Source organism: Sinohyriopsis cumingii, chromosome 9 (assembly GCF_028554795.1).
Source record: "Sinohyriopsis cumingii isolate HCF-2022 chromosome 9, ASM2855479v2, whole genome shotgun sequence".
Classification (NCBI taxonomy): domain Eukaryota; kingdom Metazoa; phylum Mollusca; class Bivalvia; order Unionida; family Unionidae; genus Sinohyriopsis; species Sinohyriopsis cumingii.
Window position 1 is genome coordinate 79,880,078 of NC_142969.1, and position 231,338 is coordinate 80,111,415.

A 231,338-nucleotide genomic window follows, 5' to 3' on the forward strand; every position below is an offset into this window, starting at 1 on the left:
GATTCAATATTTTTTCCATTCATGTAGATAGCACTATCAAAAAAGGCCATACTTCCGTTATTGACAAAACCGATTTTAACATTGGGTCCGTATTCTGTATCATCTGTTTTTATAATTTCTCCTTCTACTTCAATAAATGCTTCAGCGGGCAGGAAATATCTACTTGTATCTTGAACCTGAAGTTCAATTCGTCCTCGTTTATTTGGTTCTCGTGCGTCATAAGAATAATACTGATAATCACGCACTGATTCATTTTTAAGGACCGGTTCGTCTATGTCGAATGCTGGGTCGGATTCCCGTTTAAACATTTTATTATAAAAGTTATTGTCTAAAACGAAGACCACTTCCCGCCATCAAACTTGTGTTTGTTTGTTCAGGATTTATCCATTGATTTATCAAGGCTGTCAGTTTTTGATTTGCAGCTTCATTTATTACTTTACTAACATTTGCAGGCATGTCTGCGATGGCTGGTAATTTTACCGGCGAACCTCTTTGAGGTGGACCCCCTTGGGTTCTGCTTATTAATCGTGCTAGTCTGTCCTTGATTGCCAGGAATGCTTTACTGGCAGCGCTACCAACAGCGCCAGTAGCTTTATCTTTGATAACATCAATGGCTTTCATTGACAATTGTTTTGCGATCGGTATTGCTTTAGGTGCCATCCTCGCAAATAAACCACGATCAACATCGCCTAATCAGTTTCCATAAGTCATCTTGTATACGGGTACTCGTGAATTTACCACCCTGACCATGACTGGTCTACGATGAGAATTGTGTACGATCATTTTATTTAATTAGTTATTTATTTAACTAGTCGCTGTAGTAGTCACTGTCCGCGAGCTCATCAATAAGATCTCGGTAGATGTGAGCATCCATGATGCCGCCGCGAAATAATCGCTGACATATATCAGCTGCTTCATTAATTATTTCTGGTGAGTTATTTCCGGCACGCCTTCCTCCTAAGAGAACTTCTAACCGCGATACGTCATTGATAATATTGTTAGGACAGGGAATAAAATCACCTCCCAAACCACTGCCAGTTGCACTGGGACCAAGTAGTAAATCGAGAACATCATTATCTTTTTCATCTGGACACTCCTCCAATGGCGATGAATAAGGAGGTGGAAGTCCTCGTCGTCTACTTTTGTGAAGCTTTTTCATTATGCTTACAAGGGTTGGGTATTTTGAATCTTTATATTTAACCGTTTTCTTGCCGTAGTATACACGATAAGCCCATTTAACAAAATTGGTATCAGTCGTGGACTTATATTTCTCGTTTAAAATTTTATCTTTGTTATATAAACCCTCTAATATCAATCCAGGTAATTTTTCTTCTGGTGTGTTTTTAAGGAGTTTAATAAAACCCGGATCACATTTTGCAGTCAGTTCAACAATTTCTTTTACTGCTTTGGGCGCAGCAGTTTCGGCGACTTCAGTGCCTTCTTCAGCGGTGGGTGGAGGTTGAGCTGCAGCGGTGGGTGGAAGATGAGCTGCTGCTATATCAGTTGGAAGATCTCGTAAAAGTTTTTTTGTTTGTTTGGTTCTTTTTGCAATCTTTTCAGCCTGCGTAGCGGTTTGTTTTAGCACTGGAAGAATACCTAGTTTTGTTATATCATCCGGATCTCCCAGTAAAGCTCTTTCCGTGACCACCGCTGCTTTTTCAGTAGCTGTTGTAACGGATTTAAATAATTCTTCTGCACCTGTTGCAAATTCAACTTGTGCTTGCTGCCGTGCTTGTAATTTTTGTCTCACAGAATCTCGTACGGGAAGAAATTTTTCAATTGCGGCTAGTCGCTCTCGAGCTAGTCTGGCGGAATGTGCTTCTCTAATGTTGGCCATTATTGTTAACTTAAATTTTTAATTCACAGCAGCAGAAACGGCGACGACAAGCAAACTCTGCCAGGGACTTTCACAGAAACACTAGTGTTTCAGCAGCAGAGAAAGTGACGACGCCACCGAGTGTTTTCGCGAGATACCCCTGTGCTAACAGAAATAGTTGTATAGGTAGATATTTTCATGAGATAACATTCAAGTCAGCGGAGAAAGCCTATTTTGTCATGTTTTTCTGACTAGAAGGGTTTATTTTGTGAAAAATAATCTTTCTATCTAAAATGTTCTCGATAGAAGGCTCTGTTAAGCGAAATACTTTGTGGGATTCACTTTCTCTGCTCCTACACTCATCATTATCATCGTCATCGTCGCAGAGAGAGGGCCTTTCTTACACAAGGATTCGTCCAAATTTAGACTAGGAAACAATTATCTGTTATAAGATACATTCATGATATCGAGATAATTAGAACTAAATAAGTTAGTATACATAGACCGAGACATGTTATCAGGATTTAAGCAATGATGCGAGTGCACCTCACCCTGAATGTTGGACGTATGGAAGCGTAACAAACACTGTGTGATTAACGTGTAGGTTTAACATACCTTGTGTGACGGACCTGCCGAAATCATACATATCTGTGAAGGTAATGTTTAAGTGTACGATATCCTGTTAAACGATCCGATGAAATTTAACATATCTCATGTGAAGAACACGCGGAATTGTAGCTTAACCGATGTGTAGGACAAGTGGTAGATTAACATACAGTATTGTGAAGACTTGAGGACATGTAACATACCCTAAGGGAAGGACATCTTTCTGAAGGGTATGCCAAAATGTAACATATCATGTATGAAGGACATGTGCAAGCGTAACATTCCATGTGTGAAGGACGTGAGCCAAATTAACAAACCCTTTGTGACAGACATAAGAGAATGTAACCTAACCTCTGTGACGGACTCTGTGCCTCAACCAATGATAATATTTTGATGTCATTGGTATATGAGTCAGTTATAAGCATGGTATGTCATTTTGCTCAACAATTAGAACCCTGTCCATCTAGTACATGTCAAAAATAATACTAACTAGTTATTTAAAATGAATTCTCTATGCACCTTTATGATGTTGTCGATGTTGTTAATTTGGTTTTTTAATGGCATAGCAACCCAATTAGGCTATTTAATACTAAGGCAATTCGATTCAAGTACCTTGTCCACAAACACACCATTGTAGCTGGACCAGGCTGATCCGACGGTAGGCTTCGAATTTGCATCCTTTCGGTGTCGGGTCTAGCGCGCTAACCAATAAACCATCTCGCCTCCTCGTATCTTTACAAAATCTATATCGGCATTACTGTATGAATATGTGACCTAATTTAAAGACAATACTAATGCAAAGAAGAAGAAAAAGAAGAAGCAGGAGATGAATCGCCATCAGAATCATTATCATCATTATCAAAAACAACGATTTCTCTTTTCCATATCTGGATATAACGATTTGCACATATGGGCTCATTTGGTTGTAGACCTTCATAGAAGGGTACTTAAACACGTGGGAAATCTCCTATCACTGGACATCTCGTATAACGTATCTAAATATATGGTTTATGCACAAAAATTATTTCATTTTCTCAGCCCCGGTGAAAGCTTTTCACGATTTGGTCCACATTTAAAATAAACTTCACATGTCAGCTACATTTAAAATGTACTCCTTAAGAGACGGCTTCCCTTATGGACTGGTAGCGGACCTATGTGATGATCGATTATGAAATATTGAAAATCAAACGTGTAAAGAAATGTTTTATGAACTTTTTTAATGTGTTTTCGAGTTCAAAGATGACCACGACGTCACTAACTGATTTGGTTTTTGTGAGTACGTGAGAGGCTCGTTATGCCAATTTGCGTTCTGTGACACAGTGACAGACTTGACAGGTGATGACGCTTGGGTTTGATTATAGCATGAGAAGAATGGAGAAGAGAAGAAAATAAAACTTGGGGTACCAAATAATTTTACTTTCCATCCATCCATCTCCTTATATGTACGCTGGTGAACCTTCTGAGATTTATGGTGTTGACTATCTTCATCTCGTCCTGGTTTCACGACGATCAAGGATTATTTTCTCACACCCCTGTGAACATGTGTACGATCGTGCTTTTACAATGTAGACAACTGATGGACGATATATCGATCTTTCATCACGTGACTGATGTCGTCTGACGTATGGCCTTCTACTGCAAAGTGGTAAAATCTCCTAGATTTTCATCATTATTTCAACATTCTTTCACAATAATCAAGACAAACCTTTATTCCAACTTATTTACTTAATAAAATGCGCAACGGCTTTAGTTAGTTCAACGCAGACATGACGTTTTGCACTTATCGACTTTTGTTATATGTTCATGTTTTATAGTCCTATTGCATGGAAAACCCCTTGGTTTATGTACGTATTCTACAGTCCTATTGAACGGGGAACCCTTTGTTGTATGTACATGTTCCATAGTCCTACATAATGAAAAACCCCTTGGTGTATGTACATGTTCCATAGTCCTACAGAATAAAAAAACCCTTGGTGTATGTACATGTTTCATAGTCCTATTGAATGGAAAACCCCTTGGTGTATGCACATGTTCTATAGTCCTAAAGAATGGAAAACCCCTTGGTGTATGTACATGTTCCATAGTCCTATTGAATTAAAAACCCTTGGTTTATGTACATATTCTACAGTCCTATTGAACGGGGAACCCTTTGTTGTATGTACATGTTCCATAGTCCTACAGAATGAAAAACTCCTTGGTGTATGTACATGTTCCATAGTCCTACAGAATGAAAAAACACTTGGTGTATGTACGTTTCATAGTCCTATTGAATGGAAAACCCCTTGGTGTATGCACATGTTCTATAGTCCTAAAGAATGGAAAACCCCTTGGTGTATGTACATGTTCCATAGTCCTACAGAATGAAAAACCCCTTGGTGTATGTACATGTTCCATAGTCCTATTGAATGGAAAACCCCTTGGTGTATGTACATGTTATATAGTCCTACAGAATGGAATAATCCTTGATGTAATTGTCTTTATATTAAAATTTAAAATCTTATAAATTTTGAAGGGTAATTTAATTACAAATCAAATTTTAATCTCGGATTATATCATTCTGTTTGTCTGTATCGTTAATATTATGGATTAAAAGAGGGTCGTTTATTTTTCACCTCTTTGCATTTGTATCGATACGAACACTCTTCACATTTGTATCGATGTGAACACTCTTTGAATTTGTATCGATACGAACGTCCTTCATATTTGTATCGATACGAACACTTTTCACATTTGTATCGATACGAACTCTCTTCATATTTGTATCGATACGATCACTCTTCACATTTGTATCGATACGAACTCTGCCTGCAGCATACAACTTGGAGTCTCTCCATTGTCTCGGCTACTGCCTTTGAAGTGTACACTGATTTTCAATCCAAACATAACTTTTAACGTCGAATCTTAAGTTGAGGACATCTTTAAAGATTGGTTTACTGTATGTAAGTTACACATTGTTTAAAATACACCGTTTTGACTTCAAGTCTCATTTTTGTTCAGAAATAGAAGAAAGTGAACATGGGATGTTTTCCTATAAATACAGTTTACAAATAAAATGTTTTTATTTTTTTGGTTTTAGTCCTAGACAACTTTGGCAGGAGTTCCTATAAAAGGTTACAGTGGTTAAAACGTTCACCTCGGGGTTCGAACCCCGGTCTAATCATACCAAATGTTTATATAAATAGCACAGGATAATGTGACTGGGTGGGACATCATTCTACATGTCTGCGGCATGATGCCCAGTGCTAGACATCATTATAAACTGCCACACTGCAGACATCATAGCGATATGACTGAAAAATTGTTAAAGCTACGTTAAAAATCCAAATCACACACACACACACACACACACACACACACACCTAAAAAGGGTAGGGAAGCCTGTACTGGCCATAAGCACCATTTTATGATAGAGACAATGAAACAATTGTACATGTATTTTTGGTAATAATAATAATAATAATAATGACACAAATTTTCAATCAAATACATCAGGGTAATCCCCAAGATGAACTCTCTGGAATATTTTCATAGTTTCTGCTCGTAGAGTGAAAGGTAAATAAGCAAATAAGTCATTTCACAGTAAGTGTTTTAGGAACATTTAAAACATTTCTATGATTTTAATAGTACCGAGCATAACTGTGCTCTTTGTATTAAACTTTATAGTCATTGGGTTACAGGAATGCATGTAATATGACTGTCAGTCAAGGAACTGGGTAGACTAGAAAAAGATCAATATAGCAGTCCCATCACATTGCATCGTGATGTTCACTACATGCAGTATAAGCGAGGCTCAACACAGATGCAAAATTTAACGTTCGTTACATCTTGCTTAGTCTCAGTGTAACACAATAACTACAATGCAATAGATCAATTTTATCGCGATATTGTGATATATTGCACATAACCTGCAAACATGTATGTCTTAGCCCCTTATAAATATCTTTTCCGCTAAACAAATTGTACCTGCACATTTATATGGCTGCTTTGTAAGTTAGTAATTTATAATGTTCCATTTATTTTGTGATCTACGTGGCAGTTGACTATACCACACCAAATTATGTTAACTCTATTCGTATTACCAATATCCCTATCCCTAGATGATTCTTGCCTACCACGTGTTACTGACACACATTATTGTCATCGACCCTTTGTGAATAACATGAATTAGTGTTATTTACCTTTTGTTATGGAAACGTTATTTCTCCTGAGTAAGGACACAAATGCATCGTATCTACCCTGTGTGATGGAGAAATATTAGCTTAACTTATACTGTCTGAAGGTTTCTCCAGCGTGGCTGAGGACGAAGACACGGATGAAACAGATAGCTATATTGACCCTCATTGTTGCTGTCTCGTTTGGGACAGAGGTACGAATAAGTATTGATATGTCTTCATACGCTTTCACGTTTCTAAATCATTGTGATAACGTCGTTGTATTCGTCCACTTGAAATATGTTAACTTTTAAAAAATGAAAACCCTGTCCATCTATTGTTTGGGAACAATATCAGGATATGTAATTTGGTGTTTTCATTTCCTGCAGCCCGTAAGGAGACATCACATAGCTACGGATACAATATAATATGTTCAGTAGTTTCCTTCCGAGTCGGAATATATATGTTTCGCGTGTCATACATGAACAAAAACATCTAGGCAAGTAGATTCAGGAAATTAAAGCCACATTGTTTAATAACTAGTCATATTTACCTGCTGTTATTATCATTAGAAAGAATGTATGATAATCGACATACTTCAAATTTTTCCTACCTGGCCAGCTCCAATTATCCGATGACTTAGATAAATATTTGCCTCTAATGAGTTCAATACGAAATAAAAAATATACCATACAAGTGGAGGATAATTTACAATGTTTAGTCTTGTACTAATATCATATCTTAGACATCAGTTTTGTAAGTAGGATGTGGGGGTGAATCGTGGTCGTTGGGACTTCGATGTTAAAAGAGTGGTTTGCGCTATGGGTCCATGGGAATGTCACCTGGGGGTCAATGGTAATTGAATATTGTGGACGTCATGGGGTTTATAGGGTCAAAACTATTTATAGAGTGAAATGTATTTATAGGGACAAAGGGTTGATAGTGACAAACATAGACATACAGAAACAAACAAATGCACATCCAAACAAAGAAGATCTAAACACACGGAAAAGAGGACAAGGATGTTCCAAAGAAAGACTCACAGACAGAATAGAGACTCCAGAAAGAAAAGTCTACTGTATGGGTACAAAACATTTATTCAAATATATACATGGGCTTTATTGCCAGTGCTTTGGTCAAAGTACTATCCACTTAATACTTACAAATTTGGACATGGAACAAACCTATTTAAAAGTTAACTATTTCTTGGTTCTAGAAAACTATTTTTAAAAATTAAAGTTCATGCCTTCAAGAAAACCATATACAACGTATATACATTTCATAAAAGAATGACATTTTTCATACAACAATTAATGTCCTTTTTGAAGAAAACGCTAAAACAAGAAACAAACGTTTGGTGTTTGTAGTCACAATGACGTATCGGTCTTGCATGTTTTCCCCTTTATATGCTGGCCAATATTTGCGTGTCCGTATAGTAAAGTGAAGTGGTTGGAAAGCCGTACTTGCTTCTGGTACACGATTTGATACAGTGTTTCCAAGGGCCGTCTGACGATTTGGTGTGTGGCTAAGGTTTTCATCTTCTCTAGATTGCAACTTTTCTTTGCACGCTAAATTCACCACTTGACTCGTGCGATGATTTAGAGTCAATCCTTTTACTTTACACTTGGTATGCACTTCTCCTTGTTTGTCCCGGTATTCGTAGCTGTAATTTGTAAGACCGCCATTAGCAAAACTTAGAATCTTGTCGTCGGGGTGTTCGTCCATCCAGGCCCCTAAACCGTCTCCTTCGATTTTAGGGTAACGATGATCATCAGGCACAGAAAAACACGTCTGATCTTGTCACTGTGCTTAGAGATACTGAATTCAATTCGAAGCGAACGCTGTAAGAAAATAAGTCTAGGGAACATACCTAAAGACTAATAAAGGGTGGAACAAAGAAGATACACATAAAAGCTTTGCTATTTCGCCAATAATAAGGCAATATTCCTAAAGTTCTTAATCAGCTCTATATGCTGGGATGGGTCTGTGTAATATCCAAAATGAAGAAGTACAGATTTTCGGTCACGTTGCAAATGTGTGCGTGTTTTTGAAAATGGTAAATATTGGATATATATTTTTCTCGTGACACTTGCAAAGTGGGGAGTCTGTGCAAGTGTCAAAAACTAAAGTCACATAACATTGTACGGATTGTAAACATTTCTACTTTAGATAATGTGACGTATACCAAGTCATTGTCACAATAAGATGTAGAACATAGAGGTTTCGACAGTTGTTGTGTAGATACATCCAGTCAACTTCACAACGCACCTGCCTATCTTGTAATTTGGTCTTAGGAAAGATCACCTTTGTAGGTGCAACAAAAGTGGTAAGAGCAATTAGGAGACGTCATCGCTGCTGTCGAAAATGAGTAGTTCTGTTAAAAATGGACTTAGTATTTAAAAAAAGATATATAAAATGAGGAAACAGGAGTGTTAAATCAAGGTTGTTAGAAATGACAGACAGAAGAAGACATCGTTGCCGAGCAGCGTGCTTTTCTGGAGTACGTACGTGTCCGAACGGCACAGTACCGTCTCTAGTTCTCTTGATGACATCAACTGTCTGATTTTTTTTTGTCTTGCAACTTTTTTCTTTCGTGACATGGTCTGAATCGAAGGGTCGTCAAGATGCATGAGGCTTTTAAGACGCATTATTGTGGATTGCATAAGCTTCCTAGGGGTACCTATCTGTGAGGCGTTCACTTGTCTTTACGAAATATAACAAGTCATTGTCACAATATGAGTTAGAGAGGTGTATATATAGAGGGAGATAACTAACTTGGTTAAATCATTTCTGAATCAGGCAGCGACGTGACTTATCGCCTCACACAAGAAAAGCATTGTTCGCTCAAATCGAAGACATGAGCGAACCTGAACCAATACCTTCAACGTCTGCGACTAGACCGAGAGAGTCTATTCCAACAAAGTCCACCAGTATCACCCGAAAAGTATTACCACATTCGAGAGGCGGACAAACACTCCTTTAGAATATTTAGAATTACGGCCTACACGTAGACGGCGAAGTCTAAAGATTTCAAGTCAGACGTACCGCTGAAGAAAACAGAATGGTTCATCACCGATTTGTGGATTCTTTGTTAACCACACTGCAGCGACGATGCCAATGCAAAGAAGATGATGCCTTGAGACTCTCCATTTATCACGATGGTTTGAAATCACCCGTTCGGATCGAGTTTAGCAGCCCAGCTTAATTGACATCTTCAAAAGTCATCGACAACATTCAACGCGTTCAGCAATCCAACAACAAGTTTTACCTCACCGATATTAAAGCTACATTGTACATGACCCACGTTTCTCTTTCCAAAGGGACTGGACAACGCAGAAAAATGTTATTGGTGGACAAACGTCGCAGGATCAAGTGCAGCATCGTTCAAATTAAAAACACTCAAAACAAGATGTGTTTATCCCGTGCCATCGTCGTGGGACGAACGACACGGCAGAATAGAAAGGAATGGAAAGGAGCCTGAGAGAACATTCGACAATCGGACCGAGCCAAACAACGAAGTGAAGCAGAACTCCTGTCACAGCAAGCGGGGCTATCCAAAGACGTACGCTGTGACATTCCTGAAATGACAAAATTGCAAGACATCTTGTTTCCACGCTACACATTGAAAGTGCACCATCAATAAGTGCGTGGAAAACTGTTGTTTCGAGGCAACTATTTCAAAGACGGAAAATGCATTCATGTCTATCATCACCGGATTCCTCGGATACAGTTATGACTGTGAGAAATGTGACTATCGTTATACAATCGAGAGCAACACAAACATCTTGGATCGAAATGTGAGGCAAGTTTAACCCCTAAACTCTGTCTTGACAAAGGACAAGAATGAGTGCATTCCTCTGTTTGTCAGCGAACATTTGTCAGCCCTATCTGTTACCAGCAACAGCTGAAGACGCAAGGTTCACAGTGGAAAAGTGCTTGTCAACTGCTGATATTTTGCCCTACTTTTGGATAAGTCATATGTACCAATAGTGCCAAGGCGCCCATATGTTCAGGAAAAAATGATTTCACATTTGTCGCTAAATCATGGACTTGAAACATGAATGCTACATTCAAAAATGCCAACCCAAACAGGAAGAGGAGGAAAATGACAAAACGAAAGGGAATTGCATCTTTTTAGATTTTGAATGCCTGCAAGAGACCAGCATTCACATTCCTAATTTCTGCGTGGTTCATCGATCAAGCGAGAAGTTCATCCATTAACCTATCTTTAGTCATTGCCCTCACTGTAGCAAGATTCCTGGAGGACCTAACAACATCTTTTTGGGACCTAACACGCTGGCAGACTATGAATCTTAGACCCTATCAACGAGATATGGAGTCATGAGGACATCGAACGTTACGCAGATTGTCATCGCTATGCCACGGTGATGGCTCACAATTTCTCGAGGTACGATGGACAATTTCGTCTAATATACTATACGAAACAAATCACCGAACGTTCTAAAGTCACTTTAAATGGAGCCAAACTTATTTCCATGCAAGTGGGACAAGTGCAGTTTAAAGATTCGATGAGTTACTTGGCCATGCCCTTGAACCGAATGCCTAAAATGTTTGGAATGATAGAAATAGCCAAAGGCTATTTTCCACACTTTTTCAATACCGAAACCAATCAACACGCTGTCCTGCCAAATTTGCCTGATACTCACTACTACGACCCCGACAACATGCGTTCCGAGCAACGAGAAGCTTTCTACGTTTGGTACCAAACTCACGCCTCGGACCCCTTTGACTTTCAGGAAGAAATGTTAAAGTATTGTCGATCCGACGTGGACATCTTGCAGCGATGCTGTGGAAAATTTCGATAATTATTCATGGAGCCCGGAGGGATCGACCCCTTGAAAAAGCCTGCACTATTGCCAAAGTGTATTAATAAATACACCTCAAGCGATTCATGCTCGAGAAGACTCTGGCTGTCATCCGCCCTCAAACGAACAACTTTGTCAAACGCTGTTACTTGGTCAAATTAGGTATGCGCTGGTTGCATTACTTGTGCGACAAGGAAAACAAATGAATCAATCATGCTCGAAACGCAGGAGGTGAACAAACCAGTGAATTATATTAGGTGGATGGCTGAGACTTATGAAACCCTAAGATCGTGCACTAGTTTAACGGATGCTTATTTCACGGATGTCCGATCTGCTACCCCCGACGTCACACTAAAAATAGGTTTTTACTACGTACAATGGAAGACTTGTACGAAGCTACTTGTCAACGGCGCTTGAAGTTAGAGCAGGAAGGATACCAAGTTATTGAAATGTGAAAACGCGAGTACGATCACCGTTTGATCACGAGTTTAAACCCATCGTGACAAGTTACAAGATGGTGGATCCTCTGGACCCACGGGACAGTTTGTATAGAGGGTGAACGAATTCCACCTGTTTGCTGTACCACGCCGACGAGGAGAAAGGAGAAGAAATCAATTACCTGGACTTATGTTCGCTGAATCCTTACGTGTGCAAATATTTTCACTACCAAGACCAACCTTGTCATTACACTCTGGAAGAACGCGCATTGACGAAAACGTGGGTTAGCGTAGAATTGTTTAAAGCTCTGAATCTGAGATACCAATTGCCATAAGTGTGTACCACTTTCCCAAGACAGAACAGTACCTCATGGGTGACGGAACTAAAACAAGAAGCTAGCGGTTATCATTCCTGGTGCCCAACTCCCGAAGACCAAGATAAATTCAAAGATAAATACTTTGAATAGGAAAGTATCACTTTAGACCACATCGAGAAAAACGAAAGAAGGCGATCGTTTGCTAAAGTGATGTTGAATTGCTTGTGGGGGAAAAATGGCACAACGACATTGTTTACCCAAGATGGAGTATTTGACAGAACATTCCCGTTACTTCCAGATGATTTACGACAAAACCAAATACATGAAACACGTGGACGTCGTTCGCGACGGCTTGATCCTGGTCAGTAGAGGCTGGTGAATTTGGAAATGTCACCATTGCGGCCTACGTGACAGCTCATGCTCGTTTAAAACTGTACGAAGCCTTACACCAATTAGAATATTGCGTCCTGTACATTGACCCGGACAGTTGAATTTCGATTAAATGTCCTGATGATCATCGTTATCCTAAAATCGAAGGAGACCGTTTAGGAGTCTGGACGGACGAGCACCCCGACGACAAGATTAGACGTTTTTGCTAATACCGGAACAAACAAGGAGAAGTGCATAACGAGTGTAAAGTGAAAGGTTTGACTCTAAATCATAGCACGAGTCAAGTGGTGAACTTTAGCGTGCTGAAAGATGCATTGCAATCTGGAGAAGATGAAAACGTTAGAGGGACCACCTACGAACCGCACAGAACGGTACCTTTACCATCAGTCTGTCCTTGGAAACACTATCCAATTGTGTACCATAAGCAAGTACGGCTTCCCAACCACTTCACTTCACCGTACGGACACGCCAATATTGGCCAGTATATAAGGGGGAAAACGTCCAAGACCGTTCCTTCATTGTGACTACAAACGCCAAGAGAGAAAGATGAATCCTTTCACACAGCAAGTATTAAGCGAGAGAAAACTCAAGTGCGATGCGATGCTTCATGATCACATCGCCAATGCAATATCAAATCTTAGTTGTTTATATTTAAACGCCATGAGACTTCCAGACTACAAGCCTTTATCTTATGGACACGCTGATATCACCCAGTATAAAGAGGCACGACTTCTAAGAACGACACTTCACTGCGAGGACAAACGCCGAGAAAGATGAAACACTCTACGCAGATGAACAAAGAGGAGGAACAAACATCATTGACATCTTTCACCACCATACCGTCACAGCGAAGTGAGTCCAAGAAGGAAAAGGATTAAAAAAACCTAAAGGAATATTTTAGCACCCAAACGACCCAGACAGCAATTTCGAGAAAATTTGGACAACAATTTACACTTCCACAGTGAAATTGAAAGACAAGGATAAGTGCATACTGAGTGCAAGGTAAACGGATTGACTAAATCATCGGACGAGTCAAGTGGTTAACTTTAGTGTGCTGAAAGAAGCGTTGCAATCTAGAGAAGATGAAAACTTTAGCCACACACCAAATCGTCAGGCAGCCCTTGGAAAAACTGTATCAAATCGTGTACCAGAAGCAAGTACGGCTTCCCAACCACCTCATTTTATCGTACGGACACACAAATATTGGCCAGAATATAAAGGGGAAAACGTCCAAGACCGATACTTCATTGTGACCACAAACGCCAAACGTTTGTTTCTTGTTTTAGCGTTCCATGTCCAAAAGTATTAAATGTATAGTGCTTACAACAAAGCACTGGCCATAAAGTCCATATATATATATATATATATATATATATATATATATATATATATATATATATATATATATATATATATATATATATATATATATATGTGTGTGTGTGTGAATAAATGTTTTGTACCCATACAATAGACCTTTCTTGAGTCTCTATTCTGTCTGTGAGTCTTTCTTTGGAACATCACTGTCCTCATTTTTGTGTGTTTGCATCTTCTTTGCTTGGATGTGCATTTGTTTGTTTCTGTATGTCTATGTTTGTCCCTATTAACCCTTTTTAACTATAAATACATTTCACCCTTTAAATAGTTTTGACCCTATAATCCCATGACGTCATCAACGTTGAATTCCCATTGACACCTAGGTGACATTCCCATGTTAATTGACCCTATAGTGCAAACCACCTCTTTTAACATAGATCTCCCATAGACCCCCAAGCGCCTCCATATACTCCTTTTATATCAACGTGTACATCTTAGTATGATGTCTTACATATTTCTGGATACAAGAGGCAAATAAATATATACTTTTACTTTAAATTTAAAAACTACATAGAGTGTTAGAATGTTCTTTTGAATCCGACCGTTTAGATAAATTAAACTTTTGTATCGTCTCCTAAGGAAAATAAAATCTTGCATGTCATTTCAATGAAATATCGGAGCAAATTTTGCCATATTGTACAGTCATATAATGTAATAAACGTATTACATGTATATAGGAAACAATTCATCAATACATCAAAAGACTGTTATTAATGTAATTTAAAAACGAATGAAATTCTTTAACGTATGTTTCTAAGGTTTATATTGACAGTTTCGTATTCAACGATCGAGAACTTCCAACACAAGATAGGAGTGAGACTCTAGCAATAGCATTTGCAAAACATGTATAATGTAGGAGTGAGACTCTAACGATATCACTTGCATAGCATGTATAATGTAGGAGTGAGACTCTAACGATATCACTTGCATAGCATGTATAATGTAGGAGTGAGACTCTAACGATATCACTTCCATAGCATGTATAATGTAGGAGTGAGACTCTAACGATATCACTGGCATAGCATGTATAATGTAGGAGTGAGACTCTAACGATATCACTTCCATAGCATGTATAATGTAGGAGTGAGACTCTAACGTTATCACTCCCATAGCATGTATAATGTAGGAGTGAGTAAGAGTAAGAGTCTAGCAAAAGCACTTGCAAAGCATAATAGTCAGGAGGTCCTAAATTAGAAAGGCAAATTCGTCGATACTTCTAATTTTCTTATTTATTTCATTAAATGCAAAGGAAATGTGTATGTTGAACTTAACCGTGTCCAAAATCATATTCATTTTCTATATGACTTGAATCATTCATAATTTTGTTCTGTATACTACTAATACAAAACGAACGGGTTAACCATTAAGATTATTATCCTTGTCTGAGTAAAGGACATTGAGTTTACCACATTTTATATTGTAATTATAACTAAGATTGTATTTTGTAAACATTAGGAACCTTCTAGAAGGTTATTTTCCATTAGATAATAGTTTAGTTTTAGAAAATGCTAATTGTTGCCTGAGGTCAAGTAGAGGACTACACATCGTGTTTCCTAGAAATTATTCATTCGTGAGTTACGACCTGAGCAGAATCAATTGTACCATTGTTGCGACGATAGTTCATTTGACCTTAAATTTCATTTATTCAAATTATTTATTCACTGGCACTACAACGAGCCCATCAAAAATAACATTCTTCGAAATAGAGACTTGAATTTATAATGACATATCAAATAAGGATATCTACTTGGGTTGTATTATTGTGCTCCAAAAAAAATAATGTGGGCACATCACCATTACACGGGCCACAACAAACACATCAACACTTCCAGCGCTGGATTTAATTTGGATTTCCTTTAACGTTTGTTCAGAACTTGAATCATTTGGACTTGTATCTATAATTCAAGGACTTTTTGGGGATTTAATTCGCAATACCGTACGGTTGTTTTACATTTTCACTTTGTATTCTGGAGAAATAAATTATTTGTTGTATTTTACAAAGCTTGTTGCTTCTCACTCCTTTATATTGCTCGGTTTAAGACCATAGAACCGTAAAAGAAAATTGGGAGTACATCCATGGGATACAAATTTCTCTAAAATGTTTCAGAAAACTTTGAAATTTCAACTCACGTGGTTTAGGAATTTTCTAAGTCGCGATTATTATTTCCCATTTTGGAAATCTGTAGTGAAACAAACAGTCTTTCATAATATTATCTAAAGTAGAAAATTTTCTTTCGAATTCTTCCTAGGAGGGTTTGTTTATTTCAAAATGGAATTACAGCTAAAAATGTTGGAATTAGCGTTAAGACACGTTCATTTTCAAATATAAATCATGCAGGTGCAAGGAAAGAGAGAGCAAGACAACGGCAGAAAGATAAAGAAGATAGGTTAATACAAATGAAAATGCAAAGAGAAAAGGAGGAAAGAGAATATCAATTTAGATTAAAAGAATTAGAGATGACAAGCGGAAAGCGCTCCCCACTTTGCATGCAAATTCAGGCTTTGATTTTATCAGAAATATCAAGTTAGTACCCCCTTTCAATATTTTCTTTGTTTCTAAATTTAGAAATGATCAAGAATGCACTGGACTTTATTATTACAAAATGTATTTATTGGTAAAGTTCGTGATATCTATATTTCACTATCACTATAACAGAGTGCTGTTTACGATGTGTTTACGTATTACGAAGGTTTATGAGTTGGTACTTGTGGTATATCCGTAAGGGTCTATGAATTAGAGAAGTCAGCTGACCTGACCTATGGTCGAATTTGCATGGGAAAAGAGCTAAACAAATTGATTGGATTGGAGGTGCTTAGCCAAGAAAGTTGGTCAAGATTACGAAAGCTTCTGACAAATCATATTAGTTGAAGAGTTTAGGAAATATGTCCATAATGACGTTATGACTTACCTTAATGAGCCTTATGTCAAAACTTTAGAAACGTACGCTTGTATTCCTTAGCTCATAAAGTTTATGTTCTCAGTAGGTCGTCCACTCAGCAATCTTCTGGTGAAAAAAAACTATATGAGTCTTATATGAGCACTTCCAAATCTTAAAATGCTCAACTTTTAAGAATGAAGATTCTGATTAGATTGATCAGATATTCTAATATTTTCCTACTTGCACCTATTGCAAGAAGAAATGACACATTATTTCTGATTGCTACAAATAGAAAAAGTAACAGAATTAAGACAGAGCTATTCCAAATGTTCTTATTCCTAACGGGTCAAAGTCACGGTCATGTAAGAAACAATAAATTTGTTTGGTTAAACAAACCCTATTCTGATTTCATTCTGGATAATATTGAACAATTCATTTCCATATCACTCATGACTGATTCTGCCAGTCCTATCCCTATTGAAATGTTTAGGGACGCATGAGATTATCAGAGTTGTATTATTATCAGGTACAGTGCCTTTTTCTTCTTCTAATGAGCTGAGCTGAGTTCGGCTTTGTGAATGTTCCTCTCCATTGTGTACATTTTTCAAAAGACTTAATCTCAGGACCCATGAGAGTCGGAACAGTGTCACCTTCATCATCGAGTGTATTCATTTATTACCAGGCAACAACCTAGCTAGAGTTAAGGTTGTGATTAATTCACTGTAACTAACAATGCAATTTTGGATCAGAAGGGCGATTCTATCGAAAAGAAATCCCTGATTTATACCAAGCTTGTGCAGTTAACTGAGCTATGGCAAAGAGAGCTCTAGAAAATGATGTTGTTCTTTTAGCGGACGCAGGTATTGGTCAGGCTCTTGGTGATGTCACTGTTGCTACTATCGAGTTGTAGGTTCAAAGTCGTATAGACAGGGCATTCATTTTGCCGTGACCATGAAACCCCTTTGGCTGGTCATTTAGGAATCTATAAGACGTATACTAAGATCTTGAATCACTTTTATTGGCCAATATTAACTGTGATGTTTGTGCATACTGTTGACCTAATCACAGCTGGCAAATAGTAGGAAACCCATATCACAAGATACTTAAGGTTCATCTGCAACCTCATGCTGCATTTGATGAACTATTTAATAGAATAATGGTAGATTGTGTAGGTCCATTACCTAAGACCAAGTCACGCAACCAATACTTGTTGAGCATAATGTGTGCGTCTACAAGATTCACAGTGGCAATTAATTTGAGGATTATGAAGCTAAAACAATAGTAAAATATTTCACATATCAGTTTTACAAAAGTGTGCCTGACAAATTTTATGTCTGGAATGTTCCAGCAAATTTTGTATGAATTAGTCATCCAGCAATTAAAGTCTTCTGCCCGTCACACTGAAAACCAAGTGGCTTTCATCAAACTTTGAAAAATATGATTCGGTCATATCACTTTTGATGCTGGAAACGAATGGGTTGAATGTACTCATTTACTGTCGTTTGCTCTTAGGGAATCAGTTTCGCCTTGTATTATAGGGAAATACATTATTTGTTGAATTGTACAAAGAGTGTTGCTTCGCACTCCTTCCTATGACTTGTTTATAACACGTACGTACTCTCTCGTTATACTAACAACACGGTACATACATTACACTACATAATGAAAAAAAGCATACAGTAGATTCCTAAATAATGTAAAGTTTAGTAAAGTTCAAGTATGGTGGCTTTACATGTTCCTATATCTTTATAATTAGTAATCATGGTCGGTGTATAGATTGGTAGAACCATTTTGTTTCATATCGAATCTTCAGCGGTTCCAACTCATTACATGCATAACATAAAAAGCTTGACACAGTATGTTGAAGACTCAAAAAAAAAACAGAGAGCGAAGTCCAAGAGGGTGGTTTAAAAGAAAAGTCGCCCTCCCCATCCCGCCCTTGGGGGAGGACGCAGAAGGAATTGTGCTGCAGTTCCGATTATTCGCAATACGGTCAGAAGGATGAGAGACATAAATTTGCAAAAGTTAATGACATTTTTAAAATATGAATGAGATTAGACAAATATTTAAATTATCATACTTGCTTGTGTTACTAAAACATTATTAGTTGTTGATGTTTTTGTAGGGTTTTACGCCATTTGTCAGAACACAATAGGTTATACATGGCGGCCAGTATTAATGGTGGAGGAAGAACCCGGGAAAACCCCAGAAAGAACCACCAACCCACGAGAAGCTACTGGCAGGCTTTCTCACATACCCACATTGGCTGAATCCGAGACTCAAACCCACGCAGACAGAGGTAAGATGGCAGTGATCCGTAACGGAGAGCGCTTTAGACCACTCGGCTATGCAACAGATGGACAAGTTAAATGGGTAGAAAGCTATATCTAACGTAGACTTTTGGAGGTACCAAAATCATAATTTCAACAACTGCTTGTTACCTTGAGAGAAATTTAACATTAACTTGGTAAGCACACTGAAAATAAGAACAAGTATGTCATTCACTATTGAACATAAAACCTAATGTGTATTGACGTGGGAAAATGTTCAAGATCCATAGATTAATCATGCTTGACCAATTGATTAATCATGCTTGACTAATAAATTTATCATGCTTGACCAAAAATCTTGGTGCCAAAACAAGGAAAGTAATTATACATTGAGCTAATTATCAAAGGTTGAAATTATTTGCGCAACTGGCATTTTGAAATTAATGAATGAGGCGCTTGGAAAGCAAATTGTATACCCTAGAGAGAAGACAATGTTACAATATATGCAAGTGACAACACATTGAAAACGTAGAGAGCAGACAATGTTACAATATGTGCAAGTGACAATACATTGAAAACCGTCGTGAGAAGACAGTGTTACAATATATGCAAGTGACAATGCATTGAAAACAGTCGTGAGAAGACAATGTTACAATATTTGCAAGTGACAATACATTGAAAACAGTCGTGAGAAGACAATGTTACAATATATGCAAGTGACAATACATTGAAAACCGTCGTGAGAAGACAATGTTACAATATATGCAAGTGACAATACATTGAAAACCGTAGAGAGCAGACAATGTTATAATATATGCAAATGACAATACATTGAAAACAGTAGAGAGAGAGTATAATGTTACATATATGTAAATGACAATACAATGAAAACCGTCGAGAGAACACATTGTTACAATATATGTAAATGACGGTATATTGAGCACCGTAGAGAGAAGACAATGTTACAGTATATGTAAATGACAATACAATGAAACCCGTACAGTGAAGACAGTGTTACAATATATGCGAATGACAATACATCGAACACCGTAGAGTAAAGACAATGTAACAGTGTATGCAAATGACAATACATTGAAAACCATAGAGTGAAGACAATGTTACAATATATGCAAGTGACAATACATTGAAAACCATAGAACGAGGACAATGTTACAATATATGCAAGTGACAATACATTGAAAACCATAGAGAGAAGACAATGTTACAATATATGCAAGTGACAATACATTGAAAACCAAAGAACGAAGACAATGTTACAATATATGCAAGTGACAATACATTGAAAACCATAGAGAGAAGACAATGTTATAATATATGCAACTGACAATATATTGAAAACCATAGAACGAAGACAATGTTACAATATATGCAAGTGACAATAAATTGAATAGCATAGAGAGCAGAGAATGTAACAGTATCTGCAAATGACAATACTTTGAAAACCATAGAGAGAAGACAATGAAACAATATATGCAAATGACAATACATTGCAAACCACAGAGAGAAGACAATGTTATAATATATGCAAGTGACAATACATTGAAAACCATAGAACGAAGACAATGTTACAATATATGTAAATGACAATAAATTGAATAGCATAGAGAGCAGAGAATGTAACAGTATCTGCAAATGACAATACATTGAAAACCATAGAGAGAAGACAATGAAATAATATATGCAAATGACAATACATTGCAAACCATAGAGAGAAGACAATGTTATAATATATGCAAGTGACAATACATTGAAAACCATAGAACGAGGACAAAGTTACAATATATGCAAGTGTCAATACATTAAAAACCATAGAGAGAAGACAATGTTACAATATATGCAAGTGACAATACTTTGAAAACCATAGAGAGAAGACAATGAAACAATATATGCAAATGACAATACATTGAAAACCATAGAGGGAAGACAATGTTACAATATATGCAAGTGACAATACATTGAAAACCGTCGTGAGAAGACAATGTTGCATATATGCAAATGACAATACATTGAAATCCGGAGAACACATTGTTACAATATATGTAAATGACAGTATATTGAACACCGTAGAGAAAAGACAACGATACAGTATATGGGAACGACAATACAATCAAAACCGTACAGTGAAGACAATGTTAAAATATATGTAAATGACAATAAATTGAATACCATAGAGAGCAGAGAATGTAACAGTATCTGCAAATGACAATACATTAAACACCGTAGAGTGAAGACAATGTAACAATATATGCAAATGACAATACATTGAAAACCGTAGAGAGAAGACAATGTTACAATATATGCAAGTGACAATACTTTGAAAACCATAGAACGAAGACAATGTTACAATATATGCAAGTAACAATACATTGAAAACCATAGAACGAAGACAATGTTACAATATATGCAAGTGACAATACATTGAAAACCATAGAACGAAGACAATGTTACAATATATCCAAGTGACAATACATTGAAAACCATAGAGAGAAGACAATGTTATAATATATGCAAGTGACAATATATTGAAAACCATAGAACGAGGACAAAGTTACAATATATGCAAGTGACAATTCATTGAAAACCATAGAGAGAAGACAATGTTACAATATATGCAAGTGACAATGCATTGAAAACCATAGAACGAAGACAATGTTACAATATATGCAAGTGACAATACATTGAAAACCATAGAGAGAAGACAATGTTACAATATATGCAAGTGACAATACATCGAAAACCGTCGTGAGAAGACAATGTTGCATATATGCAAATGACAATACATTGAAATCCAGAGAACACATTGTTACAATATATGTAAATGACAGTATATTGAACACCGTAGAGAAAAGACAATGATACAGTATATGGGAACGACAATACAATCAAAACCGTACAGTGAAGACAATGTTACAATATATATAAATGACAATAAATTGAATACCATAGAGAGCAGAGAATGTAACAGTATCTGCAAATGACAATACATTAAACACAGTAGAGTGAAGACAATGTAACAATATATGCAAATGACAATACATTGCAAACCATAGAGAGAAGACAATGTTATAATATATGCAAGTGACAATACATTGAAAACCATAGAACGAAGACAATGTTACAATATATGTAAATGACAATAAATTGAATAGCATAGAGAGCAGAGAATGTAACAGTATCTGCAAATGACAATACATTGAAAACCATAGAGAGAAGACAATGAAACAATATATGCAAATGACAATACATTGCAAACCATAGAGAGAAGACAATGTTATAATATATGCAAGTGGCAATACATTGAAAACCATAGAACGAAGACAATGTTACAATATATGCAAGTGACAATACATTGAAAACCATAGAACGAAGACAATGTTACAATATATGCAAGTGACAATACATTGAAAACCATAGAACGAAGACAATGTTACAATATATCCAAGTGACAATACATTGAAAACCATAGAGAGAAGACAATGAAACAATATATGCAAATGACAATACATTGAAAACCATAGAGAGAAGACAATGTTACAATATATGCAAGTGACAATACATTGAAAACCGTCGTGAGAAGACAATGTTGCATATATGCAAATGACAATACATTGAAATCCAGAGAACACATTGTTACAATATATGTAAATGACAGTATATTGAACACCGTAGAGAAAAGACAATGATACAGTATATGGGAACGACAATACAATCAAAACCGTACAGTGAAGACAATGTTACAATATATGTAAATGACAATAAATTGAATACCATAGAGAGAAGACAAAGTTACAGTATATGCAAATGACAATACATTGAAATCTGTCGTAAGAATATAATTTTACAAATGACAACACATTTTTCAAATGCTATAAACATCTGACATTGTCAGGAAAGATTTAAACATTTTAGCTACTCACATATTTACAAAGATTTCTTATTTCCTAATGATTTGTTTCTCCCCCAATTGTTCCAACCCATGTCAAACTTTTACCAGTCATCTATTTATCCTGGACAAATTTTAATTCTCTTTCAAGCAGTGATTGAATTTTTTCCTCTATGTTGGAATAAGAAACAACGGCTGAAGATTTTAAAGCGTACGAAACTTCTGAAGGTTACAGCAGAGATCACAGAGCAAATCCAAATCGACGTATGGTGATTTGCGTTAAGGCGACTGTTATAAATGCTATCTGTTTGTTAGAGGAAATTGGTGTGTCGCAAGAGCGAGCTGCAATAATCTTCATTACCACAAAAGAATAAAGAACTATTGTTCTCCGTACGGATAGTTCATATCGTCGCAGATCACCGCACATAGGAAAATATTTTAAAATAAAAATTTGCAGAAAATATAATGTAGTTTCCAAATTTTAATCTGATTTTTAAAACCTTTCTATTCTTCTTCTTCTTCTTCTTCTTCTTCTTATTATTATTATTATTATTATTATTATTACTATTATTTATCTTATTTTAAATATATTTTCCCTTTCTTCAGATATGGTATATGTTCTCTCTCAGCTTTCCCATCACTTGTTTTTTCTTGTTGATTCTGTTGTTTTTTTAATTCGTTTTTTTTTAAAAGTTGTTTCTTCACCTGATAGCTTGATTAGGACAAACCTTTGGGAGACTGATTTGTAATTGTAGCGTTACCAGTTTTTGTGTAAGTATAGGTTCCGTCACTTTAGTCACTTCTGTTTCTTGCTGCATTTATTCAGACATGACAAATGATATCAAAACATGAGAGAGAGAGAGAGAGAGAAATAGCAAGGTCATTCTATAAGTTCATAAATGTTGTCCTGACTGTTACTGATATTTTGTTTATTGGCAGGTGTTTCGCAAACGCCTTTAGTTACGTGATCATATGATTTATCTTGTATAGCCGTAGCTTGTGCCACCACATTGGTTTTGTCATATTCATCATCAGGACATATTGTCACGTGATCATATGTTTCATTTGCATCTTGCCTTTCATGCATCTTCAAATTTGTTGCATCGTATTCTTCAATGAACTGTGTTGGCATGTGATCATATGTACCATCAAAGTGAGGCTTTGTTTCATCACAAGTGTCGTACGTATCATCTGTCCAATGTACGGGCGTTGTTGATGTGAAAGCAGAGGCATATTCGTAATTTTCATTGTCAATTTCGACATTAATCATTTCCGTATTACCGCGGCGAGAGGCATTTGAACTGTTTGTATAGCCTGGGTTAATAGAATGCGCTGCAAATGAATAATCTTCTCTTTCATCCTCTATTCTTGAAAGTTTAGACGAGATGGGTTGCAGCTCAATGGTTTCTATTTTCTTGCTGTGTCGACGCCGTTTTCTGAATCAGATATGAAAGACGATGACTTCTTACAAAAATGTCAAAACTTGCTTGATTGGCATGAACTATACATGGATCTAAGTTGCAATATTACTCTGCATGAAACACTGGGTTAAGTTTAATGTACCCGCCAAATTTTAAACTTCCTAGTCAGCATTGAATATTTTCCAACACGCCTGAGGCTGATATACAGTTTTAAGGAACTATTTTTGTGATTCAGTTGTTTTTAGTACACTTCTATCTTTCCCTACCGAAAGTATCTCTGATACCTTGGCGTAATGCATCATCACAGTAATGAATACAGCCATATTTCAAATGTTACAGCATTATGGCCATATGTGAACTAAATTACTGTGCATGCCATATATCAAATAAGTTACATGTGTATGGCCATATATCAAATAAGTTACATGTGTATGGCCATATATCAAATAAGTTACATGTGTATGGCCAGATATCAAATAAGTTACATGTGTATGGCCATATATCAAATAAGTTACAGCATTATGGCCATATATCAACTAAATTACTGTGTATGCCATATATCAAATAAGTTACATGTGTATGGCCATATATCAAATAAGTTACATGTGTATAGTCATATATCAAATAAGTTACACGTTCCAGTTAGAAACAACATCATTTCTTTATATCATTTGTTTAACTCAGTGAGCATCATTCTGCTAAACCCATTGAACTTGATACGCACGAGTCTAATGCCAGATTCATTCTACGTTTAATATATTATAAGTGAACATCTCATTCACTAAATTGCTTTCGCTGTCTTCGCTAAAATTTAATCCCAACCCGGCTTCTTCCTTTTACACGTATCATTTTCATAATCACATAGTACTTTTGCAACCTTTCAGCTAGAACTCTTTCCAATATGAGTTGAATTCTTCCACTTTCAATTTTTCCGTTGTATTCGTCTATTACAGTATGGGCTTCTCTTACTAATTTAGTACTTGACTTATTATCGTCTAACGTACTTTTATTGGTTGCCTCGTGGTAACTGTTGGTCGTTGTGGAATTTTAGGTTGCATACCCTCCTTAGTAGATAACAATGATTTAACTTGTCGTTTTGTACAGCCGAATTTATCCAAGTCTGTACAGTCTGACACGTAACAGTGTTTGGCTCTAGCGCTATATACATGGTGCAATTTTCCAATATATTAGGACAGTCGTTCCATCAGGCTTTTAATAGAGTATCTTGTTTGTACATTTAGATATTTTTCACCAAATGGTATTGAAATTTATGTCCCCCTTGTACAAGTGAGTCGATAATTTGGCTTGAGAGTCTGAAACTTGACTAGGTGTAACACAACAATATAGCATTTTTATTTGTTGTTTATCTACTATATATTATTGCATCAAATTATTGTATATGTTGTGTATCAACTGTATAGTATTGTATTTGTTGTGTATCAACTATATATTATTGTGTTTGTTGTGTATCAACTATATAATATTGTGTTTGTTGTGTATCAACTATTTATTATTGTATTTGTTGTGTATCAACTATATAGCATTGTCACCTTTTTGTATCAACTATAATTGTGTACTTGTAATAAAACGTTTTGGATTATTTGCGATTTAGATCACAACACTGTAAGTTCCTTTTGAATATTGTTTTCAAGGTATGTAAATTGCTTTTTGACTTTTACGAAAATATGGTATTCCATTTGATTCTTGCACAAGTATACTTTTAAAGAACAATGAACTTAGTTCAGAGTTTAAGCAGATGCCGTTTTCTATTGAGTTGTATCTGCATAGTTATCTACATTGTTATCTAGTGTTCTGATAACGTTTTCGATTACATCGAAAGCAGTAAGATGGGTTTTGCAAATATATTTATGTCAATGAACTATTTTGATGTGTAATAAAACTAATTTTGAGAACTGTTTTATTCTAACGTAAAGGCATCTTCCAACTTTGTAGTTATTTGTACCGACACATTTAAATATGATCAACATGTCGATATATTTTTCTATCTGAACTAGTCTAGCATGGTTTTTGTTTGCTTTGCGTTCTGCAACGTGGATGTCCATACATTCCAGTGACGTTATCAATGTCACCTATTTTCAATATTTTTATATCTTTTTCTGGCAATAATTTATATCCTCAGCTTGCTGTACCTTCATAATCTGACTATTCGTGAGACATATATCTAGCTGCATGTTTAGAGATTTTAATAACGAAAACTGATTATCTTCAAATACAAATACAAACAGTAACTATTTACCTGGTATTAGACGATATTCCCTAAACGAGATTTAAATACAAGACATGAGCGGTTCAGCATATCAAGGTATCCTACTGCTCTTGTGTAGGGATATACGATTTAAAATTGTAAAACATATGATTGGTCCACCATATCAATTTAGAAGGTGACACTATTGTATACCATTGTCAAACAACGTGGGAGTGATAAAAAATATGAGTGGACTGAAACATTTCCGTAGAGCTTTACACGATTCAACATTGCGAGAAATGATTACTCCAAATCTCCGGTTCTGTAGCTCACTGAGTAAAATGCGATGATAATGTTTATTCATATGCCGAGTCATGTCGGTGTTTAACAAAAAGAACATTTGTGGTCACGACATGTTCTCTTCATACATTTGTACTTGTAATATAACTTTTATAACTATCTTGGATTTAGTTCACAGTACTGTAACTTTCTAAATGTTCATTTTTTATTCTTGAGAAATAAATCATTTGATGAATTTTACAAAACATGTTTGTGTTCTCGGTTACTTGGTTAGGACTATTGAGTCGTAACTACATAGATAGATAGATAGATAGATAGATAGATAGATAGATAGACAGACAGATAGATAGATAGATAGATAGATAGATAGATAGATAGATAGATAGATAGATATATAGATAGATGTGTGTGTGTGTGTGTGTGTGTGTGTGTGTGAATGAATGCATATATATCAGTATCATCTCCAAATCGTGTTTACTAAGAAAACGTGCAGTATAGGTGGAAGACTGAACGGTTCATAGTTATGAAGCATGGGTACATCTGTGTATATCCTCGTTATTAGGTGGAGAGTGAAATAAATGTGTCAATTATTGTATATACTGTTTATCTGGCATGCAACACTAAAATATGTAGTAATGATTTTTTCACTCATAATTGAAGGCTTCAAGCAGTAACTCTGTTGGAGTATATGCATGATAGTACTCATGCACGTACACACGCTCACACTCATTGATTGAAACTATGGGGGGAACAACACGAGTTGTACATTTTGATGCTCGATGTTTTAAAAGAAAACTGAAAGAAAAAAATTCTTCTATATCGGCTGATCGAAACAAATGACTCCACAGTAAAACATATATTGAAGATCTGTGTATGAAAACATTGGGTTTGAATGCTCACCAATTTGTGTATGTACACACACTGGGTTAAAATTCTTATAAATTTGTGTATGTAAGTATTGGGTTTGAATGCCAATCAATTTGCATATGTAGGCATTGGGTTTGAATGCCAATCAATTTACATATGTAGGCATTGGGTTTGAATGCCAATCAATTTGCATATGTAGGCATTGGGTTTGAATACCAATCAATTTGCATATGTAGGCAATGGGTTTGATTGCCAATTAATTTACATATGTAGGCAATGGGTTTGAATGGCAATCAATTTACATATGTAGACATTGGGGTTGAATGCCAATCAATTTGCATATGTAGGCATTGGGTTTGAATGCCAATCAATTTACATATGTAGGCATTGGGTTTGAATGCCAATTAATTTGCATATGGAGGCAATGGGTTTGAATGCTCATCAGTTAGTGTATGTAGGCATATACCTGTACATTTTATGACGTCAAACTAGAGGTAAAAGAAAATATGTTTGATTCGCATTCAAGGGGATAAACAGGCCTTTATACATGGATTATAAACAATAAAAACTTTGAACATAAACAAGCCTCTCTGATATTTACTCTTGGTCTGACACATGTGTGCGATGTATACATAGTATCAATAACTACAGACGCATCGTTATAGATCTACAAAAAAGAGAATTTTGTTGCATAAGAAATAAAGTTATCAAACCAGCCATCTTTAAAAGATATAACCGCCACACAAGTTAGACCCCATCATAATATATTTCAACAAAATAAACATCTAATTATTCGAGCACAATCGGAGCAGTGTGTATAGATATTTCATCTCAAAGTTACTATTTATTTTAACAGTCTGTCACACTTAACTAGATAATAGTGGAACAACGACATTGGGAATTAGCTAACAGCCCGTATGTTTATTATATTCAGATAACAAAATAGTGCGGAAAGTTGAATGTTGGACCAGATAATTATATTGGTTGTGGGATGTTTCGTGCTAAATATGAAGTTGGTTACCTGCATGTCCAGACTCCAACAAACAAACTGACTGCAACAAACACCACTGCTCCACCCACTGAACCCATAACTGTAATGTACAAATAACATATCACCTAGTGTAGATATAGTTATATTAGTGTACATTATAATAGCCTTATTGAATATTATCTTGTCATTGTGTAGTATAATACCGTGTTTAGATATGCTCACTTTATGTAGTATAACAGTAGTGCAGATATTGTCATGTAACAGAAGAGTGTGAAACCGTGTGTCGATATTGTCATGTCTCTGTATGGTCTAATATCGTGTGTCGATACTGTCATGTTTCTGTGTGTTCTAATACCGTGTGTCAATGTTGTCATGTCTCTGTATGGTCTAATATCGTGTGTCGATATTGTCATGTTACTGTACAGTATAATACTTTGTACATACGGTGTCATGATATTGTATCTTATAGTAGAATTGTGTTTCACTTCGGCATCAATGGGATATGTGGATAACCATGCGGCTGTCATTGCAGAAATGTCACTTGTGCGTCAATTGGGATTTAACATTAGGCCCCCATTATAGAAATGACGCTTGCGCATCAGTGGGTTTATGCATGCACACACACACACACACACACACACACACACACACACACACACACACACACACATATATATATATATATATATATATATATATATATATATATATATATATATATATATATATATATATATATATATATATATATATATATATATATATATGATGTAACTATTCACTTTGTGTTACAATATCGCATAATGTCCTGTGTTGATTGATTGATTGATTGATTGATTGATTGTATTTTTACGGCGCATCAGCACTGTTATGCTATTTAGCGCCGTGCAAAGGTTATATGTAGGATTAATTCAAAGTGATAACACGTATCTTATCGACTAGCGATAAAAAGAAAAAAATATTATAAAAACAAAACGATAAGACGGTAAAGGTAATATATAAAACTTCCCAATCAACGGGGAATGTAAATGGTGTATGTTAATGAAGATTTAGATAAACAAAAAAGGTATTGAAAGGACGGTATATACGATACATAAAAAAGCTCAAGGTGATAGCGTAAAAATTAGAGTTTAGAATAAATGTTTATTTCCTTCAGGAATTTTATAATACAAGGCACGTTTATTGTATCAAAAGGTTTCTTCATGTCATGCACCGCGTAGGTTGCAGATCGAAATACTCTATCATAAAGTGCTTAATGTTGCTTAATAGAGAATGGTTCATTGCAAGAAACGCACTCTAGTGGGTCTTCGCCTTTTAATATGTGGGAGTGGGTTATATAAGTATGACCAATTATACTTCTTGCAATGACTATCTCCTTCCTACGGATGGTTCTTTAGGAAGGACTCCGTTATCTTAGGGTTGGCTTCATTGCATGAAGTTTGTTAATCACTGCATCATTCCATGATGCCTGCCATTTCTGACCTAAAGACTCTTTGATACTAAGTTTAAAGTCAGTATAAGGTATTTTAAAATCAGATGGTTAGAAGGATAGGGACAGTTATCAGCGCGATCTGCTTTTTCATTACCTTTAATACCAATATGGCTGGGTAGCCAACAGTATATTATATTGTGGGAGGTATTCAGCTCAGTATATTTGATGAGAATATTCGTTAATAATGGGTTTTCCAGTCTTCTGTTGTGTAGTGACTGAATTACTGATAACCTTATCCTCATCCTCTGATCCATTGGTATAAACGTTTGTGCAGTTTTCAAATTCGGTATGGAGTTCATGATAAGATTTGTGGAAGATGGAAGGGTTTGTCTCCGATTTTTTTCCATCGTGTAGAGTAAAAAGTACTTTTGGTTGCTTAAGTAGCCAGGAGGTGTTTCGGAGAAGGATGTTTTCGAATTTTAGAAAGCTCAGTTTTTATACTGTCAAGGCTGGGTGATATTCTAATGCCAAAGGAGGGTATGGCGTTTGGTTTATTTTCGTATCAGGTTTTGTATTTGGGTTGCAAAGCAGCCAAAACGTTAGGGTTCTGAGGTTTTAATCTTGATTTGAGAGCATATTGTATTAAAAGCATTTCTCCACGATGTGATAAAGATGGCTCGTTCGCTTCAGCGAGAATGCTTTCACATGGGGATGTCTTAAATGCTCCAAGAGCAAGTCTTATTCCTTTATGATGAATTGGGTCAAGCATCTTCAAGTATGATGTCCTATCTGAACCATAAACACCCCAACCATAGTTCAGTTTGGGGAGAATAAACGTTTTATATAAATTGAGGATGACTTTTTTACCAGCACCCCAGTCAGTGTGCGCTACTATTTTTGAGTAGATCTAGATATTTCAAGCATTTTCCTTTCATGTTCTTTAGATGTGGAATAAAAGTCAGATTTCTGTCCAAGATAATACCTAAAAACTTTGTTTCCTCAACAACTGGAATAGGTGTTCAGTCCAGCGTGAGTTTAGGTTCATCATGATGTCTTCGTAACTTACAGAAATGCATACATACCGTTTGTTCTTTTGAGAATTTAAAATCGTTATTATTGGCTCAATTTTGAAACTTGTTTTTTCAGCAGTAGTTGTCTTTCAATTGTATGCATGTGCTTTGATCGAAAACATATTAGAAAATCATCAACGTATAAGGTGCAATCACACGAGGAGCCAAACACTTGGTGATGTTATTAATTTTGATGTTGAAAAGCATCACACATAAAATACTGCCCTTGGGCACGGCCATACCTTGCTCGTGCATATCTGAGATGGTATAGCCCACTCGTACCTTGAATTTTCTGTCTGAGAGAAAGTTCGATATGAAAGAGAGCAGACAGCCTTTTAGACCAGATTGTCCAGGTCATTCAGTATCCCGTACTTCCATGTCGTGTCAAAGACCGTTTCTAAATCAAAGAAAACCACTGCCAAATGTTCCATCTTGATAAATACGTCGCGAATAAATGTTTCCAGTTTAACCAGATGTTCATTGGTGCTACGGCCATATCGAAAGCCACAGTAGAAAGGAGATATTAAATTGTTAGTTTCCAAGTACCATACAAGCTGAGAATCGATCATTCGTTCCATTGTTTTGCACACACAGCTCGTCAGAGCAATGGGTTGATAGTTGGTAGGATCTGAGCTATCTTTACCTGGTTTGGGAATGGGCATTTCGGTTTCTTCTTTCCAAATTTTTGGTACATTACCAGTAATCAATAAATCATTGAAGATTTCCAGAAGAACTGTTAATGATGGTTCTGGTAGGTGTTTCAAAAACTGGTAATGTATATCATCAGGCCCAATAGCTGTATCATGGGCCTTATTCAAAGATTCCGTAAGCTCCAACAGTGAAAACGGTTGATTATAACTTTCTGAACTATTCGATGTGAATTTCAACCGTGTCTTTTCTTTTTGAGTTTTTAATCTTCGGAAGGATTCTGAATAATTAGAAGATGAGGAATTTTTAGAGAAACTATCAGCAAGTATATTAACTATGTCATGTTTGGAATTGAAATTCTTGTTGTTTATTTTCAGATGTCGAAAGGAATTGTATTTTCCCTTTCCATTTATTTTGCGGATTGTGTCCCAAACTTTCTTTATAGAAGAACGAGAATTTAAAGTTGAAACATATTTTTCTATAATGCTATTTTACTTTCTTTAATCGTGCGGCGAGCTTTGGCCCGAAAAATACGTTACTTAATTAAATTTTCGGGCGTTGGACGATTATTGAATTTTTTCAGTGCTTCTCGGCGTTGTCTAAAGGCTGCTTTACATTCTTTGGTGCACCACGGTTTTTGGGGTTCTTTTACAGGAATTGGGAATGGATTTTTCTGATATCTCGATTAAGACAGAAGTAAAATACTGAATAGGGTCATTGTCGTTTAAAACGGTATCCCTGTTAAGCCTAGCTTTACAAAGTGTTTCAAACTTGGACCAGTCGGCCTTCTTTAAATTCCGTTGTGGAATTGCATCATCTATTGTAACGTTGGTGTTCTTAAGAGAGATTGTAAGTGGTCACTGCTGTAAAGGTCATCAGCGACCTTCCAATTATAATCCGAAAGTAGCGAAGGAGAACAAATTGTCAAATCGATGTACTTGTAGGTACCCGTTCCTGGGTGTACATATGTCGGTGATTTGGTGTTTTATAAAAACAAGTGGTGTCTAGAAATGAAATCTTCTACCGTTTTGCCCCAGTCGCTTATGTAGTTTGATCTCAATAAATTGTTATGGGCATTAAAATCCCCAAGTAAAACAAACGGCGCTGGCAGTTGTTGAACAAGGTCATCCAATTCATTTGATTGTAGGTTGGTGTTTGGTGGCGTGTAAATAGATCAAAAAGTAATCACTCGATGTAGATTGACGCTTATAGCAATGGCTTGCAAATTTGAGTTTAAATGGATAACGCTATGGGGGGGGGCTCTATTTCTCACAACAACAGGAACTCCTCCTGAGGCCCTGTTAACATTTTGAAACTAGATGTTAAACAGGGAGTAGTTTTTAAGTGTGATGTTGTCCGTGTCTTTTTAGAATGTTTCATGAAGGCATAATACTGCAGGATCGTGTTCTTTTAAAAGCAGAATAATATCATTGTAGCTGATTTTAAGTCCTCGGCAGTACCATTGTATGATAGTGTTCTTCATTATAAGTTTAAAGTGAAGAATTTGGAGCTAGGTTAGACCTTTCGCGTGGGATATCTGTGTTGTTATTTCTCTGGAGAAAATACAGGGATGAATGTTTTGGAGGTAGGTCTGGAGCCACATTGAACGCATGGAGCAGTTTCTTCTGCATCCATGTTCTCAATGTCACCAAACCTGTTATAGAGTTTAATGGGGTCATCTGACCCCTTTTGCTGCCTATTTCCTTGAGATTTATTTTTAGTCTTTGGTGGTTTGAGTGAAGGGCTATTATTGAAAGTTGTTTGGGGAGATGCCGTGTTTATCTGTGCTTCATAATGGTAGGTGTTAGAGCTTGATGGTGAATCGGGTGGATCTGTCTGAGTTTGAGCGTCCTTCGTTGTGTTGGGATTGTTTTTCACTACAGCGAGGAAGGCTGGGCCAGGAAATGATGTTTTAGTCTGTACAAGCTTTCTGGCCTCTGGATAGGGAATATTAGAACTGTATTTTGCCCTCTGTATCTCCTTCTCCTGTTTCCAGGTATCACAATCTTTGGAATTGGAGTGGTGCTCCTTTCCACAGTTAACGCAATGAGTAGTTGCTCTGCACTCAGATTCCTGACATAATGCCCTGTGTAGATATTGTCATGTTAATATGTAGTATACTGTCATATTGTGTCACTGTAGAGTACAATACCACTTGTAAATATCATATCTGTGTATAGTACAATACCAATTTTAGATATCGTAATGTTATTTTATAGTACAATACCACTTATAGGTATTATGTTGCTGTATAGTAGAATACCGTCTGTAGGTATTGCCATGTTACTGTGTAATAGAATACCGTGTGCAGGTATTGTCATGTTACTGTGTAGTATAATACCTTGTGTAGGTATTGTCATGTTACTGTGTAGTAGAATACCGTGTGTGGGTATTGTCATGTTACTGTGTAGTAGAATACCGTGTGTAGGTATATCATGATATTGTGAATATTGTCACGTTATTGCATGGTACAATGCCCTGTGTGAATCCCGTTATGTTACTGTATAGTAAAAAAATCCATTGAATATATTGTCCTGCTAGTCTATAGTATAATTCCATGTGTAGATATCAACACGCTACTCTACAGTATTATATATATATATATATATATATATATATATATATATATATATATATATATATATATATATATATATATATATATATATATATATATATATGTATATATATATGGGAAATATGTAATGTTGTTGTATAGTATATCAACATGTGTAAACAGTGTGTGTGTATGTGTGTTGATTTTGAACGTAAGTTTTACAAATTGTCAGTCATATCGTTACGATGTCTGCATTGTGGCAACTTAGTGATGTCAAACACTGGGGCATCATGCCGCAGACATGTAGCATCATGGCCCGTCCAGTCACATTATTCTGACACCTGGCCAACCATTTCTAACACTAACCTCTTAATGCTAAGCACCTAGCAAGGCAGCTGCTAGTACCATTTGTATAAGTCTTTCGTGTGACTCGGCCGGGGTTCGATCCCGCAACCTACCGCATCCGAGGCGGACGCTCAAACCACTTAGGCCACCGACGAGATCGAACTAAGATGTTTGGGTATTGTAATATTCCATTCTTATTAAGTACACCTTCTCGCGCATTTGACACAAACAACTGATTTACAAATTTATTCTAAATTTACATTCTAACGATGACACATATCTTTAGCCAAAAAAATTGCATAAATGTAGCAACAAAAGAGCGGAGAAAGAAAGTTTATTAACTATGAGAAGAATATGCACTAGGATCCAATAAGCTAATAAATAATCCACAATACAAATATTTTAAATGAAATTAACAATTTTGTGAAGCTGTACAGTTGCTATTAACACTACAGCGCTGTTGATTATTTATTGAAGAACTTCTTCAATCTATGTAACTTCTCCTCACCTGCGGCTATTGAGTTGTGTCCAATAGTCCTTGTTTGACTTCCAGAGGTACTCGTGTGTGAGTTGGTAACACTGCTTTCAATTAGCGTTTTTGTGTTTAGCTCTGTCTCGTTTCTATCAACGTCGACAGAGAACTCCGTCAAATCCCTTGCGGTTGATGTGGCACCTGTACCTGTTTCCAAATCAGTAGAGGAAATACATAAATCAAGGTAAATTAGTAACCACTTTTGTGTGTATGTAGGTATATGTTTATGTTAAACAAAAGTTACCATTTTATAGCAAACCTACAAGGAGAAAAGTGCAAAAGTTTTTTGATTGATCTGAAAAGCTTTGTCATGCACGTGATACAATTATCATCGTTCACAGTCAGACGCCATTTTCTTTTTTTTAAAAATGCATTAAACTTTATGCAATGGATTCCAAAAACATTACAACTATCTTCTCGGATGGTCAGTTTCGATAAAATAAGTTTTAGAAAGTGTGTCAATCAAACAATAAAGGTCATATAGCATTTTGTCTTAATATAGCGAAAACAGAATCCACTCGTAATCATTAATCAACGCTGCGCTATAGAATGGATGTCTTAAGGCTTATTTATGATTGACTAGAAATAATAGCGATGATTCAGAGGAACAATATAAAGCAGGAATCGTTCTCTTCGTACGTTCTTAATACAACAGACAGATTAGAGAGAACAAGTATCTCCATAAAATCGCGCTGACACTCACTGCACTACATGTAAATAACGTCACACAAGAACAGACAGCTGTAGAACACTCAAGGAATATTTACGGTACTTTCTGGACGTTCTCTCCGCTATTGATGTTTCGTCTCTTTAACGATCCTAAGGTTGTCACAACCGTGTGTGAAACTTTCTTGTGATATTTGTAAGGAAATAAACACACGGATTCAGCCAAATATTTAACTAATTTTTTAAATATTACTACAAATTTGGGCTTATGTTTAATTGTCATGCATCGGAAAGAGTACAAACTCTTTCATTAACCTCTGATGCCAAGTTTGTGTTCTGAGGAACATAACGGTTAGCCGATCCCAAACCAATCTCTGAATTTGACTCGCAACAGAAGAGCATTGTAAGTGGAACATCTTTAGAATTAGTTTGACACCATTCCTCGATTACAATGCATATTTGATAAATAAAATGATTATAAATACAATCACTTAAATTCGTATTAAACTGGTGTAATTAAATTGTTAACATTTTGTTCCTGTCTGGACATTGCTAATTTTTTTCCTAACTGCCATCAGTAAAGTGACCAGATGGTCAGTAAACCTATAATCAAATTAATAACGTGCGGCGAGGGCATCTTTCTTCAGCGAAAGACGCAAGTAGCCGAACAAAGGACATAACTCTCGTACTCCCCACCCCCCAGCTAACGTGCTATAAAAATATAAAGAAGAGACTTCATTCATTTAAATCATTTAAAGACTTTATATTTATGTATATAGGTAGATGCTGCTGGTATTCCTTTTTCTTTAGAGCTATCAGATGGTATACCAACTGAGAGGATCCAGTGGCATTTCTGACTGGTTTAGTTTCATTTAGTGTTACGGTATCTATCGTCTAGTAACTGTAACTAATTCAGTAAATAAAATGTCTTTGTACTTAAACACGTTGATTGTGACAGTCAAATTAACTTCCTTATCTGGCTATATGTATTAACTTGTTTATAAATCTGATGAGAAAGGTAATTGTGTGTAATGGTAGTATTTACATTAATTATTTCATTAACATCCTCCACTTTTAAATTGCCAAAGGTAATCTGCCTTAATTACGTTCTTTTTCTTTCTTTAGGAATATTCATACAGTGGGTACTTTAAAAATCTTAGTAGCGTTTTCATGATGATTGGACAAATTAAAAATGAAATGTTTGAATTTGTATAAAGCCGTATGTATATAAATCATCATTTTACATGGAAGTAATTGTCTTGGACATTGGCTAACCAAATTTAACACTTACCAACTGATTCCTTTTTGCGAGTGAAGGAAATATTCCTTTAAATAATAATAACTTGGTGCATTATGTCAACTGTTTTCAACCTTTAATTGAGAAATCTTGACGCTGAAGTTTGGAATTATTTTTGAATAATTCTTACAATAAGTTAAAATAACTGCCATGACGCGCTGTTGTGGATGTAGACCAAATCTGTCATAAGTAAAACATTTTTGTCTATTTTGTTTCGTCTGGGATGCACAAACATTATTTGCATCGTTTTTTCTATTAATTATTTCCAAAGATTTTTTTTAATGACCGATTTCAGAATCATTATCTTTCCTCCACCTAGGTACATAGAACATTAAACAAAAAAGTATAAGTGTGTAGGACAAAATTATTTCTTAAACTGAAACCAAAAATATATAATAAAGAGCTAAAAAGCGTCAAGGATGGCACTTATTTTTACTGATAAAAGCTACAGGTGGAACTACGTTCCAAGAAATTCAGAATATATGGCAACTCACGTTGGTTTTTCCGTTTTGTTTAAATAAACTGTTTTTCGATTCACCGTCTACTTGTGTACACGGTCTTTGTTAGTCAAGAACATTTACAATAACCCGCTGTTACTTTTATGTTATTAAGCAGTTATGCAGTGCAATAAAAAAAAGGCTCAATCACAAATTTTTTAATTAATCGGTATTTATGATTCACTGGGTTTGTTAATCCTCTTTCTCGTAATAAGTATCACACTGTATGCACGTTCTTATAAGCAAATGAATAGGAAGAAGTAAAAGGAAGCAATAGCAGATATTTGCAGAGGGCATTTGAACGTAATGAATGGAAGGTTCACACAATTACAAATACTGGCCTACCATGAAGAAAGTTTTGTTTTGATGTCAGATCTTATATATATATATATATATATATATATATATATATATATATATATATATATATATATATATATATATATATATATATATATATATATATATATATATATATATATATATATATATATATATATATATGTGTGTGTGTGTGTGTGTGTGTGTGTGTGTGTGTGTGTGTTACCGTTGCAATTTCCATTGATCAGTGAAATATCGTCTAAAGCTATATCACCACGACCACCATTTCCTCTGATTGCCTCAAATTCAACTCTTACGTTTGGACCAACGTCTACGTCTACAGCTGCTGATGTCCATTTATTGCCCTGGTCTCCAGTTTTAAACCACACCGGAGTTGTTGAATTGTCATTTCTTTTAGTGTACAGATTTAGTTTCCCCATGTGTTCTCCATACATATGATACCAGAATGAAAGACAGGATGGCCCTGGACGATAAAGTCCTGCATGATGTAGAATGGCATTGTCGCTCTCATTCCCTAATGATGCGTCGATGTGCATGTAGTAATCGTCTGCTGCAACAAGGGAAGAAATTATAGCAAAGTATTAAAACAACCATTTTAATGCTTGTCTCAAATTCAGATCGGCTGGTAATAAGTAACCAAAATACCTATAAAATAAAAATAATTTATTCATATTGGCAACAACCTTAAACTTCTTCAGATATTTTTGCGGCGAAATTTCATCTCTATAACTCAGATTTTCAAATCACAGAATGTGCTCATTTTTGCATCCTTATAAATTCATAGAAGATGCGGCATTTCTCAGATTTCCTCAGGTCTTGTCACACAATTCTTGGTCAATAAATCAATCAGAAAAAAAAGATTTGGTTTAGTCCATCTCTGTTTCCGCCAGCTGAACATCTACAATTAAAAGTGTCAAACATTCAACAATAAATCATCAATCTGGAAACAGGAGTTCAGCTTGTATGATAATTGAACGTAATTGGAGGCCTACTGCATTTGCTTTACCCGACGATAAGGGCAGCTTAGCTTACATAATCAAAGTAAAGTATGAGCTACCGTTTTCCATTTCTTTCAGGTTCATCTTGACAGACATATGTAAAACAATACATTATCATTTCTCAAAATGAAGTAAACAGGTATCAAATTTTATATAGCATAATAAAATCTACCAGTCCCGTTTGTATGGCCACCCTGCGGGCCAGTTTTCTTGGAGGATGCAGCTCCTGATGTGCGATTCCAACGAAAACCATCAGATTGCCTTTGCATCCAGTTGCAGTACCCAACGTCAAAGTTACATATATCTGGAATTAACGACAGAAAATTTTGACACATGTGTATTAAATTTTATTACATTGGAATAGAAGAGTCATGACCATAGTTTAATTTAAAAGAGCGAAGAAATGTTTAGCGAGTTCAATCAACCTATATTTATACTACATAAAACTAAAAAGAACACCAGACCACTTCTTAGCCACTACATCAAAAACACACACAAAATAATACCAACCACCTTTTCAAACACTATATATGCACAATAACTAGCAGACCACTTTCTTAAATACTGCATAAACAAATGTCTACGATCTCAGCTACTGTAAAAATAATAAACTACATCATGTTACTTCGTCAAATACTGCATATAAACAAGACAAATACACACTGTTATTAATATTTAATTTATATTGTTTGCCTGTTAGATTTTTCATTTTTTTTTATTTCATTATATGTATGGATAGTGTGTTATGTATATTTGATTAAATTTATATTTGATTTAATTTAATTGTTTGTTTGTTAGTTTTAAAAACATTTGTTTCTTTAAATCATATAGTAATGTAATTTTATTTAATGGATTTGACATTTTCCAGAAATGCATTTTCCAGAAATTCAGTTCTTTTTGACCTGACTGTTTTTTCGCAAACAACTAAGAATATAAACTTTGTATCTACTGCTGATCTAGTTCTTGACCTTGATTCAGAAATCAGTGAGTTGAAGTAATCCACTTTTTTATAATTCTTTTTTTATTATTATTTCCCAGAGTAAAAATCATTCATTTTAGTCAAGGCCATACTGGGAGTACGTGATGTTGGTCATGTAAACAGCTTCTATTTTGTTCAAGAGCCATGATCATCTGACCCTCACACGGAAATCTGTTTTGCATCTTAAATTAGTGTATGACCTTTTTCTATTGAGAATTTAGTCAGTTGGGCTCAAAACCATTTACACTTAAAGGTATTTTGGTTGTGACCATTCTGAGTTGAAATTCTATTTTATGGAATTATTAATTCTTTCCCTTGGAAATATTTAAGTGCTCATACATAATTCTTGGACAAAGATATTTATTTTAATTTTATTCGGAATTCAAACCTGAATGATTACTTTCTGTTGTTCAACAAAGAATTGTTGACACATCAGGACAACACTGACAATTGCATACGTCATCGTCCTCCATCTTGGATTTTTATTCAGGACTCCAACCCAAATTCATCTAGGACTTTTATTTCTAGGACTTCTATTTTGTAATTCTTGGATTATTTTTGGATTTGATTCGATGAACGGTAAGTTCTTTTTCTCATTGTTACCTTGTTTTCTAGGTAAACAAATTATTTGCTAAATTTTACAAAGCTTGTTGTCTTCACTCCTTTCTTACTACTGTTTAAAAGACCCTAAACGTAACAAAGAAAAGTGGGTCGCTCGTCCTTGGGATATATGAATTTTCCCTAAAATATTTCAGAAAACTTTGTTTTTGAAATTTGAATTACCCTTAGTGTTCGAAATATTTTAAATCCCAAGTATTATTTTACATTCTCGAAATCTTAAGTGAAATCAGCGAGATTTTTATAATGTCATCAAAGGTGGAAATCTTTCTTTCAAATCCTACCCAGGAGCAATTAGACCTTTTGAAAAAAAAGATGAATTGATTCAACTTGCCAGAAAATATGATCTCTCTGAGGCAAAAATTTCCATAATGAAGCAAGAAATAAAAAATATTTTGGTCCAATAATTGGGGGAAAAGAATGTTTTTTTATAAAATTGTTTTGGTTTCGATCAGTGGGTATGTATCAGACTCTGACATAAAAGTAATGGAATTAAAATTAAAATGCAAGATGGAATTAGAGTTAAGAAAGCTGGAACTTCAGAAAAATAAAGAAGAAAAGCAAATGCAGTTGGAATTGGACAAAGAGAAAGAACAAATGCAATTGGAGAAAGAGAAAGAACAAATGTTATTACGGAAAGAACAAATGCAAATGCAATTAGATAAGGAAGAAGGAGACAAAGAAAGAAAAATGCAGTTAGAAAAAGAACAAATGCAGTTACAAAAGGAACAAATGCAGTTTCAGAAAGAGGAGAAACAAGTGCAATTGCAATTAGATCAGGAAGAAAGAAAGAGACAGATGCAAATACAAAGAGAGAAGAAAGAGAGGGAATTTCAATTTAGAATAAAAGAAATGGATAGAAAAAGAAGAAGACAAATATTTCCTAGTTTTGAAAAAATAGCGGAAAATTTAAAATGGCCAATTGAACATCTGACTCCATTATTACAATGTGTAATTACTTGTAAAGCTAGTGATATGTACCGTTTACTGTCACTACAGCAAATTGCTGACTATGATGTGGTTAAGAAATGCATCTTAAAGGGGTATGAGTTAGTCAACAATTCAGAAACTATAAAAAGAAGCTGGACGAACTCATGTCGAAATTACAAGAGAAGAAGAACAGTCATTTGATAGATTGTGCTTAGCGAAGAAAGTTTATTAAGATTATGAAAGTCTCAAATAACTTGTATTACTTTAAACATTTAAGAACTGTATCAATAGTGACATCAAAACTTATCTTGATGAGCATAAGGTCGAAACCTTGGAAAATGCTGCTCGTGCTGCTGACAAGTAATCGTTAGCTCATATTGTTCTTTTTGTAGGCATGTCTTCCACTCAGAATTCTTCTGGCAGAAAAGTATTTCAGCCTAATACAAGCCATTCTAAATCTCAATGTAGCACAACTTTTAAAACTCAAGCTTCGGATAAGCTTGATCAAAGATCCTGTCTCTTCCTACGTGTGCCTATTGTAAGAAGAAAAGACACGTTATTTCTGATAGCTACAAATTGAAATTTAAGCATGAAAATTAAGCAGACCTATTCTAAATGCTCTTATTTCTAAGAGGTCAAGGTCACGGTCATGTATTGAATGCAATAAGGTTTCCGGAGGCAATTCCTTTGAGGACTATTAAATCTAAAACAAAAGCAAAAGCTTTAAGTTTTTTACTCAGTTTGGCCTTCCCAAATCTGTCAAATCTGATTGTTACGAAATGCCCGATATGGCTCATTTAGTCTTCCATACTTTTCATTTAAATCAGGTTGTCTTATTTCACGCGCCGTAATATTTCTGTAACTGTAATTTTTCGTCGTCTCGAGCGACGCTTTTATTGCTCGCGCGGCACGTGAGAAATAATGTATTATTGCGCACTACTATATATATCGGGTAGAGATATTGAAGGGCACAGCCAATATAGAGGGAAGCTCTTAAACATATTCAGCTGTCGGTCAGGTGCCATTGTAATTTCGTTAAAGCCAAACAGTTGGGTGAGTCGAATGTTTTTTTTTTTAGTCAACTCTTTTTATTATTTACAATAATTATTCAGTTTCGTAAAAGCACGTTCATTGTTGTATTATGTGGTCACATCGTTTATCGTATTTGCAATTCAGTTTATTAAGATATAACCTAATCAATGTAGTAACGAGTTAATTTCATCTAGTCGCTATCACGACTAATTTCGAAAACATATTATGTATGTATTAATGTCATAGCATTACGTATATTTGTTTTTATTGCATAGCATTTCTATGTCATACTTCGTGCCTATCGTATATTCTTAAAGTAGTTGCAACAAAACCCATTCCAATTAAATTAGACTATTGGAAAGGTGTGTTTATTTTCCATATTCAGCTCGCCGGTTATGAGCAGCCGGATGGGCTTGTGAATACCATGACGTCTGGTGTACCATTAGTATAACCCACCAATTCAGTGCCAGCGTACGGGTACAAGTGCGGAGGGGAGAAGTGACCATGTCAGAGAGAAGGCCGTGTCAACGTATATCTTCCAATCAAGTAGTGTTTTGACTACAAGTAAAGGACAATAACAAGTAGTGTTTTGACTACAAGTAAAAGAACAATAGCAAGTAGTGGTTTGACTACATGTGAATTACGACAGTAGTGTCTGACTACATAAATGTTTGCAACCAGTAGTTGATTATATGGGTTTGCAACAAGTATTTGTTTATATGAAAGTTTGCTAGAGATATTTGTGTACATGAATTTTACATGGAGTTTCTAGAACTTTTGACTACTTGAATGTGACATAGTAGTCAATTTATATTTCGTATGTGTTTATATTCATTTTATATGCTTTTCTGTGTTATTTTCATATCATTAGTACCAGTGTTTAATATATTGTCATTAGTCATCCACGAACGTGTTTATTGTTTCTTTAAAACCATGCCCGGTCTCAAAGGGTCAGCTCGACTACGTTACACTGATCAAGGGTCAAATTTTAGCTCTAGAATTTTCCAGTTAATTATGCTTGAATTTGGCATTCAGCAATTCAATTCAAAAGCGAAATTTTGGTTTGACAGAACTACAACGGAGAGAACTTTTGAGTCTGGCAATGGAGTTCAGTCTCTCTTGCTCATTCTTCAGAATTTTTTTCCTATTATATAGTACGGCCCTTACAAAGTTCAGAATAGAATGAATGAGTTAAATTATAATGTTAGTCCTCCTGGGATCTAAATAAATTATAGGAGTACCAGTATATTCAGAGAGATAGCCAGGTTATACACGCAATTTAGTTGTACCTGTCCCACTCCGTGAAAATTGAAGTGGAGGAATACTATCGGACTTTACTGATTCTGGAGTGAAAAACCTTCGGAATTCAGAAATTATGAATGATCTGGACCAGATACTTTCACATTTGCAACAGCAAGAAAACAATGAACTTAAACAGTTATTATTTGATTATAAGCACTTATTTCCAGATGCTCCTACAAGAACAAAATTTTCGATGACGTTGCAATTGTAAACTCCATACCTGTGAAACAATGCACGTACAGGATAAACCCTCTCAAACAGGAATACTTGAAGAAAGAAATTCAGTATTTGATGGAGCATGATTTTGTAAAGCCCAGTAAAAGTTACTGGATTTTACCATGTATACTTGTTCCGAAACAAGATAAAACCTTCCGAGTGTGTACTGATTATAGGAAGGTGAACAGTGTGACACAGATTCATTTCCATTACCAAGAATCGATGACTGCATTGATAAAATCGAAATGCCAAGTATGTCACCAAATTTGACCGTCTGAAAGGATTTTTGCAAATTCTACTGATGGAAAGAGCAAAGGAAATTTCAGCATTCCTGACCCCAGATGGACTTTATCAATATAAAGTGATGCTGTTTGGGATGAAAGGATCGCCAAGTACTTTTCAACGTCTGATGAATATGATTACCTCTGGTCTAGATAATTGTGACGCCTTCATCGATGATGTCATCATATACATAGACACCTTGAAAGGACATTTAGCAACAATTCGGAAATTCTTTCACAGACTCACTGATGCAAGTTTGATCGTTAATTTATCCAAAGTTGAGTTTTGCCGTGCTAGTGTAACTTTTCTAGGACATATCGAGGGCATGAACAAGTTAAACCTATAGATGCTAAGACCAAGGCTATATTTGAATTCCCTGTGCATGTTAGTAAAAAGCAACTGATGCAATTTTTAGTTATGGCTGGATATTTTCGGAAATTATTTCAATTTTTCCATAATTGCAGGACCCTTGACAAATTTATTGAACAAGTAAAACAGGTTTATTTGGACTGAAAAATGTAAGGAGGCAATTAGTAAGTTAAAAGCCATACTTGAAAGACCGCCAGTTATTACAGCTCCAAATTTCAGCCAATCGTTTAAACTGTATGTTGATGCAAGTGATATTGGGATTGAAGTAGTATTAATTCAAGAAGATTAAAATGGAGTGATCATCCAGTGGGCCATTTTTCTAAGAAATTAAAAATGCACCAACAAAATTATTCAACAATCAAGAAGGAATTTTTGGCTTTGATATTGATATTACAACATTTTGATGTTTACATTAGTTCTTCGATTATTGTGTTCAGTGATCACAGCAGACATACTTTCATCGGCAAGATGAAATATAAATATCAAAGACAAATAAGGTTCAGTTTGTTGTCACACGAATATAATATTGACATCTGGCACATCAGGGGAAAAGATAATTTAATAGCGGATGCATTTTCCAGTGTATAGAAATTTACTATTCTATGTACGCTTTGTATAATTCATAACAGTTCTTCTTATATTTTTTAAACCTCTTAAATAACTAATATATGGTAAAAAGAAAGCTTTATTATATAATCTTTCTTTTTCTTTATGGCGGACCTGTTATGTATATTTGATTAAATTTATATCGGATTTCATTTAATTGTTTCTTTGTTAGTTTTAAATTTCTTTTATTTTATTACATGCTATTATAAAGTAATTTTATTTACTGGATTTGACATTTTCCAGAAGTTCAATTTCCAGAAATTCAGTTCTATTAGACCTGACCTTCGTAATCACTAATAATAGAAACCTTCTATCTAATGATCACTTAGTTCTTGGCCTTGTTTCAGAAATCAGTGAGTTGAAGTAACCAACTTTTTAAAATTCTTTTCCAGAGTAAAATTCATTGGCTTTAGTCGAGTCTATAGATGTTAAAATCTTATATTGTGTTCAAGAAACATGATGATGTGACCCTCATACGGGAATCTGTTTTGCGTTTTAAATTTGTTTATAACCTTTTTCTATAGAGAATTTAGTCAGTTGGTTAATAAACCATTGACACTTAAGGGTGCTTTTTGTGACCAGTTTCAGTTGAAATTCTATTTTATGGAATTATTAATTCTTTCCCTGGAAATATTTAAGTTCTCCTACATAAATCTTGGACAAAGACAATTATTGAAATTTTATTCGGAATTAAAAACTGGATGATTATTTTCTGTAGTTCAACAAGGAATTACTGACACATCAGGACAACATTGACTATTGCATGCGTCATCGTTCTCCATCTTGGATTTTTCAGGACTCCAACTGAGATTCATTTAGGACTTTTTATTTCTAGGATTTCAATTTTTTAATTCTTGGATTATTCTTGATTATTTTTGGATTACATTCGTTGAACCGCAAGATTTGTTCTCATTGTTATCTTGTTTTTCTAGCTAAAGAATTTATGTGTTACATTTAACAGAGTTTCTTGTCTTCACTCTTATGTTGTTACTGTTTAAAAGAGCCTAAACGTAACAAGTGTAACATTCTATTTGGACTTTACCTTGTCCAAACTCAAGTTCATTTTCTATCTGACCTGGGACATTGACTTGCTTTGTAGTAAACATATTTATCTGAATCTAGAGCTTTCAAAATCCCATAAAATGCCAGGTCTACCTGGTGTTTACTATACATTTTATATCACAATGTTAGTAATAGACTTAAGTTATAACCAGACTTTCATTTTGTAACATTCTGTACTTTACAGAAGGAAACATTACATTAGGTAATAGTTTCTTTTTTAGAAAATGTTAATTGTGTTTTGAGGTCGAGTAGAGGATCATAAAACATTTTTTCTACAAATTAATTATTCCTGTTGTAAAATCTTTAGGCAGAATCAATTATATTGTTTCTGTGTTCATTATTTCATTTGGGTTTTAATTTTGTTGAAATTATTTATTCACGGGAAATAAAAATGCTCTTCAAAAATATCATTCTTGGAATTAATGACTTGAATTTCTAATGAAATTTCAAATAAGGATTTAAATGAGGATTTAATTGTTGGATTGTATTATTGTGATCCAAAAAGGACTGTTGATAAATGGCCACTACACGGGCAACAACAGGCACGTCAACACTTCCAGCGTTTGATTCAATTTTCGCCTCCACTAAAGTTTTTTAAGGACTTTAAATCAATATCACTTGTGTCTATACTTCAAGGATTATTTGGGATATAATTCGCAATTCAATAAGTTCCTTTTTTATATTTTCATTTTATACTGTAGGGAAATAAATTATTTGTTCAGTTTTATTTGTTGCTTCTCACTCATTTATATTATTTGTTTAAAAGCATACAGTCGTAATAACACACAAAAGATAAAATAACAAAAGACAAAACGGGTTCACTTTTTGAACTACATCATCAAACCAAATATTACAATACAACATTTTCAACTACTGCAAAAAAACAAAACATTATCCTGAAATATTGGAAAGAAACAAACAAAACCAGACAACTTTCTCCACTGCTTTATCAAAATAAAAAACACAGCCGAAATGTAAACAACAACAACCGTACACTTAAAAACACAAAACAAGAACAAAGGCAAGATTAGCAAAGTACTAAACAAAACATTAAAACCAGTTAATCAGTTTCCGCTATCTATTCGAAATAACCTAAGAAACACGTTATGCGATACAAGATATATTAATCTATACATATATAATGATGTAGTCTGAAGATAACAATGAGCACATTGGTATGAATAATTTAAATGTGAAAATATTATCAAATTGAAACTGAACACAAAAGGCTGATACCATTTCAAATGTTAAAATAGTAATAAATATTTTGACGTAAACAACCTTAATATATAAACGTAAGATACAGAAAGACGAGCAGGATGATGGTCGCAAGTTAATTTCCAGAACATTCTAGGTAATAGACATTATCAGGTATGTCACAAAAACGTTAGCAAAGAACATGGGAAACATGATTGTACACAAGGAAACATGGATAAAGATTAGCTATATAATGTGTTATTCACAAAACATACACTAGTCATGTTGTCCTAGACTACTACTCTCAATTATAAACAAACGTTATATACGTTGCAACGAACCTCACAATTCACCGTGAGTAAGTACGATTATTTGTATCCCTGAGGGTAGCCAGCATCCCCGACTGCCCACTCTCATAACCTAAGTCTCGCAGTAAGTTTATTTCGTAAAGTGTTTGACGTTTTAATTGCATGTTCTCCTCCATTTGAGCGAGGTAGCATCTCATTTCGTAGGTTTGAATCCTGCCGTATACGATGTGAGCGTACATGTTTCACAATCAAAAAGAAAAATGGAAATGATAATAAAGCTCATCAGCTTTATTTGGAACCAAGAGCAATGTTGGTGTTCTTCCATATTGGTCTTATTATTGCTGTTGTTGTCTAGGCAATCCTGCAAAATTACACTGGTTTGCAGCCTTCATCTCCGATAACTCATCAAAGTACTTGAAGATAGTGACTGTTTACAGCTTCTGGCCAAATGACCTTTTTCTACACTGATGCCATTGGTGTTGTTTGTCATCAGTTTGTATATTTCTGTGCTAATTTTAATACCGTATGCTGAGTAGGTTGCGTCGAGGCCCTCAACTAAGTCAGCAAGTACTTTTTCATATCCACTTAAACCATCAATATCATCTGCGAAGCGAATGTTGGTGATTGTTTTTCTTCTGATGCTGACAGTACTCTTGTGGAATTCCAAGGCATCTTCCATTATTCTTCCCCGGAAAATGTTGAAGGGCGTAGGTAACAGTATACATCCATGTCTGACTCCAACTGTTGATCGGAATCAATCTCCTCAGTCGGCAATAAGAACACCATTGGTGGATTTGTTATAAAGTGCTCAACAACCTGCACCACATTCGAGCTGATATCAAACTTCCTCATAGTTACCCATAATCCCGCATGTCATACCCTGCCAAAGGCCTTCTTTAAATATATAAAGACATGGTGCATATTTTGCTGATGCTGAAGTTATATCTCGGAAAAGAGTCTGAGATTGAAGATTTGTTCTTTGGTGCTCTTTCCTGTGGGCAGTGACAGATGCTTTATCTGCTCGGGAAATGGACGCATCCGCCCATCCACGAGTCTCCTGCTGCCTTGCTGGTCGGCTTTGCGCTGCATGACTTTGGACTGTATATTGTTTAGGTGCTATACAAAGTCCTCATAAGGGACCTATAAAACGTCATTTTAAGAATAGACCCCTATTAATTTTCCCACTTGAACTGTAAAAATGTACGTCCTTGACTATGCACCTCTATTATGTCCACTGTGCGTGTACAATTTATTTGTTGATATCTCATTATCTTATTAATTTTGAAAGGATTATTGTCGCTCTGAAATAATTACTCTAGTCAACAATGGAAACAGTTCAATTATTTGTTTCTGAACTAATAATTAAATATTTGTAAGTTGAAATCTCCTTTTGGAGGATATAAAGACAGGTTGATCATTACTATGTTCACAATTAAGTGACAAACAATATTTTGAACAAGGTTTCCTATGTGAAATAAAAAAACCACCTAAATCACTAACACTACAAATGTGTCGAAATAAACTAAGCACCTCCCATCCTATCTTCAATCACATTATGCTGGAAAGACTATGAAGAATCATGGACTTTTATGACTAAATACACAAAAAGAGACGTACACCACAATCACTCAATATATAACGCAAAATACTTGGCCATAAACCTATTTCCAAGTTTTATTTTTCCAAATACTTAAAATAAAAATTCTCAGCAGTGTATTATAATGTTATTGGTCACCTTAACCTTAAACGTGTTGGACAATACAGATCACAAAGCTTTATAATGCTCATAAATAGCATTCAGTCTTATGCAGTCTCGTGTGCCACCCGGAATTTTAGGAATATTCATAGATCACTAACCTTGACTTTTAAAGAAATTGCACCTTGGTATATTGTTCAAATTATAATTCGTCTAATGTGAACTTGGTCATAACATTATTTAGTCGAAAGCAATGTTTCTAATTTAAAGAAAATGTCTTGAATAATTTCAGTAAATATATGGAAATCAGATTTGTAAAAATAAGAAAACGCACTTTACTATTCTTCTCTAACGCAACTAAATGCGGTAAAATAACAACTTATGATGTTTATAATGAAGGACCAGGTAAAGCTTATTAACATCGCTAGGAATTTGATGAACTGAGTACATCTAGGAATGGATCTTTAGAACATTCATCATCGTAAATGTCGTTGACTAGTTAGGGTAACACCTGTCTTCCCGTACGAGATAGTAAAACAAGCTATAAATGAAGCATTTCCCCACATTCACTGAAAATTAAATCGGATATAATCTTTTAGACATGTTTCTTTTGTTTTCTCTTCTTCTCCTATGTCACCTCTGTAATACACAACCTACCACGCTCGTAGCACTTTTGGAAGAGTAGAGTTCAAACAGAATTATTTCGAACCCGTTAAAAATTCCCACAAAAGGCAGTGAGCATTCAAAACATTCAATATTTAATACAATGTCTTAGGAACGCTACAAAGTTTTAGTTCGCAAATCCGTATGCTACATTTGCACAGCAAGGGAATGTCAATATTAATTACTATTTACAGATAGTACTTGTTATCATACGTCCACAAAATGAATAATGTCAAAATTTAAAAAAGGATTATGATATTTACGGACCTGAACTTGACGTGATTTATTATGTTTCTTGTAAGCACTATCCAACATATCAATAACGGACATTAATGAAAAAGTTACGTTCAGGATTTTCACGATGCTTGGTTTGTATGTCTGTAAATATTCATAGAAAACACTCCTTGTTGGACATTTTGAACTGTTTACACAAGGCATATAATCATCGTTAGAGAAAACATGGAGAATTGACTTATAGGTGCGAGTTAGAATTGACGTGTTCAATCAAAAAGTTGATATATTGTTATAATAGTTCAATCAAACCAAATAAAAGTCCGTGAATCTTGTAAAATAACATACAGATATGTAATGCCCTCTGTCATTTTCTGTATCTTTTCAGGATCATGCCTTATACTGAATCTCTTAAACATTATGTTATTTCTGTTTGCCTAGAAATAAAGTCAGTCAGCCATCTGTACACACACAAACGCACACACACAAACACACGCACATATATACATACATATACAAATAAGTACATACGTACATACATACATACTTACATACATGCATGCCTGAATGCATATATACATACATACTTCGCTTTTTTTGTTACATCTTCACCGTCCTAAACAGTACAGCATTTAATTCTCTTTTTCTCTATCATTATCATTTTTGTTTTTGTTACAGCTTTGATTGGATGCTTATGTGTTACAGATTTGACTTGATGCACATGTGTTATAGATTTCATTTGATCCGCGTGTTGCATGTTTGATTTGATGCATGTGTTACATAATTGATTTGATGCATATGTGTTACAGATTTGACTTGATGCATATGTGTTACAGATTTCATTTGATCCATGTGTTACATATTTGATTTGATGCATGTGTTACATATTTGATTTAATGGATATGTGTTACAGATTCGATTTGATGCATATGTGTTACAGCTTTGATTAGATGCACGTGTTACATATTTGATTTAATGCATATGTGTTACAGATTCGATTCGATGCATATGTGTTACAGATTTGATTGCAAAATGAAGACACTGCCATAAAATATTTAGCATGTACTTTACGGTTGCTAAGCAACACTACCACTGAGCAGCATCAACAACTGTAAGTTACATAATAACTAAAGGTTTAGAGAATAACATTATATTCGACAATACAATAATTTAGTAAGCATTAAACACTGTTGTAATTGAATGACTGTCACGTTTACATTGCATGGGATATTTTCCATAAATTCAAGATCACGAGTAAATAAACCATTGTAAATAAATTAAAACGGTCCACCACTTATTCCATTTATTTACATTCCATATTCAACCTTCTGTAAAGACTACATTAAATCTACTTATTTTTGCCAAGACGAGCAGGATCCTTTCCGCCTAATGCAAAGGCTGACTAGCCGTGGAACAACTTCATTATATAGCATCGAAATTACGTGACTGGTAGGACTTGAATTTCCATATCGGTTGTTTTACACGTTGATCATAGTAAAATAAATGACTCAACCGTATAAGGCCAAAGTAAGAACTGAAGTAGTCGTCCTTGTCTCCTCATTTATATGGTTTGTCCAGTTTCTTATATGCCACATTCCGCCATCATAGGGAGTGACCGTATACACTAGGTTAGCTAATATATCATGTACATAGCATAACCAAAGTGTGACATTTGTAATTAAATTCCTTTATTCGTCTGTGACGATCATTATGCACTTTCTGTGAACGATGCAGAACGTCTGACAAAGAAAACTTTCATTTAATCCAATAAGTGATTTTATTATTACAAATTATATATAGAAAATCTTATACATCAGTATTTTTTGATCATGGCTGTGTGCTATATAAGCGAAATAAAGGGATTTAAAAAGGACGGAAATGAATACTGACAATGCGAACAATCGTGCAAATTATTAACATTATTCATTTTGCTGATATACTGCGAATGCAAATTACGCAAATTTTATAAGACAAGATATTATATTAAATATTGAATATGCTTCGTTTGCTTCGTTACGTATTCAATGGAAGATTTGGGAAATTTTAAAAGGCACTAAATAAATACGTTAATGTCGTCTTAATGTAGTTCGAGCATTATTGTGTCTACAATAAACACGTGAAAAACATGAAGGAAGGACAAAATACGTTTAAAAATTAATTTCGATTTGATTTTCAATGAATATGAGGAAATTGGGCTTTTATAACTTGTTTTAATATATCCTTAGGGGAAATACATGTTGCCTTAATTTACAAATGCTATTTAGTTGATCAATGTTACAAAGTTCCCAGCGAGATTAAATTTATGCTGGTCACTGGAGAAATATTATCAAAGTTACATTAATCACATTTCATTCCTGAAAGCCAAAACTACATATGTCTGAATAATAATGAATGAAATTCACGCCTTGAATTAAAAATCAATTAAATTGTAACCATCAAAAATAGATGTACACTTAGATTTACAAGACGAACGATAGAGGGATGGGCTCCGCCAGACGACTGTTACCCAAGACACACTGATAATGCTGGACAAATCTGAGCTTACAATACCGGATCAGTCGTCGCCCGGGTCAACAAGAACCGCGCCTGCCGTTGTCCACCAGGACGGATGTGACAAGTGTGCTACTTGTACTATGCATAAAATCAGAGCGAGAGACAGTATTGCCTTCGCCACCTAGAACATTAGAACTCTGGCGCAAATTGGAAGACTCCAACAGTTGACTCATGAGCTGGAACACTACACATGGCACATTCTGGGACTCTGTGAAGTTAGATTGAAATCCCTAGGAGAACACCAAACCGAAGATGGGCATAGAATATACTATAGTGGAGAGTGTGAGCAGTCCATAAATGGAGTAGGGTTCCATGTAAACAAAGCCATCAAGGGATTTGTGCTCGAATGCTGCCTCATATCTAGCAGAATCATTTCCATTCGTCTGAAAACATCTCCCTTTAACATTACAACTATCCAAGTCTATGCTCCAACTACCGATCATGATGATGAAGAAATAGGAGTTTCACAACAAATTACAGGATATTATAAACATGGCAAGTAAAAAAGACATCCTCATCGTCCAAGGAGACTGGAATGCCAAAGTTGGCAAAGATGCTCTAAAAGACTGGGAAGTACAGTATGGACCTTCTTGCAATGACCTTACCAATGAAAGAGGGAGACGGCTGCTCGAGTTCCCAAGCTACAACAACTTGGTACTAGCCAACACCCTGGGACAACATAAAGCTTCACGATGCTGGACATGGCACTCACCAAATGGAACCCATCACAACCAGATAGACTACATACTGGTTTAAAACCGTTACTGATCTGGCATCAGTAGAGCAACAACAAGGACATTTCCAGGTGCCGATGTTGCGAGTCATCACGACTTCGTGATTATGAACTTCCGAGTGAGGCTGAAGAAAATTAACAAGCCAAAGAACATCAAGCTCAAATTCAACCTTGAACAACTGAAGGACCCTAACATCTGCAAGTCATTCCAAGCCACAATTGGAGGAAAATTTGCTCCACTCCTTGTGATGGATGGTGATGTCAATGAGATGACAGACACCTTCAACACAGACATGACAGCAGCTGCCAAAGACATCATTGGCCTCCATCGCCCGAAGAAAAAACCCTGGGTTACAGAAGAGATTCTGAAGTTGTGTGATGCCCGAAGAGAACTCAAAAAATCCAGACACACAACAGGAGCAATGGAGTACCGAGAAATAAACAAGAATATCAGAAGAAACATGAGCAAAGCAATAGAAAATGGATTGGTAAAAGGTGCACAGAAATGGAGAACAGTCTGATAAAGAATAACAGCAAAAAGGCATTCCAAATTGTGAAAGACCTCACCAGACAGAAACAACCAAGAGTCAGTACCATTCAAGACAAAAATGGAAAATGCCTCACAGAAGCGAGTGGCATTGCAGAAAGATGGACTGAGTATTGCAAAGAACTCTACAACTATCAGTCCACAGGAGACCCAGAGGTGCTTGAAGTTCCAAACTCCTCAAATGATGATGACTTCCCCATTCTCAAAAAAGAGGTGGAGTCAGCAATAAGAGCACTGAAGAATGGGAAGGCAGCTGGAGTAGACAACATCCCAGCTGAACTTATCAAGAATGGGGGAGAATCAGTGAAAGAGCTACTAGCAAAATTCTGCAACAAGAATTGACAGACAGGTGAATGGCCAACACAATGGACCCAGTCACTGATTATAACACTTCCCAAAAAAGGCAATCTCCAGCTGTGCCAAAATTACAGAAATATCAGTTTGATCAGCCATGCCAGTAAGGTAATGCTGAAGATCATCTTGAATAAACTGAAACCACAAGCAGAAGAAATAACCGCTGAAGAACAGTCCGGGTTCCGGAGTGGAAGAAGCGCAATAGAACAAATATTCAATCTAAAGGTTCTGTGCGAAAAGTACTCACAACACCAACAAGACATATATCATGTGTTCATAGATTTCAAAATGGCCTTTGACAGAGTGTGGCATGAGGCATTGTGGGCCACAATGAAGAAGTATAGCATGGGTCAAAAGTTAACCAATACCATCAAGCAGTATTACGCCAAGGCTGCCAGTGCAGTAATCGCCCAAGGTTCTGTCTGGGACTGGTTCCAGACAACAGTGGGAGTGGGTCAAGGCTGTCTCCTGTCATCCACGCTATTCAACATCTACTTAGAGCGCATCATGAGCGAAGCCCTGGAAAACCACTGTGGGACGGTCAGCATTGGATGGCGTAACATCACCAACCTCCGCTTTGCAGACGACATTGATTGCCTGGCGGGCAGTGAAGACGAGCTTGCCACCATAGCGAAGGACCATTGATGAAACATCTTCCAGATTTGACATGGAGATAAGCGCTGAGAAGACAAAGCTGATGACAAATAGTGGCAAACAAACCTCAGCCAAGATGAAAGTCAGAGGACATGAACTGGAAACAGTGAGCCAGTTCTCATATCTTGGTTCCATGAGCACCGAAGAGGGATCAAGAGCAGAAATTGTGTCAAGAGCAGCACAAACAATGGCTGCTATGTTAAAGCTAAGACCCATCCGGAGAGACAAGAATATTTGTCTGAAAACTAAATTCAGACTATTGCTAGCTCTAGTCATCTCAGTCTTTTTGTACTCATGTGAGGCATGGACTCTGACAGAAGAATTACAACGAAGAATCCAGTCCCTTGAAATGCGATGCTACAGAACCATCCTTGGCATCTCTTACATAAACCACATCACAAATGAAGAAGTGCGTAACACAATGAGGAGTGAAGTATGCCAATATGAGGACCACCTCACCACCGTCAAAAAGAGAAAGTGAAATGGTATGGCCATGTCACTAGAGCCAACCGTCTATCCACAACAGTCCTGCAGGGCAAAGTCCAGGGTGGCAGAAGGAGAGGTAGACAGACAAAAAGTTGGACTGACAACATCACAGAATGGACCAGAAAAAGTTTTGCGGAGACACAGGCATTGGCACATGATTGAGATAAGTGGAGGGAACTGGTCAGATGTTCAGAAGCACAGTGCCTCGACGACCACACTAGGTCATGAGACTGATGATGATGATGATGATTGTTGTTGTTGTTGTTGTTCTTGTAGGGTTTAACGACATTTTTCAGCACACGATAGGCTATACATGGCGACCAGTATTAATGGTGGAGGAAGAACCCGGGAAAACTCCGGAAAGAGAAGCTACTGGCAAGCTTTCTCATATACCCACATTAGCCCAATCCGAGACTCGAACCCACGCAAACAGAGGGGAGATGGCAGTGATCCGTAACGAAGAGCGCTTTAGACAACTCGGCCACTCGGGGCCCCGATGATGATGATGATGATGATGATGATGATGATGATGATGATGAAGATGCTTTTATCTACTTGGAAAGCTCTCTGCTCTTCAATAATAATTTTCTCTGATTGAGCATTTAGTCTCTTGAGAATTATTTATTTCATGACTTTCCTCGGGTGGGTGATCAGACTAATGACTCTGTGGTTTTGGCATAGCGGTAGGTTTCCTAGCTTAGGGAGCACGATGACCAAAGACTGAGTCCATGTGGTGGGCTATTCTAGTGTCTGCAATATCTTTTTGCAGAATAAACAACAGTCTGCATACTTAGATACATAGATAAATACATCCATCCATCCATCCATCCATCCATCCATCCATTAATGCATGCATGCATACAAACATACATACATACATACATACATACATACATACATGCATACATACATACATACATACACCTATACAGCAGAATATAATGTATAACGTGAACGGTCTTTTATAAATACAGGCTGATCAAGTGCTATGTTGTAGGTTATTTCCTGTCATGTATATAGTAATTGCAAAGTGCTCTGGTATTAACTGTCGTTTTATATAAATATATTGGAAGGTAATTTTTAAAGTTCGATCGAAGCACGGCGCACATAATTACCTAAATTCTTTAAATAAATGCACTTTAATTGAAACTATATTGCAAATTCCTTTCTGAAATCTATCCGATGTACAGAAATTTGCATTTTGTAACTGAACACTCAAGTATCTGTTCGGAAAATGCATCTTGTTTTGAATGAGTCGAATAGTAACCTTGCAAGTAATTGTTGGACTAGTTCAAAATGAAATTTAATGAAAACAATGAAAATTTAAATAAAAAATGATTGAATGTATGAAATGAAATATTTTTATCCCAGTTATGCTAACCTTCACAGGAATATTCAGAAAGTCTTATGTCATCGACCGCTATTGCTCCGCTCGGTCCTTTGGTCGTCCCCTCCAGAAGGACTCTGAAATCCTCCTGAATCTGAATAGTTACCTCAGTCTGGTACCACTGATCATCCAACTCTCCCTCTTGACTCCAAAGAATCGTCCTGGTTCCAGGATGTGTTCCAGTGGGACTGTTCACTGTCGTGGTAACGTTTGTTTCTAAGGAAATCGTCAGATTGCCGATGTCATAGCCGCGCATGTGAAACCACAAAGAGAAACAACAGTCATTCCAGTGAACAAGGGGGCTCCGTAGTATCTGCGACTGCGTCGCGTTTACTGATTTTGAATCTAGATATAGGTAGCTTCCGTTCGCTAAAAGAGAAAAAGAAGGAAAAAAAAACGTGCATGTATCGAGAGATCAAGTGCATATTTTCATGGTTTAACTTCAAATGTTTTTTTTTTGAGACCATTGCATTTGTCAGTAAAACAAATTATTATAGGCATGGCAAGATATGATATTTAAACTCATGGCCAAATTATAGACTTAGTGTACTTTTTGTTTTGTTTACGACATCTGTGAGGACTTTATCCACAACGAATTACAAATTGTGCATTCAATCAAATGAATGTGTGGTTGTTATTGTTTATTCATTATATATATATATATATATATATATATATATATATATATATATATATATATATATATATGTATATATATATATATATATATATATATATATATATATATATATATATATATATATATATATATATATATATATATATATATATATCTTTCTAAGAATGTTATTTTTGCACACTTTGTATTTCCAGAAATTTATAACTTGAATTAAAAAATCTGGATAAATAAATTCAAACCCACATGAAACCACGGGCACAACAATAATACGATTGATTCTGCGCACATCTTACACCACGAATAAATATTTTTTTAGTAATAAGATTTTATACTACTCGACCTGACCAAAGTCGAAATAGGCATTTAATATTAAAATAAAAATTAATGTGAATTTCATTCTGGAAGATTCAATATGTTTACAACATATAACGTTATTTATAATTATAAGGTCCGATACTACAACTAAAATAAAGAACATGGTAATCACAATCTCCTTGAATCAGACCAAGATAAATATGTTTACTTCGATTAATAATGATCCTAATATTAAAACCATATTTGAAGTGAAAATATTAGCTGTGTACTAGTTATTTACAGAACGAAAATAAATCAATGATTTAGGTCAGGTAGATTTTGGACAAGGCAAGTCCAAGATACAAGTATCCTTAGCATATAATGAATAAAGAAAACAATAAAAAACAATGCAAATTAAATACTCTTAACACCAGAATAATATTATAGTCCAAATAATGAGCAACATTCGTTTCCACTGAAAGGTCCAAATAAACTTCCCTTCGAACACAACATAAAATGTGTCTGAAGACCTACAACAGAATAATAAAAAAATAATATCGCTCCAAAATTGTCACGAATCTCATTGCTCACTTCTCCCCTTTTATTCACCATCTTTTACGAGTAGATTTCACAACACATCACGTGTCATATCTTACGACTCAATTTGCCTCCAAATCGCCTATTCACGTGAACTAGCAAAACCAGTTAGAAGTTACTTAATTTTTTTAGAACCGTCTAAACCGCATCAGCCTATGAGAAATAAACACAAAGTCGGCATTAAGTCGTATTATTAAGATTATTATTAGTAACTATCAACACATACGTAAGCATGCATTTATAGATTCCATGTAATTTTACGCTCTCAACAGACCCAAGTCACATAAGCCAAAATTCTAACAAAACATAATCTGTACAATTTGCAGGCATGAATAAAAGTTATAAAAGTTAGGTACAAATCACGTACCAGGATTTAGCGAAATATAGATATACCTACCTACCGTTGTGTATTCAGTTTTGTCGCAATGAGACCTGTGTCGAGCAAAATATTTTCAGACATGCCAGGCGATAAGTACTACTAGCACTACTACAACTATTACTACTACTAATTCAAATACCAGTAGAGAACTGGAAGTTGCACAATAATTAAATATGATCTTTGCTGCAAAACTATTAATAATTTCGTTAAAACAGTGTTGATATCATGTTCCAACCTTTCCTGAAGGTATGGTCCTGCACTGGGCCAGTCCCACTGGTAAATTGTGATCCCTGTCCGATTTTCCAGCCAGCGGAAATATTGTTCCAGTCACACATACCGTCCTCGAAACTACAGTTGACTAATGGCGCTAATGGCGGGTTGTCTGCAAGGTCAAAGGCGTAAAGAATTTAAATTATTTAAACTAAACATCTATTCTGTATCTCGTTTTCAAAGGTTATTTTACTGGTTTCAAATCTTTGAAACTTTAACACTTCATAGCACGAAATTGTATTCTAAATGAAAACTTTTATTTTATTACTGCCTTATACTAAAATGACATTTTCTTGACGATTACATTACACATGTCTCTAAAATCATGACATTAATTCACTCGTAATCAGCTGAGATGGGCAATATGTGAATCTCTATACAACGTTTCCGAGATATTTCTGCACGCTGTTCATCATATAGACTCAGAAGTGACAAAGGCAGAAATCTGGTTTACGAGAAGCCTCATTCTCGATCCATGTGAGAATATTCCAATATCGCACTGTATTCATTACAGTAAAGTCGGATTGAATTGCTAGAGCTGCAGTTACATGCTCTGGTGACTTGTGCATAGAGCATATATAGACTTTTAGTACAGCTATACATTCATTAAAGGGATGTACAATGCAACCAGATGGTACGTTTAAACGCTCATATTGAAATCAAGAACATCAACCCATTAAAATCTTCAAACCATCAGCTAAATCAAACATTAGGAAGCACCGTATTTTGGAGTTGCTCATGTCTGGTTGTGTGTGTGTGTGTGTGTGGGTGGGTGGGTGGGTGGGTGGGGGTGTGCGTGTCAGAGTCGGTGTGCTGTGTGTTTTTGTCTGTATATTGTAAGGAAAGCATACCTAACCAGAGAAACAGGAAGAATATTTTATGCTATTACCCGAAGAAATTAGCAGCTGAAATTTTGAACAAAATGAGCATAGACAATACCTATAATATGTATCATTTTTCACTGCGTCCTTGAATATTTGGCAAAATTTTATATTAAATGAAATAAGACCAATGCCAATTAAGATTCACGTGGATGTTATACGTGTTATGCATACTTAATTTTATTGTGTCTTGACTTTTGTTCATATTTGAAGGTCGACCTTTAACTTTCATGACTAGTGTCATTGTTAGAGATGTTTACTTGGATTTAAATAAAAGATTGGGGTATTTCCTGTGAAGTTATATTGTCTGCCTAATTAGTGTCATGTTGTTTATAAACTTTAAGTACAAGACCTCATATTGTTTGCAACTTAGAATGTTCTTGAATGAACTGTGACCCACATACTGGTGACTTAAGATTTCATATACGCTTTTTGTAAACAAAATTATTCATTTCGTTAAGTTTACTTGTGTTCCCATATAATTTTGAGAGGAATCATTTATTAAAATTATTCACTGGAATTGCAAAGTACTCATTGACTATTTGGACTAAAATAGTGTTTTGAGACTATTTGTATAGCAGTCGAATGAAGAGCGTTGGTACATCAGTACATTAAAGATCAGAATTCTTCGGAGAACTCTAATGTTTTCGACATGTGATTTAATGTTTCGGATAATTTGGAATTTAATTTACAATAAAACTCCTTTTAAATTTTCACTTTGTATTCAAAGTAATTTTACTCATGTAGGTTTTGGTTAATTCTGTTACTTAGGTTAAGACATAGAGTCGTAACACATACAATCTGAAAGTGATTGACACATGGTTAATTAACAAAAATATCAGAAATGATTTGCAATGCATCCTTATTTTACAACAGCGGAAGAAGAAGACCTTGATGCGGTGGGGGGCGATGATTATTTTGCTTAGAGAAAACACCAGTCCATGAATACAGAAAACGAACATTTGTCTCAAATATTAGTACAAACTGTCAGGTAGATATGTACATTTTCTGAGAACCCTAGGGTGGACCAAATATGTCGTTTATTTATCATTATTGCCAAATATAAATTGATCGCAATAATTAAAATTAAAACCGAAATCGCCACTTGATGCTCCATATATTTTCGACCTGGTAAGCATCAAGTTTGTTAAAGTTAGTTGTCCTAATCATCTTGGATGTTTTCTGCTTTACTAGTCACCTGAATTATTGAAAGGATTTCTATTCTCGACATATTTTATCAATCTGTCCCATGAGGCAACTTTCTTATCAAGGAAACCAGATCATATTTGTTGTCTAGAAAAGGAAGCATATTTGTTGTCTCTATCGTCATCGTTGACATGAGATACAGTTTTGATATGGAGATATGGAGTATGGGAAATATAAGATCCGAGTGCCACTAATCTTGCCTGTACGATAATGTTATTTATCAGTGTTTCAACTTTTTATTGATATTGTCATGCATTGCCCTGTAGGATTAAGAGATATTACTTTTTGCTCTGCTTAGTGTACAATTGCATTTCTCTTTAACAGAAAGAAATCGAAAAGCAACAAGTTTTGTAATATTTAACAGATAAATTATTTCCCAGGAACACAAAGTGAATAAGTACAAGGACTTAACACAACGTCCAAACGTATTATGTATTCCGAATGAATTCCAGTCTAGAATAGTTTGAGGTACTAACAGTTTTGATTAATCCTTTAGATATATACCATAACGTCTTTGAAAAATTCACCACAATCCCAAAATAATCTTTTAGTCAATGAGCATTTATTAAATTCCAATACATACTATAGATAAATTATTCAGCACAAATTACATCTGAACAAAACTGCACTTAAACTAGAAATGAATTATTTACGTTTACTTCATCCTGTTAAAGGAAAATAAGACACAACAATATGGTACAGTGTGGGTTAAAACTTCATATCTAGAACACGGTAAGCTAGTTCAGGTCTTTTACTAAAATTATTGTAAACAACGTGCCAAAACCAGGGAAAAATCAAGGTCTTTGAACTCAAATCCATATAAACATATTCTTAAAAAGGGACATCAATCAGGTCGGTCCAAAATCGATCTTCCAGGCAAACAATACAAATTCAATATACATCACAATATATATATATATATATATATATATATATATATATATATATATATATATATATATATATATATATATATATATATATATATATATATATATATATATATATATATATATATATGTGTGTGTGTGTGTGTGTGTGTGTGTGTGTCTAATATGTTCGCTGAATCAATAATATACCACGAAATTTATGAATGTGTCATTAAAAGGAAACGAGACATGCCGAGTTTCATTTTAATGAAACATTTATACAACGAGTGGTATATTATTCATACAGTGTACATACTATACATATATTTTATTTATACCACATACAAGTTTTCATTTTATATGGGAGATAAAACTGAATGCCATAAACAGTGCACTTTAAGGAAGTGAACTCTTCACAACCCCTCGCATTTATGTACGTTCAAACAAGAAGTTCTGTAGTGATTCATAATTTCGTGTGCACTTCGTTAAAATTAATTGCTGTATGTTTCCTTTCACCAATATTAAATGAAATGAAATTACGAGGCTGATAGTTCACATTCAAAAAATGTTGAATAATATGCATGCAAACATTGGATTTTCCAGCGTTCGTTGTCATGTAACAGAGCGCCCATTTGCATCTATAGCACCACTACGATTCGAGCCAGGAACATCAAAAGAATGAAGGAACAAGAGATAATTAAACAATTTAACGTTTACAACATTTTATAAATATTGTTTCTGTCCATATTTCGCTCTTCTACTGACTGTCAGTGTCACCTTCTATGATTCTCCTGCGTTTTTGCTGTGTGGGCCTGTTTGATAATTCGTCTGTTGAAAGAAAATGGCCCAGTTAGGGATCTCGTTCACGTTTCACGGGAGGTTCATAACAAACATATTTTGTACGGTGATGCTTGATCCGTAAAATAGTTTGCTGATAATCTGATTATCTTGAATAGTACACGTTTGGGAACGTGATATACTACAGTCTGTTGTTGTGGAGTTTAAAATTTCTTTGTTGTTGGGGTTGGGGTTGACAGCATCATTACTTGTGTGGCCGGTGTTAATCAGGTAATTGGAGTACGTCTGTTGTTGTTTGTCACTAACGTTTAAGTATCTGTTTATAGATTGTAAATTTTTGTGGCCTGAAATTTGCATGATATCGGTTGGGGAGTACTATTGTATCTTAACTTGTGAATTAGGTATTTTCGGCTACTAGTGTTTGCTTATTTCTTTTTTTCTGTAATATTTGCTTTTTATTTCATTTTTCATGATGCATCCAAGTTTGTTAATTCCAACGACTTGTTTCCTGAATCATTTTGGGTTTGTCTCTGAGATTGGCATATTGTTATGCGCAATATATAAATTATCTTCACTTTGACAAAGGTCTGCAGGTCTTAGCTCAGGATAACACTTGTAGATAAGATGTGGATCTCTCTCTCTCTCTCTCTCTCTCTCTCTCTCTCTCTCTCTCTCTCTGTTGCTTCTGTTTTCATACATCTTAGGATCAATATCCCTGATGTCCTTGAACTCGTTTCCCGTTCTTGTTTTTGTCTGCCTTTCATTGATTTTAAGATACTCGAGGCCATTCACATCTTTTAAATGTAACATTCCCCTTTTTCAGATTGTAATGTTCAGTCGCTCCCCTCAAACCAAAATGCACAGAGTTGTTAAACCACAATTTCTAAACAATGGCTTCAGGTATTTCCATCCCCATTAAATGTTTGATACACAAGGCATTTATTTCTTCGTCTGTGATCGGTTGACTCCGATTGGGTTTATTACCTTGTCCTTTAGCGTTTAAGTCTTTTTTATTAGACCGAAGAGCTTCCCTTGTTAATGCAAAATTTGTGACTGTTCCTCTCATGATTGTATTTGCATAATTCTTGATTTTAAGGGGTCAATCAATGGAACTGAAAATACTTCTTAATCTGTTTGTTTCAAACTCAGGTCCATCTTTTCTCCTAACAGTATCAAACTAGCCAGGTGCTGATCATCTTCAAGTGGGTGTATTTCGTGTACATCTCTGAATTCAATTTTTACTGCAAGAATTATGTCACAAACCTTACATCAAAAAGTGTCTTTTTTAAAGTGTTTGCATTCTGCTTACTTTCTATAAATTTCAGAATATCATCAGGCTCCTGGTGTACAAGTCTGTCTCCCCTAACACAATGACTATTTTCATTGCAAATGTCTGAGCCATGTCTCTATCAAACTCTTCAATTAACTCACAGTTTAGTAGATTAAATATTATTTCATCATCTTGCTCCTTATCTGATGTCATTGTTTTCTTTTTCCCACAGAGTTGCAGTGTTTGATTTTTGACAGAGAGAGAGACTTGATACAGCAGTGTTGACAGAGATGAAAGTATACGACACTGGGTGGAGCCCAAAAATATGTATTTCCTGGACTGAGTATGGTTGTTGTTTGTTTGTTTTGTTTAGTTATTTTTGGTATTAAAATGTTAGTTTCTATAAAAATATTTTACATGAAAATCATTTTCTTGTTATTTTCTCATTTTTAAAAGTAATCTTCCAAGAAATTCATATTCATGAATAGAGAGTATAATGGCTATAAAAACTTGATCATTATGTGTAATCATACGCCATGGGCAAACCACAATTTGATATACCAATAGTATTGGCATATCATGTTGCTTTATACCTACACTTCAACTTCAAAGGCCATGTTATGTTTAATATATATATATATATATATATATATATATATATATATATATATATATATATATATATATATATATATATATATATATATATATATAAAGAGAGAGAGAGAGAGAGAGAGAGAGAGAGAGAGAGAGAGAGGGAGGGAGGGAGAGAGAGAGACGTATAGATAAATAGATAGATAAATGCAAAAACTGACAACGAACGGTGTAAAACTAGTTTCTAGCTATTCTAGCCATCCTAAGCGCTTTCCACTCTAAGTGTGTCTTATTCAAAGGTAACCACATAACAGAAAGAAGACAAAAGAGACCCAGAAAAATCGTTGAAAGTAATAAACTTTTACATAACTATTTCTACAGGAGTGAAAAGCTGAAATTCTGTATGGTTCTCAGGGATAAATAAAACATGTGGGAGGAGCCTACAGTATAATGAAGTGAATACAAATTAGTCTTTATAAAGGCGTATGAAAGTCCAAAACGAATTCAAAGTTCCTTATAATTTTCAATACCGAAAATGAACTGGTCCCTCAAGAATGGTGACGTTGTCAAGATGACGTTGTCCAGAATTCTTTCGAATAAATCATCAGTTCCAGAATAACAGGATTGTCCTAATAATGAGCACTGAACAGTCCCAACAAACGGTTTTCCTCTCGAAATCTGTCTAAGTACAACATAAAATACGTCTGCAGACTTACATGTGGAACGCAAAATGTGTAAAGGACTGCAGAAAATTGGAATGAAACTGAAGACTTAATTTTCTCCTTATATACACTGTATATTGCGACTGTATTTCGCAAAAGACCCAATGGGACAACATACACTATTGATTTACTACGAAAAAAGTACATTCACATGACCTCACACAACCAATGGGAATCCACAGAATTCTTCTCGAAACTTCTATATCACATCAGTCATTCAGAAACTATGCTATAGTTGCCATTTTAAGTCTTACTATTATGATCATTATTTCTAATTGTGTTCACGTACATAAACATCTATTTATAGATCTACGCAATATGCGTTTTTAACAGAGCCAAATTACGTACACAATTTATAATAAAAGATATTCTATACATTTTACAACCATGAACAAAAATTACAAAATTTGGAACAATCACATACCAGAAGTTATAAAAATATAGTTCTGCATAATATATATATTCGTATCACCATCTAAAATGGAAATGACTAGCTTCATCTCGTCATGGCCTTACGTCAAAAATGGGATCTATTGTCAGATTCCAATATTTACGCAATTGTGTTTTTCGTTGTGGACTATCGATGGTGGAGTATATCTCTATCGTTCATTATGTTACTACTGTCTTTCGTGGCGAGACCTTGTACTGAAAGAATAATGTGCACAGCATGGTCAGACCTGCCCAGTGTTCATCATCACGTGAGTATTCTTTCACATGTATCAAAATAAACGTTAATTTGGACGTATTTGCGCACTAAAACAAGCAACGGTTGAATTTTTCCTCCAGCAATCAGGACATATCTTATTGATCTACCTTGTTACATGTTTTGCTTCCCTGTAGTCCTTTTTAGAATGGCATAACTCATAAGCATTTTTGAAGGGTAAATAAACACCAAAAAGCTTGAATCTAGTACTTTATCATTATTGTTTTGTCTGTCTAGATTAAACTTATGCATAAGCGGACAGGAATCTATCTGCAGTACATACTTCGTAAGCTGCATAATATGATTGCCTATGCGGTCTGAACAACTGTTCTTCAAACGTTGATATTTTCAAAGAGTAGTTTGCTCTTTTAAAGTTGCATCACTATTCCCAATACGTTATGTTGACTTGGAGCCTCATTTTTCATACAGAAACGTTTTTAAAAAAATGCTGCTTTGAATAGAAAAATTCCAACTTCGGAGACAGAAACTCGTACCTAATGCAGAATTATGACACGCGGTTGGAAATTTCATATCTTACACCGACTTATGTCGATTATTCTACAGAGCAGTGAATTATTCCAGTTGAACGCCAGTAAATATTGGGGTTTCTGCCATTTATTAGTAAGCCTTTCTTAAATTGACATTTCTATATTTCATATCTTGTAAAATTGGAAATGGGGTAAGAACATCAAGATTTATAAATTAGATATTTTGCAATTAAAAATTTTTAAAAAATAATTAGATCAAACAACGTTTCACTCTTAAAAAACCCATTTATTTTCGAAATATAATTACCATATCTGGGAAGTTTCTGTCAGCTTCTGAATTGGTGTCAAATAAAAGGGGCTGTCGGCATCCATCATTTCCAAGAGCCTTCGTTTCAAATATTGCATGTAAAGATGAACTGGATCTCGCTCCGGTGTTGTTTCAGTAGAACAAATGCGACGTATTGTTGATCTGTAGTCATCCTTCCCAGTACCGTCAAAGGTTTTGCTATCCCTCTCAGCATATTGAAGATATTTTGTACCGGTTGAATCGGTGAAAACTGATACATCTCCAAACTTTAATTATCTATGCTAGTCTCGGCCTCTAAATCCAAACATTTTTCCAAAAAAGTAGAATAGTGAAAATTGCAATTCAGCTGGCGTGAGAGAGCCCATTTCACCGGCTGAAAATAAAGCTTCTTCGTCATTTTGGCTTATCGGCTCTGATGCTCTTGCTTTTCTTCCAAAACCAGCTTTTTTCAGCTGCATTTTTTTTAGAATTTATTGTTTCGGTTGATTTCTGAAATTGACTGTCTGTAAGAGAGACTTGATACCCTTTAGCCTTAAGATGTCGTTCTATGATGTTTCTTATGGAATCTAAAAAGCATGGCTCATACACAGAACTATTGTCTTTGCGAATCGTTATAAACATTTCGGCTAAATACGTGTTTAAATGATCCGGAATGATATTTTCAATGCAGCGTGTCTCACGTTTGTTTTCATACAGCCATCGCTGCACATTTCTGATATGACGCTCAGTAGCCTGCTTTGTTGAAATTTTCTTTTGGGATTCTATGAATTCATCCACATTTTCAATTTTGACATCTCTACCCTCAAATGGCTGAAACAACTCGTTTACTTCATCCGCGGACAAATTAAATAAATCAAAAGTGCTGGCGTCTGCGTCCATTGTTTGTTTACAGTAGAAAGTAGTTCTTTCTTCACGTAAATGCTATATGTGTATTGTCGCGCTCGTTCAGTATCGGGGAATATTGAACGATTCTGACAATGTAAAGTTAACCGGGAAAAAAATGAGCATATAATAATATCTGGTACATAATTTGTTATCCATGCATCAAAGTATTTCCAAAGGTCTTCCACTGGTGGACAATCATACAATTGGTGTTCGATATTTTCAAATGTGCTTTTTACAAAAAAGTACGTGTAATATTAGCAATGAATTTAGTTTTCAAAAATTGATTTCTTACAATAATTCTGTACATGAATTTAGAATGAAGACCAACAAGTTATTTATCTTAAATGCACGTCTTTGCTAAAATTCGTAATGAGTAATTCTTTTTACTCAGCTTTCATTACTACGAGTGTTCCCCTTCTTACGACTCAATGGTCATCAATTAAGTAACCGAAAAAAGCAAGATCAACAAGTTTTGTAAAACGTAGCAAATAATTTAGTTATCAATGTTCCAAATGAAAATGTGAGAGGAACTTTCCGGATTATGAAGTGAATCGAAAATAATCCCGATAAAGTTATATGAACGTCCAAAAGAATTAAAAGTTCCGTGGGAATTTCAAAACCGGAAATATGCTGGTCCGCCAAGAATCGTGACGTTGTAAAAATGGCTTTGTCCAGGAATCTTTTCAATAATTCACAATAGTTTCAGAATAATATTATAGTTAAAATAATGACCACTTTCTCTTTCCATTAAACAGTCCAAACAATTGGTTTTCCTCTCGAATAATTGGTTTTCCTCTCGAATAATGTATAAGTACACCCTAAAATACGTCTGTAGACTTACAACAGGAAAACAATAAAAATAATGGCTCCAAAATAGAAATGAGTCTCATTGTTCAGGTCTCTCTTCATATACTCCTTCTATTACGAATTAATTTCAAATCATACTCCCACGTGACAGATCACACTACTCAGTTTATTTCTAGAATGCCTGTTCATGTGATCTAACCCAAACAATGAGAAATTACATTAGATCTGTCCAAACTCCACGAGCCAAAGCGAAATTAACCCAACGTCGTCAACAAATCTTATTATCAGTAATAGTAAACACATACGTAAGCATCTATGTAGAGATCCTATGCAACTTTACGCTCTTAATATTGGTAAAACAGGTCCTTGTCACGTAAACAATATAAATAAATATGATGAGAAATTACTGAAATTTACAACTATGAATAAAAATTACAAATATTAGCTCAATTATGTACCAATATAACATCCGTACTAGATAATCATTTATTTATCTTTTCCAGTGACCGGCTAATTTTTTTAATTATTTAGAAATAATTATTGTTGATTATCAAAAATGTTTTATGACACATGTTACTCCATTGGAATGCTGTTTTGTATAGGAATGAAATCCGTTAATATCAACAAGGTTTCAGACAAGACAACTTTAGGCCAGGAATATATGTCGCCCAAAATGTATTACGAATAAATTTACCAATCTCTGCTAAATTTCTCTCATTTGATTTTAATATCCTGATTCCTCCCAATTTTCCAATAACTTGTTTCCTTATGATATTCTACCAAGTCTTAATTCATTTGCAATAAAACGTTTAATCCAAGTGATATTCATGAACAGAATAAAAGAGTCAACATAAAAAATGCCTAGACCACCGTCTGTAGATGAGGTGACATGTATATATCTATCAGTATTTGATAATAACCTGTTTGCTTTAATCACTATTGTTGAAATATGGCATGATATTTTAGCTTAACATTGAATATAAATACGGCAGGATAATGCTTCTACAACGAAACATTCCGCCTGTATAGTCTCAAAAGTGGCTTTTAAACTGGGACATATTTTTCCATGAATAAATTTTCCTTGACTTGTGAACAAAACTATATTGGTATTCTTATATCAAGCGACCAAGAAAGCAAATGGAATAGTTTCAAAATTTAAGCTTAATATGCTGTCATAAAAAAAATATAAGTATCAAAGACCTTTGGCAGAGAAAAATAGGAAATTGATTTTATAGGCGTCATAATCGAAACATATCAAAATACCAAGTGTCAGAAGGAGTTCTTGAAATAGATTAGATATGTCAGTATTTCATACTTGACCTTGTCTAAAATCAATTTAACTGTTTACCTGACCAGGAACAATTATTTTTGAAACAACAGAATACATTGCTAAACTTGTTCTATGAGTGTGGATTAAATATTCACATTATCAATAACGTAAACATGTTTACCTGAATTCGAGCTAAAAATACAGTCTTGGGTCTCACCCAAGGAACTTCTAGAATGTAAGTTTCCATTCAGTGACAGAGTATTTTCAGAAAACAGAAATTGCGACCTAGGTCAATCAGAGGGGTATATAATCTTGCTTATCTAAATAATTACTCGTGCTTGAACATATCATCCGAAGCAGCATCAGCCTTATTGTGGTCTTCAGTTTCTGATGGGGGTAGATTTATTTATTCTAATTATTATTCACTGGAAATACAAGGTACTTATTAATAATACTCTTAGACTGGAACATTAATTTGGAATCATAGTGAATTTGGACACGAATATTTTTGGATTATGCTATTGTGATTCATCAAATGACTGTTATCATATCACCAAAATTCAGGTACATTAGCACGTTCAATACTACAGGCACATCAACATATTCAGAATGTAACTGGATTAGAATGTCACTGCTACTCAACTAAAACTTTATTCCCTTTGTCTTGTGATAGAACGTTTAGGACTATCTTGAATTAGTTCATAATGTTGTACGTCCCTTTTAAATTTTTACATTGTTATTGAATTTTACAAAACTTGTTAGACCGCTCCGATGACATAGTGGTTTAGCATCTGCCTAGTTAGTGGGATGTCGCGGTTCGAACCATAGCTGGCAAAAATAAGACTTGTAAAATGGTACTAGCAGAAGCATCAATTGTGTTAGGACTGGTCGGACTGGTGTCAGAATAATATGGCTCGGTGGGACATCATGCTACATGTCTGCGGCATGATGTCCCAGAGCTACACATCAAATAAACTGTCACACTGTTAACAATACAAATTTTAAAGATACGTTAAAAATATAAAAAATGCACACATACAAAACCTGTTGGCTTTCTGTTGCTAAGTGTAAGACCATGGAGTCGTAACAATATATGCGAAGTGATTCTATACGTTGCAGTGCAAAATAGAACAGTAAAAACGGAAAACTAAGTAAACATCTGCGATCAAAGCAGCATTATATTTTTGAGGATGTTTGGCCTATGATAAGCATATTAAGCCTATGAGATAAAATATCTTAGCATGTTACACTAACAGTACTTTGTGTTATGTTCCCTTATGACACGCGCAAATGGGTGTTATCAACCCTTTGTGATCTAAACAAATATTATCTCTATCGAGTAAGGACAACATTGAATGTTAACTATCCTGTGGGATGTCAACGAATAAGTATAACCTACCCTGTGTGACGATTGCTTCCGCATGGCTGTAGACGATGACAACTAACATGGATAACACAGCTGCATTTTTGACCTTCATTGTTGCCTCAGCTCATTCAATCGCGCACATCAACAAAGCGTTATGATATCGTCGTTGCATGCGTCCATTTGGAACATGTCAGTGTCATAATAATAAAATCCCGTCCATCAACTGCTTTAAAACAATATCAGGATATGTTATTGAATGTTTTCACTTCCGGAAGCCAAAACAGAGACATCGCTTATTTGAACAAACAATATACACATTTAGATATATCTGTTGAATAGTTTTCTTCCTGGTTAGATGAAATACGTTTTCTATGTCATACATGAAACAAACTTGTACATAAACAGATATAGAAAAGTGAAATTGCATTGTTTAGCAAGCAACATATGGTTAGCTTTTTGTTGCCTAAATAAAAGTATATGTGAAAATATATTCTATGAATTTTACTGAGTTAAGAAGCTGGCAGTACTGAGATAAATGTACTCGCTCTTCAGGTCAAAATATAATACAAATAAAAATAGTGGTAATGCTTGTCAAAAATTACAATGTACTTGTTTTGAAAATACTTATCTCAAGTATGTGGATTCTTATTGTTATCTTGTATTACTAATTTCATCAAATATCAAAAGGACATGTTATATTGATAGCATTTTCAAAATAGTATCAACTTCAATCTTCGAAACCTAAAATTCAATATTAGCAGGCGAAGTTTATCAAAACTATACAGACCGTACCGGTGGCCCAGTGGCTAGAGCGTCCGCCTCGGATGCGGGAGGTCCTGGGTTTGATTCCCGGCCGAGTCACACCAAAGACTTATACAAATAGTGCTAACAACTGCCTCGCTTGGTGCTCAGCATTAAGACGTTTGTGTTAGGACTGGTCGGCCTGGTGTCAGGATAATGTGACTGGATGGTACATCGTGCTAGGGCATGATATCCCGGTGCTAGACATCACTATAGACTAAAAAGGATGTTGGATGATTGACTCATGAAACACTTCAGCTTGAAGCGGCAGGAATAGATACAGGACTTTTAAATACAATAGTGAGTAATTTGTCTATTTTAAGAGACGGACGTATGCAATCTAGACGAAGGAAACAACAATTATTAACACTCTATAACATTAACAATCTTGAACATCATACACATTTTAACATGTCTTGCAGTTGTCACTGAATGGTATGTATTTAACTGTATATGAATGAAATTTATTCATGTTTCTTTGTCCCGTACAGCTTTACCCGAGGGTGATTTATTTTTTGCCTTGGTTATCTAATAATGCTGCATTCGGTTTACCCACTGCTGCATACGCAAAGTGACTGCTGCGAGAAATCGGATTACCTCAAGTTTTCTGGACACGGATTTGACCACAAGAAGGTTACTGAGAGAGGAAATTATTGATGTATTATCACAATACAAGTTTTGTCAGGAAGCTGACTACTTTTGGCACGCAATCTTTAGCTGTAGATGGATGTGAAATATGTCTTCCTATCTATATTATCCGACATAATTATTCTGTATGTTGGATGTTTCAGAAAGCACTGTGAATTTTACAGAGGGTCAGACCTACATCACACAATGCCATGGTATCGGATGGACTGAAGTCGATTTCAAGTTGGCCATTTGTATGGCATTCAGACAAGTTGAATTCAATTATATGCTGAATGCATTAAATGATAAGCAATATTCGAGTTCTTATAATCCAGTGAGAATATTCTTGTCGGACACAATTTCATGTACAACGTAGTTATTTTAATAATAATCTTGTACAGTAGTTCTGATAAAACAATTTAATGTGGTACGGAGCCAATCCAGGTGCGTGTTCGTATTATTTGTATATAACCGTAATTACTGAACTCAATCATTATCTTTAATCTGCCACACGGAGACTTGTGGGGTTTCGTGTAACCGGATGTTGATACTGACATTCACCCGGATGACTGTATTTGTTTCTTGCAGTGAGGGGCCAAAGCTTTGGTGCCAAATGGTCTGCAAGACCTCGGGACGCTCCAGACGGATCCTTCGGCAGACCGGGAGAATTGAATCACGCGTGGTTGCTCCATTACATTTCGGCGAGAATCGTGGAACCAGAAATAAACCGTGATCGTCGACTGGGACTGGACACAATGATATACAGGTATGTTCCACTTTTTAATAAGTATTATTCAATATCACTATATGGGTGAAGCTGTAATTCAATATCACTCTGAGAGTGAAAATGAATTATACATTCATTTAACTTGCTGATGAACCTTACGTTATTAATATCTGTGTATCAATTCTATATACTGAGCATCCATAGTGTTAGATCCATGTATGAATCATATTTGTCAATAAATGCTTTGCATTGATCCTCCCTAGATACATGTATCAGTCATATTTGTAAACGAGTCTCGTAAGTCGATTCTAGTCTGACTACTCGTTGAAGCTACGTGATGCTATTAGTTCCATTTAGAATATATATTTTTCTTATTTTCATTGTCGATCTCTGTGTGCATCATTCTGTAAATCCATCGTTGGATTTTAAACACTCACTTATGCTGGCAGATTCAATAATCTTTCAATTACGTTATAAATAAACACCTCATTCACGACCTTGTTTTCGATCTCATCGCAGGATCGAAGCCCATCCTCGCCTGATCCTGAGATGATCAGAAATTACTCTCAGTGCCGTTTCCAACTGTTATCTTAGATTTACTGTTTTGAGGAAAGAGTGATGCAATTCAAAAAGACAGAATTCTACAAAATGTATGCTAAATGCCTACCACACACTGAACCATTTCAAAAACATACTCAAATCGCGAATGCTTTCATTGTGCGCCTTCCCTCTCTCTCTCTCTCTCTCTCTCTCTCTCTCTCTCTCCGCCTCACTGCTCAAAACAAGCATTTAAAAATCTTTGCTTTATTGAGGATAAGTAGATGCAGTAAACATATTTTTGTAATTCTGCCTTTCACGATTCTATTAATAATGGGTACTCTCCTTGCGTGTTTAAAAAGGTGTGAAATTAAGGACAATCCATATTGCTCACTCTTATCAATATTTAAGTCATTTTTAATATACTTTCATTCACTTTGGTTTCCAGTGTTTCATACATTGGGTATGTTGAACGTTAGACATATGTGCCTTAGTAGCATATCAAACATTGAAAACTGGGTGTCGGCGACCTATATTACTGCTAATAACTGTCATCTACATTTCGAGATAGATTAGTGCACACACTTAAACGGAGAGTTAAAGAAATCCGACCAGACGGGTAAATGCCAATTAAGATAAAGAGATGACAAATATCTCTTGGGTTAGCTAATCCCAATTCATTAAATAATTCATTAGCTAATCCCAGGACACTACAGATTCCAATAGTTAATCTCAACTCATTATAGACATTATAAAAGCCTACGTCATTATACAATCCATTAGTTAATATCAAGTTATTGCATAGTCTATTAGCTATTTGCAAATCATTAAAATATCCAGGAGATAATACCAAGCGATTTTACAGTCTATTAGCTAATCCTACATAACTGCACAATCCATTATTCACAGGTCATTGCAAATACCAACAGTTTACCCAGTCATCTCACAACCCCTTAGTGAATAATAGTCATTACTCAATCCATGAGTTAATCCCAAGTCAGAGTACAATCCATTACTTAATCACAGTCATTACACAATCTATTAGTTAATCAGAATTCGTTTTACATATTAGTAGTTAATCCCAAGTCAGAACATAGTCATAACATAATTCATTATTTAGTACAATATCAATACACAATCTATTGGTTAATTACAAGTCATAACAAAATTCAATAGTTCATCCCAGTCATTACATAATCATTTAGTCAATCATGCTTCTTGCCCTTTCCATTAGCTATTGTCTGTGATCACACAGTTCAATAGTTAGTCACAAGTTATAGAATAGTTCATTATTTAATGCCATGTCATTACCGAATCCATTAGTTAATCACAAGTGATTATGCAATCCTTTAATTAATACTAGGTCATTGCAGATTCCATTAGTTAATCAGAAGTCACTACAAAATCCAATATTTAATCACAAGTCATAGCATAATGTATTAGTTAATCGCATGTCATTACAAAGTCCAATAGTAAATCCTTCTCTTTTAACAATCCACCAGACATTCCTAGCATTGCACGATTCATTATTTAATTCCTGTCACTACACAATACATTTTTGTCCCATGTCATCGAAAAATCCAATAGTTAATAAGACGTCATTTCATAATTCATTAGTTTATAGCGAGTCGTTACGCAGTCCAATAGCAATCTCAAGGCACTGCACAATCCATTAGTTAAATAACAAGTCATTACAAAATCCAATAGTTAATCACAACCCATTACAAAATCCAATAGGTAATCACAAGTCATTACAATATCCAATAGGTAATCACAAGTCATTACAAAATCCAAAAGGTAATCACAAGCCATTACAAAATCCAAAAGGTAATCATAAGTCATTTCAAAATCCAATAGGCAATCACAAGCCATTACAAAATCCAATAGGTAATCACAATTCGTTACAAAATCCAATAGTTAATCACAAGTGGTTACAAAATCCAAAAGGTAATCATAAGTCATTTCAAAATCCAATAGGCAATCACAAGTCATTACAAAATTCAATAGGTAATCACAATTCGTTACAAAATCCAATAGGTAATCACAAGCCATTACAAAATGCAATAGGTAATCACAAGCCGTTACAAAATCCAATATGTAATCTAAAGATGTATTCCACTATCCATTACTTTATCCCAAGTCATGACATGGTACATACAGTAATCCTATACATTGCACAATCGAATTAACCATTTGATTAGTTATATAGAAAATACAAAGGTTATTCACTTCATTCTTTTGAATTTGAATTACTTTATTCACGATATTTATAGGAAAATGAGCCAAGCGAGATGTGTCATCGTGTAAAAGTACCAACAGAGAAATAAACACAAACAATATGTCACCTTGAAAATAATATTTGATCTTTAAACTTCAGAAGAAGATAATAAGGTCAAGTTTATAAAATAGAATTATGTCAATAGATTTCTCTCTTACGAACATCTATCGAACGACTTTTTTTTCAAAGCTAATACATGCAAACCAAATGTTCGATTTCATGTAATATAAAAAAATAGAGTTTTCTTATATACGGTTTTATAATTTCCTATTTACAACAACTTTATACAATGGCTTAAATACCAAAATATCCAAGAAAAATGTATTCAGAATATTACACTAAATTATAATTGACAAATGTAATGACAGTGAACATGTAGAATAGATACAAATGTGTGCAATATTATCTAAGATCCAATAAATGTAATACTTTTAATGAATGTTTTAAAATGCGTAGAGTTATATAATCTACAGCATCAGCATCATCACAGATGACTTAGCAGCCAATTCTCTCCATTTTTCCATGTTCTCTACTGCCCTTTGGCAATCTCCAAATTCCATGCCTGTCCACTTTTTAATGTTGTTTTCCCACCTCATCTCATTTCGAAGGTTGGAATCATTCTTTGTAGATATGATGTGAGTGTCCATGTTTCACAAACATACCGAAAAATGGAGTAAAAACACTTGTTATAAATGTCTTACTATATCTCCATTCAGTAAATCAGGTGAGCTCAGACACAATTTAGTATTGATATCATTTAGATAATGGGCAAATAATACAGAAAAACAGATGTTTGCATCGCCTAACTACTTGATTGCAAGTAAATAGCCACGATATTTATATATTTTTAATGTGATAGATACAAGACTTAATATAGATATAAACACGTTAATTATCCACTTCAGTATTTCCCCTTTTGTCGCAGAGTTAATATATTTTCTCTATAAGCCAGCTCTCCATATCCAGTCGAAAGCCTCAAAACAATGTTTTCTCTTTAGTAATTGTATTAAGGAATAGAAGGTAAAACTATTATCAGTTGTGGAGATTGCTTTACGAAAACCCGTCTGTGACTCAGATACCAACCGTTTACTTCTAGTAGAGAGCAAGTCCTGTTGTTAAAAGAAGCAGTAAAGACGTTCCTAAGGCAACTCAAGAAAGTAATAGGCCTATAACTGTTAGGATCTAATTTATATCATTTTTTTGTAGTGGTTCAATGAACCATGCAGCCCATGTTTCAGGAATAACATGTATTTTTAGCAAGTTTACAGGAAGAGGAAGGTAAACTTATCATGTACATTTATAATATTCATTAATAATGGAATCTGCTCTAGGTGTCTTATTTGATTTCAAATATCTCAGTACATTCTGTATCTCCTTGGAAGAGATTGGATAATTTAGTACTGTCTAACGCTTAATATGTAATGGTTCCTCATTGTCATTTCTCTCCTCGTTATTCTCATGGGATGAGTGTGTACTCCTAAAATGATCATTAATGCCGTTCAATTCGATAGATATGAAATCATTTGCTGGAATCTAATTACTTATAATTACCCATTATTGAGCTACACTTGTTTTAAACTTTCTAACTTTAACTTCACTTTGCTTCCTATGAAAGTTGACAAATTTTCTGATTGTTTTCTATCATTGTTACTAGCAAAAATTATGTGATTCTAACTTTGGGAGGTTCTTAGTCTTGGGTGAAATTTTAGCAGTATGATATTTATTTATAGTGTTATGTACATCTATATTTTTGGTAACTTCTGGCATATGATTTTATGTTATTGTTATAATTCTTATCCATGATTGTGATTTCTATAGATTACTTTTATTATAAATTGTGTACGTGATTCGCATCTGTTAAGAACGCACATTGCATAGAATTTATACATAGATGTTTACGTCCGTGTTGACAGTTAGCAATTATAATCGTAATAATAGGACATTAAACAAAGTCGCCAATGGCGCAGTTTTCAGTCACTAGTGAGATATGGAAGTTTCGAGAATAATTATGTGGTCTTCCATTTGTTGCACGAAATTGTATGCAATCACATGAGGTCTATTGCGAAATACAGTCGCAAAATAAGGTGTATCAAAGAGAAAATTAAGCATTTAGTTTCATTCCGATTTCTCGAGTCATCCATACTTTTTCTGTTCCTGATGTCCGCAGACGTGTTTTACGTTGTACTTAGATATTTTTCCAGAGGAAAAACATTTGTTTAGACTGCTCAGTGGTGAATGAAAGTGCACATTATTTGGACATAAATAACAGTTATAAATTATTCCAAAGAATTCTGGACAACGCCATCGTCACAACGTCATGGTTATTGAAGCACCAGTACATATCCTGTAATGGAAATTATAAGGGACTTTTCACTCGTTTAGGATTTTCATAGACCTTAGTAAGGACTAACTTGGATTCACTTCAATATACCGTAATTTCCTATCACATTTTACATTTATCAATTTAATAATCAAATAGTTGGTTAAGCTTCACAAAACTTTTTTTTTCTTCTTTTCTGTTACTTAATTGTGTGACCATAGATTGGTAACACTAGCTAACTTATATGTCTCCTCCTCCCCCACCCTCCCAACAATTTCTGCTATGTACTTTATTATCATATATTTCTTTATTGTTCCATTTGAAAATATTTGATTAGAACTATCTAAAAGATCTTTTGCAATTTAATCAGAAAAAGCATTTAATTCAGTTGAATGACTAATCCATAATACGGATCGTTGCATAGAAAAGTACGAGAAAAGTCATCTAACAATAATTGTCCAAACAACATCAGTTGACAGAATATTTACAAATTCATCCAATGTGCACGGTTTCAAGATAATAGACCTTTCTAATCAAAAGCATAAATAGTGTGTATGTTGTTGAGTTAGTTGTTTCAATATTGCACACCTAGGGAGATTACATAAATTCTCTGTTGGCAAAAGTCTGTGAGGCTGATTTACGCCATTCAAAATTATGTCAGGCCAATTTACGGCAGGACTCTAAAGATTTAGTCACGTTCCTTATGCTTTTGTTGGCTTTGTAATTTTCTTTTATACAACCTTAACTGTGTCCAATAAAATTGTATAAGCATTTTGTCTCAGTACATAATGAAACAGTCGTAGCAATCAAAGCGCATTCTCTTTAATTTCTTCCCAATGTTTGCAGCGTTACGTTACACCAAGCTCAGACGTAATGCCATGTAGATGACGGCGTAACGTAATAATCATATATCAATCCACATTAGATCAATATTTAGCAATAAATATATCATTTTACAGCAACAATGTAAGCTATAATTCTTCTACAAAATCAATCCTTTTCTGGTATTCTTCTTAGTCTATTGAACCAAAAGTATCAAATGATAATTAAAATCAATGAAATGTCTTTATTGTCAATCCAAATCTTTGAAAAATTCACTTTTTATATCAACAAGAAAACATTGTACACGACCAAATACATTCAAGACTATATCAAAAATATGTATTACAGAAATATTGAAATCTACATATATATGCCATAAGCAATGACTATGTAAAATCGGCAAGAACTATTGGTTAAACTCTTCTTATAATAGTGCCTTTGTTAACGAAGTGAAATCAGTATACATTAACAAGATTTTAAGCATGCCAGAATATTTCTTGGAGTGAGTGGGACTTTTTTGGTGAATGTTGTTGGACAAAAATAACAATACACCGTAAATCAATAAAAAGTAAAAGAAATAACAAAGCAATCCTATGTTACATGCCGCGAAGACCTTTGTAATACAAAAAAGCAAGTAACATCCATTTCCACATTTTAATTTTTCAACTACAAATATAACAAAAGAGGGCAAAACAGTGTATACATGTCCTCCCTAAAATATGATCATATCTTTTCTCACGTTAGTATTTATCATCAAACCTGTTAATAGCGTGACGTAATGGTAGCTGTAAGAGTAATAAGCGCATGATTCACTCCATGACGTCATCATGTTTGTTGATAATGTAATATACTGGTAGCAGTACCAATATTTTATAGCATGATTATAGAGATCGGATCAGTAACTCATTTCTCATGAAACATAATGTTTATATATATATATATATATATATATATATATATATATATATATATATATATATATATATATATATATATATATATATATATATATATATATATATATATATATATATAATGACATTAAGTTCTTCTTTAGTTTGGCATATAAACTACAAATGTTTCCATTCAAAAGAGACGAAGGCACTTTTAAGCTTAGAACAAGAGATGAATCGCAGCATCTTCTTACCCCTAGTGCTGCTAAACAGGGGACTACCTGGTCTTCACAAAATCAAATAGCCACGCACCAATAGTGCATATATTTTGCCAGTGTGAAATTAAATACATGATAATAAAATGAAAGCAAACATATTTTGTTCTTAATTATGGTACATAGATTGAAGTATGTTCAATTTATAATGAAGACAATGTGAATCCATTTAGAAGGCAGTGAGTAAATCTCAAAATATTGAATACTCTGATTTTTTATACACCTCCAGTGGACTGGTCCATGGCTGCAAAATAATTATTGGTCCGATAATATAATATGTGCAGGAACGGTTTGCATCGTTACATAAAACATATTATCCCAATCAATCATCAAAATGTTTCGTCAGTAATCATATGTACTATATGAATGATATTAATTCTCATCCTTCAACATTAGTCTGCATCAAGAAAGAAGACTCAAACACTTGTGCGTTTCTTGCGAAAGGGATGCCTATTTGTTGCCTAGGAAACGTAATCATATTCGTTATCATTATTGCTCCTTATGTTGTGTGGGTAAGGAATATTAGGGTTTTGTGTAGTGCTAGGATTGGAACTATAAACTACGTGCAAGTAGTCCTCTGTATTTCCTCCGTATTCAAGCCTGGCATTTGCAGCATTTCTTTCTTCAGAGCATTGATTTCTCCTGAAAAAATGTATATATATATATATATATATATATATATATATATATATATATATATATATATATATATATATATATATATATATATATATATATATATATATATATATATATATATATATATATATATATATATATATATATATATATATATATATATATATATATATATACATATACATATACATACATATACATATATATATATATATATATATATATATATATATATATATATATATATATATATATATATATATATATATATATATATATATATATATATATATATATATATATATATATATATATTTATATATATATATATATATATATACTGGTTGATTGTCTTGCGTCATTAACTTTTGTCCAACACAACGATGAACAATCAGTTATTTTTAGTTCTTTGATATGTACTTTTTCTCTCTCCTTTGAAAATAACTGGCATCAAATTAAATTCTTATTTCAGAATCATTGTATAATTTCTTTTATTAACACAACCCGTTTGTGTCTGTATGAATAATATTCGCTGCATATGACCCTTTTTACATTTTTTATTACGATTATATTGACATCGACTGTTTTTAAACTGTAAAAGGTGGAAGTGTTAGAAACTAAAAACGATACCAATGTTAATTTCGTTTTCATAGAGATATTATCATGTGTTACACTATGTGCAAGCAGTTGAGAAGAGAAACAGTGGTGGACAGGAAAACAATGTAATCAGAGATATTCTTTATCGTGACAATTCTTCGCATGATTAATATCGTCATTAAGGTAAACTCATGGCGAGTGGGCATGACCTTTGCAATGTAAATTTCTCTTTTGCAAATGATCTTGCCTTTACAAAGAATGCACTTAACATATACAATTGGAGACTGGCACCAAAATAATATTCCTATCTAAAACAAATAGTAAATTGTTTGGATTCATGAATATAAAAGTTGAGTTGAGTCTGTAATATTGGAAACCTGACAATAAATCTGACAAGAACTGCACAGAAGGTTGTGTATACAAAATAGCATGAGCATAAAAGCATACAAATGTATCGTAGCACTGAATCTACGGTGAATCTGCATAGTCATTGACCTTATATAGGTCCTTCACCACTGCAACTCCGATTGTACCGTCTAGGAACATGTTGTGCGTATAACACACTCCCCACGCTTTCCACAAAAAAGCATGAAAACAAGAGACGGTACTCTAATTCTCTCTCTCTCTCTCTCTCTCTCTCTCTCTCTCTCTCTCTCTCTCTCTCTCTTACCTCAATATCCAAACTTTTGCAAATAGGACAACAGCTACTAACAAAATGGCCCCGGCTACTGACCCAATTATAACACATTCTGAAAATAATTACAAAACCTTGAAACACTTTTGTCTAGAGCAATTACGCTTAATACTTGAATCAGCAAGCTCACGACTTGAATAAGCAATCTTAAGACTTGAATCAGCAAGCTCACGAATTGAATAAGCAATCTTAAGACTTGAATCAGCAAGCTCACGACTTGAATAAGCAATCTTAAGACTTCAATCAGCAAACTTAATATTCTTTCGTGCTGTGATGTTACCAATTCAACGTGTTATACTTCCATATTGTCAGACTGTAGATTTTAAATTGTATGTTGAGATTTTGGGCACTGCATACCAATAAGACAATTTCTAATTACAATTATGAGCTTAACGAAGCACAATACATAGAACGATCAAGAAACATAACAACATTGAATTTTTGTATGATAATGAGTTTGTATAATGTGATAGAATTAAAACAACAAACAAACAAAACACAGCGGATATGAAAATGAAGGAGTTAAACATACATAATATGTGGATTTGCTTTGATCTATAAAAGCAACAGATGATAAATGGATTATATACAAAATGTTCCACAAGTAAATAAAATAATACACAAAAATTTTATTATGGGAATATAGTTTAGGCAATGTCCCATCGGGATAGTAAATGGCATTACAAATAAAACTGAAAAGTGATAACATTTAAAAATATGAAGGTCATTCTAATTTTGTTCTTTCTTACAGAAAATATATCCCAATTGTACATTTTATTTGTTGTTGGAAAGTGTAAATCGTGTAACAATAAAACGCGAACGTAACAATACCATGGGATCAATTCCAGTTACATTTCTCTAGCTAACACATTTTTCAAATAAGAGGCAGACTTTGTTCACCCATTTTATTAAGACATTAGGTTGATGCATATATGTGGATTCTATAACATTTCGTTATGCATGATAAACATCTTGTGTAAATATTATCTTAATGTATCGTATAGTACCATGTGCAGGTATCGTCATGTTACTGTATTGTATAATACCCTGTGTACATATTTTCCTGATACTGTATAATACAATAATAATAATAATGTGCAGATACTCTCTTATCAACGTATAGTACAATACCATGTGTAAATATTTTCAAGTTAGTGTATTGTTATGTATAATTAATTTAATTATTTGTCTGTTTTCATTTTTTTCTTCCATTACATGCTATTGTAAAATATTGGTGACTTGATTTGATACTGTCCAGAACAAAGTTCAGTTCTAACTGATGTTTTTTTTATTTATTTATTTATTTTCGACGTAATTAACTTATAAATGAAACATTGTGTATAGTTATTGCTCTTGTATCACAATCAGTGACAGTTTTGGTAAACAACGTTTTTTACTTTTCTCATTCTCAGAGTAAGAATCATTAAGCTGAGTCAAAATCACAGCTCATCGACTGGATATTTATCATGTATCAAACTTCCATTTCTTCTGGAAGGTTGAAGTCTTGACCCCCATCCGGGAATCTGTTTGGGTTGTAGTTAGTTTTATAGCTGATGTTACGATAAGAATTCTAGCAGCTAGTAGAAGTGCGTTAACACTTGAGACGTCAAGTTGTTTTATATTGTGTCCAGTTTGGCCTGTGGTTTTATTTTCTTCAAATTATTGAAATTCAATTGATTCTTTTCCCTGGAAATACATATGTGCTCTCATCATTCTTGGACAAAGGCATTACTTGGAAATTATACAGAATTCAAAAACTGGAATAACATTTTCTCTGATTCAACAAGATACTGTTGACACATAAGTACAACGCTTACTATTACAGACGTTATCGCCTTCCACCTTAGATTTGATAGGGATTTGAACTCTGATTCACTTAGAACTTTTCATTGATAGGACTTGCGTTTTTTAATTCTTGGATTTTTTTTCCTGATTTAATTCGCAATACCGTGAGTTCCTTATTTTATTTTTCACTTAGTATTTTATGGAAATAAATTATTTGTTTAATTTTACAAAACGCGTTTTCTTCACTCTTTTCTATTATTTATATCATGAGCATAGACTCTAACAGTATAATATAATACCATGTGCAAATATTGTCCCCCCCAATATATAGTCTAACACCATGTGTAAATATTAACATGTTACGGTATTGTACAATACCATGTGTAGATATTTTCCTGTTACTCTATAGCAGAACACAGTTTGCAATTATTGTCATGTTACTGTATAGTATACTAGTCGCCAGTTCATGATGTCATAGTCGCAGGAAAAAAGACCATTTGGGTAATATTTAGTCCTGTGGTCTGGGCATATTAACAGTCAATGTTTATGAAGTACCCCTTCTAGCACACATGACACAAACAATTGCATTTCAAACTTATTCTAAATTTACATTCTAAATTTACATTCTAACAAAGATACATATCAGTTCATTAATTGGATGCTCTAAATCATAAACCTGAACTTCCTTAACCAAAGATTGCATAAATGTAGAAGTTAAAGAGAGGAGAAAGAAAGATAATTAACTATAATAATATACTCAGCTCCAGTAAACTAATAAATACTCAAAAAGACAAGTATTTTAAATAAAATTAGCACTTTGTAGAGCTTTACAGTTACTGTTGATACTACAGTGTTCGTTGATTATTTAATAAGGAACGTGTCCAATACATCTAACCTCTCTTTACCTCTGGCCCATGAGTTGTGTCCAATAGTCGATGTTTGACTTCCAATGGTAGTCGTGTGTGAGTCTACATATAATATTGCTGTTTTGAACAAAACTCGCTGTAGATATTGTCCTGCCAGTCTATAGCATAATTCCATGTGTAGATATCGACACGCTACTCTATATTATAAAATACATAAATGAGACATATGTAATGCTGCTGTGTAGTATACTACAATGAGTAAACTGTGTGTGTATTTTTTGGATTTTTGAACGTAAGTTTAAAAAATTGTCAGTCATATCGCTATGATTTCTGCACTGTGCAGTTTATAATGCTATCTAGCGCTGGGGCATCATGACGCAGACACGTAGCATCATGTCCATCTCAGTCACGTTATCCTGACATATGACAGACCAGTCCTAACATTAACCTCTTAATGCTGAGCACCTAGCAAGGCAGCTGCTATTACCATTTGCATAAGTCTTGGTATCACTCGGCCGGAGATCGACGCTCTAACCACTCAGGCCACCGCAGCTATCGAACTCTGATGACTGGGTATTATAAAATTCCATGTGTATAAAGTATCCCTTCTCATGCATATGACAATTAGTTTTCAGACTTGTTCTAAATTTACATTCTAACAATGAAACATATCTTTGACCAAAAAATTTGCATAAATGTAGCAAACGAAAGAGCGCAGAAAGAAAGACTATTAACTATGAGAATAATATACACTCGGGTCCAAAAGGCTAATAAATAATCCACAATGCAAATATTTTAAATGAAGTTAGCTCTTTTGTGAAGCTGTACAGTTGCTGTTGATACTACAGCGTCGTTCAATATTTATTGAAGAACTTCTCCAATCTGTGTAACCTCTCCTCACCTGTGGCTATTGAGTTGTGTCCAATAGTCCTTGTTTGATTTCCATAGGTAGTCGCGTCTGAGTTTATAACACTGATTTCAATCAGCGTGGTTGTGTTTAGCTTTTTCTCTTTCCCATCAATGTCGACAAAGAACTCCGTCAAATCCCTTGTGGTTGATGTGGCCCCTGTATCAATTTCCAAACCAGTAGAGGAAATACATAAATCAAGGTAAATTAGTAACCACTTTTGTGTGTATGTAGGTATATGTTTATGTTAAACAAAAGTTACCATTTTATAGCAAACCTACAAGGAGAAAAGAGCAAATGTCTTTTGATTGATCTGAAAAGCTTTGTCATGCACGTGATATAATTATCATCGTTCACAGTCAAACGCCATTTTCTTTTTTTAAAAATGAATTAAACTTTATGAAGTGGATTAAAAAAAACATTACAACTATCTTCTCGGATGGTCAGTTTCGATAAAATAAGTTTTAGAAAGTGTGTCAATCAAACAAAAAAGGTCATATAGCATTTTGTCTTATTATAGCGAAAACAGAATCCACTCGTAATCATTAATCAACGCTGCGCTATAGAATGGATGTCTTAAGGCTTATTTATGATTGACTAGAAATAATAGCGATGATTCAGAGGAACAATATAAAGCAGGAATCGTTCTCTTCGTACGTTCTTAATACAACAGACAGATTAGAGAGAACAAGTATCTCCATAAAATCGCGCTGACATTCATTGCACTACATGTAAATAACGTCACACAAGAACAGACAGCTGTAGAACACTCAAGGAATATTTACGGTACTTTCTGGACGTTCTCTCCGCTATTGATGTTTCGTCTCTTTAACGATCCTAAGGTTGTCACAACCGTGTGTGAAACTTTCTTGCGATATTTGTAAAGAAATAAACACACGGATTCAGCCAAATATTTAACTAATTTTTAAATATTACTACAAATTTGGGCTTATGTTTAATTTTCATGCATCGGAAAGAGTACAAACTCTTTCATTAACCTCTGCTGCCAAGTTTGTGTTCTGAGGAACATAACGGTTAGCCGATCCCAAACCAATCTCTGAATTTGACTCGCAACAGAAGAGCATTGTAAGTGGAACATCTTTAGAATTAGTTTGACACCATTCCTCGATTACAATGCATATTTGATAAATAAAATGATTATAAATACAATCACTTAAATTCGTATTAAACTGGTGTAATTAAATTGTTAACATTTTGTTCCTGTCTGGACATTGCTAATTTTTTTCCTAATTGCCATCAGTAAAGTGACCAAATGGTCAGTAAACCTATAATCAAATTAATAACGTGCAGCGAGGGCATCTTTCTTCAGCGAAAGATGCAAGTAACCGAACAAAGGTCATAACTCTCGTACCTCCCCCCGCCCCAGCTAACGTGCTATAAAAATATAAAGAAGAGACTTCATTCATTTAAATCATTTAAAGACTTTATATTTATGTATATAGGTAGATGCTGCTGGTATTCCTTTTTCTTTAGAGCTATCAGATGGTATACCAACTGAGAGGATCCAGTGGCATTTCTGACTGGTTTAGTTTCATTTAGTCTTACGGTATCAATCGTCTAGTAACTGTAACTAATTCAGTAAGTAAAATGTCTTTGTACTTAAACACGTTGATTGTGACAATCAAATTAACTTCCTTATCTGCCTATATGTATTAACTTGTTTATAAATCTGATGAGAAAGGTAATTGTGTGTAATGGTAGTATTTACATTAATTATTTCATTAACATCCTCCACTTTTAAATTGCCAAAGGTAATCTGCCTTAATTACGTTCTTTTTCTTTCTTTAGGAATATTCATACAGTGGGTACTTTAAAAATCTTAGTAGCGTTTTCATGATGATTGGACAAATTAAAAATGAAATGTTTGAATTTGTATAAAGCCGTATGTATATAAATCATTATTTTACATGGAAGTAATTGTCTTGGACATTGGCTAACCAAATTTAACACTTACCAACTGATTCCTTTTTGCGAGTGAAGGAAATATTCCTTTAATAATAATAACTTGGTGCATTATGTCAACTGTTTTCAACCTTTAATTGAGAAATCTTGACGCTGAAGTTTGGAATTATTTTTGAATAATTCTTACAATAAGTTAAAATAACTGCCATGACGCGCTGTTGTGGATGTAGACCAAATCTGTCATAAGTAAAACATTTTTGTCTATTTTGTTTCGTCTGGGATGCACAAACATTATTTGCATCGTTTTTTCTATTAATTATTTCCAAAGATTTTTTTTAATGACCGATTTCAGAATCATTATCTTTCCTCTACCTAGGTACATAGAACATTAAACAAAAAAGTATAAGCGTGTAGGACAAAATTATTTCTTAAACTGAAACCGAAAATATATAATAAAGAGCTAAAAGCGTCAAGGATGGCACTTATTTTTACTGATAAAAGCTACAGGTGGAACTACGTTACAAGAAATTCAGAATATATGGCAACTCACGTTGGTTTTTCCGTTTTGTTTAAATAAACTGTTTTTCGAGTCACCGTCTACTTGTGTACACGGTCTTTGTTAGTCAAGAACATTTACAATAACCCGCTGTTACTTTTATGTTAATAAGCAGTTATGCAGTGCAATAAAAAAAGGCCCAATCACAAATTTTTTAATTAATCGGTATTTATGATTCACTGGGTTTGTTAATCCTCTTTCTCGTAATAAGTATCACACTGTATGCACGTTCTTATAAGCAAATGAATAGGAAGAAGTAAAAGGAAGCAATAGCAGATATTTGCAGAGGGCATTTGAACGTAATGAATGGAAGGTTCACACAATTACAAATACTGGCCTACCATGAAGTACGTTTTGTTTTGATGTCAGATCTTATATATATATATATATATATATATATATATATATATATATATATATATATATATATATATATATATATATATATATATATATATATATATATATATATATATATATATATATATATATATATATATATATATATATATATATATATATATATGCGTGTGTGTGTGTGTGTGTGTGTGTGTTACCGTTGCAATTTCCATTGATCAGTGAAATATCGTCTAAAGCTATATCACCATGACCACCATTTCCTCTGATTGCCTCAAATTCAACTCTTACGTTTGGACCAACGTCTACGTCTACAGCTGCTGATGTCCATTTATTGCCCTGGTCTCCAGTTTTAAACCACACCGGAGTTGTTGAATTGTCATTTCTTTTAGTGTACAGATTTAGTTTCCCCATGTGTTCTCCATACATATGATACCAGAATGAAAGACAGGATGGCCCTGGGCGATAAAGTCCTGCATGATGTAGAATGGCATTGTCGCTCTCATTCCCTAATGATGCGTCGATGTGCATGTAGTAATCGTCTGCTGCAACAAGGGAAGAAATTATAGCAAAGTATTAAAACAACCATTTTAATGCTTGTCTCAAATTCAGATCGGCTGGTAATAAGTAACCAAAATACCTATAAAATAAAAATAATTTATTCATATTGGCAACAACCTTAAACTTCTTCAGATATTTTTGCGGCGAAATTTCATCTCTATAACTCAGATTTTCAAATCACAGAATGTGCTCATTTTTGCATCCTTATAAATTCATAGAAGATGCGGCATTTCTCAGATTTCCTCAGGTCTTGTCACACAATTCTTGGTCAAGAAATCAATCAGAAAAAAAAGATTTGGTTTAGTCCATCTCTGTTTCCGCCAGCTGAACATCTACAATTAAAAGTGTCAAACATTCAACAATAAATCATCAATCTGGAAACAGGAGTTCAGCTTGTATGATAATTGAACGTAATTGGAGGCCTACTGCATTTGCTTTACCCGACGATAAGGGCAGCTTAGCTTACATAATCAAAGTAAAGTATGAGCTACCGTTTTCCATTTCTTTCAGGTTCACCTTAACAGACATATGAAAAACAATACATTATTATTTCTCACAATGAAGTAAAACAGGTATCACATTTTATATAGTATAATAAAACCTACCATTCCCGTTTGTATGGCCACCCTGCGGGCCAGTTTTCTTGGAGGATGCAGCTCCTGATGTGCGATTCCAACGAAAACCATCAGATTGCCTTTGCATCCAGTTGCAGTACCCAACGTCAAAGTTACATATATCTGGAATTAACGACAGAAAATTTTGACACATGTGTATTAAATTTTATTACATTGGAATAGAAGAGTCATGACCATAGCTTAATTTAAAAGAGCGAAGAAATGTTTAGCGAGTTCAATCAACCTATATTTATACTACATAAAACTAAAAAGAACACCAGACCACTTCTTAGCCACTACATCAAAAACACACACAAAATAATACCAACCACCTTTTCAAACACTATATATGCACAATAACTAGCAGACCACTTTCTTAAATACTGCATAAACAAATGTCTACGATCTCAACTACTGTAAAAATAATAAACTACATCATGTTACTTCGTCAAAAACTGCATATAAACAAGACAAAAAACACACTGTTATTAATATTTAATTTATATTGTTTGCCTGTTAGATTTTTCATTTTATTTATTTCATTATATGTATGGATAGTGTGTTATGTATATTTGATTAAATTTATATTTGATTTAATTTAATTGTTTTTTTGTTAGTTTTAAAAACATTTGTTTCATTACACGCTATAGTAATGTAATTTTATTTAATGGATTTGACATTTTCCAGAAATGCATTTTCCAGAAATTCAGTTCTATTTGACCTGACTGTTTTTTTGTAAACAACTAAGAATATCAACTTTGTATCTAATGCTGACCTAGTTCTTGACCTTGATTCAGAAATCAGTGAGTTGAAGTAATCCACTTTTTTAAATTCTTTTTTTATTATTATTTCCCAGAGTAAAAATCATTCATTTTAGTCAAGGGCATACTGGGAGTACGTGATGTTGGTCATGTAAACAGCTTCTATTTTGTTCAAGAGCCATGATCATCTGACCCTCACACGGAAATCTGTTTTGCATCTTAAATTAGTGTATGACCTTTTTCTATTGAGAATTTAGTCAGTTGGGCTCAAAACCATTTACACTTAAAGGTATTTTGGTTGTGACCATTTTGAGTTGAAATTCTATTTTATGGAATTATTAATTCTTTCCCTTGGAAATATTTAAGTGCTCATACATAATTCTTGGACAAAGATATTTATTTTAATTTTATTCGGAATTCAAACCTGAATGATTACTTTCTGTTGTTCAACAAGGAATTGTTGACACATCAGGACAACACTGACAATTGCATACGTCATCGTCCTCCATCTTGGATTTTTATTCAGGACTCCAACACAAATTCATCTAGGACTTTTATTTCTAGGACTTCTATTTTTTAATTCTTGGATTATTTTGGATTTGATTCGATGAACGGTAAGTTCTTTTTCTCATTGTTACCTTGTTTTCTAGGTAAACAAATTATTTGCTAAATTTTACAAAGCTTGTTGTCTTCACTCCTTTCTTACTACTGTTTAAAAGACCCTAAACGTAACAAAGAAAAGTGGGTCGCTCGTCCTTGGGATATATGAATTTTCCCTAAAATATTTCAGAAAACTTTGTTTTTGAAATTTGAATTACCCTTAGTGTTCGAAATATTTTAAATCCCAAGTATTATTTTACATTCTCGAAATCTTAAGTGAAATCAGCGAGATTTTTATAATGTCATCAAAGGTGGAAATCTTTCTTTCAAATCCTACCCAGGAGCAATTAGACCTTTTGAAAAAAAAGATGAATTGATTCAACTTGCCAGAAAATATGATCTCTCTGAGGCAAAAATTTCCATAATGAAGCAAGAAATAAAAAATATTTTGGTCCAATAATTGGGGGAAAAGAATGTTTTTTTATAAAATTGTTTTGGTTTCGATCAGTGGGTATGTATCAGACTCTGACATAAAAGTAATGGAATTAAAATTAAAATGCAAGATGGAATTAGAGTTAAGAAAGCTGGAACTTCAGAAAAATAAAGAAGAAAAGCAAATGCAGTTGGAATTGGACAAAGAGAAAGAACAAATGCAATTGGAGAAAGAGAAAGAACAAATGTTATTACGGAAAGAACAAATGCAAATGCAATTAGATAAGGAAGAAGGAGACAAAGAAAGAAAAATGCAGTTAGAAAAAGAACAAATGCAGTTACAAAAGGAACAAATGCAGTTTCAGAAAGAGGAGAAACAAGTGCAATTGCAATTAGATCAGGAAGAAAGAAAGAGACAGATGCAAATACAAAGAGAGAAGAAAGAGAGGGAATTTCAATTTAGAATAAAAGAAATGGATAGAAAAAGAAGAAGACAAATATTTCCTAGTTTTGAAAAAATAGCGGAAAATTTAAAATGGCCAATTGAACATCTGTCTCCATTATTACAATGTGTAATTACTTCTAAAGCTAGTGATATGTACCGTTTACTGTCACTACAGCAAATTGCTGACTATGATGTGGTTAAGAAATGCATCTTAAAGGGGTATGAGTTAGTCCCTGACGCTTATCGGCAACAATTCAGAAACTATAAAAAGAAGCTGGACGAACTCATGTCGAAATTACAAGAGAAGAAGAACAGTCATTTGATAGATTGTGCTTAGCGAAGAAAGTTTATTAAGATTATGAAAGTCTCAAATAACTTGTATTACTTTAAACATTTAAGAACTGTATCAATAGTGACATCAAAACTTATCTTGATGAGCATAAGGTCGAAACCTTGGAAAATGCTGCTCGTGCTGCTGACAAGTAATCGTTAGCTCATATTGTTCTTTTTGTAGGCATGTCTTCCACTCAGAATTCTTCTGGCAGAAAAGTATTTCAGCCTAATACAAGCCATTCTAAATCTCAATGTAGCACAACTTTTAAAACTCAAGCTTCGGATAAGCTTGATCAAAGATCCTGTCTCTTCCTACGTGTGCCTATTGTAAGAAGAAAAGACACGTTATTTCTGATAGCTACAAATTGAAATTTAAGCATGAAAATTAAGCAGACCTATTCTAAATGCTCTTATTTCTAAGAGGTCAAGGTCACGGTCATGTATTGAATGCAATAAGGTTTCCGGAGGCAATTCCTTTGAGGACTATTAAATCTAAAACAAAAGCAAAAGCTTTAAGTTTTTTACTCAGTTTGGCCTTCCCAAATCTGTCAAATCTGATTGTTACGAAATGCCCGATATGGCTCATTTAGTCTTCCATACTTTTCATTTAAATCAGGTTGTCTTATTTCACGCGCCGTAATATTTCTGTAACTGTAATTTTTCGTCGTCTCGAGCGACGCTTTTATTGCTCGCGCGGCACGTGAGAAATAATGTATTATTGCGCACTACTATATATATCGGGTAGAGATATTGAAGGGCACAGCCAATATAGAGGGAAGCTCTTAAACATATTCAGCTGTCGGTCAGGTGCCATTGTAATTTCGTTAAAGCCAAACAGTTGGGTGAGTCGAATGTTTTTTTTTTAGTCAACTCTTTTTATTATTTACAATAATTATTCAGTTTCGTAAAAGCACGTTCATTGTTGTATTATGTGGTCACATCGTTTATCGTATTTGCAATTCAGTTTATTAAGATATAACCTAATCAATGTAGTAACGAGTTAATTTCATCTAGTCGCTATCACGACTAATTTCGAAAACATATTATGTATGTATTAATGTCATAGCATTACGTATATTTGTTTTTATTGCATAGCATTTCTATGTCATACTTCGTGCCTATCGTATATTCTTAAAGTAGTTGCAACAAAACCCATTCCAATTAAATTAGACTATTGGAAAGGTGTGTTTATTTTCCATATTCAGCTCGCCGGTTATGAGCAGCCGGATGGGCTTGTGAATACCATGACGTCTGGTGTACCATTAGTATAACCCACCAATTCAGTGCCAGCGTACGGGTACAAGTGCGGAGGGGAGAAGTGACCATGTCAGAGAGAAGGCCGTGTCAACGTATATCTTCCAATCAAGTAGTGTTTTGACTACAAGTAAAGGACAATAACAAGTAGTGTTTTGACTACAAGTAAAAGAACAATAGCAAGTAGTGGTTTGACTACATGTGAATTACGACAGTAGTGTCTGACTACATAAATGTTTGCAACCAGTAGTTGATTATATGGGTTTGCAACAAGTATTTGTTTATATGAAAGTTTGCTAGAGATATTTGTGTACATGAATTTTACATGGAGTTTCTAGAACTTTTGACTACTTGAATGTGACATAGTAGTCAATTTATATTTCGTATGTGTTTATATTCATTTTATATGCTTTTCTGTGTTATTTTCATATCATTAGTACCAGTGTTTAATATATTGTCATTAGTCATCCACGAACGTGTTTATTGTTTCTTTAAAACCATGCCCGGTCTCAAAGGGTCAGCTCGACTACGTTACACTGATCAAGGGTCAAATTTTAGCTCTAGAATTTTCCAGTTAATTATGCTTGAATTTGGCATTCAGCAATTCAATTCAAAAGCGAAATTTTGGTTTGACAGAACTACAACGGAGAGAACTTTTGAGTCTGGCAATGGAGTTCAGTCTCTCTTGCTCATTCTTCAGAATTTTTTTCCTATTATATAGTACGGCCCTTACAAAGTTCAGAATAGAATGAATGAGTTAAATTATAATGTTAGTCCTCCTGGGATCTAAATAAATTATAGGAGTACCAGTATATTCAGAGAGATAGCCAGGTTATACACGCAATTTAGTTGTACCTGTCCCACTCCGTGAAAATTGAAGTGGAGGAATACTATCGGACTTTACTGATTCTGGAGTGAAAAACCTTCGGAATTCAGAAATTATGAATGATCTGGACCAGATACTTTCACATTTGCAACAGCAAGAAAACAATGAACTTAAACAGTTATTATTTGATTATAAGCACTTATTTCCAGATGCTCCTACAAGAACAAAATTTTCGATGACGTTGCAATTGTAAACTCCATACCTGTGAAACAATGCACGTACAGGATAAACCCTCTCAAACAGGAATACTTGAAGAAAGAAATTCAGTATTTGATGGAGCATGATTTTGTAAAGCTCAGTAAAAGTTACTGGATTTTACCATGTATACTTGTTCCGAAACAAGATAAAACCTTCCGAGTGTGTACTGATTATAGGAAGGTGAACAGTGTGACACAGATTCATTTCCATTACCAAGAATCGATGACTGCATTGATAAAATCGAAATGCCAAGTATGTCACCAAATTTGACCGTCTGAAAGGATTTTTGCAAATTCTACTGATGGAAAGAGCAAAGGAAATTTCAGCATTCCTGACCCCAGATGGACTTTATCAATATAAAGTGATGCTGTTTGGGATGAAAGGATCGCCAAGTACTTTTCAACGTCTGATGAATATGATTACCTCTGGTCTAGATAATTGTGACGCCTTCATCGATGATGTCATCATATACATAGACACCTTGAAAGGACATTTAGCAACAATTCGGAAATTCTTTCACAGACTCACTGATGCAAGTTTGATCGTTAATTTATCCAAAGTTGAGTTTTGCCGTGCTAGTGTAACTTTTCTAGGACATATCGAGGGCATGAACAAGTTAAACCTATAGATGCTAAGACCAAGGCTATATTTGAATTCCCTGTGCATGTTAGTAAAAAGCAACTGATGCAATTTTTAGTTATGGCTGGATATTTTCGGAAATTATTTCAATTTTTCCATAATTGCAGGACCCTTGACAAATTTATTGAACAAGTAAAACAGGTTTATTTGGACTGAAAAATGTAAGGAGGCAATTAGTAAGTTAAAAGCCATACTTGAAAGACCGCCAGTTATTACAGCTCCAAATTTCAGCCAATCGTTTAAACTGTATGTTGATGCAAGTGATATTGGGATTGAAGTAGTATTAATTCAAGAAGATTAAAATGGAGTGATCATCCAGTGGGCCATTTTTCTAAGAAATTAAAAATGCACCAACAAAATTATTCAACAATCAAGAAGGAATTTTTGGCTTTGATATTGATATTACAACATTTTGATGTTTACATTAGTTCTTCGATTATTGTGTTCAGTGATCACAGCAGACATACTTTCATCGGCAAGATGAAATATAAATATCAAAGACAAATAAGGTTCAGTTTGTTGTCACACGAATATAATATTGACATCTGGCACATCAGGGGAAAAGATAATTTAATAGCGGATGCATTTTCCAGTGTATAGAAATTTACTATTCTATGTACGCTTTGTATAATTCATAACAGTTCTTCTTATATTTTTTAAACCTCTTAAATAACTAATATATGGTAAAAAGAAAGCTTTATTATATAATCTTTCTTTTTCTTTATGGCGGACCTGTTATGTATATTTGATTAAATTTATATCGGATTTCATTTAATTGTTTCTTTGTTAGTTTTAAATTTCTTTTATTTTATTACATGCTATTATAAAGTAATTTTATTTACTGGATTTGACATTTTCCAGAAGTTCAATTTCCAGAAATTCAGTTCTATTAGACCTGACCTTCGTAATCACTAATAATAGAAACCTTCTATCTAATGATCACTTAGTTCTTGGCCTTGTCTCAGAAATCAGTGAGTTGAAGTAACCAACTTTTTTAAATTCTTTTCCAGAGTAAAATTCATTGGCTTTAGTCGAGTCTATAGATGTTAAAATCTTATATTGTGTTCAAGAAACATGATGATGTGACCCTCATACGGGAATCTGTTTTGCGTTTTAAATTTGTTTATAACCTTTTTCTATAGAGAATTTAGTCAGTTGGTTAATAAACCATTGACACTTAAGGGTGCTTTTTGTGACCAGTTTCAGTTGAAATTCTATTTTATGGAATTATTAATTCTTTCCCTGGAAATATTTAAGTTCTCCTACATAAATCTTGGACAAAGACAATTATTGAAATTTTATTCGGAATTAAAAACTGGATGATTATTTTCTGTAGTTCAACAAGGAATTACTGACACATCAGGACAACATTGACTATTGCATGCGTCATCGTTCTCCATCTTGGATTTTTCAGGACTCCAACTGAGATTCATTTAGGACTTTTTATTTCTAGGATTTCAATTTTTTAATTCTTGGATTATTCTTGATTATTTTTGGATTACATTCGTTGAACCGCAAGATTTGTTCTCATTGTTATCTTGTTTTTCTAGCTAAAGAATTTATGTGTTACATTTAACAGAGTTTCTTGTCTTCACTCTTATGTTGTTACTGTTTAAAAGAGCCTAAACGTAACAAGTGTAACATTCTATTTGGACTTTACCTTGTCCAAACTCAAGTTCATTTTCTATCTGACCTGGGACATTGACTTGCTTTGTAGTAAACATATTTATCTGAATCTAGAGCTTTCAAAATCCCATAAAATGCCAGGTCTACCTGGTGTTTACTATACATTTTATATCACAATGTTAGTAATAGACTTAAGTTATAACCAGACTTTCATTTTGTAACATTCTGTACTTTACAGAAGGAAACATTACATTAGGTAATAGTTTCTTTTTTAGAAAATGTTAATTGTGTTTTGAGGTCGAGTAGAGGATCATAAAACATTTTTTCTACAAATTAATTATTCCTGTTGTAAAATCTTTAGGCAGAATCAATTATATTGTTTCTGTGTTCATTATTTCATTTGGGTTTTAATTTTGTTGAAATTATTTATTCACGGGAAATAAAAATGCTCTTCAAAAATATCATTCTTGGAATTAATGACTTGAATTTCTAATGAAATTTCAAATAAGGATTTAAATGAGGATTTAATTGTTGGATTGTATTATTGTGATCCAAAAAGGACTGTTGATAAATGGCCACTACACGGGCAACAACAGGCACGTCAACACTTCCAGCGTTTGATTCAATTTTCGCCTCCACTAAAGTTTTTTAAGGACTTTAAATCAATATCACTTGTGTCTATACTTCAAGGATTATTTGGGATATAATTCGCAATTCAATAAGTTCCTTTTTTATATTTTCATTTTATACTGTAGGGAAATAAATTATTTGTTCAGTTTTATTTGTTGCTTCTCACTCATTTATATTATTTGTTTAAAAGCATACAGTCGTAATAACACACAAAAGATAAAATAACAAAAGACAAAACGAGTTCACTTTTTGAACTACATCATCAAACCAAATATTACAATACAACATTTTCAACTACTGCAAAAAAACAAAACATTATCCTGAAATATTGGAAAGAAACAAACAAAACCAGACAACTTTCTCCACTGCTTTATCAAAATAAAAAACACAGCCGAAATGTAAACAACAACAACCGTACACTTAAAAACACAAAACAAGAACAAAGGCAAGATTAGCAAAGTACTAAACAAAACATTAAAACCAGTTAATCAGTTTCCGCTATCTATTCGAAATAACCTAAGAAACACGTTATGCGATACAAGATATATTAATCTATACATATATAATGATGTAGTCTGAAGATAACAATGAGCACATTGGTATGAATAATTTAAATGTGAAAATATTATCAAATTGAAACTGAACACAAAAGGCTGATACCATTTCAAATGTTAAAATAGTAATAAATATTTTGACGTAAACAACCTTAATATATAAACGTAAGATACAGAAAGACGAGCAGGATGATGGTCGCAAGTTAATTTCCAGAACATTCTAGGTAATAGACATTATCAGGTATGTCACAAAAACGTTAGCAAAGAACATGGGAAACATGATTGTACACAAGGAAACATGGATAAAGATTAGCTATATAATGTGTTATTCACAAAACATACACTAGTCATGTTGTCCTAGACTACTACTCTCAATTATAAACAAACGTTATATACGTTGCAACGAACCTCACAATTCACCGTGAGTAAGTACGATTATTTGTATCCCTGAGGGTAGCCAGCATCCCCGACTGCCCACTCTCATAACCTAAGTCTCGCAGTAAGTTTATTTCGTAAAGTGTTTGACGTTTTAATTGCATGTTCTCCTCCATTTGAGCGAGGTAGCATCTCATTTCGTAGGTTTGAATCCTGCCGTATACGATGTGAGCGTACATGTTTCACAATCAAAAAGAAAAATGGAAATGATAATAAAGCTCATCAGCTTTATTTGGAACCAAGAGCAATGTTGGTGTTCTTCCATATTGGTCTTATTATTGCTGTTGTTGTCTAGGCAATCCTGCAAAATTACACTGGTTTGCAGCCTTCATCTCCGATAACTCATCAAAGTACTTGAAGATAGTGACTGTTTACAGCTTCTGGCCAAATGACCTTTTTCTACACTGATGCCATTGGTGTTGTTTGTCATCAGTTTGTATATTTCGGTGCTAATTTTAATACCGTATGCTGAGTAGGTTGCGTCGAGGCCCTCAACTAAGTCAGCAAGTACTTTTTCATATCCACTTAAACCATCAATATCATCTGCGAAGCGAATGTTGGTGATTGTTTTTCTTCTGATGCTGACAGTACTCTTGTGGAATTCCAATGCATCTTCCATTATTCTTCCCCGGAAAATGTTGAAGGGCGTAGGTAACAGTATACATCCATGTCTGACTCCAACTGTTGATCGGAATCAATCTCCTCAGTCGGCAATAAGAACACCATTGGTGGATTTGTTATAAAGTGCTCAACAACCTGCACCACATTCGAGCTGATATCAAACTTCCTCATAGTTACCCATAATCCCGCATGTCATACCCTGCCAAAGGCCTTCTTTAAATATATAAAGACATGGTGCATATTTTGCTGATGCTGAAGTTATATCTCGGAAAAGAGTCTGAGATTGAAGATTTGTTCTTTGGTGCTCTTTCCTGTGGGCAGTGACAGATGCTTTATCTGCTCGGGAAATGGACGCATCCGCCCATCCACGAGTCTCCTGCTGCCTTGCTGGTCGGCTTTGCGCTGCATGACTTTGGACTGTATATTGTTTAGGTGCTATACAAAGTCCTCATAAGGGACCTATAAAACGTCATTTTAAGAATAGACCCCTATTAATTTTCCCACTTGAACTGTAAAAATGTACGTCCTTGACTATGCACCTCTATTATGTCCACTGTGAGTGTACAATTTATTTGTTGATATCTCATTATCTTATTAATTTTGAAAGGATTATTGTCGCTCTGAAATAATTACTCTAGTCAACAATGGAAACAGTTCAATTATTTGTTTCTGAACTAATAATTAAATATTTGTAAGATGAAATCTCCTTTTGGAGGATATAAAGACAGGTTGATCATTACTATGTTCACAATTAAGTGACAAACAATATTTTGAACAAGGTTTCCTATGTGAAATAAAAAAACCACCTAAATCACTAACACTACAAATGTGTCGAAATAAACTAAGCACCTCCCATCCTATCTTCAATCACATTATGCTGGAAAGACTATGAAGAATCATGGACTTTTATGACTAAATACACAAAAAGAGACGTACACCACAATCACTCAATATATAACGCAAAATACTTGGCCATAAACCTATTTCCAAGTTTTATTTTTCCAAATACTTAAAATAAAAATTCTCAGCAGTGTATTATAATGTTATTGGTCACCTTAACCTTAAACGTGTTGGACAATACAGATCACAAAGCTTTATAATGCTCATAAATAGCATTCAGTCTTATGCAGTCTCGTGTGCCACCCGGAATTTTAGGAATATTCATAGATCACTAACCTTGACTTTTAAAGAAATTGCACCGTGGTATATTGTTCAAATTATAATTCGTCTAATGTGAACTTGGTCATAACATTATTTAGTCGAAAGCAATGTTTCTAATTTAAAGAAAATGTCTTGAATAATTTCAGTAAATATATGGAAATCAGATTTGTAAAAATAAGAAAACGCACTTTACTATTCTTCTCTAACGCAACTAAATGCGGTAAAATAACAACTTATGATGTTTATAATGAAGGACCAGGTAAAGCTTATTAACATCGCTAGGAATTTGATGAACTGAGTACATCTAGGAATGGATCTTTAGAACATTCATCATCGTAAATGTCGTTGACTAGTTAGGGTAACACCTGTCTTCCCGTACGAGATAGTAAAACAAGCTATAAATGAAGCATTTCCCCACATTCACTGAAAATTAAATCGGATATAATCTTTTAGACATGTTTCTTTTGTTTTCTCTTCTTCTCCTATGTCACCTCTGTAATACACAACCTACCACGCTCGTAGCACTTTTGGAAGAGTAGAGTTCAAACAGAATTATTTCGAACCCGTTAAAAATTCCCACAAAAGGCAGTGAGCATTCAAAACATTCAATATTTAATACAATGTCTTAGGAACGCTACAAAGTTTTAGTTCGCAAATCCGTATGCTACATTTGCACAGCAAGGGAATGTCAATATTAATTACTATTTACAGATAGTACTTGTTATCATACGTCCACAAAATGAATAATGTCAAAATTTAAAAAAGGATTATGATATTTACGGACCTGAACTTGACGTGATTTATTATGTTTCTTGTAAGCACTATCCAACATATCAATAACGGACATTAATGAAAAAGTTACGTTCAGGATTTTCACGATGCTTGGTTTGTATGTCTGTAAATATTCATAGAAAACACTCCTTGTTGGACATTTTGAACTGTTTACACAAGGCATATAATCATCGTTAGAGAAAACATTGAGAATTGACTTATAGGTGCGAGTTAGAATTGACGTGTTCAATCAAAAAGTTGATATATTGTTATAATAGTTCAATCAAACCAAATAAAAGTCCGTGAATCTTGTAAAATAACATACAGATATGTAATGCCCTCTGTCATTTTCTGTATCTTTTCAGGATCATGCCTTATACTGAATCTCTTAAACATTATGTTATTTCTGTTTGCCTAGAAATAAAGTCAGTCAGCCATCTGTACACACACAAACGCACACACACAAACACACGCACATATATACATACATGTACAAATAAGTACATACGTACATACATACATACTTACATACATGCATGCCTGAATGCATATATACAAACATACTTCGCTTTTTTTGTTACATCTTCACCGTCCTAAACAGTACAGCATTTAATTCTCTTTTTCTCTATCATTATCATTTTTGTTTTTGTTACAGCTTTGATTGGATGCTTATGTGTTACAGATTTGACTTGATGCACATGTGTTATAGATTTCATTTGATCCGCGTGTTGCATGTTTGATTTGATGCATGTGTTACATAATTGATTTGATGCATATGTGTTACAGATTTGACTTGATGCATATGTGTTACAGATTTCATTTGATCCATGTGTTACATATTTGATTTGATGCATGTGTTACATATTTGATTTAATGGATATGTGTTACAGATTCGATTTGATGCATATGTGTTACAGCTTTGATTAGATGCACGTGTTACATATTTGATTTAATGCATATGTGTTACAGATTCGATTCGATGCATATGTGTTACAGATTTGATTGCAAAATGAAGACACTGCCATAAAATATTTAGCATGTACTTTACGGTTGCTAAGCAACACTACCACTGAGCAGCATCAACAACTGTAAGTTACATAATAACTAAAGGTTTAGAGAATAACATTATATTCGACAATACAATAATTTAGTAAGCATTAAACACTGTTGTAATTGAATGACTGTCACGTTTACATTGCATGGGATATTTTCCATAAATTCAAGATCACGAGTAAATAAACCATTGTAAATAAATTAAAACGGTCCACCACTTATTCCATTTATTTACATTCCATATTCAACCTTCTGTAAAGACTACATTAAATCTACTTATTTTTGCCAAGACGAGCAGGATCCTTTCCGCCTAATGCAAAGGCTGACTAGCCGTGGAACAACTTCATTATATAGCATCGAAATTACGTGACTGGTAGGACTTGAATTTCCATATCGGTTGTTTTACACGTTGATCATAGTAAAATAAATGACTCAACCGTATAAGGCCAAAGTAAGAACTGAAGTAGTCGTCCTTGTCTCCTCATTTATATGGTTTGTCCAGTTTCTTATATGCCACATTCCGCCATCATAGGGAGTGACCGTATACACTAGGTTAGCTAATATATCATGTACATAGCATAACCAAAGTGTGACATTTGTAATTAAATTCCTTTATTCGTCTGTGACGATCATTATGCACTTTCTGTGAACGATGCAGAACGTCTGACAAAGAAAACTTTCATTTAATCCAATAAGTGATTTTATTATTACAAATTATATATAGAAAATCTTATACATCAGTATTTTTTGATCATGGCTGTGTGCTATATAAGCGAAATAAAGGGATTTAAAAAGGACGGAAATGAATACTGACAATGCGAACAATCGTGCAAATTATTAACATTATTCATTTTGCTGATATACTGCGAATGCAAATTACGCAAATTTTATAAGACAAGATATTATATTAAATATTGAATATGCTTCGTTTGCTTCGTTACGTATTCAATGGAAGATTTGGGAAATTTTAAAAGGCACTAAATAAATACGTTAATGTCGTCTTAATGTAGTTCGAGCATTATTGTGTCTACAATAAACACGTGAAAAACATGAAGGAAGGACAAAATACGTTTAAAAATTAATTTCGATTTGATTTTCAATGAATATGAGGAAATTGGGCTTTTATAACTTGTTTTAATATATCCTTAGGGGAAATACATGTTGCCTTAATTTACAAATGCTATTTAGTTGATCAATGTTACAAAGTTCCCAGCGAGATTAAATTTATGCTGGTCACTGGAGAAATATTATCAAAGTTACATTAATCACATTTCATTCCTGAAAGCCAAAACTACATATGTCTGAATAATAATGAATGAAATTCACGCCTTGAATTAAAAATCAATTAAATTGTAACCATCAAAAATAGATGTACACTTAGATTTACAAGACGAACGATAGAGGGATGGGCTCCGCCAGACGACTGTTACCCAAGACACACTGATAATGCTGGACAAATCTGAGCTTACAATACCGGATCAGTCGTCGCCCGGGTCAACAAGAACCGCGCCTGCCGTTGTCCACCAGGACGGATGTGACAAGTGTGCTACTTGTACTATGCATAAAATCAGAGCGAGAGACAGTATTGCCTTCGCCACCTAGAACATTAGAACTCTGGCGCAAATTGGAAGACTCCAACAGTTAACTCATGAGCTGGAACACTACACATGGCACATTCTGGGACTCTGTGAAGTTAGATTGAAATCCCTAGGAGAACACCAAACCGAAGATGGGCATATAATATACTATAGTGGAGAGTGTGAGCAGTCCATAAATGGAGTAGGGTTCCATGTAAACAAAGCCATCAAGGGATTTGTGCTCGAATGCTGCCTCATATCTAGCAGAATCATTTCCATTCGTCTGAAAACATCTCCCTTTAACATTACAACTATCCAAGTCTATGCTCCAACTACCGATCATGATGATGAAGAAATAGGAGTTTCACAACAAATTACAGGATATTATAAACATGGCAAGTAAAAAAGACATCCTCATCGTCCAAGGAGACTGGAATGCCAAAGTTGGCAAAGATGCTCTAAAAGACTGGGAAGTACAGTATGGACCTTCTTGCAATGACCTTACCAATGAAAGAGGGAGACGGCTGCTCGAGTTCCCAAGCTACAACAACTTGGTACTAGCCAACACCCTGGGACAACATAAATCTTCACGATGCTGGACATGGCACTCACCAAATGGAACCCATCACAACCAGATAGACTACATACTTGTTTAAAACCGTTACTGATCTGGCATCAGTAGAGCAACAACAAGGACATTTCCAGGTGCCGATGTTGCGAGTCATCACGACTTCGTGATTATGAACTTCCGAGTGAGGCTGAAGAAAATTAACAAGCCAAAGAACATCAAGCTCAAATTCAACCTTGAACAACTGAAGGACCCTAACATCTGCAAGTCATTCCAAGCCACAATTGGAGGAAAATTTGCTCCACTCCTTGTGATGGATGGTGATGTCAATGAGATGACAGACACCTTCAACACAGACATGACAGCAGCTGCCAAAGACATCATTGGCCTCCATCGCCCGAAGAAAAAACCCTGGGTTACAGAAGAGATTCTGAAGTTGTGTGATGCCCGAAGAGAACTCAAAAAATCCAGACACACAACAGGAGCAATGGAGTACCGAGAAATAAACAAGAATATCAGAAGAAACATGAGCAAAGCAATAGAAAATGGATTGGTAAAAGGTGCACAGAAATGGAGAACAGTCTGATAAAGAATAACAGCAAAAAGGCATTCCAAATTGTGAAAGACCTCACCAGACAGAAACAACCAAGAGTCAGTACCATTCAAGACAAAAATGGAAAATGCCTCACAGAAGCGAGTGGCATTGCAGAAAGATGGACTGAGTATTGCAAAGAACTCTACAACTATCAGTCCACAGGAGACCCAGAGGTGCTTGAAGTTCCAAACTCCTCAAATGATGATGACTTCCCCATTCTCAAAAAAGAGGTGGAGTCAGCAATAAGAGCACTGAAGAATGGGAAGGCAGCTGGAGTAGACAACATCCCAGCTGAACTTATCAAGAATGGGGGAGAATCAGTGAAAGAGCTACTAGCAAAATTCTGCAACAAGAATTGACAGACAGGTGAATGGCCAACACAATGGACCCAGTCACTGATTATAACACTTCCCAAAAAAGGCAATCTCCAGCTGTGCCAAAATTACAGAAATATCAGTTTGATCAGCCATGCCAGTAAGGTAATGCTGAAGATCATCTTGAATAAACTGAAACCACAAGCAGAAGAAATAACCGCTGAAGAACAGTCCGGGTTCCGGAGTGGAAGAAGCGCAATAGAACAAATATTCAATCTAAAGGTTCTGTGCGAAAAGTACTCACAACACCAACAAGACATATATCATGTGTTCATAGATTTCAAAATGGCCTTTGACAGAGTGTGGCATGAGGCATTGTGGGCCACAATGAAGAAGTATAACATGGGTCAAAAGTTCACCAATACCATCAAGCAGTATTACGCCAAGGCTGCCAGTGCAGTAATCGCCCAAGGTTCTGTCTGGGACTGGTTCCAGACAACAGTGGGAGTGGGTCAAGGCTGTCTCCTGTCATCCACGCTATTCAACATCTACTTAGAGCGCATCATGAGCGAAGCCCTGGAAAACCACTGTGGGACGGTCAGCATTGGATGGCGTAACATCACCAACCTCCGCTTTGCAGACGACATTGATTGCCTGGCGGGCAGTGAAGACGAGCTTGCCACCATAGCGAAGGACCATTGATGAAACATCTTCCAGATTTGACATGGAGATAAGCGCTGAGAAGACAAAGCTGATGACAAATAGTGGCAAACAAACCTCAGCCAAGATGAAAGTCAGAGGACATGAACTGGAAACAGTGAGCCAGTTCACATATCTTGGTTCCATGAGCACCGAAGAGGGATCAAGAGCAGAAATTGTGTCAAGAGCAGCACAAACAATGGCTGCTATGTCAAAGCTAAGACCCATCCGGAGAGACAAGAATATTTGTCTGAAAACTAAATTCAGACTATTGCTAGCTCTAGTCATCTCAGTCTTTTTGTACTCATGTGAGGCATGGACTCTGACAGAAGAATTACAACGAAGAATCCAGTCCCTTGAAATGCGATGCTACAGAACCATCCTTGGCATCTCTTACATAAACCACATCACAAATGAAGAAGTGCGTAACACAATGAGGAGTGAAGTATGCCAATATGAGGACCACCTCACCACCGTCAAAAAGAGAAAGTGAAATGGTATGGCCATGTCACTAGAGCCAACCGTCTATCCACAACAGTCCTGCAGGGCAAAGTCCAGGGTGGCAGAAGGAGAGGTAGACAGACAAAAAGTTGGACTGACAACATAACAGAATGGACCAGAAAAAGTTTTGCGGAGACACAGGCATTGGCACATGATTGAGATAAGTGGAGGGAACTGGTCAGATGTTCAGAAGCACAGTGCCTCGACGACCACACTAGGTCATGAGACTGATGATGATGATGATGATTGTTGTTGTTGTTGTTGTTCTTGTAGGGTTTAACGACATTTTTCAGCACACGATAGGCTATACATGGCGACCAGTATTAATGGTGGAGGAAGAACCCGGGAAAACTCCGGAAAGAGAAGCTACTGGCAAGCTTTCTCATATACCCACATTAGCCCAATCCGAGACTCGAACCCACGCAAACAGAGGGGAGATGGCAGTGATCCGTAACGAAGAGCGCTTTAGACAACTCGGCCACTCGGGGCCCCGATGATGATGATGATGATGATGATGATGATGATGATGATGATGATGATGATGATGATGATGATGATGATGCTTTTATCTACTTGGAAAGCTCTCTGCTCTTCAATAATAATTTTCTCTGATTGAGCATTTAGTCTCTTGAGAATTATTTATTTCATGACTTTCCTCGGGTGGGTGATCAGACTAATGACTCTGTGGTTTTGGCATAGCGGTAGGTTTCCTAGCTTAGGGAGCACGATGACCAAAGACTGAGTCCATGTGGTGGGCTATTCTAGTGTCTGCAATATCTTTTTGCAGAATAAACAACAGTCTGCATACTTAGATACATAGATAAATACATCCATCCATCCATCCATCCATCCATTAATGCATGCATGCATACAAACATACATACATACATACATACATACATACATACATACATACATGCATACATACATACATACATACACCTATACAGCAGAATATAATGTATAACGTGAACGGTCTTTTATAAATACAGGCTGATCAAGTGCTATGTTGTAGGTTATTTCCTGTCATGTATATAGTAATTGCAAAGTGCTCTGGTATTAACTGTCGTTTTATATAAATATATTGGAAGGTAATTTTTAAAGTTCGATCGAAGCACGGCGCACATAATTACCTAAATTCTTTAAATAAATGCACTTTAATTGAAACTATATTGCAAATTCCTTTCTGAAATCTATCCGATGTACAGAAATTTGCATTTTGTAACTGAACACTCAAGTATCTGTTCGGAAAATGCATCTTGTTTTGAATGAGTCGAATAGTAACCTTGCAAGTAATTGTTGGACTAGTTCAAAATGAAATTTAATGAAAACAATGAAAATTTAAATAAAAAATGATTGAATGTATGAAATGAAATATTTTTATCCCAGTTATGCTAACCTTCACAGGAATATTCAGAAAGTCTTATGTCATCGACCGCTATTGCTCCGCTCGGTCCTTTGGTCGTCCCCTCCAGAAGGACTCTGAAATCCTCCTGAATCTGAATAGTTACCTCAGTCTGGTACCACTGATCATCCAACTCTCCCTCTTGACTCCAAAGAATCGTCCTGGTTCCAGGATGTGTTCCAGTGGGACTGTTCACTGTCGTGGTAACGTTTGTTTCTAAGGAAATCGTCAGATTGCCGATGTCATAGCCGCGCATGTGAAACCACAAAGAGAAACAACAGTCATTCCAGTGAACAAGGGGGCTCCGTAGTATCTGCGACTGCGTCGCGTTTACTGATTTTGAATCTAGATATAGGTAGCTTCCGTTCGCTAAAAGAGAAAAAGAAGGAAAAAAAAACGTGCATGTATCGAGAGATCAAGTGCATATTTTCATGGTTTAACTTCAAATGTTTTTTTTTTGAGACCATTGCATTTGTCAGTAAAACAAATTATTATAGGCATGGCAAGATATGATATTTAAACTCATGGCCAAATTATAGACTTAGTGTACTTTTTGTTTTGTTTACGACATCTGTGAGGACTTTATCCACAACGAATTACAAATTGTGCATTCAATCAAATGAATGTGTGGTTGTTATTGTTTATTCATTATATATATATATATATATATATATATATATATATATATATATATATATATATATATATATATATATATATATATATATATATATATATATATATGTATATATATATATATATATATATATATATATATATATATATATATATATATATTATATATATCTTTCTAAGAATGTTATTTTTGCACACTTTGTATTTCCAGAAATTTATAACTTGAATTAAAAAATCTGGATAAATAAATTCAAACCCACATGAAACCACGGGCACAACAATAATACGATTGATTCTGCGCACATCTTACACCACGAATAAATATTTTTTTAGTAATAAGATTTTATACTACTCGACCTGACCAAAGTCGAAATAGGCATTTAATATTAAAAGAAAAATTAATGTGAATTTCATTCTGGAAGATTCAATATGTTTACAACATATAACGTTATTTATAATTATAAGGTCCGATACTACAACTAAAATAAAGAACATGGTAATCACAATCTCCTTGAATCAGACCAAGATAAATATGTTTACTTCGATTAATAATGATCCTAATATTAAAACCATATTTGAAGTGAAAATATTAGCTGTGTACTAGTTATTTACAGAACGAAAATAAATCAATGATTTAGGTCAGGTAGATTTTGGACAAGGCAAGTCCAAGATACAATTATCCTTAGCATATAATGAATAAAGAAAACAATAAAAAACAATGCAAATTAAATACTCTTAACACCAGAATAATATTATAGTCCAAATAATGAGCAACATTCGTTTCCACTGAAAGGTCCAAATAAACTTCCCTTCGAACACAACATAAAATGTGTCTGAAGACCTACAACAGAATGATAAAAAAATAATATCGCTCCAAAATTGTCACGAATCTCATTGCTCACTTCTCCCCTTTTATTCACCATCTTTTACGAGTAGATTTCACAACACATCACGTGTCATATCTTACGACTCAATTTGCCTCCAAATCGCCTATTCACGTGAACTAGCAAAACCAGTTAGAAGTTACTTAATTTTTTTAGAACCGTCTAAACCGCATCAGCCTATGAGAAATAAACACAAAGTCGGCATTAAGTCGTATTATTAAGATTATTATTAGTAACTATCAACACATACGTAAGCATGCATTTATAGATTCCATGTAATTTTACGCTCTCAACAGACCCAAGTCACATAAGCCAAAATTCTAACAAAACATAATCTGTACAATTTGCAGGCATGAATAAAAGTTATAAAAGTTAGGTACAAATCACGTACCAGGATTTAGCGAAATATAGATATACCTACCTACCGTTGTGTATTCAGTTTTGTCGCAATGAGACCTGTGTCGAGCAAAATATTTTCAGACATGCCAGGCGATAAGTACTACTAGCACTACTACAACTATTACTACTACTAATTCAAATACCAGTAGAGAACTGGAAGTTGCACAATAATTAAATATGATCTTTGCTGCAAAACTATTAATAATTTCGTTAAAACAGTTTAGATATCATGTTCCAACCTTTCCTGAAGGTATGGTCCTGCACTGGGCCAGTCCCACTGGTAAATTGTGATCCCTGTCCGATTTTCCAGCCAGCGGAAATATTGTTCCAGTCACACATACCGTCCTCGAAACTACAGTTGACTAATGGCGCTAATGGCGGGTTGTCTGCAAGGTCAAAGGCGTAAAGAATTTAAATTATTTAAACTAAACATCTATTCTGTATCTCGTTTTCAAAGGTTATTTTACTGGTTTCAAATCTTTGAAACTTTAACACTTCATAGCACGAAATTGTATTCTAAATGAAAACTTTTATTTTATTACTGCCTTATACTAAAATGACATTTTCTTGACGATTACATTACACATGTCTCTAAAATCATGACATTAATTCACTCGTAATCAGCTGAGATGGGCAATATGTGAATCTCTATACAACGTTTCCGAGATATTTCTGCACGCTGTTCATCATATAGACTCAGAAGTGACAAAGGCAGAAATCTGGTTTACGAGAAGCCTCATTCTCGATCCATGTGAGAATATTCCAATATCGCACTGTATTCATTACAGTAAAGTCGGATTGAATTGCTAGAGCTGCAGTTACATGCTCTGGTGACTTGTGCATAGAGCATATATAGACTTTTAGTACAGCTATACATTCATTAAAGGGATGTACAATGCAACCAGATGGTACGTTTAAACGCTCATATTGAAATCAAGAACATCAACCCATTAAAATCTTCAAACCATCAGCTAAATCAAACATTAGGAAGCACCGTATTTTGGAGTTGCTCATGTCTGGTTGTGTGTGTGTGGGTGGGTGGGTGGGTGGGTGGGTGGGGGTGTGCGTGTCAGAGTCGGTGTGCTGTGTGTTTTTGTCTGTATATTGTAAGGAAAGCATACCTAACCAGAGAAACAGGAAGAATATTTTATGCTATTACCCGAAGAAATTAGCAGCTGAAATTTTGAACAAAATGAGCATAGACAATACCTATAATATGTATCATTTTTCACTGCGTCCTTGAATATTTGGCAAAATTTTATATTAAATGAAATAAGACCAATGCCAATTAAGATTCACGTGGATGTTATACGTGTTATGCATACTTAATTTTATTGTGTCTTGACTTTTGTTCATATTTGAAGGTCGACCTTTAACTTTCATGACTAGTGTCATTGTTAGAGATGTTTACTTGGATTTAAATAAAAGATTGGGGTATTTCCTGTGAAGTTATATTGTCTGCCTAATTAGTGTCATGTTGTTTATAAACTTTAAGTACAAGACCTCATATTGTTTGCAACTTAGAATGTTCTTGAATGAACTGTGACCCACATACTGGTGACTTAAGATTTCATATACGCTTTTTGTAAACAAAATTATTCATTTCGTTAAGTTTACTTGTGTTCCCATATAATTTTGAGAGGAATCATTTATTAAAATTATTCACTGGAATTACAAAGTACTCATTGACTATTTGGACTAAAATAGTGTTTTGAGACTATTTGTATAGCAGTCGAATGAAGAGCGTTGGTACATCAGTACATTAAAGATCAGAATTCTTCGGAGAACTCTAATGTTTTCGACATGTGATTTAATGTTTCGGATAATTTGGAATTTAATTTACAATAAAACTCCTTTTAAATTTTCACTTTGTATTCAAAGTAATTTTACTCATGTAGGTTTTGGTTAATTCTGTTACTTAGGTTAAGACATAGAGTCGTAACACATACAATCTGAAAGTGATTGACACATGGTTAATTAACAAAAATATCAGAAATGATTTGCAATGCATCCTTATTTTACAACAGCGGAAGAAGAAGAACTTGATGCGGTGGGGGGCGATGATTATTTTGCTTAGAGAAAACACCAGTCCATGAATACAGAAAACGAACATTTGTCTCAAATATTAGTACAAACTGTCAGGTAGATATGTACATTTTCTGAGAACCCTAGGGTGGACCAAATATGTCGTTTATTTATCATTATTGCCAAATATAAATTGATCGCAATAATTAAAATTAAAACCGAAATCGCCACTTGATGCTCCATATATTTTCGACCTGGTAAGCATCAAGTTTGTTAAAGTTAGTTGTCCTAATCATCTTGGATGTTTTCTGCTTTACTAGTCACCTGAATTATTGACATTTTATCAATCTGTCCCATGAGGCAACTTTCTTATCAAGGAAACCAGATCATATTTGTTGTCTAGAAAAGGAAGCATATTTGTTGTCTCTATCGTCATCGTTGACATGAGATACAGTTTTGATATGGAGATATGGAGTATGGGAAATATAAGATCCGAGTGCCACTAATCTTGCCTGTACGATAATGTTATTTATCAGTGTTTCAACTTTTTATTGATATTGTCATGCATTGCCCTGTAGGATTAAGAGATATTACTTTTTGCTCTGCTTAGTGTACAATTGCATTTCTCTTTGACAGAAAGAAATCGAAAAGCAACAAGTTTTGTAATATTTAACAGATAAATTATTTCCCAGGAACACAAAGTGAATAAGTACAAGGACTTAACACAACGTCCAAACGTATTATGTATTCCGAATGAATTCCAGTCTAGAATAGTTTGAGGTACTAACAGTTTTAATTAATCCTTTAGATATATACCATAACGTCTTTGAAAAATTCACCACAATCCCAAAATAATCTTTTAGTCAATGAGCATTTATTAAATTCCAATACATACTATAGATAAATTATTCAGCACAAATTACATCTGAACAAAACTGCACTTAAACTAGAAATGAATTATTTACGTTTACTTCATCCTGTTAAAGGAAAATAAGACACAACAATATGGTACAGTGTGGGTTAAAACTTCATATCTAGAACACGGTAAGCTAGTTCAGGTCTTTTACTAAAATTATTGTAAACAACGTGCCAAAACCAGGGAAAAATCAAGGTCTTTGAACTCAAATCCATATAAACATATTCTTAAAAAGGGACATCAATCAGGTCGGTCCAAAATCGATCTTCCAGGCAAACAATACAAATTCAATATACATCACAATATATATATATATATATATATATATATATATATATATATATATATATATATATATATATATATATATATATATATATATATATATGTGTGTGTGTGTGTGTGTGTGTGTGTGTGTGTGTGTGTGTGTGTGTGTGTGTCTAATATGTTCGCTGAATCAATAATATACCACGAAATTTATGAATGTGTCATTAAAAGGAAACGAGACATGCCGAGTTTCATTTTAATGAAACATTTATACAACGAGTGGTATATTATTCATACAGTGTACATACTATACATATATTTTATTTATACCACATACAAGTTTTCATTTTATATGGGAGATAAAACTGAATGCCATAAACAGTGCACTTTAAGGAAGTGAACTCTTCACAACCCCTCGCATTTATGTACGTTCAAACAAGAAGTTCTGTAGTGATTCATAATTTCGTGTGCACTTCGTTAAAATTAATTGCTGTATGTTTCCTTTCACCAATATTAAATGAAATGAAATTACGAGGCTGATAGTTCACATTCAAAAAATGTTGAATAATATGCATGCAAACATTGGATTTTCCAGCGTTCGTTGTCATGTAACAGAGCGCCCATTTGCATCTATAGCACCACTACGATTCGAGCCAGGAACATCAAAAGAATGAAGGAACAAGAGATAATTAAACAATTTAACGTTTACAACATTTTATAAATATTGTTTCTGTCCATATTTCGCTCTTCTACTGACTGTCAGTGTCACCTTCTATGATTCTCCTGCGTTTTTGCTGTGTGGGCCTGTTTGATAATTCGTCTGTTGAAAGAAAATGGCCCAGTTAGGGATCTCGTTCACGTTTCACGGGAGGTTCATAACAAACATATTTTGTACGGTGATGCTTGATCCGTAAAATAGTTTGCTGATAATCTGATTATCTTGAATAGTACACGTTTGGGAACGTGATATACTACAGTCTGTTGTTGTGGAGTTTAAAATTTCTTTGTTGTTGGGGTTGGGGTTGACAGCATCATTACTTGTGTGGCCGGTGTTAATCAGGTAATTGGAGTACGTCTGTTGTTGTTTGTCACTAACGTTTAAGTATCTGTTTATAGATTGTAAATTTTTGTGGCCTGAAATTTGCATGATATCGGTTGGGGAGTACTATTGTATCTTAACTTGTGAATTAGGTATTTTCGGCTACTAGTGTTTGCTTATTTCTTTTTTTCTGTAATATTTGCTTTTTATTTCATTTTTCATGATGCATCCAAGTTTGTTAATTCCAACGACTTGTTTCCTGAATCATTTTGGGTTTGTCGCTGAGATTGGCATATTGTTATGCGCAATATATAAATTATCTTCACTTTGACAAAGGTCTGCAGGTCTTAGCTCAGGATAACACTTGTAGATAAGATGTGGATCTCTCTCTCTCTCTCTCTCTCTCTCTCTCTCTCTCTGTGTTGCTTCTGTTTTCATACATCTTAGGATCAATATCCCTGATGTCCTTGAACTCGTTTCCCGTTCTTGTTTTTGTCTGCCTTTCATTGATTTTAAGATACTCGAGGCCATTCACATCTTTTAAATGTAACATTCCCCTTTTTCAGATTGTAATGTTCAGTCGCTCCCCTCAAACCAAAATGCACAGAGTTGTTAAACCACAATTTCTAAACAATGGCTTCAGGTATTTCCATCCCCATTAAATGTTTGATACACAAGGCATTTATTTCTTCGTCTGTGATCGGTTGACTCCGATTGGGTTTATTACCTTGTCCTTTAGCGTTTAAGTCTTTTTTATTAGACCGAAGAGCTTCCCTTGTTAATGCAAAATTTGTGACTGTTCCTCTCATGATTGTATTTGCATAATTCTTGATTTTAAGGGGTCAATCAATGGAACTGAAAATACTTCTTAATCTGTTTGTTTCAAACTCAGGTCCATCTTTTCTCCTAACAGTATCAAACTAGCCAGGTGCTGATCATCTTCAAGTGGGTGTATTTCGTGTACATCTCTGAATTCAATTTTTACTGCAAGAATTATGTCACAAACCTTACATCAAAAAGTGTCTTTTTTAAAGTGTTTGCATTCTGCTTACTTTCTATAAATTTCAGAATATCATCAGGCTCCTGGTGTACAAGTCTGTCTCCCCTAACACAATGACTATTTTCATTGCAAATGTCTGAGCCATGTCTCTATCAAACTCTTCAATTAACTCACAGTTTAGTAGATTAAATATTATTTCATCATCTTGCTCCTTATCTGATGTCATTGTTTTCTTTTTCCCACAGAGTTGCAGTGTTTGATTTTTGACAGAGAGAGAGACTTGATACAGCAGTGTTGACAGAGATGAAAGTATACGACACTGGGTGGAGCCCAAAAATATGTATTTCCTGGACTGAGTATGGTTGTTGTTTGTTTGTTTTGTTTAGTTATTTTTGGTATTAAAATGTTAGTTTCTATAAAAATATTTTACATGAAAATCATTTTCTTGTTATTTTCTCATTTTTAAAAGTAATCTTCCAAGAAATTCATATTCATGAATAGAGAGTATAATGGCTATAAAAACTTGATCATTATGTGTAATCATACGCCATGGGCAAACCACAATTTGATATACCAGTAGTATTGGCATATCATGTTGCTTTATACCTACACTTCAACTTCAAAGGCCATGTTATGTTTAATATATATATATATATATATATATATATATATATATATATATATATATATATATATATATATATATATATATATATATATATATATATATATATATATATATATATATATATAAAGAGAGAGAGAGAGAGAGAGAGAGAGAGAGAGAGAGGGAGGGAGGGAGAGAGAGAGACGTATAGATAAATAGATAGATAAATGCAAAAACTGACAACGAACGGTGTAAAACTAGTTTCTAGCTATTCTAGCCATCCTAAGCGCTTTCCACTCTAAGTGTGTCTTATTCAAAGGTAACCACATAACAGAAAGAAGACAAAAGAGACCCAGAAAAATCGTTGAAAGTAATAAACTTTTACATAACTATTTCTACAGGAGTGAAAAGCTGAAATTCTGTATGGTTCTCAGGGATAAATAAAACATGTGGGAGGAGCCTACAGTATAATGAAGTGAATACAAATTAGTCTTTATAAAGGCGTATGAAAGTCCAAAACGAATTCAAAGTTCCTTATAATTTTCAATACCGAAAATGAACTGGTCCCTCAAGAATGGTGACGTTGTCAAGATGACGTTGTCCAGAATTCTTTCGAATAAATCATCAGTTCCAGAATAACAGGATTGTCCTAATAATGAGCACTGAACAGTCCCAACAAACGGTTTTCCTCTCGAAATCTGTCTAAGTACAACATAAAATACGTCTGCAGACTTACATGTGGAACGCAAAATGTGTAAAGGACTGCAGAAAATTGGAATGAAACTGAAGACTTAATTTTCTCCTTATATACACTGTATATTGCGACTGTATTTCGCAAAAGACCCAATGGGACAACATACACTATTGATTTACTACGAAAAAAGTACATTCACATGACCTCACACAACCAATGGGAATCCACAGAATTCTTCTCGAAACTTCTATATCACATCAGTCATTCAGAAACTATGCTATAGTTGCCATTTTAAGTCTTACTATTATGATCATTATTTCTAATTGTGTTCACGTACATAAACATCTATTTATAGATCTACGCAATATGCGTTTTTAACAGAGCCAAATTACGTACACAATTTATAATAAAAGATATTCTATACATTTTACAACCATGAACAAAAATTACAAAATTTGGAACAATCACATACCAGAAGTTATAAAAATATAGTTCTGCATAATATATATATTCGTATCACCATCTAAAATGGAAATGACTAGCTTCATCTCGTCATGGCCTTACGTCAAAAATGGGATCTATTGTCAGATTCCAATATTTACGCAATTGTGTTTTTCGTTGTGGACTATCGATGGTGGAGTATATCTCTATCGTTCATTATGTTACTACTGTCTTTCGTGGCGAGACCTTGTACTGAAAGAATAATGTGCACAGCATGGTCAGACCTGCCCAGTGTTCATCATCACGTGAGTATTCTTTCACATGTATCAAAATAAACGTTAATTTGGACGTATTTGCGCACTAAAACAAGCAACGGTTGAATTTTTCCTCCAGCAATCAGGACATATCTTATTGATCTACCTTGTTACATGTTTTGCTTCCCTGTAGTCCTTTTTAGAATGGCATAACTCATAAGCATTTTTGAAGGGTAAATAAACACCAAAAAGCTTGAATCTAGTACTTTATCATTATTGTTTTGTCTGTCTAGATTAAACTTATGCATAAGCGGACAGGAATCTATCTGCAGTACATACTTCGTAAGCTGCATAATACGATTGCCTATGCGGTCTGAACAACTGTTCTTCAAACGTTGATATTTTCAAAGAGTAGTTTGCTCTTTTAAAGTTGCATCACTATTCCCAATACGTTATGTTGACTTGGAGCCTCATTTTTCATACAGAAACGTTTTTAAAAAAATGCTGCTTTGAATAGAAAAATTCCAACTTCGGAGACAGAAACTCGTACCTAATGCAGAATTATGACACGCGGTTGGAAATTTCATATCTTACACCGACTTATGTCGATTATTCTACAGAGCAGTGAATTATTCCAGTTGAACGCCAGTAAATATTGGGGTTTCTGCCATTTATTAGTAAGCCTTTCTTAAATTGACATTTCTATATTTCATATCTTGTAAAATTGGAAATGGGGTAAGAACATCAAGATTTATAAATTAGATATTTTGCAATTAAAAATTTTTAAAAAATAATTAGATCAAACAACGTTTCACTCTTAAAAAACCCATTTATTTTCGAAATATAATTACCATATCTGGGAAGTTTCTGTCAGCTTCTGAATTGGTGTCAAATAAAAGGGGCTGTCGGCATCCATCATTTCCAAGAGCCTTCGTTTCAAATATTGCATGTAAAGATGAACTGGATCTCGCTCCGGTGTTGTTTCAGTAGAACAAATGCGACGTATTGTTGATCTGTAGTCATCCTTCCCAGTACCGTCAAAGGTTTTGCTATCCCTCTCAGCATATTGAAGATATTTTGTACCGGTTGAATCGGTGAAAACTGATACATCTCCAAACTTTAATTATCTATGCTAGTCTCGGCCTCTAAATCCAAACATTTTTCCAAAAAAGTAGAATAGTGAAAATTGCAATTCAGCTGGCGTGAGAGAGCCCATTTCACCGGCTGAAAATAAAGCTTCTTCGTCATTTTGGCTTATCGGCTCTGATGCTCTTGCTTTTCTTCCAAAACCAGCTTTTTTCAGCTGCATTTTTTTTAGAATTTATTGTTTCGGTTGATTTCTGAAATTGACTGTCTGTAAGAGAGACTTGATACCCTTTAGCCTTAAGATGTCGTTCTATGATGTTTCTTATGGAATCTAAAAAGCATGGCTCATACACAGAACTATTGTCTTTGCGAATCGTTATAAACATTTCGGCTAAATACGTGTTTAAATGATCCGGAATGATATTTTCAATGCAGCGTGTCTCACGTTTGTTTTCATACAGCCATTGCTGCACATTTCTGATATGACGCTCAGTAGCCTGCTTTGTTGAAATTTTCTTTTGGGATTCTATGAATTCATCCACATTTTCAATTTTGACATCTCTACCCTCAAATGGCTGAAACAACTCGTTTACTTCATCCGCGGACAAATTAAATAAATCAAAAGTGCTGGCGTCTGCGTCCATTGTTTGTTTACAGTAGAAAGTAGTTCTTTCTTCACGTAAATGCTATATGTGTATTGTCGCGCTCGTTCAGTATCGGGGAATATTGAACGATTCTGACAATGTAAAGTTAACCGGGAAAAAAATGAGCATATAATAATATCTGGTACATAATTTGTTATCCATGCATCAAAGTATTTCCAAAGGTCTTCCACTGGTGGACAATCATACAATTGGTGTTCGATATTTTCAAATGTGCTTTTTACAAAAAAGTACGTGTAATATTAGCAATGAATTTAGTTTTCAAAAATTGATTTCTTACAATAATTCTGTACATGAATTTAGAATGAAGACCAACAAGTTATTTATCTTAAATGCACGTCTTTGCTAAAATTCGTAATGAGTAATTCTTTTTACTCAGCTTTCATTACTACGAGTGTTCCCCTTCTTACGACTCAATGGTCATCAATTAAGTAACCGAAAAAAGCAAGATCAACAAGTTTTGTAAAACGTAGCAAATAATTTAGTTATCAATGTTCCAAATGAAAATGTGAGAGGAACTTTCCGGATTATGAAGTGAATCGAAAATAATCCCGATAAAGTTATATGAACGTCCAAAAGAATTAAAAGTTCCGTGGGAATTTCAAAACCGGAAATATGCTGGTCCGCCAAGAATCGTGACGTTGTAAAAATGGCTTTGTCCAGGAATCTTTTCAATAATTCACAATAGTTTCAGAATAATATTATAGTTAAAATAATGACCACTTTCTCTTTCCATTAAACAGTCCAAACAATTGGTTTTCCTCTCGAATAATTGGTTTTCCTCTCGAATAATGTATAAGTACACCCTAAAATACGTCTGTAGACTTACAACAGGAAAACAATAAAAATAATGGCTCCAAAATAGAAATGAGTCTCATTGTTCAGGTCTCTCTTCATATACTCCTTCTATTACGAATTAATTTCAAATCATACTCCCACGTGACAGATCACACTACTCAGTTTATTTCTAGAATGCCTGTTCATGTGATCTAACCCAAACAATGAGAAATTACATTAGATCTGTCCAAACTCCACGAGCCAAAGCGAAATTAACCCAACGTCGTCAACAAATCTTATTATCAGTAATAGTAAACACATACGTAAGCATCTATGTAGAGATCCTATGCAACTTTACGCTCTTAATATTGGTAAAACAGGTCCTTGTCACGTAAACAATATAAATAAATATGATGAGAAATTACTGAAATTTACAACTATGAATAAAAATTACAAATATTAGCTCAATTATGTACCAATATAACATCCGTACTAGATAATCATTTATTTATTTTTTCCAGTGACCGGCTAATTTTTTTAATTATTTAGAAATAATTATTGTTGATTATCAAAAATGTTTTATGACACATGTCACTCCATTGGAATGCTGTTTTGTATAGGAATGAAATCCGTTAATATCAACAAGGTTTCAGACAAGACAACTTTAGGCCAGGAATATATGTCGCCCAAAATGTATTACGAATAAATTTACCAATCTCTGCTAAATTTCTCTCATTTGATTTTAATATCCTGATTCCTCCCAATTTTCCAATAACTTGTTTCCTTATGATATTCTACCAAGTCTTAATTCATTTGCAATAAAACGTTTAATCCAAGTGATATTCATGAACAGAATAAAAGAGTCAACATAAAAAATGCCTAGACCACCGTCTGTAGATGAGGTGACATGTATATATCTATCAGTATTTGATAATAACCTGTTTGCTTTAATCACTATTGTTGAAATATGGCATGATATTTTAGCTTAACATTGAATATAAATACGGCAGGATAATGCTTCTACAACGAAACATTCCGCCTGTATAGTCTCAAAAGTGGCTTTTAAACTGGGACATATTTTTCCATGAATAAATTTTCCTTGACTTGTGAACAAAACTATATTGGTATTCTTATATCAAGCGACCAAGAAAGCAAATGGAATAGTTTCAAAATTTAAGCTTAATATGCTGTCATAAAAAAAATATAAGTATCAAAGACCTTTGGCAGAGAAAAATAGGAAATTGATTTTATAGGCGTCATAATCGAAACATATCAAAATACCAAGTGTCAGAAGGAGTTCTTGAAATAGATTAGATATGTCAGTATTTCATACTTGACCTTGTCTAAAATCAATTTAACTGTTTACCTGACCAGGAACAATTATTTTTGAAACAACAGAATACATTGCTAAACTTGTTCTATGAGTGTGGATTAAATATTCACATTATCAATAACGTAAACATGTTTACCTGAATTCGAGCTAAAAATACAGTCTTGGGTCTCACCCAAGGAACTTCTAGAATGTAAGTTTCCATTCAGTGACAGAGTATTTTCAGAAAACAGAAATTGCGACCTAGGTCAATCAGAGGGGTATATAATCTTGCTTATCTAAATAATTACTCGTGCTTGAACATATCATCCGAAGCAGCATCAGCCTTATTGTGGTCTTCAGTTTCTGATGGGGGTAGATTTATTTATTCTAATTATTATTCACTGGAAATACAAGGTACTTATTAATAATACTCTTAGACTGGAACATTAATTTGGAATCATAGTGAATTTGGACACGAATATTTTTGGATTATGCTATTGTGATTCATCAAATGACTGTTATCATATCACCAAAATTCAGGTACATTAGCACGTTCAATACTACAGGCACATCAACATATTCAGAATGTAACTGGATTAGAATGTCACTGCTACTCAACTAAAACTTTATTCCCTTTGTCTTGTGATAGAACGTTTAGGACTATCTTGAATTAGTTCATAATGTTGTACGTCCCTTTTAAATTTTTACATTGTTATTGAATTTTACAAAACTTGTTAGACCGCTCCGATGACATAGTGGTTTAGCATCTGCCTAGTTAGTGGGATGTCGCGGTTCGAACCATAGCTGGCAAAAATAAGACTTGTAAAATGGTACTAGCAGAAGCATCACTTGTGTTAGGACTGGTCGGACTGGTGTCAGAATAATATGGCTCGGTGGGACATCATGCTACATGTCTGCGGCATGATGTCCCAGAGCTACACATCAAATAAACTGTCACACTGTTAACAATACAAATTTTAAAGATACGTTAAAAATATAAAAAATGCACACATACAAAACCTGTTGGCTTTCTGTTGCTAAGTGTAAGACCATGGAGTCGTAACAATATATGCGAAGTGATTCTATACGTTGCAGTGCAAAATAGAACAGTAAAAACGGAAAACTAAGTAAACATCTGCGATCAAAGCAGCATTATATTTTTGAGGATGTTTGGCCTATGATAAGCATATTAAGCCTATGAGATAAAATATCTTAGCATGTTACACTAACAGTACTTTGTGTTATGTTCCCTTATGACACGCGCAAATGGGTGTTATCAACCCTTTGTGATCTAAACAAATATTATCTCTATCGAGTAAGGACAACATTGAATGTTAACTATCCTGTGGGATGTCAACGAATAAGTATAACCTACCCTGTGTGACGATTGCTTCCGCATGGCTGTAGACGATGACAACTAACATGGATAACACAGCTGCATTTTTGACCTTCATTGTTGCCTCAGCTCATTCAATCGCGCACATCAACAAAGCGTTATGATATCGTCGTTGCATGCGTCCATTTGGAACATGTCAGTGTCATAATAATAAAATCCCGTCCATCAACTGCTTTAAAACAATATCAGGATATGTTATTGAATGTTTTCACTTCCGGAAGCCAAAACAGAGACATCGCTTATTTGTGCAAACAATATACACATTTAAATATATCTGTTGAATAGTTTTCTTCCTGGTTAGATGAAATACGTTTTCTATGTCATACATGAAACAAACTTGTACATAAACAGATATAGAAAAGTGAAATTGCATTGTTTAGTAAGCAACATATGGTTAGCTTTTTGTTGCCTAAATAAAAGTATATGTGAAAATATATTCTATGAATTAAGTTAAGAAGCTGGCAGTACTGAGATAAATGTACTCGCTCTTCAGGTCAAAATATAATACAAATAAAAATAGTGGTAATGCTTGTCAAAAATTACAATGTACTTGTTTTGAAAATACTTATCTCAAGTATGTGGATTCTTATTGTTATCTTGTATTACTAATTTCATCAAATATCAAAAGGACATGTTATATTGATAGCATTTTCAAAATAGTATCAACTTCAATCTTCGAAACCTAAAATTCAATATTAGCAGGCGAAGTTTATCAAAACTATACAGACCGTACCGGTGGCCCAGTGGCTAGAGCGTCCGCCTCGGATGCGGGAGGTCCTGGGTTCGATTCCCGGCCGAGTCACACCAAAGACTTATACAAATAGTGCTAACAACTGCCTCGCTTGGTGCTCAGCATTAAGACGTTTGTGTTAGGACTGGTCGGCCTGGTGTCAGGATAATGTGACTGGATGGTACATCGTGCTAGGGCATGATATCCCGGTGCTAGACATCACTATAGACTAAAAAGGATGTTGGATGATTGACTCATGAAACACTTCAGCTTGAAGCGGCAGGAATAGATACAGGACTTTTAAATACAATAGTGAGTAATTTGTCTATTTTAAGAGACGGACGTATGCAATCTAGACGAAGGAAACAACAATTATTAACACTCTATAACATTAACAATCTTGAACATCATACACATTTTAACATGTCTTGCAGTTGTCACTGAATGGTATGTATTTAACTGTATATGAATGAAATTTATTCATGTTTCTTTGTCCCGTACAGCTTTACCCGAGGGTGATTTATTTTTTGCCTTGGTTATCTAATAATGCTGCATTCGGTTTACCCACTGCTGCATACGCAAAGTGACTGCTGCGAGAAATCGGATTACCTCAAGTTTTCTGGACACGGATTTGACCACAAGAAGGTTACTGAGAGAGGAAATTATTGATGTATTATCACAATACAAGTTTTGTCAGGAAGCTGACTACTTTTGGCACGCAATCTTTAGCTGTAGATGGATGTGAAATATGTCTTCCTATCTATATTATCCGACATAATTATTCTGTATGTTGGATGTTTCAGAAAGCACTGTGAATTTTACAGAGGGTCAGACCTACATCACACAATGCCATGGTATCGGATGGACTGAAGTCGATTTCAAGTTGGCCATTTGTATGGCATTCAGACAAGTTGAATTCAATTATATGCTGAATGCATTAAATGATAAGCAATATTCGAGTTCTTATAATCCAGTGAGAATATTCTTGTCGGACACAATTTCATGTACAACGTAGTTATTTTAATAATAATCTTGTACAGTAGTTCTGATAAAACAATTTAATGTGGTACGGAGCCAATCCATGTGCGTGTTCGTATTATTTGTATATAACCGTAATTACTGAACTCAATCATTATCTTTAATCTGCCACACGGAGACTTGTGGGGTTTCGTGTAACCGGATGTTGATACTGACATTCACCCGGATGACTGTATTTGTTTCTTGCAGTGAGGGGCCAAAGCTTTGGTGCCAAATGGTCTGCAAGACCTCGGGACGCTCCAGACGGATCCTTCGGCAGACCGGGAGAATTGAATCACGCGTGGTTGCTCCATTACATTTCGGCGAGAATCGTGGAACCAGAAATAAACCGTGATCGTCGACTGGGACTGGACACAATGATATACAGGTATGTTCCACTTTTTAATAAGTATTATTCAATATCACTATATGGGTGAAGCTGTAATTCAATATCACTCTGAGAGTGAAAATGAATTATACATTCATTTAACTTGCTGATGAACCTTACGTTATTAATATCTGTGTATCAATTCTATATACTGAGCATCCATAGTGTTAGATCCATGTATGAATCATATTTGTCAATAAATGCTTTGCATTGATCCTCCCTAGATACATGTATCAGTCATATTTGTAAACGAGTCTCGTAAGTCGATTCTAGTCTGACTACTCGTTGAAGCTACGTGATGCTATTAGTTCCATTTAGAATATATATTTTTCTTATTTTCATTGTCGATCTCTGTGTGCATCATTCTGTAAATCCATCGTTGGATTTTAAACACTCACTTATGCTGGCAGATTCAATAATCTTTCAATTACGTTATAAATAAACACCTCATTCACGACCTTGTTTTCGATCTCATCGCAGGATCGAAGCCCATCCTCGCCTGATCCTGAGATGATCAGAAATTACTCTCAGTGCCGTTTCCAACTGTTATCTTAGATTTACTGTTTTGAGGAAAGAGTGATGCAATTCAAAAAGACAGAATTCTACAAAATGTATGCTAAATGCCTACCACACACTGAACCATTTCAAAAACATACTCAAATCGCGAATGCTTTCATTGTGCGCCTTCCCTCTCTCTCTCTCTCTCTCTCTCTCTCTCTCTCTCTCCGCCTCACTGCTCAAAACAAGCATTTAAAAATCTTTGCTTTATTGAGGATAAGTAGATGCAGTAAACATATTTTTGTAATTCTGCCTTTCACGATTCTATTAATAATGGGTACTCTCCTTGCGTGTTTAAAAAGGTGTGAAATTAAGGACAATCCATATTGCTCACTCTTATCAATATTTAAGTCATTTTTAATATACTTTCATTCACTTTGGTTTCCAGTGTTTCATACATTGGGTATGTTGAACGTTAGACATATGTGCCTTAGTAGCATATCAAACATTGAAAACTGGGTGTCGGCGACCTATATTACTGCTAATAACTGTCATCTACATTTCGAGATAGATTAGTGCACACACTTAAACGGAGAGTTAAAGAAATCCGACCAGACGGGTAAATGCCAATTAAGATAAAGAGATGACAAATATCTCTTGGGTTAGCTAATCCCAATTCATTAAATAATTCATTAGCTAATCCCAGGACACTACAGATTCCAATAGTTAATCTCAACTCATTATAGACATTATAAAAGCCTACGTCATTATACAATCCATTAGTTAATATCAAGTTATTGCATAGTCTATTAGCTATTTGCAAATCATTAAAATATCCAGGAGATAATACCAAGCGATTTTACAGTCTATTAGCTAATCCTACATAACTGCACAATCCATTATTCACAGGTCATTGCAAATACCAACAGTTTACCCAGTCATCTCACAACCCCTTAGTGAATAATAGTCATTACTCAATCCATGAGTTAATCCCAAGTCAGAGTACAATCCATTACTTAATCACAGTCATTACACAATCTATTAGTTAATCAGAATTCGTTTTACATATTAGTAGTTAATCCCAAGTCAGAACATAGTCATAACATAATTCATTATTTAGTACAATATCAATACACAATCTATTGGTTAATTACAAGTCATAACAAAATTCAATAGTTCATCCCAGTCATTACATAATCATTTAGTCAATCATGCTTCTTGCCCTTTCCATTAGCTATTGTCTGTGATCACACAGTTCAATAGTTAGTCACAAGTTATAGAATAGTTCATTATTTAATGCCATGTCATTACCGAATCCATTAGTTAATCACAAGTGATTATGCAATCCTTTAATTAATACTAGGTCATTGCAGATTCCATTAGTTAATCAGAAGTCACTACAAAATCCAATATTTAATCACAAGTCATAGCATAATGTATTAGTTAATCGCATGTCATTACAAAGTCCAATAGTAAATCCTTCTCTTTTAACAATCCACCAGACATTCCTAGCATTGCACGATTCATTATTTAATTCCTGTCACTACACAATACATTTTTGTCCCATGTCATCGAAAAATCCAATAGTTAATAAGACATCATTTCATAATTCATTAGTTTATAGCGAGTCGTTACGCAGTCCAATAGCAATCTCAAGGCACTGCACAATCCATTAGTTAAATAACAAGTCATTACAAAATCCAATAGTTAATCACAACCCATTACAAAATCCAATAGGTAATCACAAGTCATTACAATATCCAATAGGTAATCACAAGTCATTACAAAATCCAAAAGGTAATCACAAGCCATTACAAAATCCAAAAGGTAATCATAAGTCATTTCAAAATCCAATAGGCAATCACAAGCCATTACAAAATCCAATAGGTAATCACAATTCGTTACAAAATCCAATAGTTAATCACAAGTGGTTACAAAATCCAAAAGGTAATCATAAGTCATTTCAAAATCCAATAGGCAATCACAAGTCATTACAAAATTCAATAGGTAATCACAATTCGTTACAAAATCCAATAGGTAATCACAAGCCATTACAAAATGCAATAGGTAATCACAAGCCGTTACAAAATCCAATATGTAATCTAAAGATGTATTCCACTATCCATTACTTTATCCCAAGTCATGACATGGTACATACAGTAATCCTATACATTGCACAATCGAATTAACCATTTGATTAGTTATATAGAAAATACAAAGGTTATTCACTTCATTCTTTTGAATTTGAATTACTTTATTCACGATATTTATAGGAAAATGAGCCAAGCGAGATGTGTCATCGTGTAAAAGTACCAACAGAGAAATAAACACAAACAATATGTCACCTTGAAAATAATATTTGATCTTTAAACTTCAGAAGAAGATAATAAGGTCAAGTTTATAAAATAGAATTATGTCAATAGATTTCTCTCTTACGAACATCTATCGAACGACTTTTTTTTCAAAGCTAATACATGCAAACCAAATGTTCGATTTCATGTAATATAAAAAAATAGAGTTTTCTTATATACGGTTTTATAATTTCCTATTTACAACAACTTTATACAATGGCTTAAATACCAAAATATCCAAGAAAAATGTATTCAGAATATTACACTAAATTATAATTGACAAATGTAATGACAGTGAACATGTAGAATAGATACAAATGTGTGCAATATTATCTAAGATCCAATAAATGTAATACTTTTAATGAATGTTTTAAAATGCGTAGAGTTATATAATCTACAGCATCAGCATCATCACAGATGACTTAGCAGCCAATTCTCTCCATTTTTCCATGTTCTCTACTGCCCTTTGGCAATCTCCAAATTCCATGCCTGTCCACTTTTTAATGTTGTTTTCCCACCTCATCTCATTTCGAAGGTTGGAATCATTCTTTGTAGATATGATGTGAGTGTCCATGTTTCACAAACATACCGAAAAATGGAGTAAAAACACTTGTTATAAATGTCTTACTATATCTCCATTCAGTAAATCAGGTGAGCTCAGACACAATTTAGTATTGATATCATTTAGATAATGGGCAAATAATACAGAAAAACAGATGTTTGCATCGCCTAACTACTTGATTGCAAGTAAATAGCCACGATATTTATATATTTTTAATGTGATAGATACAAGACTTAATATAGATATAAACACGTTAATTATCCACTTCAGTATTTCCCCTTTTGTCGCAGAGTTAATATATTTTCTCTATAAGCCAGCTCTCCATATCCAGTCGAAAGCCTCAAAACAATGTTTTCTCTTTAGTAATTGTATTAAGGAATAGAAGGTAAAACTATTATCAGTTGTGGAGATTGCTTTACGAAAACCCGTCTGTGACTCAGATACCAACCGTTTACTTCTAGTAGAGAGCAAGTCCTGTTGTTAAAAGAAGCAGTAAAGACGTTCCTAAGGCAACTCAAAAAAGTAATAGGCCTATAACTGTTAGGATCTAATTTATATCATTTTTTTGTAGTGGTTCAATGAACCATGCAGCCCATGTTTCAGGAATAACATCTATTTTTAGCAAGTTTACAGGAAGAGGAAGGTAAACTTATCATGTACATTTATAATATTCATTAATAATGGAATCTGCTCTAGGTGTCTTATTTGATTTCAAATATCTCAGTACATTCTGTATCTCCTTGGAAGAGATTGGATAATTTAGTACTGTCTAACGCTTAATATGTAATGGTTCCTCATTGTCATTTCTCTCCTCGTTATTCTCATGGGATGAGTGTGTACTCCTAAAATGATCATTAATGCCGTTCAATTCGATAAATATGAAATCATTTGCTGGAATCTAATTACTTATAATTACCCATTATTGAGCTACACTTGTTTTAAACTTTCTAACTTTAACTTCACTTTGCTTCCTATGAAAGTTGACAAATTTTCTGATTGTTTTCTATCATTGTTACTAGCAAAAATTATGTGATTCTAACTTTGGGAGGTTCTTAGTCTTGGGTGAAATTTTAGCAGTATGATATTTATTTATAGTGTTATGTACATCTATATTTTTGGTAACTTCTGGCATATGATTTTATGTTATTGTTATAATTCTTATCCATGATTGTGATTTCTATAGATTACTTTTATTATAAATTGTGTACGTGATTCGCATCTGTTAAGAACGCACATTGCATAGAATTTATACATAGATGTTTACGTCCGTGTTGACAGTTAGCAATTATAATCGTAATAATAGGACATTAAACAAAGTCGCCAATGGCGCAGTTTTCAGTCACTAGTGAGATATGGAAGTTTCGAGAATAATTATGTGGTCTTCCATTTGTTGCACGAAATTGTATGCAATCACATGAGGTCTATTGCGAAATACAGTCGCAAAATAAGGTGTATCAAAGAGAAAATTAAGCATTTAGTTTCATTCCGATTTCTCGAGTCATCCATACTTTTTCTGTTCCTGATGTCCGCAGACGTGTTTTACGTTGTACTTAGATATTTTTCCAGAGGAAAAACATTTGTTTAGACTGCTCAGTGGTGAATGAAAGTGCACATTATTTGGACATAAATAACAGTTATAAATTATTCCAAAGAATTCTGGAAAACGCCTTCGTCACAACGTCATGCTTATTGAAGCACCAGTACATATCCTGTAATGGAAATTATAAGGGACTTTTCACTCGTTTAGGATTTTCATAGACCTTAGTAAGGACTAACTTGGATTCACTTCAATATACCGTAATTTCCTATCACATTTTACATTTATCAATTTAATAATCAAATAGTTGGTTAAGCTTCACAAAACTTTTTTTTTCTTCTTTTCTGTTACTTAATTGTGTGACCATAGATTGGTAACACTAGCTAACTTATATGTCTCCTCCTCCCCCACCCTCCCAACAATTTCTGCTATGTACTTTATTATCATATATTTCTTTATTGTTCCATTTGAAAATATTTGATTAGAACTATCTAAAAGATCTTTTGCAATTTAATCAGAAAAAGCATTTAATTCAGTTGAATGACTAATCCATAATACGGATCGTTGCATAGAAAAGTACGAGAAAAGTCATCTAACAATAATTGTCCAAACAACATCAGTTGACAGAATATTTACAAATTCATCCAATGTGCACGGTTTCAAGATAATAGACCTTTCTAATCAAAAGCATAAATAGTGTGTATGTTGTTGAGTTAGTTGTTTCAATATTGCACACCTAGGGAGATTACATAAATTCTCTGTTGGCAAAAGTCTGTGAGGCTGATTTACGCCATTCAAAATTATGTCAGGCCAATTTACGGCAGGACTCTAAAGATTTAGTCACGTTCCTTATGCTTTTGTTGGCTTTGTAATTTTCTTTTATACAACCTTAACTGCGTCCAATAAAATTGTATAAGCATTTTGTCTCAGTACATAATGAAACAGTCGTAGCAATCAAAGCGCATTCTCTTTAATTTCTTCCCAATGTTTGCAGCGTTACGTTACACCAAGCTCAGACGTAATGCCATGTAGATGACGGCGTAACGTAATAATCATATATCAATCCACATTAGATCAATATTTAGCAATAAATATATCATTTTACAGCAACAATGTAAGCTATAATTCTTCTACAAAATCAATCCTTTTCTGGTATTCTTCTTAGTCTATTGAACCAAAAGTATCAAATGATAATTAAAATCAATGAAATGTCTTTATTGTCAATCCAAATCTTTGAAAAATTCACTTTTTATATCAACAAGAAAACATTGTACACGACCAAATACATTCAAGACTATATCAAAAATATGTATTACAGAAATATTGAAATCTACATATATATGCCATAAGCAATGACTATGTAAAATCGGCAAGAACTATTGGTTAAACTCTTCTTATAATAGTGCCTTTGTTAACGAAGTGAAATCAGTATACATTAACAAGATTTTAAGCATGCCAGAATATTTCTTGGAGTGAGTGGGACATTTTTGGTTAATGTTGTTGGACAAAAATAACAATACACCGTAAATCAATAAAAAGTAAAAGAAATAACAAAGCAATCCTATGTTACATGCCGCGAAGACCTTTGTAATACAAAAAAGCAAGTAACATCCATTTCCACATTTTAATTTTTCAACTACAAATATAACAAAAGAGGGCAAAACAGTGTATACATGTCCTCCCTAAAATATGATCATATCTTTTCTCACGTTAGTATTTATCATCAAACCTGTTAATAGCGTGACGTAATGGTAGCTGTAAGAGTAATAAGCGCATGATTCACTCCATGACGTCATCATGTTTGTTGATAATGTAATATACTGGTAGCAGTACCAATATTTTATAGCATAATTATAGAGATCGGATCAGTAACTCATTTCTCATGAAACATAATGTTTATATATATATATATATATATATATATATATATATATATATATATATATATATATATATATATATATATATATATATATATATATATAATGACATTAAGTTCTTCTTTAGTTTGGCATATAAACTACAAATGTTTCCATTCAAAAGAGACGAAGGCACTTTTAAGCTTAGAACAAGAGATGAATCGCAGCATCTTCTTACCCCTAGTGCTGCTAAACAGGGGACTACCTGGTCTTCACAAAATCAAATAGCCACGCACCAATAGTGCATATATTTTGCCAGTGTGAAATTAAATACATGATAATAAAATGAAAGCAAACATATTTTGTTCTTAATTATGGTACATAGATTGAAGTATGTTCAATTTATAATGAAGACAATGTGAATCCATTTAGAAGGCAGTGAGTAAATCTCAAAATATTGAATACTCTGATTTTTTATACACCTCCAGTGGACTGGTCCATGGCTGCAAAATAATTATTGGTCCGATAATATAATATGTGCAGGAACGGTTTGCATCGTTACATAAAACATATTATCCCAATCAATCATCAAAATGTTTCGTCAGTAATCATATGTACTATATGAATGATATTAATTCTCATCCTTCAACATTAGTCTGCATCAAGAAAGAAGACTCAAACACTTGTGCGTTTCTTGCGAAAGGGATGCCTATTTGTTGCCTAGGAAACGTAATCATATTCGTTATCATTATTGCTCCTTATATTGTGTGGGTAAGGAATATTAGGGTTTTGTGTAGTGCTAGGATTGGAACTATAAACTACGTGCAAGTAGTCCTCTGTATTTCCTCCGTATTCAAGCCTGGCATTTGCAGCATTTCTTTCTTCAGAGCATTGATTTCTCCTGAAAAAATGTATATATATATATATATATATATATATATATATATATATATATATATATATATATATATATATATATATATATATATATATATATATATATATATATATATATATATATATATATATACATATATATAGATATACATATATATAAATATATATATATATATATATATATATATATATATATATATATATATATATATATATATATATATATATATATATATATATATATATATATATATATATATATATATATATATATATATATATATATATATATATATATATACTGGTTGATTGTCTTGCGTCATTAACTTTTGTCCAACACAACGATGAACAATCAGTTATTTTTAGTTCTTTGATATGTACTTTTTCTCTCTCCTTTGAAAATAACTGGCATCAAATTAAATTCTTATGTCAGAATCATTGTATAATTTCTTTTATTAACACAACCCGTTTGTGTCTGTATGAATAATATTCGCTGCATATGACCCTTTTTACATTTTTTATTACGATTATATTGACATCGACTGTTTTTAAACTGTAAAAGGTGGAAGTGTTAGAAACTAAAAACGATACCAATGTTAATTTCGTTTTCATAGAGATATTATCATGTGTTACACTATGTGCAAGCAGTTGAGAAGAGAAACAGTGGTGGACAGGAAAACAATGTAATCAGAGATATTCTTTATCGTGACAATTCTTCGCATGATTAATATCGTCATTAAGGTAAACTCATGGCGAGTGGGCATGACCTTTGCAATGTAAATTTCTCTTTTGCAAATGATCTTGCCTTTACAAAGAATGCACTTAACATATACAATTGGAGACTGGCACCAAAATAATATTCCTATCTAAAAAAAATAGTAAATTGTTTGGATTCATGAATATAAAAGTTGAGTTGAGTCTGTAATATTGGAAACCTGACAATAAATCTGACAAGAACTGCACAGAAGGTTGTGTATACAAAATAGCATGAGCATAAAAGCATACAAATGTATCGTAGCACTGAATCTACGGTGAATCTGCATAGTCATTGACCTTATATAGGTCCTTCACCACTGCAACTCCGATTGTACCGTCTAGGAACATGTTGTGCGTATAACACACTCCCCACGCTTTCCACAAAAAAGCATGAAAACAAGAGACGGTACTCTAATTCTCTCTCTCTCTCTCTCTCTCTCTCTCTCTCTCTCTCTCTCTCTCTCTTACCTCAATATCCAAACTTTTGCAAATAGGACAACAGCTACTAACAAAATGGCCCCGGCTACTGACCCAATTATAACACATTCTGAAAATAATTACAAAACCTTGAAACACTTTTGTCTAGAGCAATTACGCTTAATACTTGAATCAGCAAGCTCACGACTTGAATAAGCAATCTTAAGACTTGAATCAGCAAGCTCACGAATTGAATAAGCAATCTTAAGACTTGAATCAGCAAGCTCACGACTTGAATAAGCAATCTTAAGACTTCAATCAGCAAACTTAATATTCTTTCGTGCTGTGATGTTACCAATTCAACGTGTTATACTTCCATATTGTCAGACTGTAGATTTTAAATTGTATGTTGAGATTTTGGGCACTGCATACCAATAAGACAATTTCTAATTACAATTATGAGCTTAACGAAGCACAATACATAGAACGATCAAGAAACATAACAACATTGAATTTTTGTATGATAATGAGTTTGTATAATGTGATAGAATTAAAACAACAAACAAACAAAACACAGCGGATATGAAAATGAAGGAGTTAAACATACATAATATGTGGATTTGCTTTGATCTATAAAAGCAACAGATGATAAATGGATTATATACAAAATGTTCCACAAGTAAATAAAATAATACACAAAAATTTTATTATGGGAATATAGTTTAGGCAATGTCCCATCGGGCTAGTAAATGGCATTACAAATAAAACTGAAAAGTGATAACATTTAAAAATATGAAGGTCATTCTAATTTTGTTCTTTCTTACAGAAAATATATCCCAATTGTACATTTTATTTGTTGTTGGAAAGTGTAAATCGTGTAACAATAAAACGCGAACGTAACAATACCATGGGATCAATTCCAGTTACATTTCTCTAGCTAACACATTTTTTAAATAAGAGGCAGACTTTGTTCACCCATTTTATTAAGACATTAGGTTGATGCATATATGTGGATTCTATAACATTTCGTTATGCATGATAAACATCTTGTGTAAATATTATCTTAATGTATCGTATAGTACCATGTGCAGGTATCGTCATGTTACTGTATTGTATAATACCCTGTGTACATATTTTCCTGATACTGTATAATGCAATAATAATAATAATGTGCAGATACTCTCTTATCAACGTATAGTACAATACCATGTGTAAATATTGTCAAGTTAGTGTATTGTTATGTATAATTAATTTAATTATTTGTCTGTTTTCATTTTTTTCTTCCATTACATGCTATTGTAAAATATTGGTGACTTGATTTGATACTGTCCAGAACAAAGTTCAGTTCTAACTGATGTTTTTTTTATTTATTTATTTATTTTCGACGTAATTAACTTATAAATGAAACATTGTGTATAGTTATTGCTCTTGTATCACAATCAGTGACAGTTTTGGTAAACAACGTTTTTTACTTTTCTCATTCTCAGAGTAAGAATCATTAAGCTGAGTCAAAATCACAGCTCATCGACTGGATATTTATCATGTATCAAACTTCCATTTCTTCTGGAAGGTTGAAGTCTTGACCCCCATCCGGGAATCTGTTTGGGTTGTAGTTAGTTTTATAGCTGATGTTACGATAAGAATTCTAGCAGCTAGTAGAAGTGCGTTAACACTTGAGACGTCAAGTTGTTTTATATTGTGTCCAGTTTGGCCTGTGGTTTTATTTTCTTCAAATTATTGAAATTCAATTGATTCTTTTCCCTGGAAATACATATGTGCTCTCATCATTCTTGGACAAAGGCATTACTTGGAAATTATACAGAATTCAAAAACTGGAATAACATTTTCTCTGATTCAACAAGATACTGTTGACACATAAGTACAACGCTTACTATTACAGACGTTATCGCCTTCCACCTTAGATTTGATAGGGATTTGAACTCTGATTCACTTAGAACTTTTCATTGATAGGACTTGCGTTTTTTAATTCTTGGATTTTTTTTCCTGATTTAATTCGCAATACCGTGAGTTCCTTATTTTATTTTTCACTTAGTATTTTATGGAAATAAATTATTTGTTTAATTTTACAAAACGCGTTTTCTTCACTCTTTTCTATTATTTATATCATGAGCATAGACTCTAACAGTATAATATAATACCATGTGCAAATATTGTCCCCCCCCAATATATAGTCTAACACCATGTGTAAATATTAACATGTTACGGTATTGTACAATACCATGTGTAGATATTTTCCTGTTACTCTATAGCAGAACACAGTTTGCAATTATTGTCATGTTACTGTATAGTATACTAGTCGCCAGTTCATGATGTCATAGTCGCAGGAAAAAAGACCATTTGGGTAATATTTAGTCCTGTGGTCTGGGCATATTAACAGTCAATGTTTATGAAGTACCCCTTCTAGCACACATGACACAAACAATTGCATTTCAAACTTATTCTAAATTTACATTCTAAATTTACATTCTAACAAAGATACATATCAGTTCATTAATTGGATGCTCTAAATCATAAACCTGAACTTCCTTAACCAAAGATTGCATAAATGTAGAAGTTAAAGAGAGGAGAAAGAAAGATAATTAACTATAATAATATACTCAGCTCCAGTAAACTAATAAATACTCAAAAAGACAAGTATTTTAAATAAAATTAGCACTTTGTAGAGCTTTACAGTTACTGTTGATACTACAGTGTTCGTTGATTATTTAATAAGGAACGTGTCCAATACATCTAACCTCTCTTTACCTCTGGCCCATGAGTTGTGTCCAATAGTCGATGTTTGACTTCCAATGGTAGTCGTGTGTGAGTCTACATATAATATTGCTGTTTTGAACAAAACTCGCTGTAGATATTGTCCTGCCAGTCTATAGCATAATTCCATGTGTAGATATCGACACGCTACTCTATATTATAAAATACATAAATGAGACATATGTAATGCTGCTGTGTAGTATACTACAATGAGTAAACTGTGTGTGTATTTTTTGGATTTTTGAACGTAAGTTTAAAAAATTGTCAGTCATATCGCTATGATTTCTGCACTGTGCAGTTTATAATGCTATCTAGCGCTGGGGCATCATGACGCAGACACGTAGCATCATGTCCATCTCAGTCACGTTATCCTGACATATGACAGACCAGTCCTAACATTAACCTCTTAATGCTGAGCACCTAGCAAGGCAGCTGCTATTACCATTTGCATAAGTCTTGGTATCACTCGGCCGGAGATCGACGCTCTAACCACTCAGGCCACCGCAGCTATCGAACTCTGATGACTGGGTATTATAAAATTCCATGTGTATAAAGTATCCCTTCTCATGCATATGACAATTAGTTTTCAGACTTGTTCTAAATTTACATTCTAACAATGAAACATATCTTTGACCAAATAATTTGCATAAATGTAGCAAACGAAAGAGCGCAGAGAGAAAGACTATTAACTATGAGAATAATATACACTCGGGTCCAAAAGGCTAATAAATAATCCACAATGCAAATATTTTAAATGAAGTTAGCTCTTTTGTGAAGCTGTACAGTTGCTGTTGATACTACAGCGTCGTTCAATATTTATTGAAGAACTTCTCCAATCTGTGTAACCTCTCCTCACCTGTGGCTATTGAGTTGTGTCCAATAGTCCTTGTTTGATTTCCATAGGTAGTCGCGTCTGAGTTTATAACACTGATTTCAATCAGCGTGGTTGTGTTTAGCTTTTTCTCTTTCCCATCAATGTCGACAAAGAACTCCGTCAAATCCCTTGTGGTTGATGTGGCCCCTGTATCAATTTCCAAACCAGTAGAGGAAATACATAAATCAAGGTAAATTAGTAACCACTTTTGTGTGTATGTAGGTATATGTTTATGTTAAACAAAAGTTACCATTTTATAGCAAACCTACAAGGAGAAAAGAGCAAATGTTTTTTGATTGATCTGAAAAGCTTTGTCATGCACGTGATATAATTATCATCGTTCACAGTCAAACGCCATTTTCTTTTTTTAAAAATGAATTAAACTTTATGAAGTGGATTAAAAAAACATTACAACTATCTTCTCGGATGGTCAGTTTCGATAAAATAAGTTTTAGAAAGTGTGTCAATCAAACAAAAAAGGTCATATAGCATTTTGTCTTATTATAGCGAAAACAGAATCCACTCGTAATCATTAATCAACGCTGCGCTATAGAATGGATGTCTTAAGGCTTATTTATGATTGACTAGAAATAATAGCGATGATTCAGAGGAACAATATAAAGCAGGAATCGTTCTCTTCGTACGTTCTTAATACAACAGACAGATTAGAGAGAACAAGTATCTCCATAGAATCGCGCTGACATTCATTGCACTACATGTAAATAACGTCACACAAGAACAGACAGCTGTAGAACACTCAAGGAATATTTACGGTACTTTCTGGACGTTCTCTCCGCTATTGATGTTTCGTCTCTTTAACGATCCTAAGGTTGTCACAACCGTGTGTGAAACTTTCTTGCGATATTTGTAAAGAAATAAACACACGGATTCAGCCAAATATTTAAATAATTTTTAAATATTACTACAAATTTGGGCTTATGTTTAATTTTCATGCATCGGAAAGAGTACAAACTCTTTCATTAACCTCTGCTGCCAAGTTTGTGTTCTGAGGAACATAACGGTTAGCCGATCCCAAACCAATCTCTGAATTTGACTCGCAACAGAAGAGCATTGTAAGTGGAACATCTTTAGAATTAGTTTGACACCATTCCTCGATTACAATGCATATTTGATAAATAAAATGATTATAAATACAATCACTTAAATTCGTATTAAACTGGTGTAATTAAATTGTTAACATTTTGTTCCTGTCTGGACATTGCTAATTTTTTTCCTAATTGCCATCAGTAAAGTGACCAAATGGTCAGTAAACCTATAATCAAATTAATAACGTGCAGCGAGGGCATCTTTCTTCAGCGAAAGATGCAAGTAACCGAACAAAGGTCATAACTCTCGTACCTCCCCCCGCCCCAGCTAACGTGCTATAAAAATATAAAGAAGAGACTTCATTCATTTAAATCATTTAAAGACTTTATATTTATGTATATAGGTAGATGCTGCTGGTATTCCTTTTTCTTTAGAGCTATCAGATGGTATACCAACTGAGAGGATCCAGTGGCATTTCTGACTGGTTTAGTTTCATTTAGTCTTACGGTATCAATCGTCTAGTAACTGTAACTAATTCAGTAAGTAAAATGTCTTTGTACTTAAACACGTTGATTGTGACAATCAAATTAACTTCCTTATCTGGCTATATGTATTAACTTGTTTATAAATCTGATGAGAAAGGTAATTGTGTGTAATGGTAGTATTTACATTAATTATTTCATTAACATCCTCCACTTTTAAATTGCCAAAGGTAATCTGCCTTAATTACGTTCTTTTTCTTTCTTTAGGAATATTCATACAGTGGGTACTTTAAAAATCTTAGTAGCGTTTTCATGATGATTGGACAAATTAAAAATGAAATGTTTGAATTTGTATAAAGCCGTATGTATATAAATCATTATTTTACATGGAAGTAATTGTCTTGGACATTGGCTAACCAAATTTAACACTTACCAACTGATTCCTTTTTGCGAGTGAAGGAAATATTCCTTTAATAATAATAACTTGGTGCATTATGTCAACTGTTTTCAACCTTTAATTGAGAAATCTTGACGCTGAAGTTTGGAATTATTTTTGAATAATTCTTACAATAAGTTAAAATAACTGCCATGACGCGCTGTTGTGGATGTAGACCAAATCTGTCATAAGTAAAACATTTTTGTCTATTTTGTTTCGTCTGGGATGCACAAACATTATTTGCATCGTTTTTTCTATTAATTATTTCCAAAGATTTTTTTTAATGACCGATTTCAGAATCATTATCTTTCCTCTACCTAGGTACATAGAACATTAAACAAAAAAGTATAAGCGTGTAGGACAAAATTATTTCTTAAACTGAAACCGAAAATATATAATAAAGAGCTAAAAGCGTCAAGGATGGCACTTATTTTTACTGATAAAAGCTACAGGTGGAACTACGTTACAAGAAATTCAGAATATATGGCAACTCACGTTGGTTTTTCCGTTTTGTTTAAATAAACTGTTTTTCGAGTCACCGTCTACTTGTGTACACGGTCTTTGTTAGTCAAGAACATTTACAATAACCCGCTGTTACTTTTATGTTAATAAGCAGTTATGCAGTGCAATAAAAAAGGCCCAATCACAAATTTTTTAATTAATCGGTATTTATGATTCACTGGGTTTGTTAATCCTCTTTCTCGTAATAAGTATCACACTGTATGCACGTTCTTATAAGCAAATGAATAGGAAGAAGTAAAAGGAAGCAATAGCAGATATTTGCAGAGGGCATTTGAACGTAATGAATGGAAGGTTCACACAATTACAAATACTGGCCTACCATGAAGTACGTTTTGTTTTGATGTCAGATCTTATATATATATATATATATATATATATATATATATATATATATATATATATATATATATATATATATATATATATATATATATATATATATATATATATATATATATATATATATATATATATATGCGTGTGTGTGTGTGTGTGTGTGTGTGTGTGTGTTACCGTTGCAATTTCCATTGATCAGTGAAATATCGTCTAAAGCTATATCACCATGACCACCATTTCCTCTGATTGCCTCAAATTCAACTCTTACGTTTGGACCAACGTCTACGTCTACAGCTGCTGATGTCCATTTATTGCCCTGGTCTCCAGTTTTAAACCACACCGGAGTTGTTGAATTGTCATTTCTTTTAGTGTACAGATTTAGTTTCCCCATGTGTTCTCCATACATATGATACCAGAATGAAACACAGGATGGCCCTGGGCGATAAAGTCCTGCATGATGTAGAATGGCATTGTCGCTCTCATTCCCTAATGATGCGTCGATGTGCATGTAGTAATCGTCTGCTGCAACAAGGGAAGAAATTATAGCAAAGTATTAAAACAACCATTTTAATGCTTGTCTCAAATTCAGATCGGCTGGTAATAAGTAACCAAAATACCTATAAAATAAAAATAATTTATTCATATTGGCAACAACCTTAAACTTCTTCAGATATTTTTGCGGCGAAATTTCATCTCTATAACTCAGATTTTCAAATCACAGAATGTGCTCATTTTTGCATCCTTATAAATTCATAGAAGATGCGGCATTTCTCAGATTTCCTCAGGTCTTGTCACACAATTCTTGGTCAAGAAATCAATCAGAAAAAAAAGATTTGGTTTAGTCCATCTCTGTTTCCGCCAGCTGAACATCTACAATTAAAAGTGTCAAACATTCAACAATAAATCATCAATCTGGAAACAGGAGTTCAGCTTGTATGATAATTGAACGTAATTGGAGGCCTACTGCATTTGCTTTACCCGACGATAAGGGCAGCTTAGCTTACATAATCAAAGTAAAGTATGAGCTACCGTTTTCCATTTCTTTCAGGTTCACCTTAACAGACATATGAAAAACAATACATTATTATTTCTCACAATGAAGTAAAACAGGTATCACATTTTATATAGTATAATAAAACCTACCATTCCCGTTTGTATGGCCACCCTGCGGGCCAGTTTTCTTGGAGGATGCAGCTCCTGATGTGCGATTCCAACGAAAACCATCAGATTGCCTTTGCATCCAGTTGCAGTACCCAACGTCAAAGTTACATATATCTGGAATTAACGACAGAAAATTTTGACACATGTGTATTAAATTTTATTACATTGGAATAGAAGAGTCATGACCATAGCTTAATTTAAAAGAGCGAAGAAATGTTTAGCGAGTTCAATCAACCTATATTTATACTACATAAAACTAAAAAGAACACCAGACCACTTCTTAGCCACTACATCAAAAACACACACAAAATAATACCAACCACCTTTTCAAACACTATATATGCACAATAACTAGCAGACCACTTTCTTAAATACTGCATAAACAAATGTCTACGATCTCAACTACTGTAAAAATAATAAACTACATCATGTTACTTCGTCAAAAACTGCATATAAACAAGACAAAAAACACACTGTTATTAATATTTAATTTATATTGTTTGCCTGTTAGATTTTTCATTTTATTTATTTCATTATATGTATGGATAGTGTGTTATGTATATTTGATTAAATTTATATTTGATTTAATTTAATTGTTTGTTTGTTAGTTTTAAAAACATTTGTTTCATTACACGCTATAGTAATGTAATTTTATTTAATGGATTTGACATTTTCCAGAAATGCATTTTCCAGAAATTCAGTTCTATTTGACCTGACTGTTTTTTTGTAAACAACTAAGAATATCAACTTTGTATCTAATGCTGACCTAGTTCTTGACCTTGATTCAGAAATCAGTGAGTTGAAGTAATCCACTTTTTTATAATTCTTTTTTTATTATTATTTCCCAGAGTAAAAATCATTCATTTTAGTCAAGGGCATACTGGGAGTACGTGATGTTGGTCATGTAAACAGCTTCTATTTTGTTCAAGAGCCATGATCATCTGACCCTCACACGGAAATCTGTTTTGCATCTTAAATTAGTGTATGACCTTTTTCTATTGAGAATTTAGTCAGTTGGGCTCAAAACCATTTACACTTAAAGGTATTTTGGTTGTGACCATTTTGAGTTGAAATTCTATTTTATGGAATTATTAATTCTTTCCCTTGGAAATATTTAAGTGCTCATACATAATTCTTGGACAAAGATATTTATTTTAATTTTATTCGGAATTCAAACCTGAATGATTACTTTCTGTTGTTCAACAAGGAATTGTTGACACATCAGGACAACACTGACAATTGCATACGTCATCGTCCTCCATCTTGGACTTTTATTCAGGACTCCAACACAAATTCATCTAGGACTTTTATTTCTAGGACTTCTATTTTTTAATTCTTGGATTATTTTGGATTTGATTCGATGAACGGTAAGTTCTTTTTCTCATTGTTACCTTGTTTTCTAGGTAAACAAATTATTTGCTAAATTTTACAAAGCTTGTTGTCTTCACTCCTTTCTTACTACTGTTTAAAAGACCCTAAACGTAACAAAGAAAAGTGGGTCGCTCGTCCTTGGGATATATGAATTTTCCCTAAAATATTTCAGAAAACTTTGTTTTTGAAATTTGAATTACCCTTAGTGTTCGAAATATTTTAAATCCCAAGTATTATTTTACATTCTCGAAATCTTAAGTGAAATCAGCGAGATTTTTATAATGTCATCAAAGGTGGAAATCTTTCTTTCAAATCCTACCCAGGAGCAATTAGACCTTTTGAAAAAGAAGATGAATTGATTCAACTTGCCAGAAAATATGATCTCTCTGAGGCAAAAGTTTCCATAATGAAGCAAGAAATAAAAAATATTTTGGTCCAATAATTGGGGGAAAAGAATGTTTTTTTTATAAAATTGTTTTGATTTCGATCAGTGGGTATGTATCAGACTCTGACATAAAAGTAATGGAATTAAAATTAAAATGCAAGATGGAATTAGAGTTAAGAAAGCTGGAACTTCAGAAAAATAAAGAAGAAAAGCAAATGCAGTTGGAATTGGACAAAGAGAAAGAACAAATGCAATTGGAGAAAGAGAAAGAACAAATGTTATTACGGAAAGAACAAATGCAAATGCAATTAGATAAGGAAGAAGGAGACAAAGAAAGAAAAATGCAGTTAGAAAAAGAACAAATGCAGTTACAAAAGGAACAAATGCAGTTTCAGAAAGAGGAGAAACAAGTGCAATTGCAATTAGATCAGGAAGAAAGAAAGAGACAGATGCAAATACAAAGAGAGAAGAAAGAGAGGGAATTTCAATTTAGAATAAAAGAAATGGATAGAAAAAGAAGAAGACAAATATTTCCTAGTTTTGAAAAAATAGCGGAAAATTTAAAATGGCCAATTGAACATCTGACTCCATTATTACAATGTGTAATTACTTGTAAAGCTAGTGATATGTACCGTTTACTGTCACTACAGCAAATTGCTGACTATGATGTGGTTAAGAAATGCATCTTAAAGGGGTATGAGTTAGTCAACAATTCAGAAACTATAAAAAGAAGCTGGACGAACTCATGTCGAAATTACAAGAGAAGAAGAACAGTCATTTGATAGATTGTGCTTAGCGAAGAAAGTTTATTAAGATTATGAAAGTCTCAAATAACTTGTATTACTTTAAACATTTAAGAACTGTATCAATAGTGACATCAAAACTTATCTTGATGAGCATAAGGTCGAAACCTTGGAAAATGCTGCTCGTGCTGCTGACAAGTAATCGTTAGCTCATATTGTTCTTTTTGTAGGCATGTCTTCCACTCAGAATTCTTCTGGCAGAAAAGTATTTCAGCCTAATACAAGCCATTCTAAATCTCAATGTAGCACAACTTTTAAAACTCAAGCTTCGGATAAGCTTGATCAAAGATCCTGTCTCTTCCTACGTGTGCCTATTGTAAGAAGAAAAGACACGTTATTTCTGATAGCTACAAATTGAAATTTAAGCATGAAAATTAAGCAGACCTATTCTAAATGCTCTTATTTCTAAGAGGTCAAAGTCACGGTCATGTATTGAATGCAATAAGGTTTCCGGAGGCAATTCCTTTGAGGACTATTAAATCTAAAACAAAAGCAAAAGCTTTAAGTTTTTTACTCAGTTTGGCCTTCCCAAATCTGTCAAATCTGATTGTTACGAAATGCCCGATATGGCTCATTTAGTCTTCCATACTTTTCATTTAAATCAGATTGTCTTATTTCACGCGCCGTAATATTTCTGTAACTGTAATTTTTCGTCGTCTCGCGCGACGCTTTTATTGCTCGCGCGGCACGTGAGAAATAATGTATTATTGCGCACTACTATATATATCGGGTAGAGATATTGAAGGGCACAGCCAATATAGAGGGAAGCTCTTAAACATATTCAGCTGTCGGTCAGGTGCCATTGTAATTTCGTTAAAGCCAAACAGTTGGGTGAGTCGAATGTTTTTTTTTTAGTCAACTCTTTTTATTATTTACAATAATTATTCAGTTTCGTAAAAGCACGTTCATTGTTGTATTATGTGGTCACATCGTTTATCGTATTTGCAATTCAGTTTATTAAGATATAACCTAATCAATGTAGTAACGAGTTAATTTCATCTAGTCGCTATCACGACTAATTTCGAAAACATATTATGTATGTATTAATGTCATAGCATTACGTATATTTGTTTTTATTGCATAGCATTTCTATGTCATACTTCGTGCCTATCGTATATTCTTAAAGTAGTTGCAACAAAACCCATTCCAATTAAATTAGACTATTGGAAAGGTGTGTTTATTTTCCATATTCAGCTCGCCGGTTATGAGCAGCCGGATGGGCTTGTGAATACCATGACGTCTGGTGTACCATTAGTATAACCCACCAATTCAGTGCCAGCGTACGGGTACAAGTGCGGAGGGGAGAAGTGACCATGTCAGAGAGAAGGCCGTGTCAACGTATATCTTCCAATCAAGTAGTGTTTTGACTACAAGTAAAGGACAATAACAAGTAGTGTTTTGACTACAAGTAAAAGAACAATAGCAAGTAGTGGTTTGACTACATGTGAATTACGACAGTAGTGTCTGACTACATAAATGTTTGCAACCAGTAGTTGATTATATGGGTTTGCAACAAGTATTTGTTTATATGAAAGTTTGCTAGAGATATTTGTGTACATGAATTTTACATGGAGTTTCTAGAACTTTTGACTACTTGAATGTGACATAGTAGTCAATTTATATTTCGTATGTGTTTATATTCATTTTATATGCTTTTCTGTGTTATTTTCATATCATTAGTACCAGTGTTTAATATATTGTCATTAGTCATCCACGAACGTGTTTATTGTTTCTTTAAAACCATGCCCGGTCTCAAAGGGTCAGCTCGACTACGTTACACTGATCAAGGGTCAAATTTTAGCTCTAGAATTTTCCAGTTAATTATGCTTGAATTTGGCATTCAGCAATTCAATTCAAAAGCGAAATTTTGGTTTGACAGAACTACAACGGAGAGAACTTTTGAGTCTGGCAATGGAGTTCAGTCTCTCTTGCTCATTCTTCAGAATTTTTTTCCTATTATATAGTACGGCCCTTACAAAGTTCAGAAGAGAATGAATGAGTTAAATTATAATGTTAGTCCTCCTGGGATCTAAATCTATTATAGGAGTACTAGTATATTCAGAGAGATAGCCAGGTTATACACGCAATTTAGTTGTACCTGTCCCACTCAGTGAAGATTGAAGTGGAGGAATACTATCGGACTTTACTGATTCTGGAGTGAAAAACCTTCGGAATTCAGAAATTATGAATGATCTGGACCAGATACTTTCACATTTGCAACAGCAAGAAAACAATGAACTTAAACAGTTATTATTTGATTATAAGCACTTATTTCCAGATGCTCCTACAAGAACAAAATTTTCGATGACGTTGCAATTGTAAACTCCATACCTGTGAAACAATGCACGTACAGGATAAACCCTCTCAAACAGGAATACTTGAAGAAAGAAATTCAGTATTTGATGGAGCATGATTTTGTAAAGCCCAGTAAAAGTTACTGGATTTTACCATGTATACTTGTTCCGAAACAAGATAAAACCTTCCGAGTGTGTACTGATTATAGGAAGGTGAACAGTGTGACACAGATTCATTTCCATTACCAAGAATCGATGACTGCATTGATAAAATCGAAATGCCAAGTATGTCACCAAATTTGACCGTCTGAAAGGATTTTTGCAAATTCTACTGATGGAAAGAGCAAAGGAAATTTCAGCATTCCTGACCCCAGATGGACTTTATCAATATAAAGTGATGCTGTTTGGGATGAAAGGATCGCCAAGTACTTTTCAACGTCTGATGAATATGATTACCTCTGGTCTAGATAATTGTGACGCCTTCATCGATGATGTCTTCATATACATAGACACCTTGAAAGGACATTTAGCAACAATTCGGAAATTCTTTCACAGACTCACTGATGCAAGTTTGATCGTTAATTTATCCAAAGTTGAGTTTTGCCGTGCTAGTGTAACTTTTCTAGGACATATCGAGGGCATGAACAAGTTAAACCTATAGATGCTAAGACCAAGGCTATATTTGAATTCCCTGTGCATGTTAGTAAAAAGCAACTGATGCAATTTTTAGTTATGGCTGGATATTTTCGGAAATTATTTCAATTTTTCCATAATTGCAGAACCCTTGACAAATTTATTGAACAAGTAAAACAGGTTTATTTGGACTGAAAAATGTAAGGAGGCAATTAGTAAGTTAAAAGCCATACTGAAAGACCGCCAGTTATTACAGCTCCAAATTTCAGCCAATCGTTTAAACTGTATGTTGATGCAAGTGATATTGGGATTGAAGTAGTATTAATTCAAGAAGATTAAAATGGAGTGATCATCCAGTGGGCCATTTTTCTAAGAAATTAAAAATGCACCAACAAAATTACTCAACAATCAAGAAGGAATTTTTGGCTTTGATATTGATATTACAACATTTTGATGTTTACATTAGTTCTTCGATTATTGTGTTCAGTGATCACAGCAGACATACTTTCATCGGCAAGATGAAATATAAATATCAAAGACAAATAAGGTTCAGTTTATTGTCACACGAATATAATATTGACATCTGGCACATCAGGGGAAAAGATAATTTAATAGCGGATGCATTTTCCAGTGTATAGAAATTTACTATTCTATGTACGCTTTGTATAATTCATAACAGTTCTTCTTATATTTTTTAAACCTCTTAAATAACTAATATATGGTAAAAAGAAAGCTTTATTATATAATCTTTCTTTTTCTTTATGGCGGACCTGTTATGTATATTTGATTAAATTTATATCGGATTTCATTTAATTGTTTCTTTGTTAGTTTTAAATTTCTTTTATTTAATTACATGCTATTATAAAGTAATTTTATTTACTGGATTTGACATTTTCCAGAAGTTCAATTTCCAGAAATTCAGTTCTATTAGACCTGACCTTCGTAATCACTAATAATAGAAACCTTCTATCTAATGATCACTTAGTTCTTGGCCTTGTTTCAGAAATCAGTGAGTTGAAGTAACCAAGTTTTTAAAATTCTTTTCCAGAGTAAAATTCATTGGCTTTAGTCGAGTCTATAGATGTTAAAATCTTATATTGTGTTCAAGAAACATGATGATGTGACCCTCATACGGGAATCTGTTTTGTGTTTTAAATTAGTTTATAACCTTTTTCTATAGAGAATTTAGTCAGTTGGTTAATAAACCATTGACACTTAAGGGTGCTTTTTGTGACCAGTTTCAGTTGAAATTCTATTTTATGGAATTATTAATTCTTTCCCTGGAAATATTTAAGTTCTCCTACATAAATCTTGGACAAAGACAATTATTGAAATTTTATTCGGAATTAAAAACTGGATGATTATTTTCTGTAGTTCAACAAGGAATTACTGACACATCAGGACAACATTGACTATTGCATGCGTCATCGTTCTCCATCTTGGATTTTTCAGGACTCCAACTGAGATTCATTTAGGACTTTTTATTTCTAGGATTTCAATTTTTTAATTCTTGGATTATTCTTGATTATTTTTGGATTACATTCGTTGAACCGCAAGATTTGTTCTCATTGTTATCTTGTTTTTCTAGCTAAAGAATTTATGTGTTACATTTAACAGAGTTTCTTGTCTTCACTCTTATGTTGTTACTGTTTAAAAGAGCCTAAACGTAACAAGTGTAACATTCTATTTGGACTTTACCTTGTCCAAACTCAAGTTCATTTTCTATCTGACCTGGGACATTGACTTGCTTTGTAGTAAACATATTTATCTGAATCTAGAGCTTTCAAAATTCCTATAAAATGCCAGGTCTACCTGGTGTTTACTATACATTTTATATTATAATGTTAGTAATAGACTTAAGTTATAACCAGACTTTCATTTTGTAACATTCTGTACTTTACAGAAGGAAATATTACATTAGGTAATAGTTTCTTTTTTAGAAAATGTTAATTGTGTTTTGAGGTCGAGTAGAGGATCATAAAACATTTTTTCTACAAATTAATTATTCCTGTTGTGAAATCTTTAGGCAGAATCAATTATATTGTTGCTGTGTTCATTATTTCATTTGGGTTTTAATTTTGTTGAAATTATTTATTCACCGGAAATAAAAATGCTCTTCAAAAATATCATTCTTGGAATTAGTGACTTGAATTTCTAATGAAATTTCAAATAAGGATTTAAATGAGGATTTAATTGTTGGATTGTATTATTGTGATCCAAAAAGGACTGTTGATAAATGACCACTACACGGGCAACCACAGGCACGTCAACACTTCCAGCGTTTGATTCAATTTTCGCCTCCACTAAAGTTTTTTAAGGACTTTAAATCAATATCACTTGTGTCTATACTTCAAGGATTATTTGGGATATAATTCGCAATTCAATAAGTTCCTTTTTTACATTTTCATTTTATACTGTAGGGAAATAAATTATTTGTTCAGTTTTAATTGTTGCTTCTCACTCATTTATATTATTTGTTTAAAAGCATACAGTCGTAATAACACACAAAAGATAAAATAACAAAAGACAAAACGAGTTCACTTTTTGAACTACATCATCAAACCAAATATTACAATACAACATTTTCAACTACTGCAAAAAAACAAAACATTATCCTGAAATATTGGAAAGAAACAAACAAAACCAGACAACTTTCTCCACTGCTTTATCAAAATAAAAAACACAGCCGAAATGTAAACAACAACAACCGTACACTTAAAAACACAAAACAAGAACAAAAGCAAGATTAGTAAAGTACTAAACAAAACATTAAAACCAGTTAATCAGTTTCCGCTATCTATTCGAAATAACCTAAGAAACACGTTATGCGATACAAGATATATTAATCTATACACATATAATGATGTAGTCTGAAGATAACAATGAGCACATTGGTATGAATAATTTAAATGTGAAAATATTATCAAATTGAAACTGAACACAAAAGGCTGATACCATTTCAAATGTTAAAATAGTAATAAATATTCTGACGTAAACAACCTTAATATATAAACGTAAGATACAGAAAGACGAGCAGGATGATGGTCGCAAGTTAATTTCCAGAACATTCTAGGTAATAGACATTATCAGGTATGTCACAAAAACGTTAGCAAAGAACATGGGAAACATGATTGTACACAAGGAAACATGGATAAAGATTAGCTATATAATGTGTTATTCACAAAACATACACTAGTCATGTTGTCCTAGACTACTACTCTCAATTATAAACAAACGTTATATACGTTGCAACGAACCTCACAATTCACCGTGAGTAAGTACGATTATTTGTATCCCTGAGGGTAGCTAGCATCCCCGACTGCCCACTCTCATAACCTAAGTCTCGCAGTAAGTTTATTTCGTAAAGTGTTTGACGTTTTAATTGCATGTTCTCCTCCATTTGAGCGAGGTAGCATCTCATTTCGTAGGTTTGAATCCTGCCGTATACGATGTGAGCGTACATGTTTCACAATCAAAAAGAAAAATGGAAATGATAATAAAGCTCATCAGCTTTATTTGGAACCAAGAGCAATGTTGGTGTTCTTCCATATTGGTCTTATTATTGCTGTTGTTGTCTAGGCAATCCTGCAAAATTACACTGGTTTGCAGCCTTCATCTCCGATAACTCATCAAAGTACTTGAAGATAGTGACTGTTTCCAGCTTCTGGCCAAATGACCTTTTTCTACACTGATGCCATTGGTGTTGTTTGTCATCAGTTTGTATATTTCTGTGCTAATTTTAATACCGTATGCTGAGTAGGTTGCGTCGAGGCCCTCAACTAAGTCAGCAAGTACTTTTTCATATCCACCTAAACCATCAATATCATCTGCGAAGCGAATGTTGGTGATTGTTTTTCTTCTGATGCTGACAGTACTCTTGTGGAATTCCAAGGCATCTTCCATTATTCTTCCCCGGAAAATGTTGAAGGGCGTAGGTAACAGTATACATCCATGTCTGACTCCAACTGTTGATCGGAATCAATCTCCTCAGTTGGCAATGAGAACACCATTGGTGGATTTGTTATAAAGTGCTCAACAACCTGCACCACATTTGAGCTGATATCAAACTTCCTCATAGTTACCCATAATCCCGCATGTCATACCCTGCCAAAGGCCTTCTTTAAATATATAAAGATATGGTGCATATTTTGCTGATGCTGTAGTTATATCTCTGAAAAGAGTCTGAGATTGAAGATTTGTTCTTTGGTGCTCTTTCCTGTGGGCAGTGACAGATGCTTTATCTGCTCGGGAAATGGACGCATCCGCCCATCCACGAGTCTCCTGCTGCCTTGCTGGTCGGCTTTGCGCTGCATGACTTTGGACTGTATATTGTTTAGGTGCTATACAAAGTCCTCATAAGGGACCTATAAAACGTCATTTTAAGAATAGACCCCTATTAATTTTCCCACTTGAACTGTAAAAATGTACGTCCTTGACTATGCACCTCTATTATGCCACTGTGAGTGTACAATTTATTTGTTGATATCTCATTATCTTATTAATTTTGAAAGGATTATTGTCGCTCTGAAATAATTACTCTAGTCAACAATGGAAACAGTTCAATTATTTGTTTCTGAACTAATAATTAAATATTTGTAAGTTGAAATCTCCTTTTGGAGGATATAAAGACAGGTTGATCATTACTATGTTCACAATTAAGTGACAACCAATATTTTGAACAACGTTTCCAATGTGAAATAAAAAAACCCACCTAAATCACTAACACTACAAATGTGTCGAAATAAACTAAGCACCTCCCATCCTATCTTCAATCACATTATGCTGGAAAGACTATGAAGAATCATGGACTTTTATGACTAAATACACAAAAAGAGACGTACGCCACAATCACTCAATATATAACGCAAAATACTTGGCCATAAACCTATTTCCAAGTTTTATTTTTCCAAATACTTAAAATAAAAATTCTCAGCAGTGTATTATAATGTTATTGGTCACCTTAACCTTAAACGTGTTGGACGACACAAATCACACAGCTTTATAATGCTCATAAATAGCATTCAGTCTTATGCAGTCTCGTATGCCACCCGGAATTTTACGAATATTCATAGATCACTAACCTTGACTTTTAAAGAAATTGCACCGTGGTATATTGTTCAAATTATAATTCGTCTAATTTTGAACTTGGTCATAACATTATTTAGTCGAAAGCAATGTTTCTAATTTAAAGAAAATGTCTTGAATAATTTCAGTAAATATATGGAAATCAGATTTGTAAAAATAAGAAAACGCACTTTACTATTCTTCTCTAACGCAACTAAATGCGGTAAAATAACAACTTATGATGTTTATAATGAAGGACCAGGTAAAGCTTATTAACATCGCTAGGAATTTGATGAACTGAGTACATCTAGGAATGGATCTTTAGAACATTCATCATCGTAAATGTCGTTAACTAGTTAGGGTAGCACCTGTCTTCCCGTACGAGATAGTAAAACAAGCTATAAATGAAGCATTTCCCCACATTCACTGAAAATTAAATCGGATATAACCTTTTAGACATGTTTCTTTTGTTTTCTCTTCTTCTCCTATGTCACCTCTGTAATACACAACCTACCACGCTCGTAGCACTTTTGGAAGAGTAGAGTTCAAACAGAATTATTTCGAACCTTATAAAAATTCCCATAAAAGGCAGTGAGCATTCAAAACATTCAATATTTAATACAATGTCTTAGGAACACTACAAAGTTTTAGTTCGCAAATCCGTATGCTACATTTGCACAGCAAGGGAATGTCAATATTAATTACTATTTACAGATAGTACTTGTTATCATACGTCCACAAAATGAATAATGTCAAAATTTAAAAAAGGATTATGATATTTACGGACCTGAACTTAACGTGATTTATTATGTTTCTTGTAAGCACTATCCAACATATCAATAACGGACATTAATGAAAAAGTAACGTTCAGGATTTTCACGATGCTTGATTTGTATGTCTGTAAATATTCATAGAAAACACTCCTTGTTGGACATTTTGAACTGTTTACACAAGGCATATAATCATCGTTAGAGAAAACATTGAGAATTGACTTATAGGTGCGAGTTAGAATTGACGTGTTCAATCAAAAAGTTGATATATTGTTATAATAGTTCAATCAAACCAAATAAAAGTCCGTGAATCTTGTAAAATAACCTACAGATATGTAATGCCCTCTGTCATTTTCTGTATCTTTTCAGGATCATGACTTATACTGAATCTCTTAAACATTATGTTATTTCTGTTTGCCTAGAAATAAAGTCAGTCAGCCATCAATACACACACAAACGCACACACACAAACACACGCACATATATACATACATATACAAATAAGTACATACGTACATACATACATACTTACATACATGCATGCCTGAATGCATATATACATACATACTTCGCTTTTTTTGTTACATCTTCACCGTCCTAAACAGTACAGCATTTAATTGTCTTTTTCTCTATCATTATCATTTTTGTTTTTGTTACAGCTTTGATTGGATGCTTATGTGTTACAGATTTGACTTGATGCACATGTGTTACAGATTTCATTTGATCCGCGTGTTGCATGTTTGATTTGATGCATGTGTTACATAATTGATTTGATGCATATGTGTTACAGATTTGACTTGATGCATATGTGTTACAGATTTCATTTGATCCATGTGTTACATATTTGATTTGATGCATGTGTTACATATTTGATTTAATGGATATGTGTTACAGATTCGATTTGATGCATATGTGTTACAGCTTTGATTAGATGCACGTGTTACATATTTGATTTAATGCATATGTGTTACAGATTCGATTCGATGCATATGTGTTACAGATTTGATTCCAAAATGAAGACACTGCCATAAAATATTCAGCATGTACTTTACGGTTGCTAAGCAACACTACCACTGAGTAGCATCAACAACTGTAAGTTACATAATAACTAAAGGTTTAGAGAATAACATTATATTCGACAATACAATAATTTAGTAAGCATTAAACACTGTTGTAATTTAATGACTGTCACGTTTACATTGCATGGGATATTTTCCATAAATTCAAGATCACGAGTAAATAAACCATTGTAAATAAATTGAAACGGTCCATCACTTATTCCATTTATTTACTTTCCATATTCAACCTTATGTAAAGACTACATAAAATCTATTTATTTTTGCCAAGACGAGCAGGATCCTTTCCGCCTAATGCAAAGGCTGACTAGCCGTGGAACAACTTCATTATATAGGCATCGAAATTACGTGACTGGTAGGACTTGTTTTACACGTTGATCATAGTAAGATAAATGACTCAACCGTATAAGGCCCACAGTAAGAACTGAAGTAGTCGTCCTTGTCTCGTCATTTATCTGGTTTGTCCAGTTTCTTATATGCCACATTCCGCCATCATAGGGAGTGACTGTATACACTAGGTTAGCTAATATATCATGTACATAGCATAACCAAAGTGTGACATTTTTAATTAAATTCCTTTAGTCGTCTGTGACGATCATTATGCACTTTTTGTGAACGATGCAGAACTTCTGACAAAGAAAACTTTCATTTAATCCATTAAGTGATTTTATTATTACAAATTATATATATAAAATCTTATACATCAGTATCTTTTGATCATGGCTGTGTGCTATATAAGCGAAATAAAGGGATTTAAAAAGGACGGAAGTGAATACTGACAATGCGAACAATCGTGCAAATTATTAACATTATTCATTTTGCTGAAATACTGCGAATGCAAATTACGCAAATTTTATAAGACAAGATATTATATTAAATATTGAATATGCTTCGTTTGCTTCGTTACGTATTCAATGGAAGATTTTGGAAATTTTAAAAGGCACTAAATAAATACGTTAATGGCGTCTTAATGTAGTTCGAGCATTATTGTGTCTGCAATAAACACGTGAAAAACATGAAGGAAGGACAAAATACGTTTAAAAATTAATTTCGATTTGATTTTCAATGAATATGAGGAAATTGGGCTTTTATAACTTGTTTTAATATATCCTTAGGGGAAATACGTGTTGCCTTAATTTACAAATGCTATTTACGTTGATCAATGTTACAAAGTTCCCAGCGAGATTAAATGTATGCTGGTCACTGGAGAAATATTATCAAAGTTACATTAATCACATTTCATTCCTGAAAGCCAAAACTACATATGTCTGAATAATAATGAATCAAATTCACGCCTTGAATTAAAAATCAATTAAATTGTAACCATCAAAAATAGATGTACACTTAGATTTACAAGACGAACGTGTAATAGAGGGATGGGCTCCGCCAGACGACCTTTACCCAAGACACATTGATAATGCTGGACAAATCTGAGCTTGCAATACCGGATCGGTCGTCGCCCGGGTCAACAAGAACCGCGCCTGCCGTTGTCCACCAGGACGGAGGTGACAAGTGTGCTACTGGTACTATGCACAAAATGCTAGAGACAATATTGCCATCGCCACCTGGAACATCAGAACTCTGGCGCAAATTGGAAGACTCCAACAGTTGACACATGAGCTGGAACACTACACATGGCACATTCTGGGACTCTGTGAAGTTAGATGGAAATCCCTAGGAGAACACCAAACCGAAGATGCGCGTATATTATACTATAGTGGAGAGTGTGACAATTACATAAATGGAGTAGGCTTCCTTGTAAACAAAGCCATCAAGGGATTTGTGCTTGAATGCTGACCCATATCTAGCAGAATCATTTCCATTCGTCTGAAAGCATCTCCCTTTAACATTACAATTATCCAAGTCTATGCTCCAACTACCAATCATGATGTTGAAGAAATAGAGTTTTACAACAAACTACAGGATATTATAAACATGGTAAGCAAACAAGACATCCTCATCGTCCAAGGAGACTGGAATGCCAAAGTTGGCAAAGATGTTCTAAAAGACTGGGAAGTACTGTGTGGACCTTCTTGCAATGAACTTACCAACGAAAGAGGGAGACGGCTGCTCGAGTTCGCAAGCTACAACAACTTGGTACTAGCCAACACCCTGGAACAACATAAATCTTCACGATGCTGGACATGGCACTCACCAAATGGAACCCATCACAACCAGATAGACTACATACTGGCTTAAAACCGTTACTGATCTGGCATCAGTAGAGCAACAACAAGGACTTTCCCAGGTGCCGATGTTGGGAGTCATCACGACTTCGTGATTATGAACTTCCGAGTGAGGCTGAAGAAAATTAACAAGCCAAAGAACATCAAGCTCAAATTCAACCTTGAACAACTGAAGGACCCTAACATCTGCAAGTCATTCCAAGCCACAATTGGAGGAAAATTTGCTCCACTCCTTGTGATGGATGGTGATGTCAATGAGATGACAGACACCTTCAACACAGACATGACAGCAGCTGCCAAGGACATCATTGGCCTCCATCGCCCGAAGAAAAACCCTGGGTTACAGAAGAGATTCTGAAGTTGTGTGATGCCCGAAGAGAACTCAAAAAAACCAGACACACAACAGGAGCAATGGAGTACCGAGAAATAAACAAGAATATCAGAAGAAACATGAGCAAAGCAATAGAAAATGGATTGGAGAAAGGTGCACAGAAATGGAGAACAGTCTGATAAAGAATAACAGCAAAAAGGCATTCCAAATTGTGAAAGACCTCACCAGACAGAAACAACCAAGAGTCAGTACCATTCAAGACAAAAATGGAAAATGCCTCACAGAAGCGAGTGGCATTGCAGAAAGATGGACTGAGTATTGCAAAGAACTCTACAACTATCAGTCCACAGGAGACCCAGAGGTGCTAGAAGTTCCAAACTCCTCAAATGATGATGACTTCCCCATTCTCAAAAAAGAGGTGGAGTCAGCAATAAGAGCACTGAAGAATGGGAAGGCAGCTCGAGTAGACAACATCCCAGCTGAACTTATCAAGAATGGGGGAGAATCAGTGAAAGAGCTACTAGCAAAATTCTGCAACAAGAATTGACAGAATGGCCAACACAATGGACCCAGTCACTGATTATAACACTTCCCAAAAAAGGCAATCTCCAGCTGTGCCAAAATTACAGAAATATCAGTTTGATCAGCCATGCCAGTAAGGTAATGCTGAAGATCATCTTGAATAAACTGAAACCACAAGCAGAAGAAATAACCGCTGAAGAACAGTCTGTGTTCCGGAGTGGAAGAAGCGCAATAGAACAAATATTCAATCCAAAGGTTCTGTGCGAAAAGTACTCACAACACCAACAAGACATATATCATGTGTTCATAGATTTCAAAATGGCCTTTGACAGAGTGTGGCATGAGGCATTGTGGGCCACAATGAAGAAGTATAACATGGGTCAAAAGTTAACCATTACCATCAAGCAGTATTACGCCAAGGCTGCCAGTGCAGTAATCGCCCAAGGTTCTGTCTGGGACTGGTTCCAGACAACAGTGGGAGTGGGTCAAGGCTGTCTCCTGTCATCCACGCTATTCAACATCTACTTAGAGCGCATCATGAGCGAAGCCCTGGAAAACCACTGTGGGACGGTCAGCATTGGATGGCGTAACATCACCAACCTCCGCTTTGCAGACGACATTGATGGCCTGGCAGGCAGTGAAGACGAGCTTGCCACCTTAGTGAAGGACCATTGATGAAACATCTTCCAGACTTGACATGGAGATAAGCGCTGAGAAGACAAAACTGATGACAAATAGTGGCAAACAAATCTCAGCCAAGATTAAAGTCAGAGGACATGAACTGGAAACAGTGAGCCAGTTCACATATCTTGGTTAAATGAGCACTGAAGAGGGATCAAGAGCAGAAATTTTGTCAAGAGCAGCACAAACAATGGCTGCTATGTCAAAGCTAAGACCCATCCGGAGAGACAAGAATATCTGTCTGAAAACTAAATTCAGACTATTGCTAGCTCTGGTCATCTCAGTCTTTTTGTACTCATGTGAGGCATGGACTCTGACAGAAGAATTACAACGAAGAATCCAGTCCCTTGAAATGAGATGCTACAGAACCATCCTTGGCATCTCTTACATGAACCACATCACAAATGAAGAAGTGCGTAACACAATGAGGAGTGAAGTAGGCCAATATAAGGACCACCTCACCACCGTCAAAAAGAGAAAGTGAAATGGTATGGCCATGTCACTAGAGCCAACCGTCTATCCACAACAGTCCTGCAGGGCAAAGTCCAGGGTGGCAGAAGGAGAGGTAGACAGAGAAAACGTTGGACTGACAACATCACAGAATGGACCAGAAAAAGTTTTGCGGAGACACAGGCATTGGCACATGATTGAGATAAGTGGAGGGAACTGGTCAGATGTTCAGAAGCACAGTGCCTCGACGACCACACTAGGTCATGAGACTGATGATGATGATGATGATTGTTGTTGTTGTTGTTGTTCTTGTAGGGTTTAACGCCATTTTTCAGCACACGATAGGCTATACATGGCGGCCAGTATTAATGGTGGAGGAAGAACCCGGGAAAACCCCGGAAAGAACCACCGACCCACGAGAAGCTACTGGCAACCTTTCTCACATACCCACATTAGCCCAATCCGAGACTCGAACCCACGCAAACAGAGGGGAGATGGCAGTGATCCGTAACGAAGAGCGCTTTAGACCACTCGGCCACTCGGGGTCCCTATGATGATGATGATGATGATGAAGATGCTTTATCTACTTGGAAAGCTCTCTGCTCTTCAATAATAATTTTCTCTGACTGAGCATTTAGTCTCTTGAGAATTATTTATTTCATGACTTTCCTCGGGTGGGTGATCAGACTAATGACTGTGTTGTTTTGGCATAGCGGTAGGTTTCCTAGCTTGGGGAGCACGATGACCAAAGACTGAGTCCATGTGGTGGGCTATTCTAGTGTCTGCAATATCTTTTTGCAGAATGAACAACAGTCTGCATACATAGATACATAGATAAATACATCCATCCATCCATCCATCCATCCATCCATTAATGCATGCATGCATACATACATACATACATACATACATACATACATACATACATACATACACCTATACTGCAGAATATAATGTATAACTTGAACGGTCTTTTATAAATACAGGCTGATCAAGTGCTATGTTGTGGGTTATTTCCTGTCATGTATATAGTAATTGCAAAGTGCTCTGGTATTAACTGTCGTTTTATATGAATATATTGGAAGGTAATTTTTAAAGTTCGATCGAAGCACCGCGCATATAATTACCTAAATTCTTTAAATAAATGCACTTTAATTGAAACTATATTGCAAATTCCTTTCTGAAATCTATCCGATGTACAGAAATTTGCATTTTGTAACTGAACACTCAAGTACCTGTTAGGAAAATGCATCTTGTTTTGAATGAGTCGAATAGTAACCTTGCAAGTAATTGTTGGACTAGTTTAAAACGAAATTTAATGAAAACAATGAAAATTTAAATAAAAAATGATTGAATGTATGAAATGAAACAATTTTATCCCAATCATGCTGACCTTTACAGGAAAACTCAGAAAGTCTTATGTCATCGACCGCTATCGCTCCTCTTGGTCCTTTGGTCGTCCCCTCCAGAAGGACTCTGAAATCCTCCTGAGTCTGTATAGTTACCTCAGTCTGGTACCATTGATCATCCAACTCTCCCTCTTGACTCCAAAGAATCGTCCTGGTTCCAGGATGTGTTCCAGTGGGACTGTTCACTGTCGTGGTAACGTTTGTTTCTACGGAAATCGTCAGATTGCCGATGTCTTCGCCGCGCATGTGAAACCACAAAGAGAAACAACAGTCATTCCAGTGAACAAGGGGGCTCCGTAGTATCTGCGACTGCGTCGCGTTTACTGATTTTGAATCTAGATATAGGTAGCTTCCGTTCGCTAAAAGAGAAAAAGAAGGGAACAAAACGTGCACGTATCGAGAGATCAAGTGCATATTTTCTTGGTTTAACTTCAAATGTTGTTTTTTTTTGTTGAGACCATTGCATTTGTCAGTAAAACAGATTATTATAGGCATGGCAAGATATGATATTCAAACTCATGGCCAAATTATAGACTTAGTGTACTTTTTGTTCTGTTTACGACATCTGTGAGGACTTTATCCACAACGAATTACAAATTGTGTTCAATCAAATGAATGTGTGGTTGTTATTGTTTATTCATGATATATATATATATATATATATATATATATATATATATATATATATATATATATATATATATATATATATATATATATATATATATATATATATATATATATATATATCTAAGAATGTTATTTTTGAACACTTTGTATTTCCAGAAATTTATAACTTGAATTAAAAAATCTGGATAAATAAATTCAAACTCACATGAAATCACGGGCACAACAATAATACGATTGATTCTACGCACATCTTACACCACGAATAAATATTTTTTTTAGTAATAAGATTTTATACTACTCGACCTGACCAAAGTCGAAATAGGCATTTAATATTAAAATAAAAATTAATGTGAATTTCATTCTGGAAGATTCAATATGTTTACAACATATAGCCTTATTTATAATTATAAGGTCTGATACTACAACTAAAATAAAGAACATGGTAATCACAATCTCCTTGAATCAGACCAAGATAAATATGTTTACTTCGATTAATAATGATCCTAATATTAAAACCATATTCAAAGTGAAAATATTAGCTGTGTACTAGTTATTTACAGAACGAAAATAAATCAATGATTTAGGTCAGGTAGATTTTGGACAAGGGCAAGTCCAAGATACAATTATCCTTAGCATATAATGAATAAAGAAAACAATACAAAAACAATGCAAATTAAATACTCTTAACACCAGAATAATATTATAGTCCAAATAATGAGCAACATTCGTTTCCACTGAAAGGTCCAAATAAACTTCCCTTCGAACACTATGTACAACATAAAATGTGTCTGAAGACCTACAACAGAATAATAAAAAATAATATCGCTCCAAAATTGTCACGAATCTCATTGCTCACTTCTCCCCTTTTATTCACCATCTTTTAGGAGTAGATTTCACAACACATCACGTGTCATATCTTACGACTCAATTTGCCTCCAAATCGCCTATTCACGTGAACTAGCAAAACCAGTTAGAAGTTACTTAATTCTTTTAGAACCGTCTAAACCGCATCAGCCTATGAGAAATAAACACAAAGTCGGCATTAAGTCGTATTATTAAGATTATTATTAGTAACTATCAACACATACGTAAGCATGTATTTATAGATTCCATGTAATTTTACGCTCTCAACAGACCCAAGTCACATAAGCCAAAATTCTAACAAAACATAATCTGTACAATTTGCAGGCATGAATAAAAGTTATAAAAGTTAGGTACAAATCACGTACCAGGATTTAGCGAAATATAGGTATACCTACCTACCGTTGTGTATTCAGTTTTGTCGCAATGAGACCTGTATCGAGCAAAATATTTTCAGACATGCCAGGCGATAAGTACTACTAGCACTACTACAACTATTACTACTACTAATTCAAATACCAGTAGAGAACTGGAAGTTGCACAATGATTAAATATGATCTTTGCTGCAAAACTATTAATAATTTCATTAAAACAGTTTAGAGGTCATATTCCAACCTTTCCTGAAGGTATGGTCCTGCATTGGGCCAGTCCCACTGGTAAATTGTGATCCCTGTCCGATTTTCCAGCCAGCGGAAATATTGTTCCAGTCACACATACCGTCCTCGAAACTACAGTTGACTAATGGCGCTAATGGCGGGTTGTCTGCAAGGTCAAAGGCGTAAAGAATTTAAATTATTTAAACTAAACATCTATTCTGTATCTCGTTTTCAAAGGTTATTTTACTGGTTTCAAATCTTTGAAACTTTAACACTTCATAGCACGAAATTGTATTCTAAATGAAAACTTTTATTTTATTACTGCCTTATACTAAAATGACATTTTCTTGACAATTACATTACACATGTCTCTAAAATCATGACATTAATTCACTCGTATTCAGCTGAGATGGGCAATATGTGAATCTCTATACAACGTTTCCGAGATATTTCTGCACGCTGTTCATCATATAGACTCAGAAGTGACAAAGGCAGAAATCTGGTTTACGAGAAGCCTCATTCTCGATCCATGTGAGAACATTCCAATATCGCACTGTATTCATTACAGTAAAGTCGGATTGAATTGCTAGAGCTGCAGTTACATGCTCTGGTGACTTGTGCATAGAGCATATATAGACTTTTAGTACAGCTATACATTCATTAAAGGGATGTACAATGCAACCAGATGGTACGTTTAAACGCTCAGATTGAAATCAAGAACATCAACCCATTAAAATCTTCAAACCATCAGCTAAATCAAACATTAGGAAGCACCGTATTTTGGAGTTGCTCATGTCTGGTTGTGTGTGGGGGGGGGGGTGCGTGTCAGAGTCGGTGTGCTGTGTGTTTTTGTCTGTATATTGTAAGGAAAGCATACCTAACCAGAGAAACAGGAAGAATATTTTATGCTATTACCCGAAGAAATTAGCAGCTGAAATTTTGAACAAAATGAGCATAGACAATACCTATAATATGTATTATTTTTCACTGTATCCTTGAATATTTGGCAAAACTTTATATTAAATGAAATAAGACCAATGCCAATGGATTATGCTATTGTGATTCATCAAATGACTGTTATCATATCACCAAAATTCAGGTACATTAGCACGTTCAATACTACAGGCACATCAACATATTCAGAATGTAACTGGATTAGAATGACACTGCTAATCAACTAAAACTTTATTCCCTTTGTCTTGTGATAGAACGTTTAGGACTATCTTGAATTAGTTCATAATGTTGTACGTCCCTTTTAAATTTTTACATTGGTGTTGAATTTTACAAAACTTGTTAGACCGCTCCAATGACATAGTGGTTTAGCATCTGCCTAGTTAGTGGGATGTCGCGGTTCGAACCATAGCTGGCAAAAATAAGACTTGTAAAATGGTACTAGCAGAAGCATCACTTGTGTTAGGACTGGTCGGACTGGTGTCAGAATAATATGGCTCGGTGGGACATCATGCTACATGTCTGCGGCATGATGTCCCAGAGCTACACATCAAATAAACTGTCACACTGTTAACAATACAAATTTTAAAGATACGTTAAAAATATAAAAAATGCACACATACAAAACCTGTTGGCTTTCTGTTACTAAGTGTAAGACCATGGAGTCGTAACAATATATGCGAAGTGATTCTATACGTTGCAGTGCAAAATAGAACAGTAAAAACGGAAAACTAAGTAAACATCTGCGATCAAAGCAGCATTATATTTTTGAGGACGTTTGGCCTATGATAAGCATATTAAGCCTATGAGATAAAATATCTTAGCATGTTATACTAACAGTACTTTGTGTTATGTTCCCTTATGACACGCGCAAATGGGTGTTATCAACCCTTTGTGATCTAAACAAATATTATCTCTATCGAGTAAGGACAACATTGAATGTTAACTATCCTGTGGGATGTCAACGAATAAGTATAACCTACCCTGTGTGACGATTGCTTCCGCATGGCTGTAGACGATGACAACTAACATGGATAACACAGCTGCATTTTTGACCTTCATTGTTGCCTCAGCTCATTCAATCGCGCACATCAACAAAGCGTTATGATATCGTCGTTGCATGCGTCCATTTGGAACATGTCAGTGTCATAATAATAAAATCCCGTCCATCAACTGCTTTAAAACAATATCAGGATATGTTATTGAATGTTTTCACTTCCGGAAGCCAAAACAGAGACATCGCTTATTTGAACAAACAATATACACATTTAGATATATCTGTTGAATAGTTTTCTTCCTGGTTAGATGAAATACGTTTCCTGTGTCATACATGAAACAAACTTGTACATAAATAGATATAGAAAAGTGAAATTGCATTGTTTAATAAGCAACATATGGTTAGCTTTTTGTTGCCTAAATAAAAGTATATGTGAAAATATATTCTATGAATTTTACTGAGTTAAGAAGCTGGCAGTACTGAGATAAATGTACACGCTCTTCAGGTCAAAATTCAGTACAAATAAAAATAGTGGTAATGCTTGTCAAAAATTACAATGTACTTGTTTTGAAAATACTTATCTCAAGTATGTGGATTCTTATTGTTATCTTGTATTACTAATTTCATCAAATATCAAAAGGACATGTTATATTGATAGCATTTTCAAAATAGTATCAACTTCAATCTTCGAAACCTAAAATTCAATATTAGCAGGCGAAGTTTATCAAAACTATACAGACCGTACCGGTGGCCCAGTGGCTAGAGCGTCCGCCTCGGATGCGGGAGGTCCTGGGTTCGATTCCCGGCCGAGTCACACCAAAGACTTATACAAATAGTACTAACAACTGCCTCGCTTGGTGCTCAGCATTAAGACGTTTGTGTTAGGACTGGTCGGCCTGGTGTCAGGATAATGTGACTGGATGGTACATCGTGCTAGGGCATGATATCCCGGTGCTAGACATCACTATAGACTAAAAAGGATGTTGGATGATTGACTCATGAAACACTTCAGCTTGAAGCGGCAGGAATAGATACAGGACTTTTAAATACAATAGTGAGTAATTTGTCTATTTTAAGAGACGGACGTATGCAATCTAGACGAAGGAAACAACAATTATTAACACTCTATAACATTAACAATCTTGAACATCATACACATTTTAACATGTCTTGCAGTTGTCACTGAATGGTATGTATTTAACTGTATATGAATGAAATTTATTCATGTTTCTTTGTCCCGTACAGCTTTACCCGAGGGTGATTTATTTTTTGCCTTGGTTATCTAATAATGCTGCATTCGGTTTACCCACTGCTGCATACGCAAAGTGACTGCTGCGAGAAATCGGATTACCTCAAGTTTTCTGGACACGGATTTGACCACAAGAAGGTTACTGAGAGAGGAAATTATTGATGTATTATCACAATACAAGTTTTGTCAGGAAGCTGACTACTTTTGGCACGCAATCTTTAGCTGTAGATGGATGTGAAATATGTCTTCCTATCTATATTATCCGACATAATTATTCTGTATGTTGGATGTTTCAGAAAGCACTGTGAATTTTACAGAGGGTCAGACCTACATCACACAATGCCATGGTATCGGATGGACTGAAGTCGATTTCAAGTTGGCCATTTGTATAGCATTCAGACAAGTTGAATTCAATTATATGCTGAATGCATTAAATGATAAGCAATATTCGAGTTCTTATAATCCAGTGAGAATATTCTTGTCGGACACAATTTCATGTACAACGTAGTTATTTTAATAATAATCTTGTACAGTAGTTCTGATAAAACAATTTAATGTGGTACGGAGCCAATCCATGTGCGTGTTCGTATTATTTGTATATAACCGTAATTACTGAACTCAATCATTATCTTTAATCTGCCACACGGAGACTTGTGGGGTTTCGTGTAACCGGATGTTGATACTGACATTCACCCGGATGACTGTATTTGTTTCTTGCAGTGAGGGGCCAAAGCTTTGGTGCCAAATGGTCTGCAAGACCTCGGGACGCTCCAGACGGATCCTTCGGCAGACCGGGAGAATTGAATCACGCGTGGTTGCTCCATTACATTTCGGCGAGAATCGTGGAACCAGAAATAAACCGTGATCGTCGACTGGGACTGGACACAATGATATACAGGTATGTTCCACTTTTTAATAAGTATTATTCAATATCACTATATGGGTGAAGCTGTAATTCAATATCACTCTGAGAGTGAAAATGAATTATACATTCATTTAACTTGCTGATGAACCTTACGTTATTAATATCTGTGTATCAATTCTATATACTGAGCATCCATAGTGTTAGATCCATGTATGAATCATATGTGTCAATAAATGCTTTGCATTGATCCTCCCTAGTTATATGTATCAGTCATATTTGTAAACGAGTCTCGTAAGTCGATTCTAGTCTGACTACTCGTTGAAGCTACGTGATGCTATTAGTTCCATTTAGAATATATATTTTTCTTATTTTCATTGTCGATCTCTGTGTGCATCATTCTGTAAATCCATCGTTGGATTTTAAACACTCACTTATGCTGGCAGATTCAATAATCTTTCAATTACGTTATAAATAAACACCTCATTCACGACCTTGTTTTCGATCTCATCGCAGGATCGAAGCCCATCCTCGCCTGATCCTGAGATGATCAGAAATTACTCTCAGTGCCGTTTCCAACTGTTATCTTAGATTTACTGTTTTGAGGAAAGAGTGATGCAATTCAAAAAGACAGAATTCTACAAAATGTATGCTAAATGCCTACCACACACTGAACCATTTCAAAAACATACTCAAATCGCGAATGCTTTCATTGTGCGCCTTCCCTCTCTCTCTCTCTCTCTCTCTCTCTCTCTCTCTCTCTCTCTCTCTCTCTCCGCCTCACTGCTCAAAACAAGCATTTAAAAATCTTTGCTTTATTGAGGATAAGTAGATGCAGTAAACATATTTTTGTAATTCTGCCTTTCACGATTCTATTAATAATGGGTACTCTCCTTGCGTGTTTAAAAAGGTGTGAAATTAAGGACAATCCATATTGCTCACTCTTATCAATATTTAAGTCATTTTTAATATACTTTCATTCACTTTGGTTTCCAGTGTTTCATACATTGGGTATGTTGAACGTTAGACATATGTGCCTTAGTAGCATATCAAACATTGAAAACTGGGTGTCGGCGACCTATATTACTGCTAATAACTGTCATCTACATTTCGAGATAGATTAGTGCACACACTTAAACGGAGAGTTAAAGAAATCCGACCAGACGGGTAAATGCCAATTAAGATAAAGAGATGACAAATATCTCTTGGGTTAGCTAATCCCAATTCATTAAATAATTCATTAGCTAATCCCAGGACACTACAGATTCCAATAGTTAATCTCAACTCATTATAGACATTAGAAAAGCCTACGTCATTATACAATCCATTAGTTAATATCAAGTTATTGCATAGTCTATTAGCTATTTGCAAGTCATTAAAATATCCAGGAGATAATACCAAGCGATTTTACAGTCTATTAGCTAATCCTACATAAATGCACAATCCATTATTCACAGGTCATTGCAAATACCAACAGTTTACCCAGTCATCTCACAACCCCTTAGTGAATAATAGTCATTACTCAATCCATGAGTTAATCCCAAGTCAGAGTACAATCCATTACTTAATCACAGTCATTATACAATCTATTAGTTAATCAGAATTCGTTTTACATATTAGTAGTTGATCCCAAGTCAGAACATAGTCATAACATAATTCATTATTTAGTACAATATCAATACACAATCTATTGGTTAATTACAAGTCATAACAAAATTCAATAGTTCATCCCAGTCATTACATAATCATTTAGTCAATCATGCTTCTTGCCCTTTCCATTAGCTATTGTCTGTGATCACACAGTTCAATAGTTAATCACAAGTTATAACATAGTTCATTATTTAATGCCATGTCATTACCGAATCCATTAGTTAATCACAAATGATTATGCAATCCTTTAATTAATACTAGGTCATTACAGATTCCATTAGTTAATCAGAAGTCACTACAAAATCCAATATTTAATCACAAGTCATAGCAAAATGTATTAGTTAATCGCATGTCATTACAAAATCCAATAGTAAATCCTTCTCTTTTAACAATCCACCAGACATTCCTAGCATTGCACGATTCATTATTTAATTCATGTCACTACACAATACATTTTTGTCCCATGTCATTGAAAAATTCAATAGTTAATACCACGTCATTTCATAATTCATTAGTTTATCGCGAGTCGTTACGCAGACCAATAGCAATCTCAAGGCACTGCACAATTCGTTAGTTAAATAACAAGTCATCACAAAATCCAATAGGTAATCACAACCCATTACAAAATCCAATAGGTAATCACAAGTCATTACAATATCCAATAGGTAATCACAAGTCATTACAAAATCCAAAAGGTAACCACAAGTCATTACAAAATCCAATAGGTAATCAGAAGCCATTACAAAATCCAATAGGTAATCACAAGCCATTACAAAATCCAAAAGGTAATCATAAGTCATTTCAAAATCCAATAGGCAATCACAAGCCATTACAAAATCCAATAGGTAATCACAATTCGTTACAAAATCCAATAGTTAATCACAAGTGGTTACAAAATCCAAAAGGTAGTCATAAGTCATTTCAAAATCCAATGGGCAATCACAAGTCATTAAAAAAATTGAATAGGTAATCACAATTCGTTACAAAATCCAATAGGTAATCACAAGCCGTTACAAAATCCAATATGTAATCCAAAGATGTATTCCACTATCCATTACTTTATCCCAAGTCATGACATGGTACATACAGTAATCCTATACATTGCACAATCGAATTAACCATTTGATTAGTTATATAGAAAATACAAAGGTTATTCACTTCATTCCTTTGAATTTGAATTACTTTATTCACGATATTTATAGGAAAATGAACCAAGCGACATGTGTCATTGTGTAAAATTATCTGCAGAGAAATAAACACAAACAATATGTCACCTTGAAAATAATAGTTGATCTTTAAACTTCAGAAGAAGATAATAAGGTCAAGTTTATAAAATAGAATTATGTTAATAGATTTCTCTCTTACGAACATCTATCGGACGACTTTTTTTCAAAAATAATACATGCAAACCAAAATGTTCGGTTTCATGTAATATAAAAAAATAGAGTTTTCTTATATACGGTTTTAAAATTTCCTACTTACAACAACTTTATACAATGACTTAAATACCTAAATATCCAAGAAAATGTATTCAGAATATTACACTAAATTATAATTGACAAATGTAATGACAGTGAACATGTAGAATAGATACAAATGTGTACAATATTATATAAGATCCAATAAATGTAATACTTTTAATGAATGTTTTAAAATGCGTAGAGTTATATAATCTACAGCATCAGCATCATCACAGATGACTTAGCAGTCAATTCTCTCCATTTTTCCATGTTCTCTACTGCACTTTGGCAATCTCCAAATTCCATGCCTGTCCACTTTTTAATGTTGTTTTCCCACCTCATCTCATTTCGAAGGTTGGAATCATTCTTTGTAGATATGATGTGAGTGTCCATGTTTCACAAACATACCGAAAAATGGAGTAAAAACACTTGTCATAAATGTCTTACTATATCTCCATTCAGTAAATCAGGTGAGCTCAGACACAATTTAGTATTGATATCATTTAGATAATGGGCAAATAATACAGAAAAACAGATGTTTGCATCGCCTAACTACTTGATTGCAAGTAAATAGCCACGATATTTATATATGTTTAATGTGATAGATACAAGACTTAATATAGATATAAACACGTTAATTATCCACTTCAGTATTTCCCCTTTTGTCGCAGAGTTAATATATTTTCTCTATAAGCCAGCTCTCCATACCCAGTCGAAAGCCTCAAAACAATGTTTTCTCTTTAGTAATTGTATTAAGGAATAGAAGGTAAAACTATTATCAGTTGTGGAGATTGCTTTACGAAAACCCGTCTGTGACTCAGATACCAACCGTTTACTTCTAGTAGAGAGCAAGTCCTGTTGTTAAAAGAAGCAGTAAAGACGTTCCTAAGGCAACTCAAGAAAGTAATAGGCCTATAACTGTTAGGATCTAATTTATATCATTTTTTTGTAGTGGTTCAATGAACCATGCAGCCCATGTTTCAGGAATAACATCTATTTTTAGCAAGTTTACAGGAAGAGGAAGGTAAACTTATCATGTACATTTATAATATTCATTAATAACGGAATCTGCTCTAGGTGTCTTATTTGATTTCAAATATCTCAGTACATTCTGTATCTCCTTGGAAGAGATTGGATAATTTAGTACTGTCTAACGCTTAATATGTAATGGTTCCTCATTTTCATTTCTCTCCTCGTTATTCTCATGGGATGAGTGTGTACTCCTAAAATAATCATTAATGCCGTTCAATTCGATAGATATGAAATCATTTGCTGGAATCTAATTACTTATAATTACCCATTATTGAGCTACACTTGTTTTAAACTTTCTAACTTTAACTTCAATTTGCTTCCTATGAAAGTTGACAAATTTTCTGATTGTTTTCTATCATTGTTACTAGCAAAAATTATGTGATTCTAACTTTGGGAGGTTCTTAGTCTTGGGTGAAATTTTAGCAGTATGATATTTATTTATAGTGTTATGTACATCTATATTTTTGGTAACTTCTGGCATATGATTTTATGTTATTGTTATAATTCTTATCCATGATTGTGATTTCTATAGATTACTTTTATTATAAATTGTGTACGTGATTCGCATCTGTTAAGAACGCACATTGCATAGAATTTATACATAGATGTTTACGTCCGTGTTGACAGTTAGCAATTATAATCGTAATAATAGGACATTAAACAAAGTCGCCAATGGCGCAGTTTTCAGTCACTAGTGACATATGGAAGTTTCGAGAATAATTATGTGGTCTTCCATTTGTTGCACGATATTGTATGCAATCACATGAGGTCTATTGCGAAATACAGTCGCAAAATAAGGTGTATCAAAGAGAAAATTAAGCATTTAGTTTCATTCCGATTTCTCGAGTCATCCATACTTTTTCTGTTCCTGATGTCCGCAGACGTGTTTTACGTTGTACTTAGATATTTTTCCAGAGGAAAAACATTTGTTTAGACTGTTCAGTGGTGAATGAAAGTGCACATTATTTGGACATAAATAACAGTTATAAATTATTCCAAAGAATTCTGGACAACGCCATCGTCACAACGTCATGGTTATTGAAGCACCAGTACATATCCTGTAATGGAAATTATAAGGGACTTTTCACTCGTTTAGGATTTTCATAGACCTTAGTAAGGACTAACTTGGATTCACTTCAATATACCGTAATTTCCTATCACATTTTACATTTATCAATTTAATAATCAAATAGTTGGTTAAGCTTCACAAAACTTTTTTTTTCTTCTTTTCTGTTACTTAATTGTGTGACCATAGATTGGTAATACTAGCTAACTTATATGTCTCCTCCTCCCCCACCCTCCCAACAATTTCTGCTATGTACTTTATTGACATATATTTCTTTATTGTTCCATTTGAAAATATTTGATTAGAACTATCTAAAAGATCTTTTGCAATTTAATCAGAAAAAGCATTTAATTCAGTTGAATGACTAATCCATAATACGGATCGTTGCATAGAAAAGTACGAGAAAAGTCATCTAACAATAATTGTCCAAACAACATCAGTTGACAGAATATTTACAAATTCATCCAATGTGCACGGTTTCAAGATAATAGACCTTTCTAATCAAAAGCATAAATAGTGTGTATGTTGTTGAGTTAGTTGTTTCAATATTGCACACCTAGGGAGATTATATGAATTCTCTGTTGGCAAAAGTCTGTGAGGCTGATTTACGCCATTCAAAATTATGTCAGGCCAATTCACGGCAGGACTCTAAAGATTTAGTCACGTTCCTTATGCTTTTGTTGGCTTTGTAATTTTCTTTTATACAACCTTAACTGCGTCCAATAAAATTGTATAAGCATTTTGTCTCAGTACATAATGAAACAGTCGTAGCAATCAAAGCGCATTCTCTTTAATTTCTCCCCAATGTTTGCAGCGTTACGTTACACCAAGCTAAGACGTAATGCCATGTAGATGACGGCGTAACGTAATAATCATATATCAATCCACATTAGATCAATATTTAGCAATAAATATATCATTTTACAGCAACAATGTAAGCTATAATTCTTCTACAAAATCAATCCTTTTCTGGTATTCTTCTTAGTCTATTGAACCAAAAGTATCAAATGATAATTAAAATCAATGAAATGTCTTTATTGTCAATCCAAATCTTTGAAAAATTGACTTTTTATATCAACAAGAAAACATTGTACACGACCAAATACATTCAAGACTATATCAAAAATATGTATTACAGAAATATTGAAATCTACATATATATGCCATAAGCAATGACTATGTAAAATCGGCAAGAACTATTGGTTAAACTCTTCTTATAATAGTGCCTTTGTTAACGAAGTGACATTTATGAAATCAGTATACATTAACAAATTTCTAAGCATACCAGAATATTTCTTGGAGTGAGTGGGACTTTTTTGGTTAATGTTGTTGGAAAAAATAACAATACACCATAAATCAATAAAAAGTAAAAGAAATAACAAAGCTATCCTATGATACATGCCGTGGAGACCTTTTTAATACAAAGAAGCAAGTAACGTCCATTTCAACATTTTAATTTTTCAACTACAAATATAACAAAAGAGGGCAAAACGGTGTATACATGTCCTCCCCAAAATATGATCATATCTTTTCTCACGTTAGTATTTATCATCAAACCTGTTAATAGCGTGACGTACTGGTAGCTGTAAGAGTAATAAGCGTATGATTCACCCCATGACGTCATCATGTTTGTTGATGATGTAATGTACTGGTAACAGTACCGGTAACACCCGTGCTTTTCATTTTATAGCATGATTATAGAGATCAGATCAGTAACTCATTTCTCATGGAACATAATGCTTATATATATATATATATATATATATATATATATATATATATATATATATATATATATATATATATATATATATATATATATATATATATATATATATATATATATATATATATATATATATATATATATATATATAATGACATTAATTTCTTCTTTAGTTTGGCATATAAACTACAAATGCTTCCATTCAACAAAGATGAAGACACTTTTAAGCCTAGAAAAAGAGATGAATCACAGCATCTTCTTACCCCTAGTGCTCCTAAACAGGGGACTACCTGGTCTTCACCAAATAAAATAGCCACGCACCAAGAGTCCTTATATTTTGTCATTGTGAAATTAAATAGATGATAATAAAATGAAAGCAAACACATTTTGTTCTTAACTATAGTACATAGGTTGAAGTCTTTCAACGTATAATTAAGACAATGTGAATCCATTTACAAGGCAGTGAGTAAATCTCAAAATATTTAGTACTCTGTCTTTTTATACACCTCCACCGGACTGGTCCTTGGCTGCAAGATAATTATTGGTCCGATAATATAATATGTACAGGAACTGGTTTGCATCGTTACATAAAACGTATTATCCCAATCAATCATCAAAATGTTTCGTCTGTAATCATATGTACTATATTAATGATATTAATTCTCATCCTACAACATTAGTCTGCATCAAGAAAGAAGACTCAAACACTTGTACGTTTTTTGCGAAAGGGATGCCTATTAGTTGCCTAGGAAACGTAATCATATTCGTTACCACTATTGCTCCTTATGTTGTGTGGGTAAGGAATATTAGGGTTTTGTGTAGTGCTAGGATTGGAACTATAAACTACGTGCAAGTAGTCCTCTGTATTTCCTCCGTGTTCAAGTCTGGCGTTTGAGTCATTTTTTTTCTTCAGAGCATTGCTTTCTCCTGAAACAATGTATATATATATATATATATATATATATATATATATATATATATATATATATATATATATATATATATATATATATATATATATATATATATATCATTGTGTGTGTGTGTAAACTGGTTGATTGTCTTGGCCTCATTAACTTTTGTCCAACACAACGATGAACAATCATTCATTTTTAGTCCTTTGATACGTGCTTTCTATATTTAGAAAATAACTGATATCAAATTAAATTATTATTTCAGAATCACTTGTTCAATTTGCTTTTATTAATACAACTCGTTTGTGTCTGTATAAATAATATTCGCTGCATATGACCCTTTTTACAAATTTTATTACAATTATATTAACAGCGACTGTTTTTAAACTGTAAAAAGTGGAAGTGTTAGAAACTAAAAACGATACCAATGTTAATTTCGTTTTCATAGAGATATTATCATGTGTTACAATATGTGCAAGCAGTTGAGAAGAGAAACAGTGGTGGACAGGAAAACAATGTAATCAGAGATATTCTTTATCGTGACAATTCTTCGCATGATTAAAATCGTCATTAAGGTAAATTCATGGCGAGTGGGCATGACCTTTGCAATGTAAATTTCTCTTTTGCAAAAGATCTTGCCTTTGCAAAGAATGCCCTTAACATATACAATTGGAGACTGGCACCAAAATAATATTCCTATCTAAAAAAATAGTAAATTATTTGGATTCATGAATATAAAAGTTGAGTTGAGTCTGTAATATTGGAAACCTGACAATAAATCTGACAAGAACTGCACATAAGTTTATGTATACAAATTAGCATGAGCATAAAAGCATACAAATGTACCGTATCACTGAATCTACGGTGAATCTACATAGCCATTGACCTGATCTCCGTCCTTTACGACTGCATCTCCGATTGTACCGTCTAGACACATATTGTGCATATAACATACTGCCCACGCTTTCCACAAAAAGCATGAAAACAAGAGACGGTACTCTCTCTCTCTCTCTCTCTCTCTCTCTCTCTCTTCATTACCTCACTCTCTTCATTACCTCAATATCCAAGCTTTTGCAAATAGGACAACAGCTACAAACACAATGGCCCCGGATACAGACCCAATTATAACACATTCTGAAAAAAATTACAGAAGTGATACACTTTTGTCTAGAGCAATTACGCTTAATACTTGAATAAGCAAGCTCACGACTTGAATAAGCACTCTTAAGACTTGAATCAGCAAGCTCACGACTTGAATAAGCAATCTTAAGACTTGAATCAGCAAGCTCACGACTTGAATAAGCAATCTTAAGACTTGAATCAGCAAACTTAATATTATCTCGTGCTGTAATGTTACCAATTCAACGTGTTATACTTCCATATTATCAAACTGTAGATTTTAAATTGTATGTTGAGATTTTGGGCACTGCATACCATTAAGACACTTTCTAATTACAATTATGAGCTTAACGAAGCACAATACATAGAACGATCAAGAAGCATAACAGCATTGAATTTTTGTATGATAATGAGTTTGTATAATCTGATACAATTAAAACAACAAACAAACAAAACACAGCGGATATGAAAATGAAGGAGTTAAACATACATAATATGTGGATTTGCTTTCATCTATAAAAACAATAGAAGATAAATGGAGTATATACAAAATGTTCCACAGGTAAATAAAATAGTACACAAAAATCGTGTTATGGGAATAGAGTTTAGGCAATGACCCATCGGGATAGTAAATGGCATTACAAAATACTGAAAAGAGATAACATTTAAAAATATGAAGTTCATCCTAATTTGGTTCTTTCTTACTGAAAATATATCCCAAATGTACATTTTATTTGTTGTTTGAAAGTGTAAATCGTGTAACAATAAAACGCGAACGTAACAATACTATGGGATCAATTCCAGTTACTTTTCTCTAGCTAACACATTTTTTAAATACGAGGCAGACTTTGTTCACCCAATTTATTAAGATATAAGGTTGATGTATATATGTGGATTTATGCATAATAAACATCTTGTGTAAATATTATCTTAATGTATCGTAAATTACCATGTGCAGATATCGTCAGGTTACTGTGTACATATTTTCCTGACACTGTATAATATAATACTAATAATGTGCAGATATTCTCTTATCAATGTACAGTACAATACCATGTGTAAATATTGTCAAGTTAGTGTATTGTTATGTATAATTAATTTAATTTTTTGTCTGTTTTAATTTTTTTATTCCATTACATGCTATTGTAATGTAATATCGTTTACTTGATTTGATATTGCCCAGAACAGAGTTAAGTTCTGACTGATGTTTTGTTTATTTATTTTTTTATTTTCGACGTAATTAACTAATAAATGAAATATTGTGTATATTTACTGAACTTGTATCACAATCAGTGACAGTTTTGGTAAACAACGTTTTTTACTTTTCTCATTCTCAGAGTAAGAATCATTAAGCTGAGCCAACGTCACAGCTCATCGATTGGATATTTATCATGTATCATACTTCCATTTCTTCTGGAAGGTTGAAGTCTTGACCCCTATCCGGGAATCTGTTTGGCATTGTAGTTAGTTTTATAGCTGATGTTATGATAAGAATTCTAGCAGTTAGCAGCTGTGCCTTAACACTTGAGACGTCAAGTTGTTTTATTTTGTGTCCAGTTTAGCCTGAGGTTTTAATTTTCTTCAAATTACTGAAATTCAAGTGATTCTTTTCCCTGGAAATACATGTGTGCTCTTATCATTCTTGGACTAAGGCATTCCTTGGAAATTATACAGAATTCAAAAACTGGAATAATATTTTTTCTGATTCAACAAGATAATGTTGACAAATCAGAACAACGCTTCCTATTATAGACGTCATCGCCTTCAATCTTGGATTCGATCGGGATTTGAACTCTGATTCACTTAGAACTTTTCATTGATAGGACTTGTGTTTTTAATTGGATTTTTTAGTGATTTAATTCGCAATACCGTAAGTTCCTTATTTTAGTTTTCACTTAATATTTAGGGAAATAAATTATTTGTTTAATTTTACTAAACGTGTTGTCTTCACTCTTTTAGGTTACTTATATCATGAGCATAGACTTGTAACAGTATAATATAATACCATGTGTAAATATTGTCCCCCCAATGTATAGTCTAACACCATGTGTAAATATTAACGTTACTGTATTGTACAATACCATGTGTAGATATTTTCCAGTTACTCAATAGCAGAACACAGTGTGCAGTTATTGTCTTGTTACTGTATAGTATACTAGTCGCCGATTGATGATGTCATAGTCGCACGAAAAAAAACCATTTCGTTAATATTTAGTCCTGGGGTCTGGGCATGGTAACAGTTAATGCTTATGAAGTACCCCTTCTCGCGCACATGACACAAACAATTGCATTTCAAACTTATTCTAAATTTACATTCTAACAAAGATACATATCAGTGCATTAATTGGATGCTCTAAATCATAAACCTGAACTTCTTTAACCAAATTTTGAATAAATTTAGAAGTTAAAGAGAGGAGAAAGAAATATAATTAACTATAATAATATACACTCAGCTCCAGTAAAGTAATAAATACTCAAAAAGACAAGTATGTAAATTAAATTAGCACTTTGTAGAACTTTACAGTTACTGTTGATACTACAGCGTTCGTTGATTATTTAATTAAGAACGTGCCCAAGTCGATGTTTGACTTCCAATGGTAATCATGTGTGAGTCGTCTACATATTATATACTGTTTTGTACAAAACTCATTGTAGATATTGTCCTGCTAGTCTATAGTATAATTCCATCTGGAGATATCGACACGCTACTCTATAGTATAAAATACATAAATGTGACATAAAATGCTGCTGTATAGTATACTACAATGTGTAAACAGTGTGTGTTTTGGATTTCTGAACGTAAGTTTAACAAATTGTCAGTCATATCGCTATGATTTCTGCATTGTAACAGTTTATAATGATGTCTAGCACTGGGGCATCATGACTCAGACATGTAGCATCATGTCCCACCCAGTCACATTATCCTAATATCTGGCAGTCCAGTCCTAACATTAACCTCTTAATGCTGAGCACCTAGCAAGGCAGCTGCTATTACCATTTGTATAAGTCTTTGGGGTCACTCGGCCGGGGATCGACGCTCTAACCACTCAGGCCACCGCAGCGGTCGAACTCTGATGTCTGGGTATTGTAACATTCCGTGTTTATAAAGTACCCTTTCTCGTGCACATGACAACTGGTTTTCAAACTTGTTCTAAATTTACATTCTAACAATGACATATCTTTAGCCAAACAAATTGCATAAATGTAGCAAAGATTATTAACTATGAGAAGAATATGCACTCAGATGCGATAAGCTAATAAATAATCCACAATACAACTATTTCAAATGAAATTAGCACTTTTGTGAAGCTGTACAGTTGCTGTTGATACTACAGCGTTGTTGATTTTTTATTGAGGAACTCCTCCAATCTATGTAACCTCTCCTCACCTGTGGCTATTGAGTTGTGTCCAATAGTCCTTGTTTGACTTCCAGAGGTAGTCGTGTGTGAGTTTGTAACACTGCTTTGAATCAGCGTGGCCGTGTTTAGCTTTGTCTCTTTCCCATCAACGTCGACAGAGAACTCCTTCAAATCTCTTGCGGTTGATGTGACCCCTGCACCTATTTCCAAACCAGTAGAGGAAATACATAAATCAAGGTAAATTAGTAACCACTTTTGTGTGTATGTAAGTATATGTTTATGTTAAACAAAAGTTGTAATTACCATTTTATAGCAAACCTACAAGGAGAAAAGTGCAACATTTATTGATTGATCTGAAAAGCTTTGTCATGCACGCGATACAATTATCATCGTTCACAGTCAGACGCCATTTTCTTTTTAAAAAATGCATTACACTTTATGCAATGGATATCAAAATCATTACAACTCTCTTTTCGGATGGTCAGTTTCGATAAAATAAGTTTTAGAAAGTGTGTCAATCAAACAAAAAAGGTCATATAGCATTTTGTCTTAATATAGCGAAAACAGAATCCACTCGTAATCATTAATCAGCGCTGCAGTATACAATGGATGTCTTAAGGCTTATTTATGATTAACTAGAAACAATAGCGATGATTCAGAGGAACAATATAAAGCAGGAATCGTTCTCTTCGCACGTTCTTAATATAACAGATGGATTAGAGAGCAAAATTATCTGCATAATATCGCGCTGACACTCATTGCACTACAGGTAAATAACGTCACACAAGAAAAGACAGCTGTACAACACTCAAGGAATATTTACGGTACTTTCTAAACGTTCTTTACGCTATTGATGTTTCGTCTCTTTAACGATCCTAAGATTGTCACAACCGTGTTGAAACTTTCTTGTGATATTTGTAAAGAAATAAACACACGGATTCAGCCAAATATTTAACTAAATTTTTTAATATTACTACAAATTTGGGCTTATGTTTTATTGTCATGCATCGGAAAGAGAACAAACTCTTTCATTAACCTCTGCTGCAAGTTTGTGTTCTTTGAACGTTCAGGATTCTGGGGAACATAACGGTTAGCCGATCCCTAACCAATCTCTGAATCTGACTCGCAACAGAAGAGCATTGTAAGTGGAATATCTGTAGAATTAGTTTGACACCATTCCTCGATTACAATACATATTTGATAAATAAAATGATTATAAATACAATCACTTAAATTCGTATTAAACTGGTGTAATTAAATTGTTAACATTTTGTTCCTGTCTAGACATTACTATTTTTTTTTTCCTTATTGATATCAGTAAAGTGACCAAATGGTCAGTAAACCTATAGTCAGATTAATAACGTGCAGCGAGGGCATCTTTCTTCAGCGAAAGAAGCAAGTAGCCGAACAAAGGGCATAACTCTCGTACTCCCTCCCCCCCCCCCCCAGCTAACGTGCTATAAAAATATAAAGAAGAAACTTCATTCATTTAAATCATTATAAGATTTTATATTCATGTATATAGCTAGATGCTGCTGGTATTCCTTTTTCTTTAATGCTATCAGATGGGGTACCTATTGAGAAGATCCAGTGGAATTTCTGACTGGTTTCGTTTCATTTACTGTTACGGTATCAATATTCTAGTAGCTGTAACTAATTCAGTAAATAAAATGTCTTTGTACTTAAACACATTGATTGTGACAGTCAAATTAACTTCCTTATCTGGTTACATGTATTAACTTGTTTATAAATCTGATGAGAAAGGTAATTGTGTGTAATGGTAGTATTCACATTAATTATTTCATTAACATCCTCCACTTACAAATTGCCGACGGTAATCAGCCTTCATTACGTTATTTTTCTTTCTTTAGGAATATTCATACAGTGGGTACTTTAAAATGTTGGTAGAGTTTTCATGGTGATAGGGCAAATTTAAAATGAAATGATTGAATTTATACAAAGCCGTATGTATATAAATCATTATTTTACATGGAAGTAATTGTCATTAACATTGGCTTACCATAATTAACACTTGCCAACTGATTCCTTTTTGTGAGTGAAGGAAATATTTCTTTAAATAATAGTACCTTTCTGCATTCTGTCAGCGTTTTTCAACTTTTAATTGAGAAATCTTGACGCTAAGGTTTGGAATTATTTCTGAATAATTCTTACAATAAATTAAAATTACTGCCTTGACGCGCTGATGTTGACGTAGATCAAATCTGTCATAAGTAAAACATTTTTGTTTATTTTGTTTTCCCTGGGATACACAAATCTTATTTGTATCGTTTTTTCTATTAATTGTTTCCAAACATTTTTGTAATGACCGATTTCAAACTCATTATCCCTACTCAACCTATGTACACCGAACATAAAACAAAAACGTATAAGCGTGTAGGACAAAACTATTTCTTAAACTGAAACCGAAAATATATAATAAAGAGCTAAAAAGCGTCAAGGATGGCACTCAATTTTACTAATAAAAGTTACAGGTGGAACTACGTTCCAAAAAATTCAGAATATATGGTTGGTTTTTCTATATTGTTTAAATAAACTGTTTTTCGATTCACCGTCTACTTGTGTACACGGTCTTTGTTAGTCAAGCACATTTACAATAATCCGATGATACTTTTATGTTATTAAGCAGTTATGCAATGCAATAAAAAAGCTCAATCACTTTTCTTTAATGAATCGGTATTTATGATTCACTGGGTTTTTTAATCCTCTTTCCCGTAATAAGTATCACACTGTATGCACGTTCTTCTAAGCGAAATAATAGGAAGAAGTAAAAGGAAGCAATAGCAGACATTTGCAGAGGGCATTGGAACATAATGAATGGAAGGTTCAAACAATTACAAATACTGGCCTACCATGAAGGACGTTTTGTTTTGATGTCAGATCTTATATGTGTGTGTGTGTGTGTGTGTGTGTGTGTGTGTGTGTTACCGAGGCAATATCCATTGGTCAGTGAAATATCGTCTAACGCTATATCACCACGACCACCATTTCCTCTGATTGCCTCAAATTCAACTCTTACGTTTGGACCAACGTCTACGTCTACAGCTGCTGATGTCCATTTATTGCCCTGGTCTCCAGTTTTAAACCACACTGGAGTTGTAGAATCGCCATTTCTTGTAGCGTACAGATTTAGTTTCCCTATGTGTTCCCCATACATATGATACCAGAATGAAAGACAGGATGGCCCTGGACGATGAAGTCCTGCATGACGTAGAATGGCATTGTTGCTCACGTTCCCTAATGATGCGTCGATGTGCATGTAGTAATCGTCTACGACAACAGGGAAATAAATTGTAGCAAAGTATTAAAACAACCATTTTAATGCTTGTCTCAAATTCAGATCCCATAATATTAAGTACCCTAAATACATATAAAATAAAAAAAATTGTATTCATATTGGCAACAACCTTAACCTTCTTCGGAAATTCTGTGGCGAAATTTCATCTCGATAACTAAGATTTTGAAATCACAGAATGTGCTCATTTTTGCATCCTTATATATTCATAGAACATGCAGCATTACTCGTATTTCCTCAGGTCTTGTCACACAATTCTTGGTCAAGAAATCAATCAGAAAAAAAGGTTTCGTTTAGTCCATCTCTGTTTCCGACAGCTGAACATCTGCAATTGAAAGTGTCAAACATTCAGCAATAAAACATTAATATGGAAACAGGAGTTCAAATTTTGTGACAGTTGAACGTACCTGGTGGCTAATTGCATTTGCTTTACCCGACGATAAGGGCAGCTTAGCTTCTATAATCAAAGTAAAGTATGAGCTACCGTTTTCCATTTCTTTCAGGTTCACCTTAACAGACATATGTAAAACAATACATTATTATTTCTCAAAATGAAGCAAAACAGGTATCACATTTTATATAGTATAATTAAACCTACCAGTCCCGTTTGTATGGCCACCCTGTGGGCCAGTTCTTTCTGAGGATGCAGCTCCTGATATGCGATTCCAACGAAAACCATCAGACTCCCTTTGCATCCAGTTGCAGTACCCAACGTCAAAGTTACATATATCTGGAATTAACGACAGAAACGTTTTACATATGTGTATTAAATTTTATTATATGTTTAGCGAGTTCTATCAACCTATATTTCTACTGCATAAAACTAAAAAAAACACCAGACCACTTCTTAGCCACTACATCAAAAACACACCCAAAATAATATCAACCACCGTTTCAAACACTGTATATGAACAATAACAAAGGACCGCTTTCTTAAATACTGTATAAACAAACGTCTACCTTCTCAATTATTGTAAAAATAATAAACTACATCAGGTTACGTCGTCAAATACTGGCCATAAACAAGACAAAAACACATTGTTATTAATATTTAATTTATATTGTTTGCTTGTTATATTTTTCATTTTTTATGTTTCATTATATGTATTGATAGTGTGTTATGTATATTTGATTAAATTTATATTTGATTTAATTGAATTGTTTGTTTGTCAGTTTTTTTAAAAAAAATTATTCCATTACACGCTATTGTAATGTAATTTTATTTAATGTATTTGACATTTCCCAGAAATTGATTTTCCAGAAATTCAGTTCAATTTGACTTGACTGTTTTTTTCGTAAACACTAATAATAGAAATTGTGTATCTAATGCTGACCTTGATTCAGAAATCAGTGAGTTGAAGTAAACAATTTTGTAAATTTTTTATTCTTTCCCAGAGTGAAAATCGTTGGTTTTAGTTGAGGCTATACTGGGAGTACGTCATGTTGGTCATGCAAAATGCTTCTATTTTGTTCAAGAAACATGATCATCTGACCCTCATACGGGAATCTGTTTTGCATCTTAAATTAGTGTATAACCTTTTTCTATTGAGAATTTAGTCAGTTGGGCTATAAACCATTGACACTTAAAGGCATTTTGTTGTGACCAGTTTGAGGTGAAATTCTATTTTATGGAATCTTTAATTATCTTCCCTGAAAATATTTAAGTGCTCATGCAGAATTCTTGGACAAAGACATTTATTAAAATTTTATTTCGAATTCAAAACTGGAGGATTACTTTCTGTGGTTCAACAAGGAACTGTTCACACATAAGGACAATACGGACTATTCCATCCGTCATCGTCCTCCGTCTTGGACTTTTATTCGTGACTCTAACTCAGATTTATTCTTGAATTATTCTTGGAGAATTGTTTGGATTTGATTCGTAGAACAGTACGTTTTATTTCTTATCATTGTTACCTTGTTTTTCGAGGTAAATAAATTATTTGTTACATTTAACAAAGCTTGTTGTCTTCACTATTTTCACTATTTTCTTGTTACTGTTTAAAAGAGCCTAAACGTAACAAGTGTAACATTCTATTTGGACTTTACCTTGTCCAAAATCAAGTTTATTTTCTATCTAACCTGGGACATTGACTTGGTTTTGTGGCAAACATATTTATGTGAATCGAGAGCTTTGGAAATTCCCCATAAATTGCCAGGTCTACCTGGTTTTTACTACACATTTTGCATTATAATGTTAGTAATTGACTTCTAGTTATAACCAGACTTTTATTTTGTACCATTCTGAACATTCATGAAGGAAACATTACATTAGGTAATAGTTTCTTTTTTTAATGTTAATTGTGATTTTTTCTACAAATTAATTATTCCTGTTGTAAATTCTTTAGGCACAATCAGTTATATTGTTACTGTTTTCAGTAGTTCATTTGGGTTGACATTTTATCGAAATTATGTATTCACCGGAAATACAAATGCTCTTCTAAAATATCATTCTTGGAAATAGTGACTTGAATTTCTACTGAAATTTCAAATAAGGATTTCATCAAGGATTTAATTCTTGGCTTTTATTATTGTGATCCAAAAAAGACTGTTGGTACATTACCACTACACGGGCCATCACAGGCACATCAGCACTTCCAGCATTTGAATTAATTTGCGTCTCCACTAAAGTTTTTTAAGGATTTAAATCATTACCACTTGTGTCTGTACTTCAAGGATTATTTGGGATATAATTCGCAATTCAATAAGTTCCTTTTTTACATTTTCATTGTATACTGTAGGGAAATAAATTCTTTGTTCAATTTTACTTAACCTGCTGCTTCTCACTCCTTTCAATGGCTTGTTTTAATAGCATACAGTCGTATTAACACTCAAAACATAAACATAACAAAAGACAATTCGAGATCACTTTCTGAACTACATCATCAAACCAAAATATTATAAGACAACATTTTCAACTACTGCATACAAACACAACATTATCCTGAAATATTAGAAAGAAGCAAACAATATCAGACCACTGTCTGACTCCAACTGTTGATCGGAACCAATCTCCTCTGGTGCCAATGATGAGGACATCACTGGTGACTTTGTTATAAAGTGATCAACAATCTGCACCACGTTTGAGCTGATATCTAACTTTCTCATAGTTGCCCATAATTCCGCATGTCATACCCTGCCAAAGGCCTTATTAAATATATAAAGACATGGTGCATATTTTGCTGATGCTAAAGTTATATTTCGGAAAGGAGTCTGAGATTGAAGATTTGTGTTTTGGTGCTCTTTCCTACTTGGAAAGCTCTCTGCTCTTCAATAATAATTTTCTCTGATTGTGCCTTTAGTCTCTTGAGAATTATTTATTTCATGACTTTCCTGGGGAGGCTGATCAGACTAATGGCTCTGTGGTTCTGGCATAGCGGTAGGCTTCCTAGCTTGGGGAGCACGATGACCAAAGACTGAGTCCATGTCGTGGACTATTCTAGTGTCTGCAATATCTTGTTGCTGAATGAACAACAATCTGTCTACATACATACATACATACATACATACATACATACATACATACACCTATACTGCAGAATATAATGTATATCGTGAAAGCTCTTTCATAAATATAGGCTGAACAAGTGTTATGTTGTTGGTTATTTCCTGTCATGTATGCAGTAGTTGCAAAGTGATCTGTTTTATATAAATATATTGGAAGGTAGTTTCTAAAGTTCCATCGACGCACGGCGCATATTTGTACCTAAAGTCTCTAAATAAATGCACTTTATTTGAAATTGTATTACAAATTCCTTTCTGAAACCTATACGATATGCAAAAAATTGCATTTTGTAACTCAACAATCAAGTACCTGTTCGGGAAATGCATTTGGTTTTAAATGAGTCGAATAGTAACCTTACAAGTATTTGTTGGACTAGTATAAAATTAAATTTAATTTAGAAAAATAAAAATTTAAATAAAAAATGTATGAATGTATGAAATGAAACATTTTTATCCAATCATGCTAACCTTTACAGGAATGCTCAGAAAGTCTTACGTCATCGACCGCTATCGCTCCTTTTGGTCCTTTGGTCGTCCCCTCCAGAAGGACTCTGAAATCCTCCTGAGTCTGTATAGTTACCTCAGTCTGGTACCATTGATCATCCAACTCTCCCTCCTGACTCCAAAGAATCATCCTGGTTCCAGGATGTGTTCCAGTGTGACTGTTTACTGTCGTGGTAACGTTTGTTTCTACGGAAATCGTCAGATTGCCGATGTCATCTCCGCGCATGTGAAACCACAAAGAGAAACAACTGTCATTCCAGTGAACAAAGGGGCTCCGTATTATCTGCGACTGCGTCGCGTTTACCGATTTTGAATCCAGATATAGGAAGCTCGCGTTCGCTGGAAGAAAAGGTTTCTTTGTGACAATTGCATTTGTCCTTTTTGGTTATATCAGCAAAACAGATTATTTTATTCATGTATGATATTTAAACTCATAGCCAAATTATACACTGAGTGTAATTTTATATTAGTTTACGACATCTGTGAGGACTTTATTCACAACGAATTATAAAGTGTGCATTCAATCAAACAAATGTGTGGTTGTTATAGTTTATTCATTTTATATATATTTCTAAGAATGTTATTTTTGAACACTTTGTATTTCCAGAAATTAATAACTTGAATTAAATAATCTGGATAAATAAATTCCAACCCACATGAAATCATGGGCACAACAATAATACAATTGATTCTGCGCAGATCTTACACCACGAATAAATAAATCTTTCAGTAATAAGATTTTATACTACTCAACCTGACCTAAGTCGAAATAGGCGTTTACTATTAAAATCAAAATTTATGTGAATTTCATTCTGGAAGATTCTATTTGTTTACAAGATAGAACCTTAGTTATAATTATAAGGTATGATACTACAACTAAAATACAGAACATGATAAACACAATCTCCTTGAATCAGACCAAGATAAATATGTTTACTTCTATTAATAATGATCTTAATATTAAACCGAAATGAATAGTGAAATTATTACCTTTCTACTAGCTATTTACAGAACAAAAATATATCTATGATTTAGGTCAGGTTGATTTTGGACAAGGGCAAGTCCAAGATACAAATAACCTTAGCATATAATAGTCCAAATAACGAGCACCATCCGTTTCCACTGTGTCAGAGTCGGTGTGCTGTGTGTTTTTGTGTGTATATTGAAGACCTACCACAGAACAATAAAAAAATTAATGACTCCAAAATTGTGACACATCTGATTGCTCACTTCTCCCCTTTTATTCACCATCTGTTACGAGTAGATTTCACAACACACCACGTGTCATATCTTACTACTCAATTTGCCTCCAAATCGCCTATTCACGTGACCTAGCCCAACCAGTCCGAAGTTACTTAATTGTTTTAGAACCGTCTAAACCCCATCAGCCTATGAGAAATAAACACAAAGTCGGCATTAATTCTTAATATTAAGATTATTATTAGTAACTATCAACACATACGAAAGCATGTATTTATAGATTCCATGTAATTTTACGCTCTCAACAGACCCAAATCACATAAGCCAAAAATCTAACAAAAGATAATCTGTACAATTTGCAGGCATCAATAAAAGTTATAAAAGTTAGGTACAAATCACGTACCAGGATTTAGCGAAATATAGATATAAATACCTACCGTTGTGTATTCAGTTTTGTCGCAATGAGATCTGCGTCGAGCAAAATATTTTCAGACATGCCAGGCGATAAGTACTATTAGCACTACTACTACTATTACTACTACTCATTCAAATACCAGTAGATAGCTGGAAGTTGCACAATAATAAAATATGATTTTTGCTGCAAAATCTAATAATAATTTTATTACAACAGTTTAGCCGATCATATTCCAACCTTTCCTGAAGGTATGGTCCTGCGTCGGACCAGTCCCACTGATACCATGTGATCCCTGTCCGATTTTCCAGCCAGCGGAAACATTGTTCCAGTCACACATACCGTCCTCGAAACTACAGTTGACAAATGGCGCTAATGGCGGGATGTCTGCAAGGTCAAAGGCGTAAAGAATTTAAATTATTTAAACTAAACATCTATTCTGAAAATCGTTTTCAAAAGCTATTTTACTCGTTTTCAAAACTTTGAAACTTTAACACTTTAAAGCACGAATTTGCATTCGAAATGAAAATTTTATTTCATTACTGCCTTATAATAAAATGACATTTTCCTGACGATTACATTACACAAATCTCTAAAATCATGACATTAATTAACTCGTAATCAGCTGAGATGGGCAATATGTGAATCTCTATACAACGTTTCCGAGATATTTTTGCACGCTGTTTATCATATAGACTCAGAAGTGACAAAAGCAGAAATCTGGTTTACGAGAAGTCTCATTCTAGACCCATGTGAGAATATTCCATAATCACACTGCATTCACTACAGAATATTCGGATTGAATTGCTAGAGCTGCAGTTACATGCTCTGGTGACTTGTGCATAGAGCAAATATATACTTTTAGTACAGTTATGCATTCATTAAAGGGATGTACAATACAACCAGATGTTACGTTTAAACACTCAGATTGAAATCAAGGATATCAACCCATGAACATTTTCAAACCATCATCTAAATCAAACATTAGGAAACACCGTATTTTGGAGTTGCTCATGTGTGTGTGTGTAAGGAAAGCATACCTAACCAGAGAAACAAGAAGAAAAAGACACGTTTCCCTGTGATATTTCTCAGTACTTGAAACGTTTCACAGAATTTTACACTACTTTACGGTCTCTTTTCTAGAGTTCCATCTCGCCCAGAATAACGATATTTTATGCTATTATTTGAAGAAATTGGCAGCTGAAATTTTGAACAAAATAAGCATAGACCATACCTACAATATGTTTTATTTTTCATTACATGCTTGAATATTTGACAAAGCTTTATATTAAATGAAATAAGACCAATACCAGTTAAGATTCACGTGGATTTTACACGTGTTATGCATACTTAATTTGTATTGTGTGCTTGACTTTTGTTCATATTTGAGGGTCGACCTTTAACTTTCATGACTAGTGTCATTGTTAGAGATGTTTACTTGGATTTATATAAATGATCTGGGCATTTCCTGTGAAGTTATGTTTTCTACCTAATTAGTGTCATGTTTTTTATAAACTTTTAGTACAAGACCTCATCTTTTTGGCAAATTTGAATGTTCTTGAATGAAATGTGACCCACATCCTGGTGACTTAAGATTTCATATACTCTTTTTGTAAACAAAATTATTAATTCCGTTTAGCTGTGTTCCCATATTATTTTGAGAGGAATCATTTATTAATATTATGCACTGGAATTACAAAGTACTCATTGACTATTTGGACTAAAACAGTATTTTTAGACTATTGCTATGTCAAACGAATGAAAAGCGTTGGTACATCAGCACATTCAAGATGAGAATTCTTCGGCGAACTCTATTGTTTTTGACATGTGATTTTACGGTTCGGATAATTTGGAATTTAATTTACAATAAAACTTCTTTTAAATTTTCACTTTGTATTCAATGTAATTTTACTCACCTTGTAGGTTTTGGTTAATTCTGTTACTTAGTTTAAGACCATAGAGTCGTAACACATACAATCTGAAAGTGACTGACACATGGTTAATTAACAAAAATATCATAAATGCTTTGCAAAGTATCCTTATTTTACAACAGCGGAAGAAGAAGCACTTGATGGGGTGGGGGTCGATGATCATTTTGCTCAGAGAAAACACCAGTCCATGAATACAGAAAACCAACATTATTGGTATGTCAAGCGAATGAAGAGCGTTGGTACATCAGCACATTAAAGATCATATATCTTCGGAGAACTATAATGTTATTGACATGTGATTTAAGGTCTCTGATAATTTGGAATTTAATTTACAATAAAACTTCTTTTAAATTTTAACTTTGTATTCAAGGTAATTTTACCCAATTTTACTCAACTTGGTTAGTTCGGTTACTTAGTTTAAGACCACAGAGTCGTAACACATACAATCTGAAAGTGATTGACACATGGTTAATTAACAAAAATATCATAAATGCTTTGCAATGCACTTGATAGGGTGGGGGTCGGTGATCATTTTGCTTAGAGAAAACACCGGTCCATGAATACAGAAAACCAACATTTGTCTCAACTATTAGCACAAACGGTGTCAGGTAGATATGTGCATTTTCTGAGACCCTAGGGTAGACCAAATATGTCGCTTTTTTATCATTATTGCCAAATACAAATTTATCGCAATAATTAAAATTAAAACCGAAATCGCCACTTGATGCTCCATATATATTGGACCTGGTACGCATCAAGTTTGTTAAAGTTTGTTGTCCTAATAATCTTGAATGGATTTTGCTTTACTTATCACATGAATAATTGAAAGGATTTCTATTCTCGACATATTTTATCAATCTGTTCCATGAGGCAACTTTCTTATCAAGGAAACGAGATCATATTTGTTTTCTTGAAAAGAAAGCATATTTGTTGTCTCTATCGTCATCGTTGGCATGAGATACAGTTTTGATATGGAGATATGGGCTATTTGATCTCAATGTACTGACAGAGTCATAGTTGTAATCCCTTGTGTTTGCCTCCTGTTGTGAAGTTCAAGATAACTTCATATTAGGGCATATCATTTTTCTCCTAGTCAGTGTGAACGTCGCATTTTCTAAGTTTACTATTGCATTCTTTTCCGACAATAGTGTAATAACAACAGTGCATCCGACCATGAGTATTTGCAATGTAATCACAAAAGCAGAACTGGATTCTGCTGTGTAGCCACAATGTATACGTGCTTTTTTGGGTCATTAAGTGACACAATTCCAGTCTGGAGTTTTCAAAACAACAGCTGATTGATTGGTCGGTTTGTTTGGATATATCATGCTGATAAAATCGGAGTTACGTGCTCTTCCCTATTCGTAATTGTTTGACTTGAGTTTAATGGAACTTGAAGCACTTTCTTTGGATATATCTTGAGGAACTGCGTGCCTTACAAAGGACACACTAAGACATCTTACCATGGGTTTATCTCATTACAATATATATATATATATATATATATATATATATATATATATATATATATATATATATATATATATATATATATATATCTATATATATGCATATATATATATATATATATATATATATATATATATATATATATATATATATATATATATATATATATATATATATATATATATATATATATATATATATATATATGGCAAACGTAAGATCCGAGTGCCACCACTAATATTGCCTGTATGAAAATGTTATTTATTAGTGTTTCATATTTTTGTTGATATTGTCATGCAATGCCCTGTAGGATTCAGAGATATCACTTTCTGATCTGCTTAGTGTACATTTGCATTTCTCTTTGACAGAAAGAAATCGAAAAGCAACAAGTTTTGTAATATTTAACAGATGAATTATTTCCCAGGAACACAAAGTGAACATGTACAAGGACCTAACACAAAGTCCAAACGTACTGTGTATTCCGAATGAATACCAGTCTTGAATAGTTTGAAGTACTAACAATTTTTATTTATCCAATAGATATAATCAATAACGTATTTTTAAAAAAATTCACCACAATCGCAAAATAAAGTTTAAGTCAATGAGCATGTTATAATTCCAATCCATGCTATAGATAAATTATTCAGCACAAATTACATCTGAACACAACAGCACTGAAACTAGAAATCAATAATTTACGTTTACTCCATCCTTTTAAAGGAAAATGAGACACAACAATATGTTACAGTGTGGGTTAAAAGTTCATCTCGAGAACCGAGTAAGCTAGTTCAGATTTTGCTAAAATTATTGTGAACAACGTGACAAAACCAGGGAAAAATCAAAGTCTTTGAACTCAAATCCATAAACATATCGTTAAAAAAGAACATTAGTCAGGTAGATCCAAATTCGCACTTTCAGGCACACAATACAAATTAAATATGCATCACAATATACATATATATACAAATCTGTATTCTCTAACAAGCTCACATTTGGACACAGAGTGATCGTTTTCATTGCAAATATCTCAGCCATGTCTCTATCTAACTATTCAATTAAGTCACAGTTTAATAGATTATATGTCGTTTCATCATGTTGCTCCTTATCTGATGTCATTGTTTTCTATTTTCCACAGAGTTGTATTGTTTGATTTATGACAGAGGGAGACACAGGATACAGCAGTGTTGACAGAGATGAATGCAGACGACACCGGGTGGAGCTCAATAATATTTATATCCTGGATTGAGTATGGCTGTTGTTTGTTTGTTTTGTTTTTTATATAAAAATGTTAGTTTCTTTAAAAATAGTTTACACGAAAATCATTTTCCTGTAATTTTCTCATTTTTAAAAGAAATATTATAAGAAATTCATATCCATGTATAGAGAGTATAATGGCTATAAACACATGATCATTATGCGTATTAATAAGCCATGGGTAAACCACAATTTGATATACCAACAGTAACCGAAAGAAGCAAAACCAACAAGTTTTGTAAAACGTAGCAAATAATTTAAGTATCAATGTTACAAATGAAAATGTGAGAGGAACTTTCCGGATTATGAAGTGAATCCAAAAAAATCCATATAAATCCGTAGGAATTTCAAAACCGGAAATATACTGGTTTGCCAAGAATCGTGACGTTGTCTTTTGACCAGGAATCTTTTGAATAATTAACAATAGTTTCATAATAATATTATAGTTCAAATAATGAGCACTTTCTCTTTCCATTAAACAGTCCAAACAAGTGGTTTTCCTCTCGAATAATAAATAAGTACACCCTAAAATACGTCTGCAGACTTACAACAGGAAAACAAGAAAAATATTGACTCCAAAATAGGAATGAGTCTCATTGTTCAGGTCTTTCTTGATATACACATTCTATTACGAATTTATTTCAAATCATACCCCCACGTGACAGATCATACTACTCAGTTTATTTTTAGAATGCCTGTTCATGTGATCTAACTCAAACAATGAGAAATAACATTAGAACTATCCAAACTCCACGAGCCAAACCGAAATTAACCCAACGTCATCAACAACTCTTATTATCAGTAATCGTCAACACATACATAAGCATATATGTAGAGATCCTATGCAACTTTACGCTCTTAATATTGGTATAACAGGTCCTTGTCACGTAAGCAATATAACTAAATATAATGTGAAATTACTGCAATTTACAACTACGAGTAAAATTACAAATATTAGTTCAGTTATGTACCAATATAACATCCGTGTTAGATAATTATTTATTTATCTTTTCCAGTGACCGATTAATTGTTTTAATTATTTAGAAAAATCAGTGTAATTGTTAGTACGAGCCTATTGAGGTAAACTGCTTCGAAACTTTATAATTATTGTTGATTACAAAAATTGTTTTATGACACATGTTACTCCAGTGGAATGCTGTTTTGTATAGGAATGAAATCCGTTAATATCAACAAGGTTTCAGACAAGACAACTTAAGGCAAGAAATATATGTCGCCCAAAATTTATTACTAATAAATTTACAAATCTCTGTTAAATTTCTCTCATATGATTTTATATTTTATGGATATTCCCAATTTTCCAATAACTTGTTTCCTTATGATATTCTACCAAGTCTTAATTCATTTGCAATAAAACGTTTAATCCAAGTGACATTCATGAATTGAATAAAAGAGTCAACATAAAAAATGGCTAGACCACCGTCTGTAGATCAGGTGGCATGTATATATATATTAGTATTTGATACTAACCTGTTTGCTTTAATCACTATAGTTGCAATATGGCATGATATTTTAGCTTCACATTCAAGATAAATACGGCAGGATAATACTTCTACAAAGAAACATTTCACCTGTATAGTCTCAAAAGTGGCTTTTAAACTGGGACATAATTTTTCATGAATAAACTTTACCTTGACGTGTGAACAAAACTATATTGGTATTCTTATATCAAGCGACAAAGAGAGCAAATGGAAAAGTTCCCATGATAAATATAAGTATCAAAGACCCTTGGCAGTGAAAAATAGGAAATTGATTTTATAGGCGTCATAATCGAATCATATCAAGTGTCAGGAGGAGTTCTTGAAATATATTAGACATGTCAGTATTTCTTACTTGACCTTGTCTAAAATCAAGTTCACTGTTTACCTGACCAGGAACAATTATTTTTGAAACAACAGAATACATTGCTAAACTTGTTCTATGAGTGTGGATTAAATATTCACATTATTAATAATGTAAACATGTTTACCTGAATTCGAGCTAAAAATACAGTCTTGGGTCTCACACAAGAAACTTCTAGAATGGAGGTTTCCATTCAGTGACAGAGTATTTTCAGAAAAAAGAAATTGCCGACCTAGGTCAATCAGAGGGGTATATAATCTTGCTTATCTAAATAATTACTCGTGCTTGAAGCTAACATCTGAAGCAGCATCATCCTTATTGTGGTCTTCAGTTTTTTGATGAGGTAGATTTATTTATTCAAATTATTATTCACTGGAAATACAAGGTACTTATTAATAATACTCTTAGACTGGAACATTAATTTGGTATCATAGTGAATTTAGACACGAACATTCTGGATTCTGTTATTGTCATTCATCAAAAGACTGTTAGCAGATCATCAAAATTCAGGTACATTAGCACGTTCGATACTACAGGCACATCAACAGATTCAAAAATGTAACTGAATTAGAATGCCACTGCTGATCAACTAAAACTTTATTCCCTTGTGTCAAAACATTTAGGACTATTTTGAATTAGTTCACAATACTGTACGTTCCTTTTAAATTTTTACATTGTTGTTGAATTTTACAAAACTTGTTCGACCGATCCGGTGGCCTAGTGGTTTAGCGTCTGCCTAGTTAGTGGGAGGTCGCGGTTCGAACCCTGGCTGGGAAAAAAAAAGACTTGTAAAAATGGTACTAGCAGAAGCATCACTTGACGTTCCGTATTAAGAGGTTAGTGTTAGAACTGGTCGGACTGGTGTCAGGATAATGTGGCTCGGTGGGACATCATGTACATGTCTCCGCCATGATGTCCCAGAGCTGCACATCACAATGAACTGTCACACTGTTGACTGTAAAATTTTTAAAGATACGATAAAAATATAAAAAACGCACACATACAAAACCTGCTGGCTTTAGCTGTTTTCTGTTGCTAAGTGTAAGACCATGGAGTCGTAACAATATATGCGAAGTGATTCTATACGTTGCAGAGCAAATAGAAAAGTAAAAACGGAAAACTAAGTAAACATCTGCGATCAAAGCAACATTATATTTTTGAGGACGTTTGGCCTATGGTAAGCATATTAAGCCTATGAGATATAATATCTTAGCATGTTACACTAACAGTACTTTGTGTTATGTTCCCTTTGTGACACGCGCAAATGACTGTTATCAACCCTTTGTGATCTAAACAAATGTTATCCCTCTCAAATAAGGACAAAATTGAATGTTAACTAACGAATAAGTGTAACCTACCCTGTGTGACGATTGCTTCCGTATGGCTGTAGACGATGACAACTAACATGGACAACACAGCTGCATTTTTGACTTTCATTGTTGCCTCAGCTGGTACACGAGTAAAAGAGACAACGCTCATTCAATGGCGCAATCTGTCGCATCAACAAAGCGTTATGATATCGTCGATGCATGCGTCCATTTGAAACATGTCAGTGTCAAAATAATAAAATCCCGTCCATCAACTTCTTTAGAACAATATCTGGATATGTTATTGGATGTTTTCATTTCCGGAAGCCAAAACAGAGACATCGCTTATTTGTGCAAACAATATACACATTTAGATCTATATGTTGAATAGTTTTCTTCCTGGTCAGATGAAATGTTTCCCGTGTCATACATGAAACAAACTTGTACATAAATAGATATAGGAAAGTGAAATTGTATTGTTTAAGAAGCAACTTCGAGTTAGCTTTTTGTTGCTTAAATAAAAGAATATGTGAAAATATATTCTATGAATTTTACTGAATTAAGAAGCTGCCAGTACTGAGATTAATGTTCTCGCTTTTCAGGTCAAAATATAATACAAATAAAAAATAGTGGTAATGCTTGTCAAAAGTTAAGAAATTATCATGAACCTGTTTTGAAATGACTGATCTCAAGTATGTGGATTCTTATTGTCATCTTGTATTACTAATTTCATCAAATATCAAACGGACTTCTTATATTGATAGCATTTTCAAAATAGCATCAACTTGAATCTTCGAAACCTAAAATACAATATTAGCAGGCGAATTTTATCAAAACTATACAGAACGCTCCGGTGGCCTAGTGGTTACAGCGTCCTTCTCGGATGCGGGAGGTCCTGGGTTCAATCCCCAGCCGAGTCATACCAAAGACTTATAAAAATGGTACTAACAACTGCCTCGCTTGGCGCTCAGCATTAAGACGTTTGTGTTAGGACTGGTGTCAGTGATAATGTGCATATCTGAGGCATAATGCCCCAGTGTTGGACATCACTATAAACTGCCCCACTGCAGACATCATAGCGATATGACTGAAAATCTGTTAAAGCTACGTTATAAATCCAAATCGCATACACACAGAATTATGCATAACTTATATCAGACCCATATTGGAATAACCAGTGTAGACTGAAAAGGGTGTTGTCTGATTGACTCATAAAACACTTCAGCTTGAAGTGGCAGGAATAGTTTCAGGACTTATAAATACAATATTGGGTAATTTGTCTATTTTAAGCTGGGGGCGGACGTCTGCAATCTAGACGAAGGAAACAACAATTATTAACACTCTATACTATTAACTATCTTGAACAGCATATACAATTTAACATGTCTTGGAGTTGTCACGGAATGCTATATACTTAACTGTATATGAACGAAATTTATTCATGTTTCGTTGTCCCGTACAGCTTTACCCGTCGTTGCCTTGGTTATTTTAATAATGCTGCATTCGGTTTACCCACTGCTGCATACGCAAAATGACTTCTGCGAAAAATCTGATTACCTCAAGTTCTCTGGCCACGGATTTGACCAGAAGAAGGTTGCTTAGAGAGGAAATTATTGCTGTATTATCACAGTACTAGTTTTGACAGGAAGCTGACTACTTTCGGCATGCAGTCTTTAGCTGTGGATGGATGTGAAATATGTCTTGCTATCTATATTATGCGACATAATTATTCTGTATGTTGGAAGTTTCAGAAAGCACTGTGAATTTTACAGAGGGTCAGACCTACATCACACAACGCCATGGTATCGGATGGACTGAAGTCGATTTCAAGTTAGCCATTTGTATGGCATTCAGACAAGTTGAATTCAGTTATATGCTGAATGCATTAAATGATGAGCAATATTCGAGTTCTTAATATCCATTGAGAATATTCTTGTCGAACACAGATTCATGTACAACGTAGTTATGTTAATAATAATCTTGTACAGTAGTTCTGATAAAACAATTTAATGTGGTACGGAGCCAATCCATGTGCGTGTTCGTATTATTTGTATATAACCGTGTTATAGGACTCAATCGTTACCTTTTATCTGCCGCACGGAGACTTGTGGGGTTTCGTGTAACCGGATGTTGATACTGATATTCACCCGGATGACTCTATTTGTTTCTCGCAGTAAGGAGCCAAAGCTTTGGTGCCAAATAGTCTGCAAGACCTAGGGACGCTCCAGACCGGGAGAAGTGAACCATGCGTGGTTGCTCCATTACATTTCGGGGAGAATCGTGGAACCAGAAATAAACCGTGATCGTCGACTGGGACTGGACACACTGATATACATGTATCTTCCACTTTTTAATAAATATTATTCAATATCACTATATGGGTGAAGCTGTAACTCAATTTCACTGTTAGAGTGAAAATGAACTATACATTCGTCTAACTTGCTGATGAACCTTACATTGTTAATATCTGTGTATCAATTCTATATACTGAGCATCCATAGTGTTAGATCCATGTATGAATTATATTTGTCAATAAATGCTTTGCATTGATCGTCACTAGATATATCTATCAGTCATATTTGTAAACGAGTCTCATACGTCGATTCTAATCTGATTACTCGTTGAAGCTACGTGATGCTATTAGTTCCATTTAGAATATATTTTTTCTTATTTTCGTTGTTGATCTCTGTGTGCATCATTCTGTAAATCCATTGTTGGATTTTAAACACTCACTTATGCTGCCAGATTCAATAATCTTTCAATTACGTTATAAATAAACACCTCATTCACGAACTTGTGTTCGGTCTCATCGCTCGATCGAATCCCAACCTTGTATCTTTGTGTAAAATTATCTGCAGAGAAATAAACACAAACAATATGTCACCTTGAAAATAATATTTGATCTTTAAACTTCAGAAGAAGATAATAAGGTCAAGTTTATAAAATAGAATTATGTCAATAGATTTCTCTCTTACGAACATCTACCGGACTACTTTTTTTTCAAAATTAACACATGCAAACCAAAATGTTCGGTTTCATGTAATATAATAGCAAAAGTATTTTTTTATATACGGTTTTAAAAAATTGCTACTTACAACAACTTGATACAATGACTTAGATACCTAAATATCCAATAAAAATGATGTATTCAGAATATTACACTAAATCATAATTGACAAATGGAATAACAGTGAAACTGTAGAATAAATACAAATGTGTACAATATTATATAAGATCCAATAAATGTAACACTTTTAATGAACGTTTTAAAATGCATAGACTTACATCATCATCATCACAGATGACTTAGCAACCTATTCTCTCCATTTTTCCCTGTTCTCTACTGCCCTTTGGAAATCTCCGAATTTCATGCCTGTCCGCTTTTTAATGTTGTCTTCCCACCTCTGTGTCTCCTCTCTGCCTCTTCTTCCGCACCCTAGCACTGTACCTTGCAAGATTATTTTTGCCAGTTCAGATGATCTTGAGACATGACCGTACCACTTCACTTTGCCCTCTTTTACAGTAGTCATGTGGTCTTCATAGGGTCCGATGGCTTGTTAAATCATGTTGTGGACCTTTTTTCTTGGTTACATGGTCAATGTACTAGATTCCCAAGATGTTCGCGGTAGCATCTCATTTCGAAGGTTTGAATCCTTCTTTGTAGATATGATGTGAGTGTCCATGTTTCACAAGCATATAGAAAAATCGAGTAAAAACACTTGTCATAAATGTCTTACTATATCATTTAGATAATGGACAAATAATACAGAAAAACAGATGTTTGCATCGCCTAACTACTTGATTGCAAGTAAATAGCCACGATATTTATATATTTTTGCTGTGATAGATACAAGACTTTATATATATATATATATATATATATATATATATATATATATATATATATATATATATATATATATATATATATATATAAACATGTTCATTATCCACTTCAGTATTTTCCCATTCGTCGCAGAGTTAATTTATATTCTCTACAAGACAGCTCTCCATACCCAGTAGAAAGCCTGAGAACAATCCAAAATTGCCGGGCAGTGGTTTTTATCTTCTAGTTATTGGTTGTGTTAAGGAATAGAAGGTAAAACTATTATCAGTTGTGGATACTCCTTTACGAAAACCCGTCTGTGCCTCAGATACCAACCGTTTACTTCTAGGAAAGAGCAAGCCCTGTTGTTAAAAGAAGCAGTAAAGACGTTCCTAAGGCAACTCAATAGAGTAATAGGCCTATAACTGTTAGGATCTAATTTATATCATTTTTTGAAGTGGTTCAATGAACCATGCAGCCCATGTTTCATGAATAACATCTGTTTATAGCAAGTTTACAGGAAGAGGAAGGAAAACTTATCATGTACATTTATAATATTCATTAATAATGGAATCTGCTCTAGGTGTCTTATTAGATTTCAAATATCTCAGTACATTGGGTATCTCCGGGAGGAAATTGGATAATTTAGTACTGTGTAATGCTTAATATTTAATAGTCCCTCATTTTCATTTCTCTCCTCATTATTCTCATGGAATGTGTGTATGCCCTTAAAATAATCATTAATGCCGTTCAATTCGATAGATATGTAATCATTTGCTGGAGTCTAATTACTTATTACTGACCATTATTGAGCTACACTTGTTTTAAGGGTTCTAACTTTAACTTCACTTTGCTTCCTATGAAAGTTGACAAATTGTCTGATCGTTTTCGTATCATTGTTACTAGCAAAAAGCATGTCATTATAACTTTGGGATGTTCTTAGTCTTGGGTGAAATTTTAGTAGTATGATATTTATTTATAGGACATCTATATTTTTCGTAACTTCTGGCACATGATTTTATGTTATTTTTATAATTATTATCCATGGTCGTAATGTCAATAGATTATTTTTGTCATAAATTGTGTACGTGTTTCGCATCTGTTAAGAACGCACATTGCATAGAATTTATAAATAGATGTTTACGTCCGTGTTGACAGTTAGCAATCATAATCGTAATAATAGGACATTAAACAAAAGGCGCCTATGGCGCAGTTTTCAGTCACTAGTGAGATATGGAAGTTTCGAGAATAACTATGTGGTTTTCCATTAATTGCGCGATATTGTATGCAATCACATGCGGTCTATTGCGAAATACAGTCGCAAAATAAGGTGTATCAAAGAGAAAATTAAGCATTTAGTTTCATTGCGATTTCTGGAGTCATCCACACTTTTTCTGTTCCTGATGTAAGTCCGCAGACGTGTTTTACGTTGTACTTAGATATTTTTCCAGAGGAAAAACATTTGTTTGGACTGTTCAATGGTGATTGAAAGTGCACACTATTTGGACATAAATAACTGTTATAAATTATTCCAAGGAATTCTGGACAAAGCCATCGTCACAACGTCATGGTTTTTGAAGGACCAGTACATTTCTGTAATGGAAATTATAAGGGACTTTTCACTCGTTTAGGATTTTCATAGACCTTAATAAGGACTAACTTGGATTCACATCATTATAGCGTAATTTCCTATCACATTTTTCATTTATCGATTTAATAATCAAATGGTTTGTTAAGTTTTACAAAACTTGTTGTTTTTTCTTCTTTTCTGTTACTTAATTGTGTGACCATAGATTAGTAACACCAGCTAACTTATAATATGTCTCCTCCTCCCCAACCCGTCCAAAAATCTCTGCTATGTACTTTTATTATCACATATTTCTTTATTGTTCCATTTGAAAATATTTGATTAGAACTATCTAAAAGATCTTTTGCAATTTAATCAGAAAAATCATTTACTTCGGTTGAATGACTATCCCATAATATGGGTCGTTGCATAGAAAAGTACGGGAAAAGTCATCTACCAATAATTGTCCAAACAACATCAGTTGACAGAATATTTACAAATTCATCCAATGTGCACGGTTTCAAGATAATAGACCTTTCTAATCAAATGCATAAATAGTGTGCATATTGTTGAGTTAGTTGTTTCAATATTGCACACTTTGGGAGATTACATGAATTCTCTGTTGCCGAAAGTGTTTGAGGCTGATTTACGACATTCAAAATTATGTCAGGCCGATTTACGGCAGAACTCTAAACATTTACTCAACTTCCTTATGCTTTTGTTGGCTTTGTAATTTTCTTTTATATAAACTTAACTGTATTAGTATTGTATAAGCATTTTGCCTCAGTACGTAATAAAACAGTCGTAGCAATCAAAGCGCATTCTCTTTAATTTCACCCCAATGTTTGCAGCGTTACGATACACCAAGCTAAGACGTATCGCCATGTAAATGACAGTAACGTAATAAGCATATATCAATCCACATTAGATCAATATTTAGCAATAAATATATCATTTTACAGCAAAAATGTAAGCTATAATTGTTCTACAAAATCAATCCTTTTCTGGTATTCTTCTTAGTCTATAGAACCAAAAATATCAAATGATAATTAAAATCAACGAAATGTCTTTATTGTCAATCCAAATCTTAGAAAAATTGATTTTTATATCAACAAGAAAACATTGTACACGACCAAATACATTCAACACTATATCAAAAATATGTATTACAGAAATATTACAGAAATATTGAAATCTACATATATATCCCATTAGCAATGACTATGAAAAATCGGCAAGAACTATTGGTTAAACTCTTCTTATAATAGTGACTTTGTTAACGAAGAGATATTTATGAAATCAGTATACATGAACAATTTTTTTAAGCATACAAGAATATTTCTTAGAGTGAGTGGGACTTTTTTGGTTAATGTTGTTCGAAAAAATAACAATATACCATAAATCAATAAAAAGTAAAAGAAATAACAAAGCTATCCTTTGATACATGCCGCGGAGACCTTTGGAATACATAGAAGCAAGTAACATCCATTTCCACATTTTAATTTTTCAACTACAAATATAACAAAAGAGGCCAAAACGATGTAAAAAAGTCCTCCCCAAAATATGATCATATCTTTTCTCACGTTAGTATTTATCATCAAGCCTGTTAATAGCGTGACGTACTGGTAGCTGTAAGAGTAATAAGCATATTATTCACCCCATGACGTCATCATGTTTGTTGATAATGTAATATACTGGTAGCAGTGCCGGTAACACCAGTGCACTTCATTTGATAGCATGATTATAGAGATCGGATCAGTAACTCATTTCTCATTAGAAAAAGAGATGAATCGCAGCATCTTCTTACCCTTAGTGCTGCTAAACAGAGGACTACCTGGTCTTCACCAAATAAAATAGCCACGCACCATGAGTCCATATATTTTGTCAGTGTGAAATTAAATAGATGATAATAAAATGAAAGCAAACACATTTTGTTCTTAATTATGATACATAGATTGAAGTCTGTTCAATGTATAATGAAGACACTGTGTATCCATTTACAAGGCAGTGAGTAAATCTCAAAATATTGAGTACTCTGTTTTTTTATACACCTCCAACGGACTGGTCCATGATTGCAAAATAATTATTGGTCTGATAATATAATATGTGCAGGAACTGGTTTATATCTTTACAGAAAACTTATTATCTCAATCAATCATCAAAATGTTTCGTCAGTAATCATATGTACTATATCAATGATATTAATTCTCATCCTACAACATTAGTCTGTAGCAAGAAAAAAGATTCGGACACTTGAGCGTTTTTTGCGAAAGGGATGCCTATTAGTTGCCTAGGAAACGTAATCATATTCGTTATCATTATTGCTCCTTATGTTGTGTGGGTAAGGAATATTAGGGTTTTGTGTAGTGCTAGGATTGGAACTATAAACTACGTGCAAGTAGTCCTCTGTATTTCCTCCGTATTCAAGTCTGGCGTTTCTTCTGAGCATTGATTTCTCCTGAAAAAATGTATATATATAGATAGATAGATAGATAGATAGATATCAGTGTGTGTGCAAATTGGTTGATTGTCTTGGCCTCATTAACTTTTGTCCAACACAACGATGAACAATCATTTATTTTTAGTCCTTTGATACGTGCTTTTTCTCTCAGTTTAGAAAATTGCTGGTATCAAATTAAATTATTATTTCAGAATCATTTGTACAATTTGCTTTTATTAATACAACTCGTGTGTGTTTGTATAAATAATATTCGCTGCATATGACCCTTTTTACAATTTGTATTACAATTATATTAACAGCGACTGTTTTTAAACTGTAAAAAGTGGATGTGTTAAAACTAAAAACGATACCAATGTTAATTTCGTTTTCATAGAGAAATTATCATGTGTTACACTATGTGCAAGCAGTTGAGAAGAGAAACAGAGTGGTGGACAGTAAAACAACGTAATCAGAGATTATCTTTATTGGGACAATTCTTGCATGATTAATATCGTCATTAAGGTAAACTCATGGCGAGTGGGTATGACCTTTGCAATGTAAATTTCTCTTTTGCAAAAGATCTTGCCTTTGCAACGAATGCACTTAACATTTACAATTGGAGACTGGCACCAAAATAATATGCCTATCTAAAAAATAGTGAATTGTTTGGATTCGTGAATATAAAAGTTGAGTTGAGTCTGTAATATTGGAAACCTGACACTAAATCTGACAAGAACTGCACAGAAGTTTATGTATACAAATTAGCATGAGCATAAAAGCATACAAATGTATCGTAGCACTGAATCTACGGTGAATCTACATAGCCATTGACCTGATCTCCGTCCTTCACCACTGCATCTCCGATTGTACCGCCTAGGCACATATTGTGCATATAACATACTGCCCACGCTTTCCACAAAAGGCATGAAAACAAGAGACGGTACTCTCTCTCACTTCATTACCTCAATATCCAAACTTTTGCAAATAGGACAACAGCTACCAACACAATGGCCCCGGCTACTGACCCAATTATAGCACATCCTGAAAAAAAGACTTGACTTGAGTAAGCAATCTTAAGACTTGAATCAGCAAGCTCACGACTTGAATAAGCAATCTCAAGACTTGAATCAGCAAACTTAATATTCGTGCTGTGATGTTACAAATTCAACATGTTATACTTCCATATTGTCAGACTGTAGATTTTAAATTGTATGTTGAGATTTTGGGCACTGCATACCAATAAGACAATTTCTAACTACAATTATGAGCTTAACGAAGCACAATACATAGAACGATCAAGAAGCATAACAACTTTGAATTGTTGTGTGATAATGAGTTTGTATAATGTGATAGAATTAAAACAACAAACAAACAAAACACAGCGGATATGAAAATGAAGGAGTTAAACATACATAATATGTGGATTTGCTTTCATCTATAAAAAACAATAGAAGATAAATGGAGTATATACAAAACGTTCCACAGGTAAATAAAATGGTACACAAAAATCGTGTTATGGGAATACAGTTTAGGCAATGTCCCGTCGGGATAGTAAATGGCATTAAAAATACTGAAAAGAGATAACATTTAAAAATATGAAGGTCATCCTAATTTGGTTCTTTCTTACTGAAAATATATCCAAAATGTACACTTTATTTGTTGTTTGAAAGTGCAAATCTTGTAACAGTAAAACGCGAACGTAACAATACGATGGCATCAATTCCAGTTACTTTTCTCTAGCTAACATATTTTTTGAACAAGGGACAGACTTTGTTCACCCAAATTATTAAGACTTTAGGTTGATGTATATATGTGGATTATTTAACATTTCGTTATGCATGATAAACATCTTGTGTAGATATTATCTTAATGGATCGTATATTACCATGTGCAGATATCGCCAGGTTACGGTATTGTATAATACCCTGTGTATATATTTTCCTGATACTGTATAATATAATAATAATAATGTGCAGATACTGTCTTATCAACATACAGTACAATACCATGTGTAAATATTGTCAAGTTAGTGTATTCTTATGTATAATTAATTTAATTATTTGTCTGTTTTACATTTTTTTTATTCCATTACATGCTATTGTAATGTAATATTGTTTACTTGATTTGATATTGTCCAGAACAGAGTTCAGTTCTGACTGATGTTTTTTTATATATTTTTTCTATTTTCGACGTAAACAACTAATAAATGAAACATTGTGTATAGTTACTGACCTTGTATCACAATCAGTGACAGTTTTGATAAACAACTTTGTTTTACTTTTTTCTTTCTCAAAGTAACAATCATTAAGCTGAGTCAACGTCACAGCTCGTCGACGGGATATTTATCATGTATCAAGCTTCCATTTCTTCTGGAAGTTTGAAGTCTTGACCCCCATCCGGGAACTTGTTTGGCGTCGTAGTTAGTTTTATAGCTGATGTAATGATCAGAATTCTAGCAGCTAGCAGTTGTGCTTTAACACTTGAGACGTCAAGTTGTTTTATTTTGTGTCCAGTTTGGCCTGAGGTTTTTATTTTCTTCAAATTATTGAAATTCAAGTGATTCTTTTCCCTGGAAATGCATAAGTGCTCTGTGATCATTCTTGGACAAAGGCGTTCCTTGGAAATTATACAGAATTCAAAAACTGGAATAATATTTTCTCTGATTCAACAAGATACTGTTGACACATCAGGACAGCGCTTACTATTACAGATGTCAACGCCTTCTATCTTGGATTCGATCGGGATTTGAACTCTGATTCACTTAGAACTTTTCTTTGATAGGACTTGTGATTTTTAATTCTTGGATTTTTTTTGGTGATTTAATTCGCAATACCGTAAGTTCCTTATTTTATTTTTCACTTAGTATTTTAGGGAAATAAATTATTTGTCCAATAAATAATCCACAATACAAATATTTTAAATAAACTTGGCACTTTCTGAAGCTGTATAGTTACTGCTGATACTACAGCATTCGTTGATTATTTATTGAAGAATTTCTCCAATCTATGTAAACTCTAATCACCTGTGGCCATTGAGTTGTGTCCAATAGTCGCTGTTTGACTTCCAACAGCAGTCGTGTGTGAATCTCTAGCACTGCTTTCAATAAGCGTGCGCGTGTTTAGTTTTGTCTCTTTCCCATCAACGTCGACAGAGCACTCCACCAAATCCCTTGTGGTTTTGATGTGGCCCATGCACCTATTTCCAAACAAGTAGAGGAAAGACATAAATCAAGCTAAATTAGTACCCGCTTTGGTGATTATGTAAGTATGCGTTTATATTTACGTTTAATGCAAAAGTTGTGTTTACCATTTTATAGCAAACCTTCAAATAGAAAAGTGCAAGAGTTTATTGAAGAATCTTACAAGTTTTATCATGCACTTGATAGAGTTATCATCGTTCACAGTCAGACTCCATTTTTTTAATGCATTAAACCTTATACAATGGAATTCTAAAACATTACAACTGTCTTCCCGGATGGTCAGTTTCTCTAAAATACGTTTTAGAAAGTGTGTCAATCAAACCGACAAAAGACGTCACATAGTATTTTTCTTGATACAGCGAAAACAGAATCACTAATCAGCGCTGCGCTATACAATGGTTATCGTAAGGCTTATTTATGATTGACTCGAAACAATAGGAACGATTCAGAGGCAAAATGTAAAACAGGAATCATTATCTTCGTACGTTCTTAACCTAACAGATGGATTAGAGAGCAAAATAATATCCACAATATCGCGCTGACACTCTTTGCACTACATGTAAATCACGTCACACAAGAAAAGACAGATGTACAACACTCAAGGAATATTTACGATACTTTCTGGACGATTTTTGTGCGTCTGATGTTTTGACTATCTAACGATCCTAAGGTTGAGTCACAAGCGTGTGTGTAACTTTTAATGTGATATTTGTAAAGAAATAAACACATGTTAACCGATCCCCTAACAACAGGAGAGCATTATAAGTGGAATATATGTAGAATTAGTTTGACACCACTCTTAATTACATTGTAAATTTGATAAATAAAATGACTCTAAATACAATCATTTCAGTTGGTATTGAACTGGTTTAATTAAATTGTTACAAGTTTGTTCCTATCTAGATATTACAAAGGTTTTCCTAATTGCGATCAGTAAAGTGACCAAATGGTCAGTAAACCTAGAATCAAATTAATAACGTCCAGTGAGTGCATCTTTCTGCAGCGAAAGAAGCAAGTAACCATAAAATGGCATAAATCTAGTACTTTTCCCCCCAGCTAACGTGCTATAAAATATAACGAAGGAACTTCATTCATTTAAATCATTAAAAGACTTTATATTCATATATATAGGTAGATGCTGCTGGTATTCCTTTTTCTTTATCGCTATCAGATTCCGCGATGGTATACCCATTGAGAAGATCCAGTGGAATTTCTGACTGGTTTAGTTTCATTTACTGTTACGGTATCAATCTTCTAGTAACTGTAACTAATTCAGTAAGTAAAATGTCTTTGTACTTAAACACGTTGATTGTGAGAGTCAAATTAACTTCCTTATCTTTTTACATGTATTAACTTATTTATAAATCTGGTGAGAAAGGTAATTGTGTGCAACGGTAGTATTTACATTAATTATTTCATTAACATCCTCCACTTACAAATTGCCGAAGGTAATGTGCCTTCACTACGTTATTTTTCTTTCTTTAGGAATATTCATACAGTGGGTACTTTAAAATGTTGGTAGAATTTTCATGGTGATAGGGCAAATTTAAAATGAAATGATTGAATTTGTAGAAAGCCGTATAAATATAAATCATTATTTTACATGGAAATAATTGTCTTGGGCATTGGTTTACCAAAATTAACACTTGCCAGCTGATTCTGTTTTGTGAGTGAAGGAAATATTGCTTTAAATAATAGTACCGTGGTGCATTCTGTCAGCGTTTTTCAACTTTTAATTGAAAAATCTTGACGCTGAGGTTTGAGATGATTTTTGAATAAATCTTCAAATCAGATATAACGAATGTCATGGAGCTATTGTTGACCTACCAATCTGTCAATGTACATAAGTAAAACATTTTTTGTTTGCTTTCCCTGGGATACATCAGTATAATTTTTATCGTTTTTAATTAAATGTTTCCTACGATTTTTGTAATATCCGACTTCAGAATCATTATCCTTCCTCTACCTGGGTACATGAAACATTAAACAAAGATATATAAGGGTAGAGGACAAAATTATTTCTTAAACTCAAACCGAAAATGTATAATAAAGAGATAAAAAAGCAGCAGGGATGGCACCTATTTTTACTGATAAAAGCTACAGGTGGAAATACGTTCCAAGAAATTCAGAATATATCGCAACTCACGTTGGTTTTCCTATATTGTTTAAAGAAACTGTTTTTCGATTCACCGTCTACTTCTGTACACGGTCTTTGTTAGTCAAACACATTTACAATAATCCCCTGTTACTTTTATGTTATTAAGAAGTTATGCAATGCAATAAAAAAGTTCAATCACATTTCTTTAATGAATCGGTATTTATGATTCATTGGGGTTTTTAATCCTCTTTCCCGTAATATGTATCACATTGTATACACGTTTCTTATAAGAAAAAGAATAGGAAAAAAGGAAGCAATAGCAGACATTTGCAAACCGCAGTTGAACATAATGATTGGAAGGATCTAACATAACAAATCCTGGCGTTATTTTTTATGTCAGATCTTATATATATATATATATATATATATATATATATATATATATATATATATATATATATATATATATATATATATATATATATATATATAGTTACCTGTGATGCTCTCATAACAGTAACAAGAATAAAGTGAAGACAACAAGCTTTATAAAAATTTATCAAAATAAATTATTTCCCTAGAAAAACAAGTTTTTAAAACTTGTGCCAGATTGAGGTTTAGAAAGGCTTGTATTAGACTGAAATATTGTTCTGCCAGAAGACTGATGAGTGAAAGTCTTATTTACAAAAGAAACCTTATGAGCTAAAAAATACTCATCTGCAGCACGAGCAACATTTTCCAAGGCTTCGACCTTATGCTCATTAAGCTTTAATGTCAGCATGGATACAGTTCTTGAAATCTTCAAGTAATACAAGTTGTCTAAGACTTTCATAATAATCTTGATCAACTTTTTTGGCTAAGCACCTTCTATCAAATAACTGCTCTTTTTATCTTGCAAATTCGACGTGAGTTTGTCCAGCTTCCTTTTTATTGTTCCTGAATATTTGCCGATAAGCGTCGGGGACTAACTCATAGCCCTTTAAGATGCATTCCTTCACCAAATCACAGTCAGCATTCTGCTCTACTGACAGGGATGCATAGATATCTCGGGCTTTGCCAAAAAGTGTACACTGTAATAATTGAGTCCAATGCTCCCTGCCCATTTCAGATTTTCAGCAACCTTTTCATAATAAGGAACATGTTTGTCTACATCTTTTTTCCAGAAATGTGGGCAATAACATAATATTCTTATTGACATCAAAACTTGAATTAATATGTGAAATGGAAATGTGCTTTTCACTTGATTCCTCCATTTCTTTTATTCTAAATTGAAATTCCCTCTCTTTCTTCTTTCTTTGCATTTGTGTCTGACTCTCTCTCCCTCTCTATATCTTCCTTATCTAATTGCATTTGTTTCTCCTCCTTCTGTAAGTACATTTGTTTTTGTTTTTTGTAACTGCATTTGTCTTTCTTTCTCTTTCTTCATTGTTCTAGTTGCATTTGATTTGTTATTTCTGTAATAACATTTATTCTTTCTAATTATCCAATTGCAACTGCACTTTTTTTCTTCTTTATATTTCTGAAGTTCCACCTTCCTGAACTCCAATTCCATCTTGTATTTTCATTTTAATTCTTTAACCTTTATGTTAGAGTCTAATACAGTCTTACTGATCGAAACCAAAACACTTTTATCTAAACCATTCTTTTCTTCCAAATACTGGACCAAAATATTTTTTTTATTTCTTGCTTCGTTAAGGAAGTTTATGCTTCGGAAAGATCATATACTCTGGCAAGTTGAATCAATTCATCCTTTTTAAAAGGTCTAATTGTTCTCGGTAGGACTTGAAAGAAGGATTTCCACTTTTGATGACATTATAAAAAAGCTTGCTGATTTCCCTAAAAATTTCAAAATGATAAAATAATACTTGGGATTTAAAAAATTTCGTAAATTTGGGTAATTCAAATTTAAAATAAACAAAAAGTTTTCTGAAATATTTTAGATAAAATTCAATATAACAAATAATTTATTTCGTTAGAAAACAAGGTAAAAATGAGAAGAAAAAACTTACGGTTTTAAGAATCAAATCCAAAAATAATCCAAGAATATCCCAAGAATAAAAAATTAGAAGTCCAAGTAATAAAATGTTCTAAAGAATTTGAGTTCGAGTCCCGACGAAAATCCAAAATGGAAGGCGATGACGTATACCGTAGTCAGTATAGTACTAAAGAGTCAACAGTTCTTTGTTGAACCACAGAAAAAAACATTCCAGTTTTGAATTCCGAATAAAATTTCAATAAATGTCTTTGTCCAATAATTCTTTTCGAACACTTAAATATTCCGAAGGAAAAGAATTAATCTGTTAGAATCCAAATAATTTGAAGAAAAATTAACATTTAAGTCCTACTGGTCACAACAGAAAAAAACACCTTGACGTCTAAATGTTTTAAAAGTCCAACTGAAATATTTTCTCAAAACATCACAATTAAATCTGGCTACTGCGCTATTCCGGTATAATCAGAATTTCGAAATAACAACGTAGAAGCTATTTACATGTTTAAATCACGTACTCCTAGTACAACCTCGATTTCACTCTATAAATCCCACACTAATAATGAATTTAAAAAATGAAAAAGAAGTTGTTTACTCCAACACTTACTGGTTCTGAATTAAGTTCAGGTACTATGTCAGCATTTGATACAAAGTTATAATATTAGATTTTCGAAAAACTAAACTGAATTTCTGGAAAATATCAAATGCAGTAAATATAATTAACAAAAAAATTAAATTAAATCAAATATATATATATATATATATATATATATATATATATATATATATATATATATATATATATATATATATATATATATATATATATATATATATATATATATATATGGGGGTGGGGGTGGGGTGTATATTACCGTTGCAATATCCATTGGTCAGTGAAATATCGTTTAACGCCATATCACCACGACCACCATTTCCTCTGATTGCCTCAAATTCAACTCTTACGTTTGGACCGACGTCTACGTCTACAACTGCTGATGTCCATTTATTACCCTGGTCTCCAGTTTTAAACCACACCGAACTTGCAGAATCGCCATTTCTTGTAGCGTACAGATTTAGTTTCTCCATGTGTTCTCCATACATATGATACCAGAATAAAAGACGATGAAGTCTTACATGACGTAGAAGGCTTTGTTGCTCTCGTTCCCTAATGATCCGTCGATGTGCATGTACTAATCGTCTGCGGCAACAAGGAAAGAAACTATAGCAAAGTACTAAAACAAACGTTGTAATCCTTGTCTAAAATTCAGATCGGCTAGTATTAAGTACCCTAAATACCATAAAATAACAATTTCGTATTCATATTTGCAACAAACTTAAACTTTTGGGGCATTTTTGTGGCGAAATTTCTTCTCGATAACTTAGATTTTGAAATCACAGAATGTGCTCATTATTGCATCCTTACAAATGCATAGGATTTGCGGCATTACTCAAATTCATCAGGTCTTGTCACACACTTCTTGGTCAAGAAATCAATCGGAGAAAACAAATGTTTGGTTTAGTCTATCTCTGTTTCAGACAGCTCAACATGTACAATTAAAAATGCCAAACATTCAGCAATAAAACATCAATCTGGAAACAGGAGTTCAGCTTGTATGACAGTTGAACGTAATTAGAGGCTAATTGCATTTGCTTTACCCTACGATAAGGCATCTTAGCTTCTATAATCAGAGTGAAAAATGAGCTACCGTTTTATATTTCTTTCAGGTTCACCTCAACAGATATATGTAAAACAATACATTATTATTTCTCAAAATGAAGTAAAACAGGTCTCAAATTTTATATAGTATAATACAACCTACCAGTCCTGTTTGTATGGCCACCATGCGGGCCAGTTCTCCCGGAGGATGCAGCTCAAAGTTACATATATCTGGAATTAACGACAGAAAAGTTTTACATACGTGTGTTAAATTTTATTAGATTGGAATAGAAGAGTCAGGGCAATAGCTAAATTTAAAAGAGTGAAGAAATGTTTAGCGAGTTTTATCAACCTATATTTCTACTGTATGAAACAATAAAGAACACCAGACCACTTCTTAGCCACTACATCAAAAACACACACAAAATAGCATCAACCACCTTTTCAAGCACTATATATGAACAATAACTAGAAGACCACTTTCTTAAATACTACATAAACAAACGACTATCTTCTCAACTAATGCAAAAATAATAAACTTCATCATGTCACTTCGTTAAATACTGGACATAAGACAAAAACACATTGTTATGAATATTTAATTTGCATTGTCTGCCTGTTATTGTTTTTCGTTTTTCATTTCATTATATGTATTGATAGTGTAACATTCTATTTGAACTTGACCTTGTCCAAAATCAATCTCATTTTCTACCTGCCCTGGGACATTGATTTGGTTTTGTTGTAAACATTTTTTCTGTATCTACAACTTTGGAAATTTCCCATGAATTGTCAGGTATACCTGGTGTTTGCTATAGATTTCCCATGAATTGCCAGGTATACCTGGTGTTTGCTATACATTTTACTTTATAATGATATTAATATACTTCTAGTTATATCGAAATTTTTTATTTTGTAACATTCTGAAATTTCCAGAAGGAAACATTACATTAGGTAATAGTTTCTTTTATAGAAAATGTTAATTGTGATTTGAGGTCAAGTAGAGGATTATAAAACATTTTTTCTACAAATTAATTATTCGTCCTATAAGATCTTAAGGAAGAATCAGTTATATTGTTGCTGTGTTCAGTAGTTTATTTGGGTTGACATTTTATTGAAATTATTTAGTACCGGAAATACAAATGCTCTTCAAAATTAACATTCTTGGAAATAGAGACTTGAATTTCTACTGAAATTTCAAATAAGGATTTAAAGAAAGATTTATTTCTGGGATTGTATTATTGTTATCCAACAAAAGATTGTTGATACTTGCCACTACACGCGCCACCATGGGCACATTAACACTTCCGGCGTTGGATTGCATGATCCCTGTCCGATTTTCCAGCCAGCGGAAATATCGTTCCAGTCACACGTGCCATCTTCGAAACTACAGTTGACTAATGGCGCTAATGGCGGATTGTCTGCCAAGGTCAAAGGCATAAAGAATGTAAATTATTTAAACTAAACATCTATTCTGTATCTCGTTTTGAAAAGCTACTTTACTGGTTTTGAATCTTTGAAACTATAACACTTTATAGAGCGAATTTGCATTCGAAATGAAAACTTTATTTTATTTCTGCCTTATACTAAAATGACATTTTCCTGACAATAGCAAATTGCACATGTCTCTAAAATCATGATATTAATTAACTCGTAATCAGCTGAGATGGGCAATATGTGAATCTCTATTCAACGTTTCCGAGATATGTTTGCACGCTGTTTATCATATGGAGTCAGAAGTGACAAAGGGAGGAATCTGGTTTACGAGAAGCCTCATTCTCGACCCATGTGAGAATATTCCAGTATCACACTGCATTCATTGCAGGAAAGTCGGATTGAATTGCTAGAACTGCAGTTACATGCTCTGGTGACTTGTGCATATAGCAAATATAGACTTTTAGTACAGCTATACATTCATTAAAGGGATGTACAGTACAACCAGATGTTGCGTTTAAACGCTCAGATTGAAATCAAGGATATCAACCCATGAAAATGTTTATTATATGTGTGTGTGTGTGTGTGTGTGTGTGTGTGTGTGTGTGTGATGTAAAGAAAACATAAGTAAGCAGAGAAAGGGGAGGAAGAAGAGAAAGAACTGGTGCTGGTGCGATTAACCAAATAATTGGTTAGTATATCCATATACGTGTATAAAGATCATTTATACATATGTTCGTTTATCGATGCTGTAAGAAGACATTTTAAGACCATGACACTTACTATTTTACACTGAATTTAGAACAACACTTTCCTTACATTCAACAACGGTAGCTTGAGGTGACAAAAGTAAATTGTAACTGTTTGGTCTCGACGATCGAGAGCAGAGAATGCCATTCCTATCTCACCTAACAAAGGTAGACTATAAATTTGCCCATCCACTGATTAGATGACGTGTCACAGTCATGCTCAATACTTAATGTAAGATGGGAATATCTGTGTTATAACCTGCCTATGTGCTTAAAATGAAATTCAGTATGAGATAAGAGAGAGATCAAAGACAAAGGTATGCTTAATCTCTGTACAATGGAAAAGATAGGGACTGGCTACCCATTTCATTCTTATCAGTTGATGATACGATACAGGAATCATAAAGGCCAATGTAGATTCTTTATTTAATAATTATTTGGTTATGATTATTTCAATCGAAGTTCGTGTTTTTGTTTGGCATGCATAAGTGTTGTATATTGCAAGGTATGTTACCTTGGTGCGATCCCGTTAATATATTTGTTTCCACTACCTCTGGTCCTTATTACTGTAACTACCAAACATTAGTTTCAAGTCGTTTATTTATCGTTTATTTATCGGTATGACGATGCAAAAATCGATGCTGAGAGAGACAGAGACTATACTTTCAGATAGATAGATAGATAGACTGATAGATGAAATAAACTGACAAGCAACGGTGCAAAACTAGTTTCTAACTATCCTCAGCGTTTTCGACTCTAAATGTGTCTTATTCAAAGGTGAACACAAAACAGAGAGAAGCAAACAAAAAAGACCCAGAAAAATCGTCGAAAGTTACAAACTTTTACATGACAATTTCTACAGGAGTGAAAGGAAGAAATTCTGTATGGTTCTAAGAGATAAATGAAACATGTGACAGGAATCTACAGCATAATGAAGTTAATCCAAATTAGTCCTTCCAAAGGTATATAAAAGTCCTAAACGTATGAAAAGTTCCTTATAATTTTCAATACCGGAAATAAACTGTCAAGATGGCGTTGCCCAGAATTCTCTTGAATAAATTATCAGTTCTAGAATAATAGTGCTGTCCAAATAATGAGCACTTTCTCTCACCACTGAACAACCCCAACAAATGGTTTTTCTCTCGAAAAATATCAACGTACAACATAAAATACGTCTGCAGACTTACATGAGGAATCTAAAACGTGTAAAGGACTGCAGAAATCGGATTGAAACTGAAGGCTTAATTTTCCCCTTATAAACACCGTATATTGCGATTGTATTTCGCAACAGACCCAATGTGACAACATACACAATTGATTTACGATGAGCTAAGTACATTCACATGACCTCACGCAATCAATGGGAATCCACAGAATTCTTTCCGAAACTTCAGTATCCCATCAGTCACTGAGAAACTATCCCATATGCGCAATTTTAAGTCTTATTATTATAATTATTATTACTATTTGTCTTCACATACATAACATCTATTTATACCTCCTACGTAATATGCGTTTTTAACAGAGCCAAATTACGTACACAATTTAAAAGAAGAGAAATTCTATACGGTTTGCAACCATGAATAAAACTTACGACAATTTAAAACTATCACATACCAGAAGTTAAAAAATATAGATCTGCCTAACAATATATATCCCTTAGTTAATTACAGGTCATTACACAATCCAATATTGTATCCTAAACCAGTAGTTAATCCCAAGTCAGAACATAGTCATAACATAATTCATTATTTAGTACAATATCATTACACAATCTATTGGTTAATCCCAAGTCATTGCAAAATTCAATAGTTAATCCCAGTCATTACATAATCCTTTAGTCAATCTTGCTTCTTGCCCATTCCATTAGCTATTGTCTAGTGATCACAAAATCCAGTACTTAATCACAACTTATAGCATAGTTCATTATTTAATACCATGTCATTACCGAATTCATTTGTTAATCACAAGTGATTATGCAATCCTTTAATTAATACCAGGTCATTGCAGATTCCATTAGTTAATCAGAAGTCACTACAAAATCCAATATTTAATCACAAGTCATATCATAATGTATTAGTTAATCGCATGTCATTACAAACTCCATTAGTTCATCACAGGTCGTTACAAATTCCAATAGGTAATCACAAGTCGTTACAAAATCCAATATTTAATCCCGTGTCATTACAAAATCCAATAGTAAATCCTTCTCTTTTAACAATCCATCAACCATTCCTAGCCATTGCACGATTCATTATTTAATTCCAGTCATTACACAATACATTTTTTATCCCATGTAATCCAAGAGTTAATACCACGTCATTACAGAATTCATTAGTGTATATCGAGTAATTACGCAGTCCAAGAGTTAATACCACGTCATTACAGAATTCATTAGTGTATCCCGAGTAATTACGCAGTCCAAGAGTTAATCTCAAGCCGTTGAACAATCCATTAGTTAATCACAAGTCATTACAGAATCCAAGAGGTAATCACAAGTCATTACAAAACCCAATAAGTAATCACAAGTCATTACAAAATCCAATAAGTAATCACAAACCATTACAAAATTCAATAGGTAATCACAAGTCATTACAAAATCCAATAAGTCATTACAAAATCCATTAGTTAATCACAAGTCATTACAATATCCAATAAGTAATCACAAGCCATTACAAAATTCAATAAGTCATTACAAAATCCATTAGTTAATCACAATTCATTACAAAATCCAATAAGTACTTATATATATATATATATATATATATATATATATATATATATATATATATATATATATATATATATATATATATATATATATATATATATATATATATATATATATATATATATATATAAACATGGTCATTATCAACATAGGTATTTTCCCTTTTGTAGCAGTGTTAATCAATTTTCTCCTTAAGCCAGCTATCCATACCCAGTCGAATGCCTGAGAACAATCCAAACGTGCAAGCCAGTGGTTTTTATCTTCTAGTTAATGGTTGTATTAAGGAATAGAAGGTAAAACTATTATCAATTTTGGAGATTCCTTTACGAAAACCCGTCTGTGCCTCTTATACCAATCGACTACTTCTAGACAAGAGCAAGTCCTATTGTTAAAAGGAGCAGTAAAGACATTCCTAATGCAACTCAATAGAGTAATACGCCTATAACTGTTAGGATCTAATTTATACCATTCTTGTAATGGTTCAATGAACCTTGCAGCCCAGTTTTCAGGAATAACACCTGTATATAAAATGAGGTTTAGCAAGTTTACAGGAAGAGGAAGGAAAACTTATTATGTACATGGAATCTGCTCTAGGTGTCTTATTAGATTTCAAATTTCTCAGTACAGTAGGTATTTCCTAGGAAGAGATTGGATAATTTAGTACTGTGTATGTTTAACATTTAATGGTTCCTCGTTTTCATCTTTCTCCTCGTTGTTCTCATGCGATGGGTGTATGCTCCTAAAATAATCATTAATGCCGTTCAGTTCGATGGATATGTCATCATTTGCTTAAGTCACATTACTTATGATTTACTGTTATTGAGCTGCACTTGTTTTAAAGTTTTTAACGTTATCTTCACTTTGCTTGCATTGCATAGTATGATATTTATTTATCGGGTTATGTATATATATATATATATATATATATATATATATATATATATATATATATATATATATATATATATATATATATATATATATATATATATATATATATATATATATATCTTTTGTACCTCCTGGTACATGATTTTATGTTATTTTTATAAGTCTTATTCATGGGTGTAATGTCTATAGAATTTTCTAGTTAAAAATTGTGTACGTGACTCGAATCTGTTAAGAACGCATATTGGGTAGGATTTATAAATAGATGTTTAGGTACCTGTTTATAGTTAGTAATTATAAATTCTAATAATAAGACTTAAAATAGCGCCAATGTCGTAATTTTCAGTGATTAATGAAATATGGAAATTTCGAGAATAATTATGTGGTTTTCCATTGGTTGCGCAATAGTGTGTGCTGTCACATGGGTCTATTGCGAAATACAATTGCAATATACGGTGTATTAAGGAGAAAATTAGACATTCAGTTTCATTCTGATTCTGGAGTCATTCACACTGATGTAAGTCTGCAGACGTTGGAATTTCGACAACCTGCCAATTGGGAGTCCCATCATCTTTATTTTTTATCAATCGTCAATTAGATCTGTTTTAGGTTGGTCTGAAATTCCACCAGAGTATAAATGGCTGCCGGAACCTCAAGAAGATGATTTCTCTATTAAAGAAAAACAAATTATAGATGAACCACAATATCGAGATGGATATCCATGGCGTCATTATGCAGATGATCGTATTAAACTTTCTGATGGTAGATTATTTCCTAAAACACCGTTTTCAATGATTTATTTTGATAGAAAAACTTCCTATCATATTGTTTATGAAAAAGATATCAGATCATTGGCTGATGAAATAAAAACTGAGCATATAACTACATTCACGATACTAGTGCAATTATTTAAAAATTATATCCTGTAGTATCCTAATAACGATCTAAAAAAGAAAATTATTGAAACGATACAACATTTAAATCAAATTGTATCAGATCTTGAATTTACTGATCGAGTTATTATTGAAATAATAAATACCAGTACTTATTATATAGTAAGTAAAAAAATAACAAGCATCAGACAACTATATATTAATCACTATAAATTAGCTGAAGAGAATTTATTAAAATTTGTATTACCAGGATTTGAAAATGACGAATTTAAAAATCAGTCAGTAATCTTATCAATGCAAACTTTCCCAAAATACTTGAATTATGGAGAAAAACTTCACCACCAGCATCTCTTCTCAAACATAACAATGATCCGTATGGTGGCGGCAGACAAATTTCACAAGGAATTGTAAATATAACTTCAGCGAGTACGGTCAATCTTGTAAGTGATGCAATCGATGGCAGTTCTCAAATAAATCTTGAAAAATCAAATCAAGCTCAGCAAGGATATATTTTACATCCATTTACACCTCAAGTACCTCCTGGATATTTGATTGTACAAGAGCCTATTAATCCTGTTTAAATAAGATGTCATAATAATTTATTGTCAAGAATACATTTCAAACTTACTGACCAATCCGGACACTTTATAGATTTAAGATATGAAAATTTTAATATAAATTTATATTTAAGATCTTAACGATTTTTGATCATATAGAGTGTTTAACAATTAATTATTTAATCAAGAGGTATTATATAATGTACCAGCATATGAGAGTTTTCATACACGACAAAGAGGTAGTTGAAAATGCCATCAGAACAATAATGACATAGCCCCCAGTCAATACTGAACAATTTAGTGTTAATATAATTATTGAAGAATACGGCAATGAAAACTTTTGTTGACGCAGGAACAATTAAATGAACTGCAGCGAGAACATATTATTATGATTACGTGCGATAGAGATCAGATTATGAATAATGCACATTCTTGTATTGAATTAGATCAGCTTTAAAAAAAATATTTTCTAATTCTGAATAAAAAATCGGATTTCATCAAATTGATGGGTATATTACCCAAATAAAATCAGGTTATCAAACAATTTCATTAAATTGATAGGTATATTACCCATAATTTTTCTGATTATCAAGCAATTTCATTAAATTAATGAGGTAAATAGTACTAAAATAATGAAAATCACATCAAAAACATAAAAAAAACAAAAAATTACATGATAATCCTTGACAAAGTCAAAGCAAATAACAAATGGATATATTATAACAGAATTATCTTTTACTTCTCAGGTAGAATAAAAGAGGATAATTAACCAGGACATTGCCTTAACTTTCATTTTCATTAGTGACGTTGTCAAAACTTTCAAAATCCTATTTGCTATTTTCAATTTCGTCACTACTTTCCTTGATAACTTTATCGTTGTTTTCATTTTCACAGTCTGATATAAACTTCTTCAACTGCCTCACGCGAGTGTTAGTAATTTTTTTTCGCTTCGTATTCGTGAGCTAATTCAGATCTAATTTTTTCTGTCACGCTTGAGAGGGATACTAATCTTTTTTACTTCCCTATCTTTTACAGTAGCCAAAGATTGGAACATAGCTTGTTGTATAATCTTTATGAATCTATACTCCGCTGGTAGTGTATATCATTCTTCAAATTTACGTGTTTGCAGTGACTGAAAATCACAAAAAAATTATTTTTCTGATCAAGTTGAATTTTTATTCCGTCTTTTTTTAATTTTTTTTTTTGCAGAAACAATATCATTAATATTTTCTTAATTCATATATATATATATATATATATATATATATATATATATATATATATATATATATATATATATATATATATATATATATATATATATATATATATATATATATATAATTTTTAAAAATATTGTATCAAGCTATTTACAGCGTATGTACAATCTTAATTTTAGTAGCATATTTACAGCATTGTATTAGACTATTTACGGCACTATATACAATTTTCATTCTAGTTCAGTCAGGAATACCACATAGTGGGATGACAATGGTTCAGTCAGGAATACCACATAGTGTCATGATAATGGTTCATTTATAATATTGGTTCAGTCATGACAATGGTTCTGTCAGAAATGTCACATAGTGCCATGACAATGGTTCAGTTATGGTTCAGTCATGACAATGGATTAGTCAGGAATACCACATAACAATGGTTCAGTTATGACAATGGTTCAGTCAGGAATACCACATAGTGTCAATGGTTTAGTCATGACAATGGTTCAGTCAGGAATGCCACATAGTGTCAATGGTTCAGTCATGACAATGGTTCAGTCAGGAATGCCACATAGTGTCTAAGGACGGCACAATACATATAATATGAACCACATAGTGTCGATATAGTGTAGATCGATATAATCTTAATTCTAAGGACGGCACAATACATATACGGGAGCCTTCTCTACATTCAACAGATTTTTGCACACACACCCATAATAAACCCCGGGAGTGTGCAAAAGAACACCCACCACGTGGTGATATGGTGGGGAGGGTATTTTTTGTTGAAGTTCGAGCTTTGAGGCGGAACCCCATCTTATATAGAAAAATTAAGATTATCGCATCGTCGACAGTTGTCAGCCACGGGTTTCGGTCGCCGGACCTCGAGTATGAGAATCCAACATTCTAGTATTGTAGCATTGTACACATCTTACAGATATATGTTTCAGAAATTATTATAAAGTTACCAATGCTGGATTGCTACAAATCATTATTATACAGTACTGAGTAAAATTACAGCGTGGATTTATTTCTGTTTCTAAAGACACTGTATAATATAATTGTATGTGTATGTATATATATATATATATATATATATATATGTATATATATATATATATATATATATATATATATATATATATATATATATATATATATATATATATATATATATATATATATATATATATATATATATATATATATATATATTTCTGTATAACAGACGGATCTAGAAATAACTGAACTGTATTGTACATGTAACGGTGTGTGTGTGTCCTGTTTTTCTGCCTTGAGTTAGAAAGTACAAATACCCTTCTACTTATTTGAACTATTATAACATTATGTGACTCCACTGATATTAATTATAACACAGATGGTTAATAATTAATTAAGATGATAAAAATTAAACTCTACAGGAGAAAGATATGTTACAGATTTATCTCCCTTCTTAAGATCAATATGTAGCAACAAACGAGTTGACTATTAAATTACTCTGCCGGAGAGAGTTTTAGCTTGATAGAGTTATCTCCCTTCAACAGTGGAAGCTTCAGATTGAAAAATTGACTGTTGTATCTTGATTATTTATAAACATAAAAATACCTTACACACTTTGCGACTAGGGAAACTTCCATTTTCAAATGATATAATATAATCATGGAAGTTTCCCCACCTACAATAGAAGCCTCAAATTGATGAAATAAACGTTCTGTCATAATTAATTAATTATTGAATGATGACAAAAAATTAAATGTAGTAATATAATTTTAGAACAAGATACATAACTACTTAATTACTCTACCTTAGAAAGACAGAGTTATCTCCCTTCAACAATACCGAAATGTAATTTTTTATTTATATTTCTTTGAAAAAAGCCGATTTGGTTATATATTCTGCGATGCACTGAACCGAGAGCATGCAAATATCAAAATATTTCCCAGCTGCGTTCATTGATTGAAATACCATTTCTTCGCCAGTCTCTGTATTTGTAGATTTAACAGCCCTTTTTGTAATTGTTTTACATTTTCCAGTATTACCAGATCTACAATTTTGGCTCCGAGTAATGGCTCGTAAATTATCTTAAAAGTTATTGAGTTTTTCTCCATCAATATGATCGATCACAAGACTGTCTTCGAGTACCCACCGAAAACACTCGTAAATAAATTTATGACAAAGATATATTTTATTTCTCCCGGTACTGAATATGAGATAACCAGTATTAATGACATAACCGACTTGTTTTTTAGTCGACAGTGTTTGATGATACCATCACGAGATGCTTCATAATTCTTGATGATAGGATGCTTTACAAATTCCTTTTGTTCCACTTGTATATAAAAATATCATTTGTTTAAATGACTATTTGTCTAAACAATTATTTTGAAAATCTTGCCACATAGTCTTCAGCGTTTTGTATAACTTTGTTGTTGTTGTTGTTGTTGTTGTGGGGTTTAACGCCATTTTTCAGCACGATAGGCTATACATGGCGGCCAGTATTAATGGTGGAGGAAGAACCCGGAAAACCCCGGAAAGAACCACCGACCCACGAGAAGCTACTGGCAAGCTTTCTCACATGCCCATATTGGCTGAATCTTAGACTCGAACCGCCGCAGACAGAGGTGAGATGGCAGTGATCCGTAACGAAGAGCGCTTTAGACCACTCGGCCACTCGGGGCCCCTTATAACTTTGTCATTATTGTCGTTATCTTTTTATCATAATATCTTTGTCAATGATATCCGCAGAATTCGTTTACACAAGGTTTGTCACAAGGAGCTGTAAAGCTTATCATAAGCCACCTGCATTTATTCTTTGTTTGAATCGTTGTATGTATATAATATATCAATTTAAATATATACTTGTCTTAATTATAATATGAACGAATTGGCAGAGATTAAAATTAAGCCTTCTAAAAATAAATTTAATCTTGACAGAATATCCCGCGACATACCGATGCGAACTCTGGTTGTTCCGTCGAATAAAAGTTTGATTAATACTGTTCGTGACGCCAAGAAAGAATTTAACAAAGATGGTGCATCTCATGTGTGGTTGACGTTCAAAATCATACGCAACACCGATGGTGTCGACAAAGTCGTAGATGCTACGATGAACGACAAACGAGCGGCAACGATCATTAATTATCTCGACGATCAAAGATATTTTTTCAGAGTAAAGTTTATTGCATTAGCAGAAACAAACAATACTTAGATTATCAGTGACAAACGTGATCCTGTCCTTCATAATGAAAACCTTGCCGTATTAAGTAAAAATTCCAAACCAGGAATGTTGACTGATATTGACAAACTGTATTATGAAAGAGCATATCCTGTAACTGCGGTTGTTTATGGAATTTATCTGATAAATGATAAACCCAGCGTTAATAATCTAAAACCGATGAAATTTTCAAAAAAAAATTGTTAAGCCGAACGAATAACGGAACATTTTACAAAAGCGACACGTGGAAACGGTTTAACGGATAAAAGACGTAAAATAATAAACGAGTGGGGAGAAATAGTTAAAGATATCGGAGCATCTGTCAGAGACATCGCTGATTTAGGAAAGAAATTGAAATTCCCGATAATGGTAAGAACAATAAGCTGAAAGATTTTATACGAATCAAAGTATAAATCGAAAGGAGCTTCGATTGAAATTATTAATCATAATGCGCATGCGTGGACTAATGCAATAACAATATTTCCACGAAATCGAACTGTTAAATTTATCAAGGAGATATATTTGATTTTATTAACGAAATAAGTAAGAATCATCCTGTATTAGTGTGGTTATTTCAAAGTTCAGATAAAGGAAATTATGATCAGTTTGTACGGCCTAATAGCGTTATTTTTCGTACAAAATCTTTCCATGAAGAAATGAAAAATCTTGCGTCAAAACACACCCGTTGCGTCAGTTGCTGCTCATTTTGCTAGAGAGAAAAATTCGTGGAAACTAACATGATTGGATTTTCTTGAAAAAATACAACGCAGTTGTGTCGAATACGGACACGGTGGATTATGGAATACTGAATATAATTATAGAGATGTTATTTCAGTTGATATGGTTACATGTTATCCTGGAAGTTTTCTTGGCATGGGAGAGTGTTCTAAGTATTTTGAGCGAATTGGACATCCCACACACGAAATGACCAGAGTATCAATAAATGGACCATTACCAGATTTTGATTTGACTGGATTCACTTGTATAGAGTCATTTAAGTTTGCTGAAAATCTTCATCCGATTTGTCATGTCTGGTTTGGCAAACATTTTTCAGAAAACAAATGTGGGCACCAACTGTATTATTATGGCATATGCTCGACGTATAAATACTATTATTGTTAACAGTAAGTGAAGTAATTATATCATATCGTCCGCAGAAACAAGTTTGGTTATCACAACAGTAGAAATATTATGATGATGAAAATCCTGATATAACTGATTTTGAGAATAAAATCGCAAAAGATCTTGGCAGAAAAATAATCGGTAAATTCCCCAAGGTGGATCATATGATCATAAACCATACTGTACAAGATTGATTATAGTTGATGCTGAACTAAATTTTATAAATGCTGACACAACGAATAGAAATACGTTTATAAGTCGAAGTAATGTTAATTTATCAGACGGAACTAAATTAGGTACAATTGTGAGTTATACTGATGGCGAGTCACCGCAGTTTACTCATTTAAGATCTTCAGTGCTTGCGTACGTTTCGATAAATATATTATCAATGATAAATAAAGTTTGCTGTCAGAGTCGCTACGGATTAATTTTATGTCAATAAAATAATACAGGATTGCTAGAACAACTATATATCGGCACTTATTCATCATGGGGTGAATGGAGAATAAAACAAGAAAATATACTTAATTATTCTGAATCCGCTATCGTTGAAATTAAAGGTATTTATTACTAAAAAGATCAGATATCAAAATTGTCATCAGCACCATCTGTATTTGATCCTGTAGCTAGACATAAAACAGTTTATCTCAATGGGCCTGGAGGCTCTGATAAAACAACTCGTGTGATTCAATTATTCTTGAACAGTTGTTCAGAAATAGTTGTATTAACACCTACTCACAGATTCGCAAGAGAAATGAGAGGGATAAATATTAAATCATGCACTTATCTTAAATTCTTTCGATGGGAGGGAGATAAATGGACTCCTGAACGAATAGGAGAGAAATATATTCCAAGAATAATTGTTTGAGATGAAATATGCACCGTTTCATTAGAAACATTAAAAATATTTCTTGATTGGTTTTTTGACAAAAAATACTGCTGTAATAATGTGTGGCGGTCATGGTGAACCACCGCCTTTTGTTGGATTGTCTCCACATGGATGGCTGAGGAATTTTGTAGATTATTATGAATAAATAAATGATGATCATAGAGCACTTGATCCAGAATTAAGAGAGTTTAAGAAATTAATCAGGCTACAACCGAATAAAATTAAATGTGAAATAATGCGTGAAGTAATTTCAAAAACTATAAACAAGTTTTGGAATTTATGGAGACCAAATGATTTGATGGTTGCAAGTAGAAAGATAGTTCGTGATACACTTCTGCAACAATTATTTATGTTACATAAAGAAAAAAAAATTCAAATCTACCCGTACCAGTGTTATCGACCGGTTGATACGCGACGGAAGAATATCGACGTTGATATACCAGGAGAGTCAGAAAAACAAAATCTTGTATTAAATGATATTGTTCTAGTTCCTGTCAGTGTTGTTGAGATCGCCTTGACCATGGAAAAAACTCCAAGGACGCTAGGATACGCAATGCCAATTCATTCATCACAAAGAATAACCATCTCTGATACAAATGTTTGGATCGTCGATGATCGTATCGAATGGTCAAACTTAGTTTATCTCTCAGCTGCGGAAAATTGTCATAGACTTCACAGAAACTACTGGTAATAGCGATGTTATTGACAATTATGTAGTAAAAACAAAATTAGGTATAAACTATGCGACCAAAAAAAAAAAAAAAACGCGACTTTGTTCAGGATGCTGAATTTATCATGACATTGAAACAACAGCAAAATAATCATTGTGCGAGCTGTAACACAGTAATGTTGTGGCAGTATTCAGATAATAATTCAAGATAATTTACGGTAGACAGAATTAATAGTAATTTTGGTCATACACGCGAAAATGTAATGCTGACCCGTCTTGAATGTAATCGACGTCAAGGTGCAAGTGTACAAAAGTGAATGAGGTGGTAATTGTGTCTTCAGGAATTACTTGTAATTGCTCGCATACGAGTTCAGTTGAGGAGCAGTTGAATCTAATCTGTAGATTGCAGGTCTACCCGTGGATCTTACCACGCTAGTTATTTTATGTCGTAATACTCCAAATAGGATCACATTTTTTACCGCCTTCAAGTTCACCGGGTTCTTATAAATATCTTACAGTAACATTACCTAATACTGGCTGTTTTGAAAATTCATGTCGTTTTATTATGTTTTTTTTTTGTAATCGCATTAACGGGTTTCATGGCAGTTCGAGTAATTTCATTATTTAACAAAGCTATCACACTTGGTAATCTTGCAACCCATTCGCCAGATCTCGTATCTTTCTGAATTATTTCCTTCACATATTGATATCCAAATAACCGCTCAAGCAAGTGTTCGATTATATCGTTCAACAATTGCCTGATCACGATGAATAGCTGTATGTCCTCATCTGATTTTTACATTGTCTTTTCATCAGAGATGATACTGCACCAAGAAATTCCTTGCCAGGATCAACCTGTAATAGTTGTGGCCATCGTAAGGGTCCTCATTGATGGATTCATTCAAAAACAGAAGAAACTTCAGTTGCCGTTTTAGTTGATAATGGTTCCGCTTCCTTATATCTACTTGCAACGTCAACGACAGTTAACGTGTATTTATATGTACGTGATTGACGTCTTCCAATTTTTAATAGTATCATGTGGTAAAAATAAAATATCTGCTTTATATTCATTAGGAATGCTGACATGAAAATATGCATGCTGAATTTTTTTAGGTGGTGGTAGGTAAATTTGCCATATTGTCCGTCGTGCTTACCATTTTGCAGCCAACAGAACGTGTGACATTTGCTGCATCATCAAGTTTACTAATCGATGCTCTACCTTTCCAATATCCCCTTGGGCTATAATAAATCAATTCCATTATTTTATAACTGGTTGATTAATTACCTGCTCTGAATAATATACCTTTCATCACAGATCGTACCAACCAAATAGCTAATGAATCTCTGAAAGATTTTTTTATAGAATTTAATGCATGAATCAACTTCACATTTGCAATATGTCATTGTTGTAAATCTTTACTTTTATAAACTACTTCATGAACGTGACATGCTTGATCAATAGCATTTATTGGATACTCTCCAGGTCTTGGTTGATCTCGCTCGTCAATTTGGATATCAAGTCGGGTTCCAGGATCACAATAATTATATCCAGGATATGTTTTTCTCCTGGGAATTTAGCCCATGGAATTCCTGGTAATTTTCCTAATGAAGTAGTGATATCAATACCAATTTTATTATTAGAAATAAATTTATATTTATTTGTACCACATTTTACACATTTACCTGTAAGTGCATGCTTTTATTTTATTGTTATTATTGTTGTTAATCCACTTGTGGGGGTGGATGCTCTGCATCGAACGCAATATAAATCTGTATTATTTATTATATTTCTACAACAGAGACGTCATTGATTTCTCAGCGACACAAAAACAAGAACCAATAAAACACATTTCAGCATTACTAAATTCTATCAGATTGATAATAATTGGTCCATCTGGATGGGTAAAGCGCAAGTATTACTTAATTTCATAATGAGATGGTTGAAATGGAACAAGTTATATTTTGTGGCTCCGTCAGTTGATGATCAGAGATGTTGCGACGTACTTAAAGATTTTAATGAAGATGCAAAGTTATTAAATGAAGATGGTGATGACATTAATTTTATTAAAGATATTAATGTAGCACCATCCGTAGATGAATTAGACGAATTTATGAATAATTTAGTTGTATATGATGTTATACTTGACAAACAAACAAATCCAGCAAGAACATATTCCCGGAGTTGATACACATACTCTGCGACATATTCATCAGACTTGGTGTAGTGGGGATATGTTCACGATTCAAGTTCAAAAATTTCTTTTCAAAAGCATAATCTCCTTCACATGGATTTTAACAATAAATTTACATGATCCCAGAACAAGATATCATGTAGGTCTTGATAAAATATTTGGTTGATATAATGATTTAATTATAGCAGCAAAGAGGGTACGACCTAAATAAAATGCCCGGTGGAGAAACAAAAATGCACATACAAATTTAGAAAAACACTAACAAAAAAAAATAAACAAAATAAACTAACCCAATTAGAGAAACTCTCAGTAAAGTTAGAGTCTTTGGTTTAGCGTCATTGCGCTTATATTTTTCATTTGCATAGGAAGCTTTCTTTTTCAAAAATGACGTTTCAGCAAGAGGTCTGTTCACCCTCCGCTGCTAGCATTTCTTTGGGTAAAATTATTCAAATTATTATTCACTGGAAATACAAAGTGCTCATCTATAATATTCTTGGAATGGAACATTAATTTCTAATTATGATTTCAAACCCGAACATTTTTGGATTATATTATTTTGATACATCGAGAGACTGTTAGAACATCAAAAAAAATTTCAGGTCATTGGTACATTATCACGTTCGAGACAACTGGCAGATCAACAGATTCAATATTGGAACTTATTTGTAATACCACTGGTATTCAGATGGAACATTTTGACTTTTGATAGAAATATTAGCACTACTTGGGATTTAATTCACATTAAGAGAAGTTCTTTTTAAATATTCACTTTGTATTCTTGGACACAAGTTATGTTCAATTTTATAAAACTTCTTGGTTTTTGCTCTTTTCTGTTACTTAGTTTAAGACAACAGAGTAGTAATACTAGTCAAAAGTACACCACCTTTAGCAGGTGTTTAAAAAGTAAAATGAATTCTAGCTAAGTAGACAGTACAACTTCCTAAAGAGAAATAAATGAATTATAAAATCTAACAGAGACCCACAAAGACACAGATTCTAATGTTCTAATGGGATATAAAATTACCAGGAATTCAAGATATGGCCATTTCTTCATTTAAACTGACACGATTTGAAAGCATATTAGATATTCTTCTGCAATAACAAGAATTTCCAATAAACTGAAGTGGTGGACATATTGGACGTCAGACTGGCATCATTTTCATTTGGAATAAAGTTCATCATCACTCGTCTTTTGGTGAAAACATCATACTGAGCCAACAATGACGAGTAGTGACAATACTTTCAAGAAAACCATAGCAGTCATACTAGACATAACAAGGGAACCATTTTCATTTAGGACCAACTAGGATTTATATAAAATATACTGGTGAAAATATCTTAATAGCCATCAATTTAGAAGGAGTATGGTTAACATTTTCAAGATAGCCATCATGGTGCCCATATTAAAGGTTAGTCATTTTTATTTAGGACCAACTAGAAAACTGAAAAACTATTTTTTCGACGACATCCATGTCAAAACATTTAATTTAAGAGTTATGGCAATACAAGTTTTTCAAGATGGCCACATATTGAATATCAGGTCTGCAGTATCAACATTTATAACAAGTCTTTAACGAACTAATGCTGATATGACCATTCATTCAGGAGTTGTACAAGATTTTCAAGATGGCCATCATACCAGGCATATTCGACCTCGTATAGGAAGACTCAGTGGCTCAGCATGCCAGACTCACAACTGATAAGGTGCGGTTTCGAATCCTATCAATGGACCAGCCTGGGTCAGCTACCATGGAGTGTCCTTGGGAAGGGCACTCTCCTCCAACTGCAGGCCGTTGTGCATTGGCTATATGGATGTGAGATCAGCACCATTTTCATTCAAGACAAACTTGATATTTTCAGAAGAAAACCCTCCACATCAACTTGACTTTCTGTTCGGGAGTTCTGATAAAATTTTCAAGATGGCTGCCAAGGCAGGGAGCTATCCATTTAGTATTTACTCATGGAGGGGGCAGGAGGATTAACACAAATGCATATGCTTGCATAAGGTGGTCTACTGATAATGTATGTATGCATAGGAAACAGGAGTGGGGTGGGGTGAAACGTCTATAATTTGTCTAATACGTAATCCGTTCGACTGAATTCAGTCGGAATTTAAATTTTAGCGGACACTAGACAAACTTGTTAAAGTTACGCAGCTTATTTCTTTGATGCAGCCAGACATTCAATGTCGGTGGACTATGTTTTATTGAACATGTTAATATTATTAATCCCTGATCGTTTCTGCATAAATTAAATATAGGCCGTTCTATACAATTGGGGGGGGGGTCTGTCAAGCGTACGTACACAGGTGGGGGGGATCTATAAAAAAAAGTACACGTGTACAGGGAGGTAGGGAGATGGACCTGCCAACCCTGACGAGTCCGTCTCAGTGAAGCAATTTTTTTCCGTAAGATTGACCTGTTTTCAGTAAGGTGTAACAGAATATCAATAACTGCTAATGTAAAGCTGGAAAATGTAATTAAAAGTTTGACGCATCGACGATAAACATTATATTCAACTGAAACGTTTGTAATATAAGTGTAGACTTTATTTACCGCTTGTACAGTTGCACAAACTCTAGTTCCAAACCCTATGCAGCTCAATGACTTGTTTCTATCTCTCAACTTGACATAATTCTTGGAAATTCTTTTCCATTTCACATGACAACGGCAATAATGTCTCCCGTCACGAGAAATACCCCAATTGGTAGGTGATGTCCAATAAACGTAAATGTGTCCTTTCCAGCTTTAATTCACAAAAAAGAATCTACTCCTTTATATTCTTGTGTGTTGATTATTAACGCTTTTCTAGAAGCTTATTTTCCCTTTTGTCTTAAACATTCATCGCTTTCTGGATGCCATCTGAAAAAATTCTAAAATCAACAGTTCGATCATGTAGATGCTTCACATGAACAAATAGGTGCAGTTTAAAGCATCTTGGTTGCTGCTGTAAAGTTAGTGTAATTTTCATAAGATTTACGGCAAAATCGTAAGAGTTGGCAGGTCTGGGGAGAGGTCAAGCTTTGCCAGATATCTACATTTGTACTAAATGGATGGCCCCCAGCTATACTGGATATCAGACTGGCGCCATTTATATATTTAGGATCAAACAGACAAATCTTGCAGTGACATTCTCATGTTAATACGACCAAGCAAGATGGCTCAGATGGTGGCCATAATGAAGGTCAGATCAACAACACATCCATTTAGGACCAGACAGACATCATGTCTTTTCAT

At 34.0% G+C, this 231,338-nt stretch overlaps 4 protein-coding genes, 2 long non-coding RNA genes and 2 other non-coding genes across 20 annotated transcripts; 3 read left to right on the top strand and 5 right to left on the bottom strand.

Moving 5' to 3' along the window:
* Nucleotides 1–21,672: 21,672 nt before the first annotated feature.
* LOC149792094 (MAM and LDL-receptor class A domain-containing protein 1-like) lies at nt 21,673–72,650 on the bottom strand. 3 transcript variants are annotated; one of them, XM_089970605.1, is made up of 9 exons: nt 72,481–72,650; nt 71,727–71,916; nt 59,493–59,639; nt 57,342–57,716; nt 39,315–39,446; nt 38,350–38,694; nt 35,319–35,489; nt 28,789–28,858; nt 21,677–24,409 (listed from the first exon to the last, which is right to left on the bottom strand). In XM_089970605.1, the coding sequence occupies exons 2-9, from the start codon at nt 71,803–71,805 to the stop codon at nt 23,854–23,856; spliced, it is 1,875 nt and encodes a 624-aa protein (XP_089826731.1). In that variant the 5' UTR covers nt 71,806–71,916; nt 72,481–72,650; the 3' UTR covers nt 21,677–23,853. The 3 variants fall into 3 exon arrangements, with proteins under 3 accessions (XP_089826733.1, XP_089826732.1, XP_089826731.1); XM_089970607.1 differs by lacking the exon at nt 72,481–72,650 and having other exon boundaries at nt 21,673–24,409; nt 35,319–35,483; nt 71,727–71,980; XM_089970606.1 differs by lacking the exon at nt 72,481–72,650 and having other exon boundaries at nt 21,675–24,409; nt 38,350–38,691; nt 71,727–71,980.
* A 231-nt stretch (nt 72,651–72,881) lies between these two features.
* Nucleotides 72,882–85,584, top strand: LOC149792095 (uncharacterized). Of its 2 annotated transcripts, none has more exons than XR_016423479.1 (3): nt 72,882–72,929; nt 73,710–73,887; nt 84,316–85,584. It is a non-coding gene; the product is annotated as an uncharacterized LOC149792095 (long non-coding RNA). The 2 variants fall into 2 exon arrangements; XR_016423480.1 differs by lacking the exon at nt 72,882–72,929 and adding an exon at nt 73,048–73,127.
* LOC149792096 (MAM and LDL-receptor class A domain-containing protein 1-like) lies at nt 80,068–123,851 on the bottom strand. 7 transcript variants are annotated; one of them, XM_089970614.1, is made up of 10 exons: nt 123,654–123,851; nt 122,905–123,094; nt 110,689–110,835; nt 108,525–108,899; nt 90,464–90,595; nt 89,498–89,842; nt 86,456–86,620; nt 85,594–85,751; nt 82,880–82,958; nt 81,563–81,615 (listed from the first exon to the last, which is right to left on the bottom strand). In XM_089970614.1, the coding sequence occupies exons 2-8, from the start codon at nt 122,981–122,983 to the stop codon at nt 85,747–85,749; spliced, it is 1,248 nt and encodes a 415-aa protein (XP_089826740.1). In that variant the 5' UTR covers nt 122,984–123,094; nt 123,654–123,851; the 3' UTR covers nt 81,563–81,615; nt 82,880–82,958; nt 85,594–85,746. The 7 variants fall into 7 exon arrangements, with proteins under 7 accessions (XP_089826735.1, XP_089826736.1, XP_089826734.1 ...); XM_089970609.1 differs by lacking the exon at nt 85,594–85,751 and having other exon boundaries at nt 80,068–81,615; nt 123,659–123,851; XM_089970610.1 differs by lacking the exon at nt 85,594–85,751 and having other exon boundaries at nt 80,068–81,615; nt 89,498–89,839.
* Trnap-cgg (transfer RNA proline (anticodon CGG)) lies at nt 123,651–123,727 on the top strand. The gene has a single exon. It is a non-coding gene; the product is annotated as a tRNA-Pro (tRNA).
* An 8,079-nt stretch (nt 123,852–131,930) lies between the features above and the next one.
* Nucleotides 131,931–164,530, bottom strand: LOC149792098 (MAM and LDL-receptor class A domain-containing protein 1-like). Of its 3 annotated transcripts, none has more exons than XM_089970618.1 (9): nt 164,323–164,530; nt 163,564–163,753; nt 161,649–161,795; nt 159,527–159,901; nt 141,550–141,681; nt 140,584–140,928; nt 137,566–137,730; nt 133,989–134,067; nt 131,931–132,768 (listed from the first exon to the last, which is right to left on the bottom strand). In XM_089970618.1, exons 2-9 carry the CDS (start codon nt 163,640–163,642, stop codon nt 132,588–132,590), a joined length of 1,503 nt encoding a protein of 500 aa, XP_089826744.1. In that variant the 5' UTR covers nt 163,643–163,753; nt 164,323–164,530; the 3' UTR covers nt 131,931–132,587. The 3 variants fall into 3 exon arrangements, with proteins under 3 accessions (XP_089826744.1, XP_089826742.1, XP_089826743.1); XM_089970616.1 differs by having other exon boundaries at nt 164,318–164,530; XM_089970617.1 differs by having other exon boundaries at nt 163,564–163,899; nt 164,318–164,530.
* Nucleotides 164,315–164,391, top strand: Trnap-cgg (transfer RNA proline (anticodon CGG)). Its single transcript has one exon. It is a non-coding gene; the product is annotated as a tRNA-Pro (tRNA).
* An 8,265-nt stretch (nt 164,531–172,795) lies between the features above and the next one.
* Nucleotides 172,796–197,534, bottom strand: LOC149792100 (MAM and LDL-receptor class A domain-containing protein 1-like). Of its 2 annotated transcripts, XM_089970619.1 has the most exons (8): nt 194,821–197,534; nt 187,188–187,334; nt 185,300–185,674; nt 181,926–182,057; nt 180,961–181,302; nt 178,044–178,214; nt 174,592–174,670; nt 172,796–173,549 (listed from the first exon to the last, which is right to left on the bottom strand). In XM_089970619.1, the coding sequence occupies exons 1-8, from the start codon at nt 194,939–194,941 to the stop codon at nt 173,519–173,521; spliced, it is 1,398 nt and encodes a 465-aa protein (XP_089826745.1). In that variant the 5' UTR covers nt 194,942–197,534; the 3' UTR covers nt 172,796–173,518. The 2 variants fall into 2 exon arrangements, with proteins under 2 accessions (XP_089826745.1, XP_089826746.1); XM_089970620.1 differs by lacking the exon at nt 172,796–173,549 and having other exon boundaries at nt 173,686–174,670.
* Nucleotides 197,535–201,087: 3,553 nt separating this feature from the next.
* LOC149792101 (uncharacterized) lies at nt 201,088–211,781 on the bottom strand. The gene is made up of 4 exons (XR_016423265.1): nt 211,713–211,781; nt 210,765–211,090; nt 205,625–205,797; nt 201,088–203,643 (listed from the first exon to the last, which is right to left on the bottom strand). It is a non-coding gene; the product is annotated as an uncharacterized LOC149792101 (long non-coding RNA).
* Between the last annotated feature and the right edge of the window lie 19,557 nt (nt 211,782–231,338).

Bases quoted from the DNA above. Each gene is read 5' to 3' on its own strand.
- LOC149792100 (XM_089970619.1), bottom strand. From the start codon at position 194,941: ATGAGCGTTGTCTCTTTTACTCGTGTACCAGCTGAGGCAACAATGAAA. The intron at 181,303-181,925 runs GTAGGTTTAATT...CTGTTGTCGTAG, and splicing joins TGGCCATACAAACGGGACTG to ACGATTACTACATGCACATC. The intron at 173,550-174,591 runs GTAATGAAGAGA...ACATTGTTTCAG, and splicing joins GCAAAAGCTTGGATATTGAG to GAGAAAGCAATGCTCTGAAG.
- LOC149792098 (XM_089970618.1), bottom strand. From the start codon at position 163,642: ATGAAGGTCAAAAATGCAGCTGTGTTATCCATGTTAGTTGTCATCGTC. The intron at 161,796-163,563 runs GTAGGTTATACT...TTGACCTTGCAG, and splicing joins GGAAGCAATCGTCACACAGG to ACAACCCGCCATTAGCGCCA. The intron at 132,769-133,988 runs GTAAGAGAGAGA...ACATTTTTTCAG, and splicing joins GCAAAAGTTTGGATATTGAG to GAGAAATCAATGCTCTGAAG.
- LOC149792094 (XM_089970605.1), bottom strand. From the start codon at position 71,805: ATGAAGGTCAAAAATGCAGCTGTGTTATCCATGTTAGTTGTCATCGTC. The intron at 35,490-38,349 runs GTAACACACACA...ATTTGGAAACAG, and splicing joins GATCAATGGAAATTGCAACG to GTACAGGTGCCACATCAACC. The intron at 24,410-28,788 runs GTAACCAACTTC...TATCTGATTCAG, and splicing joins GTTGGAGTCTGGACATGCAG to AAAACGGCGTCGACACAGCA.
- LOC149792096 (XM_089970609.1), bottom strand. From the start codon at position 122,983: ATGAAGGTCAAAAATGCAGCTGTGTTATCCATGTTAGTTGTCATCGTC. The intron at 89,843-90,463 runs GTAGGTTTTATT...CCCTTGTTGCAG, and splicing joins TGGCCATACAAACGGGAATG to CAGACGATTACTACATGCAC. The intron at 86,621-89,497 runs GTAACACACACA...AAATTGATACAG, and splicing joins GATCAATGGAAATTGCAACG to GGGCCACATCAACCACAAGG.